The following is a 238,271-nucleotide window of genomic DNA, read 5'->3' as shown; positions in this document are numbered from 1 at the left end:
CACGAACCCTTTTGGGAGCTCACTGGCTTCGGGTACCATCAGAACTCCGAAGTTAAGCGAGTAGTGCGCGATAGCACTCCCAGGATGGGTGATCCATCGGGAAGTTCTCGTGTGAGTTCCCAGAAACAAAACCGTGAGGGCGTGGTCGGGGCAAAAAACGGACAAAATCGTGCTACGGTGGTGGAGCGGGCCCGGGAAATGGTCCTCCCCAGGACGGGATGTGACAAATGACGTTTGTGTTCCTTGAATCAGTCACTAATGTTATTTGACAATTTTGGTCTTGTCATTCTCATATCTGGAAAACAATTTTTACACTTTTCTTCCTTACACAATTTTTTTTTTTGACCTTTGAATAAATGAGAAAAGAATAAACGCAAGTAAATAAGAGTATGCATAGAAGAAAAAAAAAATTGAAAGAGGTGTACGGAAATCATCTTTTTTATTTGTTTATTTCTTTTTTAAGAAATCATATATTTTCCAAAAATAGAAAAGAAGAAAGTGAAGTAATTGAAGGGTAGTTCGGTCAAAGAAAAAATTCAAATATCCCCTGCCAACGTTCAGAAGCGTGAGTCCAGCGAGGCCAAACACGCCTCCGAGCTTGTTGGCGCCATCCAACCGCTCCCTCTCTCTTCTGCCTCCCATTTCCAAACATTTCCACCCAAATTTCACAATTCTCCGCCCAAAATTTCGAGTCTCCACCCGTAATCTCACCACCAACCACCGTCGCCGTCACGGAATCCAAAAAGCTTTCGTCTTTCTGACTAGAAAGACCGACCGTTCGTGATCCCTTAACCTATAACTTCCGCTGTGTCAAAACTAGTTAATAAAAATGGCGAATTTTCAAGATATTATGATGTCAGCAGCCATCAACATTCTGTCTGCATTCGGATTTCTGGCGGCGTTTGGTCTGCTGCGGCTGCAGCCGTTCAACGACAGAGTCTACTTTCCGAAATGGTACCTCAAGGGGATGAGGGGAAGCCCCACGAGCTCCGGCGCCACCGTTAGGAAATTCGTCAATCTGGACGCCAAAACCTACTTCAAGTTCCTCAATTGGATGCCTGCCGCGCTGCGGATGCCCGAACCGGAGCTCATTGATCACGCCGGCCTTGATTCCGCCGCTTACATTCGGATTTATGTACTCGGGTAGCTAACTTCCTTCATGCTTTTGAAAATTTTAATTTTTTTTGAGCTAATTACGAAATACGTCCTTGAGGTTTGGGGTCACTTTCAAAGAGGGACCCCAAAATTTCAATTTTGTGGGGTTACTAAAGTATTAACGATTCAAGTCATTTTTGTGTCTGACCGAAATTGAACGAGACAAAAAAGTTGGTATGAGGCACCTGTTATGTAGACCTGCATGGAGGCCTAGATGGTTTAGATACAACGCGGTTCTAATTACTCAACAGTTTAATACTTTTAGACCGTAATGTAAGAAATTGTACGGAGGGGAAGATGTCTAGACACAAAAGCGGTTTGAATTGTTAACGGTTCAATTACTTAGTAATGTAAGGAAACTGCAATGTCGTATCCCTTGAAATTGACCTCGAACCAAAGGTGTATTTTGCAATTAGCTTTCTTTAGTCCGTTGTTTGTCACAGAATTACTGAATCCCATTTGAAATTCAACAAAGTCGTGAGAGGAAAATTGCGTATTATTTGAAGTTAGACCTCTTCCAACGGTGAAGAGAGGTACCACTAGAGTAAGAGTTAGATGGTTCATAATACATTGTGTTAAAACACTCGGAGTGCACATAACATGTTACATGTTTTCGAAACTCTTGCTAATTAACTCAGTAAATAACTTAATGATACTCATTTCACACAGCTTGAAGATATTCGTCCCCATAACCGCGCTTGCACTTGGTGTTTTGGTGCCTGTCAATTATATGAGCAATACGCTGGAAAGGAGCCGTGAAGTAGTATTCAGCGACATTGATAAACTCTCAATATCCAATATTCCTACTGGATCTCCCAAGTAAGTTTTTCGTCTCCATTTCCATTTCCCCATGTTTTCTTCTTCTTTGTGAGAGGTACCCTACAGACGTTGTGGTCTCACGACCCAAGTTTTTTTTGTATAGTAGACAGGAGTGACAAGAGATGACCTTAATACTTAGTGTTACCATAGTTTTTCTGCTCTCAGAAGTTCATTACTTTTATACAATCCAAATCTGACTTCTCTTTTTTTTTTCGGTCTTATAGGTTTTTTGCACATCTCGTGATGTCTTATGTATTTACCTTTTGGACATGCTTTGTTTTATACCATGAGTACAAGACAGTGGCTACTAAACGGCTTCAATTTTTAGCATCTGAAAAGCGTCGTCCTGATCAGTTCACGGTGAGGCATCCCCATGGTGGTCTGTTTTGTTTTTTCAGTTATCTGTTTTTATACTTTGAGGCATCTGTTTACTCATGGTTGGGTTAGTTTTTTAGTTTGCAATTGTTTAAATTAACTCTACGTCCCTAACAGGTTCTTGTGAGGAATGTACCCCCAGATCCTGATGAATCAGTCAGTGAGCATATCGAACATTTTTTCTGTGTAAACCATCCCGATCACTATCTTACACATCAAGTAAGCCACTTGCTGAACTTGGTTAGTTTTGCTAGTTTGATTTGCGAAGGAATCAGCTATATATACTACTGAAAAACAAATTTAAAGTACATATATTAAACTATAAACCTACATTGAAGTCAATTGTGTTACTTTAAATGCTTGTAGGTTGTATACAATGCAAATAAACTTGCACAGGTGGTCGACAAGAAGAAGAGTACGAAAAATTGGCTTGTGTACTACCAAAACAAGTTTGAGAGAAATCCCAAGACAAAGCCTACTACAAAGGTTTCTTTTTTTGCGTAACTTGATTTATATGTTCTTGTGAGAGTCATTTGTTAATGTTTTGATTCCGTTGAGTTCGTCATCTCATATCCCATTAGACAGGTTTCTTGGGCCTATGGGGAGATAGAGTCGACGCGATTGATTACTACAATGATACGATCAAGAAGTTGGTCGAAGAAGTGAGTATTTTTAAGGAGCATGTTTTCTTTCTTGTCACACAATGATATGTTGGACAGTCTGTGTTTGTTTTGTTTGTGCGTTCTAGATGCATAATAATGTAGATTTCATGCAGGAAAAGCAAGAACGAGAAAAGGTTATAAGTGATCCTGATGCCATAATGCCTGCAGCATTTGTTTCATTCAAAACGCGATGGGGAGCAGCTGTGTGTGCTCAAACTCAGCAGTCAAGTAATCCTACCATCTGGTTGACGGAGTGGGCTCCTGAGCCACGCGACATCTATTGGAATAACCTTGCAATTCCATATGTTGAACTCAACGTGCGAAAATTGCTCATGGGTGTTGCCTTTTTCTTCCTTACTTTCTTCTTCATGATTCCAATTGCGTTCGTCCAATCTTTAGCTAACATCGAGGGGATTCAGAAGGCCCTTCCTTTCTTGAAGCCACTACTTCAGATGTGTGTCCCTGTTTCATTCTATTAGTATTGATTTCTTGTATGTGGTTTTAACTAATACAAAGGGTTTTAAATCCTAACCCTTCTTTTCGTTTGTTTTTCTCTTGCAGAAGTTCTGTCAAGTCTGTTGTCCAAGGGTTTCTTCCGGGAATTGCATTAAAGATATTTCTTGCTATACTTCCCATGATTCTTATGCTTATGTCAAAGATTGAGGGCTTAACATCACTCTCACATCTGGATAGGAGATCTGCAGCGAAGTATCATTTGTTCATACTTATCAATGTGTTCCTAGGAAGCATTGTTGCTGGAACAGCACTTCAGCAGCTTGAGAAACTTATGAACGAGCCCTCAACCGAGTAATGTCAAAATTTTCCACAACTTAGTATTAATGTTGGCAATGGCATTTTTGTGTATAGACTTGAAATTTTCATACTTTCTTAATCGATGATGGGATAATCTGACAGGAAATGTACGATTGCTTTTGCAGGTTCACAAAAACTGTTGGGAGGTCCATCCCAATGAAAGGTACATTCTTCATCACTTATGTCATGGTGGATGGTTGGAGTGGAATCGCTGCAGAAATCCTCAGATTGGTGCCGTTAATTTTGTTTCACCTCAAGAACACATTTCTGGTTAAGACAGAACAAGATAGGGAGCAGGCAACGGATCCCGGTTCCTTGAATTTCGCCACAAACGAACCTAGGACACAATTATATTTTCTGCTGGGTCTTGTTTATTCTGTTGTCACACCTATACTACTTCCTTTCATTCTTATATTCTTCGCTTTTGCCTACGTAGTTTATCGCCATCAGGTACGCCATCTAATACTGCCATTCTGCCATTAGTAAATACAGATTAGCTCATTGTTAGGGTGGCACTAATGGTTCCTTTTTGCTGCCAGATTATTAATGTCTATGACCAGAAATATGAGAGTGGTGCGGCCTTCTGGCCACAAGTGCATCTTCGTGTAATTATCGGTCTAATCATAGCACAAGTTCTACTAATGGGGTTGTTTAGCACATTAGGCGTTGCGAAATCAACATTCATTCTCATCCCGCAACCTATTTTGACAATTTGGTTCCACAGAGTCTGCAAGGGGCGTTTCGAATCAGCATTCCTAAAATTCCCACTACAGGTAATTAGGTTGAAGTTTCCGGTACAAAGTTTTGTTAGTTATGTATAGAATGCCATTACTATAACGGCACATTTCTTGAGTTCTCATGCGTTTACTAACACACACAGAGTCATAAAAATATGCGGCTCTCGCATTCTGAATGCCGTTACTATACTGTATTCTTAGCAATACCATATTCTCAATGTGCTTGGTTTGGCAACAAACAGGAGGCAATGGTGAAGGATACAGTCGAGCGGGCAACGGAACCAAACCTGAATCTGTTGAACTATCTGAAGGACGCTTACGTGCATCCCGTCTTCAAGGGAGGGCAGATGCAGAATCACGAAGTAGACGTTGACGAGGAAGAGAGCAGTCCTCTCGTTGTTACAAAGAGAACGTCTCAAATGGGAAGTAAACACGAGTCCGACTCCGGTCCTGAAATTCGCAGTTAGTTTTTCTTTCCGGCAGACACATCTTTTAGGTTCAAAACCCTTCTTTCTTGTAAATGCACGAGGATCATGGACCGTGGCGGATCCAGGATTTTAAGATCGGGAGATTCCAAGATAAAAGTTCAAAAAAAAAAATATTAGACTAGTTTTGGTTCCACAACACTATTTTTTTTATTGAATTTGGTTATTGAATAATCAAAATTAATCAACCACGTCAAGTGGCCAAGTGGTAAGGACGCGGATTTCGACTCATAAAATACAAAACATAGGGAGGTCCCAGGTTCGAGGCTCCAAGTTAGTGAGTTTGCTTGACTGTGAGTCTTCTAGGCCCCTAGAAGGGGTGAATAACCGTGGCTTACCACTAGTTGTCCCGCTTTAAAAATAATAATAATCAAGATTAATCTCAAAGGTAATAAAACCAACAAAAACTTAGATGAATTTGGAAGAAATAAAATTAGGCAGCTAGAGGTGGTGGAACGGCAAATGGTGCTAGGGGATGGGGTAACTTGAGTTTAAAGTTGGGAGGTTGCAACGATTTGGAGGATTAAAACAAAAATTAGAAATATCTTATTCTTCTTTATATGCACTGCTGCATGTACATCCATGAAGGCCCTGAAGGTCCTGAAGGTCAATCAGATTGTTGGACCTGCTCAAATTGTTGGAAGGTCCTGAAGGTCAATCACAAGTGTTTCTTCAGACTTCCGGAGGGTCCCAGGACCTTTCAGGTTCCTATATGGATCCGTCTATGATCATGGATTTTATAGTGTTCATTCTGTGGATGATAGGGAAGATGCAGACATATTAGAATGTCAATGTAGCGATGGAGTCTAATCTGTATGTTTAAACATGATTATTTTTTATTTACTAGCAATTCATCGTGTGATCCAGAAGAAATTCTTAAGTGTAACTGAGCAAATACAGAAAAGTTTCAATTCACATTAAATTATTATTGTGCTTAACATTTGCTTTGATAATTACTCATTAAACTAATTGGGCTTGCTGGTTTAGTACGTATTCTTGGACTTTAGTTTGAGACCCTGGAGCTTTCCCTCCATAATTTTTCTTCTGGGAAATATTATATTTGAGAGAATAGCCATTTTAGAATTTTCTTTTCTCATTCGGGTGACCGGATGAAGTGAGATTTGTGCTTAAAATATAATTATCGATGAAAATATTGATATATAAATTTGTGAAAATATTCACCATACGGGATGTTGCGGGGTGTTGCTCGGGTGGGAGGGAAAGAAGATAATGAACACTCATCTTTTTTTATTATTATTTAAATATTTTTAATTCATATAACAATATTCAATAAAATTTGTAGGACTAGTTGTGTGACACGTCAATACAAAACAAAATTTTCGACCAAATTGTGACAGAATAACCACAACAATTTAACTACATTCATCGTTGTTCAATTACAGGAACTATCTTGACGAGTGGATTAATTTTGAGACCATTTGTGATTAAAGCCCCTTAAAAATATTATTAATCTTAACAAAGTTTGAAGTTTAGCAAAAATCGAACGGTCGAGCATTTTCGTAAGAACAGTTCAAGTCACTCTCACCCATCTCGATCTCGACCAGCTTTGCTGCGTTGTGCGGCCCATAAAATCCTGACAACTTTTCAGAGAACGAAATCCCAACAACTCTCTGCCTCTCTCTCTCTCTCTCTCTCTCCTACTGTTTCTGCATCAGTCTGATTCTAACTGAGCAGGTCCAATGATGTAAGTTCGTATCTCCCTCTTTGTTGTCACCAAATCTCTCAATTTGTTAATGCTTATGATCTTCTGTCTAGTTGCTTACCTGCTGATGCATTTGATTTTTTTTTATTTATCTATTTTAGTTTTTAAACTTGAATTATGAACAACCCAACTGAATTTTTTTTATTGTTTATACTCGAATTATGAGCAACCCATCTTAGATTTTCTCAGATTAGAATCTGGGTTCAACTTATTTTCTTGATTCACGTAGTTTTTGATCATTTGTGACAACTCCCATGGATCCTGTTCTTTCTTTGATTTGATGGGTTTATGATGTTTATCTGTGTTGTCATTGCAATTGTATGTTGCAGCATGAAAAAATTGGAAATTATATGCTTCTTTATCGAATGCCGGTGATTGAAGAAGTTTGTTCATGAGATGATGATTTTCTAGGATCCAATATATTAGGGAGATGTGGAAAATTTGTTTGTTTTTAACGAAAAGTAATTTACATTCTCTTGAACAGAATGCGTATGCACATTTGAGTAGGAGACCTTCGTGTTTGCGCTCTAGGATGGCAACTCTTCCGCTGTCAATGGTCATTCAGGCCTCATGTTGTTTGAATTGTGGAACCACTGAATTGTCTAAGCTGACTGCTGCAAATCGTAACATACACAGGCATAACGGTCTGCGTGGTTCTGTAAAACTGGGTATAGAGAGAAATCTAGTTTTCGGAGAAGTTCTGCAGAACTTCAAGGAAACGCCTCTAAGGGACCGTGACTTGAAAGTGTATGCTACATCCCGAGTTTCTGTTGAGCCAATGGAGCAAAGAGTCTACACCAGTACTGAAACTGAAGAAGCAGGCAAGGTATCAACTTATCGATTTAGGACAGAAACTGGGGATCTGGTAAAAGTTTTTGTTAGAATGAAGAATGCCAAATACATTGTGAATATTGAAGTTTCATCGTTGCACCTGTCTAGTAATGATAGATTATTAGTACTGAGTTGGGGAATTTATAGATCTGATGCATCTAGTTTCATGCCTTCGAATTTCAGAAGTTCGACCCCAGCTGACAGAACCACCACCCTTGAAACTCCATTCACTGAGACTTCTTCCGGCAGGTTTACTCTAGAATTGGAGTTTGAGGCTAAACAAATCCCCTTCTACCTCTCGTTTATTTTGAAATCCCCCGCAGATGCTGATTCAAGTGACTTGGAAATAAGAAGTCATAGGAAGACAAATTTCTGCTTCCCAGTTGGTTTTTCTCGAGGAGATCCCGCTCCATTGGGTCTGTCTTTTTCTAATGATGGTTCCATGAACTTTGCCATCTTTTCAAGAAATGCAGAAAGTGTAGTTTTATGCTTGTATGGTGAGACCACGACTGAAAATCCTGTGTTGGAGCTCGATCTAGATCCATATGTTAATCGATCAGGTGACATCTGGCATGCATCATTTGAAAGTGCATGGGATTTTGTGAGCTATGGTTATAGATTTGATGAAGGGAATGTCTTGCTGGATCCATATGCTAAGATCATTGCGAAATCTGTTCCTCATGGGACAGGGTTGAAGTATCTTGGAAGACTATGTGAGGAACCTGCCTTCAACTGGGCTGGTGACGTTCGACCTGACTTCGCAATGGAAAAACTTGTGGTTTATCGGTTGAACGTGACGCGTTTTACAGAGCATAAGTCTAGTAAGCTACCAACTAATATAGCAGGCACCTTTTCGGGTTTGACAGAGAAGTTGGAGCATTTGAAAGACCTGGGTGTGAATGCAGTTTTATTAGAGCCTATTTTCCCATTTGATGAGCAAAAGGGTCCATACTTCCCTATCCATTTCTTTTCACCTATGAATTGTTTTGGACCTTCTAGAGGGCCTGTATCAGCTGTCAATTCTATGAAAGACATGGTGAAAAAATTTCATGCCGACGGAATAGAGGTCCTAGTGGAAGTTGTTTTCACCCATACCGCTGAAGGTGAAGCTCTGCAAGGAATCGATATCTCATCTTATTATCACATAAACCGGGTTGCGGATTTGAAAGCCAGAAACGCTTTGAATTGTAACTATCCTGTTGTGCAACAAATGGTATTGGATAGTCTTCGATACTGGGTGACTGAGTTTCACGTTGATGGCTTTTGTTTTATAAATGCATCATCTCTGTTGCGAGGGTCTAATGGTGAATACTTATCTCGCCCGCCTTTGGTCGAAGCAATTGCTTTTGATCCGCTACTCTCGAAGACCAAGATCATTGCAGACTGCTGGGATCCTCATGGCTCAGTACCAAAGGAAACTCGCCTTCCTCATTGGAAGAGATGGGCAGAAGTGAACTCAAAATTCTCTAAAGATGTGAGAAACTTTTTGAGGGGTGAGGGCCTTCTTAGTGACCTTGCTACACGGCTTTGTGGGAACGGGGACATCTTCTCGGATGGACGAGGGCCAGCATTCTCTTTCAACTTTATTTCCAGGAATTCCGGACTTCCTCTCGTGGACCTTGTTAGTTTCAGTGGCGTTGAGTTAGCTTCAGAACTGAGTTGGAATTGTGGGAAAGAAGGGCCTACAGATAAAACCGCTGTACTTGAAAGGCGACTTAAACAAATTCGTAATTTTCTCTTTATCTTGTTTGTTTCACTCGGCGTTCCTGTCCTTAACATGGGAGATGAGTGTGGACAATCAACAGGCGGTTCCCCTGCATACAGTGACAGAAAAGCTTTCGATTGGAACGCACTGGGAACAGGTTTTGCTACTCAAACCACACAATTCATCGCATTTTTAAGTTCGTTTAGGATAAGGCGGAGCGACCTACTTCAGAGGAGGAACTTCTTGAAAGAAGAAAATATAGACTGGTACGGGAGTGATCAATCTTCTCCAAAATGGGAAGATCCATCCTGCAAATTCCTTGCCATGAAGCTGAAACCAGACGAAGAGGAAGCGAACGAACCAGGAGATGTTTCTCCCCCCTTATGGGGTGACTTATTTGTTGCCTTCAGTGCAGCTGATCATTCAGAGACTCTCATTCTGCCTCCGCCTCCGGAAGATATGGGATGGTTCCGTTTGGTCGACACGGCTCTTCCATTTCCAGGTTTTTTCTCAACTGACGGCGAGCCAGTACCGGAACAAATGGCGGGTTTATTTGCATACCAAATGAAGTCTCACAGTTGTGCTCTGTTTGAAGCCAGAAGCTTGTAGCTTTATTAGTTAATCCATATAATTATTTTGTTGGTTAACTTTTAATAGGATGCTTAGACAATAAGACATTGCAGTGCAGTAAAGTAGCACATAAGTCACTGCTGTAAATTCCATGTAAATTTTGTTTAAAGCAATAAAGTAATATTTTTATTGAATAATCTTTGATCTTTTGAAAACAATCATCAAGCTTTATCTCACTAAGTGAGGTCGGCTGTATAAATTCTAGAACGCCATGCGCTCAGTTTTACGCCAAGTTTTCCGTTAGCTCTAAGTACTTTATATATTTTCTTAAGTCTCTTTTTGAGTCTTCCTACTCTTCCTCTACCCATTTTGCCCTAACCCTCCGTCTCAAAGTCGAACCTTCTAACGGAGCATCTGTAGGTCTTCCGTTCATGTGTCCAATCTTTGGTCTTTTGAAGTTAAAGAAAAACCCTTTACTCTTTAGCAAGGAAAAAGAAAAGGCTACAAAAACTACATAAAAAAACAACGAACACAATTTTGCTACCACTGCAAATTAATGGCCAGGTCTAGTATCGATTCTACCAAGCATATGGCACGCTGCTTTTCCTGCTGCTTCAACCTACTTGCAATGGCTTCAGGATCAAGCCCTTGTGCATTTTGTAGTTCACTTTGCTCGGCGCGAACCTCTTGTAGCAATGCATCGACCTCCCTGACAAAGTCTACCCTCAGTAGAGCATCATCGGCTTCAACTGGTAGCCGGAGTGGTCCTTCATGCTGATCGAGAAGAAAGATGACCGAATAAAGAAGTCAGAAACGATAAACTTGACTTATAAATAGTTACAAATCATGACTTCCAACATAAATCTGCATATTCCCAACATACCTTATCGATGTCAAATCCTGCTGGAACAAGAATGCTAAATGGATCCTCCCGTGGGAAAGTATCGATCATGCGCTTTTTGCATTCCTTCAGCCACACTTCACCGTCGAAGCCATCATGCATATTCAAAAGATCATTGAGCAGTCTCATGGCAGGAGTAGCCTCCCGTTTCAGAATCTCAGCCTAAAGAAGAATACGAAAATTTTACACAAGGATTTAGGGGGTATCAAGGCTAATCTAAACTAATTTTGTAAGGTATTCTCATATGAAACCATTGAGTAATAGCAACAGCCTAAATTCTCCCACCGGTAATGAAATCAAAGTATAAATAGGTTAACAGCGGGTTCCAAAATGCTAAAATGAACAATTTCATGGCTAGAACTTAGAAAAGGATGAGAGCAGCTCGTACCTCGACCCTTCTGTATAGCAAATCAAGACTTCTAATAACATCCTTTTCATCCTGTAAAATGGTCATAAATACCCAAAACCAATAAGCTGGAGAGCAAGAGAGACAGGGGGAGAGAGAGAGAGAGAGAGAGAGAGAGAGAGAGAGCGACGACGAAAATGTGAAAGCTTATCTATAACATTAGACTGATCCAAGCAACTTATTAGGTTGAGTTTGTTGATCTAAAGCAATCAGTAACCGCGGCCAGTTTGTAGCCAGCAGCTACTGACTTTTTGGTTACAAAACTTCATTTCTATATCTCTAAATCAGTTTCTTTCGGAAATTGTTATAGTCTCATCAACTTACATCACGTCGAGCGAGGTCAAGGCGATTCCATATGACCATCAAAACAAGTTCAGTCAGTTCCCCTTTCTCAGCAGCTTCCTCAATTTTCTGCATATAAATCATGAACCTCAATTAACTTACAGTCTGAGTACAAGTACAAATGCAATAAAGCAAACATAAGAAACTGAAGGCAAGCCATCACAGGTGAAAACTGATAGTCTTCCTCAAGACTAAGACCAATTTTAGCACAACGGGTTTTCTGATATCACCTCTTCCACTTCTTCAGCAGCTCTGATAAAGCTCGAAATCAGCTTCCGAGCATTTCGGACATCTTCTTCGGGATAATCCTTTAATCTCATGCCTATCTCCCTATACTCTTCAACCTTCCTTTCCTCCTCTTCGTCCTCCTCTTGACGCCTTCGATGCAGCTCCTTCGTTTTCTCCCTTTGCCGAGCTTGCCATTCCTAATTCAGAAAGTAAAAAGCTTACGTCCACTTCCAACATGAATAAAATACAAAACTTTACACATATAATTACAGAAAAACTTGAAATTTGAGTACCCATTTGGACAAATTAAAGAAAAAATTAAAGGGAAAAGGACACTTACATCGTCGTAGTACTCTTTGGGAAGACCTTCAAGTACTGGTTCTTCCTTTTTCATGCTCTTCCTCAAAACTGCCACCAAAAACCCAGAAAAAAGCATACAAATTCAGAAAAGAACAAGTTCAATACTGCCATCAAAAGCCCAGAAAAAAGCATAAAAAATCAGAGAGAAACTGCCATCAAAAACCCAGAAAGCATACAAACTTATTATAAATAAAAAGTTCAAATTTGAAAAATCAAGTGATGTGAGAGCGCTGAAAAGGTTGTGCTATGCACCTGAAACATGTTTTGGCTTCAATCGAGAGGGCCAGAGAGTTGCATGCGAGGAAGATGACGATGGCGTCGGTGAGAGTGGCAGCGCCGCGCACGTTAGCGGGAACACCCTCGCTTCCATTTTCTCTTGTTTTCACTTGCTGAGTGTTTAACTAGGCGAGACCGTGTTTACCCCAACAGGATCTCTCCGGATCCTTTTTAAATCCGGGAATGGTGTCCGTTCATCGTACATTTAATGTTTAGTTTTTGTTAAGTACTGTTTGTGTTTAATTTTAAATAAAATATTTAAAATAATTTCTAACCGTACAATATATGATGAATTGACAGAATTGACGGATCTTCGGAATCTTTACAAAAAAATTTCTACAAGGATCCGGATTTGGGTTTACCAACTTTATGTTGGAAGCTCACGACAGGGGAGAGATTTGAGATAATATTCAAAATAGGCAGTGAGATTTCAATTTTCCCAGTGCTTTTTAAGGTTTTGAAATTTTATTAATTTATAGTTTTTAAATATTTAAATGTCTGTTAAATTGATAAGTTTTTTAATCAATTTGGTGCAAATATGATTTACATGCTATTGTAATTACCGATGTCATCATCATCGTGTCATCAATTTCATGAGTATTCAAATAATTCATTAGACATCGGGTGTAAATTCATACAACTTGAAAACCTTAGGGGCAATGTGAGATATTTAAAATCTCGTGGCCCATTTTGAAAATTACCCCAACCATGAAGGGTGTGAAATGTATAAAGGATTTTTTTCCATTTTTTTTAAGATTAAAAAAGTGATTAGTTATTTTTGCTACTATTAATCGTCTATTTGGTTTAGTAATTTTCTTCATTTATGACTCGTAGATTATAACTTTGATCAACCCGATAACAGTATTGTAGAAAATTCTTTTTATAATTCCATTTCATAGTTTCAAAAGAAAACTCGCAAGTAAGATAAAAGTGGGTGAAATAATTTATGTGTCGTATTATTAACACTCCAAAATCGTCATCATGTACCACTTCTTCTCATAGTTGATTTATTTGGTTATTTTTTTTGCTTCAAAGATGAGTGTTTATTTTCTATTTTTGAAGAAAAAAACATTCGACTATTTCAAGTAATCAAAATGTTGAGCACAAAAACTCTTTATTATTCAAAAGAAGAATCGCGCAGTTTAGTTGAATGAGCTATATTTATCCAAAAATCTCAAGAAGGAATATTGTACAAGTAAAAAGTTCTAAAAAAACGCTAGACACAAATCGGACAACAAGCAGGGACCTAAGCGAGTTCTTTTATTTTTATTAAATTTATATATAACAATAAAAACATATAAATAAGTTACTACCTATACAGTTATGCTTAAAAAAATATAGTATTTACACACACACACACACACACACTTATATTTGAGAACATAAATGCAAAATAGAAGGATTTATAAATCATAAGTGCTACAATGTTGATTGAATACATAAAATGAATAATGTACTATATAAGTTATTTTACAAGAAAGAAAGTCCACAGTTATTTTACAAATAGAATATTATATTCAAACCCTTAACCTAAAAAAATCAAATAAATAGAAACGCCTAGGGCCGCCTATGCCGCCGCCTAGAGACTTCACTGATTTCCTAAACGCCTAGCCCCTAATTGGGGCGCTTGGCCTCCACCTAGTGCCTAGGCCGCTTTCTCAAACAGTGCATACAAGACATACGTGTCCGTTAGTCGCCTTTTCACCGAGAAAAACTTCTCTGCAACAGACAACAGCATCCCGTTGCATGTAAGTTTTCCTCTGACAGACTCCTCCGTGCCTTCGCAACATTCAGACCTCACATTCAACTACTAGTTCAGCTGCTGCGCCCATGGCCTCAACGCCACCGAGTCCCAGAAGGGCCAGAGCCAATTCCTCCTCATTCCACTGTCTAAGTCCCTTGCTCAGCATCTTCAATATTTCCACATCAACATCCAGTATCCACTTTTGCGTGCATGCTACCATCAAGCTCACAAATCCTGCTACATACGCTCGCCACATAGCCCAATCACAACCCAGTGATATTTTCCCGTCGAGTGCGCTTGCAATAAATCCCAAATGCCGCCCGAGAATCTTTGGTCGCCGCTTTGATGCTGGTGATGCCGAGTCCACACCCCAAGCAAATGTCCCACAAAGCACTGCAAAGTATGCAAGGGCATAACCACCCAACATGGCAACCATGCCACCAGGTTCTTTGCCTTCCTGATCCAAACCACGGGTTGATATAAACCAAGAAGGCAAAGTTTCTTTGATAAAAGACTGAACTAAACTCGATCCGCCAGATATCCAAACTAAGGTGGCCCCAAGTGTAGCTGCAATCCTGACACGTGCCATTGCGGCAGCAAGAGAAACCTGTCCAAACCTCACCCCGTGCTTGGTCTTCCTCAATTTCTCCGCCCTCTCTCTGGGTAATCCGCAATTGGCAATATCTCTAACAGAATACATTAGAAGAGAGAGCACCTCTTCTGTCAGGAACATTACATCTCTGACAGATCGATGCACACGCAAGTATAGAATTCCGGGGGCAACAGGAGAAATCCCACCAGAGAAATGGGAACCAAAGCCATGACCAAGGAGGGCACCCACACTGCCGTTGCTGTAAGCACGAGAGGAGCTTAGCCCGAGAGTAGATGTAAAGCAGCTCTTAAGAAGCTGGACCACAGCATCGCTGTTGTGATGGAAGACAGTTTGAGAAGCAGAAAAAACCAGGTAGTCACTCCAGCGCTTTACCTTCTGGGCCCACAATGAGGCTAAGATCGGATTGCAAGGCCATGGGCAACCAGCAGCTAGGGAGTTCAGGGCTGGTCCAATCAGGGTGAGGGCACGTTCAGAGGCTCTATCAAGTTTATAAGTTATTGTGAGACTTACGAGAGCAGCAAATGGTAAGGGAAGCAGAGCTGGGGCGCTCCCACCTGCAAGCAATAAATTGAAGGCCTAACAGTGTTAACATGACAACTATTAGAAGTTTACAGCATAAACTCAAAGCTCCAATTTCACTAGTCTAAAATTTGTTGGTCAATTCAAATATCGACAGAACACATTCATTTTAGATCATGAGTGACAACTGAAAGAAGTTGGCTCGAACTTCAGAGGCAATATGTCATGATTTTTCATATTACAACAATATAAGACATCTTGAAAAACAAAAAAGTTATTTCACAAAGTTATAGAATATAAGGACATACCAACTGTGAGGCTAGGCACATCAACACCAGTGGCAGCTAGAATTTTCTTTATCTGCTGCTCAACAAGTGATAAATTTGCAGCAGGGCTTGGCCAATCAGTTCCATTCATACAAGCTGGCTTCCATATTCCCCGTGTTACTTCAGCTGAAAAATAGCTTACCATGGTTCCCAAAGTTGCTGGAAGATAATCGGCAAGATCTTTCAGTCCTGAGATGAAGCATGCAATGAAGTTAACAAACCTTAACCAACTCCACATCTTTCTCAAAGGGGCGCTTTCAGTTCTGCTTTTCTATCAATGCATAAAGGGGATTCAACAAACCTGTAGCCAGTTCACGGGGAGAAAGTCTTCCATGGGCACATGCAGTAAGAGCAGCATCAAGGACAAATGGAGTTGCTTCAAGGATATCCCATGCCGGTACCTTGAGTCTAATAGCGGACTCATCAGTTCCCGATGCAGATGAATTACTACTACCTGAAGTTGCTGGAGTCAAAGGCTGACTACTTCTATTTATTTTTCTAAACATCAGGGTCAGGAGTGCATCAACAATCTGATGAACGGGAGTCCCAGGTACAAGCCCAGATAGGGTAGAGCAAATACACTTTTGATGTTGCTGGTACCAAAGTTTCAGTTTCGGAAAGAAATCCAGGGTAATGGTACCTGAAGGGAAGGTGATAAATTTTGAAACTCTTCTGCTTTTTATTCGATCCATGGGTGAATTACCAAAGGATGCTAATCTACAGTTTCGCAGCAACAAGAGGTATTCTGGACCACTTTGGCTTCCCACAGTTGGGTAGTCACCCATTATGTGTTCCAGAGGCGGATGATCAAATCTCCACAACCTCAATAGAAGTGTAAAAGCATTTGAGAACACCGCATGACATGAGAGTTCTTCCCCTGTTGTAGGTGTCCATGAGATATTGGGAACACTTGAGCCAAAAACTTCGCAAATAGGCATCAATGCAGCTGCAAGTAGTGGAACCTAGAAGTGAATGACAAATAACGTTAGTTTTAGGAAAGCATGAAGGCCTAGGGAAAATTTTCATTTCATAACACAAAGACCTTTATCAATCTTATCTATTTCAACAAGGGATCCACATACCAATCCCAATAAGGAGAAAATCTGTACAGTATCTATAGATGATGCGCCAACCAGAAGGACATTAAAGAATGAAGCATAGCCAATCAAATGGCTATCACTCCCTGAGTAATCTGCAGGAACTGGAGGTGACAGCAATCTTATAATAAAAAGACAGGTGTGCTCCTGCGAAGGACAAAGAATTGAATAAGACTAACATGCAGTAGAGGCCAGCAGGAGGAAGGAAGGGAGGGGGAGATGAGAGAAAGAGAGAGTCACCTGTATATTCCATCCACGAACAAGAGAAGCCCCACAAAGAATGGTAGCAGCAGATATCTTCTCTTCATCTGAACCATTGACTGCAATCTCATATATTTTCTCAATCTCTGCTAAGCTTCCATCAAACCATGAGCAAATTCAGTTGCCATACCACTGGGTAAATTTACAAAATAGAGCATCTGATATACCTGGCTTCAGGAAAAAGAAGGGGGGTAACTGAAGACCAGGCCATGATGCTAAGAAAAATTATGGATGCTCAGAAAAATTATGGATGCTCTAGTCATTATTTGGTACCTAATGATATGAGCTAAACAGCGCTACAAACTCAAAAATCATGGACCCAAAATAGATGATTCCCACTTGGAATTCATGTTTATGTAGTGTGACTATCACTGCCTATCAATCGCAGCCCTACTTACCTTGTTATGGCTAAACATACAAACAGACAAATTGTACCAATGATACAATAGCATACCTAGAAGCTGGAGTGGCAACTAAAGCATTTGCCAGTGATGGAGTTAGAGGTGACCCCTTCACTATTGAAGACCAAGCAGGCACTTGGCCTGGAACATTGCGTAGCACTTGGTTGCTGCGTGCACTCACATAGCCTGGCCAAAAATATGCTGATGTATCTAGGATATTCCGCGCAATACAAGCTTCAACAATCAGATGCCGCAAGTTTCCCGCTGAAAGTGCAATATATTAGGATAGGTTCAAGGAAATATAGATAAAAAGTATCAAGCCCCCATAAAAGAATTAAGGAAAGCATGAATGCGAGATAACCATAATGGGAAGAAACATAAACAGGACCAAAAGGAAAACTATACATGTTAAAACAGAACAAAACCCTCTGAAGAATAAGAAAGGAAAACACAATTGATCCTGAAAGCAGAATTAGACAAAAACATAATAATAATGGTAGACAAACGAAAGGTCTTAAACACCAAATCGTGAGCTATCTTATACCTTCTCAATAAAAAAACTCCATATCAAATTGCTGGGCTGAAGGAAAAATTAGTTTCTTACCACAATTTATTGGCATTTCGTTCACGCTAATACATTCATGGTATCCATTACTGACTGTAAGGCCTGATCTGAACATTATAGCCTTAGCTGCAGCTTGATTCGCCACTGAACAAACAGACTGAGGTGGAGTCAACAAGGCCTCATAATCACCCAATCGCTGTAAGGAGGTAATTAAATCTCTGCGGCGCTTTCCAGGAGCTTGTTCCTTCCTTTGGTTAGTATGATCCCCTCCCATTTCCTCCATCAATTCAGCTTCCTCTTCTTCAATAATATTAGTAACCGCAAGTGTTGTAATACACAACAACATGCATAAACAGGTATCAAGACGAGGGACAGGTCCTTCTCTAGGATCCCTTTCCTATAAAACCAATCAAGAGGGAAAAGGGGATAAAAGGTCAATTGGACTAACACTTTTGAGGAATTTTTCCTTGCACAGAACAAGATGTCAATCAATCATTAGATATGGAAATTTCCAAATTGTTCACATCAATTCTTACCCTTTGAACAAGCCGAAGAGCTGAAATCCATAAACCTAAAAATGCATTGTGCCATGTGGTGGCATTAACTGCCTGCAGAGCCTTCACTAAACCTGCAAGTTCAACTCAGATCAATATTCCTGGCTAGGAGTACTAGAATCTTATCAACTCTAGGTACGTACGATAGAAGAATTCAAATACAAAAAGGCGGTCCGCACCAGTAAGGGATTCGACGGCACTAATTTCAGCTACTTCTGATCCATCCATAGCATCTTCAAGATACAGATCAATGGGAAGCCAAAAAGCAGATGAACTCACTCCGTGAGACTGACAGGCTGAAGACATTAAAGACCCAGAAGACAAGACTGCATGAAATTCTTGTTGTGAAATTGTTTTGCATTCCCGAGTCAGAAGTCGACGGCTATCAGATGTCAGCTGTAGAAGACCCTCTGGAGTTATATGTTTCATAGTCCTCAAAGCTGACGAGTTTGCCGCAAGCACTTGCAGTTTCTGAACGAAACCTCCCCAGTGCGATGGCCTGAAAAGAAGAGGTGATAAGAAAGATGCCCACGAACCAAAAAAGTAAATGGATATATTTAAAAAAAGAAAAGAAAAGAAAAGGTTCAGATCCTTACATATTTCGACGGGCCAAGTACAAAATCCTTGAAGTTACTTTGTTTTGCAGAAACTCCACAATTATGTCAATAGCCATTGCAGTATTTGCTTTCTGCAAACCTTCATTTTGCTCACTTCTCTTCTCATTAAAGCAACCGTGACCATCTATTTCCATATCTTGTGGCCTGGTCGGCCATCTAGGCTTCTTATCTGGGGTAAGTTCCAGCAAACCTTCGTCATCTAGGGATGCATCAAGTAACTGCCATGTGATTGAAAAGACAAACTCAACAATAAGAACTCCAGGTTCAGACACTTGAAGGCCATACTGCTGGGAAAGATGTAGAGCATCATCAATGGATTTTATGATCCTGCAATCGCATCAAAAGATATTATTAGAAATTATCATACGAGCATGAGACAGCGAAATGAAGAAATTACTGAGTTGACATAGATGGTGTTGAAAGACTTTGGTTGGTTTGGTTGGTATTAGTTATAAAATTAACTTCTCTATGATGAGCTGTTTCTTTAAGTGGGGGACATGGAGGAAATGGAAAGGCAAAGGAGGCAAAAAAGTTCATCAGTAAAGAGCATTTCTTCAACAGAGGGTCAAGGAATCAGAAAGCACGAGACAGAAAAACCGACAGAAATTACTAAATAGACGTATATGGTGTTGAAACTTGAAAGACTTTGATTGGTTTATGACATTAAATTATACAAATAAGTTCTCTATGAGTCATTGTTTCTTTCAAAGGGGCACTTGGGGGAAATGAAAAGGAAAAAGGGGTAAAAGAGTTCATCAATAAGGAGAATTTCTTTAACAGAGGAAAGGGGGGATCTGAACACCTTTGTGCAAACTGTCATGTTTAACGGAAAAATTAAATTCTTGAACTCTTATTGACTATTGAGAAACCAAATAAAATACACAATTTGCATTCCTATATAGCAGGAGTGGTAGCACCTAAGAGCGCATACAAGCTAAAAAATCAAGGAAAAACAACTACGCACAATATCTCGTTGTCAAGGACTTTTTTGTCTCCTGAAATGAAGCCATGGATTTTATTGTCAAGAACTTTTGCAATAATGGCACATAGTAAAACAAAATACAAGTTCAAGGAAGGCTTATTGGGAAATAATATTATACAACAAAAAGAGAAATTTGAAACTTACTTCTGACTATTTGGTCCACTCAATTGAGAAGCAAACAAAAATGTATGTCTTTTAAGAAGTTCCATGTAGAGCCTATATGCTGCAGGGTGAAGCTGTCGATTTGGAACAACCCTGTATAAAACAAGACAACAATAAACGTAAGTTTTAACCAGTAAAAGTACGTTTTAATAACAACAGCTGATTAAGGATAGTTCTAAAGGAGACCATCCATCACACAAGATGGCACATGCATGAATTTTCGTCGACCAACACCAGCTCAGTAAAGAAACTACGGGCATGAAGACCTTAACTGCCTAAATAATTATTCATTCAACAATATCTTTCTGAACCATTTTCAAAGCATCGTCCGCCATATGATGATGCATAATTCAGCCACAAACTACCAACTATAATGCCACAAAGCCCCAGAATTTCATTTGAACTTGTACAAAGACTATAACTTTACAAGTAACTCAGACATTTCGCAAAAGCCGATCCCCTAGTGCCATATAGTTAGGTTAACCAATTCGCAAAATTTGTCAATCCACCTACCCGGCACGCGCATTTTAGTAACCATTCAAACTGAACAACCACACAGTCGAATATCGAAACGAATCAGATATTTCACCTACTACAATCAACTTCCCAGAAAATCGTAAACTGTAAATACTTCACAATCTCATATTCTCGCACTCCCATAAACAACATCTAAAAATAGTAACTTTAACCCAAAAATTGTAATTCGATACATCAAAACGAATGTAATGAGGGAGTGAGAGAGTACTTGGTAGAGAGCAGAGCAAGGACGAGCATGGGAGGGACGATCTTGACCGTCAGGGCCTTCTCGAGGAACTTCCACGTGATGGGCACGTGATTGGCCCAGCAGATGTGGGAGACGAGGAGGTGCGCGAGCTCGACGGAGGGCAGGGAGACGGCGGCGGAGGTGAGGCTGGAGCTGAGCTGGACCGCCCAGAGGAGCGGGTCACTGTTCTTGTCCTGCGCGGACTTGGTCAGCTGGAGCACCGAGTCCCACAGCTGACTCTGCGGCGCCTGCTGTACGAACACGGCCATCGTCGTCGTCGTAGGAGGAGGAAATTAGGGTTGCATGAGAGAGAGAGAGAGAGAGAGAGAGAGAATCGGAAGAACTTTTGCTTTATTGGATAACAATATATTCGGACTTTGAATTTGTGTAAGGTTTGGAGAGTGAGGGAGGAGTACACAAGGCGCGGTTGAAGTCAGTTTTGGAGGCGGGTTAGTGCATTTTTCTCCGTTGACTCGACCGGTAAAATTGTCCGTGACTTGCATTTCTAAAAAGGTAGGGGTCTACTATTCACCAACCTATTTTTTGGGTCATTCATCTTTTTTTAATACAGGTGGATTGTTTGTCCTCCCATTTCTATCCTCTCCCATACTCTTTGTTTGTGTGATCACGGTTAAGTCACATCAATCTTTTATATTCTTATTACTTTTTGTTTTATTATTTTTATAAAAAAATTAATATAAAATGTTGACGTGGCTTAACCGTGACCACACATCACCGGAAGGCAAGGAAAAAGTATTGAAATGGGAGGGCAAACAATCCACCTCCTTTTTTAATTTTCGATCGTGGAATTAACTGAATTGAATAATATTAAAAAATAGAAATTAATATATAGCGTGTGAAAAATAAAAAATAAAAAAAAGTATATAGATGTCACACCTCAAAAGGGTGGTGCTACCACTTTCCACATACCCATTTTACATCTCTCATACCTTATTAATTTCCGATTGTTGAATCTAAAAAGATCAATAGTAAAAAATTAACAAAAATGTGAATAGCATTTTCCAAATTGAAAAAGGCCAATTCATCGTGTAGCTGAGTAGATTAGAGAGGTGTCTCTTTTTCGTAATTTAAGAGTATAAGTTAATTAGGGTATGTGTGTGCTAGTCTTCTGTTTATGTTAAAATAGAATATCGTTTGGATAAAAATAATGTAAGATTATGTTGTTCGTGTATGTATCGCTTGAATCTGCGTTCTCATCTTGTAATATTGCAGTTTGACGATCGAATTGCCTACTTGATAACCCTCCATTTTAGATATCATTTCTACAAAAGGGATATTGTGCAATCTTGGTATCTTTTATTTCTAAGTACAAAAAGGTTGGAGTGAACGATAAGATTTTTGGAATGACGATAACACCACTCTTATTGAATTGTTAATTAAATGATTAAATGATTTTCCATTTGATTGAGATTTTTTATTTTATTTTTAGAAACGATGATTATTAACGAATTTACTCAAAAATGACGATTTTGATTATCATATGACATTGCAAAATTGGAGGAACAAGAGAAAAGCCAGAAAAAGAAGACAAATAAAATGTGGTACTGGTAACCAAGTTTACTAGTGTGCACAATAATTTTATTTTTTTTAACATAGAAATTTAGATTTCAAAATAATATTTATTTTTAGAATATCAATAGCAGCATTCTTATTAAATTTTTAATTGAATGATCAAACAATTCTAATCTAATTGAGTTATTTTATTTTTAGAAGTACTGATTATTTTTAAAATTTACTCGATTATGGCGGTTTCGATTGTCATGTGACATTGCAAAATTGAAAGGATAAGAAAAAAAAGGAAGAAATATAAAATAAAACTAGAAGGGCAAATTTCATTCCCCTAGCTCTGGTTGTTGGTCAAAGTTAAAGCATATGCGTTTATTTTTTTTTTTTTTTGCCAAAGTTAAAGCATATGTGTTTAATTGATTGAGTAGATATTTCGTTGTATGCCTCTACATTTTGTCTTGGTATTACTATTTACTTAAACTTTCACTCTGAATTGACAAGTGACTTACGCGGTAATGAAAAGGTTTAGTTGAAAAAATTGGACCAAAAGTAAAATAATGACTGAGGCTCCGACCACATGACTGTACGGGAATTTCGTGATCATTCATCGTACATCTGAGGTAAGAAATCATTTTAAATTTTAAATTTTAAATTAAATATAAATAGTACCTAACGAAAAAGGATCCGGCGATGATCATTTTCCATTAAGATTAAACTTTTAAATTGGTCCCTGAATTTTTATAATTTTGGTCTCTAAATTTTATTTAACGTAGGGCATTTGAGTTTGACTTAATAAGAAGAGAAATTTTGTCAAAATTGTCCTAGACAATTCTCAAATCCAACGAGAGTAACATGTGATGAAACAAAGCAAAATACTAACATCTCCTTTCGAAGCCTATAGTATATTGTTAAAGACAATTCTCAAATGGAACGCGCGTAACATGAGAGGATATATCATGTATCTCACCACTATCATGTGTTTATTTTTAACGTATATTTTAAGTTATGACTATAATTTTCAACATAAAAATGCGAAAAAATAAAAAATAATTATGTTATTAGCAAGGAAATTACACTCTTTTTTGTAGCGAAATGAAAATATAATGAGAGAAATTTTAATTAAACTCATGTAACATCTTTTTACACCCAACGTATTGTATAAACTCATATTATTTTTAATTAAACTATCAATATCTCATTTAACTCAAATTTACTACCTAAATTACCCTCACAAATTCAATTCAATATATAAATTTGTCTTGACAACCATTTGGAATATAAAAACACAAAATCAGTGTTCTACAACTCACTCAAGATTTTTCTCTCTAGTGACATTTGCTTAACTGCAATATAATTTCTTTTATAAAATGTTGTAGAATACAATTATATCTGTCACATCCCGGCGCGGGCCCCCACCACATCTCGAGTTCGACTCCACCGTAGCACGATATTGTTTGCTTTGGGCCCCAACCACGCCCTCACGGTTTTGTTTCTGGGAACTCACACGAGAACTTCCTAGTGGGTCACCCATCCTGACATTGCTCTCGCGCGAACTCGCTTAACTTGGGAGTTTCGATGGAATCTGAAGCCAGTGAGTTCCCAAAAGGCCTCGTGCTAGGTAGAGGTGAGAATATACATATAAGGCTTACATGATCCACTCCCCTGGATGGTGTGAGATGTTACAATATCTGCTACCAAAAGATTCAAATTTGTTCTTAGGTTCATTATCTAATATAATTTATTTCTCATGAAACTATTCCATTCTCTTTGTTTCTTTTACCAGTATCTTCTCGCATGCTTCGTAGCACATGAACGAAGTCCCTGCTGCAGGCATCAACTTCATGCAGAGCGTTCTGCTGCAAACGTCGAGGCATTTACCAAGGAGAAAAAACAGTATCTTCTATGCAAGTATCATGAAAAAGACGCTGATTTTGTTCCTAAATTCTAAAAAAAATTAAATTAAATCAAATGTTTTTTTTTTTTTTTGTATAAATCGATTCATACCTTAGTTGGAGGATTTACAACTTCAAAATCACCATCTATCAGTAAAAACGAGTTTGTTTTTCTCTGTGAAAGCATCTTAAGGTTTTAGCTAGAATGAACGGAGGATAAAAATTATGTGATGGTAGGGTTTGATTATTATTAACAACAGAGATGGATTCCATAGAAATCAAGAAAGATACTGAAAAGGAAGCTTGAAGAAGAAGCCAAAATAAAACTCTCTATATCTTTCACTTAATATTTCTGATATTACAACATACAGAAATATAAAAGAAGGAAAAGCTATTTATACTATCTTATCTAGTAAACCATACATGCACATGTTTCTCACGTGTAGTAACTATTACTTAGCCTATATACTCATCCAATACCCCCCTCAATCTTTGCTGGGGTACCCAAGCTTAAGATTGAAACAATGGCGCAGAAAATCTGGTCCATGTAATCCCTTTGTCAACACATCAGCAATCTGATCCTTAGTACACAAATACTCCACGGACAAATCTCCCTTTTGAACCCGCTCACGAACGAAATGAAAGTCTGTCTCCAAGTGTTTAATCCGAGGGTGTTGAACCGGATTTAAACTTAATGCTATAGCTGATTGATTATCACAATAGAGCACTGGGGAAGAAGGCACAAAGACATGTAAATCCTTGAGGATAAGCCGAATCCAAGCAATATCAGCAGTGGTATTGGCGAGGGCACGATATTCAGCCTCCGTGGAACTACGGGAAACTGAGGACTGTTTCTTAGATTGCCAGGAAACAGGATTCTGCCCAAGATAAACAACATACCCAGTGATAGATCGTCGAGTGTTCAAATCAGCGGCCCAATCGGAATCACTATAGGCAGTGACTGTAAGTGAACCTCCAGAAATATATGTTAAGCCACATTGAAGAGTACCTTGGAGAAATCGGATTATTCGTTTAACCATAGCAAGATGAATGTCAGTGGGATCATTCATATATTGACACACATTATTCATAGCAAATGCAATATCAGGACGGGTAAAGGTGAGATATTGTAAGGCACCAACCAAGCTGCGATATAAGGTAGGATCTGATAATAAGATACCTTCAGTGGACAACACTTGATTATGAGGCTTGCAGGGTATGGAGCATGGTTTACAGTCATCCATTCCAGCCTTGTGAATCAAATCTTTAGTGTATTTGGCTTGATTAATAAACAGATCACCATTAGATTTATAGGTAATCTGAAGCCCAAGGAAATAAGACAATCGTCCCATATCCTTCAGATCAAAAGCGGCATTAAGAGTTGTGATCACAGACTGAATCATTTGAGAATTAGACCCTGTAATGATAATGTCGTCAACGTACAGTAGCAGAATAACAACATCAGTCCCAACAGTGTGAACAAATAAGCTAGAATCAGACATAGAGGCTTCAAAACCAATTGCTTGCAGATAACTAGTAATTTTATCATTCCAAGCTCGGGGAGCTTGCTTTAAGCCATAAAGAGACTTAACCAATTTGCAAACATGCGTAGGAAAGTGAGGATGAACAAAACCTTGAGGTTGCTTCATATAGACTTCTTCCTGCAAGTCTCCATGAAGAAATGCATTCTTCACATCGAGTTGTCGAAGTTCCCAGTGATGGGTTGCAGCCAATGCTAAAACTAAACGCACTGTAGTATGACGAACAACTGGACTAAAAGTTTCTGTATAATCCAGCCCCTTTTCTTGGTTAAAACCTTGAGCCACCAGCCGAGCTTTATAACGGGATATAGATCTATCACTAGTTCTTTTAATTTTATACACCCACTTGCTTCCAATCACATTTTTCTCACAAGAGTTAGGAACAAGAGTCCACGTGCCTTGGGATTGAAGAGCATCAAACTCTTCTTGCATGGCCAACTGCCATTGAGGGATATGAGAGGCTTGTTTAAAACTGGATGGTTTAGAAACATCCACAATGTCAGCAATAAACGTGAAACCTCCTGAGAAATGAGCATTATCTTCAAGAGTCAAGGATGTCACTTCTGGAAATATAGCAGTCAAAGCAGAATAATCCTTTCTGGTAATGGCACCTGTTCTCAATCTGGTTTGAATATCTTGGGATATAGACACATGCTCTGTCAAAGAAGAAGTGGGTGAGGTAATAGTAGGGAACTCCACGTGAGACTGTTGTGGTTGAAGGACAGGCAACAGAGAAGGAGGACTGGACAGAGTAGCAGGGGAGACAGAGTCCTGTGCATTTTCCAAAGAACCTGAAGAAACAGATCTGAGAGGTTGTGAAGCTGAAACAGTCTAAAAATCTGGAGGATGACCATCATGAACAACCTGTGCCATTGGAATCGACAACTGAACAAGAATAGGTTTCATCTGACCAGTGGAACCAGAAGAAGTAATAGTTCCAGCAGCTGCAGTGACATCATTCTTGTAAGGAAACACAGTCTCATCATGATAAACATGGCGAGAAATAAGAACTTTCCCAGTGAACATATTATAACAAAAAGCACCTTTATACCCTTGAGGATATCCCAAGAAAACACACTGAGTGGATCTGGATTGCAGTTTAGTAGTATTATATGGTCTGAGGTATGGATAGATTGCAGAACCAAAAACCTTTAAATGAACCAGGTCAGGTTGCCTGCCAAACAATTTTCCAAAAGGGGAATCCATATGAAGAGTCTTGCAAGGCATCCTATTAATCAGAAATGCAGCATGTGCTACAGCATATGACCAAAACTTATGTGGTAACTTAGCAACAGATAACAATGTTATTGCTGTCTCAAACAGATATCTATGCTTCCTCTCAGCAATACCATTCTACTGAGGTGTGTATGGACATGAAATCTGATGTAAAATACCATGCGTAGCCAAAAATTCCTTAAATGCATTGTTGAGAAACTCTCCACCACCATCAGATTGGAAAAGTTTAATCCTGGACTGAAATTGGTTCTCAACATAAGCACAAAATTTGACAAATGAACTGAAAACCTCTGATTTATTCATTATAGGAAAAATCCATACAAATCGAGTAGCTTCATCTATAAACGACACATAATAGCGAAACCCCTCAACTGAAACAACTGGAGAAGGCCCCCATACATCACTATGAATCTTATGAAAAGGTATATCTACTGTATCAACCCTATCAGAAAATGGAAGTCTACTCATCTTTCTTGCAAGACAATGGGAACAAACTGTACTAATGGGATCAGAAGAACAAACTACATTGGAGTTCCTAAGCATAGTGACTAAGATGGCATTTGAAGGATGACCACATCGCTGATGCCACAAAGAAGATTGCACTTTATGTCCCAAATAGGCAGAAGAAATTGCACCTTTATGGAACAGTGTTGGAAAAATATGCACAGGGACTCTGAACAACTCATTAGTGCTACTCTGGCCTTGATGGAGGATGGCCCCTGTTGCCTTGTCCTGTACAAAAAATCGAATGTCATCGCATATGAACCAACTATGATTGTCTCTGCATAGTTGCTTAACAGATAAAAGATTAACATTTAACATTGGCACATGTAAAACATTCTTAAGATGTAAAATATGAGATGAAGACGGTAGAGTGCCATGACCAATATGTTGTACATCCAAACCTTCACCATTACCAACGATTATCTTCTCAGTGCATTCATATGGTGTAGAATGATCAAGAACTGTTAAATCTGGAGTCATGTGATGAGAAGCCCCAGTATCAAGAATCCAAGAGTCTCCATTTGAAGTAGCTGCAGAAGCTTGAGCATTCATAGTTGGAAAACCAGCAGAAGAGGATGGCACAGATGGAGAAATGAATGAAGGAGATTGATGAACATTCAAAAACTGGGGAAATTGATTATGGTTGACAAACTGGGACGGAGGAGGAACCATGCCCATATCAACACCACGAGGAGACATAGAAACCCCTTGATAAGCAACATTGCCAGATAAGGAAGGAGATGGCTGAGCACCTTGATAGGCATAATTGCTCCGATGCCTACAATTCAAGGCAATATGACCCCGTTTGCCACAGATTTGACATTCGTGCACATTTATACCATTATCATTCCTTAAACGACAAGTAACTGCTACATGACCCTTTCTCGAGCAAATCTGACACTCAGGAATAGGCTCAAACCTATTGAATGTATTTCCTAACCACTGATGCCAAGAATTGCCAGATCTCGAGCCATTAAATTTCTGCCTATATCCTCTATTTCCTCTTGGCCGATAATTGTTACCATTGAATGATCTGCCAGACATATTATTGCCTGAGTAGTCACTTGACTGAAATTGATTACCAGGATAACCTGGACCAGATGATGAACTTCCAGAATAACCAGAACCAACAACCGGAGAAAATTGTACATTAGAAGCACTACCTGATGAATTGGAAGAGGCAGGGTACTGATTGGAAGACCCCCCCCCAGTATGAACATTAGAAGCTTGAGCATTGACATACATGGCAGACATACTTTGTACCAAAGACTGCATTCTGGTTTCAATTGTCTTCTCTGCACCAATTAATTGAGCCCGAAACTCTTTAAGTGTAATTGTTGAGTCTTGAGCCAAAATGACAGTCCGGATCATATCATAATCAGAAGGTAAACCAGTGAGTGCAGCAATGATGAGATCATTGTCTGATACTTTCTCTCCAGCAGCCTGTAATTGATCTTTAATAGTCTTTAACCTCAACAGATATTTATCAATAGTATCGCCCCCTTTCTGCATTGTATGTAACTCTGCTTTGAGATGATTTACACTAGCTTTAGACACAGACATATATCTATCCTGTAAAGCAGTCCATGCCTCATGAGAGGTCTTACATCCTACCACATATTCTATAGCATCATCACTGAGGGTAGCAAGTAACAAACTTAACAACGCCATATCAATCTTAACCCATTCTTTATAAGCAGCATTGATCTCATTGGTAACTCCTAATTCAGAAGTAATAACAAACTTGGGAGGGCACACAGAATCACCAGTAAAATGATCAAAGAAATCATAACCACGAAGAACTGATCCAAATTGGTAGCTCCATTTAATGAAATTATCATCATTCAATTTAATAGTGAGCATACCCAGCAAACTTTCAATCCGCACTTGATTTGCCATAGTATGAAAACAGCAGAAGAAATCAAACTATGTCGATGCGAGAAAAAAAAATACCCAGATGCAAATTGAGTCGGTGAATAACTCCAGATGAACAAGAATTGCAGATCTGATTTCCAACTAGCAAAACAATCACTATACACTCACAGAGAAGCAAGAATCACATATATACTTCAACAATGACAATTGGCCTTGAATCACTTCAATTACTTCAAGAAACTAAAATTCGCAACAAATTTGGCATCGGCCTTTCATCAAATCAACATATAACTCTTCGATTAACCAGAAAATTACGGCATCGGCCTTCAATCAACTCAAATCACTTCAATTCAAACTAAATTTCAGAAGAAAGAACACTAAATTCTTTAGGGTTTTTGACACACAGAACGCATTTCTAGATACAAAGACCAGAAACAATACCACCTTCTTACCAATCGAAGCAGCGGAAACACTAAACCAGTACCATTGCGCAAGCAAGCACGGCTCTGATACCATATTAACAACATTGCTGGATTCCATATGCAGTGGATATAGATGTGAGGTTTGGCTGCTCCTTTCGGTTTGAAGGTTAATTGGTGATAATTTTCAGTTTTATTTGGGGTATTTTGATGGTGTATGTTTGGGGTTTAGCTTTGTTTATTACTTGGGTCTTTTAATAGTCTGTATATGGCAAGATGTAGGGATGAAAAAGTATTTTTTGTGGTGCGGAATTGATGGTGTGGGTTGTCAACTGTTATTATTTTCCGGAAAACTGTGGCAGGTTATCCATCACCTAGGCTAGGGTTTCTTTACTAGCCACATTTGGACCTCTTTTTAGGTGAAAGCTTGTTTATGTTTTTTTTTCCAATTGTGTACTATTTTGTATTTGCTGCAATGAAATCATTAAACATGCTTTGTTTGCATAAGTGACATCTCTTTCTTTATGTCAGTCTTTTTTAGCGCTATAATGTGTTCGTTTCATGCTTTGTTTAATGAATATTCACTATCATTGAAAATAAAAACAAAAAAAAGAAACCACACTTTTGATTTGTTTCTCTAATTTTCGAAGCTTAAATTAATAAATATAAAATAAATTACAAAAAAAAAAAAAAAAAAAGTTGCATTACATATGGAGTAAATTGTATCAGCGATCCCTTAATTTTAACTCAATTGGAGCAATGGTCCATTAACTAAAAATCAATTACGATTGGTCCCTCAACTCATTAAAACGTGGAGTTATGGTCACTCGATTAAAAATTCATTATCATTGGTTCCTCAACTTTAATCCAATTGGAGAAATGATCCCTCAACTTTAAACCAATTGGAGTAATGATCTCTCAACTCAAACCCAATTGTAGCAATAATTCTTCCAACATAACTCATTTTGACAAAATTCTGACGAAATTGACGAAAATGACCATAGCTACACGTTTTAATGAGTTGAGGGACCCCAGTTCTAGCAATCTTTCTTCCAACATAACTTATTTTGACAAATTCTAACGAAGTTGACGAAAATGACCATAGCTATACATTTTAATGAGTTGAGGGATCAATGGTAATGAATTTTTAGTTGAGGGACAATTGCTCCAATTTGATTAAAGTTGAGGAACCATTACTACAATTTACTCTTATATATGCGGAGTCGGTTTTTCCCCTTTCTCATCGGCAAGCTCTACTTGGAGCTTGAACTAACCACCACCGGTGCTTGCACGACCCAATTCAATTGAACATGTTAGAATATGAGTAGAAAACTAAATATTATAGCCGGTTGTAGCGTTTCAATTAAAATAGAAATGTCTTGCTAGAAAGCTTAAAACTATCATAATTCTAAGAGTAATGCTATTTATACCATATTTTTGTACCACATTTTCATACCACCTTAGGTGACATTTGATGTGGACAGCCACATCATTTACATTAATCAGATTTTTAAATTTAGTTCATTATTTAATAAACTAATAATTAAGAAAAACTAATTAATTAAATGATGATTGTGGTATACGAGGAGTCTTTCTCCTTCATTTCCTTGGGTTTTGCAAATTTTTCAAATGATGTGGTTGTCCACATCAGATGTCACCTAAGGTGGTATAGAAATGTGGTGTAAAAATATGGTATGAATAACATTACTCTTATTCTAATAGGAGAATAAATTAGAATTGATCTAGTATAAATAGTGACCACTACTTTCACAAAATATACGCTCAATATTGAACCTATTGTTAGTTTGAGTAATTTTGGTTTTGCAAGAGATGAGAATGTGCACTATTTAGAAGTCTGCTTTGGCTTCTTCTTCTACTTCTTTTACGAGTTAGTTGTCATTGTGTTTATTAAATTGTATATTAATACTTGTATAAATTTGTGGTTTATAAGCTTAATCTTTTAACTACTGTTTTTGATAAGTTTAGTCTTACATAACACTCTCCATATAAGCTTGGTGTCGGGTGGGTGGATAAGGTGGGACTCTTGTGGTTGGGTGGCGGGAAATAGTTTTTGGGGAGTTCATCCATTGGGGTTTGTTGGCACCAGCGTGTCGATGGCGTTTCTAAGATGCTCTTCCGTTTACCCAGTAACTTCATATCTGGAATATAAACATTCAACGCATTAGAGGCTATTCAAAAAGTTCTTGAAAGAAATCAAGTGATCCATCACTTCCACCCCAAACCATTTCACAATCCAGAGCTACTGCACCAAGACCGTCTCCGACGTGATCTTCGTTGCTCAAGCTTATATCAGATTTAGATTCTGCACACGGCATCATTGTCATTCCCCGCAACAGTTCAACTTGAAAATATAAGTAACGTATGCAGACATCTATCTACAATTGCAGCTAAGAGTATGTTTAATGGGTCGAAATGCAAACATTCGGAGTATGGAAGATGATAGAAGTGTCCCAGTTTTATACTTGATGCTTGATGTTCAACTAATCAACGTACCATAAGGGCAGGTGCAGATATGCAAAACATGTTTCTATGCTCGCTCGGAGGAGTAGCGCTATCAAAAAGCTTTAGACATAGATGACAACCTTGTTCAGTGAAAATCGTCTTGCAAAATTCTTTTGCTGGTGAGCCTAAATCATAGGAACCATGGAAAAGAAATCAAACAACAAGCAATCTTATAGACGAATGAAAACGAGTACGCAATGATCTGATCAATACAAATGACGATGGATTTAAATCTCACCAGCGAGAGATGTTCCCTCAGTGAATGAAAAGACATGAAGTGCTTTTTACGCCCTCCACATCTCAGCTGATGAACTGAGTGGAATGAGCCCGTGGTGTGCTCGAAAAGATGTTCCTTTTGCCTGTACTGCTTGTAACAAGGAGAACATCCGTAACATGCGGAAAGTTCATAAATAGCCGACCAAAACACAATTTACGTTCAATTTCTCAGCAACCAAGCAAGTCCTTGTGGAAACGTGAGAAAGAAAATGCCATAAAGCTCACAAATTTCACACAGATCGAGAGAGTGATTGAACCTTGTATATTTGGTTTTTGGAAAGTCTGGTTCGAAATTCATGGATCCCGGAGCTGTTCTCTGCGAAACACCTACGGAGCCCCAAGATTGGCGCGAAAATTGCGGTGTGAGAAATTGCGCAGAAATTGTAGGTGATCCGCAAGGGACGAGGAGTACAAACGAGGAAGGAAATCACCCTGCAAGTTTCCTCTCCTTTGTTATGTGAAAATACACTAGTACCCCGATGGTACCATGTTTTGTTATTTGATTCTTCAATTATTCATTACATTTACATGGAAACATATATGTATATCTAAAGAAAAACAATGTGCAAAAGTCACTTTTCTAAGTTTTCTTCACACGATTCCTACTACTTTTCAGTCGTAGGTCATAGTTGAGTTATTTTTTTCTCATTTTCTAATGACAAAGTTACATTTTCAAAGTGATTTTCTTATCACAAAGATGGGTGTGGATTTAATGCTTCAGTGCTATTATTTTATAAAACTCAGCGATTTATTTTATGTACTACTCAATGTTACGTATCATTGAAAAAAAATTTGCACAAAAATTATATTATATACTATTGTATTGTGAGTACGTAATTTACTCTTGAAAGAGAATGAATCAAGACTATTGAAATAACAATAACTGGAATCCCAATTTAAGAGAAATTAACAAGATATATCGTCTAACAAAGATAGACAAGATAATCTCAGAAGTTCATGCATGTATACATAATTTAACATAGCAACATTGAAAATTTTGGGGCTAGGCATGTTCAATTAATATACACAATGCGAGGGCTCATGGATAACGATAGTTGTCCGCATAACTGGTGTAGTGGACGATAGGGTTAACTTTCGGCGGGGACCTTGACCGGAAATATGAATAGGGCGGCTGCTGCATTTGTCCGTAGTAACTATATGGTGGCGGTGATGGCCTATGGTACGCCACAGGTTGATAGTATGGGTTTAGTGGCCGATAACTGGGCCTTGGAGGGCCATAAAAGTTCCTATTGGCTGGAATGCCCATGGGTGGAGCCATAGGCGGGCGAAGTCCAGGTCTCGGCCGAGGCACAGGCATAGGCATGGCCGTGCTAGAAGTTGCCTTATTATTACCATTCTTCTTCGTCTTGTCCTTTTTGATCCACCTGAGAATACCATATTGCTTCTTGGGTATAACTTTACTGCTACTAGGGCTTTCATCATCAGAGCTGCTTTCATGATCGTCACAATCGCCATCGCATGAACACTCATTTCCAATTTGGAAGTTGTACTTAGAAGATTTACCAATATTACCTGGGAAGGGTTGTTTCTGAAAGGACCAAAGTTCTGCCTTTTTGTCCATAGTTTGGACTGCCCTTGTGAGAACCATAGGGTCTATTTTACCTTGAACTCTTAGCAACCCTTGTTCTGGATCTACGTTTATATCTTCCACTCCTAAAGATAAATAATATGTGGAAAAAAAAAAAACAAAATTATAAACTGATATATAAACGAGGATAAAGAAATGGAAAATGATTGCTGTACACATTTTTCCTCGTTCTGAAAAATGCAAACCCTTGTTTAATTCTGTTGATTGATTTCTTTTTTATTTATTCAATTCGAAGATAAAAACAAACGAGACTTTCAAATGAAAAAAGAAGGGTTGTGTGCAATTCACTTCGAAGAAAAAAAATATATATATATATATATACTCACACAGAATGTTAAAACATAGAATATTTACCGTCTAGTTTCTGCAACTTTTCTTTCACTTTTAGTGGACACTTAGCGCAACATCGGAGATATTTCATTTTTATAGTACAAATCTGCAGGAAAATTAATAGATAGAAACATGAGATGATTAAGAGCAAAATGATTATAAAGAGTATAGATATGTATACAAGCAGCCTTTTAGCAAGGATTCCGTAGCTAGGGAAGTGTTCGCCTAGAGGGAAGCACCTGTGCGAGCGGCGGTCATGTATTATTATTAAGAGAAAGAGAGAAGAAATACATACCGGAAAGGTTGCTCCATGTTGTTCCATATTGGAGTGGCTTCAAATCTCTGTAAGTAAAATGATGATAATTCGGGATGAAGATATGTTTTGGATAGCTACGTACTACTTAAAGGATATGTCGTTTAATTTATAGGGAATATAAAGTTATGTGTGGTAGAATTTATATGTTTTGGATGTAACGCAATTAACTGCATTCTCAAGAGCAATTCAAAGGAAAATATTTATTCAAAAATAATAAGATATGGCGGTAATTAGGGTTACCTTTTTTTGCACTTGGATTAATTGAAATTGGGGCTTAAGAGGGAAGGAAGCTCAAAATCCTGATTTGATTATGCATAGAGTTCCTAAATTTTAAGTGGTGGGAATTCAAGATTTTAGAATTAAGCCGAGTTTTCTTTCCTAAAATAAGTACTTTTCCTTGAAAGTATTAATATATTTTGTCCCTATCCATTTAACGATTCAATTAATTACAAACATAGGCAAAATCTCGAAAAGGATTTGATGGTTAATTATAATGAATCCTACATGTGGCTAGAAGTGGCAATAATCAATTGGATTGTTTATGGGTATGCATTAGGACTCATTTAATTGATATTACCATAATATAGAGGTGAAATTGATAGTAGTGATGATAGTGTAACGTAAAATCAAACTATCTAATGAGTACCAATCAACAACCCAATAAGTTGTTTTGTCACCACTACGTGTGTCATGCATGTGCGGGGTTAAATCATAAGATTGTCTAAAGAAAGAGTTATGCCCCTAGTATTAGGGTTTGAGTTCGATTCTCATGGATGACTAGCTTGGTTGGTACTAAATTATGATTGGCTCATTGTTTGCTAAACCTAAATCTCTATCCCGAATTACATTGTATCTTGAAAAAAGAGTGAAAGAGTTTCAAATTTAAATTTAATGTTAATTAACATACCCAAAAGGTCACAAGATTGTCAAATATCGATCGACATATTTACTTGATTTACAAAATATTCCATGCACGTATATATAAAATCTTAAAATGACAATTCAAATTTACTTTCTTCGAAGAACCTTAGTTAACTGTAATTTATACGACTAACTAATTATTGATGAGCAAAAGGTTCTAAGCTATAAGCTAGCTAGGGTTTGTGAACTACGCATGTCAAACGCAATCTTGCAGCAAGGGAACGATGATGGTCCTCCCAACAGAACTACTTCTCTTGCACTTGTCCATGATCAATACTACCACCATGGCGATGCTGCCGAGTACAATTCATCAATGGAGAACCATTCTCCTGATATTGGTCCCGTATGTATCTTTGCCACTCCTTGAAATTTGAAGAATTTTAGCGGTACAAGTTCATTAACGAACTTTTTATAATTGTGTATTCGTTGCATGGTATTCGTATCTGCTCGGTTTTATTACTAATGTTTTGAAACTTCGGGTACGTATCGTGAAAACGACTGTTCTAAAGGGAAGATAACAGTTTGTTGTGAACTTGTAGATTAATCAAACCATTAGGTTAAAAGCGCAATGCTCTACCAACTGACCAACTGAGCTATATATACATCTGCAATAAAAAGAAAAGTGCATTTCTAGCTACCATTTATTTTCTGCGACCTTTAATTTCCTTATTTTATCATGCTAATCTGCACAAGTGTGCAAGATGTTAGGTGTATAATGCTCTGGAAGATCAGTAGAATACTGATCAATATGTAGAAACGTATAAACTATGGGCATATAACACAAGAATTTCAAGTATAATGTCGCTGCTATACATGCATCTGATCCCTATCAATTCGATTAATCCAAGATATAAATTTCAGCTAAACTAGGTAAAATCTCAAAAGATTTCGTCCTAGTAATTGATTTCTTAAATATAAGATCCAAATTATATTTCCTTACACACATTATGAAATAATTAAAACAATTTGACATTTGCATGTGGTCCAATATCCTAGTGGATAAGGTGTTGGGTGCGAAACCTTTTTCCTAAATTATTGTAATAATTTCGAATCCTCTTCCCTTCCCTTAATAATAATAATTAAAAAAAATAAAAAGAAAAACAATTTGGCATTTGCAATTGGATTATTCTAGTTTCTTTGTTTGCAATTGATTCTTAAGCACCCATTTTAAGAGAAATGCTTCTTAAAACGCTAGAATACAAATCACATGTCATATTTTGTGGTTGTGAAAAGACAAATCACATGCATGTCATATTTTGTGGTTGTTTCATGAAAATTTCTCTCGCATTTCACATATACACACATCTGTGTGGCATACGATATTTACATGATGAAAAAAAAATAGCAAAAAATATGCTAATTTAAAAAAAGTTGTAATTAGTGGAGATCATGATCAATACTTGCTTAATTTGTAATCAAGTTATTATATAAATATCATCTTCTACTGTTCACCAAAATCCATTTTCTTGATCAGTCCTTACCAACTATCAAGTTTTTGCCGACTAATCAGCCCTACTTTTTACTATTAGCTAGCTAGGGTTTCAAACTCTCTTAAAAGACTCTGCTTTTGCAATGGAAAACCACCATGACGATGGTCCTGTATGTATATATAGCTACCTCCTCTTTAATTTTACGATTATATCATTACTAATTAGTCATTTTACATTGATCATATTGATTAATCTGGAATGTTAAATCTAGCATATTGTTCTTGCAGACTTGTATTTTGAAGGTGAGCACATGTTGTTTAGGGGGTTCCAAGCTATGGCGACCCCACTTCACTAAGCTGTGGCCTCCCAAGTTCATAAAAACAAAGACGGCTATTACATGTTGCAAAGGATGTGCTCACAAAATCAAGAAGAAATTGCAGAAACTTAACGGTACAAAATCTGTTTTTTACTTCCCTCTTGCAGTTGATCATCAAATTAGGAATATCCGCACAGATAAAACCGGTTAAAAATTCTTAACAAAAATTAAACTACAAAACGATTTGATTATAACTTTGTAATTGGTTCTGTTTGTTCTTATGGTATTAGTTTGTTTCTGAATTTTAACAGCCAATTTTTGGGTGCGTTGGTTTTGTATGCAGGAGTAAATTCCATCACCATAGATTATGAAAAAGGGATGGTAGCAGTTTCTGGTACGGTGGATCCGGCCACAATCTTAGTGACGATTTCCAAGCTTAAGATAATGACGGAGCTTGTGTCTTACAAGAAGGACCCTCGCGGTGCCAAAAAGAAAAAGCAAGCACAAGAATTGAAGAAAACTCAAAATCATCACAAACACGAAGCCAACGACGCCAAAAAGATTGATCACCACGATTCGAAATCAAAATCACATTCAGATTCAGATGATGATGATACTGATGAATGCCACGATGATCATAGGGCACATAAAAGTAGTAAGCACAAAATGAATGGTCCAATTCTTTCACCCCACGCCAAGGACTATTTTCCCAAGCCAAGACCAGAATTTGGACCTCCGAGGCCATATGGCCTTCAAAACCATTGGGCACCAGGGATGATGCATGGGAGGCCACCGCCAGGTCCACCACCGGTATTGCAATTGCCGCCGCCAATGCAACCACATGGGTACGGTTATGATTATCGCTCGAATATGGTTCTGATGCCACGTCCGCCGCCGCCAATGCAACCACAAGAGTACGGTTATGATTATCGCTCGAATATGTTTCCGATGCCACGTCCGCCGCCGCCCCCGCCACATATGTATCCTTATTATCATCGGCCAAAGGATCCCCCGGTTGGTAACTCCATGATCCATTATTTCAGCGACGATAACACTAGCAGTGCTTGCACGATAATGTAAGGTGGTTGCAGTGTTATTGTCGCTAACTTGCTACTTCTCGTGCTTGGTTTTATTTTTGGACATATGTAGTCCCAGATATGTTATGAATATGCTAATTTAGAATCATGATCGCATGTTTAGACATGATTCTAAGGGAATAAAATATTTGTACGTTCAAATTAATAATGGTCGGTGCTATTCACACACTCATTTTTACCTTCCACACACCATTTGTTAATATAATTCTTTGATCTTCTTCAATTCATTTAATCCGATGATCAAAAATTAAGAGAATGTGTGAGGGGTAAAATGGGTGTATGGATAAACCCTTAATAATTTGTTGACGAAATAACACTTTGAAGCAAATATTACGGAAGTATAGTGATCATTGAGAAGTTTGTACATAAGATTCATTTTTCATGGTACTGTGTAGATAAACTGAAGCTGTCCGAGAGTACTCCTATTTATAACAACAAAGGGGAAAATACACACTTGACTGAGTGCGAATTGAGTATTTTCTACACCTCATGCACATCCGCGCATCATATATATTCGGTGGAGGCATTTGTAGAGCCAAAAATAATTTAGAAAATTTTGGACTTGTCAGGCTAACAATAATGCCCTTCACTAAGTTGTCGAGACCCATATGACTTGAGCTGCAAGCTTCTCTGCCCATGGCAGGGAGATAAGACAGGGGAATTAAAGATAGAATTGATATCTAATTCATATTTTTAAGCTTTCCTTATCAAAGACTTGTATATTCCTTCGAGCAAGGAATCAGGATCAAATCCAATCAAAGATTCTACGAGATAATTTCAAGATATTATTACTTAATATCTTTGGAAAATTTCCTACTTCATTTAATAGATGACATACTTTGGCCAATTAAATGTTGCACATAACATGAAATCCCTCACTGCCGGCCCTAGCTCCTATAAATAACCCGTTCCACACCAATTTTTTGGTAAACTTTTTTTACGCAATTAAGTCCTAAACTCTCACTCTTTTCAAAGGTGTTTAATTGTTTTGAGGGTACATTTTGTTAGGACTAAAGACGGCGAGTTTTTATTACCACGTGAGCTGTCAGACATTTTTTTAGTGATTTTTCACAATAACACAATAATATAAAAAAACTGTTAGAATTCTTTTGAATAATTTAAAAAGAAAATTCTTTAATTTGATTTTTGTATCTATAAAATTGGCACTGACAATAATTTTCAGTCCTATCCTCTACCAAAACATCCATCTAAATCACTTTTCCAACAATCTGATAAATGGAAAGGAGATGATAAAGATCGACTTGACTATACTATGGGTCGGTTAAAGTTTTTCCGTACCTCGCATGTTCAAGTAGTCACGTCTAAGTTTTGATAATATATCAATCCTCAAAACAATTACATAATTAGAAACCCATATATAGTTACAAGCTTTGGAAGTTTGTCTAGTTGAATGCATAGACAAGACCTCTACATAATAAACATGCTTATTAGATTCACATCTTCCATTGGATTCATCATCTCCTTGCTTTTTAGATGCAAATATTCTCTTTTGTGAATTCATATGGATTTTTGGTCAACTTTATCAACTCCTTTTGACATCAAGTATAAGATCAGTCCTGAGGGTAGCCGGAATAGTGGCTCTTTTAGGGTCCTATTCCAAGGGGGCTTCCAATTCTTTAGTCGAATAAGAAGTTCATAGACTTTGAGTTTTTGTTTAAATATAATAGACTATTGAGCTGAATGACAGAGTCGAACATTTGTAAGGAAAAAAACAACTACCATATTTTGTACGTGAAAGGTGAAACGTTAAGCGACTCAAACATATTCTTACTGACTTGAAAAAGAAACTTGTTTTATGTTTTCTGTTGCACTCCCCAATATATCAACCACTAAACCCTAAACAACTAAACCTTTTGGCCTTTTGTCCGCATTCCCAAATAAACACCAAAATTTAATTATATGAACAATACTTGTCTACTTAAAGAAATAGTAGGAGTTTCTACTCAAAATTATTCGTTGTCAGATTTATAGAATTCCGTTTTTATAATTAGAACTGTTTATATTATAAATCACTCTATAAATATTCATTCTGTAAAAAATCAATTAAAACTAAGGTCGTTTAATCATCGAACTGTACAAATTAACAGAATTGGTAAAAGCATTACGAACCGTTTATGTATTTTCTAAAATAGATTAACAAAACGAACTTGGTTTTAATTCATTTTTTACAGAGATAATCTTTATAGTGTGATTTATAATATGAACGATTTTAATCATAAGCACAAAACTCTATGATTCGAACATGAAGAGTTTTGAGTTTGAGTTCTTACTAAACTTTGAGTAGTCAAACATTGTTTTTATTACAAAGTCCAACTTTGAAGGCTCGCCTAAAACTTTCAAATTTTAGGAGCCGGTCCAAATCAAACAGCGTTGCCGGCCAAAAAAATATCCGAAGAAAGTAGCTAATGACCAACAAGAATAAGAGAGAGAGTTTGTATTAAACTCCCATGCACTGGCCAAGAAATATCAAATTGGCAATTAAAATGTTTCACGTCATATTATAAAATACAGCGAAACAAATTGTTATTTTATTTTATTTTTCTAATCATTTGAGAAAAGAGTGTAAGTTTTTAATTTAGATATTTTAATATCAATAGTCCAGTAATTAGTTGATAACATTTAAAAAAAAAAACTTTTAAATCAATAGCTTATAGAAAAACTCAACTAACTCGATAACGGGCAGCTAAAGATCAATTAAAGCATGACAACTAAATATATAAGAATTTTTTTTTTTTTTTTCATCCAATGGAGCTCTCAAAGTGTAGTGTTATTGTATAAGACTTGTAGTTTACAATTTTATTTTTTTCCAAACCATACTTGTACTAAGAATGGTTAAAGACGAACTGGTGTATAGAACAACTACTCTGTATATATTATGATCTTGACTTGGTAGTTATCTCTATTTTTTATTGGCTTATTGTCAATTTTAACTTGTCGATTAAGTAATTAAAATTGGAGTTCAAAGTCGAGATGAACTCGTTCCTAATTAGTGTTTAATTAATAATTAGTGTTAAGCCAACCTTCAAGAAAACGCGCAACTCTCTCGGTCCAAGTCTTCTGACGTCTCTTTGCCGTCTTGCTTTGCGGTTTTACTTCGTCTTTCTTCTTCCATTCCTCTCCTCTCTCTCTCTCTCTCTACACATGCCTTTCCCTCCTACCTCGCCGACCTCCTTGTTCTTTCTCCACCCAACTCGCCAATGAATTCCCCACAAAACCCACCTCTCTAAATCCCCAGAATCCAATCCAGGAATCGTTTTCGAATCCGGGTTTTCTCCCAAAAGAACCAGCTCCTTTCCCTGGTGGGTCCTAATAATCCAGATCTTAGAAGCTTCAAATTTCGGGACCGCCAATCCAAAATCCAAAAATTGAGTCTTTGGGTTGTTTTCAATTTCGATTCCGATCCCAAAGATTTCTGCTTTCTTTAATTTCAGATGGATCTTCACAAAAATTCAAGAGCCGCCGTTCTGGGTTGTTTTCTGATTCTCTCCACATTGTTTTCCGATGCGTCGGCAAACTTGGTGTTCTCCGTTAGCCACAAGTTCAAGGGCCGTGACGGGCGGTCGTTGAGCGAGCTCAAAGCCCACGATTCCCGCCGCCACGGCCGGATTCTCACCGGCTCTGCTTCTGCGGTGGATCTGCAGCTCGGCGGCAATGGCCATCCGTCTGAAACCGGACTATACTTCGCCAAGCTCGGGATTGGGTCGCCGTCGAAGGACTATTATGTCCAGGTGGATACGGGGAGTGATATCCTGTGGGTCAATTGCGTAGGCTGCACAAACTGTCCCAAGAAAAGTGACATTGGCGTGAAGCTCACATTGTATGATCCGAAAAGCTCATCGACTTATAGTGCTGTTACTTGTGATCAGGAATTTTGCACGTCGAAATACAACGGTCGGCTGCCGGGATGCCAGCCGGACTTGCTCTGCCAATACGACGTGACATATGGCGACGGAAGTGAGACGGCCGGATACTTTGTGCAGGACACTATTCAATTTGATAAGGGGACTAATGGCAGTGTTGTGTTTGGTTGCGGAGATAAGCAGTCCGGGCAGCTGGGAAAGACTGCCGAGGCGCTTGATGGGATTCTCGGATTCGGGCAGTCAAATTCGTCCGTGTTTTCCCAGCTGGCTGCTTCCGGGAAGGTGAAGAAACAATTTGCACATTGTTTGGACAATGTCCGCGGAGGTGGGATTTTCGCCATTGGCGAAGTTGTGGAGCCCCAAGTGAACAACACAACTCCGTTGGTGCCAAATCAGGCCCATTACAATGTTGTATTGGAGGCAATTGAGGTAGGAGGCGATGTCCTGCGGCTTGCCTCGGATGTTTTCGGCACGGGGTCAAACCAAGAGACGATCATCGACAGCGGAACAACCCTGGCCTATCTACCCCAAGAGGTTTTCGACCCGGTGATGAAGAAGGTTTTAGCCAAGCAGCCTGACTTGAACTTGCACATAGTTGACGATCAGTTCTCATGCTTCCAATTTTCCAGCAATATAGACGAGGGATTTCCATTGGTGATGTTCCACTTCAAGAATTCGGCTTCCCTGACGGTTTATCCCCATGACTATCTGTTCCAGCTGACGGAAGATGTGTGGTGTTCCGGCTGGCAGAGCAGCGGGATGAAATCGAAAGGCGGAGACTCCATGACGCTTCTGGGAGATTTGGTGCTGTCGAACAAGCTGGTGATTTATGATCTGGAGAATCAGACGATTGGTTGGGCCGATTACAACTGCTCATCAAGCATCAAAGTGGGGAATGAGAAGACAGGAGGAGTAGATACAATTGGTGCTCATAATCTTTCTTCAGCTTCCACTTTTACAATTGGGAGATTAATATTGACATTCTTCTTGTTAATATCTGCTGTGTTTTAGATTTTTACTTGAACAAAAATTGGCCAGCATTCATTCTTTTTTGTTGCATCATAAATTTTATCAATGAAATTGTGTGATTTTACATCCATGTTAAGACTCTTGGAATTCTCTGTGTATTTGTTTTTTTTCGTTCAAAAATGGACCAGCTGATGGTTTTGCCACATCAATTTACCTTTCTGAAAGTAGAGAAGACGCACAGAGTCATTTCAGCCTGATCAAACTCAGGACATGCCGCAATGACGTGTACTTTTAGTTTCTCACGTGGCAGTATGTGTTTGGCTAGAAATGTTGCCACAGTATTGTGGCATCTTGTTGCATGGAAGTTCAAATGAGAGAGAAATGAATTTTTTCTACAACTTAGAGAGAGAAAGGGAGACTTACAAAGCAAAGAATTGAATTTTTCATTTTATCAATCAGTACAATAAGTACTCCAACTTTCACGTTACAGGCCTACGTGGACATCAACAGCTTTTTGTATTACGCAAGGCTAAAAACACTAGCAGTTATTTCTAAACCTAGAAATCATCTCTCCTCACAATTTTTTTGTTTCTTTTCAATTCGTTCTTTCTTCTTGTCCATTGTCTACGGAGAAAACGTTTAGAAAGTTCACTTGACTATAGCCTTTGCTTCACCCGCCTGCCATGGATGTCACTGCCATCGAGATCATTTCCGTGCCTGCCTAAGGATGCAGAATGCTCATTAACACTAGCTACGTATTCCAGGAGTTCAGTCAGAACGGATGGGCAGCTTTCCTTTAAGTGTTTGTAACCATCTGTTTGCATCACACCTGCAACAAAAAGAATTACGTATCGTTTAGTGAGTTACATAGCATTTCGATTCAGAACCCATTGATTAAACAAAGACTACACAAGGACCAAAATGACATCAGAAGTAATACGAAATTGTCTTCCATATAACCAAATTTATCATCCATAATCATCATGGACAATCACATCTGGAATTCGTGATGATAACAGTTTTCCTTTGCAAATTACGTACAAAAATTTTGTTTTCATAGTATTGTAAAACAAAGCTTCATAGAGGAATGGGTTACCTAATAGATTCCCGGGAGCTGCAATGAATCTGAGACACACAGGTTTCAGCTGGGAGCAGTGATGTTGTTCTGCCAAAGCTATTGTCGTTGCCACATTGTTTATGGCGACATCCTGGCAGAGATTTGCCTCACATATCAACCTGAGCCTGTCTAAGCCATATCGATCTGCTGCTGCAAGCAGATGCTGGGCCATCAAAGTGGAAACCCCATTGGAGTTAATTCCAGTAAGCTCTTCTATGTCAGGCAGTGAGTCCCAGTATATAAAATGAAGCAACGCCTGCAGAAGGACAAAATTAATGAGTGGCTAAGGATATGCTTGAAACTAGTTGTATATGTGGTATTAGTCTTTCAGACACTGGGTGGGTAAAGAAAACTTAAAGGGAGAGTGCAAATAAAATATACATGAAAATGGTCCCAAGAGGATGGTTATGATTCACCAATTCTCTAATTTCACATGACATCACAAGAAAGACAAAATTAGAGAAGAAAACCACATCGTCAACCTATCTTACATTTCTAATGAAGGAGGATAAGCACTACATGTAAAGCATAATAAACCCCATGAAAAACTGAATCTTACTACTTGCTAGGCCACTTATACCACTTAATACCGAAAAAAACAAATCATTACTGCAATGCAATACAGATTACTGACATCAATCATGCAATCCGCTAGCGATATTGCAGCACATGAGATCATACTCATGGATACCAAATAAATATGGTAACCAACTTATAACGCTAAGTGCAAACATTTATCAGCTTCAGTAACCAAAGAAAAGAAGAAATGCAACAAACCTTGAAAATTGGAGCCTCTATGTCCTCAACTTTTATGCAACGAGTGTTCTGATCTTTCATAGGACCAAATAGTTGGGCCCAGAATACAGGTGATCGAGCTGCTAGTACCAACTTGTGAGCAGAGAAAATCTCCTCGTCAACTTCAAAACTAATATCAGTTCCCTTTCCGGTTTCCAGTAGCTTGCCAAACTGATGGCCCATGCTGGATGGTGGAATTGGTATAGAGTAAATTTTTGGTCCCTGTGTATGTGACTTCACAACACCAACCATACAGTTAACTGATAGGCAATCATCTTTAAGGTAGTCTGATGTCTCGAGAGAAGTTCTTTTGAAAAAACGTTTGTAACCCCTGCAGCAGCCAAAGAAACCATTAAATTGGTGCTACACGTAAACTGTTATAAAAATGAATTATCATAAATAATACAGAGAGCTAAAATTAAGCTAGATCCGTGAACAACACACGACATGATTGATACTATTGGACAGATTTGCGACCATTATATTCTTTTCACATTACATTGCTATCTAATACATTCACGGCATCAAAAGAAGTAACCAATCACACTCCCTGGCAGTTACTTTAAACAACAAATGGAGCATTAACATGATTAACAAAAACTTTTCAACCCTCACGTCAACTGATTGCTTCACATTTCTTAATCAAAATAGCCGTTTTTCGATATATTCACATCGACTGTAACTATCAGAGCCAACCGAGAACAATTGAAGCACGATTCTTTTTTGTTTTTTTCAGAAAATAAACATGGAAAACCAAAGTTACCAACTAGCATAAAGCAATACAGTTTCATCACAAAAGAAAGAACTCAGAAAAGCAAGATTCCCACAAATAAACAAGAAACCAAGAACTCGAAAATTGGGCAAACCCACCACATGCTTCCGCGATACTTGAGCGTGTACGGACCGCTATCCAATGTCCTCCCGAAATGGCTATGCACCTTGTGCCTCTCGTTCCCGCTCTGATCCAAAAGCGTCAATTCGAACAGCGCTCTCACATCGGTTCCTTCGCTCGCAAGCGCGATGAACAGCGAAACGTAGGCGGCATTGTCCTCAACGCTCTTGCCGTCCGGGTAGAAATAGATGGCCCACGAAAACCCACCCACATTAAACGTATCGGACGCTATGTACTTCCCAATCCCAATCCCCTTGGACAGCGAATAGCCGTTGATCCTGAAATGGTGGGTCCCGTTGACGGTCTCGGTGATCGACGTCGACGCGGTGGTGGTTGGAGGCGGCGAAGAGGCTGGGGAAGACGAAGACGACGAGGGCCTGGAGGTTTCTATGAGAACCCTACCCATCACCCAATTGAATTACTTGGATTTGGGATCTAGGGTTTAATGAGAAATGTGGAATTCGGATAAAATTGGATGCGGAAATGAGAGATTTGAGACTTTTGGACAGAGAAAGATTCAATCTTTTCCTGAAGATTTTCTCAGGAAAGTGATGGGGAATCTAGGGTTTCGTTTCTCGTGGGTGAATTTGCAGGGCTTCACAATCTGAGAGAGGAGAGAGAGAGAGAGAGAGAATGACAAAAGTGGAAGACAATGAACTTTTGAAGGTGTTTTTTTATAGTTTGTTTTTTTCTGACTCGGAAGACATGAAAGCGGCTGCGGCACTTGCCGACCTACGTGATCGTTAATCAACTCGCGTTGTCATTAACCCACGTCACCATCACCATCTAGCGCTTTGCGTGCAATGAGAGATTTTTCAGTGTGATTAGTATATAAAGTGGTACATCACATGTCACTATAAATTGTAGAATATGTGTGTTAAAAAGTTAATATATTAAAAAATAAAATTTCCCACAATTTTTATAAAAACACGATGTATCACTCGTGTTCTGATCACAATGAAATATTTCTCGCGACATTTCTACGTAGATAATGGTGGTCTCTTCTAAAGGAAACTCACTTGTTCTTCCATTTTTTTTTGCTTCTTCTATTTATGATCAACATATTTTTATACGGATATAAGATGATATATGTAAAAAAAATCAATATGTTGGATATTATTTAGCCATCAATTACTGTCAAACCAATCGACGAATTTAGTAACAAGTAAACTATTTATGATGAACAGTCAATTTGTTTGATGTTTAGGAATAGCATAAGAGATTACAAAAAGATCATTAGTTTTTTATCTTTATATTTTGTTCATATTGTTTATACAATAATATTACACTTTGCATTGTAACAAAAAAATAAAAATAAAATAAAAATAAAAATGTTCACCAACATAAAAATTAATACACTTTGCAGACAGATAACACTTTATCACAATTGTGTTTCATAAAGCAAGTTCAATTGTAAGAATTCTTCTCTCCTTGACCCCTAACTATTTAACATCGCTCTTCTAAAAAGGCGATACACTTGCAATTTTATTTTGTTTTATTTTATCCCATTTATTTCTTGATGTGAAAAAGTCAACATAACACAAAGATTAAAGCCGTTGATTTGTTGCTCAAATGGTGCGGGGACTGGCTAATTTTCACAGAAAATTTCTCTATATATTATGAGTTGCTTCATGCTCCCTAAGTGTTTCTATGACAACCTAAATCGATTGGTAGCCCATTTTTGGTGGAATGGGAGTGAGGGTGAGAGACGGATACATTGGCTCTCTCGGGACAAGTTCTCCTAAGTCGAAAGGTGGTTTGGGTTTCCGCAACCTATACGCCTACATTCTGGCACTCTTAGCAAAACAGGCTTAGGGGGCGTTTGTTTGCCCTCACTAAGTCGGACTGGACTGGACTGGACTAGCTATTAGTCCAATACCGTGTTTGTTCCATGCTGGGACTAACATTAATGAGACTAAAGGGGACTAGCATAGACAAAACCCTTCACTAAGAGGTCTTAGCGAGACCCCTCAATAACCATGGGACTAGCTAAGACTATCTTCTCTTTCTCGTCCTCTTCATGCTCAACGACCACTTCCAACAGACTCCTCGTCATCTCTGGTCACCTAGATCAATCATTAACTTTCCGACTCTCTTTTAGATCCATTTCACAACCAACTTTCATATAAAATATACCAAATTGAAGCTGGGAGTGACAAGATTACGATTTTACCTGAATCGAGGCCAAAATGTGGTCGAATGTGGCTGGAAAATGGCCTGGAAGTCTAGGCCTGTTTGGGCTTCTTCAAATCCATGACAGATTCGAGCATGCAAAGCTAAGATCTCGGTCCAGGGATGGTGATGAATTTTTTGGCGATGCTAACTTCATCCAATTTAACGAGGGTTAGCTGGAAAACACATCGGGAAACTTGCAACTCGTTGGGAATATTGGAGCCGTGAGGTTCCGTTCGAACAACGCATAGCTAGAGAGGGAGGGAGAACAGAGAAATAGAGGCTGGAATCAATAAGAAGTTTGACCAGGAATGAGAAAGAGACATGAATTGAGAGGTCTGAGAGGAAAAAAAGAGGGAGAGTGACACACCCCGACCAAGATCGGAGCGTGCTGGCCGTCACACGAAGGTGACGTAGCCATGTGCACGTGCGGAAGCTAATAAAGTAGTAATAAAAGGTACTAATAATTAAAAACTAGCATACAAAGTACTAAAACAAGTGTTAGTAAGTGAGATACAATTTCAGAGCAGGTCTAAAACAGTCCAAACAAAAACGACAACAGTAGTACGCCCGAAGGCGACCCTACAATGGGGAGTGTCTGTCAGAAACGCCGGAAAGCCCTCAAGGGAAACCACCGCAATGGCTAAGCAACTAGAACCTGGAGGGGCGCAAAACAAAAGCGTGAGTGGGCAAAAACAAAGCTCTTTGAAAACCATTTAGCAAAATACATTCTAACCCCTCGCCGTAAAACCTGTATACTTCCCAGAAAATAAACGTATAAACGTATGTATAAACATGCCAAACATGCTCAAGGGTATGCCAATCATGCTCAAGATATGCCATGTTGAAACCTCATAATGAATGTAAGTGCCCAGGTATAAATCATATCAACATCATAACATCTGGCAGCCGGAGTCACCTAACGTGACCTGTACGGTTGCATCTAGAGCTCAAATCTCAACTCTATAACTGAACCTGCCCACGAGTCGGAACCACTCAAGGTGGTCTGTACGACAGGCCTGGGTGTAACATATATATACGCTTTAATGCTACGATCACGTGAAGGCTATGCGAATAATCGCGAGTCACCTACGAGTCGGAACCACCTAATGTGGTCTGTACGACAGGCCTATGCACCTAACTTGGATCCAAGCTGAGCGTGTGGTGCGGGAGGTGAACATCACGTGAAGGACTGTGCCCTACTCTGGGCGGGAGCACTAACACCGGGGGTGCAGGTTATGAGCTCTCTAAGCATCTCAAACTACTGCTGAATGTAAATATGAATATCACTTACCTAGCACTTACCTGTGCGTCCACATCACCCAATATGCATATGTATATGTATGCCATTAATAATGCATGCAATGATGCGTAAACGATAATAATAAAGTGCATGGCATAATGTAAATAACCCTTTTTGATCAATTTCTGGGAATATAAATGTATATAGGTATATACGGAAAACAAAAGCCCACTCACTGGTATGTAGAAGGGTCGTAGCCCCCCTGCCTCGCGTGTGCACGCTCGTCCTCGGGGTACGTGTCACCTAAATGCGAAACAACTATAAAAACGTTAACTTTAAAGCACATAACCAACTTCTCGTAATAACTTCTCATACATTGCTCAAAATGGACAAATGAATATACCAACGTGCTCTACACAACCTCAGGATCACAACCATTTTTTAAAAATAATTTTCCTCCGCCGCACGCGCCCCCACGCGCCGGCCAAGGCACGGACCTACGCGCCCCCACGCACGGCCACGTGCCATGCACACTGACGGTGTCAACAGACGCCGTCAGGAATATTCCGTTAAACTGATGGAATATTCCGTTAAACCTAACTGATGCCGTTAACGGCGTCAGGAATATTTCGTCAACTCTGACGGAATATTCCGTCTCCTTCTCCAATCAGTCCCCGACGCCGGCGCCGTCGCCGTCGCCGGCACCGTCGCCGGAAAACCTGCAACTCACGATTTCTCGCTCGTTTTTCCACCTTTTTCCACGTTTCTTGCACCAAAATCAACCCTAGAGCTAGTAGAACTTGTCCCAACAGGTTTTAAGGCCTAAAATTACGAGATTATACCTGTCCAAATCTTCAAAACTCGGCCAACTCCACATCCAACGATCCTGACGTCCAAATTCACCTAACGAGCTACTCCCAAGCTCCTGGGAACCTCACAAACACAACTATAAGCTTCAAATGTCCAAAAACTCACTAAATTAATCTTGCATGAACAGTAACTAAAACGGACATGGCGATATCGACGTGAAAACGTCGAAGTTCTTACCTGAAAATGGTATATTCGTGCTCCCCTCGACCTCACGATCACAACTGCACCCTTGGTTTCCTCGATCTGCTACGATTTGAGGGGTTTTGGAGTTTGTCCGTACGTTTTCAAAGAGGAAGAAAGGGAATGGGGCTCGGGGAACTCATAGAGAGAGAGAGAGACAGAGAGAGACAGTGAGACAGTGTGTGTGTGTGACCCTAAGCTTGCCAACACCCCACAAAACAACCAAAAACAATAATACGAAAACCAGCTAGGGGTAAAAGGGTCATTTCCTATGCACGTTTCCGATATCTCCGGGACGGGATGTCACAGAGAGGGAGGGACGATGAGAGAAGAGGAAGAGAGTGGGACGAAAATGGTAGGAAAAGATGGAGAAAAAGATAAGATCATAATAAAATATTAATAATTTAATATTAAATAATATAATATTAGAATTTGTTATTATTCAGCTTCTTAGTCCAATACTGCACCAAACGCTTCACTAAGTTAGTCCAGTTTAGTCTAGTCTAAGCCAGTCCAGCTTAGTCCTTGAAGCTAATCCAGTCCGAGATAGTCTGGCGCAACAAACGCCCCTTAGAGTATTATCTCGAAGCCTCACACCCCTCTCTCCGTGACCCTCAAGGCTCCTTCTCGGTTATGTTTTCTTACCACATTGCCAGAAACTTACTTCTTCTAAGGCCCCTTTCGAAACTCTGGAATGTCATCTGGAAGGCCAAGTTCCACCGAAGGTCCGTCTGTTCACATGGCGACTCTGTAGAGATCTTCCTTCCTACGAGACTCAAACTTGCAAAGCAACGGATTGCAATTGAACTATCGCATGTGCTCTGCAACTCCAAGGCGGAATTCGCCCTTCATATTTTCAGGGATTGTCATTATGCTCGGTGCTCCTGGATATGTTCACCCATTGGCGCCCTTCCGAGATCATCTGACCCGCCACCCACATCGGTTTGGTCTCGAGCTGGCTGACACTCTCTCCCCCACCAATTTGTCATGTACTGTCTTATATTCATTTAGTCCTGCCAAATGGCTTTGGCTGTTAGGGATGGTGCCCTTAGGGCAGCAGTAAATGGTTTTCAAAATGTTGTTATTGAAGGTGATTCTCTTCAGATTGTTGGCGCCTTCTCCGATCATTCCTACGATAGATCCGTCATCGATCATATCGTGGAGGATAGGAGGATACGAAGTACTTGCTTCCTACAATCATTGAAGATATGTGTACCCATGTCCGCCGCCAAGGCAACACCCTGGCCCATCGACTCACTCGTTAGAGCTTGAGTATAGATAGTCCGTGCGAATGGTTAGATAGTCTTCCAACTTTCATTGTGGATCTCCTCTTGGAAGACCTTTTGTAATTTGTCATGTACTGTCTTGTATTCATTTCATTGGGCTTTGAAGTTTGCTTTCGGCTTCCGCCTTTAATGAAATCACTATCGTTTCTGATTTAAAAAAAAAAAAAAAAAAAAAAAAAACTAACGAAAAGTTCAAAATTTTTTTTTTTTAATGAAAAACCCTTTTTAAAGGTATAGTGAATAGTATTAAGGAAATGTATAAATGTGGTTTTTCATTAAAAGTGAACAATACCAGGATTGTTTTGTTAAACCTCCAAAAAAAAAAAAATGATGCGGGGATTAGATTTATCATAACGCGCCACTTGGCAATGTGTGCGCGTCAGATTTGCCTTTCTGGAATCTGTGTGATGGGCTAACCGGCTACTGAGTACGGGTGGACATTTGGAACAAAAAACCGAAACTAAAACACGAACCAAATCGAACCGTATTGAACGGTTTAGTTTTGTGGTTTTGAAACGGTTTCGGTTTGAAACCGAACTGTAGTGAAATAAAACGATTTAGTTTCGGTTTTGGCCTTTTGAAACAAACTGAAACCGAATCACACTGCAAAAATTTTAACTTTTTTTTTAATTAAATATCCATACTAGGTCTCTTTGTTGGCAATTTAGAACAAGTGGTGACAAATGATTTTATATTTTGTATGTTACGATAGATTGTTTATAAAGTGTATGTTATAACTGTTGAATTTGTTTTTGTACATCGTGCAAATTAATGGATGACACAAGGGATCGATATTTTCTCTTGAATTTACGAGAAAATATCAACCTCCTTATGTCATCCATTAATCTGCACAACATACAAAAACAAATTCGACAGTCATAACATGCACTTTATAAACAGTCTATCATAACATACAAAACATAAAATCATTTGCACCACCTGTTCAAAATTATAGTAAAACTTGACAGAGCTTTCACCTTACCAACTGTCAAATCTTTCAAAAAGGTTTGGGAACACCTTGCCATGTAAATCCGATGTACTCCTGTTAGTCTACCACCAATTGCATAATACCTAATCGTCGGGTCTGTGGTGAATGGTGAGTTACTTGGATTATCTTTTTCTGTTGTCCGCCCGTAGATCTCATCAGTAATGTCAAGTGTTGTGAAGATGATTTTCTCGAGAAATTTCCCTTCAATCAGAATAATGGATGTCCAAGGGTCTGTACTAGACCACGTGCTCGTGCTATGCAAATAGTTTTACAAATTAGCAGCAGTTCAAAATAAAGCACGGAAAAGACAAGTGATTACTGCATTGATTTCCTCAAGCCTCGATTGCTAATTTCGTCAAGGTTGTACATCACAAAAGTGTCATCTGATTCTCTTCCAACGTGTCAAACCACTGCGTACAAAGTTGGACAGTGGTCTTGAACATCGTTTGAATGCCTTCGGATGTCACTTTCGCAACTTCCCAAAAAATTGACAAAAATGATAATTGTCAGCTATACAACATTACTTTTGGTTAAGAAAATGAATTACTGTGATATATAGTACTACTATGATATAACCTTGAGTTCTTTATAGTTGAATAATTAAAATCTTCATTGACGTAAAACTTACCGTTCCAGTTTCCTCCCGTGAATGGGTCAGCTAATGCAGCTTTCAGCAATGCAAAAAAAGTGACCCTGTTACTTCATCTATGTTTCTGGCACGATCATATGGACGCATCGATTCGAATACCCGTAAAGCAGTAGGACTACCCGATCCTGCACCATCTATTGTAAGAACTTGGCTAGGGTAGCATACATACTTTTTGAGTCGGGCATTGTATTCACAATCGATAAGATACACTTGTGGGATCTGCAAACCCACATTATTCAATAGTAATGTAAGATGTTGATGTCAACAATAAATAAGCAAATGCAGTTACTCTATGTCCGCGATGAAGCACCCTGATGACATTGTTGTATCTTCTTTTGAATGTCGCCGGACTTCTCTATAGCAACAACTCTACTCTTTACGAGATCTGTAACAGTTAGAGGAGTAGAGGAGGCTTCGTGATTGGACTTTACTGTGTCCAAACATTGTCAGATTTCCATGGATACTTGTTATACAATAGGATCCAAACATTGCTAGATTTCCAAGGACATTGCGGTACGCAAGCCTTGATTATCGTTATATCTATTTAATACTAGTTTCGTTTTTGTTCATACTCTACCAAAATATTGTATTGCATTATTATCTAGCATGTTCGAATTTACCAGATGTCATTGATTGTTGATCCTTTTTCCAACAATTGACTCATTGTAAATCATTTCTTACGGTGAAAGATTTACAAATGCACGCAAGTGACCCTTTATCACAGTAGTAGAAAGACATTGCGGTATGCAAGCCTTGATTATCGTTATATTTGTTTAATACTAGTTTGGTTTTTGTTCATACTCTACCAAAATATTGTATTGCATTATTATCTAGCATATTCGAATTTACTAGATGTCATTGATTGTTGATCATTTTTCCAACAATTGACTTATTGTAAATCATTTCTTACGGTAAAAGATTTACAAATGCACGCAAGTGACCCTTTATCATAGTAGTAGAAAGGTGTTGTGCCCTTACATGATGGTATGGGTTTGAACTCCGTCGGTGACTAATCTAACATCTAACTTACTAGTACTATCACTATACTTAAAAAAAAAAAAAAAAGGGGGATTTACAATGCACAAATCGAGAACTATTTCTAGGTTACTTGCAGGCTAAGTCTCAATGGTACTAACCACGACAACATTCGCTAGCTCAATGGAAACAGCAACAACATGGTATAAAAGCAAATGCTGACAGAAATAAAGCATCCTTGATCTGTTGATCATACAAAAAATACAAGTTTCAGTCCCAAGTGTGTTCTCCACATGTTATCATACAAAAAGCAAGTGGCACTCCATAAGTGAAAAAAGTGTGACGGAACTATATAATCGCCAACAAACAATGATTAACCGTGTAATTTTAGGATATTATATTTTTATGAGCTGGAAAATCTCCATACCATTTGCAAAGCCATCTTAATCAAAGTTTTTGCAACCGGCAGTATGCAAAACCAAAGTCCTATTGATTAGCAAGCCGTAGCAGCTTAATTGATTTGAGTGGTCTCTAAATCCAAAGTCCTATTGATCAAATTGTGTTGTTTTAATTATAATGATTACAATAATCTTCTTGCTCGTAAGTATGGATTATTATGCAAAACCAAAGTCCTATTGATTAAACAAGCCGTAGCAGCTTAATCAAGCTTTTAGGTATCGCTTGTTTGATATCGATTAAGCAAGCCGTAGCAGCTTAATTGATTTGAGTGGTCTCTAAATCCAAAGTCCTATTGATCAAATTGTGTTGTTTTAATTATAATATAACGATTACAATAATCTTCTTGCTCGTAAGTAAGGATTATTTTAATTGGTTCAATTTGACAATAGCATGGTATGGAATATAAACTGTAAGAATTTGTGGAAGGTTTTCTTCTTGCTCATAAGTGTGGAAAATATTTCATGAAAGTAATTCTTATAACTATGCATTTAGTACCACATACATATTAACTTTCTTGACCGAAGGTGTAAGTTAATTATGTTTTGAAGTTTATGGAGATTAAGTATGTATTGTTTGTTTAATTTTCAGCTGTCAATGCTTCTTTGAATTTCAATTCAATCCAAGCTTTAACTAGGACCAACTATAAAAAGTGGAAACAAGAGAAGAGATTGTTCTAGGTCTCATGGACTTAGATATTGCTTTGAGAGAGGAAGAACCAGATGTTCCTGAAGAGGATGACTCGACTAAGATTAAAAACAAGTATGAGAAGTGGCACAAGGCAAATAGGATGGCAATTCTCATAATAAAAGGGCAATGTCTAACACTGTGAGAGGTGGTATTGTTGATATGGAGAGTGCTAAGGAATTTTTGGCATCAATTGAAGCTAAGTTCAATGAATCTGATAAAGCTGAAACCGGAAACCTTATGAACTCATTGATGACAACCAAGTTTGTCGATGGAAGTGTGAGGGAGCACGTCTTGGGGCTGATTGATACTGCTACTAAGTTGAATGCTTTGGATGTTGCAATTATTGATCCATTCTTGGTTCATGTGGCTCCCAACTCTTTGCCTTCGGAGTTACTCTCAATTGAAAAGCACCTACAATGCTCAAAAGGAAAAGTGGGATCTCAATGAACTCATGGCTATTTGTGTTCACGAAAAGCATAACATAAGACAAGAGAAAAGCAAGGTTGCTAATTTAATCCACACCCATGCTAAGAATTCTGTCAAGGAAATTTCCAAAAACCCCTCCTACAAACCTGAAGAGTCTAACAACTTCAAGGCAACAACCAAGCCAAGTGGTCTGAAGTGTTAGTTTAAATACATCTTGTTACTAGTCTTAGCATTGGTTTTTTATTCAAAAGAAGTTACCCGTTGGTCAACAAATCATGGCAGTCATTTTTTTTATGTTGGAGAGATTCACATAATTATTTTAAAGGAAAACTAATAAAAATGGTTTGAAAGCTTTGAGTTTTAATGATAAGGACAAAATAAATGGTAAAGTGAATAGTACCAGGTTTGATTTTTTAGTGTAAAAATATGATTTTTCGTTAAAATGAACAGTACCGTGGGCTTTTCGTTAAAACCTCCTTATTTTAACTCTCCTCTAACTACCACCGTAGGATTCCCTAACAACGAAATGTTTTATTTTATCAAATTCTATTTTAGTGCGTACTCATCACACGCCACAACATTCCTCATCACTTATCAGCAGTAATTTCTAATCAAAATATCCAAAGAAAATTATTATTAGCACTCTAAAATTTTATTTTCGCACTTCAAACTTTTTTTTATTAGAAAAAAAAATATTGTAGAAGCATTTAATGAAAATTTTAAAATATTAATAACAGTTCCTATTCAAAAAGTCAAATCAACAAAAGGCCCACAAACTCAATGGTGTGCAAAACAAACGGCCGAGATATCACAATCAGAAGAGATTTTTCAATATATCTACGTCATATGTTATTATGCAATTAAAATAATATTTAAAAAAAAAAAAAACAAATAATGCAACCGTGTCGTGTTGTTCCGGTCACGTTAAAAATCTCTCCGCAACCAGAACGTAACATACTACACGTAGAGAAGGAATCACAACCCAATATTTTCAGAGTCCATGTTGGAAGAAACTGTTAAAACCCAAAGAACCACAAGAAACCTGAGCAAGGAGAAAAACTGATGCACACTATTTTCAGGAAGGATTTGCTGATTAATTCAAAGATGATAATGGCCTTTTAAAAGGCTTTACAAGATAAAGGAATGTAAATGCAACAGCCCACGATTTTACAGCTCCTAGAATCGTGGTATTTGACTAAGCTTGAAACTGAAAGTGCAACAAACCTGTTCCTAAGAATCAGGCATTTATTAACAGCTACAAAACCAACTACGTGAGTAGCCCTAGAAACAAGGAAACCTAAGCCAACAACTTTAACATCCTCCCTTAAACTGAATACCAAGTTATTCAGTTTACTGTTGGATAAGAACCAACACCCATCAAACTTCGCAATTTCACGAACACATCAAACTTCAAGGGCTTTGTAAGAATATCTGCAACTTGCTCCTGGGTTGAACACTGAACCAATTCCACAGTTCCCTCCTTCGTAAGATCACGAAGAAAATGAAAGCGAACATCAATGTGTTTGCTACGACCATGCAAGATTGGATTTCTTGAGAGTTTGATGGTTGATACGTTGTCACAGAACAACACCGTAGCCTTGCTTTGATCATAACCTAGTTCCCTTAGAACTCTTCTTAGCCAGATAGCTTGACAAGCACCAGACGCTGCAGCAATGAACTCAGCCTCAGTGGTGGAAAGAGTGACCACTGGCTGTTTCTTCGAGGACCAAGATACAGCACCTGAGCTCATTAGAAACACATACCCCGAAGTGCTCTTCCTGTCATCTTGATCACCTGCATAATCACTATCCATGTATCCCAGAAGCTCTTCATTTCCTCCCTTCTTATAGAACACCCCGAAACCAATAGTCCCCTTCACATATCTCAATACTCTTTTTGCTGCCTGTAAATGCATTTCAGTAGGCCTCTCCATGTACCTACTGATCAAACTCACTACATATGTCATATCCGGACGTGTAGCAGTCAGATACATAAGACTTCCAACAATTTGTTTGTAAAAAGTGCTGTCTACCCTAACTCCACCTTCGTCCTTCACCAGCTTGAATCCAGGAACTACTGGATTATTCACTGGATTGCATTGATCCATTCTGAACCTGTCGAGCACCTCCTGCGCATATTTTCGTTGCCCAATGAAGATACCATCAGATCTCTGCGATACCTCAATGCCAAGAAAGTACTTCATCTTTCCAAGATCCGTCATATCAAATTCTATCATCATAGACTGTTTGAAATCTTTGAACATAACTTCATCATTTCCAGTAAATATGAGATCATCAACATATAGACAAATAATCAAAACTTTACCTCCCTCTGCTGTTTTGATGAACAAAGTATGTTCATATGGACACTTCTTGAAACCTTCATTAATAAAGTAAGTCTCTATACGGCTGTACCAAGCTCGTGGAGCTTGTTTAAGACCGTACAAGGCTTTCTTAAGCTTGTACACTTTGTGTTCTTGTCCCGTTTTTTCATAGCCAGGAGGCTGAGCAACAAAGACTTCCTCATTTATCTCTCCATGCAAAAATGCAGACTTGACGTCTAGTTGATAGATCTCCCATCCCTTTTGAGCAGCCATCGAAATCACAACTCGAATCGTGTCTAGTCTCGCTACAGGTGCAAATACCTCATCATAATCTATCCCATACTTTTGGCTGTACCCTTTTGCAACGAGTCGCGCCTTGTATTTGTCGACTTCTCCATTCTCATTGAGTTTCGTCTTGTAGACCCACTTCACCCCGATAACTTTACTGCCAGTTGGTAACTCTGTAAGTTCCCACGTATCGTTTCTTTCTATTGCCTCGATCTCCACGTTCATGGCTGCCCTCCATTTCTCATTTTTTACTGCATCTTCATAAAACATGGGATCACTGTCAATGAACAAAGCCAAGTTGACAAAGTCTTCTTCCTCAGAAAGGCCTTGCCCACTCTCATAATCATTCATCCATGTTGGCGGTCTTCGTGTCCGTGCCTCATGAGGTGAATCTTCTTGAGCACCATGATCCACCTCTTCGACATCTTCACTGTCTTCAGTTTCACCACTGTCCTCATATTCTTCAGTGCTACTGATTTCTGACTCCTCATTTGCATCAACTTCTGTCTCTACTTCTTCATCTGTTTCCCACTCAAGGTTAGCAACAATGGCTTCCTTGTAGCAAGCCTCCCAATCCCAGCTTTGATCTTCTTCGAAAACAACGTCTCGGCTTACAATTATTTTCTGAGATATTGGATCAAATAATCTGTAAGCTTTTGACTCGTCACTTACCCCAAGAAATATGCATTTCTGACTCTTATTGTCAAGCTTTATCCTTCTATTGTCAGGCACATGAACGTGCGAGATACATCCAAAGATTCTGAAATAGTTCACTGATGGTTTGACTCCACTCCATGCTTCTTCTGGTGTCTTGCTTCTCACGGCAAATGTGGGACTTCTGTTGAGAATATGCACTGTCCAATTAACAGCTTCAGGCCAAAATGTTTTTGGGATATGCTTTCCAGAAAGCATACTGCGAACCATGTTCATAATCGTCCGATTCTTCCTCTCGGCAACTCCGTTTTGCTGGGGAGTATATGCAGCTGTCAGTTGTCTTCGAATTCCATTCACATCACAAAACATTGTGAATTCTTGTGATGTGAACTCCCCCCCACGATCAGTGCGAAGAGTCCTTATGTATGCTCCTGTTTCCTTTTCAACTCTAGCTTTGTAATTCTTAAAGACAGCAAAAGCTTCAGATTTTTCAACCAAAAAATATACCCAAGTCTTTCGACTAAAGTCATCGATGAAAGTAATAAGATACCGTTTTTTACTGTTTGATGTTGGATTTATAGGCCCGCAAATATCAGCATGTACTAGCTGAAGGATTCCAGAAGCCCTCCATGCTCTTTCCTTTGGAAATGCGTCCCTTCGTTGTTTCCCCACCAAGCAATCTTCACAGACTTTAAAGGGAGTTTTGAATTCTGGCATACCCTCCACCATTTTCTTTTGTTGAAGAACTTTAAGACCACTCCAGCTTAAGTGCCCATATCGACAGTGCCATAGTTGGGATTGGTCTGTGATAAGAGAGACAAGACACCTTTGTTCCTTTATCTGACACCGAGCAATGATAATGAACATCCTGTTGTGTGACATTGACGTTTGAATAATTAAACCCCTCTCAGGATGAAAAATCTTGCAGGTTCCATGTTGCATGAGAACCGCAAGACCCTTCTCTTGGAGTTGCCCAATGCTCAGTAGGTTGTTCCTCAATTCTGGTACGTAAAACACCTCGGTGATCACGTGCATGATGCCATCAATCTCCATTCGAATGCTCCCCTTTCCTTGTACTTCCATGCGTGCATCATTTCCCAGTTTAACTGAGTCCTGGAGGTTTTTATTCAGATCACAGAAAAACTCTTCCCTCCCACACATATGATTACTACACCCTGAGTCCAAGAACCAAAAACAGTCACTTCTAGCCTTGTTGTCATTCACATATGCCATGAGTAGCATTTCTTCACTTGTCTCAGCAATGTTTGCCTGTTTTTCCTTTTTAGGGCACTCCCATTGAAAATGACCAAGCCCATGACAGTAGTAGCATTCAACCGTGGATTTGTCATACCCAGACCGGCCACGTCCTCTTCCTCTTCCTCGATAAGAACCACGACCCCCACTCCGTCCTCCTGGCTGAAATTCATTTGTGACTTGCAATGCTTGTTCATCCATGGTATGCCTACTCATTCGTTGTTCATGGACGAGTAAACTACTTTGAAGTTCGTCAATGGACAGAATGTCAATATCATTGGACTCCTCTATGGAGCACACAACATAATCAAATTTAGGCGTCATGGACCGTAAAATCTTCTCAATGACCACCACATCACCCATCTGTTCTCCATGAAATCTCATCTTGTTGGCAATGGTGAGTGTTCTTGCAAAATAGTCATTCACTGACTCTCCTGTCTTCATGTGAAGTACCTCAAACTCTTTACGAAGAGCTTGCAGTTGTGCACGTTTTACACGAGCCGTGCCTTGATATTTTTGCTTCAAGGAGTCCCAAATGTCCTTCGATGTGTCCTTCTTCAAGATTGTCTCCAATATCGATCGATCGATAGCTTGAAACAGATAATTCTTCGCCTTTAGATCTTTAAGCCTGTGCTCCTCGATCGCCTTCTTCTGTGTCTCTGTAGGATCCACTCCTTCTGCTGCTGCAGGAATCCCAACTTCCACCAGACCCCAGTACTCTTTGGATCGCAGAAAATTCTCCATGAGCATGCTCCAATGATCATAGTGCCCATCAAACTTAGGAATGGCTGGCTGCACGAAACTGCTTTCACCAGCCATATTGTTACTCCTTCTCACTGAACTCGTGTTTGATTTAAGACTTTGATCAGGCCCCGTGGTGGGGCTCTGATACCAGATGTTAAAACCCAAAGAACCACAAGAAACCTGAGCAAGGAGAAAAACTGATGCACACTATTTTCAGGAAGGATTTGCTGATTAATTCAAAGATGATAATGGCCTTTTAAAAGGCTTTACAAGATAAAGGAATGTAAATGCAACAGCCCACGATTTTACAGCTCCTAGAATCGTGGTATTTGACTAAGCTTGAAACTGAAAGTGCAACAAACCTGTTCCTAAGAATCAGGCATTTATTAACAGCTACAAAACCAACTACGTGAGTAGCCCTAGAAACAAGGAAACCTAAGCCAACAACTTTAACAGAAACAGACAACATTTTTGTCCGATGTGAGAAATCCAGCCGGAATTCTTAAGTGATCAGAAACCTCTCGATCAATCAAACAACTGGACGGCTTAAATCCTCCTTTGTATTTTTTTGGTTTTTCGATCTTAATTGTGTGGCTGCCACACAAACGGAACAAAAATAAGGCCATCAGATTGTGAAAATCTTGGGGTTTTGAGGATCGGGGGATGGATCAGTTTGTGGTGGTATGAGGAGGCCACGACCCCTAATTAGCTGAGAAATTTGGTTTTTCGCAACTGGGTTTCTCTCGGATATGGCGGATAAGCTTTGCCTGATGGCCTCCCATGGTTACCCTCACGGCCGCGTTCTGCACCAGGAGCAACTCATGAGCGTTATCAAGGTAAAAGAAAAAGCCTTTGAGCTCACCTTATGACTTTTTTCTATAGAAAGGTTTCATCTTTGTGTTTATTTTGGAATAATGTTCATTTGGGTTGCTTTTTCTTGATTGGTGTTGTGATTGTTTGAGCTTTTCCGGGATTCATGTTTGATTTGTGATTTGGGTTGGTTTACTTGAAGCTAAAGGTTTCCATTTTTGCATTTGTTTTATGAGGAGATTCATTTGGTTTGTTTGTCTTGATTGATATCATGTGATTGGTTGGGTTCTTTTGGGATTCATGTTTGGTTTGTGATTTGGGTTTGTTTGTGTATTGATAAAATTCGGTTCCTTGAGGCTACATATGGTGCCTGTGATTGGATTGGAAGGTTCATTGGATTGAAGGTTGTTGATGGAGGAAATGGAGGCCAACTTCCAAGTTGTATCTAAGTTGAAGGTGGATTGGATTAGTCAAGAAGGAACTTTTGTCGGAAGGGATAAGTTTCATTCTTACTTCAACAGACCTTGGATGTAGTGAGTTATCCAATCCAATCCAATCTTAGGTACCAAACGTGGCTTGAGTTTATCTTGTATGTTTAGCTCTAATTGGGTTTCAATTTTTTTGTTTCGGTTTTGGAAGAAATTGCATGTCTGTTGGTATTTTCCTTTCTCTTTTAAAGCTGTTGCTAGTAAGTTTATAAAGAATTTGCTGTAGTTGTTTGGTATTTATCTGTCTGGTCCCATGCTCCCTGCCAGTAATTAGTTTTTTTTTTAAAGAAACTAATCTTTGTTTAACACAGGATTTTCAACCCCTTATGCCAAGTTTTGGAGCAAAGGAGGAAATCACAAAGTTAGGGTCTTTGAAATTGGTGCCGCAGCAATGTGAGGAGCCATGGAAACTCACAAGTGGAGTGCCGGAGGCCAATTGGTTTGTAAAGACATTCTCTGAAATTGAAGGACCTCCACTTAATTTGCAAGGTATGCACCTCATTAGCTTTTTGTTGTATGCAGATATACTCGAGTCTGTGAGTTTAGTTATAACCAACTTATATTTTGATTCCATTTCTGTTTGTTTCAGTGAACTTAAACTTTGTCTATCTTGTTCTATTGTGGTTATAGTATGTAAAATAAAAAAGTTTGATTTGTGCTATTTGATTTATTCTTATTCACGTCTGGTGTAACTTTCTTTTAACGACGGACTCGTGCATCCTAAAAATAGTAGAATAACTGTAGTAGGCGATAAGGACATATGGTATACTCACCATGCTGGGGTAGATTGGACTAGGAGTGGCGTGAGCATAATTTTGTTTGTTGCAAAGGTGTCGCCGTTAATATATGTTTGTGCGTACATGCTTGCATGATAGATCACATGCACTGAGAATAAAGGAGAATTATGTTTTTATCAATTGATGCAAAATTACTGGGATGCTACGAAGGCTGAGGGGAGTGATCGAAATACTGCTATATCCTTGTTGAATTTGTAATACTGAAATATTCTTCCTTTGCAATATGTTGAATTACCACTTTTTCGTGCTGATTACAGATGTTCATCCAGACTCAGTGCTGTTCAGCATTGGAATTGCCGAACACTTCATAAAACGTGAAAAGATGTTGCAGTTCCTCAGATCAGGAGAAAGTGAAGTGGAGAGAGGCGGAGTAGATATAACCTTACTATATGACTTGATGGGGTTACATGAAATGAGCCAACAACCATTAATGCCTTCTCCTATCTACCCGAGAAGTGAGTTTAATGCCCAGAAGCCTCTCTTAGACTTTGTGGGCGATCTTCACTGGAGTTCAAAAATTACAGTTCAGCCAGATGGTCGAGTCTTATTCACAGGTACTGAGGCTGAGATGAAGCATCTCCTTTCAGTTGTAGCTGAATTTTACTCCTTGAGAAACACAGTTGTTTGGAAAAAGCAGTCTGTGTTGGTTCCGCACTTTAAGAGGTATGCATGGATGCTTGTACCTGTTTTCACTCAAATATGGCACCACTTGTTTTACGGGATCAAATACGTATATTACTCCTGAAATGAATATTTTCTAAAAATGAAGATGTTTGGATCTACATGTATGGGTTTCTCTTGCCAGTACAGCATCGGTAGATTTGTGGGCCGAGTTTAAAACGAATATTTCCTCAATAATGCTTGCTTAGAAAATTACTCACAAATGTGATTAATAGTCTACTTTCCAACTATAATTTAAATGTTCTCGATTTTTTCTGTCCGGCTTCTTTCTTTTCTCCTATTAAACACAAGCTGACAATAATTCTATGAACCAGTGTGGGGACCCGGGAAGCAGGAGTTGTCATTGATGGAACTTCAGTCAATATGCAGGCGACTACCCTTGCTCCTTTGAAGAGGTATTGTTTTTCATGTTCTGGCTCTTGCTTTGATACCGTATTGGCTTTTTCTCGTTTTATTGACATCAACTTATTTCTATCAATATCTTCGTATCTACCTGCTTTATGTGATATCAGTTTCAATACTGAAAGAAATTGTTCTATTGTAATTGATATTATTGGTTTCCCGCACTTGTGCGCCTATTCTTCCACCAAATACTGGATCAGGGCATCATTCTTATTGAATTTATGTCTGTTTTACTTAACAGTCCCGAAAAAGTTAAGACAAAGGCGCCCAAGCGGAAGAGTGGTAAAAAAGCAAGCAAAGATAGAGATCTCTACAAGCGGAACTACTTCCACGCCTGTGAGAGCCTTCTTTCCATAATGATGAACAGAAAGCAGCATGGGAAATTGGCAGTTGTCTCACTTAAAAAGTCCGGCCCAGAGCTTCCGGAGCTCCTGACCCAGTTTTCTGCTGGTATCGCTGGAACTGGCTTGGCTGTCCTTTTCTCTGTCCTCTGTAAAGTAGCTTCTGGGAGGGTACCCTTTTGTGCTTCCAAACTCTTGAATACCGGAGTTGCATTTGCATTAGTTTGGCTCTCTTGGGGGGTGAATAAACTGAGGGACACAGTTGTTCAAATCAGGAAGAATTCAAAGAAGCCAGGTTTACAAGAAGAGGAAATAATGAAAAGGGTAGATAGAAGCGTGAACGAGATTTACTGGAGAGCTGGAACATTGATGGCAGTGGCGGTGTTGAGGCTTGCTTGAGCATGAAATGAGACAAGGACAAAGAAAACGGTAGGATGATTTGAAGAACAATTGACCGGATGGTGAGCATAAATGTACATATGGAGGCCGAGTTGAGTGATCATCAGACAGTCGAAAAGCTTCGTGAGCATGAGGTGAAGGATGATCTGTCTTCTAAAGACGAATTGAATTCTGATTCCGAAGCACTCCATGGTAGATGGGAACCTGGAGCTCCCCTGAGCTCTGGCTAATGACCAGACCAGTCAGCCGGTAGTAGTAGTTTAGTAGCAATTGCAGTTTTCGTGCGCGGAACTCTCTCCCATCCCCTGTATCGCTATCGCCTCTATGACTAGATAAGCTATTTTCATTGGTTAATTGTATTCTTGTCATGGCCGGCCTCAATTTAACGTCTTCGACACTAACAGTGGCGACATCTTATTTCGGCTAAGTAGCAAACCGGAAAACAAACATCGAAACCGGAAAGCGAAATGGATTAGCAAGGAACCGGAAAAATGTCATATTGTACATACAAAAGAATACAAATTACTTGTACAAACTAACCCTGATCGCATTATTGCCAGCCTTGGGAACAAAAAAGACTAATGGGATGCAAAGGTGCCAAATTACTCAATTTACTCTGTTCATTCTAACACCGAACAATCACATCGACGAAACCTAAAACAAACGCATAAACCGCGGATTATGTAAACAATTATGACATGTCATGTTTCTCTAAGTGAAGAGTTCTTTGTTTCCCCACGCCTTTTTCCACTAACGTGAATACAGAAAGTGATTCAAATGATCGAGCACCGGAAAATCTTCATTCTCAGAGTACTTTCGAAACAACTCCTGCACCAACCGTTCTACCTCCCTCCCTCAAGGCAAATCTTTGTCCTGCCAAATGAACACAGGGAATGTTTAGCCTTCAAAATTTTTCACGATTAGAACACAACAACTAGTCGTATTAACTATTAACAAATAAACAAAGAAAATTCTTAGGTTTCTGTGGCAGAGATGATGTGAACAAACCTTGTTCAAGAGGAACCGGTTGAATCAGCTCAAAAACTGCAGTCACGTTGTCTCCTGGCATAACCATCTTAACATTTTCGGGCAGTTCTACCTTTCCAGTGATATCTGCTGTTCTCAAGTAAAACTGAGGCCTGTAGTTTGAGAAAAAGGCAGTGTGGCGTCCACCTTCATCCTTTGTGAGGACATATATTTCTGCTTCAAACCTCTTGTGTGTCTTCACGGTTCCTGGCTTAGCAATTACCTGTGCAATGGGACAAATAAGTGAGGCGGAGCCATCCAACATTTACAGCAGTCGGTGCCAATACATAGTTTCGTTGCCATAATAAAGATAAAAATTTAGGGCATTCGAATAAACAATGACCAATAGAAGGATAATTTCCACATGGTATAACCTAGTTGGGCAAACTACAAGGGTTAAATATGGATTTTAATAGAATTTCCACAAGTTGTATAAAGTAAAATAAAACCAAGAACTGATAACTTTCAGGTGAAATTGAAACCACATACCTGTCCTCGTTGGATATCTTCCCTCTTTAGACCTCTAAGAAGAAGACCGACATTATCACCAGCCTAATCAAGTGCACAAACCCATCAATGAAATATATTTCCTGCTCTTAAAAAGCATTGGTATCTTGAAGGGTATTTAGATTAAGTCACTTACTTGTCCATGATCCAAGATTTTCTTGAACATTTCAACACCGGTCACCACTGTTTTCAAAGGAGCACCCTGAAAAAGAACACAAACTTAGGACCAGACATTCGTAGAGTGGTATTTTACCCTAAAGCTATCAAAGACACCCATATCAAAAGGTTAATGCCAACTCATAGAATGAGTTGCATATACTAAATCATCTGCCAAAAGAGTAATAGGGGAAGAATCGCATAAGAAAGCATTGCAGCACAATAAAATATAAAAACTTGTTATACACAAACCTGATGTAAACCCAGAATCTCAACTTCCTCACCAACTTTAATGGTCCCTTGTTCAACACGGCCTGTGGCAACAGTTCCACGACCCTTCAAGACATCAAAAGCAATTAATTTGTAAACTGACTGCTACAATGTAGCTACTGTAACACCAAAAAATAAAAAATGAAAATCCAGTGAAAATAAGGAGCATAACAGAGCAAGGCAAAAAGAACTATGCAACATGAAAATATGGACAATTCAAATAAAGCACATCATTGTTCTAGGAAAGCTTGTAATAACAGTTTCATGATCAAAACAATAGTAATAGTATAACACCTAATAATGGTTCAAAACAATAGAAAGAGTATAGGTACGCAACGGTGATATTACAATGGAACTGTACTTAGATATTATGAACAAAATTGCAGGCAAAATTTAAGACAATTCTTGTAATGAAATAAAAAATGTCAATACCCTAACAGATTAAGTTTAACTCATTAAGGAATCTCTAAATGAGTATACCTAAATGCATCCCCAACTTACCTGAATTGAGAAAACATCTTCAATTGGCATCAGGAAGGGTTTGTCAAGCTGGCGTACAGGGTCAGGAATGTACTCATCCACAGCTTCCATTAACTTTAAGATTGCCTTTTTGCCAATCTCATCATTTGTGCCTTGTAAAGCCGATAGAGCCGAACCCCGGATAATGGGAATTTCATCCCCAGGGAACTTGTAGAAGCTAAGAAGCTCTGCCAGAAATATAAAGCAAATTTATAAGAACTTAGATTGAATATAAAGCTATCAGCTAATGAAATGACCTCTTAAATGATAAATGATTAAATATACTAACCACGGAGCTCCATTTCAACCAGCTCTATCAACTCCGGATCATCGACAGCATCAACTTTATTGAGAAAACATACAAGTGATGGCACACCAACCTGGGCAATACACACAACAAGAAAAGTATACACATTATCATACACCACAAATGCATGAGATAAAACACATCAGTTTGAATTTTTTAAAATCTAATAACAATAAAATACCCACTTGGCGAGCGAGCAGAATGTGTTCCTTAGTTTGTGGCATAGGCCCATCGGGAGCAGAGACGACCAGAATACCTCCATCCATTTGGGCAGCTCCAGTAATCATGTTCTGCATATTAACCATTCGTATTAGATGACTAAATCCATGCACGAGACTACTTAATATCATTCCCTCGAATTCAAAGCTTACTTTGACATAATCTGCATGTCCTGGGCAGTCCACGTGCGCATAATGGCGCTTCACAGTCTCGTATTCTACATGAGCCTACAAAATAAAGGTAAACCTAAGGTAGGTGGGAATAATATTTCGAGAAGACAGGCCAGAAACAAATGGAAACTAGTAGGGGTTGTTTGGTATCCTTCTTGAGTCCAGTTTCTTGTTTTTGAAATTAATGAGTATTAAGTAATTAGCTACATTCATCGTTTTTGAAAACAAAAAATTGGATCCAAGAAGGATACCAAACAGACCCCATTCCAAGAATATAAAAAGCCAAGCTGATAATAAAGACAAACTTCTAACCGTTGCAATTGTAATTCCTCTCTTTTTCTCCTCAGGGGCCTTATCAATTTCGTCAAAGGCCACAGCCTTAGCTTTCCCTTCTTCTGCCAGTACCTGAGAAAAACTCGAAATATTATACTATGATCGAAAAGTTTCCATTTTTCCCCCAACTCTCTCATATGAACTGGGTCCGTCCCATTTCATGCGACGGAGATGGGACTAAAGCTGGGAAAGCAGTTATCTTTAGCAACATCCTTTTATGCTATGTTTTATGAAGCAAATGCAGAGATAGAAATACAGCCCACACAATCTCATATAAAATACAATCAATACATCGAAATGACCGACCTTTGTAATTGCGGCAGTCAGCGTCGTTTTTCCGTGATCAACGTGTCCGATTGTTCCAACATTCACATGAGGTTTTCTGTACATGCATTCACAATTCGATTACAATTCACAATCCAAAAAACTCACATCCAATGACGCAAAATCCAATTCAGATAAAAACAATTAAACCCAATACCAAAAACTCAAACGGTGCAAATCTCTCAATTAATTCGCTACAAAAGGTCCTAATTTCTTACGAATAATGAAAAATTCAAACTTTAAGCAACACAGGGACAACGAGTGAACACTAACGTGCGTGTGAAGGTGGCCATGGATCGCCACCATGGACTAGGACTACAGGATCGGTCATTTCCGAAAGTAGAGTCGGAGACTGGAGAACCGGCGGCGGCGATCGATCCTCGGCCGCACAAGTAGATATGCGAGGAGTAGGGGAGGATGCGCCTGGACCCAGGGTTCCTGAGAACGACCGCAGCCATTGAAATGAAGGAAGAAGCAGAGAGACAGAGATGGACTATTGGCTTCAGAGCCTTCCCTACTCACAGTGTGGCGGAGATTTGAGCGTTGGGGTTTTAGGGCTTTTGGGGATTTCACGAGGGTTTTTGCAGACGGGTTATTTTGGTCAGAACGATTTAAGGCGCACCCGTTTCAATCAACAAGCCCAGCCGGTCTTTTCAAAAAAGTTCGGATCATTTCTTCTTAATTCATCAAATCAGAAAATCTGTGTAATTGAAATTTAATTCAACGATTACAAACAAAAGTCTATTTTAAAACTTATAATAATTTCAATCGTTTAATCAAATTACAATGATAAATATTCTCTAATTTAATGGATTATGAGGAATGGATCCGGAGAGATCCCTTTCCTTAAAAAAAAATGCCCGGGAGATGAACAATGGGCAGTACCCGGCCCGTCTAACGACCCGTATTAAACATAAACGATATGATTATGAATTATGTAATTAATTATCTTTTGATCTAGTGATATTAATTTATTTATAAAATAAGTTGTTAAACTATACCAGACTCTTTCATGTTAAATAAGATGTTACATCGGAGAGATTTATAAACCTAAATATAGTTGTGGGTTGGAACTTGGAGGAAAAAATACCTGAAATTTCAAATATCAGAGAAGGAAAAACTTAAAGTTTATTTTTCGGTTAGACAATGTGAAAGAATATTTTTTTTATAAAACTAAATCAGACTTTGGATTTTTAATTTTAAGAGTTATTAATTTGTTTATAAAATAAGATGTAAAATATAGTTTTAACTATAAGCAAATATAATTTAAAATTTTTGTGTAAACTAAAAAAAAATATAGCACATACTAAGTTTACCCAAAAAAAAAATATAATACTAAATTATTTAAAAAGACTAAAAGAACGAGGTTAGGCATATGTACATGCTAGCCTTATAATGCCTTCGCCACTGTTTATACCCATGGACGTATTCAATTATAATTTTGAGAGAGTTTCGGGAAATTAATAATTCCAAGTATTAAATTGGATTTTAAAAGACTTTATATAAAAAATTTAGGTGTATTTAATTGAGAATTCTAAAGATTTTTGTGTATTTATATTGTTGTTTAGCAAAATATTGTGAATTCACAATTAAATATTTTAAAAAGGGTAATACCAAGAAGACTAAATTTGTAGACAAAATTTTGGAAACAAAATGACATGGAAATTGTTGATTGGTTTATTACTTAAGCGTTGATAAACGTGTTCATTCCTATTAGTGACATATTATTTAGTTTGTAAATTTTGTCTACAAATTTAATTTTGCCCTTTTAAAAATTCAGTTTCCTTTTATATTTTGAGTTTCCTTGGTCCATAAGTTTCATTATTTCTTAAGTCGTAAGCTCTTCCATATATAATGAGACTTCAGCAGCAGTTTGATACTTTGATTAATCCTTGATCGGAGAGATGCGAATTTGGGAGGGAGTATGGTGGTGTTTGGGTGCACTTGCTCTTTTCCTTGGCGGATGGAGATTCAGCAGGTAAGTAATTAACCTAAGATTTTATATTAAGCAGAGATTAAACTTAATTAGTAACGATTAATTATCTATTTTCAAATTATTATAGAAGTCAAATTTCTTTGAGGTATCACTTAATAGTATTCTTTACAAACGAATATTATGGACGGTGAGTTGAATACCAATCTATTTCTCCACCTCTTAGCGTAAATATATTGTTGTAACAAACTGATGTTTTGTGATTTTACAGTGATGCCGAAGTTCTTGAGTCGGTCCCTCGGATTAATCAAATGAGTGAATTGGGTATGTGCCTCTTTTTCGAAAGACATGAATCGGGTTACTTACACATACACTCCCTGAGATTTTTCGAGTTTTCACAAAACTTCCTAAGATTTGGAAAGTAACACAAACTCTCCTTGATTTTCTAATCAACCGGTGAATATAATATTTGAGTACTAAATGAGTGGTTTACACTGGAGTACATGCGTATATTTTTTTTTTATAAAAGCGATATTGGGGGAGCGAGAACTTAAAACGCGCAACCTCGGATGCAAGGGTGAATGCTTTAGCCGCTCGAGCTATGAGCCCGTTGCATATTGGACAACATGTTTTAAAGTAAGAGGATAGATGATAGCAGCAGTAGGAGAAATAACATAATGATGTGAAACAGATACGCATTTTTGTATGGAACATTGCTAGGAAAGAGATTTATTTGCTATCGATGCTGTTAGTTCGTCGGCCTTGATTTGTTTTGTTTCATTTGTCAGCCAAACTGTTGGAGTTTAGGCGGATACCTCTGGTGGTTGGAGTTTCTGGGACCGTTTGCTGTGAAAATCCAATCCACTGTGAGTTTGGTGGTTTACGAGGCGTAGTTGTTATGCAAACGGTACAGAAATGATAACTTCAAACGTCGTACATGAATTTTGAGTGCTTTCTTTACTGGTGATTTTTGATATCGACACCTTCTTTAGGCATCACAAAGGTTTCTGAAACGCGACGAGAAAGGTGATTGGCAGACGGGTTATACTTTGCTACTTTCAGAATGTAGAGAAGTGCCCTGGTATTTGGTGAGTATCTGCTCGCTCTCACCTCTCTCTCTCTCTCTCTCACATGTTCATTGTTGTGCTTGATGGTGATGGTGGTTCCTTGATTTTGTATACCAGGACGATGGAACTGGCCGGGTGAATGTGGTCGGAGCTACAGGTGCCTCAGGCTTTACATTTCCCGCTTCAAGTGGCCAATTTGAACAGTCCAGGAGATGCCACGAATGTGAGATGAACAGACTCGAATGTGAGACAAAGAGAAGCGTCGAATGTGAGAGAATAGATGACCGTGAAGGCATCAAGGTTTGTATTGTTTAGTGATATACGTATTTATATATGGTAAAACTTCATCGGGTTTTTAACGCAAATTGTCCTCAATGTTTTGGCAACTCGTCAGTTCGGTTCTTAATGCGTTCACTTGCTCATCAGTTTAGAATGTTGAAATATATTTTGTCATCTTCGACTTTTGAGTCTGGTCACAACAAACAGCACTCAATGATGGATTCGTCCCCGTTGATTGAAACACAAACAGAGAGGGAGGAAAACATGGTGGTGCTGCTGCATTCTCAAATTGAATTGAGGACGTAGAAGTCTATGAGAACTTGCCAGGGAGCGAGTGGTTTCCGTTGCAGATTGCGGGGCTGAGTTTAGGATCTGGGAGTTGGATTTTCCGTTTCGGATTGAGAGACATGGTTTTAATATGGGGATTCAAGGAATATATAGGGAGTGGGGGAAGGGGCGGCCAGTGTTGTGATGTAAGAAGGGAAGCAATGGAGTGCGCGGCGCACAAGTGGGGGTAGATGTGGTGACTGTGGGGTTCTCGGAGGTGGCAGCTTGTTGGATGAGCGAGTCAATAGATGAAGGACCAAACCGATGAGTTACCAAAACATAAAGGACTATTTGTGATCAAAACCCAAATCGGTTCAACTAACATTTTCGGTATTTTGTCTTAGTTACTGGGAGTCCAGAGAACTGAGCGTGTACTTCCAATTGGTATTTCTCTGAGTGTTGTTGGTGAGGTATGTTTGAAATGCTATGAACTTGTGATGTTAGGCTACTTAATATATACACTAATCCTTAGGTTTCAAATTCATGTTCAGGCCGTCAAAGACGACGTTGGTACCATTCGCATTCAAAAACCCCACGAAGGGCCATTTTATGTCTCCACCAAATCCATCGACGAGCTCATCGCGAGCCATAAGAACTGGGCAAGGTTTGTTTTTGCAATGTACACTACTCATCGGCGTCCTTTTGCGCCTTCTCTAAAGTACAATTAATATAAACATCTTTACCAGGTTTTTGAAATGTGCATCTTTTGGTGTGGCTGTGATCGGTCTTACTTTGATTGCCGCTGAACTTGATAAGTACATCAGGGAAAGACTGCGCCGCTCCGAATGGCTGAGAAGCAGGAGAAGGTAAGTTTTGCCCAAGTTACGTTCATTCGGAAACTTACTGCAAGTAAAAGTCACTGGTTGTCATTACTGCTTCTGTGGATAGAACCGCATTTTATTTAACCCCAGATATTATTATTATTATTATTATTATTATTATTTTTCCCTTCATAATTTGATCTGTCTGTTGAGGCTGATCGAAATTGAACTTCCTGTCTGTGCAGGGCTGTTGGTGCAGATGATATAAGATATCGGGAAAATAATATAGGTATAATGTGGAGTGCGCCGTGACAATGCTTTTTTCTCATGTAACACATGCTCGAAAATGTACTAGTCTAAAACGCTTCAACCTTTCTTTCCTTCTCCCAGCTTCATACGAAAGGGCGGCTGCTGCTGTAGCTGATATAAGATCTCGGATAAATAATATAGGTATAATGTGGTGTGTGCCGGAGACAATGTTTTTTCCTCATGTAACATGTGCTCGAAAATGCGCTAAAAGTTTAAAACGTTTCAACTTTTTTTTCCTTCTCCCAGCTTCATATGAAAGGGCGGCTGCTGCTGTAGCTGATATAAGATCTCGGCAACATAATGCAGGTAGGTATATCGCGGAGTATCCACATTACAATACTACTCGTCATATGATTCATATAATATATCGCTTGGAAATGTACCAAAACGCCTTAACATTTTTTTCTCCCAGGTTCATCTGACACAAGGGCCATTGCTGCAGTTTATATAAGATCTCAAAGAGATAATGCAGGTAGATATATAGCGATGTGTCCTCGTTACAGCGCTATTTATCGGATAATATATGCTCGGAAATGTGCTGAAAGGCTTTAACTTTCTTTTTTCTTCTCCTGGATTCAGGCGAAAGGGCTGCTGCTGCACCAGACGGGGCCAATTCATGTGTGATATGCCTTGAGCACCAGTACAATGTTGTTTTCATCCCGTAAGAACTGGCTTTCGATATTTGATTCCATGGATCGTCTAGTGTTCCTTTATAAACTTAGCACACTTCTGACTCATTTGTTGTATCAGGTGTGGCCATATGTGCTGTTGTACAACTTGCTGCTCGCAGCTGACCGAATGTCCCCTCTGCCGGCAACCATTTTCTCAGGCAGTGAGGACATTCCGCCCGTAAGAGAACGCTTAATGCGATAGGTGGTCTGGTAGATCGATGAAGAGATCTCGATGATATGATAATATTTTCTTCAGGAATCTGTTAGACTTCAAGTGTTCTTATAGCTTAAACTGGAAGTCTGAGTTTTGTTATGCGTAATAAATATGCATCGTGTTATAAGGACAGGATAGCCTGACCAGCCTCAACTCATTTCTAAACAGAACTGTTCTCTAGACTAGACTTCAAGATTCAAGAAAATCGTGGTCATCAACCGTTTGATTGTAATTTAATATGTACTCACTAACTTTTTCTGTTGTACGTTTTCATAACTTTTTCTGTTGTACTTTCTTATGTTGAATTAAGATCGAACAGTGGGTGACCACCATTTTATTTGACCCTGAGATCTAGGAGAACATGTCTCCATTATTAAAACCCACTTTCACATTGAATGAGACCATGTGCATTGGACTGGTACTTATGCAAGATCGAATAGAACTCACAACTTAGTATTACAGTTTAATAATGTTCCTCGTTACTAGTTTGTGAAAGGTCTTAACTTTTTTTTTTTTTGAACAAATGTGAAAGATTTTAACTTCGATTCTCACATAAACGTATTCGGACCAAATTTATTAACTCGATCCCCATCATTTTTAGTGCAAATAATATCGTTGTATTAAAAAGACGAATATTTTAAGCCTCCAGATCAAAACTAATATAATTTTGTAACTAATATGCATTTGATTTTCACATGTCCTGAAAATGACAATGGCCAAGTTGGGAAACCATCAGACGATGGCCGAATCGAATTCTGATTCCGAAGCACTCGACGGTTGACGGAACCTGGAGCTCCCCCTGAGCTCTGGCTAATGACCAGTCAGCTGGTAGTAGTAGTCTAGCAGCGATTACCAAAAGTTGATGCAGAAAGTGAATTCATAGGAGGGTAACATTGTGGTCCATCCAATCCCCTCGGTACTGTTATCTTCTCGTTTAGGCACATTCTCAAATTAACGTCCTTCGACGCTAACAAGCCAGAAAACTAACAGCGAAACCATACAGATCATTTTGGGTTTTCGTTCGAGGAAAGCGAAATGGATTTGCAACGAATGAAATTGTAAATGCAAAAGAACATAAATTACTTGAACAAACTAAACCCAAAGGTGCACGAAAAAGGACTCGATTTACTGTTCATCCTAACACTGGACAATCTCACCAACAAAACATAAAACAAACGCATAAAACACGGATTATGTAAATAACTATGACATGTCATGTTTCCAAGTGAAGAGTTCTTTGTTTAACCACGCCTTATTCTACTAATGTGCACATTCAAATGATCCAGCACCAGAAAATCTTTATTCTCAGAGTACTTACGGAACAACTCCTGCACCAACCGTTCTACCTCCCTCCCTCAGGCAAGTCTTTGTCCTGACAAATGAACATAGGGAATATTTAGCCCTCAAAACTTTTCACAATTCAGACTCGACAACTAGTCGTATTAAATATTAACAAATAAGCAAAGCTAATTCTTAGGTTTCTGTGGCAGAGATGATGTGAACAAACCTTGTTCAAGAGGAACCGGTTGTATCAGCTCACAATTTGCGCACAAAGCTGCGAACCCCATATAACGTATGATAGGCCAGGGCTAAAGCTGAAATCTCGACAGTGATGGGGATGAGCTTTGATGAATAAAAGAGGAGTTGGTAGTATTTTTCAAAGGTGAAGCAAATCAAACCCATTTTCAGATAAAGAAGATAAAAAAGAAGAACTACAGTAGCTAGGACAACCCCTGAGATTCTATTGGTAATTGAAAACGTCGAATTCAGCTGTGGCGTATAAACAGGAAGATGAGGAGATAACGGGCGAAGGTTCATGATATTAGGATTAACGGTCCCTTGTTCAACATGGCCGGTGGCAACAGTTGCAAAATCCTTCAGGACATTAAAAAAAAAAAATTAGTAAACTGACCGCTACTGCAACACAAAATAAAAGAGTGAAAACCCAGTGAAAATAAGGGAAGCAACAGAGCAAGGCAAAAAAGAACTGTGCAACATGAAAATATGGACAATTCAAATAAAGCACGTCATTGTTCTAGGAAAGCTTCTTAATATAGTTTCATGATCAAAACAATAGTATCAGTATAAGACCGCAACGATGATATTAAAATGGAACTGTACTTAGATATTATGAACAAAATTGCAGGCCAAAGTTAAGACACTTCTCGTAACGAAATAACAAATGTCAATACCCTAAAGGATTAGGATTAATTCGTTAAGGAATCTCTAAATGAGTGCCTAAATGCATTCCCAACTTACTTGAATTGAGATCAAAACATTATATTATGATCGAAAAGTTTCCATTAAGGAACCAACATATCATGACCGAAAAGTTTCCATTAAGGAATCAAACAGCATATTATGACCGAAAAGTTTCCATTTTCCCCCAACTCTCCCATATGAACTGGTCCGTCCCATTTCGCGTGTCGGAGATGGGACTAAGTTGGGGAAGCAGTTATCTTTAGCAACATCCGCTGTGTTTTATGAAGCAAATGCAGAGATACAAATACAGCCCACAAAATCTCATATAAAAATACATTCAATACATCGAAATGGCGGACCTTTGTAATTGCGGCAGTCAGCGTCGTTTTTCCATGATCAAATCCAACATTCACTTGAGGTTTTCTGTACAGGCATACACAATTCGATTACAATTCACAACGCAAAAAACTCACATCAATAGATATTCAACTTCAATGACGCAAAATCTAATTCAGATAAAAAAAATTAAACAGGCCAATTAAATCCAATATAAAAAATAAAATAAAATAAAATAAAAAACTCAAACGGTGCAAATCTCTCAATTAATTCCCTACAAAAAGTCCTAATTTCTTACGAAAAATGAAAAATTAAAACTTTAAGCAACACAGAGCCAACGAGTGAATACTAACATGCCGGTGAAGGTGGCCATGGATCGCCACCAAGGACTAGGGCTAAAAGATCGGTCATTTCCCACAGCAGAGTCGGCGATTGGAGAACCGGCGGCGGCGATCAATCCTCGGCCGAACAAGTAGGATTGCGGCGAGTAGGAGAGGATGCGCTTGGAGCTAGGGTTTCTGAGAGCGGCCGCAGCCATTGGAACGAAGGAAGAAGCAGAGAGAGATGTTTTGATAGGACACTGGTTCAGATCCGCCAGAAGGAGAGAGAGAATTAGACTGAGTAAGAGAGAGAAGATAATATTTTCATTCATACAGTCATACTCAACTCATGACCCGTTGAAGGGTAAATACGTCATATTCAGAAATACGAAATTGGATATTCTATATATACTAAAAGCCGGTGGATTGGCACTGTTCATTAACAGTGCCCATCCGGTTTTAACCCTCATTTTATTCATGGTTTTTGTACTTTGGTGGGATTGTGCAGTAAATGGTCTATTTTGCCCCTTTTTCATTTTTGTTTGCAGCTGTTGCTCCCGTTTGAAAGGTGCTTTTTGGTGTTTTTGGTTGAGCTTTGGCCACGTTGTGTTTTATAGGAAAGATGCCAGAAGCATCTTCTACTTTTTCTTTTCCTCTTCGTTTTTCTCTCAGTCGTTCCGTTTCTCTTTAGTTTTCCCGTCTGTCTTTTGATTTCGGTTCCGATCGGATCTTCTCGAAGGTGTTTGGCGTTTTTTCCCCTGTTTTGCACAAACGAATTGCTCCCGTTCAGGTATGTTGATTCATGTGTTGGTTTATTTTCTGTTTGGTTAGGAAGAAAATTTTATGATTGATTGTTGTGAATATGGGCTATTCGGCTTTTTTGCCCAGCGTTTTCTTTGTTTTTTCGTGCTCTACGTCTGATTGTTATCTCTGATTTTGCATTTCGGTTGCAGGAAACATTTTTCTTCAAGTTTTAGGGTTTTATTTTTCCTAGCTTTTTCTGGGTCAGGTATATAATTTATCTCTTTGGTGTTATTTTTTTTTTTGTTTGTGCTTTGATTTTTCCCTCAAACTTAAAAAAAAAAAAAGAAAAAAAAAAGAGGAATACTGATGATTAATTTTTGGGTTTTGCTTTGTATGTTTCGGTTTTGTACTGTGAGTGAGGAATTTTTTATTTTGGTGTTTTAATTAAGGGCTAAACATTTCCAGCTATACAAATGGATGATCATGATTAATTTTTGGGTTTAATTTAGCTGTTGATTATTGTGGATGAGTTGCGAAACTTCTTTTCGATTATGTGATCTGTGCCTGTTATGTTTTTTTTTAATTATTTTTGCATTTTAACTAAAATTGAAAGATTGCCGACGAATGGATATGGCTACGGTTATATAATTTATCTTTAACCTTTTTTGCATTTTTTTTGTGTTTTAATTAAAATTTAAAAATTGTTGAGGAAGGATATGGCTGCGGTTTAAGGTTTAGACTAATTAATTTTATTGTTGTTCAGGTTTTTTTTGGGGAAATTTTTGGGTTTGGTTGTTCTAATTATCTGTGGTTTGATTTTTGTCCAGAATTTAAAAGAAGAAAAATGGCCATGATTAACTTTTGGGTTTTCTTTGTCTGTTCTGCATTTTAAAGTTTGAATTATGGATTTTTTTCCATCTTCGATCTTCGTGTTTCCTTGCTTCTCTGTTCATGTTGATCGTCTGCCGTCTGAAGAGGTGGGTTTTCTGGCTGATTGCGGTGTTTTAGGTGGTTTGTCTATTTTATTCTTTTTCTTTTTTCTTTGATTAGGAAGAAAATTTGTAGATCGATTGGTTGGTTGGTGTAATATTGAAGTTTTTTCGTATTGCATTGACTGTTTTGTTGATTTTTTACTGTATTCAATGCCGTTGTCTAATGTGAATCGGTTTTTTCTTGCAGGAAATATTGGTGTTTGAAGAAATTAAGGCTTAGCAAAGTGTGACTACCTATGCTTGAATTAATGTTGAAGTTTTGAGCTCAATTAGATTAAAGTGCATAGAACATCCATAGAAGTGGTAAAAGTTCTTCCCTCAATCAGCTTAATAGTAGTGAACATGTATGCTTACTTTTCAATTATTAAGAAACTGTACCTTCCAGTTGTATGAATCTCTAATGCATCAACATCATTTCTTCTGAGAAGTTCAGAGGTTGCATAAGCATCTCTTATGTACGAGCGCACTCTGCTATTATGAATTGGAGTAGTTCTTATTGTCTTTAAGTGATTCTTATCACAACAATTAGGGAAGAAATCCCTTTCTTTTAAATTGGATTATCCCAACCTGCATAAAATTGAGAGTCATGTTGATAAAATCTTTATCTTTATTATGCTGTTATTAAAAGTAGCCTTGAAATATTTTAAATTCGTTTTATATTTATTTGAGAAGTCATTATTTCTTTGTTTGCAATCATCTGCAGATTAATTTTGGTTGAAAAAAAAAAAAAAAATCTTTGCTGCATCTCAGTTCCTATTCTAATTTTAACTGCCAAGTTAGCTTTCAGCTGCCAAGTTTACAGACAATTGATTGTGTTTGTAAGTGCTTTTCACTTTGTTAATATTGTGTTCAAGATTATATTTCTTCCTTTTGTTTGACAATTGTCTGATTGTAGTTAATACTGTGGCTAACAAATTGTGTTCAAGATTATATTTCTTCCTTTTGTTTGACAATTGTCTGATTGAAGTTAATACTGTGGCTCTAAATTGTATATCAAATCATTCTTTTCAAATATTTCTTTACTTAAGTTATAATGTTGAGCTACTTTATGTTATAATTTTATAACTAGATAGTACATTATCATAAAAATAGAATGTTTTGTTTTTTTTTATCAATGTTATCTATGCAGTATAGTCTTTTTGTTTTTTTTTTTCCTTTACTCTGTATATTACCTTTTTATCTGAGAAGTTACTTTTAATTTTAGCTTATACATTTTAAACCCATCGGTTCCACGTTGTGTTAATCATGATTCTTGGAACCATAGATAGTTTTTATTTTTGTAGTTAACTGTGTTATCGTTTTTAGTAAAACTGTGAATATCATAGATAAATTATATGTAAAATGCTTTTTTATAGTCATATACTGTGTTATTAAAAAAGTTAGATGTTTGCAACAACTGTCAATATCACCGAGTGATATTACAATTTTCTATTGTGATAACAATTTTTGTTTTAGTTAACATATACATTTCTTTGAACATGTGTATTTGTTAATTCTGTGTCACCCATTGTTTAAAAAAGTTTTAGGGCTCCTATTTTCTCACGATATATTTGATAATCTAGCCATCAATTTATATAATTCATGTATTAGTAAAAATCAATTGGCTTTTTTTATTTTTTGTAATTTGTGTTTCATTGAGAATAAACATTGTTAATACTGTTGATCTTTGCAGTTTCCACTCAGCATGGATAAGACAAGTAAGAAGTGATACTCCCATTGAAAACTTATCTGCAAAATAAATTTTGCTCTGTGGTTACATGGTGCATTAGTGCATAGTTTCACAACTGAACTATAAGAAGTAAGAATGTAGTTATCTTATTACTTTGTTAAATTTTAAATTTTTTTAAGTTCTATTTATTATTTGTTTTATATTTTGTGTCTTGCCATTTGTTGCTGAACTAAATTCTATTGTCCATTGTAATAATTGTTTGTTGTTTGCCTTTTTGAACAGATTGGCTATCGTATTTTCTAAAATTTCAATTGTTAAAGGTGAGCAATTTTAAATTTTAAATTATTTAGTTTTAAACTTTACTTTTTTTAATCTTTTTTTTTTATAACTTTTTTTTTCCAGTCGCATTTTAAAATTTGGGTGATCTATTCTTTTTAATCATTATAGTATATATTTGTTTAATCTTCACATTATGTGTTTGTTGATACTTCTTTTTTTCATTTTTTTGTCTTTTTTTCAGCGTGGTTTGCACTAATTTGTTTTCAAATTTGTATTACAATTTGATTCCATCATGTCAAAAAGACTTGCAAATGCTTTAACAATTAATGATACAGAACACGAGAAAGAGTTTGTCAATAATCAATCCTATGCTTTATCTGACTATGACAGACAATTTAAAAGAGTGTGTAGAATAAGTTGTATACAAAACCATGTCGATGTTTTCTTATCTAAGAGTAGTCCAATTATTCAGGAAAACTCAGCCATTGACTACCAAGATGGTACTAGCACATCTTCTGTTCAAAAAGATGTTGAAAACATAAGTTCTTCCAATATCAATGAATCACATTGCATGACTGTTGTTGAAAAAAATGTTCTCTTAAGAGATAAAAAGGGAAAAAAGGTTGTGAATGTATTAGACCAATCTACAAAAAATACTCAACAAACCCTTGATGATCAGAATAATAATCTTATGAACAAGGGTCAAGCATTTTTTCAAAAGAATAGAAAAGGTTAGTTCTTAATTTATGCATCTATTAATTTGATATATCATGAATTTCAATTTTCTAATTGCCTAAATAATATTACGCTCATTTTGTTTTGTTTTTGTATCTTTTTTTGTAGGAGTTGTTAAAGAATATGCGGACTTAGGAGATAAAAGTTATAAGTGTGTTCATTGTGGTGCTTATTTTTGGCTAAAAGAGTCTCTTAAACCGAAGTGTAAAAACGATCTACCTGTTTTCACTCTTTGTTGCCAACAAGGAAAAATTAAGTTTCCAAATCCAAAACCAGCACCACCATTTTTAGATTACTTGCTTGATCCAACTAAAGGGCAAAAAAATTTATCATTTCGACAAAATATTAGAACTTATAACTCAATGTTTGCATTCACTTCAATGGGAGCCAAAGTTGATAACTCAATTAACAATGGATCAAGCCCTTATATTTTCAAAATCAGTGGTCAAGTTTGTCATTTAATGGGATCTCTTTTGCCTGTTGATAATGAGTCTCCAAAATTTGCTCAACTGTATGTCTATGATACATATAATGAGGTGGAAAATCGACTTAAAGTTTTTAATTCCAATGGAAACAATCAAAGCCTAGATCCAACAATTGTAGAAGGGTTAATCAAAATGTTTGATGCATCAAATGAATTGGTTAAACTTTTTCGAATGGCAAGAGATAAATTTGAAAACGATGCTCTTTCTTCATTAAAAATGACTTTGCTAGGCAGGCAATTAAATGATAGCAAACAATATGAGCAACCTACAACTGATGAAATAGGTGGTTTGATAGTTGGAGATATAGGATTGTATGATTCTAATCGAGATATTATTATAGAGTCTAAAAGTCACGAATTAAAACGTGTAACAAAGTTGAATCCTAAATTTATGTCTCTGCAATATCCAATTCTTTTTCCATATGGTGAAGATGGTTATAGACCAGATTTAAAATGGAATGAAAATTATAAAGGTAAAAAAACTAAAAGACAAAGAATACCAATGAGAGCTTTCATTGCTTATCAAATTCAAGAACGAGAACCACCATTAAGTACATTGTTAAGAGGAGGAAGACTTTTTCAACAATATTTGGTCGATTCTTTTGCAACACTTGAAGAAGATAGATTAGATTATATTAGACAAAATCAAAAAAATTTGAGAAGTGAAGTTTATAAAGGAATATATGATGCATTCTCAAAAGGTGATACTAATGCAAATAATTTGGGACAAAAAATTGTATTACCTGCTTCATATACTGGAAGTCCTAGATATGTGATAAATAATTATCAAGATGCTATGGCTATTTGTAGAGAATACGGACATCCTGATTTGTTTATAACATTTACATGTAATGTTAAATGGCCAGAAATCACAAGAGAGTTTGAGAATAAGCCAGGATTCAAACCTGAAGATAGACCTGATATAATTTCTAGAATCTTCAAAATGAAGCTTGATCATATGATTGATTTCATCAAGTCCGGGAAGCCTTTTGGAGAAATTCAAGCAAGTAAGTTACTAAAACTCATTCTAGCACTTATTTCAAGCTTTTTAGTTTTCTTATTTATTATAAAATTTACTTTTATTCTTTTCTTTGTTTTCATTTTTTCCTCATGAACAGATGTTTGCACAGTTGAGTTTCAAAAAAGAGGTTTACCTCATTCTCATATGTTAATATGGCTGAAACCAAATGTAAAATGTTTTTGCGCATCAGATATAGACTCAATTATTTCTGCTGAATTACCTGATAAAAATTTGCATCCACAACTTTATGAAACTGTTAATCAGTTTATGATTCATGGTCCATGTGGTTGTATTAATCCAAAATCACCTTGCATGCGAGAAAATAAATGTTCTAAAAACTTTCCTAAGCCATATAAAAGCGAAACAATTTTTGACACAAATGGTTTTGCTGTTTATAAACGTCGTGAAGATGAAGAAAAATTTGTGATTAAAAACGGTATAAAAGTTGATAATAGATTTGTTGTTCCTTACAATGCAGAGTTATTACTAAAATATAATGCACATATAAATGTTGAATCCTGTTGTCAATCAATGCTTATAAAATATTTATTCAAATATGTAAATAAAGGTTCAGATAGAGCACGTTTAGTTTTTCAAGAAAATTTGAATGATGAGATTTTAGCATACCTCAATTGTAGATATATATCACCTTATGAGGCTGTTTGGAGACTATTTCAATATTTCATACATCATAGAGAGCCTTCTGTAGAGCGATTACCAGTTCATTTACCATTAGAACAAAATGTTGTTTTTACAGCTGATCAATCACTACAGTCAATCATTAATCAAAAAGCTTTTGAAAACACAATGTTAACAAGTTGGTTTGAATTGAACAAAAATTTTCCTAACGCACGTGAACTAACTTATGCACAAATTCCCACAAAATTTTTGTATGATGTAAAGAAAAAAACTTGGAAGCCAAGAAAATATAAAGCATCAATTGGCAGAATAGCATATGTACATCCTGCATCTGGCGAATTATATTATTTGAGAATGCTTTTGAATTTAAAAAAAGGCGCCATTAGTTTTGAGGATTTAAAAACAATTAATGGTGTTGTACATTCTTCCTACCATTCTGCATGCAAATCATTAGGACTATTAGGTGATGATAAAGAATGGATTGAGGCTTTATCAAGTGCTGCACATATTGCATCATCTGCTCAATTGAGACAATTGTTTGTCACAATAATTTTATTTTGTGATGTAGCAAATCCTCAAAATCTTTTTGATAGTCATTGGCAAAACATGTATGATGACATTTTATATAAATTGCGAAAAATTTTTGCAATTCCAGATATGATTGTGCCAGAACATGAATTAAAAAATTCAGTGCTATTTGAATTAGAATTACTTTTTAATAATGCATCTACCTCTTTAAAAAAATATCATCTTCCCATGCCTAATGCAGAAAAAATGTTAGAAATTCAAAATAGGCTTTTGAGAGAAGAATTAAATTATGATTGTGAAGAACTTTATAAGAAACATGCACTTTTGAAATCACAGTTTAACCAAGGTCAAAAACATGTTTATGATTGTGTTTTAAATGCTGTGAATGCAAAAAAAGGAGGTCTATTCTTTGTTTATGGTCATGGAGGCACTGGAAAAACATTTTTATGGGATACAATTACAAGTAAGCTTAGATCAGACGGTAAAATTGTTCTAGCTGTTGCATCATCAGGAATAGCATCATTATTATTACCAGGTGGTAGAACAGCCCATTCTAGATTTAAAATCCCTTTGATTATTACTGATTCTTCAATTTGTTCAATAAAGAAAAAAACTCATCTTGCAGGATTAATTGAAAAAACAGATTTAATTATATGGGATGAAGCACCTATGAATCATAAATATTGTTTTGAAGCATTGGATAAATCATTTTCAGATATTTTGTCAAATTCACAAGCTTTCGATAAAAATGTTCCATTTGGTGGAAAAACTCTTTTATTGGGTGGTGATTTTCGACAAATATTGCCTGTTATTCCTCAAGGAACTAAAGAGGATATAATAAATGCTTCATTGAATAGTTCTTATTTATGGCCATATTTTAAAATTTTTCATTTGAAAGAAAATATGAGATTGTCAAAAAATGGATTGAGTATTGAAGAAAAAAATAAAATTAGTTCTTTTGCAAATTGGATTCTACAAATTGGTGATGGACAAATTAATGATGCAAACAATGTGAATAATTCAATTGATAGGGATTCATCTTTGATTCAAATACCACAAGATTTGATAATTGATTGTTCTACAAATGCTATCCATTCAATTTTTTCTGCAACATACCCGAGTTTTGAAACTTTTTTTGACAATTTTGCTTATTTAAGGGAAAGAGCTATTATAACACCTCGAAATACAACTGTTACAGATGTGAATAATTATATAATTAATTTATTACCTGGACAACAACAAACATTTTTGAGTTATGATTCTTTATGTTCTTCAAATGCAAATGTTGAAAATCTTGAAATAATGTACCCCACAGAATTTTTAAACAAGCTTGAATTCAATGGTTTACCTGCACATAATTTGGTATTAAAAATAGGAATGCCTATTATGCTACTACGAAACTTAAATCAGTCTTCAGGTTTGTGTAATGGAACTAGATTAGTTGTTACTCAATTATTTGATAGAATTATTGAAGCTAAAATTCTTACTGGTACTAATATTGGTCATAAAGTTTTTATACCAAGAATCACTCTTACAGCTACAGAAAATAAGTGGCCTTTCATCTTCAAAAGACGTCAATTTCCAATTAGAGCATGTTATGCAATGACAATCAATAAAAGTCAAGGACAATCTCTTAAACAAGTTGGTTTATATCTTCCAGAACCTGTTTTTACACATGGCCAATTATATGTAGCATTATCAAGAGTGACATCAAGAGAAGGTTTAAAAATTTTAATAGAAAATGTAGAGAGTAGTGTTAAAAACTGTACTTTGAATATTGTTTTTAAAGATGTGTTACAAAATTTACAAGAAAATTAACCCAGTTCAGAGACTCTGCATCTCTCACTTTCTCATCTCACAAATCACTTCTCTCTCTTCCATCTCTCCCAATGTCTTTGTCTCTCGGCTTTCTTGCTCAATCTCTGTCGACTGAAATTTCGAGGTGATTTTCCAACCCTAAATTAATATATTCCATACCTTGATTTCATCTTAATTTATTGGGAATTGATCTACATATGTGTAGTATAGATAAATTTTTTCTTTAACTAATGTTATAGAATCCATGTCCTATTTAGAAATACTGAGATGGAAAAGGTTAAGGAAAAATTGCGAGGTAGAAATTCCATTATGAGTTCTCCGGCCGATTTGAGGTGAGTAGTACAAACTTTTATGTTAAATTGATTTGTTTTGGTTTTTCGGGATGCTTAATTTCATCTGCAAACAAGGTTGACCATCCAAAAGTTTCAGTTTTGTACCCATTATTCAATACTAGCTCAATAATTATAATGTTTCCTCTGACTTTGTTTATAAATTCTGATATATAATCATATTTTAGAGTTAGAGTTTTCTATTAGGGAAACTTTAGGAACCGATTGTCCTACATATAAAAAATAGCAGCAGCTGATCCTATTTAAAATGAATCTAATTGAAGACATTAAGGATTGGGCACCTTCTACAAACTACAGTAGTATTACTCTTGATGAGGTCTATTTCATTTCCTCTATGTTGTCTCAATCTTCATAACTCACGTTTATGTGCATTTTTTGTCTGGTTCTTATTTAAAATGTATCTAATTGAATATTTATAACCAAAAGAATTAATTTTTCTAATTGCCCAACTTTACAGGTTTTGCATCATTGGAACATCAGGCCTATGTCATTGCTTTACCTAAGGTAGTTGAAATGTACTTACAATATCTTAGCTTTTAGTTTTTTTCTTCTTTGGCTGCTTAGAGATTATGTGTCATGAGCCTGGCCTTTAATAGTTTAGGAAAAATTTTGCATCTCTTTGAAAGCTACGAATTCAACTTTTGGGTTCCTTCAACTCAGAATTTATAGATGTAACATTTCAAGGCTCATGTTGGTATGAAATTGTAATTCCTCATCCGTCATTACATTTTTTTGACAGGGATTTCAGTTCATAAAACAATAAACTGCATAAATTTGTAAAAGTCTACTTTTTTAGATGGTAAAATCTTAGATTGCCAATTGAGGATATAATTGCAATTTGAATTCAATCTGCTTTCCGTGCACATGTGATATGTATGTGTGTACTAAAATCTCCAAAATATAAAATTCCAATTTCATTCTCTCCCTTAACAACGTTATTACTGAAGAAATTAAAGAATATTTTCAGTTCGGAGTATGAGTGCTATATGTGTTTGTTTCATTCCTAAAAATTATGGGACATAATTATGCAAAACTTAATTGATGATCGTATGAAAGCTATAAAACTTCTCTCAGTACAATTCTTTAAATCTGGTTCAGTTTTGTCTTAGGTATCCATACAATCATTATTTGTGAGATAATTAGTTCCATGGTTCAATTATGTTTTTTCCATGAGAATATTTCCATGTTGTAATAGAAGAATTGTCTAAAGTTCCTTAAACCTTTCATCTTTTATGTTTACCATAAAACAGATAACAATGCATGATAATGAATTACAAATTGTTTTTTATTTCTTACATTCAAATTTGGTTTTTATACTTTCTTCCTACGTATGACACCATTTTTCCATCGATGTCAACTAATTATTATATATTATAATTAATTGCCATAAAACTTTTTTTTTAACACTTTATTTTACAATTTTAGGAAGGAAAAAAAAAATTGCTAATTCAGCAAGGAGCTTACAGTGCTGACAAATACATTTTCAAACAATGAAGAGGCAAACATTCAAAGGTATGTAAAATTAATTAATACTTTATTAATTTTGTTTTGTTAATGCTTTACGTTTAATTACAATTTTTACTAAGCTTTCTCTTCAGAGGAATTAGCTATTACTAATATATATACAAACCATCTTCTTTTCACATGATCTAAATACATGACAAATTACTTGCTTGCATATTGAAAGGCTAAATTGAACATCCAAAAGTATAAAAGTAGACATTTTCACTAGAGATATACCATGTCCACATATTTTTATCTAATATGTTCTTTCACAGATTTACAAAATATGGACAGGATTTATCTTTAATGGAAGGATGTCTGTTTATACTTCCAAATGTTAGCCTTAAACCTTTTGCTAGACAAACAAATAATTAACCATGTATTCACAATAAGTTAGAAGAAGAAAGTATCTATATAAATTGGTAATAGTTAATTCCTCTGAAGAGAAAAGACGGAAATGATGATTCTTACTCCATATAATTAAACCTAAGTTTACCAATTTACGTAAATCTGATCCGTCTTAGATCGCCAACATTTAACTTTGTTTTAAAAATTATAATATTGCCAAATAAACTACTATTTAATCATAGCATGATTTGCAATACTTTTCTAAGTCTTATATAACACTATCACTAAATATATTTTATTGCAAAAGACATCAATTTTCATTTTTGTTGTACTAAATTGCAACAAACTTATATTTTCTGAAACATTATTCAAATTCTCATCCCAGGTATGCATCCAATTTCACTTACTCTTTATTTGTATAAATTAAAAAATTACCAAATGCAATGGATAGTCGGGGGGCTAAGAATTCACAGTGTTAGTCTTTTTTTTTTCATCTAAGGTCGTCTTTCAATTTTTATTTTAGATTTTTCCTAATTTGGATAAAACCCTAATGATTTCGTTTTGCTGTCAGTATATACATGCTTATTTAGAATCAAATGACACAACTTTATATTTACAATTATATTTTGTTTCTAATAGCTTATATAAGTTTTTCTTCGTTTTCCTATAACATCGTATCGTAACATGGTCTAATCATATTCAATATAATTGAACAAACTGTTATCGACCGGTTAATGCCAATTTAAACACTTCTAATAAGTTACAGCTACATTTATTATCTCGAATTTCAACATCAAATGTAAATTTTTTTACTTCAAATATTTCGTTAATTATTAATAATCGTTTTGACATGTTATATACTCACACTCATAAAAGCAGTTATCCTCTTATACATAATTCTTCACCACAAATTTATATCACTATTAAAACACTTCTAACCTTAATTTATAGTTACTGCAGTATGTTCTATGTGCACATCATTTTCTTCTTCAGTTTCTGCTGTTTTTTGTTCTCTGAGTTGTACATGTTACCGGTGTTCACAACTAAAATCAATTACACAGACTTGACTACAGGTATGCCGCAACTTACATCACTTTCTGCCAACACTCTACTTCTTTTTCTTATTATATTTTCTGTGTTTAAATAGCATGAACATACTAAAAACCTGTTAATTACAAACTATCCATTACAAGTTTGCATTGACTGTTTTCTTCTTTTATGTCCAATAGTTTTAAGACCCGCAGCAACGCGCGGGCACTATTACTATGCATACTATATATGGGCCTAAGAGCACCCCTCCTAATGGATTCCAAAAAACTAGTGCTTAAAATTTCAGACACATGTGAACGTATCGATATGAAAATTTATGAAAATATTGATGTTGGTTTTGATATCAGTTGTTTTCAACATAAATTAAGAAAATTTGTAATGGGTTTATATATCAAATTATCAGATTTAATCGAAATTAGAGAAAACTTTCTCATAAAAAATTTAAAAGTTCGAAATATGTCATGGGTTCTGACAAAATTTTTGTAATGAATCGGTAAATAAGTCGATATCCAATATTTTTTCTATATTTCGCCGACAATAGTTGAAGTTTTCATTCACTCCTTTTCCATACCATTCTTGATTTTTCGAATAATTTGATGAATATATCAACAATTTTATAAATATTTTAAGTATCGCTAAAACCCACAAAATGCTCTCCACTGCAAGCACAACCAGCCGAGTTACGGTGAAAGGAAGCAAAATTTGACTGCTCAATCGAGTAAGAATAATCCAACCTTGTGCCTGAGGCCATGTGTCGTGAGCTAATGTCAATTATTTTATAATTTTTTTTTTCTTTAGGCTCGTTTTAATTAAACAAGCTTACTTCATATCGTGTTTTAATTAAAAGAGCAATGTTAAGGAGATTGAACTTGATGATTGTGTTATTACTTATGTGTCGATAAACACGTTCATGGTTGAATTTAGGACCTTAATGGGATTTGGATAAATAAACTTTCACATTGACATATATTCCACTCTCCCTTCCCAGTTTCCTTCATTTTCAACTTTCCCGGGAAACAAACAGAAAATTCCAGAACCCTTCCTTTGTGAGTTCCTATTTCCCGACAATATCACCTCCCCCCGCTCTCTCTTTGTAAAATCCCTAATCCCCCTTCGCAATTTCCTTCCTTTTCAACTTTCCCGGAAAACAAACAGAAATTTTCCAGAACCCTTTATTTGCGACTTCCTATTTCCCTAGAATCTCACTCCTCCTTTCCCCCTCTTTCTCTCCCAAAATCCCTAATTCCCATTCCAATTCCATATCTTTCCATCAAATTCTCCGTAAAAGATCAATCTTTCGCGTATGATTTCTTTCTGGGTCCGGTTTTTGAGCCCTGATGCTTCCGGTAATGCGTAACAAGGCGGAGAGCAATAGCGCAAGGGTTTGGAATTAGTTTATCGATCGTTGCGGTGGTTAAAAATGCTACCTTGGGGTGGATTGAGTTGTTGTCTGAGTGGAGCTGCTCTTTACCTTCTTGGCAGGAGCAGTGGCAGGTCAGTTTATTCTCTCTGTTTTTCGATATCGAATTAGCTTTACTGATGATCAAATTAAACATTTCTAAGTTGTCAATTACTTTTTTTTTGTTGGTATGTTGAATTTTGGTGTTTTGTGATTACACAGGGATGCAGAGATTCTTAAATCCGCCACTCGGATTAATCAGTTAAAGGAATTGGGTATGCGCCTTTTTTCGAAACTGAAAGATTAGTTTTTGCTTCAATTGTTTTGTTTTGGTGCCTTGCTTGAATCAAATACATTTTCATGTGGAACATCTGTTGGGAGAAGATTTATAGATTTATTTATTTTTCTGGCGATGCCGTTTGTCTCTTTGGGTCTGCTCCCTGAATTAGAGTTGCTGTCTACTTTCTCTTTTCAGCAAAATTGTTGGATTCCGAATTTAGATTGCCAGTGGTGGTTGCAGTTTCGGGGAGAGTTAGCTCTGAAACCCCCATCAACTGTGAGTTCACTGGTTTACGAGGCGTAGTTGTGGAGGAAACGGTACACAAATCATAACTCTAAAGAACATATTTGGATGCGTTCGTTGGTTGTGTTTTCGTGTGATTGGAAATCAACAATATTGTTTATCTTCTTCAGGCAGAACAACATTTTTTGAAACACAATGATGCTGGCTCATGGATACAGGATTCTGCTTTGATGCTTTCAATGAGTAAAGAAGTTCCCTGGTACTTGGTGAGAATTCTCTCTCTCTCTCTCTCTCTCTCTCTCTCTCTCTCTCTACATGTCCCTTCTTGTGCTTATTGAGTAAATATTATTTTTGGTTCACTTGGAGCTGAAATTTGACTAACTGGATATGATGGTGGTTCCTGGAATTTTATTTTTTTATTTTTATCAGGATGATGGAACTGGTCGTGTGTTTGTGGTGGGAGCACGAGCTGCCACAGGATTTTTATTGCCGGTTGCAAGTGAGGTATTTGAAGAGTCAGGACGATCCCTCGTACGTGGGACATTAGATTATCTGCAAGGCCTCAAGGTTTGCTTAGTTTAGTAATTGTTGTGTACTTGTATCTGGCAAACTTCAATGGTTCAACTAGTAAGATGGCTGTTTTGTCTCAGATGCTTGGAGTCAAACGAATTGAGAGGGTACTTCCAACCGGTACTTCTATGAGTGTTGTTGGTGAGGTATGCTGTAGTTTAATAACTGTATCTTTTTTAGTACAAATACTCAAATAGACATAAAGCTAAACTGTAGGAAGCAACATTCTGATAATTACAAATTTTAAAATTACTTTGACGCAAATGTTTTTTGTTTAGTATATTACCAAAATGTACTTAATTTGGATGATCCTTGTTCCAAAAATGATCACTGTCCCATAGAAGAACTTGCACTCTTGTAAAACAGCTTGAAGCTTTAGTTTCATAATTAGCATTTTATTTGCAGGATGTTATTTGGTGGAACGTTTGTGCATTGAAATGTTATGATCTACACACTCATTTGATACTTTCTCTTATTGCTTGATTTATATCAGGCTGTCAAAGATGACATCGGTACCATTCGGATTCAACGACCTCAGAAGGGGCCATTTTATGTCTCTCCCAAAACCATTGATCAGCTTATTGCTAACCTTGGAAAATGGGCAAGGTTGTTTATAACTTAATACAAATGCGTAAATGTATATTAACATTCTGTGTGCTATGTAAGTCCATGGCTGGCGTTTTTGCACTCATGCACTGCTCATTTGCTTTAATGGTGTGCTTTCTCTGTAGTCTAATTAATATAGATGTCCTTTTCAGGTGGTACAAGTATGCATCTGTGGGTTTGACCATGTTTGGTGTTTATTTGGTTGCTAAGCATTCTATCCAATACATCATTGAGAGAAAGCGCCTTTGGGAATTGCAGAAAAGGTACGTAGCCCAAGTTTGTTCATTTGGAACTTGCAAGTGAAAGTCGCTGCTTCTATGAGTAAGTATGTAAAGGAAAAACAGCATGTTTTGATGGTGGCCTCATATCCTCATATATATATATATATATATATATATATAATATTTCTGTTGTTTCTTCCGTCTATCTGAAACAAATGGATAATGAAATTCGACTCCATGCAGGGTTGTTGCTGCAGCTGCTAAAAGATCTGGGGAAGATAGTGAAGGTATACTGCTGAGAGACCCCATTACGATGTTATTTGCAATATATGCTCAAAAATGTACTAAGAGGTTTTACCTTTTTCTCCCAGGTTCAAACGAAAAAGATGATAGTGCATCAGATGGAAACAAGAGAGACCGTATGATGCCCAATTTATGTGTGATATGCCTTGAACAGGATTATAATGCGGTTTTTGTCCCGTAAGAACTGCCCTTTCATTATATGATACAATGGCCAGTCTAATTTATTACCTTACGAATTTAACACATCACTGATTCTTTTATTTATTTTATCAGGTGTGGTCATATGTGCTGTTGTACAACTTGCTCCTTGCACCTGACCACCTGTCCTCTCTGCCGGCGACGAATTGATCAGGCTGTAAAGACTTTCCGCCATTAAGGCTGTGCTTCAAGTGTTTTGAGCGGCAGTAGTAGATGAAGAAATCTTGATGCCTTGAGCAGAAGGTTATCTAGAGAAGCACTTCCAAACATGCCCGCGATTAAACGATGACTGTTTTGTGTGGTGCAACCCTGCCAATGCTCCCATGAACTTTACTCTAGTAAATTTGCAGTTTTACATAGTTTTCTTTCCGGAAATCTTGTGGCATGGTGCTTTCTTGTAAACTATAACTGATTTAAGCGGGTAGACATTCTTGTAAATTGTTGTGATCTAACAATTTTCATAGTCGGACTTTATGATGGGAGCAATGCACCTTTGGAGAGTTTCCACGTATGGCCAGTGTTTAAAATATCTATATAGGTAGAAATATCAATATGCAAATTTATGTAAATATTGATGCATATATCGATATTGGTTGCTTTGATGGAAATTATGTAAAGTTGCAACGGATGGGTATATCAACTTATTCAGTTTTAGTTGAAATTAGCAAAAAGTTTCTTAAAAAAAAAAAAAAAAATTCAAAAGTTTGAAGTCCATAATGAATTTCATCAAAAGTTTTTTAGTGAATTAGTAAATATCGTTGATATTCTTTGATTTTTCTGTATCTAGTTGACAAGGGTGAAGTTTGCACTTCTCCTCCCTACATATCAATTATTGATTTTTTAGATATTTCGACGGAAGTATTGATAATTTTGTGGATATTTTAAACATTGCATATAACTGGGGTCATCTTCAATCGACCCGTCCAAAGGGCCATAGGCCAAAAAATAGCCGGTTTTGACACAAAAACCATATCCAACCAAGGGTTAGGCGAAAGGGCTCGTGGGTCTCACCATGCCAAAAATTGGAGAATTGACCAGCGAGTTGGCCAAGAGCAGCCAGCCCAAGCACATGTTACCTGACGTCATGCACGTCAGGTTACTGTTGGATTTGACTTTTTTTTTAAAGACGAAATTTAAAAATAAAAATAAAAATCTAATTTTTTTCCTATAAATACCTAAGTCATTTCTACCCCACTTCTCACATCATTTTCACTATTCCAAATTATCTTACCTTATTTTATTTCAATTCTTCACCAATTTTTCACATCATTTTCATTATATAAAGATAAAAAATCAGGAGGCTTATTAATTTAGAAACAAGTGAGACTCAAAATATGTCCAAAAACCTTATTTTAATATGGTAGTTTAATTCAATTAACCATATTAAATTAATTAAGATAATAAATTATTGAGGGGCTAAAAAATAGCTCCCTTCGGTTGGAGATGGATTTTTTGTCAAACTGGCTATGTTTTGGCCCTTGACACTTTGGCCCCCTTGAATAGGGATAGTATAAAATATAAACTGACACTGTACATTAAAAAAATAATTTTTTAAGGGTCAATCCTCTTGTTTGTACATCTCTCATAACGCAATGAGTAAAGAGATGTACGAAAAAAAAGATATGGATCTTATCCATAATTAATAGGATGCTGAAAATTTTAATTGGATGATCCAATTACTATTTGAATAAAGATAATTCGATTATAAATAGATTCGAATATAGATAAGGTGTATTCAATTTGATAATAATCTAATCCGGTTTAATAGAAGCATATTTTGTTATTTTATTTTATTTATTTTATTTTATGTTATTTTATAAATATTATACTTGTATATATTAAATGAATTACCAATGATATTTCAGTCATTTTTAGGTTTTAAATTAGCATTGATAATGAACCAATTTTTTTTATTTTTTGGACAAACTATAGTATCCACACTAATGGATGGGGGAGTAGGTTAAGCGGCTTGCCATAATAATGTGGTTCAACTTTGCCTTTGGCAAGAATCAAATCTAAGATTTTTCACTTATAAGCGAAGCGGAATATAACTAGATCATAGTACTAAGCGGCAATAATAGTTGGATGTGAATCCTATGCTTATCAGATATTGATTAAGACTGGTCTTATCAGAAGGAGTTAAATTCTCTCCTCTTATTTTTCCTTTCCTTTCTCTCTCAGTTTGCTCTTCTTCTCTCCCTACAAATAAGGTAAAACAAGATGATAATGTGGTTTAATATTGAGTATTTAAATAAGAAAGGAAGGAGAGGAGAGAATCTAGATCTTTATCGGAATCCGATTCATTTACAAATTTAGTTGGCTGCTAGTCCTCATTGGCATCACCTAACCACCAATCATAGCATAAACATAAAACCTTCCTACAGGTCAGATGATGCTAAGCATGTCGACCCTATGGGAAAAGGATAAGAAAAAGGAATTAATTTTCCTTTCCTTAGTATCACTTGATTCTTACATCTAGATGGAACACAAACGGAACGAATATAACCCTATCTTTTCATTCCATATATACATCACCACATAACAAAGTAAAGTGAAGAGAGAGATTTCACATCAACAACAACAAAGTCATATATTACCATGTGGGATCATCTGTGTTCTTATCTTAGAACGTCACTGTCGTCAGTTTTATGTCAAGTTTTTCGTTTCCAAGTACTCCATGCCATTTTTAAAGTCTTCCTAGGTCTTCCTCTATCTCTTTTGCCTTGAGTCTCTGTCTTATAATCGAATTTTCTAACTAGAGCATCTAGTAGGTCTTTGATTCACATTAACAAAAGGATAATGCTAGGAAGACCAAATTTCTAAATCAACACTTAAGTAATAATTTAATCATTCACAACCACATCACTTGGTTTACAAAATTTGATTTAATATTTTGATCTACCTAACATTATCCTTAACAAAACAATAAAATTTACAAGTCCTTAATAAATTTCTTTCTTCTAGAATTATTGGTACATTTGTGTTCCAAAAAATGGTGTTCAACCGTAATCTGGTTGGTCACCACCCACGTTCCACAAAAAGTACGATTATACCAAGCTTTTTGAGTGTGTGATTAGTGGGATCACAACCATACGAGATTTCTGTAATTACAAAGGGTTAGTTTCTTTATTGGTCATATTTCTACACTGAAATCGAATCCAATCCTACATCGCGTGCACTGAACACATAATTTAGACAGAATCCATAAATACCAACATTGTCGTCTACCATATCATCACATGTGGATCTGTGCATGCGGTGTGACGAAACTCAGAGTCCTATTAAAAATTTCTCCGGAATCTCAAACTCAGTTGTCAAAAAGTAGTTGTGGCCCTTGTGGGAACCAGATTAAAATTTATCCGTTAATAGCTTGCCATGCTTTATGCATATGCTTTATTAGTGGTACTTTTTAGATTCTAATTTCCATGGAAAATAGAGTACCTAAAGTGATTTGAGAATATGATCCCAAAATTGACACAGTACTTTTCTCTTTAGATCAAAAACGACACAAACAGTAGGGTAAAAGCTCGTTTGTTTCTGATTTTCAGTGTGAATACGAACCGTACGTAAAAAACGACTTGCTAGACAAATCAATGCATATAAATACCACCTTCTCTGTTGTCTAGAAAATCACTCCCATTTTTCCAGAACTTGACCACATATTTATACTTGATGGAAAAGAATGGCAATAATCCTGCTGCAGCAGCATCAGATTCAGAGGGAGTGTGCCAGAAAATCTTCAGCGCCATCACAGTTTCTCCTGCATTTCGAACAGTTCGCCGAGCCACGCATTTTCCACAAGAACCTACAGCTGCCTCCGCTGCTAGAAGCACGTATCCTCCACAACCACAACCCAAGAAGTCAGCTGAATCAGCACCGGTAGTGGTTCGGATTCCAATCACGTCCGAAAAAATAGTAGGGAAGGGCTGTGATGATAAAGCAAATTCCAAGGTTGCTGCGAAGATTGAACCCGAAAAACCTCCAACTCATCATGGTCTAGTGCACAAATACAAGGAAGAGTTGGCCAAGGCTACTCATTCAAAAGTTGAGGAGGACAAACATGAAGCACAAGCTCAAGCTAGGAATATTGAAGGAAAGAAACAAGGAGGATTGGATATTAATGACAAATTTTCGGAGTATATCAATCGGGCGAAGATCAAGATCAGATCAATGTCATCGAAGAAGATAGCGGAATCAGATGAGGTTGATTATGATGGAAAGAAAAGAGAGACTGGAAACGAACATTTTTCTGATTATATTCAACGTGCGAAGAACAAGTTCAGATCTACGCCGTCAAATCTTGGTGGTCGAAAGAATGCTTCCTTTAAGCGAGAGTAGGAGATTAATCTGTTTAACTTTTGGTTTGATGGGTTTTGCTGATTGAAAATAATAAGGGTGGTGTTGGTGAATGCTAGCTGGGAGGGAAGTTCATATATGATATTTCTAATTAATGTGTGTGCATGAAGGATTTCGCTACGCTCAGGAAGTGCATGCGCTTACATGCATGCACGACTGATCTTAGCAACTTCTCTTAATTTAACGTATAATAAGTTTACTGTATTTGATTATTGTTTTCTCTCTATTCTAATCTTTAAATCTGGTTATATATGTAATGCTTCAGTTGGTTTTGTTTACCATTGAATTAAGATTGCAAGTTACGAGTAGATTTTACTTAAGTTGCACATTTAAATTGACTTGCAAATACTAATTATGGTTGGCAGCAAGTTATATTATCGTTTGTTTTAAAAAAGTTGGGGTCCGTTAAAGAGCATTTAGTACTACACTTACTGTTATTGAGAATCGAAATTTAAGTTTTCTCACTTACAAGTGAAAAAAAATTGCTACACTGTAATGTCAGTGGTTGAAATGAAACCAAAGATGAGAGAAATTTTTCAATGTGCCCGGAACATAGGATGGTACACCATGTGTTATTGTACAAGTCTAGGAAAGATTTTTTTTTTTCAAGTATTTCTTCACTTATATAATGACATATGGTGTATGTGCTTGTATTCCAGACGCAATAAAAGTCTCTCCAAAGACGGGCTATTAGAAGATATCTTAAGCAACGTCGACCTATGGGAAAAGAAAGTTATTTTACTTTCTTTATACCCTAGCTTTTCATTCATATTATTCCGCAAAAAACACTTAAAATGTGAACAAAGTGTTCGTTCACATTAACAAAACTAAAAAATTTGAGTTGTTCTTCACAGTAAACTACTTGAACTAATCGAAGTATTGGTATTAATTAAGTTTCCACCGTGATCTCGGCTCACAAGCAAGCAAAAGTATGATTCTTTCAAGCTTTTTCAGAGATTCCTTTAATCACAAAAAGATTTAGTTTGTTCGTCGATCATATTTCCACATAAATACATATAGACACATATGCCCATCTCGTATGTTTCATTTACTTTCTCAAAATCTCAAGTTAATTTCGAGACATCAACTCATTACACTAATTCTTGGTTTTATAATGATGCAACAATGTTTCATTTGTGTTTTATTTGGGCGGGGAAATGACAAATTGTTAGTTATCACAATTGGTCGTATTATCCCACACATTTCTCAATTCCTAATTACATGATGAGAGAAATAATAATGGGCGATAATACTCCTTGTAACATGGAATGGAAGATCTTCTATCCTAGGAGAGATTTTTGTGTGGGAAAGCACGAGCCGTGTCACATGTCTATTGAAGACACATAAAATGAGGACCCCCTTGCATCCGAGTCCCACACAGGTCCATTTTGGTGGACTTGAATGCAGAGGTCCTCCTTATGTGTGTCTTCGAGAGATCTTTGGCGTGACATGAGCTTCCCCTACGCAAGAATTTTTCCTATGTTAGACGTTATAAGAAATTGAAGTTGGTGACCAAAATTTGATGTAATAAGTTGGTGTTTCTAGTATTGTAGTATTGTTGTGCATATATGCATGCATGCATGCATTCTCGCTTGCTTTCTTATAGTGGTACTTTTTAGATTCTAATTTCCGTAGAAAATGAGAAAATTTCCATTGTGACGGGAACATAGGTGGTACACCATGTAGTTTAATTATAAGTGGTGAGAAATTATATTTTTTAAGTTATTAACTTTTTAACACACATATCACACTATTTGTATAATGACACATGATATACTACCATGTGTGTCGGTCAGACTGAAAAATCTCTAGTAGAAAATAGAGTCGCCTAAAGTGATTGAGAATATGATCCTAGATCATGAGAGATTTTTCAGTGTGACTGGTACACGGAATGGTACATCATATGTTACTATACAAATGGTGGGATATGTGTGCTAAAAAGTTAATAACTTAAAAAATAAAATTTTCCACCACTTTTATTAAAACACGTAATGTACCATTTATGTACCCGTCACAATAAAAAATTTCTCCCAAATCATAATGTCACAAAAAATCGACAAATCAAGTACTTTACGTGAAAGACGAACTATCTTGGATTCTTAACCCAACGACCTTTTCCGCTCTCTAGAAAATCACACTAATTTTTCAAAACTCGATCACCTATTTATATTTCCTTGATGGGAAATTATGGCAATAATCCTCCTGCACCTGCATCAGTTCAAAGGAGCGTGTGAGACAGTCTTCAGCGCCATCACAGTTAGTCCTGCATTTCGAACACTTCGCCCAATCACACATTATTCACAAGGTGGTCACTGGCATACCACATTGTATATGAAACATATTCGCTAGTATGTTGTATCCGTTGGGTTCAACTTTCATGTGTAGTATGATGATGACGAGGAGCATGACGAGTGCGTATTTGAAATGTATGAAGTTAAGGATACATTGCGGGAGTGGGTTACTAGAGACGATTTGCAGTGATTTACATCCCAGCAATTCAAGCGATTTCTACTCACCAAAGAGTTATCGCAAAACAATGATCATTTTCACGATATACAACATGTCCACCTTATTCATGATACGGTTTCAGAAAAGGATATTATAATTATTTTAGAATGTCAATATCAGTTCATTTTTTTTTTCTTATTTAAAGCGGTCGGTTTATCCTCTTTCTTCTTTTTTTCTTGTAATTTGTAGTCAATAAGTGTAATCTTGAGTTAAAAATCGTCCAATTTCTACAACGTTATCCAACTATTGCCATTTGGATTGTTGATTCCCCAAACCCTGTTCTGCAAGTCATGGAACATGTTGCCAGCAATGTTGTGTTTACTTTGCACCCAAGCTACAAAAATGTCAAAAAAGCAAGAAGCTTTTCTCTCCTCCAGTTTTTCTAGTGCTATGGCTAGGGTCGATGGTAGTTTCATGTTGCCAACAATATTGTGGAGATCGTTGTTCGGTTTTCCGGTGGCGGCTGTTGCAGGCACAGGGGGGAGCTGTAGATTTGCGTTTCCATGTCTTGTTTTTTTGTGTGGGTTGGGCTCCAAAGCTGGCTTTGGACCTTGTCCTCTATGTTTTGTTGGCCGCCTTCTTTTTGTGTTAATCTTGTATTTTGGCCTTTGTTTGTACTTTAGTCGGTTGGTAATAAAATTTACTTTTATAAAAAAAAAAACTACAAAAATGTCAATTAATTAAGAAAACTAATGAAAATGGTTTGAAAACTTTGAGTTTTAACGAAAATAACAAAATAAAGGGTAAAGTGAATAGTATCAGGATTAACCTTTTAATGTTAAAATGTGATTTTTTATTAAAATAAACAGTACTAAAATTTTTTTGTTAAAATTTATAAAAAATTGATGGTATAATGTCTATTATGAAATTTCTTTCATTTTTTCCAAAATTTTTGGAAATTTTAACGAAAAAGGAAAAAAATTCCATAACAAACATCATACCATCAATTTGTTACTGTTTTGTACTTCTGTAGGGCAAAATGGACATTATGTATTTTCGTTATTTTCATATTGGCCCCAGGACGTTTCCGAAAATCAAATTTGCCAATCGGGTTCCAAACATAACAATATTTAAGTTAATTTCTCTCAAGTGTCGAAACGTTTGCATTCTCGTACTATCTTCAGTTGAGCTCTTCTCCCGCCGACTCCTTTGCCATTATTTCCCACCTCCTCGAGCAGATCCGCCGAGAACCGCCGACGTCTCAAATTTCCCAGGTGGGTGAGTTCTCTCTCTCGTTAAAGCTTTAATCTTTGAAACTGATGCTATCAAACCTGCAACGATGGCGACCAATCCATAATTCACTATCACTCCCGGATGCTCTGATCTCCGCCGATTTTACCCGATATCGATCCCCACCGTCAATTTTCATCAGATTCCCTGAACACCCCTTTGGATTTTCATCCCTAAGAACTCACAGCAACCCTTTTAGTCCTCTCTCTCTCTCTCTCTCTCTCTCTCTCTCTGTCTAAACTGCTTGTGAGCATACGATTACATCTGAGTTTTGTTTGATTTTATTTATATTTGTAAAGTCTTAGACTTTGAGATAACTAACTTTAAATTATATTTGCAATTAGATTTTGTGTTGTGATATTATGATTCTCATGTATCTGTTCTGCATTTGTTTCATGGCCTTTAGCTTGTTACTAAATAGTCCTAATTGAACTACTTGTGAATTTTTAGACTCTGCTTTCTAATCTCAATTGAACAACTTGCGGGTAGAATTTATGTTGTGATATTCTTACGAATAGACGTTCCCCCGACCTTCACAAAGCGGGGGAGCCTTGTTGGCTTGGGGTCGCTTATGTGCCTGTTCTGCATTTTTTTTCCGGCCTTTGGCAATTCCGTGGCACTAATGCCATATCCTGAATATAATGTGTTCTGAGACCGATGAATCCTTCGCGTCACACCATTGCGGTGACTGATAATTTCGAAATGTGTAGTTCTTTTTGCTTCTTTCTTTCCCCTATAATGCCATCACCAGCTTAACCTTTACAGCTAAAAAGAGGAATTAGTATAGTAAATGTTTTACGTTGCAGCCGATGTTTGCTACACCGTCTTGTTTTCTCCCTTAGACTTTTTGAATTTCAAACTGAGTTTTGTTACTAATCCAGTATATGTGCATCTCATCTCGTGTTCCTGTGAGCATGTGTGTAAGTGTTTATCTGCATGATGTTTACTTGGTAGGCCTCGCCGCCATGGTAACTACATGTTTTTAAGTTTTAGCATTTTAGGCTTTTCTTAGCTAACTGAATCTGATCATGAGCACGGCATTGTGTTGTCCTAAATACTATGTTCATCAGTCCTCATGAAATATTTTCAGCACAAGTGTGCTTCGCAGTAAATAGCATACACTTGAAGTTCCTAGAGTTTTCTTGTTGTGTAAGGAAAATTTCATATTTGTGCATTCTTCGGTAAAACAGAATAATCATGTACGCCAGGCCCTAATCACTTCATACTTCACCTGTTCCTGCCAGGATTGAGGCCGCAACCACTGCCTACCATCAACGACAGATGACTAAAGTAAGTTTTATTATCCTCCTAATTCTCAGCACGTAAAGCTTGAACTGCAAATGTGCCTTTGTCAATTTAATTTTCTCTAATTTAACAGCTCAGGATTTGAAAGCCTCATTGAAGTTTCAGTTGTGAGAAAAATTTCTCGTTTGGTTTTTGCATCGAACCTTGAAGTCTATTTGGAGAAGCTCAATCTGATTTTGTCTGTGAGCAAATGGGGCTTCTCAGCATTATTCGAAAAATTAAAAGGAAGGAAAAAGAAATACGTATACTCATGGTCGGGCTTGACAATTCTGGTAAGACTACCATTGTGCTGAGAATTAATGGAGAGGACACCAGCGTTGTCAGTCCCACACTCGGCTTCAACATCAAGACCATCATTTACCAAAAGTATACCCTAAACATATGGGATGTCGGTGGCCAGAAAACAATAAGATCGTACTGGAGAAACTATTTTGAGCAAACTGATGGTCTGGTATGGGTAGTTGACAGTTCAGATCTTAGAAGGTTAGAAGACTGCAAAGCGGAACTCGACAATCTTTTGAAGGAGGAGAGGCTTTCTGGATCATCCTTGTTGATACTAGCAAACAAGCAGGACATAAAAGGTGCCCTTACTCCGGAAGAAATTGCCAAGGTTTTGAACTTGGAGGCCATGGATAAAACTCGGCATTGGCAAATTGTCGGCTGCAGTGCATTCACCGGTGAGGGACTGCTTGAAGGATTCGATTGGTTGGTCCAAGACATTGCCTCTCGGATCTATGTTCTTGATTAGTGCCAAATTTAAGTCACTGGAAGGTAATGGAGGTCACAATCCATGGATTGGCGGAATATGTTTTTTCGATTTGGTTTAGCAACAGAAGAACCTGAACGGAATCTTGAAGTGCTTCAGAAAAGAAGGTGCTCGGAAAGCAACAGCAGGACCGTTCTGTAATGAATGACGCGAAAACAAGCTATGTTTACATTTATATTATGTTGACAAGAACTTTCATATGTAGTTATGAACCGGAATGACGTCTTGGCCTGTTTGGGATTGTTTCTAACTAAGAGTGTTTACGAGTACAAGTGTTTCCTATGGAATTAGTCAATGAGACGATGTTGTGTAGTAGTTCAAACAAGTGGTTAGTGTCGTTTAACTTATTAACTAGTTAGCACTAGAGTGAGAGTGTTTCTTGTAAAATTAGTGAATGAAACGATGTGTATTTTAAGTCAATGAAACGATGTTGTGTAGTAGTTCAGCTGAGTGATTAGTGTCGTATTAACTTATTAACTGGTTAGCATTTGAGCGAGAGTGTTTGTATAAAGTTAGTCAATATTTTAGTCAATGAGACGACGATTTGTAGTAGTTCAAATGAGTGGTTAGCGTCGTATTAACTTATTAACTTGTTAGCGCTAGAGCAAGAGTGTTTCTTATAAAATTAGGCAATGAGATTGTGTGTATTTTAGTCAATAAGACGATGTTGTGTAGTAGTTCAAACGAGAGGTTAATGTCGTATTAACTTATTAATTAGTTAGCGCTTGAGCGAGAGTGTTTTCTTTAAAATTAGTCAATGAGACGATGTGTATTCTAGAAACGATGTTGTTTAGTAATTTAAATGAGTGATTAATGTCATGTTAACTTATTAACCAGTTAGCTGTATAGCGATTATTATATCGTAACTTATATATGTTTGGCAGTATGGAGATGAATAATATGTTAATATGACCAAACCAACCGACCGACCGACCGACTGGACATTCCAACACAAAAAGGTCATTTGGGCAGGCTCTTATGGGCTTTTAACAATGATTTACGAGAACATGATCAGATTTTTCTATTTGGCCCACTCTGTTTGTTGCTTCATAAATCATAATAAAGTAGTGGACCCCATCTTGTTGTATAGTGCACGAAGAAGCTTCCAGGACAAGGATACGTGATGTGATGATGTGATGATGTGATTGTTTATCGTACAACGTACAATCATAAATCATTTTAAAATTTAAATTTAAAATTAAATAATTGCACGATGTATGATAAACAGTTACGATCATGGGATTCCTAGGATCTCCAGGAAAAGGATCGAAGGATCCGACGAGAATACTTTTCCAAGCTTCCATAGTCTTCTCTAAAGAAAAAGAGATTTTTCAATATGCTGAAAACACGAAATGGTACATTGCGTGTTAAATATACAAGTGGTAAGATAATGAGGGGTAGGGTCCAGTGGGGATGGTCAAATTTTATGTACTAATGGTTACTACGGAGCTGCCATTGTCGGTTCACTCTAGCAAAATTTACGAGAAGTGGTTTCTACACTCTTTATATTTTTATTATAGTTTTATATATTTTTGATATTTGTATTGAACAAATTAAAAAAAATAAAAAGACATCACATCATATTGCATGCAGTTGATGAGTTTATCTTTTAGGACATCATATTATGAATAAACATGTATTATGTAAGTGATGAATTACTCTAATGATTAAGACCTTTTAAACTTACTGCATCTAAAGTTCAAACGTCATTTCTCATAACTTAGTCACGTAACGGTATTACCGTCAAAACAGGCGATGAAAATAGGTCTTCGAATTTGTCAATTGTCATGCTTTGAATCCCTTTCGTGACGGCATAGACCAGACATTCTTCTTAGTTCCATTGCATTTGTTTAATCTTGGATGGCATCTTCACCCACTAAATTCGACTCACCAATTAATCAATTTGACCGTATTTTTTTTTCTTCTCTAAATTTGATTTTTCTACTCATAAATTTCTCCTTTTCGCTTTCCAAATTTTGAATTATTTCGTTGACTGTTGTGCATTATGCAGCTAGCTAAGCAGCCTTGCGAAAGAAGCTTCTTCGAAAGTTCTTTTTGTGTCAGGCTCATGAGCATGCGCATAATGGTATATTCCATATGCCATATTTCTCTTAAATATTGAAACTCCCACACTATACCACGATTGGATTTATTTTCTAAATTGTCATATAATCTCATTTATCTATCAATATAGCAGTGCAGAGAATGTTCAAGTTAGTCTTAATTTTCTTAAGATTATGAATAAAACAACTATCATTTCTTCTATTTTAGGCGAAATCATAATTTTTTAGGACAATAGTATTATCAACTGAGGTTTCATATTCAGCTTCTTATATAAATCCAAGGTCAACGCATTCTAAGCGAATGCTGTTGGTTCTCACTCCAACATTATTTAAGCAAGATACGCATCCCATGTACATATTTGACTCTTGACACACACACACACACACACACACACACACACACACACACAAGGTTTATTAGTTAAAATGGTCCTCGAAACTGTCAATTTTTGTCCCTAAATGTGTCCGCCATCAATTATTTCGATCATTTCGTGAAAAATCTCTGCTAAATAAGAAAAATGAGACAAACTTACTCTCAATTTTTGTCAAATCATTTTGATACATTGTTTATTAAATTGAGTGTATTTTTGTTATTTTGGTCCTTATTTAACAAAGATTTTTCTCAGAAAAACAAATACGATTGACGATGGACAAACTCAGGATCAGTTCTATCGATTTCAAATCTTAAAGACCAAAATAAATAAAAAAATTCAATCTTAAAAATCATTTTAGCTAAAAATACCTATATAGCATGCACCCTTAACTACTTATAAAAACATATAAAATGAACATGGCCTTCTATCCCTTTGTCTTTTCATGCCTTCTTTGGGTCAAGCCTAACATATAAGATTGTAGGGGTAGCCAATTGACTTTATTGGGGTCATACGTTTACGATCCCATTCCCCTACCTTCCTTCCACAACCGATCTCATGTCACCAGTATTATATTATATAACACCGGTGTTATTGTAACACATAAGAATTTTCTCACATTTAACTGTTATTTAAAACATTAGCATTCCGAATACTTTAACAAACGGGAGTGCCGTTCTATCGGGGGTGTTTTCTTTTCAATTGTTCTAGTGGGGGAAAAGAGTACATTGCTTTGTCGTCTGCAGTCTAGGGCTTGAAGAGTAGTTCGGCTTATTCTCTTTGTCTCAAAACAAGTTTTTTCTCGTTTTTTTTTAACGGTCAATGTTATCTTACACTATAGGGATGGAAGAGTTGGTTAAGCCTCACAATAATGTGGTTCAAGTTCGTATTTAACTAGAATTAACTATAAAATATTTTACTTATAAGTGAATATGAATATCACTAGATATATTATCGATTTTTTCTTTTAAAAAACCGCTTGTTGATTATGTTCAATGTAATGATGATGGACTATTTGGTCTAACTTGAAAGGGAAAAAGGTGTTGCCGTGTGGAAAGGGGGAAAAGACATTTGTTTGCTTCAAATGAAAACTTCATCCAGGTTGGTTCATAAATAAATATGTTGATTAATTAACTATGATTCTTTGGGCAAATACTTGATGTGCATGGCTTTTGTGTTTCCTCTAAAGCGTTCCCTCACTTGCTGAGCCAAGTCAAACATGCGTTTGTGAATTAATAATTTCACGAATTATCTAAAGTAAAAGAGAATCAATTATCTAAAATAATAGTTAATTAAAGCTAAATTTATGCATACCATAACAGAGTTAAGTTTGTCAGTGCAGCGTACTTCACTATTTGCACCCATGTTTAAATTCAAGTTTAAATAAATTCAGTATAATTACTTATCGTTTGTCAAAGAACAAAAACTAAATCTCAATTTATTATAAAACAAAAAGTTCAAATAAAAGCAGAGCTATGATATAAAGGGTTTGTAATTCAAGTATTAAGAGTGTTTATTTTGGCATTGAAGTATCGATTACCCTTCTGTATTGCTTGTACAAGAAAAAGAAAAGGTATATGCTAGGTAGAAAATAAGCTCGTTAGGCAACACTTAAGTAATAGTTCAATCATCAATAATCACGTTATATAATTTACAAAATATGATTTAAATAGATGGTCACTAGCATTACTATTTTTTTTAATAATGAACAAGCAGATTGCTGATTATAAAACCTCATTAGTGGATCTCAATGAACAAAATAAATATATGTATTGGTTAATTGGAAATGCTTAAGGTTTTGTGAACTGAAGATGTACCTGAAGATATAGTAAGATGTTAGCAGCATTGGAATTTGGATTGAGAAACAATATTCATCTGAGGTTAATATATATCTGTTATCTACATAGTACACACATAGGTATCCAAAATTAAACAAAATTATATTTATTTGTTCTTTTCTGCGTAGTAAATTGTACATAAATCAAATTTAGTAGTGCCGAAAAAGCAAATGTTAATGTAGTTTTTATTTTTTTATTTATTTAGAAAATGAACTAGTTAGTGGTTTCATCATGATGTAGAGCAGCTAGCAAAAAAGATAGAAAAACAACTGGAGTGCCGCAAACTCGAGAACACAACAACAACCAAGTCTAATAGTTTTTTATTTTATATTTTCGTTTCCCTTTTTGATATTTCCAAGTTGATCCACAACTTCTTTGATTTTTATGCAAGGAGGTTGTTTTATTGAATAAAAATCGAGATTATTTCTCTCAAGCTTCTAGTGTCACATCCCAGTCCGGGCCCCCACCACATCTCGGGCTTAACTCCATTGTAGCATGATATTATCCGCTTTGGGCCCCGACCATTCCCTCAAGGTTTTGTTTCTAGGAACTCACACGAGAACTTCCCAGTGGATCACCCATCTTGGGATTGCTCTCGCGTGTCACTAGCTTAACTTCAGAGTTCCGATGAAACCCGAAGTCAGTGAGCTCCCAAAAGGCCTCTTGCTAGGTAGGGATGATAATATACATATAAGGATCACTCCCCTGGGCGATGTGGGATGTTACAATCCAGCCCCCTTAGGGGCTCGACGTCCTCGTTGGCACACCACGACCAGGGTTAGGCTCTGATACCAAAATTTTCACATCCCGGCCTGGGCCCCCACCACATCTTAGGCTCGACTCCACCGTAGCACGATATTGTCCGCTTTGGGCCTCAACCACACCCTCACGGTTTTGTTTCTAGGAACTCACACGAGAACTTCCCAGTGGGTCACCCATCTTGGGATTGCTCTCGCGCGCTGCTTGTTTAACTTCGGAGTTCTGATGGAACCCGAAGCCAATGAGCTCCCAAAAGACCTCGTGATAGGTAAGGATGAGAATATACATATAAGGATCACTACCCTGGGCGATATGGAATGTTACATCTGGTGTTCCATATTCTATCTAAGGGTGACCGTTTGTGATCGCTTTTCTTGTAACTTTCGTTGTGTCACGTCACGACAGTCTACAATTTCAAATATTGAAAATATTCATAGGCATTTTTAGTCTCTTCGTGGCTACCATCACACGCGCCAGAAATCGAACCCACGACATCTCTTGTGGACATACAGGCGAGAAAATTTGTCCCCAACACTGAGCTTGCCCCGTGTTAGTTGTTAATGTAGTTTTTAATTATTAGATTAATTCAATTTTTTTAACCACTAGCGGCTTGTGATTAGCGAGGGAATATATAACATAAAGCATGTTTATGTAGTTTTTAATTATTTGTAAGCACGTTTGAGAACTAATTATTTTGTTTTGTTTTTTATTTCATATGTAATCGGCAGAGGGCCAGGACTCCAGAGCCGTCCAAATGAACAACAATAATCAATATTGCATGTAACATGCTAAAGCATGTGGGCTTTTGCTTTGCTTGCATATAAATTATACTCTATGATATTTTGATGAAAATCGATTTGACAATTCAATTTGTGACAAACCACCAAATTATACACGTTTAGAAATGCCCACATGCATACCCAAACACATGCACACTCACACGCACACGCACACGCACATATTGAATGTTTCAGCAAGAGCCATGCTGAAATTTTGGTGGACTATTTTTTTAAGGTATTTGTCGATTTTTTTCCTAAACAAATAAGAAGCTGATAATTTTCTCATAAATTTTAATTTTAGTCAATTATTTTTCTGAATTTTTGTAATTGGTCAGTTTTCTCACGAAATTTTAATTTTAGCCGATTCCCACTTGAAGTTTTATAAATGGTCAATTTTACCCTTGAGCTTTGTATTGTTTTCTTTTTCCTTCTTCTCTTCCGCTAGTTCACTCCGTAAACTTTTTGTTTGAATTTAGAGTTTAGCAAGGAAATTAAAGTTCAGAGGTAATTGACAAAATTAAAGTTCATGGAGAAATTGACCAATTATAAAAGTTTAGGAGGTTATAGGCTAAAATAAAAGTCTAGGGAAGAAATTGAGAGCTTCTTACAAGTTTGGTTGGAGGGGGTGGTGGGAGGGAAATCGGCCAATACCTCCTCTCTTTTTTATATGCAATCGATATTTATACTAAATTTATCTAAACCATGTAAAAAATTATGCGAATGTATAAAAGAAATCACATTGCTTTAACTAATTTAACAAACTATGTCTACTTGGTAGACTGTTGAACAAAAATACATATATATTTTTTCAAAACATAAAAAATATACATTTTGATTGTGAAATATCACGAGGTTGCAGAAAAGTACGTACTGAATCTGTGAGGCTTCATAACCATATGGTAGCTGTATATATTAAGATTAATTTCTCACTTGTTAGGTTTAGAAATGTAACCGCCACGTGATGTACAAATTTACTCAATTTGAAACATATGTATTTGTTTTTATTTTTATTTTTTATCAATATATTTAAAACGATACATATTAACCATATCGTCTACTCATGTAACAAATCTTAACACTTGAAACATATCATAACACGTGAAAAAATACATCATGTGACAAGTCCATACGAAAAAGAAAGTTTCAGGTTTGCATGCAGCCAAATGGCCTACTACGACTTTGCATTCCTGTCCACAAAATCTTACTTGCACATTAATTTCTGGAACGACCTTGAGAGGCATTGGGAGAGAGAGATGGCGAACCAGTCCAAAAGGGATTTTCATATATCCACAATTAACCGACAATTCCAATCGGGACTATGTCAATATAATACTATCTCGGCACGCGTACGGTGAAAACAAAACACAGCTTTGGTATTAATAAATGATAAAGTTATTTGCATACGCATCATATTTTTTTTAATATGTGTTCGAGAATGTATCAGTAAATATGTCGATTTTATACTTCTAAAACAAATAGCACATCATTTGCACACCATTATTAATTTGGAGAGGGATGCTATACATTTGTCCTCAACAGATATATCAATTTTGAGGTTGGCAATGAGAATCATGCATATATATAAATCTATAATAAATAATATTTTGAGCAGAGTTTGAGTTAAATAGCTAGTTGTTAGGAAGAAGGGAAATCAATAAGGATCGTATCCGCATCAGAGTGCATAAGCATGATTGTTTTTTTATTTTTGCGGATTGAATTCGATTCGAATTGGGGACATAATTTTTTTTTTTTTTTAATGAAACTATATGTAATTTTTTTTTTTTTTAAAGAAACTATATGTAAAGCTCCATTTGCAGTAATAAATAATATTACACAAACTAAAATCAAGCAACAACAACAATGTCTTATGTCTTATCCCACCAAGTAGGGTCGTTAGTATGAATCTTAAAATGTCATTGCGCTCAGTTTTGTATCAAGTCTTCCGTTAGCTCCAAGTACTCCATATCTTTTCTTAGAGTATATTTCTAAGTCTTCGTAGATCTTCCTCTATCCCTTTTGTCATGAGCTTTTGTCTCATAATCATATCTCCTAACCAAAGTATTTGTAAATTTTTTGTTCACGTCTACAAACAAACTAAAATCATAAATTAATAAAATATTTTTATAATCTACCTATACTAGCATGAAAGGAAAAAAAAAAAGAAAAAGGAATAGAATAGAACAAAGGAGGTAGAAAGCCTAAGATTATCAACTAATACTTTTTTCTTTCGAGCACCTTATATCATAGAGATTTTACAGATCACGAAAAGGAATCGATTTCTTCTTTAACTATCTTTTTCCCAAACCTCACGGCCGTGAGCAAACCACATGATGACATGTTCGATCATTTTAATTGCGTTTTCACAATAAATGGGAAAAAATGCAACCACTTCTGCTACAAGTTTAAATGGTCCACGTTACATATGTGTGAGTTCTGTGCATCTTCCTCCTCCACCATCCAAATTTAACAAAAAGTAGTACTTGTCACAAGCTCAAACACGTTCGAAGTAAAGGGGTGGTCTCATATTTTGGATGAATGCAAAGATACTTTTATATCTTCATAGTGTCCTAGGACCATATAGGCTAGGGTGGGCGGGTTCTAACCCAATTGCGTTTATGAAAAACAAAATTGCTAATTTACTGGAAATTCGTCTCATTCAACGAAAATAAGACAATCTCACCTAAGCAAAAGTTAGCCGATTACATCAAAGCAGCTCCCAAAACGACTCCAATCAATAAATGGGAGGATTCGGGAAAAAAGAAATTATAACCTACCTTTGAGAAAATTTCAGGAATCCGCCTTTCTGGGTAAGATCCATACTATAGGTACATAAGATCAATCTTCGACTAAATGCCATAATCTTAATTTTAAAATGTGGAATATATGTAGTAACCACTTACATAATATTATCAATGTATTCATCCAGCTGTTTGACCTAAACTCTGAGATATTGGAGCATAAGTAACTAAAGTTCTCATGCTTGAAATGTCACATCCCAATGGAACCCTAAAAGTTGGCTTGCACAGTGAACACGTAAGTACATATACGAAATCGATATATAGATTTTTGTCCTTATTGATCATCAAGATAATTGGTTCCCTCTAACTAAGTATATGCTAAATTATATATACATAAATATCAGGAGGATTCTCTTAAAAGTGAGACTCTTCATAGACTCTCTGTTACCTCACGTTTCTGACACAGTGTTATAATGTAGCACATGAATTGACGTTAAATTGTGAAGTGATATAGAGTACATGAAGAATTATACTCTGATAGATGTCGTTTAGCATTTCTCTTATATATAATATTGATATAGACTGATGTTCATCGTAGAAGGAATACATGCATGTAGAGTTTCTATTGGTACATGAAGTTTAGAAGATAACAAATTGCGTGAAAGTTAGAAATTGAATTTTGACTTTTCTACAAAGTGCTTTTGTGGGTCTCCATCCAAATGGTACACTTTCTTGGACATCCATTTTACATGGACCTCTCAAGTCTCGTGTGCACCTTCGATTTTGAGCTGAGAAGGCGAATGGAATCATGGCTTTTTCCCCCACTATAAAGTTTAAGCTTAAGATTGGATTCCTTGCAAAACTTGGCCACGTAGAGTTATTTTAATTTTATAACAATTCTGCCATTTTACGAAAAAGACTTACATGTCACAAGTGCGTTGATATTATAATTTTTTGTCAATAATAAAATATAATTGTATTTTTTTATGTAACATTGACATAAACAATAATATTATACATATATCCAGTGGTGAATCTAAAAAAAACTATTTGGAGAGTCACATGTAAAGTTCACGAACATTTCTTAGATATATTTTTAGAAATCTTATCTAGCCAAAATGATGCCCACACTTCAAAGGGCTACACCCAAATTATCCTTAGAAATTTACTGGAATTCGAAAGATCAACTGCCTCCCTGCTCCTTAGTGAGTCTGCCACTACACATGCTATATAAATTACTCTCAATTGACAGAATCTAATAAAGGTTAAAGCCCTTTAAAGTTAATTTATTCACTGTTAATTTGCTTAAAGGAGGCGAAGACGTTGTCATTCCTTTTCGAAACAAGAGCTTTGTATCCTAATTGGAAGATTAAAAGCGTAATTTTATTCATTTGCCATACTATCAAGGAAAGTGACAGGTATATATAGATATTTATACCCAAATTGGATTCTCTAACCCTTTTTTAAACACATAAAGTGCACAGGTGACACGACTAAAAATGCTCTTGTTAAAAAGATGTATACCTTATACCGTAGAAAAAAAATATATATAATAGATTCGTTTGGAAGTTCTTTTCAATTGACTGAAATCTTTTCAAAGTAAATGTTTTTAGGTTTCAAAAGCACTTAAATGATTCTCCATGATTCACTTGCATTTTTACTAGAGATTGGTTCCAAAAACATTTTCATCAAAAATGTTTTCAGCCATTTTAAAAACACTTTCAAATAAGTTCTTATACTTTTTATATGTTGGAGAAAAAATTTCAAATAAAACGCAGAATAAAATTTTGTTAACTAATTTAACAAAGATGTTTGTGTGGCAAAAATGATGTGAGGTGTTTTAGTATCGTTCATTTATATACGACATTACTTAATAGATATTGATTGTACGAATTAATATCTAAGATCTTAAGTCATATATATATATATATATATATATAACGAATTCAAGTAGTGGCTTGGATGATCATCTCGTCCTCTCTCCCTCCTCTCCCTCACGTGTTTTTTTTAGTTTCACGGCTTAGTTTTGCATTCGTGACTGATCCCTAGCATCGTATATTCTAATTTTCAATTATGATAACATTAGAATATCAATTAAAGACCACATAATTAAGTTCGAAATTAAATCTACATTGCGTACTAAAACAAAAATGGGATATGTTCTCATGTGAATGTAATGTCAATCAAATGTTTTATGTGCATTATAGTTGGTATCTCTCTGTATTCTGTAAACATAAAGATTTAAACTCACATGGATTGACAGGTAAACATCAATTAGCTTATGAAAGAAGCTGCTTATTTTGTTTTCATGCAAAATTAGAGCAACAGGACTGACAGCAAACATTATTGAAGAATAAGAAAGGTTCTGCACTAAAATAATACAAAAAGGGGAAAAGCAATAAGCCGATTGCTTTACAAGTGGCTTTTTTTATGAGCAGTTTAGTTTTAGCCAGCCAGCCGGCTTGGTTTGGCAGTCCACTACTGTCTTTTATGGTGGTGGATAGTGGCAACTGCTGAGAATCTATCGACCATCCATCCATGTCTTCGGTGGAGAGTGGAGTCTGTGGACACAACAAAGAAGAAGGCACAAATTGCTAACCCTAAAACTTTAAGGCACCGCTCTACACTCTCGGAACCACACAACTTTCCTTCCTTGTCTACAAGCCAACAATGGAGCTCTCTCATTGGACCCTACCACCCAAAAACGAACTTTGCCGATTACGGGGCTGCTGCCCTACACCACATATATGGCATTTTCTGGGTCGTCTTGTCGTAAAATTTGTTATGCCTACTTATAGTGATGTCAAATAGCATTATGGGCAAAGCCACCTCTTGTGTTTATATTTTGGCTTTTTTTTTTTTTTTTGATAGATGCATCAACACATCTTTGTTTTTTTTTCTTCTAAAGCTTAAATAAATATAGTTAGTTGAGAGTATTCAATCTTGTATCCGAGCTCTTAATAAATTCGGTTTTCCCTTTTGGGACCATGAAAATTTTTCAAGGCCGGGCAAAGGTGGATCATAAAACCCGTACTTCAAAAGCCTGGTCTTGGAATCAACAGCTTCGATCGAATGGAGTTGCTCCTGGTGTGGTCCGAAAAGGTAGGCAAAGTCTGCTGATTTCGTTGAAATCGACCATTCTTGTTCCACAAGACATGAAAACTTGATACGACGAGGATCAGACAGGTTTCCTATATTCTTGGAGATTCCTACAATCTACGAATTGACGTGCGCCATAAGGAATCACACTCCTAAGAGGAAACAATATCCAATCTTGTTCTCTTGGATTCTCTTGGTTTAATACAGATTTCATATCCTAAAAGGTCTCTCTCCCAACTATTATAAACACCCCCGTCTAGAGCATAATTCTGGTAACGTAATTCACTAGTACAATGCATATTCTTTCCTTATTCTCTTGCCGGCCACTGATTGAGTCTTAGTATTGCTTTACTAACTTAATCGTTTGGAGAGCTTTTGGTCAGCACCACACCGGTACGCAAGACCGGTCCGATCATGGTTATTCGCTTTCTTATAGGTTACTGGAGTTGCACAGATCTTTCGTGTGCAATGGTGCATGAATTTGGTTCAACATCCCTTCTTGAATATTGCTAGTACATCCAAACAAAGTCTTAAAACAAAAAACTCACTAAACAATTTAGTCCAAAACTCACTAGAAGTTACCTCAATAGTTATATGACCATTAAACTAACATTAGGTTAATGAATTTTCGTTGTGAATGATCCCATCAAAGCTTTAGTACTATAGCATGCTAGTTGAGCTAACCTTGATGTATTTTATGAACAAATGATCTCATCAAATAAAGTCAACGTATCTTGCTCTTTTTCTCTTAAACCGGGTTGAAAGCCCCTGCAAGGTTTTTATCAAGACCCATTTAAGCATGCTATCCTTAGCTTGTACGATTTTATCTTACATCAATAAATATCATACTTCTATTAAAAAAAATAATAAAAAAATAAAAAAAAAGCCGAAATAGATTAAAAGTGTTACATATATGGAATTCTTAGAAAATTACTATACATATAACTTAGTTAATGATTAAAATGACCGATCGAGCAAATCGATTACTTGGTACGATTCATTAATCGATTAACTGCCCTTCAGGCGAAATAACTTATTAATAGTTACACGAATGCAGTGCGCTAATTAGTAATGACCGTTAATCTGTTAATATTCTTTTATTTTTGGAAAGTTTACGAATTAAATGATCAGATCAAATATATGATTGTATAATATGATTAGATTGATTATATTACTCGAATAGTTACTTGCATATATTTTAGCCAACGTTATGATCGTTAGTTAGATCATATTAATTAGATTCAATGTTAGATATTTAAATTAAATAATTCCTAAAAACAAAGAGAAGATCTGTACGGACAAGATATCCAGCAACAAGAAGAGAAAAAAAAAATTTGAATTGAAGAACGCTCCGAATATTTGACGATTTTGAATGTGTCGATATCAATGGTGAGCTTAAAATCCGCCCTCGGCATGAGAGGGCAGTTAAGCATCAATAATATAATATACTTTGGATTCTTTGACTTAAATCATAAACTAATACGCTTCTGCAATACATATTAAGAGATTATTGAAAAATTCACCCAATATTTAATTTGATAAAACTGTAATTAAGAACTTGGTTATAATATAAGGCTGAGTTCACATCCAAATTACCAAATTAGGACATTGGTACCATATAAAAATATTAGACGGTTCATGAGTAATACAATTCCAAAGTTTATGGAAAAATAATGACAAAAGTAGTAGATGAAAATGCAGAAAAATTGGAAATGTAAATGGCCAAAGCGATTTTATAAACTTACCATATATGCGTTTGCTTGGAAGTGTTTTTAAAATAACTGAAATTATTTTTAATGAAATTGATTTTGAGTTCCAAAAGTGACACGCCCGGACCAAGATCAAGACGTGCTGGCCGTCACGCACTTTATATGTTTTTTTTATTAAAAGAAGCACATATCTTGTGCTTATTGCAGGAAGCACATATCTTGTGCTTCTTGCATGAAGCATTTATCTTGTGCTCCTTGCAAGAAGCACTTAAAGTACTTTTCCAAAATTCCTTTTAATTTTTATTAAGGATTGGTTTAAAAAATATTATCATCAAAAGTATTTTCAGTCATTTTAAAAGCCTTTCTAAATGAGATATGTTTTCATAGACGTTTCAAACCCTAACCTAGTTTGCTTTTTTTTACATTATCGTATCGATCGTCACCATTAGACTAGTGTTACTTACCAATTTTGACGCGAGTTTTACAACGATAAAAAGCGCCATAATAAAATTACGCCATCGTAACTTTGGATTCTTTGAATTAAATCATAAACTAATACGCGCTTCTGCAATACATGTTAAGAGATTATTGAAAAATCCACCCAATATTTAATTTGATAAAACTGTAATTATGAACTTGGTTAGAATATAAGGCTGAGTTCACATCCAAATTACCAAATTAGGACATTGGTACCGTATAAAAATATTAGACGGTTCATGAGTAATACAATTCCAAAGTTTATGGAAAAATAATGACAAAAATAGTAGATGAAAATGCAGAAAAATTGGAAATGTAAATGGCCAAAGCGACTTTATGAACTTATCATACATGCGCTTGTTTAAAAGTGCTTTTAAAATAATTGAATTTGTTTTTAGTGAAATTGATTTTAAATTTCAAAAGCACTTTAATTGTTTTTTTTTAAAAGAAGCACATATCTTGTGCTCCCTGCAGAAAGTACTTAAAATGTTTTTTCAAAATTCATTTTGATTTTTATTAAGGATTGGTTTAAAAAGCATTGTCATCAAAAATATTTTCAATCATTTTAAAAACCTTTTCAAATAAGATATGTTTTGTTAGACGTTTTGAACCCCAACCTAGTCTGCTTTTTTTTTTTTTTTTTTTTTTTTTTACATTATCGTATCGATCATCACCATTAAATTAATGTTACTTACCAATTTTGACGCGAGTTTTACAACGATAAAAAATACCATAATAAAATTACGCTACCGTAACCGAACTAATTACAACAAAGTACTACAAATATATTGATTTGAAACAAATTTAAAACCTCTCAAATAAAACGAAAACAAGTACTATTAATTAAATCAGCTAATCGATCGAAGTCTTGGATTTATCTATACGGTCCAAAAATGAAAAGTAGAAAGCCTTTTTCTTATACATGTACACTGGTGCACGTGAAAATCCCCGCCAGCCAAATATTGCACGTGCCATAAACCTAATTCACTCAGAGAAAGGGTATATTTGTAATTTTACCTCTACTTACCCTCCGTCCCCGCCTCTGCAGTCGGCCAACTGTGCCCTAACTATCGTTCCACCCATTTTAGCCAACAACCCCAAAATAGTGCCACGTATCCCACCTCTAAATTGCCACATCAACCGGTGGTCCCCACCGACACAGACATTGCCACTCTCACTCTTTCTCCGGAGTATATATAGAGTCCCCACCCAGAGCCCTCCATGTGAAATTTTCTTCCGCCTCCTTCTCTACTCTTCTTCCTCTCCCTCCTCCTCAAATCTCCCGAGTTTCAGAGAGGAACGCCGGAAAAATACCGGAATTCGGTTCGGAGTGTGTAAAAAAGAGAAGGGAATTGATTTCGGGATTAACGGTGACATAGATGTCGATGGCGGTTGGGCCAGGGGTGTCGCTGAGTGATGGAGCCGCCCCGGTGCTGGGACCCGCAATGATGCCGATGCCGGCTCCGGTGACGGTGGTATCAGACGCGGTGGCGAAGGACGCTATTATTGGTTGGTACAAAGGAGAATTTGCGGCGGCAAACGCGATCATCGACGCCCTCTGTGGGCACCTGGCTCAGCTCAGCGGAGGAGGTGACGAGTACGCCTCCGTTTTCGCGGCGATACACCGAAGGAGGATCAATTGGATCCCGGTGCTCCAGATGCAGAAGTACCACTCCATTGCCGATGTGATGGTGGAGCTCCGAAACGTCGGGTCGAAGAAGGTGGAGATGGAGGACCAGAAGGCCTGCGTCGAGAACGGCGACGTTTCGAGAACAGAGGAAAATTGCAAGAGCGAGGAGGTTAAACCGTGTTTGGACGAAGAGAAAGTGAAGGAAAGTGACGAGAAAGTGGCGGAGAGTAATGGAATTCGCGCCGCCGCCGACGAGGTAGCCGATGAGGAGGCTTCGCCGGATAGCGAGATTACTGATGCAGGTAAATAATCTGATTCATTTCCTCCACGGTTGAATTTTTAATATTAAATTCTGAAATTTGATATGAATCGAATTCGATTTTTTGATAAATTTTTAATCGGGATTCAGTTGTGTTTGAAATTCCAATTTAAGCTACGTAGTTGTAGCTGAGAAAGTTCTATTTTTCTGGTTTTACGAAGCGTTAGGTCCGTTTGGTTAGTGAGAAAAAAAGAAAAGAAAAGAAATAAACTTGTTTGGAATCTAAAGAGCTTTTCCTCTGCTGTTTGGTATCCGAGAAAATAAAATATAATTTTATTAGATATTTTTCTGATTACAAAAAGATATATTATTTTAATTATAAAGAAAACTACTTTTTTTTTTTTTTGTCCATTATTTTAGGAGCAACATTTTTTCTTTCCCCCAGATCCGAGATTCAAGACTTATTTTTGGAAATAGGTAAAATTCAAAACGTCGCTTTCCATTTCCTCTACTTGGAGATTGAAAACCCTGTTTTCCATTTTCTCTGCTTTGAATTCAACGTTGTGTTTCTTTACGTTTAAGAAAACGTTAAGAATACTGTTTTAAGGTGAGATTTTATTTTAAGATTGTCAACTACTACATATTTTGGTACACTATTCTATAATATTATCATGAAAATTATGTCAAAAATAAAGGTGGCAGAGAGTCAGATTTTTAATAGAGTCTGTTTGGTGATGCTTCTAATTTTCCAGCTTAACTAATCTCTCTTTATTATTAATTATATCTTTTTAATTTCCAAAAAAAAAAATTAATTTGAAGAAATTAAAAATTAAAAGGTAAAAAAATAATTTAGTGTGGCTGGAATCGTTTTCCCGAGGTTTTAGCGGGGATTTCAGATTTTCGAGGTGGAGTGGTGAAGGAAAAAGTTTGGATGCAACCGGTGTGAGAGTTAGTTGGGCGCTCGAGAAGCGTGCCGTTTGATTTCAAGGGTAGGCGGCGCCTGATCATAGCCGCTGACGTCACGGGTTGCGTTTGGTTTGTTGGTTCAATCTGGGTTGGCAGGTGCTCTTTGACAAAAGTTTGGGTGGTCATCCCAACATTAAAATTAATTATTATGGTGTGGGGCCCAGCTTGCTATGGGCCCGGCTAGGTTGATAATACCGAGTTTCGGGGCAAGCCAGGGGTTAAGTTGGCAATGAATTGCGTTTGGGTTTAGCATTTTAATTTTTATGAAAACTAATGAAATGAATTTGAAAATTTTGAGTTTTAATTAAAATAACAAAAAAGTGTTAAGTGAATAGTATCATGAGTGACTTTTTAAAGTAAAATTGTCATTTTTCGTTAAAATAAACAGTACCGAAAGTATTTCGTTAAAACTCTCTTTAATTTTTGTTTATGATTGTGCCAATTCACTTTTGATTAACACACAAAACGATACGAAATAGTAATGTAATACTACATGTACCCACTTGTACCCTTTTTTTTATTTATTTGGACATACCAACTAGATTCGACGTGTGTTAATCTGCACACCTCGTTTCTTATATTCGTATAAGTTTCGAGTAGTGTATCATGCTGCCGAATTACCAACCGGCTGGGGTATCATTATGTTTGGACAGCCGGATCAGCTGTTTAAGGTTCCGATATTCTCTATGCTTATAGTGGTGTGTTGTGTGTAGCCTTACTGTTTAATTGTTTGTTACTGTGTCCGGCCTATTTGGTTGTGCGCGGTAAGTAGGGATAGCTTTTGCTTTTTGTAAAAGCACTTATGAGCGGCAGGTGGAAGCATTGGCATATTGGGAATAAAATGCCCATATCTCCATTTTTATGTTTTAGAAATTGTGATGAAGATTTACATTCCACAAATGCATCATCTGAAGCTTATTCAAAATTTTATGTACCTCCTAATTCACAGTACTTAACAGTTAAATCGATATGTAGAGAAGATTATGCATAATTTACGATTTTGACAGTAAAAAAACACTCTTGTTCTGTTCTGTTTCAAAAGGATTGCGTACAATACATGCTTATCAGTGATTTATTGCAAATCCAATGTTTGTAGACTCGGATTTGATAGAAACTTTGCATCATTTCTGTATGATAGCTATTTTGGCATAGTTCGATAAATGCTAGTTCGTTAATTATACGCTAGCTGACTTCGGTACAATATAACCAACTGTTTTTTGGATCAGTTGACAGGCTATTGTTTATCAGTTATCCATCAGATTAACATAGATTTTTGCTAGTGAACTCATTTGATTATAGAATGCATTCTTTTTAACGATTTGATTACCTTCTGCTTTTACTGCAGGTTCACAAGAAGCGCAGCTCAATTCAGTAAACGAGGAAATATGCTCTAATCATGATGAGTGTGAGGCACGTCGTACCCAGATCAAATTGACTAAAGGTTTCTCAGCAAAGGAGTCGGTCAAGGGGCATATGGTGAGTTCTTCCTCAATCTAATGTCACTCTGTAAGATAGAAGTCAAAGAGTTGATATGCTGTATATTCTGGTAAAAAAAATCAGGTAGTTATTACTGACTAGCAGATGACCGCACTGGCAGGTGAATGTTGTGAAAGGGTTGAAGCTATATGAGGACATATTCGCTGACACTGAGCTCTGCAAATTGACTGACCTTGTAAATGATCTCCACGCGGCTGGAATTAATGGAGAGCTCTCAGGTAAAGGAACCCTTGTCTCATCCTGGGTTGTATCTTATTTTGGTCTCATATATTGTTCTATTACGTCGTTTTGTGTAATGGAGATAATTGTAGTAATTCATTTGTTCTTAAAAAAATTGGCTTCCGAAGTTTGAATGCGAAGCTTTCCATGTAGCTTTATTGAGGCTAACTCGTTTTTTTTTAACATAGGAAAGGCTACTATAAGTTATCTTCTTGATTGAATACAGGCGAGACCTTCATTTTGTTCAACAAGCAGGTTAAGGGAAACAGGAGAGAGCTTATTCAGTTTGGTGTTCCAATTTTCGGGCAGATCAAGGAGGATACTACAAGTAATAACCGAAACTAGTAATGCATACTTCAACTATTTATATGTCATTTCGTTTAGTTTGTCAAATTTTGGACAATGTCTTATTATCAGCGATTCATTTCTATGCATTGCATACTAAATACCGAAACTAACTTTAATTTGTTTTCTTGTGTTTATAGGCAATATAGTGCCGATTCCAGCTCTTCTCGAAGATGTGATTGATCACTTTGTACTATGGCAGCTAATTCCGGAGTATAAACGACCGAATGGTTGCATGATCAACTTCTTTGAGGAGGTATTCTATGTTTTGCTTGCTGCATTGTCATGATACCGCCTGTGTTATTGTTTACTAGAACATAGCTGCAAAGAGGGCGCTTCGCCGCATTAGTTTGTGTTATAAGTCTTTGTTTATGCACTTTCTTTTTAATTTAAGAGAGAAACGGTTTTAATTGCAATCATTTATTTTGTAGGGAGAATATTCACAGCCATTCCTGAAACCACCGCATTTGGACCAGCCCATCGCCACTCTTCTCCTCTCTGAATCAGCAATGGCTTTCGGGCGCACCCTTCTGAGCGATAATGATGGGAACTACAAGGGGCCGCTGATGCTATCACTGAAACAAGGGTACGTATTCTTAGTTCTTTCAGTTTCACTTATCTTTTCACGGTGGTCGAAAAGCGCAAACGTTAATGTTTAACTTCTGCAGGTCCCTTTTAGTCATGAGGGGAAACAGTGCTGACATGTCACGACACGTGATGTGTCCATCTCCTAACAGAAGGGTGAGCATCACTTTCTTCAGAGTCCGAGTAGACTCCAACCAGTTCCAGTCGCCCCAAAGTCCAACAAACAATGGTGCCATGACTCTATGGCAACCCGGGATGGTAAGCCCATACACGATGCCAGATGGAGCAGCTCCCAATGGTTATGAGGCAATGGATGTGATGCCCAAATGGGGTGTCCTTCGTGCTCCAGTAGTCATGGTAGCCCCCGTTCGTCCTATGGTATTGAGCCCTCAAAAAGTCCCTCAAAGTGGTACAGGGGTTTTCTTGCCCTGGACCATGGGATCAAGAAAACCAGCAAAGCATCTCCCACCTCGTGCCCAAAAGGGACGGCTTATGGCACTCCCTTCCCCTGCAGAGTCCAGTTCTGAGCCCGGCATCAGTGTCTAATGGAAGAACGAAGATCCGAAGTTAGTCAGAGACAGCCCTGGGTCCAACAACGATATGAATCAGCATAGCGTTCACGTTCGCATTTGTGTTCTACACGAGTCTTTTCTTGATGTACAAACAGAGCCTCGGTGCTGTTAGAAGAGTCGGTTTTTTTTTTCGATTTGTTTTCGCTTCTTTTGTCTCAGTAAGATTAAGGCTGCAGGGGTGATTACAGTACTTTTTTATTGGATGGTGTACGGCCTTCGTAGTTAGTAAGAGTATCAAGTTTGTGGGGTGTGAATTTTAGCTCAAGTAAAAGGAGCTGAATTTTGTATTATGTTAAAAGTTTTTCATAGATAGGTTGAATTATTTTGTACTACATTTTCAGTTTCCGAAAAATGGAGTGATACGTAGTGGTAATTTTTTTATACAAGCGATATTTAGGTGAAGTGGATACAAACACACGACTTTCGGTGACAGGATTAATGCACTAAACCACTCAAGTTTTAAGTCTCGTACGAATTCAGAGCCATTACATTGAAACCAAAACGTGAGACTTTCTTTTACAGGAACTGAAGAAGGGGCGTTAGGCGTATAAAAGCTACAAGCATATGCAAATGCAAGAGACTTTGTAAAAATATATTCAACTATATTGAATTGATTCAAAAAGGATACCAAAGGCTTTATACACAGACTCATTCTCTTGGAAGAGAATTAACCTAGCCTACAATCTAGCTATACAAAAAAGGAAGATTTTGTACATATCAATTACAGACTTTGTTTCCTATTCTAAGCCAAGATATCAGGCATCTTGATATCATTGACTTCTCAACACTCCCCCTCAAGTTGGAGAGTGTACGTCGAGAACTCCCAACTTGCGTATGATGGATGAGAAAGCCTCCTTTCCTAATGCCTTTGTGAATACATCTGCAAGCTGGTTTGAAGAGGGAATGTATCTTGTGACGACTGATCCATCTTGTATCTTGTCTCGAACAAAGTGACAATCAATCTCTATATGTCTAGTTCGTTCATGAAAAACTGGATTAGCAGCTATATGGAGCGCCGCTTTGTTGTCACAATGTAGCAAGGCCGATTTTGGATGAAGCAAACCTAAATCCCTCAGAAGATATCGAAGCCATGACAGTTCACAACAAGTTCCAGTCATGGCTCTATATTCGGCCTCTGCTGATGATAAAGAAACGGTCTTTTGTCTCTTTGATCTCCAAGAGATCAACGAAGAGCCCAAAAAGACGCAATAACCTGTAGTTGACCTTCGTGTCGTAGGACATCCCGCCCAGTCTGAATCACAATATGCGCTTAAGTTTAAGTTGTTTTGAGAAGAGAAAAACAAACCTTGTCCAGGCGTACTCTTCAAGTATTTCAGAATTCGGAGGGCTGCTTCCATATGCGGTTGTCGTGGTTCATGCATGAATCGACTTAACACATGCACGGGATAAGTGATGTCCGGCCTTGTAATAGTTAAATAGATCAATCGACCAACCAACCTTCTATACTTTGCCAGATCTTTAAGCAACACACCAGTGTTAGAAAGTTTAACATTCTGCTCCATAGGAAACTCCACTGGGCGAGCTCCCAAAAGACCACTATCTTTCAAAATTTCTAAAGCGTATTTTCGCTGAGAAATAAAGATCCCTTTCTTTGACTGTGAAACCTCTATTCCCAGAAAGTACTTCAAGTTACCAAGATCCTTGATTTTGAAGTGACCATGAAGAAATCTTTTAAGAGCATTAATTCCTTCAGGATCGTTGCCAGTGATCAAAATATCGTCAACATAGATCAGGAGAGCTGTAAAGGATTGCCCTTGCTGCCTCGTAAATAAGGAATAATCTGCCTTTGATTGAATATAACCAGCGGATTTGATTGCTTCTGAAAACTTTGCAAACCATTGCCGGGAAGCTTGCTTCAAGCCATAAAAGGATTTATTAAGGCGACATACGATATTCTCCCCCTGTCGCCGAAGACCAGGAGGAAGGGTCATATAGATTTCTTCATGAAGATCACCATGAAGAAAAGCGTTATGGACATCGAGTTGGTGGAGAGACCAGTCTCGGGCAGCAGCAAGGGCTAATAAACAACGAACAGTGACCATCTTAGCAGTAGGGGAAAAGGTATCGTGATAATCAACACCTTCAAGTTGAGTGTAACCCTTGGCGACGAGGCGAGCCTTATAACGTTCAATAGAACCATCAGAACGATGTTTGATCTTATACACCCAACGACAACCAATGGGAGCTTTGCCGGCAGGGAGAGGAGTGAGTGTCCAAGTATTAGTGGCTTCCAAAGCACGCAGTTCAGAGTCCATGGCAGCTTGCCAATGGGAATGAAGGGCAGCCTGAGCATAAGTGTGAGGTTCTACCTGCTGACTGATAGAAGCAAGGAAAGATTGTTGTTGAGGTGAGAAACGATGATAAGTGAGAAAATTAGCAAGAGGATACCTTGTACCGGTGGGAGGACCTGTCGACGAAGAGGATGAATCGATTGGTTGGGTAGAAGGCCAAGTAGGGCAAACATAATCACTGAAGCGAGCTGGAGGAGCTGAGCGACGATCAGAGCGGCGAAGCACGGGTGCAGAGGGCTCGGAAGGTTCTGGAGGCACGGGCGCTGGGAGCGCTGATATGGCAGGAGCAGGGACAGAGAGAGATGTAGCATCGGATGCGGGAGGAAAAGACTCAACAGGTGACACGGGAGAAAGAATGGGTGCGGAAGGGGATGCGGAGGGATCAGTGTAGTCAAGAAGGGGTTGAGGTAAGACAGGTCTGGGAAGCTGGTCATCAGAGATGGAGTGATGTTGGTAAGGGAAAAAATGCTCGTGGAAAATGACATCACGGCTGGTAAAAAACTTATGGGTGGTGAGGTCGTAGAGTTTATAGGCTTTTTGGCCAACAGGATACCCTAGAAAAACACACTTATGAGCACGGGGAGCAAACTTATGAGAAATGTGAGTATTTGTGGCATATGCAAGACATCCAAAGACTTGTAAGTGGGAATAGGTAGGGGATTTGGAATAGAGACGTTCAAAAGGTGTAGTGTTGGAAAGAATTTTGGTAGGGAGACGATTAATAAGGTGAATTGCTGTGAGCACACATTCACCCCAAAAACGAAGTGGTAGGTTGGCTTGGAAACGCAAACTACGGGCTGTTTCAAGGATGTGACGATGCTTGCGTTCTACAACCCCATTTTGTTGGGGCGTATAAACGCAAGAGTATTGGTATATGACACCGTGGTCTTGGAAAAAATCACGAAGGGAGAAAAATTCACCTCCATTGTCCACACGGATTTGACAAACAAGTGTATTAAATTGAGTACGAACATAAGAGAAAAAATTCTTAAGGAGGTGTTGGGTCTCATTTTTGTGATGCATAAGAAAGATCCATGTGAAACGAGAATAATCATCTACTATGGTCAAAAAATATTTGGCTCCACAAGTAGAGGCAATTTTATAAGGACCCCAAATGTCACAATGAATCAAATCAAAAGGTTTCTTGGTTGAAATGGTACTAACACCAAAAGGTAAACGACTTTGCTTGGCTAATGGACAAACATCGCAAGCATTATTAGACTGAAAAGGAAAATGTAACATGTTTTTGGACATAAAATCTAATCTAGATGATGACAAATGACCTAAACGTCGATGCCACAACTCTGTAGGTGATAGAACCATGTTGCAGAAACGCCTTGAGGTGCCATCTTGAATAGGAGCCAACGCCACCAAATAGTAGAGTCCTCCCCGTTGCTTACCCAAACCAATCGTCCTCTTCGTGGTCAGGTCCTGCAAAATACACCAAGTGGGAAAAAAGGTGACGGAACAATTTAATCCTCCAGTAATTCGACTCACTGACATCAAATCTACATTAAAAGTAGGCACACACAACACATCTCGTAGTAAAAAAGTAGAACTCAAAGGTAAATCTCCAGTTGCTACAATAGATGCTTGTTCTCCACTTGGCAATAAAACTGGCAGCATATTAGAATTTTTCACACTATTAGTGAGCAGTTTCGGTGAGGAGGTGATATGGTCCGTCGCACCACTATCGATAATCCATCGATGGAGATGCGAAGGATTTTTTGACAAACCTTTGGTAGTGGTGGTAGCATTGGCTTGAGGGGCAGCAGATGCATCTTTGCCATTCATAATACTGAAAATTTGTTGAAATTGAGAATCTGATAAACCTGACATCACGGACTGCATTTCTTGCACAGAAGGTCCTTCAGAGGAAACTATGTTAGCTGACGAAGAGCCGGTGTCTCGCTTGGAGCGATTCCCACCACGGGGATTAAATTTGTTGGTCTTATGAAGACGATGCCCAGGTGGGTATCCATGCAACTGGTAACAAGTATCAATAGTGTGGTAATCTTGATCGCAGTGCGTACAATGCATGGGTTTGCGAGTGGAAGAACCTGAGGACTTTGAATGGTGGCCCTGGCGAACTGCCATGGCTGCCGTTGCAGTGGTGGTGCGAGAAAGGGTCAAAGAGCGCTGTTTCTCCTCCTGTGAGATTGAGGAGTAAGCTTGACGTACAGTAGGCAAGGGATTCATCAAGAGGATTTGTCCTCGAACAGCACTATATGAATCATTGAGTCCCATAAGGAACTGCATCAACCTGTTCCTTTCATTTTGAGCACCGCATGTGCATGAGGATGAATCACTGTAGGAAGACAACTCGTCCCACAGACTCTTCAACTTGGTATAGTAGGCTGCAATAGAGAGTTGATCTTGAGAAAGACACGAAATATCCCACTGCAATTGAAAAATCCGAGGGGCATTACTTTGGGAGTAGCGTTCTTCCAATTTGTCCCAAATCTCATGAGCGCTAGTCATGTAGAGGATGCTGTCTGAAATATCTGAATCGATTGAGTTGATGATCCAGGCAACAATCATGTCGTTGCATCTCTTCCATGCAGCATGATCGTTCGGCTGGGTTTTTGCTGATGGTTGTGGAACAGTGCCATCAACAAAACCAATCTTGTTTTTAGCACTCAAGGAAATCTTCATGGCTCGGGACCAGGTGGAATAGTTGTCCCCATTAAGGGGTTTCGAGACCAGCACCATAGCTGGGTGGTCTGAATGATGAATGAACAGTGGATTGGAAGCATCAGGCTTGCTTTCGCTCGAAGTTCGATCATCGGCCATGGCTAATGATCAATGGAAAAAACACGCTGCTTGTGATGAACAACGGCAAAGAGAAACAACAGCAGAAAAAAAGAACTAGGGTTTTGGCCTAGCTCTTGATACCATGTAAAAATATATTCAACTATATTGAATTGATTCAAAAAAGATACCAAAGGCTTTATACACAGACTCATTCTCTTGGAAGAGAATTAACCTAGCCTACAATCTAGCTATACAAAAAAGGAAGATTTTGTACATATCAATTACAGACTTTGTTTCCTATTCTAAGCCAAGATATCAGGCATCTTGATATCATTGACTTATCAACAGACTTTCTTTTGGATGAGAGGGAACTGCATGTAATTCACATTCAAAACGTGAAAACCGCGCTTCATAAATAGATCTAGCACGTGATTCGGAGTGTCTGTGGTTCGGGAAACCTCCTGATCTTCTACGGACGTGTTTGTCTTTAAATGATGATGTTTGTCGGAGAACTTCTGATTAGAGCATCTCTCACACCGGGTGGAACAAGAGTGAGCAGGTGAGACCGAAACGCAAGAAGTCTCGTGCTTTTGGTTGATGATGTTTGTCGGAGAACTCCTGACTAAAGCATCTCCCACACCGGGTGGAACAAGAGTGAGGAGGGGGGACCGAAATACAGGAAGTCTCATGCTTTTGGTTGATGATGTTTGTTAGAGGACTTCTGATTAGAGCATCTCTCATACCAGGTGGAACAAGAGTGAGCAGGTGAGACCGAAATGCAAGAAGTCTCATTCTTTTGGTTGATGATGTTTGTCGAAGAACTTCTTATTAGAGCATCTCTCACATTGGATGGAACATGAGTGAGGGGGTGCGGCTGAAACACAAGAAGTCTCGTGCTTTTGGTTGATGATGTTTGTCGGAGAACTTCTGATTAGAGCATCTCTCATACCAGGTGGAACAAGAGTGAGGAGGGGGGACTGAAACACAGAAAGTCTCGTGCTTTTGGTTGATGATGTTTGTTAGAGGACTTCCGATTAGAGCATCTCTCATACCGGGTGGAACAAGAGTGAGTAGGTGAGACCGAAACGCAAGAAGTCTCATTCTTTTGGTTGATGATGTTTGTCGAAGAAATTCTGATTAGAGCATCTCTCACATTGGATGGAACATGAGTAAGGGGGTGCGGCTGCAACGCAAGGAGTCTCGTGCTTTTGGTTGATGATGTTTGCTAGAGGACTTCTGATTAGAGCATCTCTCATATCGGGTGGAATAAGAGTGAGCAGGTGGCACCGAAACACAGAAAGTCTCATGTTTCTGCACTATGACCGATGTAGTTAGACACTCCTACCCCGAGTTATTATCCAACATCATCTTAAGATTTTGCTAAGTAATGGTAAAAATCCACAAATTAATGAAATTGAATACTTTTATAGACAAGGCTGGCTGATTTAACATCACAAATTACAGATATAAAGGAATCTATTTGCATTTTAAACCAACTGATAAAATAACAGGGATTTTTTTTAAAAGAATCCCCCTTTACATATATCACACTTCCAAGAACAAATTGGGGGAGTACATAATAATTTCGTGCACTAAATTTAAGAACCATGAACCCTCTAATTTACTTGCTACTCAAGCTTGAGCTGGTACATCATCATCATCCTCAATATCCCAGCTTAAATCTTCTTCTTCTTCAGCAGCAGCAGTACTGAGCCGCTTTCGGAGCTCGGCTTTGTTAGTAGGACTTCCACTTCCACCACCATGGCCAACTTCTTTATCATCAATGCTGCTAAGATCCTCAATCTCATCCCATCCAAGGTCTTCTTCCTCCGGCGTCGAGGACCTGATTGAAACCGCCGGAACGTCATTGCCTTTACCGGATTCAGCAACCCCATTCTTCTTCCCTTCCACTACCGCTTTCTCCTCCAATTTTGATGGCCCGTCTTTCTTCGCGGAATCCCTTTCTACCTGCATTTTCTTTTCGGACTCCTTACCACCACTCAACTCCACATCATTACCCTTCTTTTCAACAATTTGAGATTCCCCAACAGAGCTACTCTCTTCCTTAACAACCTTCTGATCAGAAACTTTGCTGACCAGTTCGCTATTCGCAGCTAAATCATCCTTCTTCGACGCCACATTCGCTTCTTCAACAACAGTGCCTTTAGCGGCAGCTATGTTCTTCTTCCCTTCAACTGCCCCTTTCTCCTCCAATTTCGATGGCAAATCTTTCTTCCCGGAATCCCCTTCTACTTGCATTTTCTTTTCAGACCCCTTATCACCACTCAACTCCACATCATTACCCTTCTTCTCAACAATTTGAGATTCCCCAACGGAACTACTCTCTTCCTTATCAACCTTCTGCTCACAACCTTTGCCGACCAATTCACTATTCGCAGCTAAATCATCCTTCTTCGACGCCACATTCGCCTCTTCAACAACACAGCTCCCTTCTCCCCCATTATTGGAACTCTTCTCTCCAACCTCATTCCCAACCTTCAAGTCCTCAACTTTCCCATCTTTGCCAGAACTTTCAGCAGCCACTGCAGTACTTTTCACCGAATTCGCTTTCAACACCACATTGTTCACATTGTCATCATACTCATCATCATCAACATCCCAACTCAACTCCTCATCCTCCTCGATCGAAATCGCCCGCTTAACGAGATTCACTCTCACATCCTCAGCCTGCCTCAGCTTATAAACCCTATAAAAGTACCTACACCAAAAGCTTTCGTGATTAACGCTGTTCGGAACAACGCTTTTGTAAATCCCCTCCATAGGTCCGTTTTCTTCTAAAAGCCTCTCGATTTCTTCACCTTTCTCCTCCAAGTCGAACCCAGATTGCCATTTTCCGTAATCATCCAAATCCTCAGGCTCCTCACAGTAAGTGCTAGCGTCACCCTGAATCGCACGCACCTGAGCGTCAAACCTACTGTACCTTTTCGAATTCATGCTCTGCTGAGAGCTAAAGCTTTGGTCTTTGGCGTCGGAGGAATCCGATTCGTCGCCGGCGAGGATCTGGGCCGTCCCTTGCAGCACTGTGTTCCCGAACTCATCGATGACGTGCCCCACCGTCTCCAACGACCCCTGAGCCACCTCGATCTCTTTCTTCAGACCCAACCCGAATTCTTGCAGGTCGCGGCGGTAGGTCTCGATCACCGACTCGGATCTGGTCGATAGCGTCTTGATCAGATCGCCGAACATCCACCCGCCGGTGTTGCCGGTCGGGTTGGGATTGGGTTGTGTCGGTGGGGACTTCGGATCTGGGTGTTCTTGTTCTGGGTTGTTGGGAGACCCGGTTTCGGATTCGGGGTTTGGGGGATCTGGGTCGTCGGAGAATACGGATTTGAAGAAATTCATGGAGGAAAAATTGGGAAAGCAGAGGGATTGGGATTTACCAGAAAATTTGGAAGAGAGAGAGAGGGGTTGGAGTAGAGTGAGAAACTGGAAATTTAGGGACGTTAACGTGCGCTTGAAGTGTAGTTCGAATCAGTGAGGTGGGTGGTCAATGTCTTGCTTGGTGTTTGGGCTTCAACTATGGATATGGCCCCAAAATAAAGTATGGATTATTGGCCCAATACTTTGTTATAGACCCAACATTGAGCAAGCCCACGTGTCAAGCAGGGACGAACATCAGTAGTGATCTTTCCGATTAAAACGGAAAGGGATCCTCTCCGGATCCCTTCCTCCTAGTCAATCAAGTCCGGAGATCTGTGCCATTAAAATTTGATCCAACAGCTAAAGTTATTATATCTTTTAAAGTGGGCCCTTATTTGTAGTCCTTGTATCAAATTTCAATGGTCCGGATCCTCGGACTTAGTGGATTAGGAAGAAGGGATTCGGAGAGGATCCCTTTCCGATTAAAACGGTCATCGCCCAATAGATTATGGGTATTGTTTTTCACTGTAAATGAGTTGTGTTAGATTCGATTCTTATCAAAGGTGAATTTGGACGAAGTTATTATGGCAATGTGTGGCTTAGCCAAGTCCCCTACCTCCTTTGTGTAAACACATCACTATATTAAAAAATAAATAAAAAAATAAAAACAATATTTAAAAGTAATTGTATGAATAACATGCTAGTCGAAATTCACATCGACACGAAGGCGTGAGACCTCCATGTCGGATCTTTCCCATATGTTTGTGGGTTATGGGAGATATCATAGAGTTCAATTTCATCCTCGACCCATGACCAATATGAGCTTGGTTTTCTTGGTAACACTCGAAATTTTTTATAGTGGCTCCGTCTATGTCTCATTTCATTTATATGATTCCTAAAAATTAATTATACAAGACATTATATAGATGTTCAGGCATGCACTTCGTTTTGGGCTCTAAAGTTCAATGTCAAATACTACGGCGGAGTATTGTAAGTGTTTATCCCAGTATTTGCCGGTGCACATGAGATTCCGATGACGTCCATTCAAGTTTATTAACACTCTGGTTGGGTTGATTCTTTCAAGTTCCCGATTACGCCAGCCGAACGTGAAAGAGCCAAAACTCATCCTGAAGTGTGTAAAAATCAAGAGGGGTTGCTGTTTTGGAATAAAAGTGATTGCAAGCAAAGTAAAATTCTAGCTCTCTCCAAATGCATGGTATCATATGAATTTCCCTATGATATTCTTGCAAGTTGCTTTTGCTTCGTACCAAAGTCCTATCAAAGGAATTTAACATATTATCTTATCTTCCCCCAATTTGAGCTAACAGAATACTTGACATAAAACCAGTGTAAGGATATTTTAGGACTCATACAGTTGAACCCCGCTTAGTGAGATAAAGTTTGTCTTATCTTCACCCTTTGGGTTGGATTACAAGACAAAACTAGTATTAGTTCTTCCATAAAAGTTATAACATTCTTTCTTTCCTACTTTTCATTACCACATTTCCAAGCATGGAATCACACATCCAAATGACTTTGCAGTTTGTTCGGTGCACATAAATAATCTTCATCCCCAAACACTCCATCTAAACCTTCATCCCCAGCCTCCGTCGGAGCTCGTCTTTAAATCTAGCTTCTCATTCGAAATTAAGCAATGCAGGAGAAGCTCAACCGCACCGAGCCTACTGGCATTTGCCACAGGATCTTCACCTTCATTGTGAATAGCCTGGTCGGTAGACTCCTTGTTAAGCAAGTAATGTTAGGCCATCCGATGCCTGATCAAGACGAACAGCCTATGATTCCAGCTGCTAACCCTAATGGGGTTGAGACAATGGACCTTCATGAGGGTAGCCAGACGCCGGAGAAGGATTCTGGTCTTCAGATTCAAGTTCACTACAAGCAAACCGATGGCTTTGAATCGTGGACGCATATTGACAAGTTAGGTGATCCAGTGAAGGCCAATGTTTTCGAACACAAGGGCAACCTGACGAAGGTTTTGAGCATTAAAGATGTACCGAAACCAGATAAGGAGAAAAATAGTATGAAGAAAGGAAAGGGTGTAATGGGTGGCGAAAAGTTGACACTAGCAATGGAGATAGAAGATGATGATAAAGGATCAAAGATTGCGTTAAGGCGGCGCGTAAGGCCACTTTTTCACATTGCTCCAAACATAAACGAAAAATTAGAAGCGTTTATTCAGAGCAGAAAGGAAGCTATGAGGAGGAACTATGGCATTGAGCCGAGGAAGTCTTAGCCCGAGAAATATGTCATGTGGCGGTTGGCGCGGTGGCTCGTCGGAGTTGCAAGTTTACAATTACTGAGACTATTAGGTAGTTGCAAAGAGCTTCCTAAAGGTGGCTATTGTCAAAACTATGTACTGTACTGGTTATTATGCACTTTAGCTTTTTAAAGTAGTTTTATACATGTAATTAAGAAGAAGAAAAAAAAGTAAATTTGTACATGTAAAGAGCAGCATTTGCAATTAAAGTTTTTATTAAAAGGAGTTTGGCGATGAGCAAAATAGGATGATAAATTGGGAGAATAATGTGGATTATATAACTCATTACTTTTTCAATTAGGAGAAATTGTTGCGTATGACATGTTTGATTTGATGTTTTTTTTTTTTAACAAACGATAGACTGATTACAATAATTTTATCTAAATTATGAAGAAGAGGATTTAAAGTTAAGCACAGAGGGTGACGTACATTGCTATAACGAACTCAGCTAAACTCATGTTTGCATGACATGTTAATTTGATTAATTAGTTTTGTCAATTTGATTGTCCACTCAAATGATAACATTTGAATTAAGAACATTATGTGATTTTGTCACCTACATTGAAATTTTTTAAATTTCTCGATAAGAATGTGTGGTTAAATCTGTTCAGTGTGACCATTGGGTCTCTGAAACCGCGAGGAAAAAGAATCATATGTAACAAAAAATCAGAAAATTGATGTGGATGGGATATCCGAGACTGGATAATTTGAAATTGCCAAGAGACTTCCATCAAAATTTCGGCATTGGTAACCTTGTTTGGTGGTAGAAAGAGTTAGTTTTTTAAGTAATTTTGGAGTCTCAATTGCTTCATCTCATCAAACTATAAGATGCTACAAGAAGTACAAGAAAAACTATACCAAAAATGAAAAAACAACAATGTATCAACAAATTGTTAGGCTAAATAAACTTAATTATACACTAAACTGGATTTGGAGACATAATTTCGTATTTAAACAAATACTGTTGAGGGCCGCCATAAAACTCCGGTAAGAGGATCTTCCGGCGGTCAAAAGCTATGCTGATAACATTATGTGGTCTTCTTCCTCCTCCATGTGTTTCCTCTAAGTACGAAATATGCCCTACTTGCAATTAACCAGCCTTAACCCAAATTAGTTTACTCCCCAAAGTTTTACTTTCCTTTCTATACTTTTCCTTTATTTTTTTTACTTGGTCTAAGATAAAAATCAAAGGGTAAAAAGAAAAAGGATAGCAACCTACCCATTGACCATTTTTTCACCTTCTTGCTCTTCTAGTTAATCAAACTCCCTTATCCCCACTGACCCAAATTTCATAGTCCAAAACTATTTTTCACCTTCTTGCTTTTCCCACCATTGATCTCATCATCTCATTCTTCAAAATGATGAGCTGATGAACGGTAGAGATCATAGGGGGCCCACAGATGATCAACGGTGCAGGGCTTTCTTGAATCTAACCTCAACCAGGGTTTGCCCTTCCCACTCCAATGCAACAGGCTTATAGGGCCAGGATGCAAACTCCTACACTTGCCTTCGAGATTGTCCCCACCGAGTCCATGTTGATTCCACCTGTGATGAACGGCTGTGATGTCTCCAGCCAAAACCAACAAAAATGGCGGCAAAGACCCCAAATGGTAAATTCGCTTCTGCTTCTGCAACACCATCCACTCCTCCATTTTCTTAGTGTACTCACCTTGTCTCCATTTATCCACGTCCACCACCATCACCCCTGTGTTGAAATAGCAAGGATTTCTGCCCTCAAACGTTTTGGACATTTCACCGTCGGACCAGAACGATTTTGTGAAATATTGGGTGAAGTTTGCATGGCAATATTCTGGCGCTGCCAATACCTTGCCTTGCAAGTCAACCTTCCATAACTTTGCCACGTCATCCACAACCACGAGGTCCGAGTCTAGGTATAGAACCCTCTTCACATCAACTGGAAGTATGTCGGCTAGGTAAATACGTGCATAGTTTAAGGGTTGGTCCAAGGCTTGGCGTATCGACTTTGATATTTTCCCACGTACCCTATTCGAATCGAAGCGGTAGACATTAAAGTTGAGGTAGGGGAAGGTGGATTGGATGTTGGAGAGCACCTCGGGATCGAACCGTGCCCAGAGAAAGTGGAACTCGACAATCCCTGGGCACATCGAGTGCTGCAGTATTGAAAGCATGGCCGCCATGGTGCCTCTTAGGTAATTGGAGTCTAGTGTCATGGCAATGTGAATTTTCTCTGCATGCTCACAGGCATCCATGTTTTGGAAAGCTGGTGCTTCTCGAAAGATGGCAACATTCGGAGAAGGTTTCCGGATGATGCCAAGCCGGATGCCTGTGGTGGCGGCAACATGGGTGGGGCAATGGAGGAAGATGAGAAGGTGGATGAGGATGAGGAGGAGGAGAGACAGGAGGCCATGAGATGTCGATGAGACGGCCATCCTGCCCTTGATGGTAGAAAAAGGTGGTGGAGGGGATCAAGGAAGAAGAGGAGGACCAGGGAGAGTGGTGGCCATAGGCTGGTTGAGAGAAGGTTTAGGGGAGAGGTTAGAGGTTAATGATTGATATAACAAAAATTTGGGGGGAGGAGGCAGGTCGGTGGGATTGTGAGGAAGAGAAGATTACTCGGAGGAAGAGAAAGAGGGGGATTTGGTTTTTGTAACAAGGTTAGGTAATTAGGTTATACGTACGACCCCATGTAACAAAATATAGCAAGGCAATTATACTATTATATTATCCAAAATTATTAATGCTTGCTTGATGGATTCACTTTCTTGATATTATTTTAGGCAGTTTTATATTACCTTTCATATTTTTCTGCCTCTTTAAAAGGGAAATATCATTTGTTTAAAAAAAAAGGAAATATATTTTTAATGGAAATTTTGGAGATCAAATCTTCTGCATTCAAAAATCTATGTGGTTTCTCTGTGATCTATTTTATTTGTTTACATCTTGCTATTTATTTAAAGTTCACTCAACAATGTTTAACTCTTCAACTTATCTCTTTAATAAAATAAATAAATATAAATTAAGTTAAAAAGAACACCTGTTACTCAAGTAAATAGGGCAGAGAGAAGCCACCAAAAACTTTGAGTGCAGAATATTTGAACTCGAATTTTTGCATTTTTTTTTCTTTTTTCATGTGTAATTGACATTAAATTCATGGACGTCAAGTTTCTTCAATGATGTGAACAAAGAAAAGGCAATTTTCAATTATTATTTTTTTTTTTCCCTGTTTGCCGAAAGGGCAAATTTTCAAGTTGCATGCTAAATTCCCAAGTATAACAAGTTAGTAAACGAACTCGAATCTTGACCCTATATTTTCTGCTGTGATCTATATAGTTGTTTAGGTCTTCTACTTAAGATCACGATTCCAAGTTTGGGATCTGCAAAATTTTTGATGTCGGTAATACGGTCCGGTACATTAATTTTCATAATATAATTGGTTGAATCATTTCTCAAGTTTCTAACTAACTGTATTATTACACTTAGTCTAGTGGTCGTATTTCAAGAAAAATCTTTCTAACGAGGCCCAATGATCCCATTCTAATGTGGGCTTACTTTCATCATTTTTTAAATGGGCCTTAAAATGTTAGCCCCATTCATTGCTTCCCAAATCCATGCAATGATCTAAGAACTCAGGCTAGGGTTCAGGGTTTTTCTCCTTTCACTCTCTGTCTCTTCCACAGCGAGAAAGATGAAAGATTTACAGCTTTCGCTGAACCAAACCCAGAAGGTCCGGCTGCAGAGAGCTCTCGAAAAGCTCGAGTCTTTGGCTTCAAAGGCCAATTCCAACGCTTCCGTCACCGTCGCTGATTCCATCCCCGTTAACTACGAAGACGGCCTTCTCAAGTACGTCTCTCTCTCTCTCTCTCTCTCTCTCTCTCTCTCTCTATAATGCTCTGATTTTGGGATTTTCGACTTGGGTTTTCTACAAATTTTTATCCAAGTGTAAAATAATTTATGGGTGTCTCGGATTTTTGTGAATTCAGGGGACATGGGACCTCTGAGGTCAATGGGGAAGTTGTTGCGACGGTTTGCGGCGTCGTCGAGAGAGTCAATAAGCTGGTTTATGTGCGTTCTTTAAGGGCCAGGTACTTACTAATTAAGTGTTTAATTTTTTTGGTTTTTAGTTAATTTTTGTTGAAATTTTAATCATTTGGCGCTTATGGAATTTTTGAAAATAAATTAAGGTACAAACCAGAGGTTGGAGATATCATAGTGGGGCGTGTTATTGAGGTGAAAACAGGAATGCTGAACTACAATTCGATTAATTTTATCAAAAGTCCGATTATTGATGATTTGCTTTCTTTGTTGAGAAACATTTGGTTTTATGAGTCTTTTTTGTGATCTTGTGATAAATTATGGTTTAGGTTGCTCCGAAGCGTTGGAGAGTGGAGATAAACTATAGCCATGATGCAGTGTTGATGCTTTCTTCGATGAACTTACCTGACGGCATACAGGTATAACTGTTAGCCCAAGTTGGCAGCAAGCATCAGTAGTGATAACTTTCTTTTACCAGATATGCAATTCATAGTGTTGCTAAATAAGTGAGTCGGAGTGGTGTAAAACACTTTCAAGAAGAATGCTAACTGGTTCGTCATTCAGTAGATTGTCCACTGTTTACAGTTTTGTTGATTAGTGACAAAAGATAACTGTGAGATGGAACAAGGGAATGCCAATTTTACAGTTGGACATATTTGACACAGAGCGTGGAATTCTGTTCTATGGATTCATATAGCTGTATATATATCTGTTAGATGATCTAGATTTTCTTTGTTTGAATTTTTGTTTATCAATCTGAACACTACAGAACCCTTTGATTCGTTATATTCTATTTATTTAGATAATTTGAACCCCTTTTCAATAGAAGTCACGTATTTCCGCCATCCACTCTTGAAATAGAAACATGTTCAGATTCAATTTGGATTTTCCACTACTGTAAATGTTGCGTTACAATCCCTCATTTAAGTTTCACTCTTTCAATTGCTAGAGGCGCCGAACTGCCCTGGATGAACTCAACATGCGCAGCATTTTTGAAGAGAATGATGTCATTTGTGTAAGTCATGTAACATGTATTACTGGCCTAATTGAATAGAAAAAAGGAACAAATTAAGACTTGATCCATTGTTACAAATACTTTCCCTTTTCCAGGCTGAAGTTCGTGGTTTCCAACATGATGGTTTACATCTCCAAGCAAGAAGTCAGAAGTATGGAAAGGTTTGTCTTCTATATAATTCGTTAACTTTTAGAAGGATGCTTCTGAACATTTTGTTCAGGCATTATCCGTTATTTGTTAGTATTTCTCACAATGATTGTAACCTGCTTTGCAGCTTGGAAGGGGTCAGTTGCTCACAGTTCCTTCTTATCTAGTGAAACGACGAAAGCAGCACTTCCATCATCTAGAAAACTATGGCATTGACCTGATACTTGGCTGCAACGGTTTCATCTGGGTTGGTGAACATGTTGAAGTTACCGACGATATGCTAGTGGATCACAAGTCTGAACAACATGATACCAAAGCCGATAAAAGTTCCATTAGTCCCGAAGATCAGGAGAAAAACTACACTCCGCAACAGACAAGAGAGAACATATGCAGAACTGCAAATGCTATCCGCGCATTGTCTACATTAGGCTTCAGTATTACCGTAGAAGTGATCATGGAGACGGTTGATTTGAGCAGTTCTATAAATGTTGCTATACATGAAATGCTCGGCGCAGAGTTTTGTGTTCTGGTTGCAGAAAAGGAGGCTGTACGGCGAAGCATGACTAAAAAGAAGTGACGATTTGTTGTCTAACTTATGTAATCTGTGGTCAAGAGGAGTCCTTCCTGTAACTGTGTTCTCATCTCTTCGTATCTTATACCTTTGTATCAGTAAACAGAAATTTTTTATCGTTCGAAATCGCTACGGGTGTCATAACTTTCGTCAGTCTATCATCCCAATTACTTGCCATTTTGCGAATTGCGGAACCCCGCTTGCAATCATCCCAATTAACATTTGTGAGATTTTGCTACAAAGTACAAATACAGTGTGTATCTGAAAACTTTAAACTCTACAAACTCCATGCCTTTTTGCGAACGATAACAAGATTAGATGATTTACAACGGTTTTATGCGACGTTTCTAAGATATCATAGCTCATCCTTTGGCGGCGATTCAACTTCGAGGCATTCTTCGTCCCAAAAGTAGGGGTACTTCAACTTTGCAGCAGTGTGAGGCATGAACCAGTCCTCATATATGAACCTGAATGTTGAAACCAAGGGTGGAAGTATCATTCACCGTTCTTTACAATCCGAAAAAGAAGAAACAAATAACCTGGCATGAGAACGCGAAAGAATTGCATCTGCATATCATGGTGCTCTATTTGATATCGGACTGAAGTTGAAGAAGTAATAGATGATATTAAACATAGAAGATGAAAGAAGGTGGATTGCATACACTTTAACTGGCGGACGAGATATGGTGACAAGCACTTGCAAATCCTCATGTTCATTTGTATTCCGGACCTGCAAAGCAACGAGTAAGTTGTGAATTGCCTATCGGAGAAAAATAAAACATATTAAGTGTAGAATGCTTAGGTTTACCTGGTGAGCATCGTTCACAGGTATGTGAAATGTGCTATTTGCAAAGATAGAGAACTCTTGTGGCTTTCCAGGGAACTTCTCGTGCGAGCTCGGTGCAAGGTAAAGAGTTCCACTTCCCTTTAGGACAACAAAAACTTCTTCACAAGAATGCCTGTGTATTGGTGTGCCTGATCCTGGAGCAAATGTTTGTAGCCATACCTCAGCCTGTGAACCCAATAACTCTATCATATACATCTCCCCCCAAAAAAATTCTTGAATTCATAACTTGTTCATCGCAAAGTATGATCTACAATGTCCAAGGCACGTCGAAGGACAAGAAGTTTTAGATATAGACGGTTTAAGATGACAGCACATATACACGAGTATATTATCGGACAACTTTCAGTGAAATCTTGCTTGAGGTCATTGTGCAAATCAAATGGTGTAGACTATAGTCCTCTAAGCCACTATGATCACAAGAACAATAAATTCTCAAGCGAATGGTGGAACGGATATACCTCTTTCAACCCGTGCAAGAGTGAACCAGCAACAGTTGTGTGTGCCAAACCCGCCCTTCCATAGTTATTCTGTGGAAGCTCACTTATATTTCTTACTAGAGGTAATCCTGCATCCAACATATACATTTTAAGCAATATAATAGTTAATTAATTAGCTTAATCCACAACATTATTAAGCATATTACCCACAACCCGAAGGATATAAGAGAGTCGAAGATTTCACCATGTGGGCAAGCACAAAATTCCCAGGAAACAACCAAAACATCAAGTTCAAGAAGGGAAGAAAACAGAACCAAACACCATTAGAGACATTAATTATGAATCAAATGCTCATTAATCATTAAAATAGAGCTCGTTTGGAAGTGCTTTTAAAATGATTTAAAGCGCTTTTAAAGAAAATGCTTTTGGGTTGCAAAAGCACTTGAAGTTTTTTTCAATATTTACTTGCATTTTTATTAAGATTTGAGTCCAAAAACCTTTTCGCCAAAAACGCTTTCAGCCATTCTAAATGCACTTCCAAACAAACTCATATACACTAGCAATTAATAGTTAATTAGCTTAATCTATATCATTAACAAGCATATTACCCACAATCCGAAGGATATAAGAAAGTGGAAGATTTCACCACATGGGCAGTCTCAAAATTCCCAGAAAATACAATATCACACACCATTAGAGACATTAATCATGAATCAAACGCTCATTAACCATAAACCAATGATCAAGAAAACAACTACTAACACTCTTTGATGGAAAAAAATGAGATTTGAAGCACGAATTGTGTAAATTCATGAAAGATTAAGAAGGACCTGTTACCTTTGAGTGAGCATTTGGAAGCTTCAGATACTGCAGAGAAGAACAGCAAGCTGAAGAAGAAGATAGTAAGCGAAGAAGGCCCTGCCATTTTCTCGCTCCTTCCGCAACTTCTACCGTCTCTGATTCTTTCATGAGGAATGCCAAGTAACTTTGTTCTTTAATTTACTTTTTGTTGGGTTGCCGCAGGCCCAAAACCACTTTTAGGCCCAAAATCACTTTTATGAGGGATAAGGCACAAAAGAGTCCAAGACCAAATCCTCTTGCGAAAGGTTTAAGCTTTAGCCGGAGGAGGAGACGAGAGTGTTTGCCCATCTGCTGCTCGACTGAGCTGTCTGCCATTGATGGGTTGATCCTAGCGGCTCTCTGGATAAGCAGCTTGAGCAATTCTCAGCCCGAGCCAACTCCACGAACAGGTCAGCTTCTTCCTTCTTCTTCTTCTCTGCAACTTTGTTCAATTTAACGAGCATTTCACCGACGAAATGGAGATAATACGATAAATGGATAATTGAGTTTTCTCTTCTTCCTTCTCTGCAACTTTGTGTACTGAGTGGCTTTTTACTATCTGCTTTTGAAAGAAGCTAAACTTTCTGCAGTTCGGCTTTTCCTACTGAAAAAAAAAGCTAAATTCTTCGGTTTATGTATTTTTGGATGTAAATGGTAGAACCCAAGTTTTCTTTGGTGCCTAAGATATGAAATTTGTATTCTTTTATGTATTTTTGTAGAAATTTGTCTCAGAAATGAAAATGAACCGTCTTTTGGTTGCTGTATTTCATTATAATTTGTGAGCTCTGTTCTAAAAGTTGTTAGGTAGCTGCGCACCGTTCTGATTAATGCACAAACGTTTAAAAATTAAGATGACGCCTAGACTTGCTGAGACACCTGCCTAGACCGTCTAGGCGCCCGTCTAGCTGCCCAGACCGGCCTAGTCCGCCCAGACCCTCCTAGCCCGCCCAAACCTCCTAGGCTGTTGGTTGCGACTCATTTAGACAAAAAATAGATAATTTTCATTTGTGTTTTATTTTTTTCAATAAATTGTAAGAGACGTGTTGAATACTTAAATGAACACACATTATATGTTTATTCTCCATATTTTCATTATGTTCCAGCACTTCATAATATATATGTTATTCTATTTTGTAGTTTACAATAAAATTATATATATTTTAAATATAAAGAAACACTTATATACATAAAATATAATAGATTTACTTAAATCCGACTAGGCGCTAAGCCCTAACCCACCGCCCGACTAGCGCCTAACGTCTTTTAGAATCTTATTTGTTAGTCCGTCATTCGAAGTAAGAAAATAAAAAGATTATCATGTTGGATTAGTAGATTTGAGTAATTTTTGCCCATGATAACTCACTGTTATTATCTTCTTGTATTAGTAGATGTGCCTTGATGATCAAGATTATCATGTTGTTCTCTGCATTGGTACTATTATGTATTTGAGTTGAGCCCTTCGTTTTTCGCAGGCGGGTTGGTAGTTTTGAATCTGGAAGTATGAAGATCAGATGCTATACTGGTATTACGAAACCCAGCTTTTTGCTTGTGCATTCAGAGTTATCGGCACTTACATCTCCTAAGCCCCAATTCACTTCTATATCCACGCTTTGCAATCGAGAGAAATTGATAGGGTTGATAACAAGGTGTCAGTATTCTGTTTCTGGTAGAAGGTCAGCAACCAGTTATAAGGATTCATCGGTTTCAAATACAAACACCAGTCGTATAGGTAGGAGAGATAGAGGTTCTTCATCCTTATATAGTCGTCCTAGTCTGTTAGAGATGAAGAATGAAAGGATGGAAATTCGTGCCCGGGTTTATGATTTCTTGCGAGGAATTGGTATTGTCCCTGATGAGCTTGATGGATTGGAGCTTCCTGTTACAGTCGAAGTTATGAGGGAACGTGTGGATTTTCTTCACAATCTGGGACTTACAGTCGAAGACATTAACAACTATCCGCTTGTTCTAGGCTGTAGTGTGAAGAAAAACATGATTCCTGTGCTCGATTATCTTGGGAAGTTGGGTGTTAGGAAATCCACATTCACAGAGTTCTTGAGAAGATATCCACAAGTCCTGCATGCTAGTGTTGTTATTGACCTTTCACCAGTGGTCAAGTATCTTCAAGGAATGGATATCAAACCGGATGACATTCCTCGGGTTCTTGAGAAATACCCAGAAGTGCTGGGATTCAAGCTTGAGGGGACCATGAGCACTTCGGTGGCTTATTTAGTTGGAATTGGGGTTGCAAGAAGGGAGATTGGAGGAGTTTTAACTAGATACCCCGAGATTTTAGGGATGCGTGTAGGTAGGGTGATCAAGCCTTTTGTTGAGTATCTCGAAAAGCTGGGTATTCCTAGACTAGGTGTGGCTAGACTGATAGAGAAGCGTCCTCACATCGTTGGGTTTGGATTGGAGGAGAGGGTGAAACCGAATATTCAATCCCTTTTGGAGTTTTGTGTTCGAGAAGAATCACTTGCTTCTGTAGTGGCACAGTATCCTGAGATCATAGGAATTGATCTCAAGCCTAAGCTTCTCAGTCAACAAAGTTCACTCAAGTCGGTAATAGATTTGGATCCCGAGGACTTTGGCAGAGTTGTTGAGAAGATGCCTCAAGTTGTTAGCCTCAGTGATAGACCTATGATGAAGCATGTCGATTTCCTTAAGAATTGTGGATTTTCCTTGGAGCAAGTGAGGAAGATGATCGTCGGGTGTCCCCAGTTGCTTGCCTTGAATCTGGACATCATGAAACTCAGCTTTGATTTCTTTCAAACAGAGATGCAAATGCCTTTGAATGACTTGGTTGCTTTCCCAGCATTCTTTACTTATGGTCTGGAATCGACTATAAAACCAAGACATAAGATGGTTTCGAAGAAAGCGTTGAAATGCTCCCTTGGATGGCTTCTCAATTGCTCTGATGAAAAGTTTGCACAACGGATGGACTACGACACCATTGACATGGAGGAGATGGAATCATTGCCATCGTTTGATATGAATACGCTCACAGAACCAAGGAGCGACGATTCAGGTTCTGAATACGATGATGACAGCGATGACGATTATGTATAGAATGATCTTCATGTAATCAACTACCGAAATTTTTGTTCTAATTTTGTAAAACAAACAAATCAATGATGATTCAAATTTTGTACTGAAATTTTGGTTCCATTGATTGGGCATTTTGTTAGTTCAGCCATGGATTTTCGTTGTTGATGAGGTAAATTTATGAGTCTCTCTATTTAAACAGCAAATTCATCTTGATTTTGACCGTGAACTCAAGCGGAACACATTTCTAGTGAGGATGAGGGAGCGAATTGATGCGGTAACCATTGAGATTCCAGAAACGTAGAACGAAATTAAAGAGAAATCAAGGGAGAGTAAAAAAGGTATCACGAATAGAAGTAAGAACAACAGGGAAACGATTCAGTATTTTTATGTACAAATGTATCACTGCATTACTTTGTTCAACTATATTTTCACTTGTCAATATTCATCCTATATAAACAAGATCGCCTGAACATGATCGAATGCATCCCTTCTCTCGACATTTCCCAAAAATCGACAATGGTTTTGGCTCCTGCAGACTGCAAGTGAGGCAAGCACCATTTTTTCGGGTAAACGTACAAGCTCTTGTCGTACTTTCAAGCCATCAGCATCTAGAAACTTGGTATAAATCATGTGCCTATCCATTGATTTGAAACGATCAAGCAACTTCAATTCCTAGTCTTTTCTTTCTAGCCACCCAAGCTGTAGAAACAGAACGTATGTTACTTGCTATATTAGCAGAGAAATATCACAAATTATAAAAAGGAATGCCTAATTCAAACATCTGAATCTGCGATCGCATACCTTCCACGCATACATGGCGAAAAAGGCTACAGTATCAGCAGACCAAACGACAGCAAAGGACTTCACAAAGAATGGGATTGTAACATTGAGTAACGGGACGAGGAGGAAGAGATAGTTTAGAGCTTCCTTCTCATTTTTCGAGCAGTCTCGTGCACGCAGTGAAGGAATTGCTGCAAAATTAGAAAGTTAAATTCTTTGTTCATTATATCTTTGCTACAAGAGGAAACTTTGGAGGTACATTTAGAGGGGGATAACTTACTAAACATCCAAATGGACCACATTCCCATTAACCTCCATATGTCTGGTTCGTTCGATGGGAAGATGAGATTGAAGGACAGAAATCCACCTAGCAGCATGGAGGCATAGGCTTGAACCTCAAAAACAGTGTAGAGAGTACTACCGGGCACAGCGGGGTTTTTGGAAGCTGTCGAAGCCCTTGGTGCAAAGGTTGCAGCAGTCTTCTGAACCACCTGTTGCAAAAAATGGAAGCATAGCGTTGTGAGAAATTGATTACATGACAGTTTTCTATCGGAGAAAAACAATCTATCACTACACGGGGTGGATATGCTAAACAAAAAGGAATCCATCCGGTTGAAGAAAGTTGGGGCGTTTGAGGATGCGATCATACCAACTCACATGCGAGGTCCCTTCTTTTACCGACGTGGGATTCATACTCTCAACATCCATCCGGTTAGGTAAACTATGTTTGGAAACATAGCCGAAATCGGACTATTCTCAATGTAGATTACTTTCATGACAGATTTGATGTTAAAGAGACGTCGATACAATTCTATTAGCTTCTTCAACTAGTTTATTTCTTTGTTCATGTTTTTGGTAGTCAGATACAAGTGAAATGCTTTTCCGGGTAGAAATCGATGTTGATTTTTGGCTTAAGTTTCATCCAATACATTAGCCTACATTAGGCTCACTAAAGCACACAAACTAACTCTAAAACAACTTTTTGCAAATTGCCAGTGACTCGACTCTATAAGGTGTGGGGTTTTATGCAAAAGGCTTCGATGTCATTAGTAGCGGAAATTGTATGCCGTATCTTTTTTTTTTAAGTTTCGGACATGTGACTTTACATTCTTCAACTCAAACGAAAAAATATGTACTGAATAGCCTGCTCTGACACCGCATTAGAATATGAGCATAAGCTTTTTCTCGTTGCGGGATTCACACTCTCAACAACCCACTTAACATAATGATTCCGTTTTCACTACCCAATTTCACAATTCACAATAAAATTTACAAAGTCTTTATAAATTGCAATTCAGGACACCCATATGAACAAAAAAAGGTATAAAAATCCAACCTTTTTGAGGTCCTTGTCGAGTGGAGAACCAGCAGCAGCAGCAGAGAAAGTGGAGGACTTTCCGGCTTCCGGTGGCTTGGCTTCTTCTAGCTCTGGCTTTGGTTCCTCCACTGCTGCCGGAGCATCCAGCTCATTGGCATTGGCATATAGTCTGAAATAAAATTTGGTGGGAAACGGAGAATTGCAGGGTGAAACGTTTCTCGGGTTCGAAACGGTGAAAGGATATTGGAAGTTGCAGAGAGAGGTTGAAGTTAAGGTGTTCATGGTTGAACACTTTCTCTCTCCGCTGATAAGATTTTCACTGAGAATTCAAGAACAGAAAGGAAACAGAGGAAAAACAGAGGGAGATAAGAAATTTGAGGCAGGGAACAAGAGGTGTTGGACGGGGACAGCATTTGGGCTTCACTTAAATGGAGAATTTTCTGGCCCAATATCATTGACTATGTGCTTACGATAATTGGTACATCAGAGTTGCATTCTTCTCGGTCCTCTTGTACTAAGGAAAGGTCCTCGCCCAATATCATTGACTCTATGCGTACGATAATTGGTACACCAGAGGTGCATTCTTCCTAGTCCTCTTGCACTAAGGAAAGGTCCCTGCCCAATATCATTGACTCCGTGTATACGATAATTGGTACACCAGAAATGCATTCTTTCCGGTCCTCTTATACTAAGGAAAGGTCCTCGCATTGTTCTAACGCCCACATCGAATACGGACTGAACTTCTCCTGGGGGCACTAGCACGAGCTAAAAAGGTTGAAATACTATTTGAAAGAGAGTAAAACGGTATGAAATCCCAGGGTTTTGAGCCCACGCTATTCAATCATCATTGAACAACTAGGTGCACGTCGTACCAGCAACATATATGATACGAGTATATCGCTATTGTGTCACTAGCACGGAACAATATGGTGTAAGTATATTTGTATGCAAGTTCCTACACATCAAAGTTATATTTAAATACAAATACGAAGGGGCCTATTTCTTTGTGGGCAGATCAATCGGACAGCCCACCTAGTATAGGCTCTAGCTATCGAACTCAAGAATTACAAAGGTACACCTCTTTATTCACTTAAGTGTAATAACTAATTAGCAAATCACTATTTAAAATTTATTTCTATTGAAAAGAGTAGTGATGTTGACACATTCATGTTTATTTCTCACAAACCATTCTCAGTTTTTGGCTGTCTGATCAAATGAATCGAGAAGATAAATGGTAAAAATGAAGAAAAGTATGTAAAAAGTAAAAATAAATGCATAAATAGCACTATCCTAAAAAAATAGTCAAAGTGCTTGCTGGCAATTTGTTGGGTACATATACATAACCGTCTTTTGCTTGAGTCTTTTATTTTTATTTTTTAACAAATGATATTATCTACACTAGGAATGGGGGACTACGCTAACCCTTACATTGGAGTAACCATAATAATATGGTTTAAATTCTTTTTTGGAAGAATCGAATTTGAGACATTTGAGTACAAGCGGAGAGGAATAATATTATACAGTAATACATGGTGATATTAATGAACCTTTTTTTTTTTTGAAACTTTTATGAAAAGCGCTTGGATTAAGTTTATTTTAATAAAAATCCATGCTATAACTTTATTTAATGAAAAAAACTTAAGTTTTAATGAAAAACTCTTAAATTTTAATAAAAAGGACAAAAAACTTAAATTTTAATGAAAAACATAATTTTAATATTAAAAAAAAAAAAAAACTGACATGCGAACCTGCGCGCCCCTCACACAAACTGTTTGTGAAACTTACTACAGTGTTTATGAAACTTAATGGTGCTACACTGTTTATGAAACTTAATAGTACTACACTGTTTATGAAATTTAACGGTAGATGCTCGTCCCAGATTTTCAAGTTCTTTTACTAGAATGCAATAAAAAGATTAAAAAAAAAATGATAGAGATTAACGTCTACGTCGTTAAAATCATGCATGCCTAAAAGATAGAAAAAAATAAAATAAAAGAGATCAACGTCAGCGCCCACACCTGACTGACTTCCCCCACCCCAACAATACCGTTCCAGATGTGGTTCTGAATCGAACAGAACTTACTTCAATTTGAAATTTTAATTTTAGAGGAATAAAATATGTTTGGATTATATCAGAGTTATGCAATTGAAGGATTGATTGGATGCTCTTTGCACGCTTTTTGAGTTAGGTTTTTTTTTTCTTTTTATTGTCTTTATAATTAAATAAAATTATAATATAATTTTTAGTTAAAACTCAAAATTTTAAAATTTTTTTTATTAGTTTTATTTATTTTATTTTTTTTTTGTGAAGAACGGGAAGTACAATCCGAAGCCAAAGAGAATCAATGAACCATTTTAATTAATGTATACGGTGAAGATCCATTAATAACTAGATATTGTCCTTATTCATTGGTTTGTGGGCCAACATAAGTGGGGCCAATCAATAACCTCCCAGATAATAGAGAGTAGAGCCCAAACAGAAAACGAACACTTGTACGACTCTACTTATTTCCGCGCGAATTCCACCAACCATTCTAATCACTTGCAGGCTTTGCAATATAATAAATTTTATTTATTATATATATATATATATATATATATATGTTTTTTTTTTTCCTTCTGAAAGCTTCTTGCTTGTTTGCCAATCTCATAAAATGTGTGCGACTTGCAGCTCCGACTTAGGAGACTGGTAGTTATCGGAGCTCCAGAGACTAATACTTCTGATTAATTATTACTTTGGAGTTTGAACGATTGTTTACGGTTGTTTGAGTTGCCGCGAATTTTAGAGGACCAACGTACCTATTTTTTGTTTCGTTCCGTTATCGTGTGCCAAACAAAGAAGAAAGCAACAGCTAAGTTTCTCCTTTTTCTATTCGAATTGGGAGTTTCTGAGGAAATTGGGAGTTTTCTGAGGAAATTTGAAGGTTTTGGGGAAATGGGTTTTCGTGAATTTGATTCTGATCGAAAACCCATTGATGGATTCTTGGAGTTGAAGTGATTGGTTTGGGGTTTTAAGGGCCTCTAATGGGGAGACTTCTTGGCGGTTTCGTGTTACCTCTGCTGCTGCTAACTGGTATTCAAATTCAAAAGCAAATGCCTTTGTCTTTTGCCAGTGTTTTCTTAGAAAGTCAAATTGCAACTCTTAAAAGTTACCATCTTTTTTCTTGCAGCTGCTGTTATCAACTGGAGCGTGCTCTCTCTTGTCGATTTGATAGCGTTTCTTCTTATTCTATTTAATGCACCAAAACTAGGTAAGCTAGCTGCTCTGTGAATTTTCAAGCTTGGTTTCGACGTTTCGAATGAATTTAGGTAGACATGGTACCAAGTGAAAATGTATTTGTGAGATACTAGGAAACTATGTGCAAGATGTGCTTATGGATTACTACTTTCTTGTTAGTGGGTTGACATGTAATGTCTCATATGCAAGGGGTTTTCTTGTTATGGCTATGTACAAGAGAGTAGCTAAAGTTCTTTGATTTTCCCCGAAAACAATGTTAATTGTGAGATGATCACAATCGCTTAGTTAAGCTCGACTACTGTTTATAATATAATTGTCATGATTCCTTTAGCTATGCATCTATGAGTGCTCAGATTTGGTTTTCCTGAGTAGCTATGTCCACCCACTTAGATGCCAAGTTTATGCATAAGTGGTGTGAACTTCTTTTAAACAACAAAAGAACATGAATTTTTGGAGATCCACTCGAGTTTTATGTAAGATCTCACTCAATGTCAAACCTTGGGTTTTATTGGATTCATGCAGAATTTGGTGTTATCATTGCAATTTATGAGAGAAAAGAAAAATGATTTTGGTATTTTATATGCTGCTTCTTATTATCCTAAATGCTGGAATTACTTATATAATTGAACTTTACTACTTCTGACAGTGTTTTTCTTATTGTAGGATTTCATCTAGGAAGGCAGCTTTTATTGTCATGGATCATTGTTATATTTTCTTTATTTGTTATTTTTTCTCAAGTGATATATCTTGTTATATGGGCTATTGAGGGAAATAAATGGAGCGGAGTAGATGCTTGGTGGGCAAATCTTATTGGATTCATGATGTAAGAATTTGCTTTGTTTCTATTTAATCTCACATAGCTTTATTTTATACGCATACATTTACACAGCGTTTTGTGTGTGCTTTTGCAGATTGCAGTCATGGAAATCTCCTTTCGTGCTATATTTTTTACTCTTACAACTATCAGTAGTTGCTGTTGCATTAGTTGATTTGTATGGAAACAGATTTGGTCTTGTTTCATCATGCGATTCATGTTGGGGTTGTTTCTCATCAGCCATTGAACGACCAATTTGTAAGTAATTGCCTGATTTTTTTTTGTCTCTTCGGTTTTTTTTCTATGATTTCTCCTATCAAGCCATATAACATTATATACATAAAGAATCCAATTCTAATGTATAAATCTTGGATACAGTTCTTGTTATGCATTTGATTTTCTCTTGGGATGATGTTCTTGCAAATTTTTAAAGATGCTTTTAGCAGTTGATTTATTCACCTTATTAATCAGATGTTAAAATGACATATACATACCTGTGTGCAATCTTAGTTATGAGTTGGTTAAGTTGAAGATACCAGAATTAATCATACAAAAGTAACAACTGATTTGGAATTATTTCGTTGTTCCTTCTGGAAGGTTCTCATCTTAGGGTTGCTGCCTTGTTGCTATTGCCTGCCATTCAGTTGGTTGTCGGAATTAGCCGTCCTTCATGGGTTTCTCTACCCTTTTTTATTGGGAGCTGCATTGGTCTTGTAGATTGGTCTTTGACAAGCAATTTTCTAGGACTTTTCAGGTGATTTCCTTGCAATCCATCATTTGTTGATGATATTGTTGCCTCTCTCTCTGTCTCTGTCTCCGTCTCTCTCATACACACACTCTCTCTTACTGTCCATATATCTATCTATGTATCCATGTTCACATCTGCTGTAGTTAGTTTTGCTTCTGTTGCTCATGGTTGCACCTATGGGTTTGAAGGTGGTGGAAGCCTTTTCACTTGTATGCAGGCTTCAACATTGTCTTGCTTTATGTGTATCAGCTCCCTGTGGAGTTTCCGGATATGTTACAATGGGTAGCTAAGTTCATTGGTCTGTTCAAAATAACTTTACATTCAGACTGGACTGAAGTTTGTTCGAGCTGCTCTCTTTTACTTTTCTACACCATGGTACGTACTCTCTTTTACTTTCTACATCATGATATGTATGCTAGCAACCTTCTCACTTACCTTCTCATTTCAACATTCTCACTTCTTCTCATGCCACGTGTTCCCACTATTTTTCTTCCTTTGTTAGTATTATTAAGATTTTAGTTTGTCAACCATAAAGTAATTAAATTTTTAGTTTGTCAACCAAAAAGTAATTAAATTTTTAGTTTTTCAACCAAAAAGTGATTAAAATTTTAGTTTTGTGCTAGTGGAATACACGTGGCATGAGTAGAAGTGAGAAGGTTGCTAGCACTCCCCTTTGTTTTATGTCTTCTACAAGTTCAACACAGTTTATGTGGTAGGATACTTGAAAACCAGTGATTTCAGCTTATCTACAGTGTAGGTTCTGCAGGTTTATAATGAAATAATTTGTGTTTGAAAGTGTAAACTATAGTTCAAAGTTGTCATACGGCTAAAATGTGTGATAGGTGCACCAATCCCATATTACTTATCAAACGTATATGTCATCCATTGTACTTTATAACACAAGTGCTTCAGTGCGTACTTGTGGTTTCTCTTTACATTCTCTTCCTTCTAATGCAGCTATCCTGTGTTAAATGTGATCTAGAGGAAATGGATTTTATTTTATCCATGAAAGAAAACAACTTGATGGAGCAACTTCTTCCCTCGAAGCATTCATTTTTTATTCGTGAATCTAGGTAATATTCTTGGATGTTGTAACATCTTTTTGACTGGTTTACAGTATGCCGTCTCCTTTAATCATTGCCTTCAATGCGTATAAGTTTACTATTTATTTTTGTTCTAAGTTCTAACACAGAGGGAGGAAGACCTCTGTCATCCTACTGTAAGTCCATATCTTTGATCTTGCTGAATCAAAGTTTCAAATAGAACATGATATGTAGCAGGATAAGTACGTGTAAAAGTAAAACCATTTGTTCGATATAAGATTAGAACATGATAATGTTGGGATCATTTAACAACATATAGAAAGTTTGGAGCCAATCGTACTAAAGCTGCAACCCCGTATCAGAGGCTAGAAATTTTTAAAGAACATGGTGGATGAAATTAGAGTAATCCAACCCAACAAACTCTTAGATTTCAGTTTCTTAGAATCTTCCCCTTGTAAGTAAAAGAAAAAGAGCCTGTAGTTTTCTGATAGCACATTAAAAAATGTCAAGATAAAAGCTTTAGTAGACTGCAGGGGGACTCGTCATCAAGCCTACCAACTGCTTTCAATTTTTTCTTGTGAAAAAGAACAAAGATTGGGATTGTCAGAGAGGGTGTAACGATAACCCATCAGTCACATAGTGGATTAGTATCTAGATATAGCTTTAGTTGATCATTGAGGCCAACTTTCACAGACACTCTATGTATATGCCAGCATAAAATGCTTTGCATCCAAACAAACAATATCTTCTTATCTGTTCTGATGTTTTGTATTACCTTCAATTATTGCATAACTACAGTTTGTTTGGTGTATCCAGTGTAACTGGCTACTTCTCTCCGTTGGAGCCTGTATCATTATCAGTGTATATGCTTGCAGCTTAAGTAATTGTTTATTGTATTCAGATCTGGTGTAAGGCATACCAATGTTTTATTGAAGGGAGCGGTTTTCCGGACCTTTAGTATCAACTTCTTCACATATGGTTTCCCGGTATGTATTCCTCTACTTTCTTCTTCTTGACTGAACAACATTATGATGTTTATTGAGGCTGAATTGACCCATTCATGCCATCTTTTTGAAGGAGAAGATGAGGTAGTTGTGAATTTCAGTGCTTGAATTTAATGCATGGGGCATTAGGTATCTATTTAGTTCAAACCATCATGTAGGAATCTTACTTGCCATACCGAAGTGTTCTTTTAGTTTTCATGTTTTTCCAATCCAGTGAGAAAAAATTTCTTGTTGCTATTTTTTGGTTTCCAAAAACAAACTCATTGTAATAATATGGATATGCTCCTTTTTCTCCTAAATTTTGGACTTGGAAACTTTAGATAAAGTATTTGTTGCATTAATTAAGATTTACTGGAAATTTAAAAAGTTTAGGTAGATAAAGTGGTCAGGTTGGAAATTAGGTGGCTAACACTGGTGACTGGACAGAAGTAGCACAAAAATATTAAAGTACATTGACTTAATAGGAGATATTGTGTAACCTCATACGAATAGGACAAAGGCAAGTACGATGATGAACTGATGATGATACAAATAAAGTATTGGCGTCTTTTTCATGCACGAAAATCTAGAAACTGAAAAATAAAACTGAGTTTAGAGGAAATTTGAACCAATTGGTATTTCGTAGTTTTGCAATTATTTCATATATCTTTTGTCAATGTTATTGAATGCTTGAGTTCTTTAGTTTGAGTTGGTGGGTGACTTGTGTAGGGTTTGTATAATAACGTTTTGAAGATCCATGTAAAGTGAGTGTTGGAGGAACACTGGGTTGTGACATTTTTGACTTATGAGCTTCCAGTTTTTCGTTTCCTTGCATCTGGCTGAAATTGTTGTTCCAAGATCTATATTCTTTTCAGTTTAGTTATATTAATTGGTATTTGTGGTGAATTTGGCAGGTTTCCTTGTTTGCTCTTTCTTTTTGGAGTTTTCATTTTGCAAGTATTTGCGCATTTGGGCTACTTGCATATGTTGGCTACATCATATATGTCTTCCCTTCCTTATTCCGTTTGCATCGACTGAATGGGCTGCTTCTTGTCTTCATTCTCCTGTGGGCTGCTAGCACATATATTTTCAATGTAGCATTTGCATTCTTGAATCGGAAAATTGGGAAGGTAGTACTCTCTTTCCAGTGATGTTTCATATCTGCATTTAACAGAAAATGGTTGGAAGTTGACTGTTTTGGTTGCATGTTCAGAACATGGACATATGGGAGATGATTGGGTTGTGGCATTATCCCATACCTGGATTCTTTCTGCTTGCACAATTTTGTCTTGGTATATTGGTTGCCTTGGGTAATCTTGTGAACAACTCGGTTTTCCTTTGGTTGTCTGATGAGGATGGACAATCTTCAAATGACAACAGTACCGCAGAAGGTATTGAGATACACAATATCAAACCAATTGATTGAATAACTGGTAACTCTCGTTGTTTCCTTTTCGTGGTGGTGGGGGGTTCAGTTATATGTTTGCCTAGTCTTTTTCTCCATGCTTGTGCAGATTTGTACCATTGATTTTAATTTGCGTATATACTTAGGCCATTTCTGATTCTGTCTTCCTTCATACATGTAATACTGTTATATCCTTTATCATAGGTGAGGGAGAGACCAAAGTATTGATAGTGGCCACAATTGCTTGGGGACTGCGCAAAAGCTCTCGAGCTATCATGCTGGCACTGATATTGCTCATTGCCATGAAACCTGGTTTCATCCATGCTGTATATGGTATGTGTCTAAAATTTAACTCATGAAATTGACTGTTAGCAAAAAGACACTTAGCAAGCTGCCCCTTGTTCATTCTTATTTTTTTTTATCTTGTAATGATGAAATTAATGCTTAATTTACACCGTAGCACAATTTTCTAATTAGTTTTATTTTTGACCTGTGATTCAGTGATATTCTTTTTGATATATCTTTTGAGCCACAACATTAACAGAAAGATGCGGAAGTCTTTGATTCTCCTATGTGAGGTTCACTTTGCGCTATTGTATATCATTCAGATTAATCCGATCTCTGATACTTTGGAGCAAAAAGGCTCTTTGAGTGCAGAAATCTTATCACAATTAGGTATGCAACTGTTCTGTCATATGAAACTTTGATTATGCCTCATGTCAGAAACCGCTGCCAAAGGAAAAATTAAATGTCTAGTGATTTATCTTTTCTGTAAATGGTGCAGGTCTTCTTCAACATGAAAGCTCGTGGGACTTTTTGCAAATAGCTTTGCTCGCTTGCTTCTGTGCAATTCATAACCATGGTTTTGAAATGCTATTTTCGTTCTCAGCAATTGTGCAGCATACACCTAGCCGTCCATTTGGATTTAGCATTTTGAAAGCTGGTCTGAATAAATCAGTTTTGTTGTCAGTGTATGCGTCCTCAGCCATTCAGTACAGACATGATAATCCTTCTTATGGTATATTCATCCTTGCTATATTTATTTATTATTTTCGTGAATTGGGTCAATCTGGTCTCTGATGATTGCAGAATTTGAAATTTGGTCTGAACCTTCTCAATTTGTCCCAAGTGATAATCTAGTGAATGCCTAGTTACCTAGTTATTTGATAATATACTTTGGAATGCTACAAAGGCAGAAGTATGCAATGAATATTTGATGAATTGGAAACAGATCCAATACAACTAATCGAAACTAGATATTGTAGGTTTCCTTCTCCAAATTATATGTTTTTGGTTTTATGAATCAAGGTGTCAACAATCAACCTTGTATTTTAGGACCATATATGCTTGATGTTGACCCAATGCCGACCTTTTTCTGCTACCTATGGTACTCTCCTTTAATTACTGTTGACATTTATATTTTCTGATGTGTTCTCTCTTTCCAGAGAGAAGAATTGCATTATTCCTCAGTGCAATTGGGCAGAAGTTTTTATCTGTGTACAGATCATGTGGAACCTACATTGCCTTTCTAACGATTCTCCTTACTGTATACTTGGTGAGACCCAATTATGTATCATTTGGATACATATTCCTTCTCCTTGTTTGGATCATTGGAAGACAACTTGTGGAGAGAACAAAAAAACGCCTTTGGTTCCCATTGAAAGCATATGCAATTGTGGTGTTTATCTTTATCTATAGCTTGAGCAGTTTCCCGAGCATTGAGATCTGGTTGTCCAAGTTCATAGACCTTTATTTTTATCTAGGCTATAACTCCGAAGCTTCATATTTGAAAAATATTTGGGAATCCCTAGCAGTGTTGATTGTGATGCAACTTTATAGCTACGAGAGAAGACAGAGCAGTTATAACAGGTCAGATGATGTCCATGTGTTAGAATTTGGAGTGCTTGGGTTTGTAAGGCGGTTTGTCATTTGGCACAGCAACAAGATCTTGTTTATTGCAGTATTCTATGCATCTTTATCTCCAATAAGTGCCTTTGGCTTCTTTTATCTACTTGGCCTTGTCCTGTGTTCAACTTTACCTAAAGCTTCACATTTCCCATCTAAATCATTCTTGGTTTACACAGGACTCCTAGTAACGTCTGAGTACCTTTTTCAGATGTGGGGTAGACAGGCTGCAATGTTTCCTGGACAAAAGCACTCTTATATTTCCCTTTTTTTGGGTTTCCGTGTATTTAAACCGGGCTTTTGGAGTCTAGAATCTGGCTTGAGAGGAAAAGTTCTGGTGATTGCTGCATGCACTCTTCAATATAATGTTTTTCGCTGGTTGGAAAAGATGCCAAGTACTATCCTAAACAATGGAAAGTGGGAAGAGCCTTGTCCATTGTTTGTCTCAACAGAAGATGCCAATATCAATGGTTCCATCCCAAGGGAGGATAACAAGCCATCGACAGATTCTGAAGCCATTTCAGTGAAACGAGAAGGGGTCAGGAGCCAATCATGGCCCTTTTTTCCCCCTGGTTCATCGCAATTACCTAACCATGTGTCCCCTAGAGCAGGAGGTTCTGAGGGTAGCAGTAATAAATATTCATTTGGGTACATTTGGGGCAGCACCAAAGAGAGTCATAAGTGGAACAAGAAGCGGATTCTTGCCTTGAGAAAGGAGAGATTTGACACACAGAAGCTTATTGCAAAAATCTATTTGAAATTCTGGATGGAGAATATGTTTAACCTCTTTGGTCTTGAGATAAACATGATTGCATTGCTTCTTGCAAGCTTTGCTTTATTGAATGCCATATCTATGGTATACATTGCGTTACTTGCTACTTGCATTATTATGAATCGGCAGAGTATACGTAAACTATGGCCCGTATTAGTTTTCCTGTTTGCATCCATTCTCATCCTTGAGTATTTTGCCATCTGGAGGTGTGTGTGGACTCGAAATCAACCTGATGAGACGAATGCACAGTGCCATGATTGCTGGAAAAGCTCAACCATGTATTTCAGTTACTGCAAGTACTGCTGGTTAGGTATTACTCTCTTAGCCATCTGATGCATACACACACAGGTGTGCACGTGTACACACAGAAACATACACGTGCATACTAAATTTCTTTAGTTTCTTTGCTGAATTGGAGAGTGTTGCAGAAAATTGATATGGATTATTGGCCCATTGTTAGACAAGTTTTAAGACGAATTAGTTTTTCTTTCTCTGACCTTATATCTTGTTTTCTTTTATGTTTCAGTTGTTATGTAGATCAATTTATTCCTTAAACTATAACAATGTGTACCACTTATGCTAGGACTTATTGTCGATGATCCGCGTATGCTTATCAGCTATTTTGCCGTCTTCATGCTTGCTTGTTTCAAACTTCATGCTGATCAATTGTCCGGATTCTCGGTGTCATCTACTTACCGACAAATGGTATCTCAACGTAAAAATTTGTTTGTGTGGAGAGACCTCTCTTTTGAAACCAAAAGCATGTGGACCTTCTTTGACTACCTGAGGCTTTACTGCTACTGTCATCTATTGGATCTTGTGCTAGCATTGGTTTTGATTACTGGAACAATTGAGTATGACATTCTGCACCTTGGTTATCTTGCTTTTGCGCTGGTTTTCTTTCGGGTGAGACTTAAAATCTTAAAGAAGAGGAATAAGATATTCAAGTTCTTGCGCATATACAATTTTGCTCTTATTGTTCTTTCTCTTGCATATCAATCTCCTTTTGTGGGGGAGTCTTGTGCTGGAAAGTGTGAGACAGTAGATTACGTATTTGAGATGATTGGATTTTATAAGTATGACTATGGATTTCGGATTACTGCAAGATCGGCTCTTGTTGAGATTATCATTTTTATGCTGGTATCACTTCAGTCCTATATGTTCTCCTCCCCAGAGTTTGATTATGTTTCTCGGTATCTTGAAGCCGAGCAAATTGGTGCCATTGTGCGTGAGCAAGAAAAGAAAGCTGCATGGAAAACTGCACAGTTAAAACATATTCGTGAATCTGAGGAGAAGAAACACCAGCGTAACCTGCAAGTGGAGAAAATGAAGTCAGAGATGCTCAACCTGCAAACCCAACTCCACAGCACGAACTCGGTTACTAATTGCGGTGACTCTCCTCCTGTCAGTGAAGGCCTGAGAAGGAGGAGGAATACTTCTCTTAACTCGAACAACGATTGGGGGACCTCTGATAAAGAAGGATTACAACTGAAAAAGGAGCAGATACTTAGAGTGGATTCATTATATCCTAGTGAATTGCATGAATCTCCTGCACCAGTGAATATGGAAAATCCAACAGCGATGGAGTGTGCAAGAGATTCAATAGAATCTCTTAACTGTGAGATCACTGAAGTTGAAGATGATGTTGCTGATGGCATATTTTTCACTTCTTCAGAAAAGGACAAAGTTAAAGGGAAAGCAAAGGAAAGCCCACTAATATCTCTGCTAGGTGATGGTGTTTCCCAGGTACAGTCGATTGGAAATCAGGCAGTTAACAACCTTGTAAGCTTTTTCAACATTGATCATGAGTTTGATGTCAATGAGCACTCTTCTGTTGAGGATGGGGTGTATGATGAGATGGAGAGCCAGAAAGTTAAAGTGTCCTTTGACCGTTCATCTTCCCTGCAGTCTGACACGAGTTCTGATGCAACAAGTCTGCAGTTAGGAAGGATCCTCCGTCACATATGGTCCCAAATGCGATCCAACAATGATATTGTGTGTTATTGTTGTTTTATCCTTGTCTTTTTGTGGAACTTCAGTTTGCTTTCTATGGTGTATATGGCAGCTTTATTCTTGTACGCACTATGTGTAAATTCCGGTCCAAGTTACATCTTCTGGGTTGTTATGCTGATTTACACAGAAGTCTATATTTTGCTTCAGTATCTGTACCAGATTATGATCCAGCACTGGGCTTTTAGTGTTGCTTCAGACTTGCTTCGTGAGTGGGGATTTCCTGAACATAAAATCACATCTTCTTTTGTGGTCAGTTCATTACCTCTCTTTCTTGTCTACTTATTTACCCTCTTACAGAGCTCTATAACCGCAAAAGATGGTGAGTGGATGTCGTCTACAGACTTCGACTTCTATAGGAGGAGTGCTTTGCATGGAAAAGAGATTCCTGTCAGTTATAGCTGGAGTCAGAAAACAAAGAAGTTCCTGCAAATAATGGAAAATGCAGTAAAATCGGTAGTCAGAAGCTTCTTCAGGTACTGGAATTCACTGACACAGGGAGCAGATTCCCCTCCTTACTTTGTTCAGGTGTCTATGGATGTGCGCTCATGGCCAGAGGACGGGATTCAGCCAGAAAAGATTGAGTCTGGAGTAAATCAATTGCTTAAAATCATTCATGATGAAAGGTGCAAGGAGAAAAACCCTAATCTCTGCCCTTTCGCTAGCAGGGTGCATGTCCAAAGCATAGAAAGGAGTCAAGAAAATGAAAATGTAGCCTTGGCTGTTTTTGAGGTGGTATATGCCTCTCCCATGACAGAGTGTGGTGATTCGATAGAATGGTACAAGTCACTTACTCCAGCAGCTGATGTCGCGAAGGAAATTCTTAAAGCACAAGATGCTGGGTTTGTTGAAGAAATAGGATTCCCATACCCCATACTCTCTGTAATTGGAGGAGGCAAGAGGGACATTGATCTGTATGCATATGTATTTGGTGCCGATCTGACTTTTTTCTTTTTAGTCGCCATATTCTACCAATCCGTCATAAAAAATAACAGCGAATTTCTTGACGTGTATCAGCTTGAAGATCAGTTTCCGAAAGAGTTTGTATTCATCCTAATGGTTAGTTATTTTTCATCATTTTCTGTCATGCTTTAAGTAGTGAAAAATCAAGTACTTTAAGATCTATTGCAAAAAGCATGGAGTTACAAGTTTGAAGTTAAATAACTCATCTTTTGTTCTTGGCTCACTATACCGAAACTATGGTAGAGGAATTCGTTACACTGTTTCTTTTTCGGTCCATGAATTTATTTCATTTTATGGTTAATAAGACTGAAATGTATAATATTATCTAAATTGCTAAAGGGTTAAATGATTTTTCATGCAGATTATCTTTTTCTTGATTGTACTTGACCGTATAATCTATCTCTGTTCATTTGCCACCGGAAAAGTGATTTTCTACATTTTCAATCTCATCCTCTTCACGTATTCAGTAACAGAGTATGCTTGGAACATGGAGCCTTCCCACCAACATGCTGGAGGATTAGCACTCCGTGCTATATTTCTTGCGAAAGCAGTTTCTTTAGCACTGCAGGCTATACAACTCCGACATGGAATTCCTCATAAAAACACTTTGTACCGGCAGTTTTTGACTAGTGAGATTTCAAGAATTAATTATTTCGGATATCGACTATATCGCGCTCTGCCTTTCCTTTATGAACTGAGATGTGCACTTGATTGGTCATGCACAACCACATCTTTGACCATGTATGATTGGCTGAAAGTAAGTTTCTTAATCTATCTGCAACATTTCATCATACTTAATCGTGCATAAAACTTCAACGGTTGAGAACTATGCACTGAATTATCAGTGGAGTACCATCAGTTATCATTACTGTGTTCTTGTAACTAACAATGGCTTTCTGTTTAGCTGGAGGACATACATGCAAGCTTGTACCTTGTCAAATGTGACGCAGTCTTGAACAGAGCAACGCACAAACAAGGAGAAAAGCAAACGAAAATGACCAAATGTTGCAACGGGATATGTCTGTTTTTCATATTGATTTGTGTTATTTGGGCTCCAATGCTGGTAAGTAACGTACGCCACTCAAATACTGATTACCAAATGATATTTTTATCATAATCATAAGTTAATAAAGTAATTGGTTTTGCTGAGTCTTAGGCGATCAGGCACACACAAACAAGTAGACAAGCCCACATGTGCTTTAATTTTAAGTTTACCATCGAGTAGAAGAAACAGTTGGTTGCTTTTCTGAATCATGCATCAAAAACTCCTTTGCTCCTCGCAGATGTACAGCAGTGGTAACCCGACAAACATTGAAAATCCCATCAAAGATGCCATTGTTCAGGTTGACATTAAGACAGCGAGTGGAAGACTGACCCTGTATCAAACCACCCTCTGTGAAAAGCTCCAATGGGACAAACTCGGCTCTGATGTTAATCTCGATCCTGAAGGTTACCTGGATACCTATAATAAGAAAGATGTCCAGTTGATATGTTGCGAATCTGATGCTAGTACTTTGTGGCTTATCCCCGATGTAGTCCAAACCAGATTCATTCGGTCCCTTTGGGATCCCAACATGGATATATCTTTCACTTGGGTACTTTCCAGGGACAGACCCAAAGGCAAGGAAACTGTGAAATATGAAAGAAGTTTGGAGTCTCAGGATCTTCCGAAACAATCAGATGTCCAAAAAGTTCTCAACGGCTCCATTAACAGCTTTAGGATGTACAACATTTATCCAAGATACTTCCGTGTCACTGGTTCTGGTGATGTCAGACCGTTGGAACTAGAGGTACCCTTTCTCGCGAGTGCATGTCTTACTAATTTGAGTACTTCACATCTGCTTCTTGCTGTTGTGTTTCTGCAGTAATCTTTATAGCAGTTCTTTGTTAAAACTACTGAATTATGATTAATTTACAGGATAATTTCATTAGCGCGGACCTTGTTCTGAATCGTGCAAATTATGAGTGGTGGTCCTTCCGCGACATCAATTCATCAGATGTCAATGGATGTGGAGGTTTGACAGGACCGATGGCCATCATCGTATCTGAGGAAACACCACCACGTAAGTTTACCAAAATGTCATTTCATATGTTCTTTTTCTGGCATACTAACTCATTTTCGGCTAAAATTGCTTTTATTCCTCATTTTCGGGTGTCCAATTCAGAGGGTATTCTTGGTGACACCCTTAGCAAGTTCAGCATTTGGGGTCTCTACATAACATTTGTTCTCGCCGTTGGCCGCTTCATCAGACTTCAATGTTCCGACTTACGAATGAGAATCCCCTACGAGAATCTTCCTTCCTGTGATAGGTAAACACAACTTCATAAAAACTGGTCCTTCCCTTTATCAGAAGCGTTTTTGTTAGAATCACGTTGATATCTTTAATAACCCAGAATCACTTTTACAAGCGCTTTTGCTTATCTAAAAGCACTTCCGAACAGGGCCTTACATGGTCAGTTTGTTTGACATGGGTTCTGTATGTTTTTTCTTGGTGTATAGGTTGATAGCCATTTGTGAGGATATATATGCTGCAAGAGCAGAGGGTGAGCTTGGAGTTGAAGAGGTCTTATACTGGACACTGGTGAAGATTTACCGGTCACCACACATGCTGCTCGAATACACGAAACCGGATTAGTTATCCTCTCGGTTTAACTTGCTGACATTAGGCTTCACAAACACCCTTTATGGTTGGAGGAATGCAACACAAATTCTTTTTCCGACCATCGGAAACGCCGGCATTCATGCTTGTTCTTCATTTTTAGCACAGGATTCGCCTAATCGCAGGGGGATTAGTGGTTTACATGTACACAATGTATTATTTCAAGAGTGATTTTGATCTGTCATGTAGTCTTTGTATATATAGTTCAATACAAGTTTGATAAAAATTAAAAAAAAAACCATAGAACTGTATTTCAAGAATAAGATTTTTGGTTAATTACACTAACATCTCCCCCCTGCCTAGTTGAGGTTTGTCGTGTTTTCATAAAACCGTTTTAGGTTTATAAAATCACACAAACACCTCCCAAGGTTTTAATTCAAAAATAATAGTTAGCTGGGGATGAGATGTTAAGATAACATTTGAGCATTATACTAATAATTGATCACAGTATTAAATCAAGGGTGGTGTAATCCATACACTCATTTTTACCTCTCAAACACTCCTCTCAAGCCGTTTGATCGAATGAATTGAAAAAGATCAATGAACAAAAATAAATAAGGATGTGTGAAAAATAAAAATGATGTGTGAATAGGGCTACCCTAAATCAATTGTATAGAATGGACCATTTGCTATTGGTATAGAGTGATTGAGCTTCGCTTCGGATCTGTGTCTAGAGCCCGCAGATTGAAAGATTCAAACCACTCAATTTTAATCATACGGTTCTCATTAACTCATCTTACTATAACACTGACTCACTTCACAAAAACTTAAAAACTTAAACGGTCTGAATCTCTTTCTCTCTTGAACGGTTTGGATCGCTCAATCTATAAACTCCGGACATAAATATCCGAAATGTATGTCATATATTATTCAAAACAAAACATCTTCTTTTATTTATTTTTTATTTCTCTCCATTGAAATTACATGGAGAAAAGACGTACAACATTTTTTTTTTTAAATAAAATTACGAAAAAAGTCTAGTCAGCAAGTATAATGGCACGTGCACAATAATACATTGGGTACGCCTGGGTGCGTTTCGCATACATTCATAAGGAAATATTAAACAAGCACACAATACTTGCTTAACGAAAAGTGTTTACTTTAACGAAAAACTACATTTTTACACTAAAAAATCAATCTTGGTACTATTCACTTTACCCTTTATTTTGTTCTTACCATTAAAATTCAAAATTTTCAAGCCCTTTTCATTAGTTTTCCTTAAAATAAACATTGATTGGCTAATTCTTGATTAACTCATAAATTAAGTCTAAAACGTTATACACATAACAATTTACACAAAAAGAAAAAGATCTATGTACATGTCAAATTCTGATTTTGTATAGAAGAGGAATGTGAATCAAATCGCTAAGAGAACCGGGCCAAGTATACTTTTCTATTAAAACTTATCCTTCCTTTTATTAGAAGCGATTTTACTAGAAGCATTTTGAAATCTTTAATAACCTAGAATCACTTTTACAAGCTCTTTTAACCATTCTAAAAGCACTTTCGAACAGCCCATGACAGGTTTGTCTGCCATGGGTTTTGTATGATACTTGTTGGTGTATAGGACTATAGGTTGATAACCATTTGTGAAGATACATATGCTGCAGGAGCAGAAGGTGAGCTCCGAGTTGAAGAGGTCCTGTACTACACTGGTGAAGATTTACAGGTCACCACACATGCTTCTCAAATACACGAAAACCGGCCATGGAAAACACCGGTAGTCCGGCCATGGAAAACACCGGCAGTCGTGCTTGTTCTTCATTTTTAGCACAGTTCGCCTAATCGCAGAGGGCTTAGTGGTTGCCCGTACACAAAGTATACTTCAAACGATTTTGAGAAAAAAAAAACCATACGACAGAATTGCCAGAACAAGATTTTTCAGTAAACTTTTGTTACTTCTCCTTGTAACACAAAGACTATATATCACTTGAATCTCTTGAAACGAAAATGAATACACGAAAAATCTAAAAGCCGAATAGGGGCATTTCGACTGATTTTCCTACATAAAACAGTACCAAAGTAACAAAACACGATGGAAACCCAAGAAATACAACTCCGCAAGTATCATTTTCGGATCCTTTTCAGAAATAGACCGAAGACATTTATCCGAATAACCTAGCAGCTGAAGTACAACAGAATTCCAGGATGAGCGGGGCTGGAGTGTATCAAAATTTCAACGCGCTATCAGGACGGACAAGAGACATCATTTCTACACAAAGCAAAACCTCCCAACAAAATTTTCTCCGGTGATCTTTCAACATGAGCTACTCAACATCTTTTTCACCAGCGATATCAGCACTTTGATCCTCATTCTTTTTCGTTTTAATTTTTTTGTGGCTGCTATCAGAACCCTTTTTACCAAAAATCTCAGGAACGGTGTCTTCCATTACCTTTGGGGCTGCAAAGTCGAAATCTGAAGCAGATATGCCTTCAAACATGGGGTTTTCTTTTAAAAACGCTGCCACCTGATTTTGTGATCTCAATCTTTTCCCCGTGGGTGTAATATAATACGCATCCAGTTTGGAATAATCTTTTCTAACCACCAAGTGTCTCTTGAAACCTTCTGGGGTCTTCGGAAGGTCAGGCTTATCAATGACCCAGGTCCTAGTAGCGTTGTACTCAATATCGGCAACATCGTCACAAGTCACACCAGATTTCTTGTTGCAATAAAAGGGTTGCGTACTGATTTTGCTCCTGATTTCCTCAAACTCTTCTTCTGAATGAACAACTCTCCATTTCTTGCATTCTGCACATTGTGCAGCATATACATCAATCGAACTTGTCGCTATATTTGGTTTCTGTCAAGAGAATCCAAATGGATTTAGCACATTCAAAGATTTAGTCATCCAAATCACTACCGAATGCAAAACCCAACAATAGCATTTCATCAAACTACTCATTGAAATGAAATTCAAAATCCTAAAAGAAGCATATGTACCAAATAGCATACAATTATAAGAACACAATAGAAAGTGTGCAATGTATCCCAACCCTAGTTCAATGTTATGCCAGAGGTCGTTTGAAAGTGCTTTTAAAATAGCTGAAAGCGCTTTTGGTAAAAATGTTTTTGGAACCAATCCTCAGTAAAAATAAAAGTAATCCTGGAAAAGCACTTAAAAGTGCTTCCTGAAAGAAGCACATAATTGATACTTCTTGCGGAAAGCACTTAGTACTTTTGTAACCCAATAACATTTCTCTAAAAGCGCTTTCAGTCAATTTAAAATGACTTCCAAACGATCCCTAAGGCTTCTCGATATGAGCATTCATCTATAATTCATGTCATCGTGCAATAATCGTAGTTACTCCTACACCAACCCCACTTTCATGCTACGCTAATTGCTAAAGGCTCCCTGGCATGAATGTAGATATAATCCATCTTATTGTGCAATAATCACAGTTACTCCAAACTGAACTTCTTAATAATCTCGCCGACTCTCTGAGCTAAACACTTTCAACAACATTTATGCAGTAAAAACAACAACAGATTGCTCATCACTTACCAGTAAATTGAAGAAGCACATTTAACACATAAATTACGCGCATGCTTCAAAAAAGTTTCAAAATTTATTTTAAGATCTAAGCTTATATGATAATCCATCCCCCTTAACAAAAGTTCCATAATTCTATCTTTTGCTAAATTTTAACATTTTACTGACATTAAACAATTAATGTGAATTGGGTCAATTAGCACTAAATCCTCAGTTAATTATTCTTCAAAAACTCAGAAACCCAATTCCGATGAGCAATTCCCAATGACATGCAGAGCCTTTTCGAGCTCGATTTCGAGAGATTTTCCATCTGGGTTCCGATGAAAAGAAAATTCAAGCACAAACTAATCTGGAAATGCAATCACATTGAGCTGGAATCAGTTTAAATTTCTGTTCTTTCAGCTCCCAAATTACTAATATAAATGAAAAAACAAAAGACCTTTTATTTTCTTCTCAGTTTCTTTCATTTTCCCGCGTTTTCTCGGCAACCAAACAGATCACGATTTTAAAATTTCACCGGCAGCGAATGAAAATCAGATGAGATATTGACGAGGGTGAAAATATTGGATCGAGGATTCTATTCATACCTTGGACGACGACGTTTTAGTCGTTTCTCGGCCGTCCATTTCGTGCTTCGCCGGCCGCTGAAAAATTCTCCCCTTTTCCGAATCTTGCCGAACAGCCGGAGGAGGAGGATGACACCATATGTGCTCAATTCGGTTCCTCCGTTTATATTTGGACCAGAATGACGGTTTTACCCTTTAAATGTCTACCTCTTGTATTAAAAATTAAAAATAATAATAATTGAATGAATTATGACATAAGAAACGTTGCCCGTGCTACGTAGTACGGTTTCGTGATATTTTTCATTTGTAAGTAAAAGGTATTAGGTTTGATTCTCACTAAATGCGAATTTAAATCACATTATTATTAGTTAATTACGAGGCTTAATCCGCTTTCTCATCTTCTTAGTTTAAATAATATCATTTATTAAAAAACAAATATTGACTTGTATCAAACGGTGTGTCAATTTGATTTTTAGAGGATAACAATCTTTTTTTTTTTTTTCGAATCCGGTACGAATGAGTATAAATTAAACATTCTATTCACTAGCATATTAAACTACATGCAATAATTCATTTCTTTTGTAAATGCACCCACATCAAAATTGCAAGAAATTAATAGAGATTTGCTTCATTTGGACTCAATAGAGATTATTTTTCAAAATCATAATTGCAAGAAATTATTATTTTTAAATCAAATTAAAAAAAATCAATTATTTTTTTAATCTCGACAATTAAAACAATACACAAAATAAGTCAAAAAGTAAAAACCAGCAATTACTATCCTTAAATGATCATTATCCAAAAGTGTATAATGGGGATTCCCTTTAATTATTCGGGTAATGCCATGTACATCAAATTTGCGAACTAAATAACATGTCACTAATTTGAAATAAACACATTATTCAACACTTAAGTAATAATTTAATTATAAACAATCACATCATTTATTTTGCGAAATATAATTTAAAATTTAACCTCCTTAGCATTTAATTTTTCCAAATTTGTATCTTGATATACATGGATGTGAAAAATTAGCAAAAATGTTAACTCTCCAAATTTGTGTTTTTGCTTATGCTTACTCTAAATTAAGTTCATTTGGTCCCTCGAAACCTAACATTTACCAAAAATGTTAACTTTCAAAATTTGTGTGTTTTGCTTATGCTTACTGTAAATTAAGTTCATTTGGTCCCTCAAAATCTAAAATTTTAAAGATTGGTGCCCATGAATACTCCATATATCATCATTGTCGCCACCACAATCACAAACATTACTCACTACCACAATGAACACATATCCACACTTAAATGGGTCTCGTTTAACTAAATGGATCTTTTATGTACAATAGAAATTCTCGACTTTGAATTTAGCATTTCGTTTTATTATATTAGGATGAATAAAAGAACTGTAAACTAATCATGATTTGATTATCCAAAATTTAGTGTTGGCTTTCATATTTGTTACAAAATGTTTTATGAATCCATGTTACTTATGAAGCAACCAAAACTCATTGCCTATACTTAATTATAAAATGTTACTAGTGCATGTACCTAATTATAAAATTGACATTGAATGTGGTTTTCCCATTCAACAAGTTAGTGAAAGTCCAAGCCATCCATTAACATATTTGTTTATTTTAATACAATTTAATTCGTAAAGTCATGAATAAAAAAGTTACATATAAAAAAGAGAAGAAACCAATACGATCTCAACTACCCCTTAATTAATATATTTATGAATTTCATATATTAAATTACAAGTTGTAATAACTGTAGGGGAAATCAATAATTTACATATTAAAATACATGAATTGATTGATTAAGATAACGCATGAAGCAAACTATTATGAAGGGAAATGATTGAGTTGAGTTAATTGACATATGTAAGTTGGTATTTGACAATCAAAAGAAAATTAACGAACAAAAACGAATGTGCAAAATAAAAAAAAATGTGTGTAAAAATGGCTACCCTAATTAACATAGGGTCTGTATTTTATAACTTATTCCATATAAAAAGCAAAAATTGGGCCTAAAGATGCCATGTGCAAAAGCAAAGGATCAAATTTTATTTGGTTATGTGACTCCTACATACTCCATGCCAAACCAACTCCGTTTGACCAAAAAAAGTAAAAATCCCCAAAACCCCAAACGCTTGTTCACAACAGAAGCTCATTCTCTCTCTCACTCTCTCTCTCTCTCTCTCTCTCCTCGCCACTCGCCCCCAACTTTCTCCTCGTCTTTATCGTTACGCTGCTTCTTTTTTCAGGCGACCCAAAAACCGCAGCGCTCGCCCGGTACGCCTCTTCGATTTTGGGTATAAAGTTCCAATTTTTTTTTCATATGGGTTCTTACTTTTGCTGTGTACGTTAGAGATTTTGCACCCACCGGGATCAAATTTTGGTGGGTTTTGTGAATTGGGCATCGAGTTTCTGATGCTTTTGGAGAAATGGGTTGTCGGTGATGTTTTGGTATTTCAGTAGTTGGACTTGTGTGGCTGCATGCGTTGTTTGATTTCTGCTGGGTTGTGCGGTTAATCTGTTTGTTCTCCAACTTTCGTACGATTTAAGTGCTTTTAGGTGAAGTGCTTCCTGTACCTATTTGTTCTGTCTTAGTAGCTGAGAGGTATGAAATTTGATAGTATTTCGTGTTAATTTTTAATTGAACTTGAAGAAGGAGGAATGCATATCTTGCTTGTGATTATTTATTTGATAAATCGAAGAATTTAAATTTTAGGGATTAATTGTGAAATTTTTTAGAATATGATTGCACATTTCTCTTTTGACAAATTATTTATTATTGTTTTTGGTCAAGATTCTCAGTTTTTGTTTATTTACTTGTTTTGTTGGTTGGGTCGTGTAGGGTTAATTGATTTAGAAGGGACCGGTGAAAATACTGAGGAGTTAGTTCTTGTTGTTCGTAGTAAGAAAAAAATGGTCAACAGTGGTACCCGGAAAGGCCGAGGTGCATCCTTTGGAAAAGGAAGTAAGAACAAGAGAAAATTAGCTGACCCTTCTCCAGAGAATGCAACTAAACCCGGTTCACCCCTAACTGTAACCCCTCGGAGTGAATTACCTTTGGAGGAATGCCAAAAATTGAGTGACAATGAGTCAGCGGAGGCTGGGGTGGTTCAGCCCAAAGAAGAAGTGGAAGTGGGAGATTTTGAGTGTGCAGATTGGGATGACCCAATTGTGTGCCAGCTTGAAGAACTATTGCTGTCTTATTTGCAAGCAATTTTCCGGAGTGCAATTAAGCAGGTAGCTGAACATGGGTACAGTGAGGAGGTTGCTGAAAAGGCTGTTTCAAGAGGCGGCCTTTACATTGGTGGTAAAGACCCTCTAGAAAATATTGTTAGTGATACTCTGGAGGTTCTTAAGAAAGAGAAAGATATTGATGCCTCAAATGATCAGTTTTTTAATTTGCAGCACCTGGTGGAATACACAATGCTAGAAATGATCAGTGTGGTTAGGGAGGTCAGGCCATCGTTATCAGTTGCAGAAGCAATGTGGTGGCTGCTGATATGTGACTTGAACATTTTGCTAGCCTGTACATCGGAAGGTGATCCATTTAGTGCTCTTGGTTTTGAAGAATCCTCTGATTCTTCTTCTCCCCAATTAAGCTCAAAGGCAGACGAAGCAAATTCCTCAAAGCCACCACCTGCCCATGCTCAAAAGAATCCTCCTGAAGCACTCAAATTTGGAAGTTTCCGTAAACATTCTCATGCACCCAAAGAGGTAACTTCTGAGAAAGATAGTTTGTCATCTATGCTAGATAGTCTGGAAAAATGCTTAGGATTCACTGGTGAAAATGTCCAATCAATATCTCAGACATCTACCTCTGAAGAAAAGTCAGGAGCTCTAAAGGGGCGCACCAAGAAAGAATTAGCAGCACTTCGGAAGAAGTCCGTCCATATGGATCAAAATTACAGCGCTTATGAGAAAAGAGGAGGCTTCAAATCAGGGAAAGTCACGATTGGTGGTTTTGTTCTAGAGAAGAGGCTAAAGCCTCCTCCTGAAATTCCCGATGAACAAGCAACAGTTGCATCCTCAAAGTCAAGTGCCAAAGCTGGAGCCACCATCCCTTCTTCTGATGGAAGACATCATGCTTCAACCAAGATTTCATCTGCTTCGCTAGCAACAGGTGGCACAGTAACATTACCTATATCTTACTTGCGACCCACAGATCCCAAGCTTTCGCAGAAGTCTTGTTTGGAAAAGAAATCTGGACCTAAGGCTAAGACCCCGGCATCCCCCAAGAATCATGATTGCTGTGCTGGCTTGCCATGTGATGACAAGTCTCTAGGAAAGGATATCCCAAGAGATGAGATTGATGAGCTGTTTTTGAAGTCAGTTCCTCAGCTGAAGGATCTTGTTCCTCTTGATTACTGTGCTGGCATCCCATATGATAAGTCCCTAGGAAAGTATGTCGCGCAAGATGAAAGGGATGAGCTGATTTTGAATCTAGTTCCTCGGCTGGAGGAGCTGCACAATGAACTAGAAAGCTGGACTAATTGGGCCAATGAGAAGGTCATGCAGGTTTCGCATAGGCTTGGTAAGGAACGACCTGAACTTAAAATACTGAGGCAAGAGAAGGCAGAAGCAGAGAAATTTAAAAAGGAGAAACAAATGTTGGAGGAGAACACGGTGAAGAGAATCTCTGAGTTAAAGAATGCATTAAGTAATGCAACTGACCAGGTTGAGAAAGCTACCTCTAAAATCTGTAGGCTTGAGTTGGAGAATTCCACTCTGAAAGAGGAATTGAGTGCTGCCAAAAGAATGGCTGTAGAGTCCGTTGCACGTAACCAGGAAGCATTAGAGAGGGAGCAGAAGGAACTGAAAAGGGCCCAGGTATGGGAGGGGCTGAGGAGCGCATTGCAGGAAGAGCTTGAGACAGGAAAGAAGAAGGTGGCTCAACTGCAACAGGATTTAGGCAAGGCAAAAAATGTCCATCATCAAATCGAGGTATGCAACTTCAACGTGTAGATATAACAGTTACCTTTCAAGATTATGTTTTGTGAACAGGTGAACAAGGGCATAAATTCATGATAAGAATCGTGGGGCCTTGTTTTTCAGAAAATTGTTTGCGTGCGGTGCTGCTAAGTCAACAGTTGTTCTCACTGAGCATAATAATTAATAAGGAAGCTAGTTATTCAGAATGAAGAAATAAAGAAAATTTAGTAGAGAGGCAAACACACGTGTAATACTAGCTTTCTTCTAGTCAATTTTGTGCTGGTATAATTTTATGGCCCGTTGCATATTTGGTAATATACATTGCTGTTCTGGTTGTTATTTCTCACTAGTATTACTAAATTTTACAGGCTAGATGGAAAAGGGAGAATATAGAAAAGGAGAAAATACTTGCGCAGGCTGACTCCATAAGAAAAGAAAGAGAACAATGTGAAGCTTTGACAAAATTGGAGGAGGACGGGATCAAACTGAGCGCAGAATATGATATGCGGGAGTATATGGAAGACATTAGAAAAGTTGAGAGCAAGTTATCAGAACTTAAGTTGAAGTCCGACTCCTCAAGAATTGCAGCACTAAGAAGGGGCGCTGCCGGAAGCTTTGGAGGTTCCCCGTCAGACAGAAAAGGTGGGCTGGCAACAAAGGGAAACCAAAACGCTACAAGCTCCAAGAAGGTAAGGAATTCCCCGGATTTGAGACAGGACCGCGAGTGTGTGATGTGCCTATCTGAGGAGATGTCGGTGGTGTTCCTTCCGTGTGCACATCAGGTTGTTTGTGCAGATTGCAATGAGCTTCACAAGAAACAAGGAATGAAGGATTGCCCTTCTTGTAGGACCCCGATTCAGCGGAGGATCAATGTGCGGTATGCTCATCCTTAGCGTGTAAACTTTCTAGCGAGAACGGTGACTGGATCAATGGAGGAGACAGTGCTAAACTCATTCCTGCTATATGGTGGAATCTGTCCTCCTTTTTTTCTGGGTCACTGTTCAAATAGTTTAGCTCCAAAAAGATACAGATACAGAAGAGTTTGTAAAGGGTAGGAAGTTGGTTTTTTCGTTTTATGAAATTTGCCTTCTGCAGTGCCCCTTCATTCTGTTTCTTTTCAACCTGATTTTTCTGACCTAAAACAAAATAAAAAGAACTTAATTGTTACAGTTTTCGTCTCGTTTGGTGCCCGGAATTGGGTTGGATTGGATAGTTTACCGTGAATTTCATTTACGTTGAAGGAAGAAATAAAGAAATTTTTTTTTCAGGATGAACTAGAATATGAATTTCTATTCCTGCAATTGGAAAAAAAAAAAATATATCATTCACCTCTACCTTTGACCGCAGATTTTTGTGATGCCATGTGGTTGTAATTTATATGGTCTTTTAACATATTTTAAATAATTAGAAAACAATTAACACGAAGTCGATATGTCCGAGTGGTTAAGGAGACAGACTTGAAATCTGTTGGGCTTCGCCCGCGCAGGTTCGAACCCTGCTGTCGACGACTTCCTTTTTTTTTTTTTTTTTTTTATTTTTTTTATTTTGGTTTAATTCTGCTTTACATATTTCAAAGCCTCAAAATTTCATATCAGCAAGTTAATAATTCCTTCTTATGAAATTATTTACTTACAGAAAAATAACGCTCGTATCAAAGGAGAAGACAACTCCACAAGCATCCACCCACACTTTTTAACCTGCACTATTTGAAAGCAAATGCAGAAGATTCATCCAAAAAAGTTGAAACTAACTTCTATCGGTCGTTGTAAGATCACTAATATTATAACTCATCGATCAATAACACTACAACCATGAGCTGGTGGTCCAGTGATAAAGAGCGGATTGCGAGGCTTCCTTCAAACTAAAAACTGGAGGTCTCAGGTTTGAAACCCACTGCCGATGTGAAAGCCAGACTTGTGGCCAGGGGAATGTTGAAATGCCTCTGTGAGTCAATAAAAGTCTCTGTCTTGCGCGACTTATGCCCCACCTAGGCAATAAATGACTGACCACCGTCCCGATTAAACCCTAGGCGTTTGAAAATTAAGAAAGGGTGCCTAGATCTGCATAGGCGCCCATCGAACTCACCTAGGTCGCGACTCTCACGTAGACAGAAAATAGATAATTTTCATTTCGCAATTTATTTTTTTAACAAATTGTAAGAGAATTGTTTAATATTTGGATGAACACTCATTATATATTCGTTCCTCATGTTTTCCATATGTTCTAATACTTAATAATTCTTGACATTTTATTTTGCAATTTATATATTCAATACAATTATGTATTTTTTAAAATATAAGTAGACATTTATTTATATGTTATATAATAAATTTAATTTAAATTAAAAAAACCACCTAGGCACTAGACCCTTACCCACTGCCCAACTAACGTCTAGCACCTTTTAGAACTTTGTTAATGCTACATGTGTTTTAGTCGTTAGATTTAATTTCCACAACTATTAAATCTTTTATTTTTAACCTTAACCATTCATTTTTCGCACCACTCAATGTTTAGTACTACTTAAAAACTGCAAATCTTTGGGGCATCTGGCCATGTGAATTAGGCTTCTAAAAATACCCATCAAATTAAAGGTGGGAAAAACAACATCCATACACCATTGAAAGCTCTGGCCATAAATAGGCCAATGATTGGTTCATTGTCTCATAAAAAGCTACCTACTATTTGCACCAACAGGATCCTTTCCGGATCCTTTTGGAGAAGATCCTGAAAATCCGTGAATTGTGTTCGTTCATCTTAATCAAGCGATCAATTTTTATTATGTATAGTTTGTGTTTAATTTTAAATAAAAATATTAAAAATAATTTCTGACCCCACAATGTATGATGAACGGACACGATTCACGAATCTTCCGGATTCCTAATTGCATAGCATGATACAGTGCCAAGCAATATTTATTCTCTTACACAAGAATATCGAATATATTTCTTGATCTGACACTAAGATGTATTTTGTCGTCATGCCAATTTCATTATAGTTTAACCTAAATATTTTAAGCAGATCCGAATTCGATCAGTTGATCAGAATAGTTTGTTCATTCCTCTTAATTAAACTCATATATCATAAAAATAAAATAATTTAGAATATTAAATCGTCGAAAGAAACCCTAAAGCCCAAACCGACCGGATTGACCCGCTTGGTTTGCCACAAATTCAGTATAATTGCCTAATTTCGTTCGGTTTTGTAACTGAATTGATCTAGTTGGACGTCGAACCGGTTTTCAAAATCGATAGCTGTCGGTGCAACATAACCGGCCGAAACTCAAAAGAGCCAGGAGTATTCGGACCCCAAACGTTTGGCACCAAAGCACTATAGCACCTTCAATGCTATGTCATATGCATGATGAAATTGTGCCCAGAAAGTAAACCCTACATGCATGTTAGAAAGACCAGTAGCCAGCTGACCTTCCGCTAAAAACCAAAACTGAAAAACCCTACTTCCCATGATCTCTAGCAGACAACAAGAACATCTTTAATAATTCCACACTCACGGATCTCTCTCTCTCTCTCTCTATACGTAGGAGAGACAAGGACAAGGAGAGGCACTTAGATATATATATTCTCACTGCTCGTTTCCGTCTTTCAAAAGCGAAAATACTAAAACTGCATTATTTGATATCAGTGTTATAAAATCAAGCCTTTGAGGCGCGCCTAGCTAGCCGGCCTTCGGGGAGGGGTAGTGAAAAGACGCCTCTACCTAGCGAGAGTAGGCTTAAACTTGTCCTACTCTCGCTAGACGCATGAGGCATTAGTTGGGGCCTCTTTTTTTTTTCAAGGTTAGGTTTCTCTCCGACGGTGAAGCAATTTTTTATTTGATTGTTGATTATTCTACCATAATGTTTGATTTCGACTCTATTATTAATTATATTATAAATACATATATGGGAACTTTAACGAAAAACTTCATGTACTGTTCATTTTAACGAAAAACCACATTTTTATACTAAAAAGTTAATCCTGGTACTATTCACTTTCCCCTTTATTTTGTCCTTATCGTTAAAACATAAAGTTTTCAAACAATTTTCATTAGTTTTCCTTATATATATTAATAATTTTAGGTTCCATGAGATTTTGCCTCACGTCTTAAGCCTTTCTCCTAGGCAGGGTATTCTTAAAATGGCTTCATCTTTGCCTTTTAAAACGTTGTTTGACATTGAACGATCGAAAATGCTGTTACGTTTTTTTTTTTGAAGGTTAGGTTTCTCTCCGACGGTGAGGAAATTTTTTATTTGATTGTTGATTATTCTACCATAATGTTTGATTTCGACTCTATTATTGATTATATTATAAATATATATAATATATATTAATAATTTTAGGTCCTGTAAGATTTTGCCTCACGCCTTAAGCCTTTCTCCTAGGCGGGGTATTCATGAAATGCCTTGGCTTCATCTTTCCCTTTTAAAACGTTGTTTGATATTGAACGATCAAAAATACTGTTATGTTTCAGTGTATCTAAATGGAAAAGAATGATATGAATGATGAGAATTATACGTGGGGACATCAGAAAAGAGCTGTCAATTTGCTGAAAACATAGGAGCGTAACTATAAGTGCTTACAGTGTCCATGGCCATGCAATCGGCATCTTTCTTGATGCATCAAATCCGGCTAGATCCACCCCATTAATTCATAAATTAACAAATCCCCAAGTTACCTAATCTTTTATATATACATGTATGTAATTATCTGTGCCTCCCTGCCCCCATTTAATAATTCTTCCATCTTTCAGAGAATGCGGATTCCATTTTTGTCAACATTTGTTGTCCAGCACTCTTGGCTTTTCTGATATATCGTCACCATTTTATCTGTATTGCAGGATGATACCGGTCTTAGTCAAGGGAGCGTCTTGTGGAGGAGGGGACTCTATTCGGGGATATTTTTGTGGCGGTATCTTAAGCAATCAACTACGTATTGTATGAATTAACTTTTTCACGTATTGACAAAGGCATCTAAGCTGTACTTAAGTTCTTCTCGTTTTCAGGTATTGCCCCATTTGTCAATTGCTGACGAGGTGACACTTACATATATATATATATATATATATATATATATATATATATATATATATATATATATATATATATATATATATTTAAGGAATTTCATTTTAAGAGACTTATACTTCGTTTGAAATTGCTTTTAAAATGACTGAAATTAATTTTTGTAAAAATATTTTTGAAATCAATATTTAGTAAAAATGTAAGTGAATCTTGTGTAAGCACTTAAAGTGGATATTGGAAGAGCATTTGAAGTGTTTCTTACAAGAAACACATAATTGGTACTTCTTGCAAGAAGCACTTTAAGTGCTTTTAGAACCTAGAAATATTTTTCTTCAAAATAATTTTTGGTCGTTTTAAAAGTACTTATAAACGAGCCCTTAATCAGACCAAGATCCTTAGAGTTGTATGTACCATTTCAAATATTTGACGTGTTACTTTGTCAGATCCATTAACCTGACACCAAATATTAAAACAAGAGAATTGGCATAACTTAAGTTAATAATTTGACAGCATAATAATATGTTTTAACAAGAGGGTGATGTTCTTTTCGTATGCGTATGTATGTATACGTATACTTCTAGAATAATGGGCCCCTTTTCAGATTTTAGGATGATGAGAAGAGAGCCCACAGGCGATACACACACCTCATTCTCAAAACATTGGGCTCCACTTCGAGCAGTCCAGCTCCCATTATGCGAGAAATTTTTCAATACGTTGGGAATACGGTTTAATACAACAAGCGTTATAAAATAAATTGTTGAATTTTTCTTTTTTTTAAGTTTTTAACCATTTGTATTATTACAGTTGGTATGTCGAGCTGTGTTTCTGGTATATTAAAAAAATCTCTTCCACTAAGCTAGCACAGGAGAGTAGGATACGCCGGATTTCAGGTGACGTGGCTTTCGCAATAAGAATCCTACTTGCATTGCATGCATGGTCTGTGGTTGTACGGTTCTCCATTTTCATATTAATTTTTTCTTCCCCCTTTCAAATAATAATTATTTACATTTATTTTTCCATGTTTATTATTGGACGTCGTTACTTGAAAAATAATTAACATTATCTTAATCAAAATCCCAAAAACGACATTGCTCTGGAGTCCAATAAACAATTAGGCAGGCTATATACAAATGGTAAAAATTGCATCACCATTTCTTTCTTTTCCTGGAGCAGTTGGGAATAGGATTGTATGGAATTGGAATTAAATATAATCACGTGGTACAACATGTCACATATTAATACATGAAAGAATGATAGAGTTAATGTATCTCATTTTAAAGTATGCATTAAATCTTTTATAGTGGTGGTTATTTTGGTTTTTACAAAGCTTAGAGCCAATTTAATTTTGCTTTTTAGGTTTCTATTTGAATAAAAACATCTTTTCAACAAAAAAAAAAAAGGGATCTTGTTTAGCACTCTAATTTCTTCAAAGTAACAACATCGGAGACACAACTTGGCCAACTAAGGCCAAAAGCATATCGACGGTAGAAGGGACGAGCCAACAGGTGGACACAAAAGGCGGACCGGTTGACCCAACCTAAGGTCCAACTACGAGCTTTTTAACTGCAGCAACTTAAATATCAGTTATTGAAGCTGGAATTATCGCAGTTGCTGGCTAGTACTTGCTCTTCAATGGATCCTCGTTAAGGGATTTAGATTGTACTCATTCCAATTACCAGACTTATAAAGCCCGATATTGTTATTTTTGTTTCAATGCCTCCTCGTGTCAAGATTAGGTAATTTGTGTGCTTGCTATGTTCCTTAGATGTGTTAGCCGTTTCGCAGGCTTCCTCTCCGAAAACGAACCCCTAATTCCCCATCCCCCGTCACCACCATGGTAGGCCACTATCCTACCACGAAAGTTGATAGGGCAAATATTTGAATGAGGCATTGCTAGCACAATGGATGTGCGATCCGTCGAGTTATCATGAATCATTAGAACAACGGGTAGAGCCAGTGTTGACCTTTTATCTAATAAATGCATCTCTTTCAAAAGTTGGGGTTTATGTATACATTAACTCTAGAATTACTACGGTTATCCGGATAGCAAATACCATTAAACAAACTATAACTAATTTATGAGTTATTCACAGTTTCACTATTTGATTTTTTTCATGCTTACACATGCATGACTTAATCCACACATTTTATAATGCGTGACTTAGTTATAACTCGTTATTGTATTTTAGTTCGACATAATTCTATGGCTTGAATCTTTAGTATTCTCTTATTTATTACCTGTGTCTACTATTCTCTACAACGACTTGAGCAGTAGTCTACACTCTATGTTTATTTACTTGGTCTGATGGAAGTCATGAATTAGGTAAGGGAAAAAGTAATGTGATTCGAACTATAGTCCTCATAGTTGATTTGATTCTTAATTTTTCAAGTATTTGATTATGGATTTCAAGTTAGATCCCGTCAATTCCATATGCGAAGAGAACTTAGAAATTGGAATGATTTCAATACCCGTATTTTAACGTACGTAGGAAACTGAAAATCAAAATCATTTTGATTTCTAACATCAGTAAGTATAAACGTGTTATAAATTAAACTAAGGGCTTTTTTACTTAACAAATATGGAAAGAGGAAAGAATCAGAAAGTTTAAACATAAGAGAAGTAAGAAAAGGGAATCATATCAACTAGTCCCCTAATTAATTTAATTTTTAATTAGGGAAGTATTATTGACACTCCAAAAATCTCAGTCTACACTTCTCACCAGCGTATTTTTCTTTCCTAATATAGAAAGTTTAGAGTGTAGAATGAGATTTTTGAAGTGCTAATAACAATTCTCTTTATTTATTAGGTATTTGATTACGAATTTCAAAAGAAAATTTACACTTTTTCGATTTCCTACATATAGGTAAACGCAAAAAAAAGTTAAAATTGTCAAGTAATTTCGTTACTTATATTTCAGTAAACGCAAGAAACTTAAAAATCAAAATAATTCTAATTCTTATTTCTTGTAAATAAACATGTTCTCAACTGCTGATAAATGATTCAAACTCAAGTGCAAAGACGAAAGCGTATTGGTGTGACTAACTTAGGCTAAAATCATCATGGCTATGGTTGACTGCCAAGTGTCACCAACCCATTTCTCAGAAGACTCCTTCAAAGTTCAAACATTTTCATCTCACACCAAAACAACCGTCACAGAGCCACTGTAGAAAACAACTCTGCACCTTCCCTTCTCTCCAATTCCTCCCTTTAAAAATCCCCATGCTCTCACAAACTCCCACCAACAAAAACTCCACCACAATGCTCAAAATCCTCAACAAGAAGCTCCTCCGCCTCTGCTCCCTCCTCCGCTGGCCGGCCCGCCGCCGTTCCCGCCCCAAAGTCGTCATAAAAAAGTTCGGAAAAACAAGCTCCAGAAAATCCCAACCCGAAAATGAAACCAATGCCACTCATGCGTTGGCGGCAGTACACCCCAATACCGACTCAAAACCAGAGCGGCCGATTCGGGTGGCGACTTTCAACGCTGCTCTCTTCTCAATGGCGCCGGCGGTTCCGAAAGCCGAGAAATTCGGGAACTTGGACGGCGAAAATGGAGGTAGTAGCTTGAAGCTTCATAAGCACGTTGGTCGAACAAAGTCTTCGGGAAGCGAACGTCCGAAGAGCATTCTAAAACAGAGTCCCCTGCATCCAAATCCAAAGAACAATTCGGATAATCTCACGAAACAGCAGAAGTTTTCGAAATCTAAGTTAAGGGTTTCGATCAATCTGCCGGATAACGAGATTTCGCTGCTAAAAAACCGGCAGTTGAGCTTTTCGGAAGGCAGAGCAAAGGAAGATGCTTTTTCTCCGGTCACAGGAAAATCGACTCTTAGATCGTCGAGTTTGGGATTTTCTGGAGTTTTAAGAAGTGGGGCTGCGGCGGATGGAGATTTGTACACAAGTCATCGGACGGTTCTTGAAGTTTTGAGAGAGATGGATGCTGATGTTTTGGCGCTGCAGGATGTGAAGGCGGAGGAGGAGAAGGATATGAAGCCGCTGTCTGACTTGGCGGCGGCGTTGGGAATGAATTATGTTTTTGCCGAGAGCTGGGCGCCGGAGTACGGCAACGCTATTTTGTCGAAATGGCCAATTAAGCGGTCCAAGATCGTCAAAATCTTGGACGACACCGATTTCAGGTTAGAAATTCTCTACGCATAACGTCCATTTGTCAAAATATGAATCTTTATTCCATAGCCGAACTATTAACTTGACCAAGTAAAATTCTCCATATATTAACAGTTTATTAAATTACGAACGTCCGTTTTGTAGTCGGATTATTAATTTCTCATTAAAATCCTTTGTCTTTTGATAGGGATGATAATTATACTGCTTTTATGTTGACTAATTAAAGTGGTCTAATTCCAAAGCAAATATCTTTCATTTGAATGCAAAGTTTATGGTCCCAAACTTTACAAAAACAAATTTAAAGACATTTTCACTTGTTTTTATCTCTTCCTTTCTTTCATAAGGTCATCAATTATTATAAAGTTCCAAACTTTACTACAAATTACAGTCTAAAATTATTTGGGTAACTTTTCAAAGGCCAGGGCATATTTGCCCATATCAGAATTGGAGAGATTTTTTTTAAGGAAAATTAATGAAAATGGCTTGAAAACTTTGAGTTTTAACAAAAATGAAAAAAATGTGTTGTAAGTGAATAGTACCATGATTGACTTTTTAGAGTAAAAATGTGGTTTTTCGTTAAAGTAAACAGTACCTGGAGCTTTTTGTTAAAGTTTCATTTTTTTTTATTGCCAAGAACATAGTACGGTACACAAATATCATAATACAAGGGATTATATACTTGAAAATAAAAATTGAACTACTTTTATTATGACAATATACTGAACCGTACTTTTGGCAGACTGAAATGTTTCTCTTAGAATTGATACCTGTTTTTTAAATAAATTCGATGGTCTATCTGTTTAAGTGCTTGAATTGCCTGTCTGGGTTGTCTTTACGTATTTTATGTATTAGGTAGAAACTTTTGGTGTTTTACTGGGTCTGTAATTATCTCATTAACAGCTGTGTTCTGCAGAGTTGTCAACCAAATTTGTAAATTTTTAATATTATCTTCTGGTTTTTCTCATGACTTCTACATTCATTCATTCATTCAATTTTAACTGACCGAACTCACATTTGTACCTAAAATTTCGAGTTCACAGATGTAACTGTTGGCTGAGAAGTTAGTTGAGATTGTACTTGATGGATTGGAACTTGGAACCATAGAAAGAATTGCTTGCATTATTATCTAATGAGGTTTCTTTTGGGAAAGGTTTGAAATGATGGGAAAATCTTTTCAGAAGGCCTCTTAATCCTACTTAGCTAATCTTAAGCCCCCTTTTAATGAAAGCGAAATATCTCTGTTAACAAGTATTATAAAAGTAAATGTTAGGTAAGGAATGCATTGGCGTCCCTGCAAGTCTGCGATATAGGTGGATTATATTAATTAAATAATTTGCATGATTGAGAAGGCAGCATTCCCCTTAACTATTTGTGATTTATTTTTTCGGACTAAGATTTTCTTCTTTCCCACCAGTCTCTCCTCTCTCTCTCCCTTTTTTTTTTAAATTATTTTTTTAAATAAAAAAATCAATGTGAGATGTTTACGTAGGTTAATCGTGACCGTTCAAATAAAATGAGACTAGAAGAGAAGAAAATTATACTCATTTTTTTTCTGTTAGCAACGAGAACATCATGATTAGTGCCAAGTTGAATTATTTAAGTGAAAAGTGAAAATCAGGCATAAAGATGAAAGTAGGATACTCTAGGATGGTCGCTCTCTTGCATCTATGTTCGAGTCTTCACTTAAATGATCATAATTTAGAATATCCTTTGTAATTAAAAAAATATGTTGATTTAGGTTAGGTCAGTTAGTTAAGACAATGTGTCAAACTCCTTACATTTGAGTTGGAGTCTCATTTCTATAAAGTGAAGTAGTTTAGAATATTATCGTGTAAGGCAAAAAGATTAATGGAATTTTGGGTGCTTGATGAAAACGACACACAGGAATGTCCTGAAGGCCACCATTGATGTTCCTGAAGCAGGAGAAGTAAACTTCCATTGCACCCACCTCGATCATCTTGATGAGAGCTGGAGGATGAGGCAGATCAATGCTATAATCCAATCAAGCAATGAGCCCCATATCTTGGCTGGAGGCCTCAATTCTTTGGATGAGTCAGACTATTCTCAAGAAAGATGGACAGATATTGTAAAGGTAAGACATGATTACACTTCCAAATTATCAGAAATTCTCTGTGCAGGACATCCAGCTTTTATCAAAAATATCGATTTTGTATGGATAACATGTCTATCCGTTTTGTTATTGACATCTAATCTATCAATATTTTCAGCAATTCGTCCTTTAAAAAAAGGAAAAAAAAGTCATGTTGAGAGAAGAACCGTACACATTATATACTTTAACAACCCTTTAATTTGTTTTGGCTGCAGTATTATGAGGATATGGGGAAACCAAGGCCTAAGGTTGAAGTAATGAGATACTTGAAGAGCAAGCAATACACAGATGCTAAGGACTTTGAAGGAGAATATGAGTCAGTAGTGATGATTGCCAAAGGCCAAAGTAAACAAACCCGAAACCCTAACATTAACTTATTAACTGGTTTGCACTTCAGCACTACTGTTTTTCTAAATGCCTAAATTTGTACTTTGACGCAGGCGTGCAGGGAACATGCAAGTACGGAACGAGAGTCGATTATATATTGGCATCTGCAAATTCACGTTACAAATTTGTTCCTGGATCATACTCAGTGTTTTCTTCCAAAGGAACATCAGATCATCATATAGTAAGAGTTGATGTGGTAAAAGTGGATAACTGTGTTGAAGAAAATAACACCAGAAGAAGGCAGGTGAAGCAGAAAGTTACCAAGATAACAAACACTACTTCTCCATCAAAAGGGATATGGAAAATCCCACATATATGAAGAAAAAAACACAGATAATAATTGACTTTTACTTTTGACAGTGTAGGTTTAGGGTTTGGTTTGTTGAAGGAAGGGCAGGTTTTGGCTTCGGATCTGCTTTTATCTCCTACAGTTAGTAGAATATTCAGTGTCTGCATGGGTTGTTGGGGATAGAACGTGCCAAGGGAAAAGTTGAAATTTGATGTGGTTGGTTAGCAATTTCTTACTTCTTCAAATTGTACAGCAGAGTTATAAAGTAATATATTTTGAGAGTGATTTCTTTGGGGTGGTGCTATATATCCATACAAGGAGAAATTTTTAGTTGTGACGGGAACACAAGTGGTACATCATATGTTTTAATAGGAATGATGGGTTTATTTTTTAAGCTATTAACTTTTTAGCATGCATATCTCACCTTTTGTATAGTGACATGTGGTGTACCACCCCGTGTACTAGTCACGTTGAAAAATCTCCCCCATACGAGAAAGACTTGCGTCCTCAAGGATTGAGAAACCCTTTTTGTAATACCTTGTGGTCCACTCACAATATTTTATGCTTATAATTGAAACTTTTTATATTATAAATCATTACGTAAAGATTATCTCTACTAAAATCAATTAAAATTAAAATCTTTTAGTTATCGAACTTCATAAAAATCAATTGACATGTTCAATAAAAGCTTTACAAACTATCTATTCATTTTTCTACAATTTATTAACTAAACAATCTTATTTTTAATTGATTTTTTTGTAGAGATTATCTTTGCATATATAGTAATTTATAATATGAACAGTTCTAATCTAAACATAGAGTTCTGTAAATGTTGTTTAGAGTTCTATAAATAGGCCACAAAGTATTTTGAAGATGAACTCCGCCTTAACCTTAAGGAGTCAAACTCTTTTCATCCATACACTATTTTTACTTTCCACACACACCTCTAAATTTTTGACTGACGGATCAAATGAATTGAAGTAGATCAAATGACATAAATTAATAGGGTTGTGTGAGAGATAAAAAAAGGTGTATGTGTATAACACCACCCTTTCTTTCCTTGTTATTTGCTTTTCATTTTGTTACACCAAACATTAAATAGCATAAGTGAGTTAGCTAGTAAATAGTTAATTAGTAGTGAAAGGGAACTATGTAAGGATCAAATCCGCATCATAGTGCATGAAGATAATTACCTTCAATCACTGCAGTAAAGTATCTTCTGCTCCTATAGATGAGACTGATGAGTATGCATTTCGTTAATTTGACCATTAATCTAGTCAACCTTCCACATTAAGTGCGGTCTTATCTTATATTTTGGTCAACAAGTGCACTCTTATTCGTGAGTGAATCATCTACCCATGTTAGTTTCACTCTTTAATCAACTAAATCCTTTCACTCTTTAATGATTAATCAACTAAATCCTTCTCATTTCTTAATACATAATTCAAGGGTGTGGCACAAGTAACAACTATTGCAAAGGGAATTTTGTCCTCAATATGTAAGACATATTTTCTTCATCAAACCATCGTATTTTGTGCAATCGATAAGAATAAATTATGCAAAACAAGGTCCTATAAGTTATTATATGGCCTAGGAGTTTGAAAGTAAAACCTAAAGAGAAATGTTTATGGGGAACTCTCTTGAAATGAGATTTTTAGACTGTCTGTTACCTTACAGTTTAACGGCATTTATCGTGTCAATATTATAAGACATTGTGTAAAAAATATGCAGTTGCAGAGAATCCATGGAGAGTCCCACTTTTGAGAAAATCCCCTTAGCATTTCTCAAAACGTAAAACAATATTCCAATTATAAAAAAAAAACATAAACCCAGATGAAGTTTGACCATTTGTTAGAGAAAAAAGAACAAATGAATCTTGTACAATTCCTAGTAAATTCTTTGGTTTCTTCCTGAAGAAGATGTTTACATGTTTCGTGAATAATCGGGACATTAAGGAATATCCAGAAAGACATTTAGGGAATCGATCTAATTCTATCTCTGTTCATTCCGTTTGAAGAAAAGAAAGATCCCAAAAAATTAATATTTCTTTTAGTTGTTGAATCTCTTTTTGATTGATCAATATGTGATATTCTAAATACTCATTACTAATAGAATCGAAATGATCTGTGGATTGTTCAGAAACTGAAACAAATAGTGTCCAATTAGGCCAAGTCCAAGAGTCCAAGTTCCATATCTTGGGTGGCCACATAAAAGAAATCAAGTACATAAAAGAAATCAAGTGATTGGCCTATCACGTATATTAGCATGGCCCAATTGGAGTACATGCAACATGCAAAATATTGTCTGTATCTTTCTCCACACGTGTTAAATCAGGCGAGGTAGAACATTGAGAAAAGATAAATATAGTCAGTTAGAAGTTTCTTTTCAACACTTAAAAGTATTATATTGAATATGACCTCGGATGTTCCAACGTCACCTTTTTAATTTATCGTGGGGCGTCGAAATTGTTTATGCAGAAAAAAATCACAAGAAAAAATTTATGTAGAGCATCCGATATATTTCATATGATAACTCTTATAAAATATAAATACATTTTATTTTAGTCACATTCAACTTAATATTGATTCCTCATGTATTTTAAAGATTGATCTAATCAGACAGTCTATCCAAACTTTCGACCCAATTTATCTCAACGCACAAACATTCAAACAAATTGCAGAGCGAATAAGATGATATTGGTGTTCAAGGCCATGCAAAATTAAATAAAATAATAATAAAGAGGACAAACTGAATATTTATATATTTTTTTTGGTCGGATGAAATCTCCAAAATACACCTTATTTAATTCAAAGATTAAGAAAAACCATGCTCAAATCACTTATTAATCCTGAAAATATGACTTGAGTCCATGAAACTTATTTTTCTCCACATAAAACCCGATATAAGTTTTTTACTGGAATAAAACTCATTGACTAGATTCCACATCAACAAATTCATTAATTATATTTGACTTTACACATTTAAAAAATTTCAATGCCCAAAACACCCCTATTTGAATGTTTGATTTACACAATTAATTCCATACAAATTGTAAGGGAGAATTAATGATTTTACAAAACTAAAAAAATAATAAATTCATTGCATAATATATAATAACAATAAAACATGCCTAATAAATGTAGTAATACATGCTTAGTTAAGTCAATAAAAATTATATTTTACATATAAATGTAGGTAAATTATTTCACACACACACATATATATAACAACAACAAAAAACGTGCATGATATACATAAAAATTCATGCAAAATAATTTACCTACATAATAAAAGCAAACCCAAATATATGCAGAATAATATACCTACATAAAAAAAATGTTATTATTTTATTCAATACTAGTTTACCTATTATTTGTACATATAATAATAAAATGTGCTCAATATATATGATGATACATACAAAATAAAATACCTACATAATGAAGAAATGTTATTTGATTCAAAATTAATTTACTTGCAAAATAAAGCAATTGTATTTTATTCAAGATTAATTTACCTATTATTTGTACATATATCTTATAACAATAAAATGTGCCAAATATATGTAATAATACATGAAAAATAAATTACCTACAAAATATATGTTATTTGCTCATCATAAATTTAAATATAGGTAGATTAATTAGTTTAATATGTTTGATCATATATGTAGTACTATGCATGTATATGTGTGTGTGCGCGTGTGTGTGTGTATATATATATATATAATACTAATACTATACGTTCATATAGGTAAACTATATATGTGTACATATATATATATATATATATTAAGCTTATGGTAGTAATATATACATTTGAAGTATATATGTGTGTGTTAGGGGTAATAATATGTGCAATAATTGTATTTTTTATTGTAATTAAGGTGAGTAATAACATTTATTGATTTTATTTTGAATATTGTGGTACAAATTGTAAATATTTTGTAATAATAGGTCAATTACTTCTATACTTGGTAGTCATTTTTAAATTTGGGTTTTGTTTACATGTTTATAACTAGGTGGGTTTTTGTCTAGAAAATAAGAGTTGCAAGGATCTATATCTAAAGAACCCTTATTAATCCGACCTAATCCAATCTAAATTATAATTAACTAAAGTAATCATGCACCATCAACTGGTTCAGATCTTTCTCAAAGCTGTAAATCACAGAAGTTGCTTCTTCTTTTTCTTCAGATGGCTGCTTCACAATCGCCCGGCGTTGGTCCTCCTCCATGAAAATCAAGAGCCGTCCGTCGCTCCTGATTTTGGTCATGGTGAATCTCGGCCGTCCGTTCCCGTTCAGCGTTGACAACAACGGCGGGAAGTCCCTCCTCATTCCGTCGCGAGCTGCTGCCATTGTCACAGCTAGGAGTAGTCGTACACTACTTTTATTATGGGACTAATTTCTCTCTGGTTTCTCGTATCACGAAAAGATAAATAGTTCTTCAACCCATTCGCGCAAATATTTATAATGATTTTGATTCTTCTCACCTTGTTCTAACATGAATTACAAATTTATTGTATCGGTTTGGCTTTTCCTTACTACTTAATTTACTCTCCTAATTAGATTTGGAAGGGTGTTAATGAATTACTTGGCACCACTTCAATTACTAAAATAAATTAATTGTAAATGTATGTGCCAAAACATAAGTGAAGTATGTATGTAGGCTTGATAATTTTGTGCACTGTTATTATGACCCAATTAAACAAAATGCGATTACAAAGGGCTAGCTCTATCAAAACTTAAACAAGAACTTTCATGTCAAGTTACAAAATGTACATTTTTTTTTTATCTTCTCCCAACGTGTAAAGTCATGTAATTAGAGAGGTAGATATAAAACAAATCTGCATACTATTATAAGTTTATCTTCATCACGTAAAAGCTTTGTATTGAATGCGAGTTTATGTGGCCAAAGATAATTCGTTGATGTATTGTTGATGTACAAAGCAGTTTACGATCTATAGCCAAAACTCAATAGAAATATCTGTATAGGCGTGCCCCAAAATTTTCAAAGGCATCTATTGGCTGTACCCAAAGTAATTCGTAGGGAAATTCTCTATATCGTTGTACTTAAAAAATGTTACTTAATATCATGTATTTTGGTCGTACTCAATTCTACGTACGTTTGTTTAAATTAAAGTGAGAATTGCCTAAGAGCATCTTCAAAGGAAATGTCAAAATGCTCAAATCAGCAATAACAGTAATAAAAGACAACATTAATGTTTTCCAATCAAGAAACCAAATCTGATGTGGCATAACATAAAATGACATCTCTCCCCCTTGCTGCCAAATTTGACAACACTTTCAGATTTTTTTTAATTAATTATTAAATGTTTTTTATTAATTTTTATTGGTTTAAAGCATTATCTTTTCTTTTCATTCACAATGCAAAGAAAATATATATGAATTTTTATTTTATGTTTAAAATTTGGAATATCAGTTGGAGAACAAAACTTTAAAAGTTGTCAAAGTGCCACTTAAGCCTTCAAATTTAAATTTTAGATTTAAAATTTGACATCTCCTTTGAAGATGGTCTAATCAAGTAAACCCACCAAAATTTCTATTTTCTCAAGAAACAAAAATTACCAATTATACAAATTCAAAAAGGCAGGCCGAATATAACTATGTGAAAACATCCAAATACAACTTATGAAAATCGAACAATTAATTCGACCATCTAATGTAAATTATGTAATTAATCAAGTAAAGTAATCATGCACGATCAATTGGATGTGATCTCGTTCAAAACGGTAACACAGGTTGCCTCCTCGCCTTGTCGTTTTTTAACAAGCGCCGGCGTTGGTTCTCCGCCGCGAAATCAAGAGCCCTCCGTCGCTCCTGACTTTGGTCATAGTGAATCTCGGCCGTCCGTTTCCGTTCAGCGTGGACAACAATGGCGGGAAATCATTCATCCTCCTCCTCACTCCTCCTAGAGCTGCCATTATCACACACTACTACAAAAGGGGGCTATAGTGTCGGAGGGTGGTGTCGCTTTAATCTAATATAGTAGCGGATTAGGCAGTTGCGACACTAACTGAACATGACGTCGGATTTACTGTCGCTTATAAGCGTTATTAAATGTTTATGTCGCTTTTAAACCGACGTAAACATATATTTTAATAATTTTTAAATACTAGTGTCGCTTTTAAACCGACGTAAACATTATTTTAATAATTTTTAAATACTAGTGTCGCTTTTAAGCGACATAAAGTGTGTGTATATATATATTAAATTATATATATATTAAATTAAATTTTATATCCCTAAAAACTATAATAATTATATATATATATTAAATTAAATTTTAAAAAATTGGTGATCATTGGATTGGCTTAAATATACATACGATTCAATTTCTTAAGTGTTATACATACAAAATAAATAAATTTAAATCTACTTAATATATATATATACACACACACACCATTGAACTTGATTGGATACGAATTCTATGAAACTAATTTCGACAGTTATAAACGAAAAATCACGATTTAACGGTTATTTTAACTCCGATTTTGATGATTTTTTACAGCTACACTCCTAACCCTATATGAATACAATGAATGGATTCGATCTTCAAATTAAAATATTTACACAAGTGGATACCACAAAATCTTATGTTATACTTAATGAAAGTATAAATAAACTCTAAGTGTTAGTCAATCTATTGTTTTGATGGGATACAAATTCTCCGAAACTAATTTCAACGATCCCAACCGTCAAACTTGTTTGCATATGCTTCGAGATCACATCAGCAAAAAATCACAAAAAACAAACATTCAGAGATCAAGTAACAGGACAAAGCTTTTCGACGGTTATAAACGAAAAATCACGATTTAACGGTTATTTTAACTCCGATTTTGATGATTTTTTACAGCTACATTCCTTGACCCTATATGAATAGAATGAATGAATTCGATCTTCAATTTAAAATATTTACACAAGTGGATACCACAAAATCTTATGTTATACTTAATGAAAGTATAAATAAACTCTAGGTGTTAGTCAATCTATTGTTTTGATGGGATACGAATTCTCCAAAACTAATTTCAACGATCCCAACCGTCAAACTTGTTTGCATATGCTTCGAGATCACGTCAGCAAAAAATCATAAAAAACAAACATTCAGAGATCAAGTAACGGGACAAAGCTTTTCGACGGTTATAAATGAAAAATCACGATTTAACGGTTATTTTAACTCCGATTTTGATGATTTTTTACAGCTACACTCCTTGACCCTATATGAATACAATGAATGAATTCGATCTTCAAATTAAAATATTTACACAAGTAGATACCACAAAATCTTATGTTATACTTAATGAAAGTATAAATAAACTCTAAGTATTAGTCAATCTATTGTTTTGATGGGATACGAATTCTCCGAAACTAATTTCAACGATCCCAACCGTCAAACTTGTTTGCATATGCTTCAAGATCACATCAGCAAAAAATCACAAAAAAAAAAACATTCAGAGATCAAGTAACGGGACAAAGCTTTTCGACGGTTATAAACGAAAAATCACGATTTAACGGTTATTTTAACTCCGATTTTGATGATTTTTTACAGCTATATTCCTTGACCCTATATGAATAGAATGAATGAATTCGATCTTCAATTTAAATTAGTTTTTTTAAATATTTTGAAACCCAGTGTCGCTTTTAAGCGACATATTGATTTAAATTAGTTTTTCGTTTTATAACCATCGAAAAGTTCCATAGAATTTGTATCCCATCAAGTTCAATGGTGTGTGTATATATATATATTTATTAAGTAGATTTAAATTTATTTATTTTGTATGTATAACACTTAAAGAAATTGAATGGTATGTATATTGAAACTGATCCAACGGTCACCAATTTTTAAAATTTAATTTATATATATATATATATATATATATATATATAATTATTATAGTTTTTAGGGGTATAAAATTGTTACATTAATATATATAATTATTATAGTATTTTTTAGGGTTATAAAATTAATATATATAGAATTATAGTATTTGAAATATTAGGCGGGAAATTTCCCGCTTGTTTGAATGGATGGAGAGACATAGTGTCGGTTTTAACCGACGCTAGTGTCATTAAAGCGACGCTATGTGAATTTCAAAAAGTGTGTCAGAAGTTGGCGTCGGTTAAAAGCGACGCTAGTTTCATTAAAGCGACGCAAGTTTCATTAAAGCGACGCTATGTGAATTTCAAAAAGTGTGTCAGAAGTTGGCGTCGGTTAAAAGCGACGCTAGTTTCATTAAAGCGACGCGAGTTTCATTAAAGCGACGCTATGTGAATTTCAAAAAAAATGTCAGATGTTTGCGTCGGTTTTAACGGACGCAAACTAAGTACCCATATTTAAACCCCTCTCTTTCCCATTTCAACCGTGCTTTCATTTCTCCCCCAATTTCAGACTTTCTTCTTCTCCTTCCCCATTTCATCTGTGCGTCCCCTTCTTCCTCCTTTTCATTTTTTCCTCAACTCCTTCCCCGTTTGCTTTGGATCACCAGTTTGAAGATCAACATTCTGAAGAACTCCAATTCGAGGAGGAAGAGCTTGAAGGTGGTTCATTTTTAAATTATTATGATTATTAATTTTAGTTTCTATTTTGTATTCTAAATAGTTTTATGCTTAAATTGAAAATTTATTTTTGTTTCTTGGTTTTTAATTGTTTTTTTTGTATTTATGCATGTTGGATCTGAAGAGCAAGGACACTGGAAATCGCAGATCCATAATTTTTTAAAGGTATAAAACCTGAGTTTAATCTATAGAGATTAGAGCCTTAATGTTGAAGTAGTAAAGTATTGGAGCACTGATCTGATGGCAAGCATGGCAGCATGGAGTTGCTAGTATTATATATGGCACTATGGAGCTACAAAATATGTGGTCTTCGACAAAGGCAAGCACAGGAAAGCATGGAGGATGAATTTTTGTAAATTATATGGAATGTTAGATGTAAAACATTTGTATATTATGGCACTATTTTTTTTTTGAATTATTTTTATTATTGTTTGTTTTGGCCTAAAATTGAAATTTATTATTTCGATTATATAATTTTTTTGAGTTATAATTATTTGAGAACGAATACAGAAACAGATTTCGACTTTTTTTTTAATTATTATTATCAAAGGTGGTGTCGCTTTAAATCGTCACTAGTTTGCATATTTTATTTATTTAATTGTTCTCTAACGTCGCTTTAAACCGTCACTAGTTTGCATATTTTATTTAGTTAATTGTTGACTAGCGTCGCTTTAAACCGACGTTAACATCAGCGTCGCTTTAAACCGACGCTGCGTAGTGGCGGATTAAGCGAACAAAGCGACGCTGAAGCCCTTTAGTGACGGTAGCAATGGCGTCGCTATTCCAATCCGACATTGCAGTGTTTTATGTCGGATTTTTGCCAAATTTCCGACAGAAATCGGGGTTTCTTGTTGGTTTTTGGTCCGCCGGTGATAGCCTATATTGTAGTAGTGACAACATTAATTGTGTACAAGATTAATATAAACTAGATTTTGTAAACTAAATAACATGGAAGCTAATGATTGGATTATTACTTAATTATTAATAAATGTACTTATTTTTTATTAGTAACATATCATTTAGTTTTCAAATTTAGTGTACAAATTTAGTTTACCTATCATTACTCTTTTGCCCTTAAGGGATCAATGTTCTCCTCCACATTTTGCTCTCCAAATCGATGTTGTACTTGCCGTGTAATTCTGTTTAAAGTTCCGTTAGAGTGATGATGCGACACTTAGGTTGTCATAGCACCAAAGATTTTTAGAGGGAAAATGTTAGGGAGACCAAATTTGCAAATCAAATGACATGTCATCAATAGGAAATAAGCATGTTAATCAACATTTAAGTAATAATTTAATTATCAACATTCACATCATTTAGTTTACAAAATTTGGTTTAGAAATTAAGTCTCCACATTACCCTTTTTCAAAGTGATGTCAACTCATCATTTGTAAGAAATGTAAACTATTGCAATATTTACGCACTTCCATGCAATGGCGTGCATGTTCGTCGCTCATCATTGGTATCATTTAATTTAGAGATTTTTCAATACGTTGAGAACATGACTCTGGACATCAAGTGACATAATACAAGTGGTTAGATACTTGAAAATAATAAAAAAAATCCAATGACACTTGACGTATTAGACCATGTTTTCGGTACACAGAAAAAATTCTCCATTTAATTTATATATTAGTCTTATGTATTAATTTTTCTTAAGCTAGGATTGTTAATTAATTGTTTGGTTTCATGAGTTATTCGTGCAACAGATCAACTTCAAAGATACGGGTAGAAAAAAGTTCCTTGGTCGGTAGTCTACCTTTCGAGAAACTTAAGGCAAAGGCTAATTAATTAAGGAGAAGACTTGAACATCGTTTCTAAACGACTCAATCAAATTTGGCACTCACCAATCACCATCACGTTTTGATTCAACTGTTTGAAATTGCCAACGAATAACAATTTAATTAAAAAGATAATTAGAGATGAAGGAAGACCGATAAATTTGGAGATTGAGACTTGCACAAATGCAGTGTCTTAAAAGACAAAATTTTGCCCCTACTTGTGCTAGTAGTTGGGTAGGCATCTGTCTCTCAGAATTCAACAATCATAATCCGAAGTCGAACAGCTGCAATCTTCAGACTCTGACGAACTTTATATATTTCTTTCAAGACATGACTCGAAATTGAACAACAAAGAATGAGAGAAACATAATGGGAAAACCTATTTCTCAAGAGTAAGAATTAACTCTAATTTTCTACCCTAAATGCCAATGGTTTCATGAGTTTATATAGAACACAAGTACTACTTATTAAAAAGATGTAATTTTTTTTATAATAATACAATTAGTTAGAAACCTTTTTTTTTTATTTTTTTTTATTTTTTTTTTTAAATCTAGTCAATTGGACTATAACACTTGGTGTACCGACCTATTTTTCCGGCACATTGAAATTTTTTTTTCTATCACTCGTATATGCTAATTATAATTAACAAGTGATTAATGCTGAGTTATATGAAATTTAGAAAATTCATTAATAAATATATATACTATATAAAAGAAAAGACCCACTCACAGATAGTTGCGAGGTCGCATCCATTTGAACGAGTAAATATGGATCGCCTATGTTAAACGTACCTAAGCATAATAAGGGGACTCATTAGTAAAACTCAACTAAAACAATTAAATTTGCGAAAATAGAGTGTGGATTTGGAATCAGGGCGTCGAAATACGCTAAAACGGGTCCCAGACAAATTTTGTAAAAAAGTTAATGAAAAAGTCAACGGTCAACCCTAAAAAGTCAACCGAGCGGCCTCAGGCGGTCAACTACAATAAAACTTGGGAATTTCACTAAATGAATGTCAAAAAGGGACTCGGAACATCGAAATTAGTTTAGGAGAGTTTCTGAGAAAATTTCGAAAAAGTCAAGATAAGATATTCCAGAGAATATGTCAATAAATATTCCAGAGAATATTCCTGGAATATTCCATTTGGTAAGTGGGCCATGCCGAATCCCGGGCTCGGATCTGGATCCGGGCTGTGGATCTTCCCTTTTTTTTCTCGGGTTGGATTGACCGGTTGGGCTCGGGGGTTGGCCGGACCCAACGAAGGAGAAAGCTGGAAACTGGAAAATTTGGCCGGGAAACTTCCCTGGCTCTGTTCACCAAACTTCTCAAAACTACTCAAAATGTACACCAAAGCACAATCTACTAGGTTTCAAAGGGTTTTCGAACGTTACCTTCCCTAGAATCGACGAGATCTTTGTCGGGAAACTAAAATTCCTCGTCGGAGCTCCTTGGCTCGACGACAGAAACTAGGTTCTCAGGATTGATGTCCATACAGGGCAGTGCCCGCCCTGAGAGGGTGCAATAGGTGCCACCGCACAGGGTCCCCAAATCGGAAGGGCCCCGATTTTTCAAATTTGCATGCATTTATGTATGTATAGTAGTATGTGTAGAATATTACAAACTTGAGTCTTAGTGCAACTGGTATTATTGCTTCTTTACAACGGCCTAGGAAATGGGTTCGAAACTCGTCTCCATTATCTTTTCAGTTTATTTTTATTAAATGCACAAGCTTTCACAAAATAATATAAAAATTTCACACAATAACATGAAAATTCGAACCTTGACCCTCTAAATAGTTAAGAAAAAACAATACGCCACCTTTCCACTTGTTGATTTGTTAAATTTGTTTGTGCTATTAGAATTTATAAAAGTTCAATTGAAAACTAAAATTATTTTTTTGAACAAAAAAAAAATAAAATTCTTAGTGCTTTTTAGGGCCTCCAATTGGCTTTTGAACTGGGTCCCTGAAATCTCAGGGCTGGCTCTGATACAGGGTGCTTGTGGTGTTTGAAAACGAGAAGGGTTGGTGGTTTGGGTGGTTCACTGGAGAAAGAGTGGTGGTGGCCGTTGTTGTTGTTTCTGTCGGGGAAAAAGTTACCGGAAAGGTGAAAGAGAAAAAGCTGAGAGTTTGGAGAGAGGGACACATGGCAAGAGGGAAGCGGAGAGTTGTGAGATGTGGGCCCCACGGGCCAAAAATAAATTAGTAAAATATTTAAAATACTCAATCAAAAAATATTAAAATAATAATTATGAAAAAAATTTAAAATATAAAATAGTAATTTTGACAAAAGTATTTTCGGATTCGTAGTTATGTAAAATCTTTGTCGTCACTACGAATTCGATTCCGTTTGTGCCTACACATTCATATTGTCAAGTACTTCGAAAAAAGGGTAAAATAATAGCTCGTACGCATCATGAAAAGACGATCAACGAAAGTCAGCAATGTTGCCTCAAAAGGCATTTTCGTCAACTCACTTCTTTAAAATTAATAAAATCGTAAAATTAGGGATGGGTTGTTACACCCAATGCCCTACTAAACATGAATAAACGTCCAGGAAAATTGTAATATGTTCTATGAAAAACTTTATGAATTATTATATAAGTGTTTTGTTAGTAAATTCTTGAGGTTTTTAGTTGTAACTTTGTTGTTTGAGGATGCCCTCATTCTTACAAATTTCTGGCTTTGTCCTTGCTACTTGTGGTTGTAGTTCGGTAGACATCTGTCTCCCAGAATTCAACAATTTATAAATCCGAAGTCGAAGGGCTACCATTTTCAGACTCTGACGAACTTTATATATTTCATATTTTCAAGACACAACTTGCAATTGAACAACAAAAAAATGAGAGAAACATAGTGGGAAAACCTATTTCTCAAAAGTAAGAATTAACTCTAATTTTCTACCCTAAATGCCAATGGTTTTATGAGTTTATAAAGAACCCAGGTACTGCGTATTAAAAAATGTGACTTTTCAATACTAAGTAGACATCATTTGACTAATGGTATACAATGGTCTCTTTCAGTGGAAAAGATACGTGTACTTCTGGAATTAATTGGAAACTCCTAATTAATTGATTACCTAATTAATTGATTAAGACCACATTATTTAACTCTAATGCGTAATTTAAGCAAATTAGAGCGGATGTGTACTCCTATGAAATCAAGTTCAAATTCCCCTTCTTCGAGTTTAAGATTAGATTAAGCTAAAATATCTATATATATATATATATAAATAAAAGGGGTGTGCTATCCATACACTTCATTTTATTTCTCACACACCCCTTAATAATTTCTGTCCATTAATCTTCTTAATTTCATATGATCCGACGGTCGAAAATTAAAAAGGTGTGTGAGAAGTAAAATGGGATGTGTGAATATCACATCTCTATATAAAATCAAAAGAAGACTATAATCGTAATCAAATTGACTAAATGAAATCGAGTTAAGAGTAACCCTTCTTGTAAATCGAGTTGGACTTCCCCTTCACATACACTAAGTTTGACTTTCGCTTACTGTAGATCAAATTTCGCTTACGGCAGATCAAACTCAAACATCAGTAGGGGAGATTTTTATTGTACCGGAAATACACAATACACCAAGTATAATAATACAATTAGTTAGAAATTAAAAAAAAAATATTCTAGTCAATTATATATGACGTTTAGTATACGGACCTGTTTTTCCGGCGCTAAAAATTTCTTTATCACTAGTATGGGCTAATTAACAGGTGATTAATGCTGAGTTATATGAAATTTAGACAATCAAAATTGGGTAAAAAATTATACATTCTTCTAAATTTCTTGATCATCTTCTTCCGCCAATATCTGATCATCATCTTCTTGTTCTTGATCAGAATCAGAATTGTAAGAAATCCCAAGTTTCTTGCTCACGGTGGCTCCGTTATTAACTCCACCGCCTGCGGCATTACTACCGGTGCTCCTCCTCCAGTTATCAGCTGGAACAGCCCTGGGGTGGCGGTCCTTGTCCATGTAAATCAAGAGCCGTCCATCGCCCATACTCACTTTCTCGACAATGAATCTAGGCCGTCCGTACCTGTTGAGCGTCGACAAGAATTGAATTGGCGCCAAATTTGGCGGGAAATCCCTCGCCGTCACCGACCTCTCTGTTTTCAACATCCCCGACGTCGTTTTCAGTACTGATGTTGCTGAAGAAGACGACGATATTAATCTTGTTGACAGTAAGCCGTCGTCGTCCTCCGCCGTGAAATGATCGCCGCTCTCGGAGCCTAGGATTTCCGTACTCATCTTCAAGTCAAAGTCCAACCTCCGACTGCCACAGCGGCCGCCGCCTCTGTAGCTAGCGTAGTAACGATCCTCCTCATCTTCCTGTGAATCTTGACCGTCCGTTCCCGTACCGACAATCCCATAATTTCCAATGCCACCACCCAACAACTGCCTCCGCCTGTCGGAATATTCAAGAAAACTAACACTACGGCGATTCTTCCGACGGTCACGATCGTCGCCGTCCACACCTGACGATCTTCCTCCTTTCTGCGGCGGTGGGTCCATTTGCAGTAGCTTTGGTTTTCTTACTGCTATCTTTCATCAACTTCCAAGACTTCATCCCCCAATTAATTATCTAATTAAGCAGAGCACAATTGTTAATTAAGCATTCTTGCATGCATTTCTGCTGTCAACAAACAAGGCTTACCGGACTAAGTGGTGTCAGCGAATCATTGAACGCCATTACGCTCGATTTTGCGCAAAGTCACTCGGTTTAATTTCCACTATCTTCTCTTTATATATGGATTTAATTTATGGTTTATAATTTTTATTTATTTAACTGTATCAGTTTTAATCACCAACTAACTATATGTACTGGATACTCTGCTGCTTCGACATCCACCAACGACGTCGTATATTGTCTCTAGCCTTACCTCCGCCGCAAGAACAACCACAAAGCGCCACCGCATACCGCCACGCCCTTGTCTTCCAAAGACGGCTACGCCGAATTGATGGGTTAAAATGGCCTGATAGTCCACATCGTCGTAGCCTCCCTCTGTAGACTCTGTTTAGCCTCTCTGCTTCTTCTATTGTTTTGAGAAAACGGTGCAAAAAGAACGGAGACCCCCCAACGAATGATCATCTGGGAAGTTTAGTATTGAATTGTCATGCTATTACGTATCAAAGATGGTTTTGTGAATTCTTCATGTTTATCGACAAAAGAATTTTGTTGCGATTAATGTTGCTCATTTGAGTTTGTCATGCAATTTGGGTCTAGTTTTTCTTAGCAAACTCCTCTTTTTTGTCTTCTGTTGCTAGTTGTAGATCTACTGAAGTTTCGTCATCTCAAAACATTTTTATGTAATCTTTCTTTTTCTTTCGAGCTTATCCTCCGTTGTCAATAACAAAAATAAATAAATTTTCAACTGGTAAAGACAAAATTACCATTTTCCCTATATGGGCATAATTGTCTTTTGGGCGTTAATTAGTGTTCTACGTGCGACCTCCGTTGAAACCGAAGCGCGCTGTTTCTCTGTTCTTCTTCTCCCTCGCGATCGCCCCTCCCGAACGACATGACCGACGACGAGCTGCTAACCAAACTCGATGACTCCACCAGAAACGCCACGCGTCACCAGATCGACGCCCTCCGCTCCATCCTCGACCAGAACGGCTCCGTCGCCTATCTCCAGCCTTACCTCCCGCCCCACAATACGCCGCAGGACGCCGCCGCATTCCGTCGCTCCGTGCCGCTGTCTACCTACGACGACTACGCCGAATTCATCAATCAAATGGCGGACACTCCACATATTCAACATCAACAGCCTCTCCTCTCAGTCGATCCACTGCTCTGCTTCTTCTACAGGTACAATACACATATACGTACATATATAATCACTTACTGCTTTGATTCTTCATCAATCGAATGAAAAATCGATTCTTTTTTTTTGGGGTTTTGAAGCTCCGGGACAAGCTCACCGAGGCCAAAGTTGATACCTTACTTCGATTCCAAACTCTCCAAAGGTGCCTCCTTTATAGCTCACCAGGGCGGTTCTGCAATTCTCAGAAGGTATAATTTTTGAAAAAAAAAAATATTGAATTTTACCAGTAGTTTGCTCTTTTTTTCTCGAATTTCTTATGACTTAATGATTTTTACCTGTAGATTTGTAGCTTTTATTTATTAATTTTGTTATGATATTTGGATTTTGAGTAATGGGTTTGTCTTAAAAATTTGCACTAGGCTGTTTCCTCCGAGGCCCTCAGTGAATAAGATAATGTGGTTTATATATGCCGACAATGTGACAACTACAAGAGGTGGTTTTAAGGTTATGGCAGCTTCGACATACCCTTTGCAGAGTGGCAATGCAAATTGGTCTCAGCTTAGCTTTATTTCGAGTCCCCGGGAAGTCATTCTCGGGTCGAATGTTGAGCACCAGATGTATTGCCATCTCCTTTGTGGCCTTAGGAACTGTGATTCAATTGATGCAGTTCGAGCCCCTTATGCAATAGGCTTGATCAAAGTGTTTCGCCTCCTCGAGTCCAAGTGGGAGCAGATGTGTAATGACCTTGAACACGGGATACTGAGTTTGGAGATTGCTGATGTTGCTATGAGGGATTCTGTTGTTGATGTCCTTGGAGGGCCTCAACCGGACTTGGCAAAGAGACTTCGGACAGTTTTCGAGGGGAAGAGTTGGAGTGGGATTGTGAGCAAGTTGTGGCCAAATGCTCGTTATGTTAAGTGTGTTGCTACTGGAAGTATGGAGCAGTATTATCCGAAACTTAAGCACTATGCAGGAGAGATACCTCTGTTAGGTGGAGACTACTTCGCTTCAGAATGCTGTGTGGGTATCAACTTGGATATTATGCAACCCCCTGAGAAAACTAAATTTGTTTTGCTTCCAACTGCCGCCTATTTTGAGTTTCTTCCATTCGATATGAACGAGACTAATGATGCCGGTACAGAAACGGTCGATATTTCTGGTGTTGAGGTGGGGAAGATGTATCAAGTGCTTGTTACTACTTACAGAGGATTTTACCGGTACCATTTGGGTGATATAGTGAGAGTTGTTGGTTTTTATAATTTGTCTCCGGAAGTTGAATTTGTGATGAGAGCACCCAAAGGCCCAGGTGAGATTATAACCGAGAAGGACTTGATGTCTGCAATGCAAAGTTTCCAGCTTATGCTTGAAAATGCAATGGCAACGGAGATTACTGAGTTTGCAAGTTTTTTAGATACTGAGTTGAGCCCAAAACAGTTGAAGGTATTTGCAGAAGTTGGAGAGAGATGCATGTTGTTTACACAGGAGAAGATAGAGGACTCGCTTGTAGTTCTTAGGAGGTGTTGTTCCTCTGTCGAGGATGGTTTGGGAGGCATTTACAAGGTGCAGAGAGATAGAGGTGAAGCAGGCCCTTTGCTGTTATATGTTGTAAAGTCCGGTAGCTTTGACAGACTATCACAGGTAGCCATCGGGAATGGAGCACCAGCTAGTCAATATAAACCACCCAAGATCATAAGAAATCGTGAAATTGTTTGGTTGCTTGAAGAATCTGCTCTTGTTACGATTTCCTGAATTATTCATTGGGAAGATAATACAACATTTACTCTTGGCAGGATGAGCTCTGTTGCTGTACGATATGTCATGTTGGACCCCAAATTACAGACATAGCGTACCATTTCATTGTTGTAAAACGAATCTAGTAATATTTGTTCGATAACCAGGATGTCTGCTACTCTGTTTATATTCTGGTTCTTGTTACTTTACTGCTCTTGCGTGGTAAATAAAAGCATTATATATATATATATATATATATATATATATATATATATATATTACAACAAACGTAGTTCTATCATGAATCAATTTAATTATCTAAATAAAGCAGTCCATTTTCAATGAGAATTTCGGACAACAGTTGCCTTTCATTTCTTTGGTTCCTTTTAATTGTTAATTTCTCCTTGGATTTGTTCCAGGGTTTTTCCCTTTGTTTCAGGTACAACAGCAATCACGAACAACACAGCGAGAACATTGACCACTGCGTACAGAATGAAGGTACCTGAAAATCATGCACAAGTAAGTTAACAAATTGCTTTATAACTTTTATTAGTAACTACCATGTACATTTAGATAGCTTTATAAGTTTACTGAATATTACTGCTTACGACGTAATTAGAACGGAAGATGTTAATTCTATTTACCATATGAGTTCCAACTCATAAGAAAGTTGAAAGTGTAGGAACACAGCCATGCACCAACCCAGTTCACTAACGTTGTTAAGCTTCCGGCCTGTCCTTTAATGTTTATAGGGAATATCTGTAGAGGATAGAAATTTTCTATAGATTGGTGACTTGATCAAGACAACGATTGATGGAGAAATGAATAAATCTTGCAAATCTTACATACCTCTGACATTATAACCCACGGAACTGCTCCCATCCCTATCGAAAAAGATCCTATAAAGATCTGAATTCAGAAACTAACTGTTAGCTAAAGAATGTAAGGAGAAGAAAATACATGAAAAAGATAGTTTTCAAACTGATCTGCATGGATGAAATAAAAGGAGTTACTTACCAATATGCCTGCTACAGCAAATATGGGAGCTGCATCGCGTGCCAGTTCATGAACCTGGTAAACAAAGAGCTCTCTTGTCATCGTTATGTTGGATAAAGCTAAACACAAAGATTAGGGTCAATGTTCGAGGATTACCTTCAGAAAGAATGAAATGGCAACGAGGACACAGCCAAGTATCAACCCGGATGCAGAAGCCTAGAATAAATTGGGGACAAGTTAAAACTTCCGCGTATGAATAGGAATCTGTCTCATAAAATTCTCAAAGAACTAAAACTGTGCTCTGACTTACCAAAATTAGAGGTTTTCTTCCCGCTTTATCCATCACGGCTGCACCAAGGCCAGTTACTACAACCTGTAGATCAGAACCAGATCAAGATGCTTATAACTGAGAGAAATTGAAATATTCCAAGAGTTGTCACAGTAAGCATGTAGAACCTGAAGGATGGCATAGGTTATAGTTCCGATGTCTGGAGAAAATCCTGAGGCAGAAAACAATATCTTTCTTAAGTGAGTGATTCAGTTTGCACTCTGGAAAATGAAAAGGATACAGACAGGTATATTGAAGTTGTATATATATACCTGCTTGCTCAAATATATCACTGACATAGAAACAGACCCCATTGATTCCCCCCAATTGTTGACAGACCATCAACCCGACTGCAATCTGAAACAATTAGAGCAATTTGGCTTGAGGTAAAGAACAATAAAATTGACTGTACACATGGTGTAGGGAGAAGTTCTTACAATGACCGAGCGCAAGTATCTCCTTTGAAACAAATCGAGCAAATTGGATTGAGGGAGCCGATCAAGAGTTGCGATATACTCCTGCCAAGGTATTACACAGTATTACTTTAAATATATGATCTTCGAAATGCTCAAACATATTGTCATTATGGTCTAGGAGATCGAGAGCAGGTATTAAAAATAAGAACCTGGATTTCTGCTGCTTCATCAGATATGTCAGCGTCTTTGCCGCGAAGTTTCTGCAGCGCTAATTCAAACTCTTTCCGGCGTCCTGTCTTTGCCTGCATCCATGATGAAATTGTAATGTATGTCTTCTTTTTATTGAATGTTGCCATCAGATAAACAGAAAATGCAAAAGAGTACTTTCTTACCAACCATCTTGGAGACTCGGGAATGAAAAAGAGACCGAAAATGATCACAGCACAGGGAACAATTCCTGCAATCATCGCACAGGTGAGCACTCACTTAATTACGTATCATGGGGTGTTCTAACTAAAAGCATATTTTGTCTTAGAAATTCACCGATTAGTGCTAAAGCCCGCCAATGCACTACTACCCCGATAATGAAGGAAACGGACACTCCAGAAACAATCATTAACTATAAAATGCGAATAGGGCAATGTTAGTTATGGTCCAAAACACTTGCAGGTATCACGGAATTCATTTCTCATTACATGTTTACCTGATTTACAGCAGTTAATCTTCCTCGAAGATTTTTGGGCGCAATCTCAGCTACGAAAACAGGTACCTTATTACAATCCACCCATTATTCCATCAGACTATGTTGATAACATGTGTTGAATCTTTAAATAGTTATAGTTTGGTGTACAAAATACTCAATTGCAGAAGAGGGTGATGACCCACAATGTACGAAAATGCTCCACTTCCGTACCCAGTTGCCACTCTTCCGATGTCCAGAGACACAGCCCCCTTCAACAGAAAATGATAAAGAACACGAATAAGGTCAAATATTTACTGAGAAGGTAAAATCACAGAGAAATTCCAGCAGTAAAATTGGTACGAACCTTGGAGAAGTAAATAGCAAGCCAGCCTGCAACACAGAAAACACAGGACATTCTCAAGGCCTGCATACAATTTTACAGTATTGATACTGTTAGACGGCGAATATCGGTGAACCGAATTAGGTGATGTCTATATTCGACATAATTTTCGAACTCATACCCCTTTTCGACCAAGAAAATCAGTGATCGGCCCGATTGTGATAGCACCTATCATTGCACCGAATGTCAAAATGGAGCCAAACATTGAATACTGCATACAGATGCACAAGAAGGTAAGATTTTCAGTTTTCAAATCCATAAATTATGATGCAGAATGTTTACATCTTTTCTTGAATCGAAAACTTCTCCCTATGGTTACTGGTAGCGCCTCAGAGATCGAAAGCAATGGCTCAACAGCCATGAATCTGATTGAAACTGCCAGTCTGCCACAATGCATATTTTCATTCATTCACTACATTAACATGCATGCATTTTGTGTAATCCTAATCACATTCATACCTCTGCTAATGACAAACCAAGATCTTTCATGATGCCAGACTGAGTGGGCGACGAGTAACCAACCTGGAAGAAGTCATACAGAGAGTGTCAGAACCAAAATACCAAAACAACTCGCCTGTCCAGAGATCGCTGCTGTGGGAACGAAAACCTGAATAAATCCTAAGCACTTACGCCGCAACCAAATTCATAAGAGCCGCAGACTGCAACAAATGTGCTGAGGTAAACCATCCATTGATCGCCTTTGGCGCTTCCATGACCTGATCCATCTCCATCAGCCGCTTTCACTGCCCTCACCAGCGGCTCTCTCATCTCCTCCCGTGCAGCATTATTTGATAGATCTTCAATGGCCATGCCTGCCCGATTATATGACTCTCCGGTACGTTTATGAATCTTTACAAATGTCAAAAGGAAGGAAGATTCAAACCGAGGTCAGAAGGGATGTAAAAAAATTCTAAATTTTCGATGAAAGTATCATTTTCGAGCTTCTAAGTTTGATCTAAACTGCCTCTTTGATGACATTGTTTCTGTTTCTGTTTCTGTTTAATAAGTTTGAACAAAGGAGCTCAAAAGTAGGCAATTCTGGTGCTCAATTAGTTAAAAACTTGACTTGCTCAAAAGATTGCTACTAATTGTGTATTTGCTGACAAGGCAGTGCATCCCAGCACTAATCCTTTTAATAAAAAGACGATAATAATAATAATCTTTGCCGTTTTGAATTTGTTTGCAATTTGCATGCAAATAATTAAGGAGACATGTTTCCACTTCCAGATAAGCATGGCAGAGTTGGATGATGTTAAAAACAGTCGGTTTCTTCAATGTTTTCGAAGGCGGAACACGGAATACATGCAAGTTTTAAAAAACGCTAGGCGCTAGTCGGTCAGAGGCAGAGGTCTAGGGCCTCGGTATCTACGCAAGGACTAGGCGGTTTTTTTTTTATGTTTTGATTAAATTTATTATGTAATACTATTTGGATACATAAATTATCAAATAAAATGATATATAGTCTATAAGGTATCAGAACATATTGGAAACATGGGGCTCTTAAAATTTAATGAGTGTTCATCCGAGTATTCAACAAGTCTCTTAAAATTTATTGAAAAACTAAAATGCAAAATAAAAGTTAATCTATTTTCTATCTAAATAAGAATCACTACTTAGGCAGGTTTAGGTGGATTAGGCGGGCGCCTAGCCAAATGTGGGTGCCTTTTCTTATTCAAATGCCTAAGAATAAATCAAGGAGGTGGCCAGTCGCCTACTTAGCGTCTAGACAGGGCCTAGGTAGCATTAGGCAGAAATTTTAGAACAGTGGACACTTAATATTATTGTTCTATTCAAATTGAACATATCAAGATGTCGTTCACTTTTCTTTTAAAAGTTAAAACACTTACAACATGCAAAAAAGACCCCGATCCAAGAGAAAATAACATGGATGTCACACGTTTAAGTTTCTCACATGACTGGATGTGATTGGTTTAAGATATTGTAGGTAAGTTCCGCATAAGCGCAAATAAGCCGTTTCCTTTTCCTCCTTTTTCCCACAGGTGAAAATTAATTTTCTGGTCCATTAATGGTTAAACAAAAGGCAAAACGAAGCAAATAAATAATAAAATATCAAACATTTCTTGCAACAAAAGAAAACCTAATTCTGTCGCGAATTGGTTTTATTATCTGGGAAAATAGCAGCACAATATTCTTCTGGTTTTCAAAGATTTCATCTGCCAAGTTTCTGCATTCATTTGTCTAAATTTTCACGCAGAATTACTGCAGTAAACAAATGCTCCTCATTTCTTTTCGTTTTCTTCCCTTTGTTCTCTACTTGTTAATGGCTCCTTGAATCTGTTCCAGGGTTTTCCCTTTCGTTTCAGGGACCATCGAAACCACGAAAGCTACGGCCAGTGCGTTGATTGCGGCATACAAAACGAAGGTGCCTGAAAATCGCGTGCACGTAAGTTATCAGATCTTATAACTTCTGGGAGATTTATAATCTTAACCTTAAGTATTAGTCCTTAGTTCTTGTTGTGTAACAAGAAAGAAAAATGTAGTTACCGTAGGAGCTCCAACTCATAAGATAGTTGAAAGTGTAGGAACACAACCATGCGCCGAACCAGTTCACCAGTGTTGCTACGCTTCCGGCCTGCCCTTTAATGTTTATCGGGAATATCTGCAGCAGACAGTAAATTTGTTTAGATTAGCAGGATGATTGGTAATTAATGGATAGATTTGTGATAAACTTAGATTTTTATGTCTACCTCAGACATAATGACCCAAGGAACTGCTCCCATTCCTATCCCAAAGGATCCAATATAGACCTGAATCCGGAAACTAGTTGTTAAAGAATGCAATTACAATAAACGAACACCCGATGTTAAAGGAGACTGATCTGTGTGGATGAAGTATTTCAACGAGGCTAAAGATTTACCAGAATGCCGGTTACAGCAAGTATGGGAGATGCCTTGTGTGCCAAGTCATGAACCTGGTTCACAAAGTGCACTCTTTGTCAGGTTATTTTCGGATAAATCTAGAGCATTCTATGGTAGGGTGAACAATGAAGGCTGAGGATTACCTTGAGAAAGAATGAAATGGCAGTCAGGAGAGATCCGAGTACCAAGCCTGATGCAGAGAGCTAGAGAGAAAAAATAAATTAAAACCTATTGGATAGGAAAAGGAATCTGTCTCAGAAATTTCCTGGAACTACGATCACGCACTAGCTTACCACAATTAGAGGCTTTCTTCCCGCTTTATCCATCACGGATGCACCAATACCAGTAACCACAACCTGTAAAAACAGAACCACTTCAAGACAGTTCTTACGGAGAGAAATTAAAAGATTCCGAATGCTGTCACAGTAGGAACTGAGAACCTGAAGAACAGCAAAGGATATAGTCCCAATGATGGACGAGAATCCTGACCAATAACATCAAGATTTCAATTGTAGGACAAGATTTTTTGCTTAAGTAAATGATTCAATTTGCACTAATGGAGATAAAAACAGACTGAACGTAAGTTGAGTGTTGTAGATTGAAAACATATAAAGTAGTAGTAGTAGTAGTGTCAGAACGCAAAGATGTACTTTCAAAAGTATGGCCTTTTAACCTGCTTGCTCAAAAATATCACTGACATAGAAACCAACCCCGTTAATTCCCCCCAATTGTTGGCAGACCATCAGCCCGATGCCAATCTGATCAAACAAAGAAATAACCAAATGGAAAGCGAACTCAAACGCAAAGAAAGATAGAACTGACTATAGAAATGGAAGAGAGAAGCTCACAAGGACTGAGCGCAAGTATCTGGTTTGAAACAAATCCAGCAACTTCGCTTTAGGGAGTCGTTCAAGAGTTGCTATGTAATCCTGTCAAGGAATTTCTTAACATAACCGATCTTACGGATGCTCTTAAGATACTGTCATGTAGGTTAGGAGATGAGAACCTGGATTTCTGCTGCTTCGTAAGAGATGTCAGCGTCTTTGCCACGAAGTTTCTGTAGTGCAGCTTCGAAATCTTTATGGCGTCCTGTCTTTGCCTGCATTGATCATGAAGTCATATTCTATGACTTCATTTCGTTCAATTTTACCTCTGAATGATTAGTAAAAAGTAAAATAAAAGCAGTTTCTTACCAACCATCGTGGAGACTCAGGAATGAAAAAAAGACCGAAAATAGACACAGCACACGGCACAATTCCTGAAATCACAACACAAATGAGCCCTCTGCTAATGTGTTAGATAACATGGAGTTTAAAGAATACAGCTGTCTAAGTAATTCACCGATTAATGCTAATGCCCTCCAACTTACTACTACCCCGATTATGAAGGAAACAGAGCTTCCAACACAGATCATTAACTGAAAAAAATGAATAAGAGAAGTCAGATATGAATAATCGGTGTTGTTGCTCGTTAGCTTGAAGTATTGCATTTCTTGTTACATGTTTACCTGATTTACAGCAGTCAGTCTTCCTCGAAGATTTTTGGGTGCGATTTCAGCTATGAAAACAGGTACCTTAACATGTTTTGAAATATCATCTATAAGGTACTTATAAGTAATTTTTCGGTCTCAGAAAATACTCAAGCTATAGAGGAGAGTAATAGCTCACCAAGTACGAAAAGGCTCCCATTCCGTATCCACTTGCCATTCTCCCAATGTCCAATGACAAGACCCCCTTCAAAAGCAATAAGATGGAAAGCATAAATTAGGGCCAAATCTTCGAGGAAAATATTCGTTTAGTAGGTAGAAGTACAGAAAAGTTTCAGGTGTAATATGAACCTCAGAGAAGTAAATAGCAAGCCAACCTGCAACACAGAAAGCAGAAGACATTCTCAAGGCCTGCATACAATTTTACGGTGAAGATATTGTTAGACAGCGAATACCAGTCGAAACAGAATTCATTTCCTGCTAAAAGTTCTGAACCCAAAGCCCCAATTCGTACCCCTTTTCGACCAAGAAAATCCGCAATAGGCCCAATAGTGATAGCTCCTACCATTGCACCAATTGTCAAAATGGAGCCAACCACTGAATACTGCATACATATGTAAAGGAAGAAGAAGAAACTTCAGCTTTTGAAGTTGTCAAGATGAATCTAAAGCATTAGGGAGCTGGTATTTTCGCTCCAGAAAGCCATCCTGCACTCTCCCTATGTAGGTCTGCTTCACGAGCAGCGTCTGGAGACTGAAAGCAATGGCACATCAGCTATACATACCTCTGCTAATGTTAAATTAAGATCTTCCCTAATTGCAGACTGGGTTGGTGACGAATAACCGACCTGGAAGCCATAGATTTACTGTCAGAATTTACCATCCATAACAAGCTAAAGAAGGAAAAAAACTGCAGAATAAGCACTTTTTTTTTCCAAGCAGAATAAGCACTTACACAGCATCCAAATTCGTAAGAGCCACAGACAGCAACAAGTGTGCTGAGATAAACCATCCATTGATCCCCTCTTCTGCTTTCACCAGCCATGAGTGGTTCTCTTATTCCACCATCCATGTCTGCCCTGGATTGTATAAACTCGAAACGTCTCGATGAACTAGTATAAATGGCAAAGAGAAAATGATTCAAACAGATGGTTTGTATACAAAAGATATGTTTTCTGTGTTGCTTATTGTAATAATAGTCAGATGTTTTATATACATCTTACACAGACACATATGCAATAAACTAAAGACACATGCTTACTGCCCATGCTGCTGTCAGGAATATTGCAGCCACGTGCCCATGCTGCAACACATCAGAGCACATGAGGTCTGCTGTCCAGGTTGTATTCCAATTGTGCAGTTGGTGGAGCAGCAGTTGATGGAGCAGATTCCAGGTTGTATTCCAATTGTGCAGTTGGTGGAGCAGATTCCTTAACACGCCCCCGCAAGACGGTGGCACCATCGGAGACACCGATCTTGGAACGAAGGAGATGGAAACGTGGACGTGGCAAGGATTTGGTTAGAGCGTCTGCAAGCTGATCAGTAGTGGAGACATGAGAGACTTGAAGAAGACCACGAGTGACACGATCCCGTACAAACTGAAAATCAATATCGATATGCTTCATACGGGAATGGAGAACCGGATTAGCACAATAGAACATGGCTCCAATGTTATCACAAGAAACAGCCGGTGTTGTGGGGAGAGAAATGCCAAGTTCACGCAGTAAGGACTGAATCCATATGAGTTCAGCAGTGGTGGCAGCAATGGCCCGATATTCGGCTTCGGTAGAGGAGCGAGAGACAGACCGCTGCTTTCGGGAGCTCCAAGAGATAAGATTGCCACCAAGATAGACAACATAGCCAGTCGTAGATTTGCGATCATCACGATCACCAGCCCAGTCAGCATCGGAAAAGGCATAGAGACGATGAGAGGGGCGACGACAAAGATGAAGGCCAAAGGAAATGGTACCCTTCAGGTAGCGGAGAAGACGCTTGAGTGCCTGCCAGTGAGTCTCGGAAGGAGAATGCATGAATTGAGAGAGCTTATTGACTGTGAAGGAGATGTCAGGGCGTGTAAGACTGAGATATTGAAGTCCACCAACAAGACGACGGTAGGGAGTGGGATCCGTTGGGGAGGAGCCATCATGGAGCATGAGTGAGTGAGTGGTGGAGAGAGGCGTACTGACAGCCTTTGCACCATCCATCTTGGCATTGACAAGAAGATCATGAATGTACTTGTGCTGAGAGAGAAATAGGCCAGTGGCTGTGGGAAGGACTTCAACACCAAGAAAGTAATGTAAGGAGCCCAGGTCCTTGACGGAGAACCGAGTTGCCAACAGGTGAATGAACTTTGCTATAAGTGAGGAATCGTTTCCTGTAATAAGAAGATCATCAACATAAACCAAAAAATAAATTACAGCAGTCCCTTTATTCAAGAGAAAGAGTGAGGCATCAGAGATGGCATTGACAAAGCCATGGGAGAGCAGAAATGAGTGTAATTCCTTGTACCATGCCCTGGGAGCCTGTTTGAGGCCATAGAGGGCTTTCCTCAATTTACACACATGAGATGGATGATTGGAGTCAACAAAACCAGGTGGTTGGACCATATAGACATTTTCACGGAGTGTGCCATGAAGGAAAGCATTGTTGACGTCCAACTGACGAATTGGCCACTTATGAGTCACGGCAAGATGCAAAACAATGCGTATGGTAGTAGGTTTGATCACCGGACTGAAAGTATCTGAAAAATCAATACCAGGACGTTGGTGAAAACCCTTGGCAACTAAGCGTGCCTTGTACCTGTCAATATTGCCATCAGGATGCCGTTTAATACGAAACACCCACTTACAACCAATAAGATTTTGAGAGGGAAGGGAAGGAACGAGCTCCCATGTACCATTGCGAATTAACGCATTGAACTCATTGGACATTGCTTGTCGCCAAAGGGGATCCTTGACAGCCTGAGAGACACATGTCGGTTCAACTGAGGAGAGAATGGGATGTTTAGTAGCAGTCATAGCATACCGAGGATTGGGTTTGTGGATACCGACTTTGGTACGGGTGATCATGGAATGATTGGGGAGCGCAGGAGGTACGGGGGGGTTGGGGGAGGTTGGGTTAGAGGATGGAAAGGTGACAACAGTCCTATGAGGGTTTCTAGTGTATGTACGAACGGGGTTGTTGGGGGGAGGTGGCTGGACGTGATCAGTTTGGGTTGGAGAATGTGGTGGGGTGAATATAGGTGCAGCGGATGGTGACGGTTCTGAGACAGGGGCAGATTCTGATGATGATGATGTGACGTGTGGTGGCAGCGAAGAAGAAACAGCCGACTCAACAGGCCTGGTGGGTAAGTGGACGGGAACATGAGTAACTGGAGAAAGAGAAGAGACCCAAGTGTGAGAGTTATCAACCGTGACATGGGGAGTGGAGGAAGGGAGGTTAGCAAGAGGAAAAGTGGACTCATCGAATTGAACATGCCGAGAGATAAAAATTTTGTGGGAGGAAAGATCAAGACACTGAAATGCACTTTGATTAGATGAGTAACCAAGGAAGAGGCATGGGCGGGAACGAGGGAGTAATTTATTGGAATTGTAAGGACGTAACCAAGGAAAACACAAGCACCCAAATGTACGAAGACGGGAGTAGTTGGGTTGTTCATCAAATAGTTGAGTGAATGGGGAGAGATTATTAAGAATCGGAGTGGGCATACGGTTGATAAGATAGGTAGCTGTTTTAAAGGCATAAGACCAATAGGTGAGAGGTAAAGAAGCTTGATGAAGAAGTGTGAGACCAGTTTCAACAATATGACGATGTCGTCGTTCGGCGACTCCATTGTGTTGAGGAGTGTGAGGTGGTGTAAGAAGATGGGTGATGCCATTGGATGAGAGAAAATGTTGGAGTTTGATAAATTCACCCCCACCATCAGTGTATAACCTAGTGATTTTTCTTTTGAAGTAATTTTCAACTAGTGCTTTGAAGGTGACAAAAGTGGAAAACACATCAGATTTCTTTTTGAGAGGGTAGAGCCATATATATTTTGTAAAATGATCAACAAAGATAACATAGTAAGAAAAACCATCAATTGAAGAGTATGGAGCAGGGCCCCAAACATCACTATAAACGAGGTCTAATGCACCATGACTGGTGAGAGACGAAGTTCCAAACGGGAGACGATGGCTTTTATTACATAGACATGAATGACAAACAGACTTGAACAACTTGGAAGACACATTAATGGAAGACATACGAAGGACTTGTTGGAGAGTTTGATGGCTGGGATGACCAAGACGACGATGCCAGAGGTTGGGAGAGACCACCACACCCACCATAGCTTGTGGTTGATGAAATGATTTAGATTTAGGAGACCACTCATACACATCATCCTTATTCGGGCCTCGAAGAAGAACCGCCCCCGTGCTCAGATCCTTGACATGAAAGAAATCAGGAAAAAGTTCAATAGAGGTATTATTTTGTTTATTAAATTTAGAGATAGAAATAATGTCTTTTTTCATAGAAGGAACGCATAGAACGTTTGATAAGCTGAAAGATTGGGAGGATGAGGAGGGTAAAGTGGTTGAACCGACATGTGTGATACCCAAACCTGAACCATTACCAATAATTATTTCATCAGGACCATCATATATGGCTGCACCAGAGAGAGTGTTGACATTAGAGGTAACATGGTGAGAGGCACCAGAATCAAGCAACCATGTTGGAGAAGAGGTGGACCGGCCATGGGTGGTAGGATTGGCCACGAGCGGACTGGAAGGTCCAGATTGGAGTTGAGGGCAGCGTTTGGCACTATGACCTTGAGTGCCACACCATTGACAGAAACCACGATAACCTGTGTTGTTCATGTTGGTAGAGCGGCGACCATTGTCGGTGAAGGATTGTTGGATGGACTTGTAGGAACCACGAGAATTGGTGGCAGTGGAAGATGTGTGGGGGTGCTCAAAGGAACTACGAGAAGGATTGCGAGAGAGAAAGGACCCACGGTTGGAGTTGGAGTTGTGAGAGCGGAAGCCACGATTTGAGGTGTGGAAGCGAGATGTCTGAGTGACATTGGCAGTGATCACTGGGGGTAGAACAGTGGTATCATCACGCTTAAGAGCAGCTTCATGTTCAACCAGTTTGTCATGCAGGTTTTCAAAAGAGATTGAGGTGTCGCGGGAGCGAACTACCGCAGCAATTTCCTTGAAGTCCGAGCCAACACCATTAAGAATGTAGAGGAGGAGATCATCATCAGAGAGGGGAACATCAATGATGGCAAGCTCGTCTGCAATAATCCGGACTTCTTGTAGATACTCAGAGACAGGCTTGTTCTCACGACGCAGGAGAGTAAGGCGTTCTTTGAGACCAAGAACACGGGCACGGGCTTTGCTAGCAAAGAGATGAAGAAGCTTGTCCCAAGCTTCCTTGGATGTCTTGGCAGAGGCAATAAGGGAGATGACCTGCGGGGAGACGGAAGCAAGAATCGCATGAAGGAGGAGTTGATCTTGCCGAATCCAAAAGGTGCGAAGCACGGTTTGAGTGGTTGATGGGCAAAGATGAGAACCATCCACATAACCCATGAGATCGTAGCCGTAAAGAAGGGCGTTGAACTGAGCACGCCAGGATGGGTAATTAGTGGGTGTGAGTTTCACAGGTAATTGGGCTGTAGCGTTTATGGTGATCAAGGTGGGAGTAGTGGAGTTGAGGTCTGGTAGAGGGTTGGTTGTAGAGGCGTCAGTGGCCATGGATGAAGACAGGGAAGAGATGGATCAGAAAAAAAATTTCTCGTTAGAGTTTTTGGGCTCTGATACCATATACAAAAGATATGTTTTCTGTGTTGCTTATTGTAATAATAGTCAGATGTTTTATATACATCTTACACAGACACATATGCAATAAACTAAAGACACATGCTTGCTGCCCATGCTGCTGTCAGGAATATTAAACTAAAGACACATGCTTGCTGCCCATGCTGCTGTCAGGAATATTGCAGCCACGTGCCCATGCTGCAACACATCAGAGCATATGAGGTCTGCTGTCCAGGTTGTATTCCAATTGTGCAGTTGGTGGAGCAGCAGTTGATGGAGCAGATTCCAGGTTGTATTCCAATTGTGCAGTTGGTGGAGCAGATTCCTTAACAGTTTGTGTGAGCAAGAAACTGTGAAAGAATGGAAACCATGAAATTTTTATCTTCTTGGACAAAATGGATGTGAATTTATATGCAAAAGCATCTTTTTACTCTTTTATCTTTTTCTGAACTTATGAAATTTTGATGCTCTCCCTCTAACTGATGCTCTTGTTTTTTAGTAATTAACAAAGCTTTAAAAGTAAGCAATTCTTGTACTCAAGTATAAGCTGACAAGGCAGGAATATTATATGGACGGTGCTATCCACACACATCCTTTTATCTTTTACACACTCCTCTCAATTTTTAGCCGTGGATCGAATGAATTACACAAAATTAAAAGACAGAAATTAACAAGTGGTGTGTAAGAGTAACTGATGCTCTTGTTTTTTTAGTAATTAACAAAGCTTTAAAAGTAAGCAATTCTTGTACTCAAGTATAAGCTGACAAGGCAGGAATATTATATGGGTGGTGCTATCCACACACATCCTTTTATCTTTTACACACTCATCTCAATTTTTAGCCGTGGATCGAATGAATTACACAAGATTAAAAGACAGAAATTAACAAGTAGTGTGTGAGAGGTAAAAAGGATGTGTGGATAGCACCATCTTATATTATAAGGCCAAATTTCTTTTTGGGTCCTTGTAGTTTGCTCCGAGTTCCATTTTAGTCATGTAGTTTCGCTTCTACCAATTGACCGTGTAGTTTACCAGATGTTGCAATTTGAGGACAACTCCCTTTATATTCATTTTCTTGGCGGAGAAATTACACGACCATGTAGATTGACGTATTAGAAAAGAGACAAAAAATGCGTAATTAACTTGAAATACTATTAAAGTGGCACTTTGTTAAGTTGTGCCATCATAAGTTCATATAATTCAATTTGTTATACTTTTCCATTAAATAAAACATGATGTTAGTCTGTCAGGAGGACCTACTTCCAAATGAACAGGGTGAGGCATATATAATAATTGCATATACGCAAGAGAAAGTGAATCTCATACGTTTAGTAAGTGATTAATATTTAGAGTATTTCCAAGAGAGAGTGAATCTCGTGAACTCTTACCACAAAAAACAAAAGAAAAACTTGTCTTCCAAGATTATGGTACTCGTTGTTACGAATGTATGGGCATAATCGGTGTGCAAAACGAAGTTAAAATTAATTAGAGCTCATTTGAGACTTAGTTTTAAATTACTGAAAGCGCTTTTAGAGAAGACATTTTTAGGTTCCAAAAGCACAAGTGCTTCCTGGAAGAAGCACATAACTTGCATTTTAACTAAAGTGCTTTTTGTAGGAAACACTTCAAGTATTTTTCTAGGATTAACTTGCATTTTAACTAAGGATTGGTTTCAAGAACGGCCAAGTTTTGAACCCAAACTAGCTCTGCCACTAGTCACACAGATAAATATGAGAGGAAGGATTGATATGAAATTTATCTTTAAAAAGAGATACAATATTCTTTTTGTTTCTTTGAAGATTTCATCTACAAAGTTGCTGCATTGATTTGTCAAAATTTTCACTGAAATTTACTGCAACGAATGCTCTTCATTTCCTTCCTTTTATTCTCTACTAGTTAATGGCTCCTTGGATTTGTTCCAGGGTTTTCCCCTTCGTTTCAGGTACCATCGAAACCACAAACACTATGGCCAGAGCGTTGATTGCTGCATACAGAATGAAGGTACCTGAGAATCGCGCACGCGTACGTAAATTATCAGTTCAAATAACTTGCTAGAGTCCTTATAGTAGCAAAGGAAAATGTAGTTACCGTAGGAGCTCCAACTCATAAGATAGTTGAACGTGTAGGAACACAACCATGCAACGAACCAGTTCACCAACGTCGCTAAGCTCCCAGCCTGCCCCTTGATATTTATAGGGAATATCTGCGGCAATAGAAATTCATTTAGATTAGCGAGATGATCAGTAAAGTATGGACAGATTAGGGTAAATCTTGAAAATTTTATATACCTCAGACATAATGACCCAAGGAACTGCTCCCATTCCTATCGCAAAGGATCCTATATAGACCTGAATCAGGAAACTAGTTGTTAAAGAACGTAAGTACAATAAACGAAAGCACGATACTAAAGGAGACTGATCTGTGTGGATGAAGTATTTCAATAAGGCTAAAGATTTACCAGAATGCCGGTTACAGCAAGTATGGGAGATGCCTTGTGTGCCAAGTCATGAACCTGGTTCATGAAGTGCTTTCTTGTCAGATTATCGCTAGATGAAAGGAGGTGTTAGGGTCAGCGGTTGAGGGTTACCTTCAGAAAGAATGAAATGGCAGTCAGGTGACATCCGAGTACCAAGCCTGATGCAGAAATCTAGAAAAATCGAGAAGAGTTAACCTTCCGAATATGAATAGGAATTAGTCTCAGAAAATTCCTAGAATTAAAACTAGCAGTACACTAGTTTACCAGAATTAGAGGCTTTCTTCCGGCTTTATCCATCACAGATGCACCAATGCCAGTAACCACAACCTGTAAAACAAAACCGATTCAAGATGCTTCCAATGGAGAGAAATTAAAAGATTCAAAGTACTGTAACAGTAGGAGGTTAGAACCTGAAGGATAGCAAAGGATATGGTTCCAACACTAGGCGAAAATCCTGCCATATAACATATAGATCAAGATTATCTGCTTTAAGCCATTCAATTTGCACTCAACAAGACAAAAGATACAGAAGCATACGGTGAAATTATAGATACTGAAAACATAGATTACAGTAGTGTCAGAATTCTAAGTAGGGCCTTTGTACCTGCTTGCTTAAAAATATTGCTGGTGTAGAAACAGACCCCGTTAATTCCCCCCAATTGTTGACAGACCATCAGCCCAACCGCAATCTGATCAAACAAAAAAGCAATGTCAAGGAAAGTTACTTAAACTTAAAGGCAAGAAAACATAAATCCGAGTATACAAAAAGAAGCTTACAATGATCGACCGCAAGTATCTCTTTTGAAAAAAATCCAGTAATTTAGCTTTTGGGAGCCGTTCAAGAGTTGCTATATAATCCTGTCAAGGTACTTCTTATCTTAATATATGCGATCTTCCGAATGCTACTTTCATGTAGGTTAGGAGATAAAGAACCTGGATTTCTGCTGCTTCGTGAGAGATGTCAGCATCTTTACCACGAAGTTTCTGCAGTGCAACTTCGAAATCTTTCTGGTGTCCTGTCTTTGCCTGCATTGAATATGAAGTCACATTCCTCGTCTTCATTTGGTTGAATGTTACCACTAAATAATTAGAGAAAAGAAAATCGGTTTCTTACCAACCATCTTGGAGACTCGGGAATGAAAAAGAGGCCGAGAATGGTCACAGCACATGGAACAATTCCTGCAATCACCACACAAATAAGCCAGCTGCTACTGTATTAGATAACGCAGGGTTTTCTGATTAAGCACGGTGTGTCTAAGCAATTCACCGATTAATGCTAAATCCCTCCAACTTACTACTACCCCAAATATGAACGACATGGACCCTCCAACGCAGATCATTAACTGAAAAAAATAAACGATTAACAGACAAAGTTAGATGTCATCAAAACTGATTATTCTGTTGTTGAAATAAGATCGGTATTGTCGCTAGTTAGCTTCAGGGATTGCATTTCTTGTTACATTTTTACCTGATTTACAGCAGTTAGTCTTCCTCGAAGATGTTTGGGTGCGATTTCAGCTACGAAAACAGGTACCTTATTATCAACCACCCAATATTGCATCAAACTCTGTTAGTACCTTATTATCTATATGGTACTTAAATGTATTTTTTGGTCTCAGAAAATACTCAAGATGTAGAAGAGAGTAACAGCTCACCACGTATGAAAAGGCTCCCATTCCATATCCACTTGCCAGTCTCCCAATGTCCAGAGACAAAACTCCCTTCAATCACAATACGATGAAAAACATAAATTAAGGTCAAATATCGGAGGACAAATATTTGCGGAGCAGGTAAAATGACACGAACCTTCGAGAAGTAAATAGCGAGCCAACCTACAACACAGAAAGCACAGGAAACTCTCAACGCCTGCATACAATTTTACAGTGAACATATCAGTAGAAACAGAACTAGTTTCTGAACAAGTGTATTCAGGTTAGTTTTGCAAATTCGTACCCCTTTCCGGCCTAGAAAATCAGTTATGGGACCAATTGTGATAGCACCTATCATTGCGCCGAATGTCAATATGGATCCAAACACTGAAAACTGCGTATAGATCATGCACAAAAGATCTAGGTACAATTAGAAGTAGAACTATTCGTTGTATTTGTATTTATTTTGTCAACTTTCCGATGTAAGGCTTTGCGATTTCTTCAACAATCTCAACTCATGAACCATTCATTGTATTTGTATTCCTACATGTTATGATCACTTTTCATACCTCTGCTAATGTTAAACTGAGATCTTCCCTGATGGCAGATTGAGTCGGCGATGAATAACCAACCTGGAATCCACAAAAGAGTGTCAGAAGTTACCTTCCAAAGATCCCAAATTTTTCTGGGCACCAATGAAGAGCTAAATGCTACTGATTAGGAAAAATGGCTGAAATGATAAAAAATTCTTACAAATCCCAATTGTTGAAATGTGTACTTTTCAGTATTTCATCGATATGTTGTCAATATTTGTAAAACGATCATTTCAGTCAATTTCCCTATTAATTAAGCACTTACACAGGATCCAAATTCAAAAGAGCCACAAACTGCAACAAATGTGCTGAGATAAACCATCCATTGATCCCCTCTGCTGCTTCGATCTTCACCGTCCATTTTATTCTCCACCACCCTCATGAGTGGCTCTCTTGCTTCCTCCTTCTGCACATCCCTCTCTACGTTCTCTTTGATGGCCATGTCTGCCTGAATTTTACAAACTCGAAACGTCGCGATGAACTTGTGCAAATGGAAAAGAGAAACGATTAAAAGAGATGGACTATGTAATCAATAAACAATCAAATAATGGAAACCAGTAAATCTTTATCCAGCAACATCATCTTTTTTTTTTATTTTTCTGAACTCGTAAAAGTTTTGATCTGCACTGATACTGGCTTTGTTGATTTGAAGTGTCTAACAAAGAGATAAAAGTGAGCAAATCTTGAGGACAAGTAGTTATAAACTTGACAAGGTATTGTCGTCTTTTTGCGCGTCACACGGGGATAATTTTTTCAGCGAAATGCCGGAGCGCGTAGGGCTGTTGGCCATGGCACGTAGATGTATAAGTTGCTCTGCTCTGATACTATGTTAGAATGTTATTATTTCTTAAAAACGAATATAGACAATGGGTGGAGGGGCTAACGATATTTGAAGTTCTTATGCTAGACTTCCATCCTTCGATGTGATATGGCCTTGGCAAGTTCATGTAATTTTGTTTTTGTTTCTTTTAGGACGCATCACGAAGCTAACAAGGGATACCAACGTAAGCTCTTGAAGAACAAGTTATGGAATCCACCAAATTTTTTGTTGAAAACCGAAAAGTTCGTTTAATTGCTGACTGAAAGATGAGATTACCTTGGAAGCCAACTGCTTAAATAACTTAATCACAACGCCATGAGGAAGCTCAAGGGCCTTAGGGAAATAAACTACATCAATCGGGACAAGCCTCGTAAATTGTCGATAGAATGCATGATGTGTCATGACATGCATTCTGCCAACAATTCGCAATGCTTGTCATGTTGTGGTCAACATCGATGTTCCGGCATGCCACGATGCAAGGGCTACCATGTCAAGACAAGTCATGACATGCATTTTCAAACACTTTGACACGCTAACCCTCGCATCGTGGTACGCCAAAACATCATTGTTGGCAGGCGTTACCCATATAGGAAAAATCAAAACTGCATGGCAGTTCACCTTCCTCAGCTTTACCTTAACGACATCGTTCACTTTTGAAATTCTCCTCCGATAAACTGGCTCTGCCACTCGCCGATCATGTACGTAAGCCTCTCTTTCTCTCCTCTCCAAATTCTTAGTTTGAAATTCTTAAATTTTCCGAGAAACCAAGGGGAGCATTAAAGTTTATAGAGAGAATGCATGGCGTGTCATGACATGCATTATACCAACAATTCGTGACGCTTGTCATGTCGTGCCCAACAACAATGTCTGATGTGCCACGATGCGAGGGTTACCGTGTCAAGACAAGCCATGCTAAGAGCACAAAACGTCGGCAAAATGCATGCCATGACATGTCATCGCATGCCAACAACGATGTTTTGGCGTGTGGTTCACCTTCCTCAGCTTTACCTTAACGACTTGTTGGCTTTCCAAATTCTCATCCGATAAACCGGCTCCGCCACTCGCTCTTTCTCTCCTCTCCAAATTCTTAGTTTCAATTACCTAAATTTTCTGAGAAACCAAGTAGAGCATTAGGGTTTATAGAGAGAATGCATGGCGTGTCATGACATGCATTCTGCTGACAAATCGCTAAGTTTGTCACGTCGAGGCCAACAACGATGTTTCGGCATGCCATGATGCGAGGGTTACTGTGTCAAGACAAGCCATGCCAAACGCGCAAAACGTCAGCAAAATGCATGCCATGACATGTCATCATATGCCAACAACGATGTTTTGGCGTGTCATGATGTGAGGGTTAGCATGTCATAACATGCATCTTTTATTTGCATAGATTCTTATCGGTAAGAAGACGTTCAATATCTGAGCTGAAAATTTACACAGATGATTACCGGTAAGAACATGTTCATTACCTGAGCTACATATTTATGAAGGTTATTACCGTTAAGAACACTTCATATATTTCCTAGATTTTTTTTTGGGTAAAGTACAAAAAACTACCTCAACTATTGATGTCATGACACTTTCATACCTCATCTTTTAAAATTGACAATGTCATACCTCATCTTACGAATTTGTGCCAATGTTATACCTTCCGTTAGCCTGCCGTTAATTTTTCAGTTAAATGCTGACGTGGCTTGATCTAGACCCCACTTTCTATTAAATAAATAATAAAAAAAATTAAAAAAAATCATTTAATATTTTTAAATATTAAAATAATAAAGAAAAGTTAAAAAACAAAAAAATAAATCAAAACCTTTCGTCCCATCCACCCCCCTCCCCCCTTCTCTCTTTCCCCATCTTCTTCTTCCCTGAGTAATTTTCAACCAAAAAAAAAAAAAAAGAAAAAAAAATTTGAAAACCCATTAACCCCAACCCCCCCCCCCCCCCCCGAAGAAGAAGACTCTCTCTCCCCATCTTCTTCTTCCCTGCGTAATTTTCAACCAAAAATAAATAAAAATATTTGAAAACCCGTCAACCCCCAACCCCCAACCCAGTTCGCCCCCTTCCCCCCCCCCCCCCCCACCCCCCGAAAAACAATCCAACCCCCTGCAACCCAAAAAGAAAAGGAAGGAGGAGGAAGAAGAAGAAGAAGAAAAAAAAAACCCAAATCCCGTTCGCCAGGCCGATTCCGTGAGGGGTGGGTGCAAGGGTGGGTGCAGATGGTGGATGCGAGGGGAAGACGAACTAGGATTTTTTTTTTTTTTTTTCTGGGTTGCAGGTAGGGGCTTGGGTGGGGGAGAAGAGGGGAGGGGGGGATGGGGAAGAAGAAATAAGGACGCTGGGGGTTGGGGGGGGGGGGGGGTAGGGGCTTGGGTGGGGGAGAAGAGGGGAGGGGGGGATGGGGAAGAAGAAATAAGGACGCTGGGGGTTGGGGGGGGGGCGGCGGAGGGTGGGAAGGGATGAAGGTTTTTTTTTTTTTTTTTTTTTTTTTTTGGGTTGCAAGCTTGCAGCAGGTAGATGGGGGAGGGTTTTCTGGGTTGCAGGCTTGCAGCAGGTAGATAGGGGAGGGAGCGAGGGAAAGGGACGAAATGATTTTTTTTTTTTTTTTTGTTTACTTTGTTTTATTATTTTAATATTTTTAAAAAATATTAAATGATTTTTTTTTAGTTTTTAATAATATTTTATTACTTTTTTTAATAGAAAGTGGGCACCGAATCAAGTCACGTCATCATTTAACTAAGAAATTCACGCTAAGCTAACGGAAGGTATAACATTGGCACAAATTCGTAAGATGAGGTATGACATTGTTAATTTTAAAAGATGAGGTATGAAAGTGTCGTGACACTAATAGTTGAGGTAGTTTTTTGTACTTTAACCCTTTTTTTTTTCTTAAAAAAAAAAATTATTCTAAAATAGTAGGCAAAATGTTAGAAAAATGCATGGTGTGTAATGACTTGTCATGACACACTAACCCCCGCATTGTGTCACGCCATAACAAGACTCGTGAATTGTCGACATAATGCGTGGCATGTTATGACATGCATTCTACCGACAATTCGCGGTCGCGACAAACAATAATGTTCCGTCGTGCCACGATGCGAAGGTTATCGTGTCAAGACAAGCCATGACATGCATTAACCCCCGCATCGTGACACACCAAAACATCACTGTTGACAGGTGTTACCAGAAGGAAACAAACAAAACTGTCATCGTGATTGATTGGACATGCCTAACTATCGTTTCATGTAGGTTGTTTCAATCTTCCTCCGAAATTTTAGCTGCATGTCCCCCTTCTTTGTACTTTTCTCTTTTCCTTTGTAATAAATTTTGGTAGGTTTGGTGCTTGAGGTCCAACCTCCCTCTAGCTCATGCCTATGCCCGATTTAAGTCAATAAATAAAAACTTAATTAATCATCGTAAAAATAGCAGTACAATAATTTTGTGGTTTTAATTTGAAGCATCTTCAAAGATTTTCCATCTTTCTGAATTGAGCTGCCAAAATATTTTCAATGAGGATTTAACTTCTAAAAAGAATGCTCTTCAGTTCTTGCTTCAGTTCTATTTATTCATGGCTGCCTGGATCTGTTCCAGGGTCTTCCCCTTCGTTTCGGGCACCAGCGCCACCACGAACAAAATCGCCAGAGCGTTGATTCCGGCGTAGAGAATGAAGGTACCTGAAAATCGCGCGCGAGTAAATCATCAGCTCTACAAAACTGCAAATCCTTAAGCATGAACTTTTAGCTTCCAAAAGAGTTGGCTTCTGTAACAAGAAAGGAAAATGTAGTTACCGTAGGAGCTCCAACTCATAAGATAGTTGAAAGTGTAGGAACACAACCATGCGCAGAGCCAATTCACCAGCGTTGCTAAGCTTCCGGCCTGCCCTTTAATGTTTATCGGGAATATCTGCAGCAGACAGTAAATTTGTTTAGATAGGTGACATGATCAACGCAATCATGGACGGATAAATGAGTAAACTGTATGCATTTCCTATACCTCGGACATCACAACCCAAGGAACTGCTCCCATTCCTATCGAAAAGGCTCCTATGTAGAGCTGAATCCATAAACGAATGGTTAAAGATTCAAGGAGAAGAAACAAAAGCTTGATTTCAAAAGAGAGATGCGAGTGGGAAACATGTCGCCACAAAGGTAATGAAGTACCAGTATGCCGGTTACAGCAAGTATGGGAACTGCGTCGAGTGCCAATTCATGAACCTGGTCCACAAAAAGAGCGATCTCTTGTCAGACTTATGTTGGATAACCTTAAACCGAAAGATGTTAGGGTCAACGTTTGAGGATTACCTTCAGAAAGAATGAAACTGCCGTCAAGAGACAGCCAAGCACCAACCCGGTTGCAGAGACCTAGAATATAAAGGAAAAATTAAACCTTCTGATACAAATTGGAATTTGTCTCGGAACATTCTTAGAGCTAAAGCTGTGCACTAGTTTACCAAAATTAGAGGCTTGCGTCCAGCTTTATCCATCACGCCTGCAGCAATGCCGGTAACTATAACCTGTCAAACAGAACCGCGTCAAGATGCACCAAATGGAGAAAAAATAAAACAAATTCAAGAGCTCTCATGGTAGCACTTTCGAACCTGAAGGATAGCATAAGTTATAGTTCCAATGCTGGAGGAAAATCCTGAGAAATAGAACGTTTACATTTCAACTGCAGAACAAGATTATCTGCTTTAAATACCAAAAAAAAGAGATTAAAGCGGGGTCTTCATACCTGCTTGTTCAAAAATATCGCTCACATAGAAACAGACCCCGTTGATTCCTCCCAGTTGCTGACAGAACATCAGCCCAACTCCGATCTGATCGAACAAAATTTGTTAGCAAAATAAAGTTATACTCGGAAGAGAAGGAAAGATAACAAAACTGTCAGTACAAGCGATGTATAGAGAAGCCATTACAATGAGTGAGCTCCAGTATCTCCTTTGAAACAAATCCAGAAATTTGGCTTTAGGAAGCAAGTCAAGAGTTGCAATATAATCCTGGATTTCTTCTGCTTCCTCAGATATGTCAGCATCTTTGCCGCGCAGTTTCTGTAGCGCATCTTCAAAATCTTGATGGCGTCCTGTCTTTGCCTGCATTGATGATGAAGCTGTAATCGATGTCTTCACTGCGTCTAATGTTGCTAACTTAAGTAAATGCAGAAGCAAAAGCGAAGTTCTTACCAACCATCTTGGAGACTCAGGAATGAAAAAGAGACCAAGAAGTGTCACAGCGCAGGGAATAAGTCCTGCGAGCACCATACAAATGAGCCCTCTCTGCTACTGTATTTGATAACATAGGGTATTCAAATGCAGCACAGTTTGTCTAAAATAACTCACCGATTAATGCTAATGTCCGCCAACTCACTACTACCCCGATTATGAAGGAAGCAGACACTCCAGTTACGATCATTAACTATACGATGAGCAAATGAAAAAGTTAGATAAGATCCAAACAAACTCAAAAAATATTGTTACTAACTAGCTTCAAGGATCGCGTTTCTTGTTACATATTTACCTGATTTGCAGCAGTTAATCTTCCTCGAAGATTTTTGGGTGCAATTTCAGCTACGAAAATAGGTACCTTAATTATCATTCATCCAATAACACATCACACTTGGTTAATAACTTGTCAGGAACATAATACTCGAGTTATAGAGGAGGTAATAACTCACCACGTACGAAAAAGCTCCCATTCCGTATCCAGTTAGCAGTCTCCCAATGTCCAACAACCAAGCAGCCTTCAATGGAGAAAAATGATGAACACGAATAAGCTCAAATTTCAGAGTAGAACATTTGCTCAGTATCTAAAAGCACAGAGAAATTCCAGTGCAAAATGATACAAACCTTGGAGAAGTAAATAGCAAGCCAACCTGCAACACAGAAAGCACATGACACTCTTAAGGCCTGCATACAATTTTACAGTGAAGATATCGTTAGATAGCAAATAGAACACCAATTAAAACAGCACAAGTTTAGCGCTAAAAGTTCTGAACACGAATTTTGAATTCATACCCCTTTTCGGCCAAGAAAATCAGCGATAGGTCCAATAGTGATAGCTCCTACCATTGCACCAAATGTCAAAATGGAACCAAACACTGAATACTGCATACAAAGCAAAAACCAGCAGGTTAACCGAAAGAAAATTTGCAAAAGCATTGTGCTGAAAGTATAATCGAATTGCTTCGAGAAATTTCTCCCACTGTACTGTCAAATCTCTAAATCATATTAGATACTAATTTTTACGCTTTGTTTCTTGAATCTGAAACTATTCACGCACGCTATGTAGGTCTTCTTCGCCTGTATTGCCGGCTCGGCAGACAATGCGAAACGCACCTGGGACGCCATGGTGGTTGTATATCCCAAGGCAGTAACACAACTGTTACATGAAAAAGTTGAAGCACATGGAAGTTCACTGGCTCGGGATATCCAACCGCTACCATGGTGTCCCAGATGTAAGAAAGTTCGTCCCGTCCTTCATATCTCACTGCAGATATGGATTTTGACTCGTAATTTAACCATTCAAACTAAACAGCTTGGATGAGTTATAGATGTTTTAATCACTTCCATACCTCAGATAATGATAAACTGAGATCTTCCTGGATTGCGGACTGAGTAGGCGAAGAATAACCGGCCTGAAAGCAATACAAGAGTGTTAGATAAACTATCTAAACATCACAATTTTTCAGTGAACCATTGGCCCGTCTCTCTAAAATCTCAATAAAAAGCTAAAAAAAACGCACAACAATCACTTACACAGCATCCAAACTCATAAGAGCCACAAATTGCAACAAATGTGCTGAGATAAACCATCCACAGGTTCCCTCCCCCGCTTCCACTAGCTGATCCCGCTACGTTCGCCATGAGCGGCGCTCGTACTCCCTCCTGCGCATCACTCTCCACATCCTCCTTGGTTGCCATGCCTGCCTGAGTTATATAGATGGAATTGGGCAACAAGGTTAACAACAAGGCTGCTGACAAAACTTTAACTCGAACGGCTTCGAAGAGCTTGTATAAATAGCGAACAAACTAAGATTCAATGAGATGGGAAGTGTGAGCATTAAGTATGAAATAATGGAAACCATGAAAGTTCTCTTTCTTATTAGGTAGAGAGAGAGAGATTTCAACGAGCCAGAAGGGATGTCAAGTTAGGCACTGCTTCACATTGACAGTAGTGTTCCAAGTGGTTACAAATTTACTTCCTCAAAAGCTTTGCTACCAATTGCATGCCAGACAATGCAGACAGTAAAATCACCGCGCAAGTAAAAAAATAAAACCGAATATCATGCCGTATCCAAACGAGTCTTTGTCGTCTAAGCAACTAAATAGTTAAGCTGGATAGAGCAGTGTGTTTTTTGTCTGCATTTAAGTTTAGAATCTCCTCTCATTTAAATTTAGATTCATTTTAAAATTGATCAAGTTAAGGGCGCTCTTAGGCTAACGAAATTTCTCATTTTACGAGAGTTGGGAAAAGACGTCTCTCGTACGCAGCCTTACTTTTGTTTTGCAAATAAGCTGTTTCTACTACTCAAACCCGTAACTTTTTTGTCATAAATAAATAATATTTCCGTTATACCAAAACTCATCCTCAAAATTAGTCAAGTTAAAATTAGATTGAAATATCATAATCATGTAAGAATAAGAGGAAAAATGATCAGATAAACACCAGAGAGAAGATAAGATGTGCTGATGTAGGTGTGGAACATGTGGTCTGGTGGCTGGTCTGCTCAAGGTGGCCGCCAGTAAATCTTTTAATTTTCTTTCTTTTTATAATCATTTGATTTTTTTTTTTTTTTTTTTTTTTTTACTTCTAAATTAATCAATTTTATGGTCCGATTAATGGCCATTTCGGGAAAAAAAATCCAAGCTTTATGACAATTTCCAATATTCAATTGATTATTTGCTCTTATTAATTTTAGCCGAAAATCTGAAAATTTGTCGGACCAATAAATCTCAGCGGATATTTAATATTTTTTGAAATTTATTTTTTTGGTAGGAAAAACATATACCAAGAGAAACCTAACGATAATATCACTTTCTTAGTAAGGAAAATTCAGTCATTGAACAACCATTCTTTGGAGAAAAAGTTCACCTTTGATTGTTAGCCTTGAGCTTCCTTTTTGGCTTCCACATGAAAAAACAAAATTAATTGATTAAATTAAGAGAAAACTAATGAAAATAGTTTGACAATTTTGAGTTTTAACGAAAATGACAAAATAAAGAGTAAAGTGAATAGTACCATAATTGATTTTTTAGTGTAAAAATATGGTTTTTCGTTAAAATGAACAGTACTGGAAGTTTTTCGTTAAAGTTCCCTTAAATTAAATTAATTACAAAAATTATACATAAAAATATCAACTATGAGATCCTAATCATGTTAATGGAATCGTTTAGATGTACTTTTAAAATGACTAAAAACTTTTGGTGAAAATATTTCTGAGTTCAAAAGCACGAAAGTGCTTCCTACAAGAAGCACTAATTATGTACTTCTTGTATAAAGTACTTCAAGTATTTTTCCAGAATTCCTTTACGTTTTAACTAAAAATTAATTTAAAAAATATTTTCATAAAAAACACTTTTAACCATTTTAAAACATTTTCACACGAGTCATTTATCAAATTCACAATTTCACCTTATTCGATCGGAATAGACAAAACATAAGGTTCTATTTCACTTTTCAGGCTGTACAGCCTTGCACCTTGAATTAAATAGGGAAGCTTTTGCCTTGTATCTTGGAGATCTGTGAATCGTATTCGTTCATCATACATTGTACATTCAATTTTTATCAGGTAGTGTATGTGTTTAATTTTAAATAAAAATATTTAAAATGATTTCTGACCGCACGATGTACGATGAACAGACACAATTCACGGATCCTTGAGATCCTCACAAAGAGGATCCGGATTCTTAATTTTCTATTTTGTTAGATCTTATCTAACCCTCGTGACAATGCTAATAATCCGCATATTATAATATCAATGACTAATAATCTACGTGTCATAATATCAATAGACGACTGAGTTGGTACGTCGACAGAGTTGACACGTCGGGTCTATTAGGGTGCAGGGATCAGACATTGACGTTGCTACAAAACTCCATTTGCATGTAACCCAGAAAATAAAGATAGGAACACAAATTCTAATGAAATGAAAGAGTTGTTGATCTAGACATATCTAAAAATGTATCTGTAATTACAATGATAATCTAGTATTTGCGGTCTTCAGTCCAATTAGTCACGCACTTCAGACTTCAAAAAAATCTCTAAACAGAAAATTTGATTGATGGTGGAAAATCTGCCCGCACATTTTTTCATCACAAGTGAACGGTTCACGCTAGAAAAATAATAATAATTTGGTTAAATCTCAACCGTTCAAACGTGAAGAAAAATGCGCGGGTGAGCAAAGCTCTATAGTGAGAAGGCTGTGGGCCCAAGACATTTGACAAGTGAAGCTGCCTAATCATACTCCTACGTTCGAAAATAATTTGCATATACAGACACAGAGATCTACCTCCCACATGCATCGACAGCTTTGAGACCCCAGTGCCCACTCTGTCAAAACAAAGTATAGGCAAAGATTATGGGAACGGAGAAATTCTTATGTCCATCCGCTCACATATTGCGTCACACTTACAAGAGACGCGACGGGGGTGGGGACGTAAACAGGCAGCCGGACGTAAGAATTGGTCCTTGAAAAGACGATTCATGTCACATGAGACTACCTACCTTGTACTGGTTTTTGATTTCATTGCATTGGACTGTGAAATAACCAATCGAACATATACATCAATACCATTAAACCAACCAGTCTACGATGACTGCTAGTAATTACGCATCTTAGCATGTATGCATCCACTGTAAACAAAAAGAACATCAGATACTCGTAGCAAAAGGATAACATTTAACTATGACCCTACGATGTGAGGACGAAGTTGACATCTTCGGATTATGCTTCAATAACTTAAGTGTGACATTGACAAAGCTTCCATATTTTCTATCTTCTAGGGGCTCAAGCAACAGAGGACAATGACAGTAATATATGTTTAATGTGTTCTATTTGACTTGAGTAAAGAATCGGGGTTTGATCATACATCTATTTCATATTTACAGTGAGAAATTTCAATACAAAACCACACAATCTGCGCTAACAAAACAAATCTGGGTGAACATACCTATTAGTGGAACTGTCAAAGACAGAGTGTCGCGACTCCTTTCTTCTTAGAGTTAATTAACTCACAAGTCACAACCCTTCTCTCTGGTACCGGAACTTTCCCCGTCTCTATTAGGGTTAGAATGTAGGTTACTTTCAAATGTAAAAGTCTGAAAACCACCTGTAGTAGAGAGCTGGATTGAGCCACTGCTGCTGTATCTTTCAATATCGTCAATATTTGCCACAAGGGGCATTGGTCTTTCGGGAATTGATGGAACCGATATATCTGTTTCCAACATTTTCACAGCCTGATCCATCGTTGGCCTAGCATGCAGCTGCGGATGAGAACAAAGAACAGCAATCAATACATACTTCTCTAGAACTTCGGGTGAACCTTTCTCCGGCATATCATTTTCAATAACGTCCAGCGGTCTTCCTTTCCTAACCAACTCCCACGCCCAATCAGTCACAAGTGACGGTTGATTATCATTAATCACATGGAGCGCTTTCTTTCCACTCAAAAGTTCAAGGAGCACAACACCAAAACTATACACATCACTTTTATCTGTCAACTGCCCATACAACGCATACTCTGGAGCAAGATAACCCATCGTTCCAGCCACCCTCGTGCTCAAATGCGTCATTCCCTCAGGTGTAAACTTCGCAAGCCCAAAATCTGCTACCTTGGCCTCGAATGTCTCATCCAAAAGTATGTTATTAGCTTTGATGTCCCTATGGATAATAGTTGGTTGAGCCCCGTAATGCAAATAAGCCAATCCCTTCGCCGTCCCCAGCGCGATCCTCTGACGAATAGGCCAACTAAGCTTGCCCTCAAACGAACCGAACAAATGGTCATGGAGACTCCCATTCTTCATCAAATCACACACAATGATCCTCTGGTGACCCACCAAAGGAGTAGTGGCAATGCAATAACCTCTCAAAGCAACAAGATTGACATGCCTAACACTCGCAATCACCTCAACCTCGTGGGCGAAATTTGCATCGCCAGCAGCCGAGCAGTTCTTGAACCTCTTCAATGCAACTTCAGAACCATCATCCAGAATTCCCTTGTACACATTCCCATATCCTCCTCTCCCAATTATATTGTCCCTAGAGAAATTCTTGGTCGCAGCACTAATCTCCTCGTATTTAAACTTAATTAAATTAGTACTTCCACTAATTGAATCTAAAGCAGAACCTAATCCCTGCTCGATTTTATCACTAGCATCCTTTTTCCTCTTCCTAATCATAAATTTTTCATATTTATGCCACAAAAGCCAAACGCCGCCGACCACAACCAGCAAGCCGACGCCGCAAACAACCAATACAATCAAAATTACAGTCTTTTTCTTCTTACCGGAGCTCTTTGCCGGGCTTCCGAGCGAGAACAAGCACTCGGCGGTGCCCATATCGATCGGTCCGACAAAAGCCGCCACGTAAATGGACGGGTAAGCCGTGCAGGTGGAGACGTTTCCGATGGACTCGCCGGTCAACCGCGAGGCCTGCAAGGTCATTCTGGTGGTGCAGAAGGCGCAGGGCGAGCCGTTTTCGAGAGACTGGTTGCAGGCGGCGGCGACGTCGCTGAGCGAGGTGTTTCCCACTTGGGACTCGAATTGGGATCTGGTGGAGACGTTCGTGCATCCTTCGGAGATCCAGCTGGTCTGGAAGCCGCACTTGGCGCGAATGTCGAAATTGGGAACGAACTCGTTGACTAGGGCTTGGTAATCGGTCCAGCAGGACTCGGAGGCGTTGAGCGGGGGGAGGAAGTTGCCGGTGCGGCGGAGGTAATCGGAGTCGACGAAGCGGAGGCCCGTGACGAGGTACTGGCACTCGATGTTGCGGTCGTAGCGTTGGCGGTTGTGGGAGCCCGGGTCGAACTGGCGGAGGATAGTGAAGTTGAGGGGGCACGGAACGGTGGCGTTTAGCTGGGAGAGGGACGGGGTGGGGAGGGAGGAGAGGAGGAGGAAGAGGAAGAGGAAGAGGAAGGAGGAGGACATTACGGTCTCATAAGGGGCTGTTTGGATGGGCATACTGCGGCGGAGAACAAGTGCTTACTGCGGCTAGATAAATTAGTCCAGCCAGCCAATTTGACGGTTGACGGAACTGGCGGTGACTGAGTTGGAGTAGGTGGCGGGCTGAGAGAAAACGTTATTGCAGCGGTATTTAAAATTGATCACACAATGTTAAGTGACAAAACGTTGTTGTAGCATCTGAAGCCGAACGCATAAGATACCGTAATGAAATGTTTAACGATATTTTAAACGAAATATTAACACAAGTAAAACAAAAAATTGGTCAAAAAGAACTACCTTTTAACAACGATTCTCCTTCTAGAAGGTAGACAAGTAGTCCTTTAGCATTTTTTGCATGGAAGAAGATTTGAATTCTCTAACCTTTAATGGTAATGGGTGTTGGGGTTGTATCCATTTTTTTTAAAAGAGATCAGTTGGGGTTTCGTCACGTATTTTTTATTTTTTGGGAATTGAGAATATTCACGGAAGTATTTTAGTCTCTTTTTTGTCATCATCGTATGATTCACCAACGTCAGAAATCGAACGCAAGACTTGCTGTGTGGAATACAGGGTTAGAAATCATCCCAATTACTGGACTACTCAGTGATGGTTGAGGTTGTTTCGATTCTTGATTTTCATGAATTTATCAGCACGTATGAAACAACCTAAGTAATCCAATACTAAAAAACACATAGTTAGATTGATTACAAAAGTATTTGATCGTAGTATACATGCACATTCTTGTACATGCTCATTCTCTATTGTATTGTCAACTTCATAAGTTTTTTACTTCTTATTTCAAGTAAGTAAACATATCAATCGTCTCGTTTGATGTCTTAATCTCAATCCATGCATAGCATATAGAATAATACATTGTAATAAAGTCCCACATGCTGATATGCATGCACCTAACTGTAACAAAACAAAATATTAGTGTCACGTTTAAAATATAACACTCGTGCACACGATACTTAAATTCAAACATATACAGTTAGCCGATAAGTCGTCTTCACTTTCCAAGTTGATCTTATACCTAGCTAGCATCTTGTCACGACTTATAACGATGTTATTCTATATTTTTATATTGATATACGAATAAAAACATTTTTTAGACAACAGAACATAAGCTTGAAAGAAAAAGTACATAAAAAATATCACAAGGTTGTGAGATTCTAGTTAGATATACGAATATTAATAAGAATAATATGCGGTTCTTTCACCCAATAAGATTTGGACATGTGTCTAATTTGCGTTTACAATTTCAATTATTTGGACACGTGTCCAAATCTAATTGGATAGAAACAGGAATGGTTGCTGAATTTTCAACAGCCAAATATTGTTCTTATTAATAATAGACATGCCCAGTTTCCATAACAATTTGGCAAATTATAATGCATTTAATTTTTAATCATATGCCGATTAATTATAATTCAACGAGTGTGTGCTGGGCGTATATATTCCCAAAAACCCCGAATGCCAGCCAATGAGCGTTTTTTTTAATGGATGCGTTTGTCTGTTTCGTATTTTCTACAACCTTATCACCGTGACTCAGCTCATGGGAAAAAAATTGTGTCTAATTAGGACCTATTGTCAGGACATATGTATTTTGGGACCAAGGTGGTTCCAAGACTTTTCATAATCTGAAAAATATACATGTGAAGGTCTTTCGATGACTCTTTGAATGTTTGTTACGAGTTATTTTTGTACTTACCAAGTGTTTGATGTAATATTTGTCAAGCAAAAATAGAGTTGTGTCTACAGAACTTGACAAATACTCTCGATATCACTTATCAGGCTGCTTCGACAAATGTCGTATCTATTAACATATGCGCAAAATGATTTGACTGACGACAACAAACCCACCAAATATTTGACGAAATACCTCTATGAATAAACTAAGAAAAATTTGCGCCTTCAAAATTTGTTTCTATCTAAAAACTTGTACTCTAACACTGAAACATCCTAAAATTAGAATCCTATGTTTACCACTGCCTACTACATGTCTTAGGATTTCGTTGTGCATGTGATGAGTAAGACATATAGGATAATCGGTTTACTGAGAAACTTTCTTCATCCGATATGCAACGGTAACTAACCCTAGGCCCAATGGATTTAATAAGTGAAGGTCGACAAGATCTTTCGGCTGGTTTTTGGGCTTCTATAGATTGCACGAAACTAAGCTTGATCTCTCTTTATCTTTTGTTCGCCATTATTTTTGGTTGGGTTGGATTTCGATTCATCAAATTCAATTGTAATCGAAATATAAATGAATGGTCTTAATCCCTTAAGCTATAAATTTATTTGATTTTTAAATTAAGTTGAATCAAATTCGGATTCGGTGAATACAATTGTATATTGCATACTGATTGTCAAAAAAGAAGTTTGATAGAAAACCTCAACAGATCTCAATCAATTCACGTGGATTTTCAAAATAAAATTAAGTATTTTTGACGACTTGAGTCACAAACTAGTTCCGCACCCAATTGTTTGTGAATCAATAAAAGCAATGCACGTGAATCAATTCACGTGGATTCTCTCCCTATCCAAGATTTGAAGCCTTCAGCTTTCTTTTCAACCAAAATAAACAGAAAGAGGAAAATCCACCTCTCACTGCTCAAGTTGTAAAATACGAGGAACCAACTTCAACACCAAACTACTTCCAACTTGGCTCAACAATTATCTTGGCATTATACGTCGAGCAAATTTTTGTTGTAGCTAAAATACTGTCATATAATTTATTATTTCACTTAAATAATAACACGTATATATGTTTTTTATATCAACTTTATGGCCTACTCATATCATAACACGCTGAGACATATAAAATTCTTTGGTGTAAGGGCCTGATTTTATAATATTTATTAAGTTAATTATTGATCAAAAAACCGTTTTATGTCATCGCAAAAATGGGAAGAAATTTCCTTATCTTGTGATTGCCTCAACATATCCCACATCACATGGACAATTATTTGACATCATCCCCACAAGGTATTGCGTGTGATATTACTAAAAATCCAAAAATGAATCATCTATGCTAACTTGCACACGAATACTGTGTCTTGCAATTTCTTGTTATCCAATAAACAAATAACAAATATAAGCATTTGCAATGCAGGAGCTTAACTTGTTTTTCTTTCATATTTGTTGAGGAATTTAAATGGTTTTTTAACCAAAATGGTTTTTGAGATTGGCGCACTTTGTCCCTCACAATGAAAATCAGCAGAAGTGGTCCATGAATTTGTTCACAATAAATCATTTTAGTCATTCCGTGAAATTTTTTGTTGATATCCTCATTAAATTGTGACATGAAGCTTCTGAGAATATTCTTGAATATCCCAGATTATTCTGATATAGACATTGCTGATATGTTATTAAGCCATGCATCCTTTGTTCATCCTTCATAACCGAATTAGCTATTTTAATTTTATTTAATTAATTAAAACGTCAACTTTCAAAAGCAGTACTTCGTCAATTATTTTTTATTTTTTTTAACATGCGAGACGATATATAAAGATTTTATAATGCAGTTAATAACAGTGTCACAATAGACTTAGGTACATAAGCAGGTATAAATCACAACTAAGAGAATAATTTTCACTTAAAATACTGAACCTATCATAAATATACGTCGCTTTCACTATTCATGTGAATCGAAACTAAAACTTATTTTACAACGATTTTTTTCTGTTATTTTAAATTTTAATGGGAGAATAAGAGAGTTCGTTGGTCCGTTAGGATACCTGAACCTGATTTAAATAAGCTTGGATTGAAATTTCCCACCTACCAGAATACATAATTTAGAGCTGTCTCCGAATCATTTCGACATAATTTTTATTTTTCATAAAATTATATTATTACTCATGGATTGGTGGTATGATCTATAAGCTTAAGAAACAAGCGATTTTGTAGGATTACATATAATTAGTTATGCATCAAACTCTATATATATATATATATGTATATTGCTTAACAAACGGGTCGTGTCATGTCAAGTTTGTTATCTTAACGGATTCTTAGTAGGTGACGTGACTCGATTAATAAACTGGTCATGTGGTTTCATGTCAGGTTAAAGGGTTATGCAAGAAATTAATTGTCATGTCTAATATCTAGATCTAGCAAATGATATCTTATCGGGTTTGTAATATGTGACTTTGACCTGATTCGTTAATGGGTCCTTAATGCGTGACCCAATAACGATCCACTCATTAATAGATTGGTCCGAAACTTATTATTTTCGTATCGTTTTGTGTCAAGTTATCGAGTTTTACAAAAAATTCAAGTCTACGTAAGACAACCTAAAAATGTATTAATATTGTGTGATGGGTATGATTAGTTGTAACGATTTCTTGATTTGCGATTGAAGACTGTCCATAATCATTCTCATAATCTAAATTCCTTGCGTGAGGGTTTTGAATATTTCATGCAAAGTGAACTGAAGTGATCATTGCATTTGAAATTATTACAAAGTCACTAAGGAAGTGTTCGTCGGGTCGAAACCAATAATATTTAGGCTTGTTAATTCAATTGTCCGTTGAAAGTTGAAATTGTTATTTTCAACTCATTTCATCTCACTTCACCTCATTTTGTTACAAAAACGTTAATTTCAAACCTAATAAATCATTAAATTACTTTATCATTTTTCATG

At 37.5% G+C, this 238,271-nt stretch overlaps 31 protein-coding genes, 1 long non-coding RNA gene and 1 other non-coding gene across 44 annotated transcripts; 18 read left to right on the top strand and 15 right to left on the bottom strand.

Moving 5' to 3' along the window:
* Window positions 1-829: 829 nt before the first annotated feature.
* LOC137741550 (CSC1-like protein At4g02900) lies at window positions 830-5,119 on the top strand. 3 transcript variants are annotated; one of them, XM_068481246.1, is made up of 11 exons: window positions 830-1,143; window positions 1,825-1,974; window positions 2,199-2,334; window positions 2,467-2,568; window positions 2,716-2,835; window positions 2,931-3,002; window positions 3,125-3,465; window positions 3,573-3,818; window positions 3,950-4,274; window positions 4,364-4,597; window positions 4,804-5,119. In XM_068481246.1, the coding sequence occupies exons 1-11, from the start codon at window positions 830-832 to the stop codon at window positions 5,026-5,028; spliced, it is 2,265 nt and encodes a 754-aa protein (XP_068337347.1). In that variant the 3' UTR covers window positions 5,029-5,119. The 3 variants fall into 3 exon arrangements, with proteins under 3 accessions (XP_068337347.1, XP_068337348.1, XP_068337345.1); XM_068481247.1 differs by having other exon boundaries at window positions 2,931-3,011; window positions 4,385-4,597; XM_068481244.1 differs by having other exon boundaries at window positions 2,931-3,011.
* A 1,556-nt stretch (window positions 5,120-6,675) lies between these two features.
* Window positions 6,676-10,023, top strand: LOC137741549 (isoamylase 2, chloroplastic-like). The gene is made up of 2 exons (XM_068481243.1): window positions 6,676-6,751; window positions 7,254-10,023. Exon 2 carries the CDS (start codon window positions 7,302-7,304, stop codon window positions 9,912-9,914), a length of 2,613 nt encoding a protein of 870 aa, XP_068337344.1. The 5' UTR covers window positions 6,676-6,751; window positions 7,254-7,301; the 3' UTR covers window positions 9,915-10,023.
* Window positions 10,024-10,090: 67 nt separating this feature from the next.
* Window positions 10,091-12,508, bottom strand: LOC137741548 (protein PALE CRESS, chloroplastic-like). Its single transcript, XM_068481242.1, has 7 exons — window positions 12,365-12,508; window positions 12,093-12,160; window positions 11,755-11,949; window positions 11,507-11,593; window positions 11,165-11,215; window positions 10,759-10,938; window positions 10,091-10,649 (listed from the first exon to the last, which is right to left on the bottom strand). Exons 1-7 carry the CDS (start codon window positions 12,480-12,482, stop codon window positions 10,416-10,418), a joined length of 933 nt encoding a protein of 310 aa, XP_068337343.1. The 5' UTR covers window positions 12,483-12,508; the 3' UTR covers window positions 10,091-10,415.
* A 1,267-nt stretch (window positions 12,509-13,775) lies between these two features.
* LOC137741547 (mediator of RNA polymerase II transcription subunit 33B-like) lies at window positions 13,776-21,355 on the bottom strand. Its single transcript, XM_068481241.1, has 12 exons — window positions 20,975-21,355; window positions 20,212-20,322; window positions 19,065-19,412; window positions 18,648-18,967; window positions 18,451-18,542; window positions 17,954-18,311; window positions 17,403-17,613; window positions 16,928-17,042; window positions 16,673-16,834; window positions 15,892-16,552; window positions 15,573-15,779; window positions 13,776-15,299 (listed from the first exon to the last, which is right to left on the bottom strand). The coding sequence occupies exons 1-12, from the start codon at window positions 21,259-21,261 to the stop codon at window positions 14,179-14,181; spliced, it is 3,993 nt and encodes a 1,330-aa protein (XP_068337342.1). The 5' UTR covers window positions 21,262-21,355; the 3' UTR covers window positions 13,776-14,178.
* A 14,799-nt stretch (window positions 21,356-36,154) lies between these two features.
* On the top strand, window positions 36,155-38,787 carry LOC137741806 (heavy metal-associated isoprenylated plant protein 42-like). The gene is made up of 3 exons (XM_068481525.1): window positions 36,155-36,304; window positions 37,663-37,693; window positions 38,051-38,787. Exons 1-3 carry the CDS (start codon window positions 36,155-36,157, stop codon window positions 38,785-38,787), a joined length of 918 nt encoding a protein of 305 aa, XP_068337626.1.
* A 3,099-nt stretch (window positions 38,788-41,886) lies between these two features.
* LOC137742335 (aspartic proteinase 36-like) lies at window positions 41,887-43,784 on the top strand. The gene has a single exon (XM_068482177.1). The coding sequence runs from the start codon at window positions 42,257-42,259 to the stop codon at window positions 43,694-43,696; it is 1,440 nt and encodes a 479-aa protein (XP_068338278.1). The 5' UTR covers window positions 41,887-42,256; the 3' UTR covers window positions 43,697-43,784.
* A 302-nt stretch (window positions 43,785-44,086) lies between these two features.
* Window positions 44,087-47,086, bottom strand: LOC137742336 (BTB/POZ and MATH domain-containing protein 2-like). Of its 2 annotated transcripts, none has more exons than XM_068482179.1 (4): window positions 46,437-47,086; window positions 45,549-45,897; window positions 44,751-45,027; window positions 44,087-44,483 (listed from the first exon to the last, which is right to left on the bottom strand). In XM_068482179.1, the coding sequence occupies exons 1-4, from the start codon at window positions 46,862-46,864 to the stop codon at window positions 44,311-44,313; spliced, it is 1,227 nt and encodes a 408-aa protein (XP_068338280.1). In that variant the 5' UTR covers window positions 46,865-47,086; the 3' UTR covers window positions 44,087-44,310. The 2 variants fall into 2 exon arrangements, with proteins under 2 accessions (XP_068338280.1, XP_068338281.1); XM_068482180.1 differs by having other exon boundaries at window positions 46,440-47,086.
* Window positions 47,087-61,953: 14,867 nt separating this feature from the next.
* LOC137741290 (uncharacterized) lies at window positions 61,954-65,955 on the top strand. Its single transcript, XM_068481012.1, has 5 exons — window positions 61,954-62,492; window positions 63,266-63,443; window positions 64,009-64,414; window positions 64,747-64,827; window positions 65,076-65,955. Exons 1-5 carry the CDS (start codon window positions 62,406-62,408, stop codon window positions 65,572-65,574), a joined length of 1,251 nt encoding a protein of 416 aa, XP_068337113.1. The 5' UTR covers window positions 61,954-62,405; the 3' UTR covers window positions 65,575-65,955.
* A 70-nt stretch (window positions 65,956-66,025) lies between these two features.
* Window positions 66,026-70,020, bottom strand: LOC137741289 (elongation factor Tu, mitochondrial). Its single transcript, XM_068481010.1, has 12 exons — window positions 69,679-70,020; window positions 69,388-69,463; window positions 69,061-69,153; window positions 68,731-68,805; window positions 68,545-68,649; window positions 68,342-68,432; window positions 68,035-68,240; window positions 67,516-67,599; window positions 67,244-67,309; window positions 67,090-67,152; window positions 66,583-66,823; window positions 66,026-66,447 (listed from the first exon to the last, which is right to left on the bottom strand). Exons 1-12 carry the CDS (start codon window positions 69,861-69,863, stop codon window positions 66,380-66,382), a joined length of 1,353 nt encoding a protein of 450 aa, XP_068337111.1. The 5' UTR covers window positions 69,864-70,020; the 3' UTR covers window positions 66,026-66,379.
* LOC137741293 (succinate dehydrogenase subunit 3-1, mitochondrial-like) lies at window positions 66,026-78,154 on the bottom strand. Of its 3 annotated transcripts, XR_011069281.1 has the most exons (5): window positions 77,858-78,153; window positions 77,528-77,591; window positions 76,474-76,841; window positions 76,250-76,338; window positions 66,026-66,357 (listed from the first exon to the last, which is right to left on the bottom strand). XR_011069281.1 is itself a non-coding variant. In XM_068481015.1 (4 exons), the coding sequence occupies exons 1-3, from the start codon at window positions 78,040-78,042 to the stop codon at window positions 76,503-76,505; spliced, it is 588 nt and encodes a 195-aa protein (XP_068337116.1). In that variant the 5' UTR covers window positions 78,043-78,152; the 3' UTR covers window positions 76,072-76,338; window positions 76,474-76,502. The 3 variants fall into 3 exon arrangements, 2 of the variants coding, with proteins under 2 accessions (XP_068337116.1, XP_068337117.1); XM_068481015.1 differs by lacking the exon at window positions 66,026-66,357 and having other exon boundaries at window positions 76,072-76,338; window positions 77,858-78,152; XM_068481016.1 differs by lacking the exons at window positions 66,026-66,357; window positions 76,250-76,338 and having other exon boundaries at window positions 76,473-76,841; window positions 77,858-78,154.
* LOC137741292 (E3 ubiquitin-protein ligase SP1-like) lies at window positions 71,310-74,934 on the top strand. Its single transcript, XM_068481014.1, has 12 exons — window positions 71,310-71,383; window positions 71,610-71,662; window positions 72,127-72,245; window positions 72,331-72,426; window positions 72,523-72,705; window positions 73,356-73,421; window positions 73,503-73,615; window positions 73,698-73,817; window positions 74,341-74,387; window positions 74,494-74,553; window positions 74,661-74,742; window positions 74,832-74,934. The coding sequence occupies exons 1-12, from the start codon at window positions 71,310-71,312 to the stop codon at window positions 74,932-74,934; spliced, it is 1,116 nt and encodes a 371-aa protein (XP_068337115.1).
* Window positions 78,155-78,380: 226 nt separating the features above from the next.
* LOC137741291 (E3 ubiquitin-protein ligase SP1-like) lies at window positions 78,381-94,458 on the top strand. Its single transcript, XM_068481013.1, has 18 exons — window positions 78,381-78,614; window positions 79,748-79,863; window positions 81,233-81,358; window positions 81,512-81,549; window positions 83,594-83,734; window positions 87,541-87,587; window positions 88,509-88,595; window positions 89,886-91,478; window positions 91,606-91,658; window positions 91,859-91,980; window positions 92,077-92,172; window positions 92,336-92,473; window positions 92,557-92,622; window positions 92,970-93,082; window positions 93,235-93,345; window positions 93,547-93,590; window positions 93,675-93,783; window positions 93,880-94,458. Exons 8-18 carry the CDS (start codon window positions 91,405-91,407, stop codon window positions 93,980-93,982), a joined length of 1,029 nt encoding a protein of 342 aa, XP_068337114.1. The 5' UTR covers window positions 78,381-78,614; window positions 79,748-79,863; window positions 81,233-81,358; window positions 81,512-81,549; window positions 83,594-83,734; window positions 87,541-87,587; window positions 88,509-88,595; window positions 89,886-91,404; the 3' UTR covers window positions 93,983-94,458.
* Window positions 94,459-97,455: 2,997 nt separating this feature from the next.
* On the top strand, window positions 97,456-98,363 carry LOC137741419 (uncharacterized). Its single transcript, XM_068481137.1, has one exon. It carries the CDS (start codon window positions 97,477-97,479, stop codon window positions 98,140-98,142), a length of 666 nt encoding a protein of 221 aa, XP_068337238.1. The 5' UTR covers window positions 97,456-97,476; the 3' UTR covers window positions 98,143-98,363.
* Window positions 98,364-101,772: 3,409 nt separating this feature from the next.
* On the top strand, window positions 101,773-104,419 carry LOC137743541 (ADP-ribosylation factor-like protein 2). 2 transcript variants are annotated; one of them, XM_068483455.1, is made up of 3 exons: window positions 101,773-101,882; window positions 103,143-103,188; window positions 103,277-104,419. In XM_068483455.1, the coding sequence occupies exon 3, from the start codon at window positions 103,394-103,396 to the stop codon at window positions 103,949-103,951; it is 558 nt and encodes a 185-aa protein (XP_068339556.1). In that variant the 5' UTR covers window positions 101,773-101,882; window positions 103,143-103,188; window positions 103,277-103,393; the 3' UTR covers window positions 103,952-104,419. The 2 variants fall into 2 exon arrangements, with proteins under 2 accessions (XP_068339556.1, XP_068339557.1); XM_068483456.1 differs by having other exon boundaries at window positions 101,777-101,886.
* Window positions 104,420-119,029: 14,610 nt separating this feature from the next.
* On the top strand, window positions 119,030-124,277 carry LOC137742051 (RNA demethylase ALKBH10B). The gene is made up of 7 exons (XM_068481792.1): window positions 119,030-119,734; window positions 122,003-122,133; window positions 122,255-122,372; window positions 122,600-122,701; window positions 122,859-122,974; window positions 123,150-123,304; window positions 123,387-124,277. Exons 1-7 carry the CDS (start codon window positions 119,182-119,184, stop codon window positions 123,847-123,849), a joined length of 1,638 nt encoding a protein of 545 aa, XP_068337893.1. The 5' UTR covers window positions 119,030-119,181; the 3' UTR covers window positions 123,850-124,277.
* Window positions 124,278-130,346: 6,069 nt separating this feature from the next.
* On the bottom strand, window positions 130,347-132,405 carry LOC137741997 (uncharacterized). Its single transcript, XM_068481722.1, has one exon. The coding sequence runs from the start codon at window positions 132,302-132,304 to the stop codon at window positions 130,574-130,576; it is 1,731 nt and encodes a 576-aa protein (XP_068337823.1). The 5' UTR covers window positions 132,305-132,405; the 3' UTR covers window positions 130,347-130,573.
* Window positions 132,406-135,368: 2,963 nt separating this feature from the next.
* On the bottom strand, window positions 135,369-137,094 carry LOC137743735 (probable galacturonosyltransferase-like 4). The gene has a single exon (XM_068483680.1). It carries the CDS (start codon window positions 137,009-137,011, stop codon window positions 135,947-135,949), a length of 1,065 nt encoding a protein of 354 aa, XP_068339781.1. The 5' UTR covers window positions 137,012-137,094; the 3' UTR covers window positions 135,369-135,946.
* Window positions 137,095-138,207: 1,113 nt separating this feature from the next.
* Window positions 138,208-140,505, top strand: LOC137742362 (exosome complex component RRP4 homolog). The gene is made up of 7 exons (XM_068482211.1): window positions 138,208-138,422; window positions 138,563-138,664; window positions 138,764-138,809; window positions 138,944-139,033; window positions 139,564-139,629; window positions 139,725-139,790; window positions 139,904-140,505. The coding sequence occupies exons 1-7, from the start codon at window positions 138,268-138,270 to the stop codon at window positions 140,351-140,353; spliced, it is 975 nt and encodes a 324-aa protein (XP_068338312.1). The 5' UTR covers window positions 138,208-138,267; the 3' UTR covers window positions 140,354-140,505.
* Window positions 140,506-140,507: 2 nt separating this feature from the next.
* On the bottom strand, window positions 140,508-142,600 carry LOC137742363 (auxin-binding protein T85-like). 2 transcript variants are annotated; one of them, XM_068482214.1, is made up of 5 exons: window positions 142,462-142,600; window positions 141,653-141,759; window positions 141,156-141,359; window positions 141,010-141,077; window positions 140,508-140,814 (listed from the first exon to the last, which is right to left on the bottom strand). In XM_068482214.1, the coding sequence occupies exons 1-5, from the start codon at window positions 142,598-142,600 to the stop codon at window positions 140,703-140,705; spliced, it is 630 nt and encodes a 209-aa protein (XP_068338315.1). In that variant the 3' UTR covers window positions 140,508-140,702. The 2 variants fall into 2 exon arrangements, with proteins under 2 accessions (XP_068338315.1, XP_068338313.1); XM_068482212.1 differs by having other exon boundaries at window positions 142,469-142,591.
* A 143-nt stretch (window positions 142,601-142,743) lies between these two features.
* On the top strand, window positions 142,744-145,638 carry LOC137743598 (transcription termination factor MTERF4, chloroplastic-like). Its single transcript, XM_068483524.1, has 2 exons — window positions 142,744-142,881; window positions 143,944-145,638. The coding sequence occupies exon 2, from the start codon at window positions 143,972-143,974 to the stop codon at window positions 145,535-145,537; it is 1,566 nt and encodes a 521-aa protein (XP_068339625.1). The 5' UTR covers window positions 142,744-142,881; window positions 143,944-143,971; the 3' UTR covers window positions 145,538-145,638.
* Window positions 145,639-145,846: 208 nt separating this feature from the next.
* Window positions 145,847-148,001, bottom strand: LOC137743371 (protein RESISTANCE TO PHYTOPHTHORA 1, chloroplastic-like). The gene is made up of 4 exons (XM_068483255.1): window positions 147,633-148,001; window positions 146,577-146,787; window positions 146,318-146,487; window positions 145,847-146,215 (listed from the first exon to the last, which is right to left on the bottom strand). The coding sequence occupies exons 1-4, from the start codon at window positions 147,894-147,896 to the stop codon at window positions 146,189-146,191; spliced, it is 672 nt and encodes a 223-aa protein (XP_068339356.1). The 5' UTR covers window positions 147,897-148,001; the 3' UTR covers window positions 145,847-146,188.
* Window positions 148,002-150,246: 2,245 nt separating this feature from the next.
* On the top strand, window positions 150,247-164,339 carry LOC137741986 (piezo-type mechanosensitive ion channel homolog). Its single transcript, XM_068481704.1, has 21 exons — window positions 150,247-150,687; window positions 150,785-150,865; window positions 151,516-151,675; window positions 151,764-151,924; window positions 152,264-152,420; window positions 152,603-152,789; window positions 153,372-153,487; window positions 154,359-154,443; window positions 155,355-155,570; window positions 155,654-155,831; window positions 156,050-156,178; window positions 156,347-156,520; window positions 156,630-156,863; window positions 157,291-158,832; window positions 159,106-161,591; window positions 161,857-162,252; window positions 162,400-162,558; window positions 162,779-163,285; window positions 163,414-163,558; window positions 163,661-163,805; window positions 163,996-164,339. Exons 1-21 carry the CDS (start codon window positions 150,639-150,641, stop codon window positions 164,129-164,131), a joined length of 7,443 nt encoding a protein of 2,480 aa, XP_068337805.1. The 5' UTR covers window positions 150,247-150,638; the 3' UTR covers window positions 164,132-164,339.
* A 1,718-nt stretch (window positions 164,340-166,057) lies between these two features.
* Window positions 166,058-168,361, bottom strand: LOC137743708 (methyl-CpG-binding domain-containing protein 4-like). The gene is made up of 2 exons (XM_068483640.1): window positions 168,234-168,361; window positions 166,058-166,956 (listed from the first exon to the last, which is right to left on the bottom strand). Exons 1-2 carry the CDS (start codon window positions 168,270-168,272, stop codon window positions 166,423-166,425), a joined length of 573 nt encoding a protein of 190 aa, XP_068339741.1. The 5' UTR covers window positions 168,273-168,361; the 3' UTR covers window positions 166,058-166,422.
* Window positions 168,362-170,321: 1,960 nt separating this feature from the next.
* On the top strand, window positions 170,322-174,323 carry LOC137742239 (putative E3 ubiquitin-protein ligase RF298). Of its 4 annotated transcripts, none has more exons than XM_068482056.1 (3): window positions 170,322-170,502; window positions 171,068-173,166; window positions 173,523-174,323. In XM_068482056.1, the coding sequence occupies exons 2-3, from the start codon at window positions 171,139-171,141 to the stop codon at window positions 174,045-174,047; spliced, it is 2,553 nt and encodes an 850-aa protein (XP_068338157.1). In that variant the 5' UTR covers window positions 170,322-170,502; window positions 171,068-171,138; the 3' UTR covers window positions 174,048-174,323. The 4 variants fall into 4 exon arrangements, with proteins under 4 accessions (XP_068338157.1, XP_068338158.1, XP_068338156.1 ...); XM_068482057.1 differs by having other exon boundaries at window positions 170,322-170,522; XM_068482055.1 differs by having other exon boundaries at window positions 170,322-171,939; window positions 172,033-173,166.
* Window positions 174,324-174,579: 256 nt separating this feature from the next.
* On the top strand, window positions 174,580-174,661 carry TRNAS-UGA (transfer RNA serine (anticodon UGA)). The gene has a single exon. It is a non-coding gene; the product is annotated as a tRNA-Ser (tRNA).
* Window positions 174,662-181,346: 6,685 nt separating this feature from the next.
* On the top strand, window positions 181,347-185,397 carry LOC137743748 (uncharacterized). The gene is made up of 4 exons (XM_068483692.1): window positions 181,347-182,305; window positions 184,179-184,386; window positions 184,620-184,749; window positions 184,845-185,397. The coding sequence occupies exons 1-4, from the start codon at window positions 181,392-181,394 to the stop codon at window positions 185,108-185,110; spliced, it is 1,518 nt and encodes a 505-aa protein (XP_068339793.1). The 5' UTR covers window positions 181,347-181,391; the 3' UTR covers window positions 185,111-185,397.
* A 15,480-nt stretch (window positions 185,398-200,877) lies between these two features.
* Window positions 200,878-203,178, top strand: LOC137742320 (probable indole-3-acetic acid-amido synthetase GH3.6). Its single transcript, XM_068482161.1, has 3 exons — window positions 200,878-201,264; window positions 201,361-201,468; window positions 201,640-203,178. Exons 1-3 carry the CDS (start codon window positions 200,975-200,977, stop codon window positions 202,967-202,969), a joined length of 1,728 nt encoding a protein of 575 aa, XP_068338262.1. The 5' UTR covers window positions 200,878-200,974; the 3' UTR covers window positions 202,970-203,178.
* Window positions 203,179-203,317: 139 nt separating this feature from the next.
* Window positions 203,318-206,831, bottom strand: LOC137742318 (sugar transporter ERD6-like 7). Its single transcript, XM_068482159.1, has 18 exons — window positions 206,404-206,831; window positions 206,233-206,295; window positions 205,895-205,984; window positions 205,738-205,797; window positions 205,577-205,642; window positions 205,395-205,460; window positions 205,235-205,310; window positions 205,084-205,148; window positions 204,901-204,993; window positions 204,713-204,793; window positions 204,548-204,632; window positions 204,404-204,447; window positions 204,258-204,320; window positions 204,104-204,163; window positions 203,969-204,022; window positions 203,801-203,860; window positions 203,596-203,710; window positions 203,318-203,453 (listed from the first exon to the last, which is right to left on the bottom strand). The coding sequence occupies exons 1-18, from the start codon at window positions 206,581-206,583 to the stop codon at window positions 203,338-203,340; spliced, it is 1,437 nt and encodes a 478-aa protein (XP_068338260.1). The 5' UTR covers window positions 206,584-206,831; the 3' UTR covers window positions 203,318-203,337.
* On the top strand, window positions 204,660-206,546 carry LOC137742319 (uncharacterized). Its single transcript, XR_011069381.1, has 5 exons — window positions 204,660-204,801; window positions 205,051-205,165; window positions 205,406-205,456; window positions 205,559-206,006; window positions 206,271-206,546. It is a non-coding gene; the product is annotated as an uncharacterized lncRNA (long non-coding RNA).
* A 1,019-nt stretch (window positions 206,832-207,850) lies between the features above and the next one.
* Window positions 207,851-211,288, bottom strand: LOC137741880 (sugar transporter ERD6-like 7). Its single transcript, XM_068481581.1, has 18 exons — window positions 211,093-211,288; window positions 210,923-210,985; window positions 210,653-210,742; window positions 210,490-210,549; window positions 210,320-210,385; window positions 210,160-210,225; window positions 209,994-210,069; window positions 209,846-209,910; window positions 209,659-209,751; window positions 209,501-209,581; window positions 209,326-209,410; window positions 209,093-209,136; window positions 208,946-209,008; window positions 208,796-208,855; window positions 208,652-208,705; window positions 208,482-208,541; window positions 208,279-208,393; window positions 207,851-208,160 (listed from the first exon to the last, which is right to left on the bottom strand). Exons 1-18 carry the CDS (start codon window positions 211,207-211,209, stop codon window positions 208,045-208,047), a joined length of 1,374 nt encoding a protein of 457 aa, XP_068337682.1. The 5' UTR covers window positions 211,210-211,288; the 3' UTR covers window positions 207,851-208,044.
* A 6,376-nt stretch (window positions 211,289-217,664) lies between these two features.
* LOC137741878 (sugar transporter ERD6-like 7) lies at window positions 217,665-221,319 on the bottom strand. 2 transcript variants are annotated; one of them, XM_068481579.1, is made up of 18 exons: window positions 220,917-221,319; window positions 220,628-220,690; window positions 220,363-220,452; window positions 220,216-220,275; window positions 220,065-220,130; window positions 219,878-219,943; window positions 219,677-219,752; window positions 219,524-219,588; window positions 219,343-219,435; window positions 219,187-219,267; window positions 219,014-219,098; window positions 218,820-218,863; window positions 218,674-218,736; window positions 218,521-218,580; window positions 218,392-218,445; window positions 218,222-218,281; window positions 218,022-218,136; window positions 217,665-217,938 (listed from the first exon to the last, which is right to left on the bottom strand). In XM_068481579.1, exons 1-18 carry the CDS (start codon window positions 221,091-221,093, stop codon window positions 217,826-217,828), a joined length of 1,431 nt encoding a protein of 476 aa, XP_068337680.1. In that variant the 5' UTR covers window positions 221,094-221,319; the 3' UTR covers window positions 217,665-217,825. The 2 variants fall into 2 exon arrangements, with proteins under 2 accessions (XP_068337680.1, XP_068337681.1); XM_068481580.1 differs by having other exon boundaries at window positions 217,665-217,917.
* A 3,540-nt stretch (window positions 221,320-224,859) lies between these two features.
* LOC137742533 (sugar transporter ERD6-like 7) lies at window positions 224,860-228,636 on the bottom strand. The gene is made up of 17 exons (XM_068482426.1): window positions 228,223-228,636; window positions 228,039-228,101; window positions 227,482-227,571; window positions 227,314-227,373; window positions 227,142-227,207; window positions 226,985-227,050; window positions 226,807-226,882; window positions 226,651-226,715; window positions 226,387-226,560; window positions 226,203-226,287; window positions 226,069-226,112; window positions 225,922-225,984; window positions 225,773-225,832; window positions 225,632-225,685; window positions 225,465-225,524; window positions 225,260-225,374; window positions 224,860-225,145 (listed from the first exon to the last, which is right to left on the bottom strand). Exons 1-17 carry the CDS (start codon window positions 228,385-228,387, stop codon window positions 225,030-225,032), a joined length of 1,422 nt encoding a protein of 473 aa, XP_068338527.1. The 5' UTR covers window positions 228,388-228,636; the 3' UTR covers window positions 224,860-225,029.
* Window positions 228,637-230,214: 1,578 nt separating this feature from the next.
* LOC137743338 (probable LRR receptor-like serine/threonine-protein kinase RKF3) lies at window positions 230,215-233,815 on the bottom strand. The gene has a single exon (XM_068483215.1). The coding sequence runs from the start codon at window positions 233,642-233,644 to the stop codon at window positions 231,698-231,700; it is 1,947 nt and encodes a 648-aa protein (XP_068339316.1). The 5' UTR covers window positions 233,645-233,815; the 3' UTR covers window positions 230,215-231,697.
* Window positions 233,816-238,271: the final 4,456 nt, after the last annotated feature.

This window comes from Pyrus communis, chromosome 8 (genome assembly GCF_963583255.1).
Source record: "Pyrus communis chromosome 8, drPyrComm1.1, whole genome shotgun sequence".
Classification (NCBI taxonomy): domain Eukaryota; kingdom Viridiplantae; phylum Streptophyta; class Magnoliopsida; order Rosales; family Rosaceae; genus Pyrus; species Pyrus communis.
Note: the sequence above shows the minus strand (reverse complement) of the source record. Positions and strands in the feature narration are given on the sequence as shown.

Coding starts and splice junctions, on each gene's coding strand:
- LOC137741550 (XM_068481244.1), top strand. CDS start 830: ATGGCGAATTTTCAAGATATTATGATGTCAGCAGCCATCAACATTCTG. Junction 2,569..2,715: donor ATCACTATCTTACACATCAA/GTAAGCCACTTG, acceptor AAATGCTTGTAG/GTTGTATACAATGCAAATAA. Junction 2,836..2,930: donor AGACAAAGCCTACTACAAAG/GTTTCTTTTTTT, acceptor ATATCCCATTAG/ACAGGTTTCTTGGGCCTATG.
- LOC137741878 (XM_068481579.1), bottom strand. CDS start 221,093: ATGGCCATCAAAGAGAACGTAGAGAGGGATGTGCAGAAGGAGGAAGCA. Junction 220,131..220,215: donor TCGCTATTTACTTCTCGAAG/GTTCGTGTCATT, acceptor TTGTGATTGAAG/GGAGTTTTGTCTCTGGACAT. Junction 219,589..219,676: donor GAGGGATTTAGCATTAATCG/GTGAATTGCTTA, acceptor TGGTGATTGCAG/GAATTGTTCCATGTGCTGTG.
- LOC137743371 (XM_068483255.1), bottom strand. CDS start 147,896: ATGAACACCTTAACTTCAACCTCTCTCTGCAACTTCCAATATCCTTTC. Junction 146,788..147,632: donor TCGACAAGGACCTCAAAAAG/GTTGGATTTTTA, acceptor TTTTTGCAACAG/GTGGTTCAGAAGACTGCTGC. Junction 146,216..146,317: donor TCGCCATGTATGCGTGGAAG/GTATGCGATCGC, acceptor CTGTTTCTACAG/CTTGGGTGGCTAGAAAGAAA.
- LOC137741549 (XM_068481243.1), top strand. CDS start 7,302: ATGGCAACTCTTCCGCTGTCAATGGTCATTCAGGCCTCATGTTGTTTG.
- LOC137742363 (XM_068482214.1), bottom strand. CDS start 142,600: ATGAAAGAATCAGAGACGGTAGAAGTTGCGGAAGGAGCGAGAAAATGG. Junction 141,760..142,461: donor TGCTCACTCAAAGGTAACAG/GTCCTTCTTAAT, acceptor TGTTGGATGCAG/GATTACCTCTAGTAAGAAAT. Junction 140,815..141,009: donor TCTCGTCCGCCAGTTAAAGT/GTATGCAATCCA, acceptor TTCAACATTCAG/GTTCATATATGAGGACTGGT.
- LOC137742362 (XM_068482211.1), top strand. CDS start 138,268: ATGAAAGATTTACAGCTTTCGCTGAACCAAACCCAGAAGGTCCGGCTG. Junction 138,423..138,562: donor TACGAAGACGGCCTTCTCAA/GTACGTCTCTCT, acceptor TTGTGAATTCAG/GGGACATGGGACCTCTGAGG. Junction 138,665..138,763: donor GTGCGTTCTTTAAGGGCCAG/GTACTTACTAAT, acceptor AAATAAATTAAG/GTACAAACCAGAGGTTGGAG.
- LOC137743598 (XM_068483524.1), top strand. CDS start 143,972: ATGAAGATCAGATGCTATACTGGTATTACGAAACCCAGCTTTTTGCTT.
- LOC137741291 (XM_068481013.1), top strand. CDS start 91,405: ATGCTACCTTGGGGTGGATTGAGTTGTTGTCTGAGTGGAGCTGCTCTT. Junction 91,659..91,858: donor TAATCAGTTAAAGGAATTGG/GTATGCGCCTTT, acceptor TTCTCTTTTCAG/CAAAATTGTTGGATTCCGAA. Junction 93,784..93,879: donor TATAATGCGGTTTTTGTCCC/GTAAGAACTGCC, acceptor TTATTTTATCAG/GTGTGGTCATATGTGCTGTT.
- LOC137742533 (XM_068482426.1), bottom strand. CDS start 228,387: ATGGCAACCAAGGAGGATGTGGAGAGTGATGCGCAGGAGGGAGTACGA. Junction 228,102..228,222: donor CTTATGAGTTTGGATGCTGT/GTAAGTGATTGT, acceptor TATTGCTTTCAG/GCCGGTTATTCTTCGCCTAC. Junction 226,113..226,202: donor CGATATTTTTGAACAAGCAG/GTATGAAGACCC, acceptor TCTATTTCTCAG/GATTTTCCTCCAGCATTGGA.
- LOC137743541 (XM_068483455.1), top strand. CDS start 103,394: ATGGGGCTTCTCAGCATTATTCGAAAAATTAAAAGGAAGGAAAAAGAA.
- LOC137743748 (XM_068483692.1), top strand. CDS start 181,392: ATGCTCTCACAAACTCCCACCAACAAAAACTCCACCACAATGCTCAAA. Junction 182,306..184,178: donor TTGGACGACACCGATTTCAG/GTTAGAAATTCT, acceptor AACGACACACAG/GAATGTCCTGAAGGCCACCA. Junction 184,750..184,844: donor GATGATTGCCAAAGGCCAAA/GTAAACAAACCC, acceptor ACTTTGACGCAG/GCGTGCAGGGAACATGCAAG.
- LOC137741292 (XM_068481014.1), top strand. CDS start 71,310: ATGCGAATTTGGGAGGGAGTATGGTGGTGTTTGGGTGCACTTGCTCTT. Junction 73,616..73,697: donor AGCCATAAGAACTGGGCAAG/GTTTGTTTTTGC, acceptor CATCTTTACCAG/GTTTTTGAAATGTGCATCTT. Junction 73,818..74,340: donor TGGCTGAGAAGCAGGAGAAG/GTAAGTTTTGCC, acceptor TTCATATGAAAG/GGCGGCTGCTGCTGTAGCTG.
- LOC137741290 (XM_068481012.1), top strand. CDS start 62,406: ATGGCGGATAAGCTTTGCCTGATGGCCTCCCATGGTTACCCTCACGGC. Junction 64,415..64,746: donor TTGGTTCCGCACTTTAAGAG/GTATGCATGGAT, acceptor TCTATGAACCAG/TGTGGGGACCCGGGAAGCAG. Junction 64,828..65,075: donor ACCCTTGCTCCTTTGAAGAG/GTATTGTTTTTC, acceptor TTTACTTAACAG/TCCCGAAAAAGTTAAGACAA.
- LOC137741548 (XM_068481242.1), bottom strand. CDS start 12,482: ATGGAAGCGAGGGTGTTCCCGCTAACGTGCGCGGCGCTGCCACTCTCA. Junction 12,161..12,364: donor GAAGCCAAAACATGTTTCAG/GTGCATAGCACA, acceptor TTTTGGTGGCAG/TTTTGAGGAAGAGCATGAAA. Junction 11,950..12,092: donor CCAAAGAGTACTACGACGAT/GTAAGTGTCCTT, acceptor TTTCTGAATTAG/GAATGGCAAGCTCGGCAAAG.
- LOC137741547 (XM_068481241.1), bottom strand. CDS start 21,261: ATGGCCGTGTTCGTACAGCAGGCGCCGCAGAGTCAGCTGTGGGACTCG. Junction 20,323..20,974: donor CTTGCTCTGCTCTCTACCAA/GTACTCTCTCAC, acceptor TGTTTTATACAG/GGTTGTTCCAAATCGACAGC. Junction 15,780..15,891: donor TCCCCGTGAACTGGCTACAG/GTTTGTTGAATC, acceptor GCTTCATCTCAG/GACTGAAAGATCTTGCCGAT.
- LOC137743735 (XM_068483680.1), bottom strand. CDS start 137,011: ATGGCCGTCTCATCGACATCTCATGGCCTCCTGTCTCTCCTCCTCCTC.
- LOC137741880 (XM_068481581.1), bottom strand. CDS start 211,209: ATGGATGGTGGAATAAGAGAACCACTCATGGCTGGTGAAAGCAGAAGA. Junction 208,856..208,945: donor GAAGAAAGCCTCTAATTGTG/GTAAGCTAGTGC, acceptor TTTTCTCTCTAG/CTCTCTGCATCAGGCTTGGT. Junction 208,394..208,481: donor CTTGGGTCATTATGTCTGAG/GTAGACATAAAA, acceptor TGTCTGCTGCAG/ATATTCCCGATAAACATTAA.
- LOC137742318 (XM_068482159.1), bottom strand. CDS start 206,583: ATGGCCATTGAAGATCTATCAAATAATGCTGCACGGGAGGAGATGAGA. Junction 204,321..204,403: donor TAACCTATGCCATCCTTCAG/GTTCTACATGCT, acceptor TCTGATCTACAG/GTTGTAGTAACTGGCCTTGG. Junction 203,454..203,595: donor TATGAGTTGGAACTCATATG/GTAAATAGAATT, acceptor CATGATTTTCAG/GTACCTTCATTCTGTACGCA.
- LOC137741289 (XM_068481010.1), bottom strand. CDS start 69,863: ATGGCTGCGGTCGTTCTCAGGAACCCTGGGTCCAGGCGCATCCTCCCC. Junction 68,241..68,341: donor GGTTGAAATGGAGCTCCGTG/GTTAGTATATTT, acceptor TATTTCTGGCAG/AGCTTCTTAGCTTCTACAAG. Junction 67,600..68,034: donor AAGATGTTTTCTCAATTCAG/GTAAGTTGGGGA, acceptor GATGTCTTGAAG/GGTCGTGGAACTGTTGCCAC.
- LOC137742239 (XM_068482054.1), top strand. CDS start 170,968: ATGATTGCACATTTCTCTTTTGACAAATTATTTATTATTGTTTTTGGT. Junction 173,167..173,522: donor ATGTCCATCATCAAATCGAG/GTATGCAACTTC, acceptor TAAATTTTACAG/GCTAGATGGAAAAGGGAGAA.
- LOC137741997 (XM_068481722.1), bottom strand. CDS start 132,304: ATGAATTTCTTCAAATCCGTATTCTCCGACGACCCAGATCCCCCAAAC.
- LOC137742335 (XM_068482177.1), top strand. CDS start 42,257: ATGGATCTTCACAAAAATTCAAGAGCCGCCGTTCTGGGTTGTTTTCTG.
- LOC137742336 (XM_068482179.1), bottom strand. CDS start 46,864: ATGGGTAGGGTTCTCATAGAAACCTCCAGGCCCTCGTCGTCTTCGTCT. Junction 45,028..45,548: donor TAGAGGCTCCAATTTTCAAG/GTTTGTTGCATT, acceptor GTCCTTCTGCAG/GCGTTGCTTCATTTTATATA. Junction 44,484..44,750: donor AGCTCCCGGGAATCTATTAG/GTAACCCATTCC, acceptor TTTTTGTTGCAG/GTGTGATGCAAACAGATGGT.
- LOC137742320 (XM_068482161.1), top strand. CDS start 200,975: ATGACCGACGACGAGCTGCTAACCAAACTCGATGACTCCACCAGAAAC. Junction 201,265..201,360: donor CTGCTCTGCTTCTTCTACAG/GTACAATACACA, acceptor GGGGTTTTGAAG/CTCCGGGACAAGCTCACCGA. Junction 201,469..201,639: donor GGTTCTGCAATTCTCAGAAG/GTATAATTTTTG, acceptor AATTTGCACTAG/GCTGTTTCCTCCGAGGCCCT.
- LOC137741806 (XM_068481525.1), top strand. CDS start 36,155: ATGTCAAACGCAATCTTGCAGCAAGGGAACGATGATGGTCCTCCCAAC. Junction 36,305..37,662: donor ATTCTCCTGATATTGGTCCC/GTATGTATCTTT, acceptor TGTTAAATCTAG/CATATTGTTCTTGCAGACTT. Junction 37,694..38,050: donor TGCAGACTTGTATTTTGAAG/GTGAGCACATGT, acceptor TTTTGTATGCAG/GAGTAAATTCCATCACCATA.
- LOC137741419 (XM_068481137.1), top strand. CDS start 97,477: ATGGAAAAGAATGGCAATAATCCTGCTGCAGCAGCATCAGATTCAGAG.
- LOC137742051 (XM_068481792.1), top strand. CDS start 119,182: ATGTCGATGGCGGTTGGGCCAGGGGTGTCGCTGAGTGATGGAGCCGCC. Junction 119,735..122,002: donor TAGCGAGATTACTGATGCAG/GTAAATAATCTG, acceptor CTTTTACTGCAG/GTTCACAAGAAGCGCAGCTC. Junction 122,975..123,149: donor TGATCAACTTCTTTGAGGAG/GTATTCTATGTT, acceptor TTTATTTTGTAG/GGAGAATATTCACAGCCATT.
- LOC137743338 (XM_068483215.1), bottom strand. CDS start 233,644: ATGCCCATCCAAACAGCCCCTTATGAGACCGTAATGTCCTCCTCCTTC.
- LOC137743708 (XM_068483640.1), bottom strand. CDS start 168,272: ATGGACGGCCGAGAAACGACTAAAACGTCGTCGTCCAAG. Junction 166,957..168,233: donor CTAAAACGTCGTCGTCCAAG/GTATGAATAGAA, acceptor TTCTCTTGACAG/AAACCAAATATAGCGACAAG.
- LOC137741293 (XM_068481016.1), bottom strand. CDS start 78,042: ATGGCTGCGGCCGCTCTCAGAAACCCTAGCTCCAAGCGCATCCTCTCC. Junction 77,592..77,857: donor ATGGCCACCTTCACCGGCAT/GTTAGTATTCAC, acceptor ATGCCTGTACAG/AAAACCTCAAGTGAATGTTG. Junction 76,842..77,527: donor TGACTGCCGCAATTACAAAG/GTCCGCCATTTC, acceptor AATGTCCTGAAG/GATTTTGCAACTGTTGCCAC.
- LOC137741986 (XM_068481704.1), top strand. CDS start 150,639: ATGGGGAGACTTCTTGGCGGTTTCGTGTTACCTCTGCTGCTGCTAACT. Junction 152,790..153,371: donor TTTTACTTTTCTACACCATG/GTACGTACTCTC, acceptor CTTCTAATGCAG/CTATCCTGTGTTAAATGTGA. Junction 163,286..163,413: donor TCAGACCGTTGGAACTAGAG/GTACCCTTTCTC, acceptor ATTAATTTACAG/GATAATTTCATTAGCGCGGA.